General features: G+C 48.1%; 3 protein-coding genes and 1 long non-coding RNA gene across 8 annotated transcripts in view; 2 read left to right on the top strand and 2 right to left on the bottom strand.

Annotated features, from left to right (window-relative positions):
* The window catches only part of ABCF1 (ATP binding cassette subfamily F member 1), an 83,401-nt gene extending 18,480 nt beyond the window's left edge, over positions 1-64,921 (top strand). The window contains exons 3-27 of one of the 2 annotated variants that reach the window (XM_063938015.1): positions 21,177-21,272; positions 21,784-21,919; positions 22,710-22,744; positions 50,853-50,951; positions 51,050-51,109; positions 51,472-51,531; positions 52,159-52,284; positions 53,267-53,320; positions 53,605-53,697; positions 54,542-54,664; positions 54,769-54,869; positions 54,963-55,048; positions 55,136-55,275; positions 55,371-55,519; positions 56,905-56,988; positions 57,398-57,522; positions 60,153-60,265; positions 60,923-61,094; positions 61,849-61,923; positions 62,705-62,775; positions 62,861-62,893; positions 62,988-63,156; positions 63,326-63,390; positions 64,230-64,302; positions 64,593-64,921. In XM_063938015.1, the coding sequence (XP_063794085.1) occupies positions 21,177-21,272; positions 21,784-21,919; positions 22,710-22,744; positions 50,853-50,951; positions 51,050-51,109; positions 51,472-51,531; positions 52,159-52,284; positions 53,267-53,320; positions 53,605-53,697; positions 54,542-54,664; positions 54,769-54,869; positions 54,963-55,048; positions 55,136-55,275; positions 55,371-55,519; positions 56,905-56,988; positions 57,398-57,522; positions 60,153-60,265; positions 60,923-61,094; positions 61,849-61,923; positions 62,705-62,775; positions 62,861-62,893; positions 62,988-63,156; positions 63,326-63,390; positions 64,230-64,302; positions 64,593-64,765 (2,511 nt within the window). In that variant the 3' untranslated portion in view covers positions 64,766-64,921. Of the gene's footprint in view, positions 1-21,176; positions 21,273-21,783; positions 21,920-22,709; positions 22,745-50,852; positions 50,952-51,049; positions 51,110-51,471; positions 51,532-52,158; positions 52,285-53,266; positions 53,321-53,601; positions 53,698-54,541; positions 54,665-54,768; positions 54,870-54,962; positions 55,049-55,135; positions 55,276-55,370; positions 55,520-56,904; positions 56,989-57,397; positions 57,523-60,152; positions 60,266-60,922; positions 61,095-61,848; positions 61,924-62,704; positions 62,776-62,860; positions 62,894-62,987; positions 63,157-63,325; positions 63,391-64,229; positions 64,303-64,592 lie in introns of both variants that reach the window. The other variant, XM_063938014.1, reaches the window with a different exon arrangement.
* Positions 64,922-131,276: 66,355 nt separating this feature from the next.
* On the bottom strand, positions 131,277-169,627 carry C8H6orf136 (chromosome 8 C6orf136 homolog). The gene is made up of 6 exons (XM_063938013.1): positions 169,421-169,627; positions 165,870-166,358; positions 135,606-135,694; positions 133,429-133,629; positions 132,746-132,815; positions 131,277-131,822 (listed from the first exon to the last, which is right to left on the bottom strand). The coding sequence occupies exons 1-6, from the start codon at positions 169,529-169,531 to the stop codon at positions 131,691-131,693; spliced, it is 1,092 nt and encodes a 363-aa protein (XP_063794083.1). The 5' UTR covers positions 169,532-169,627; the 3' UTR covers positions 131,277-131,690.
* An 85-nt stretch (positions 169,628-169,712) lies between these two features.
* Positions 169,713-198,135, top strand: LOC134949446 (uncharacterized). Of its 2 annotated transcripts, none has more exons than XR_010183166.1 (3): positions 169,713-169,903; positions 193,354-193,429; positions 198,051-198,135. It is a non-coding gene; the product is annotated as an uncharacterized LOC134949446 (long non-coding RNA). The 2 variants fall into 2 exon arrangements; XR_010183165.1 differs by having other exon boundaries at positions 193,354-193,470; positions 198,051-198,132.
* ATAT1 (alpha tubulin acetyltransferase 1) lies at positions 192,581-250,597 on the bottom strand. Of its 3 annotated transcripts, none has more exons than XM_063938011.1 (13): positions 250,170-250,597; positions 249,904-249,955; positions 245,963-246,023; positions 238,093-238,184; positions 237,817-237,877; positions 233,982-234,095; positions 233,719-233,820; positions 231,057-231,102; positions 206,718-206,789; positions 205,911-206,127; positions 198,045-198,142; positions 196,561-196,597; positions 192,581-193,409 (listed from the first exon to the last, which is right to left on the bottom strand). In XM_063938011.1, the coding sequence occupies exons 1-13, from the start codon at positions 250,183-250,185 to the stop codon at positions 193,118-193,120; spliced, it is 1,260 nt and encodes a 419-aa protein (XP_063794081.1). In that variant the 5' UTR covers positions 250,186-250,597; the 3' UTR covers positions 192,581-193,117. The 3 variants fall into 3 exon arrangements, with proteins under 3 accessions (XP_063794081.1, XP_063794080.1, XP_063794082.1); XM_063938010.1 differs by having other exon boundaries at positions 192,969-193,409; positions 249,714-249,955; positions 250,170-250,593; XM_063938012.1 differs by lacking the exon at positions 198,045-198,142 and having other exon boundaries at positions 193,347-193,409; positions 249,714-249,955; positions 250,170-250,591.
* Positions 250,598-288,358: the final 37,761 nt, after the last annotated feature.

The following is a 288,358-nucleotide window of genomic DNA, read 5'->3' as shown; positions in this document are numbered from 1 at the left end:
GTGCTAAATTTAGCACATCTATGATCAGTCACACTGACATGCGGGGGGATGCCCAGCACAGGGGTAGTCCGCCCTGCATGCCCGGTCCTGCCCCGTCACAAAAATACAAAAGCATCACACAGCGGTGATGCTTTTGTAGTTGAAGCGTAGCTCCCACCGGCGCTGGCAGGGAGCTACTCGTTTTTGTCAGCATCGCAGCGGCTGCGTGTGACGTCACGCAGCCGCTGCGGCCCCCGCACTATCCGGGCACGCCTGCGTTGCCCGGACCGCGCCCCTAATACAGAGGTCAAACGCCGCCGGCCCGCCCCCTCCCACCCAGCGAACGCCTCTTCCTGTCAATCAGACAGTGGCGATCGCAGGGCTGAGACGGCCGTTGGCTGTCTGGCATGCGCAGTTCAGACCTGATCGGCTGCTGTGCGAAAACGCACAGCACCAATCGGGTCTGAATTAGGCCCCACACCATATATTACACACCATATATTACAGTAGCCCATCACCCCTGTGAGGAGTGATACAAAATCAGCGATGTTGGTGGTGGTAGTGGTGATGTGTCATTCCATTGCACCCATCACGCAAAATTGAATCACCCCCAAAGTGTGATTAGGAGTCACCCCCTTGAACCCTTTCAATGCCATAAACTTGCAGGAAACCGTTTCTATTTACTCCGCTACACGTGGGACCCATATTAATATAATCAGGAATTATTTGTTGGTTGTCTGATGACCCAAACTCTATTTCCTGGTCTGATGTACTAAGTTTGTTATCCTGATTCAGAGATGTACGTTTAGGCCGGGTACATTCTACACCGATATCGGGCCGATTGGATATACTCGCTGTTTTATATGCCTGGAAACTACCAATCTGCACACACCAGCGGTCGCATGCGATATCTTCCGGTCGGTCATGCTGCACAGCCAACCGGACGATGTTGCATGCGGCGCCATGCATATTAATGAGGGACAGAACAGCGATTGTTCTGTCCTTCATCAAATCTACCTGGTGTGTACAACCAGTCTCTGCTGATCCGACCTGAAGGGAATTCGGCCCAACAATTGGCTGGTGCTCAGGTGTGTGCCTGCCCAATTCGATCTTAACACATATTTACAATGTTTTAAATTCTGAGCACGTGTAGATCTGATCTGGGGCTGTGATGTGCAGTGCCCCAAAAGCAGCTGCATGGCTTAGGGTGGTGATGGCAGTGTTCCAGAAAACAGTGGCCTGTCTGTCCCATTTTCTGGGCTTGCCAAAACCAGTGGCTCCGCTCCTTTGTATGCAGCCTCAGTAACCTGATGGTTATGTTCTAGAACAGTGGTTCTCATACTCTGTTCTCAGGACCCCACTCGGTTCACGTTTTCCAGGTCACCCAGCAGGTGCACTATGTATCACCAACTGCCACATTTAAAAAAATCTACAGGTTACCTGCATAACATGAACCGTGTGGGGTCCTGAGGACTGAGTTTGAGAACCTGTGTTCTAGAAAACTCAGGTTCTTGGTAACACTCTCATATATTATGTAATGTATATCCTAGTAATAGGATAAAGGTGCACAGGTCAACACAAATACAGACATTTTAAAATGTATCTTTTATTAAGCAGTATAATACTATAATTCCTCTAATAAGGACTAAAATAGCGAAGTATTAAAATAATGAGAGTAAAAAAAGAGTGACAGTTGTAAAATAGGTGTCTGGTCCTCTCTGATATTGTGAATCAAGTACGTGTGTGTGTGTGTGTGTGTGTGTGTGTGTATATGTATGTATGTATGTATGTATGTATGTATGTATATATATATATATATGTGTATGTGTATATGTCATTCACGGCGGCACTCAGGACTGCATATCCAAATAAAATCACAGACGCATAAGGTAGCTTATCAATCATCATTTGATAAGCTACCTTATGCGTCTGTGATTTTATTTGGATATGCGGTCCTGAGTGCCGCCGCAAATGACTTTTGTATGGAGCTGTATGCTAATTGCAGCTTAATTCGGAGGGCACCGGGCAAATACATTGTGGAGATCATCCGAGTGCCGGATTATTGCAATATATATATATATCCCAACTGATCCCGTCGACACGTCTGCTGTTCCTAGGGATGATTCTGGACACTGTTCAGAAAAAGGTATTTCTTCCGGAGGAGAAAGCCAGGGAGTTATCCGAACTCGTCAGGAACCTCCTAAAACCAGGGACAGTGTCTGTGCATCAATGCACAAGAGTCCTGGGAAAAATGGTGGCTTCTTACGAAGCGATTCCATTCGGCAGATTCCATGCACGAAGGTCACACAAGGAAGAAACTTCCAGGGCGTGTGGTCAAGCCTGGAAGCGTCTCTTCACATAAATATACTGGAACTAAGAGCAATCTACAATGCTCTAAGCCTGGCAAACCCTCTGCTTCAGGGTCAGCCGATGTTGATCCAGTCGGACAACATCACGGCAGTCGCCCACGTAAACAGACAGGGCGGCACAAGAAGCAGGAGGGCAATGGCAGAGGCTGCAAGGATTCTTCGCTGGGCGGAAAATCATGTGATAGCACTGTCAGCAGTGTTCATCCCGGGAGTGGACAACTGGGAAGCAGACTTCCTCAGCAGATACGATCTTCACCCGGGAGAGTGGGGACTTCATCCAGAAGTCTTCCACATGATTGTAGTCCATTGGGAAAGACCAATGGTGGACATGATGGCGTCCCGCCTCAACAAAAAACTGGACAGGTATTGCGCCAGGTCAAGAGACCCTCAGGCAATAGCTGTGGACGCTCTGGTAACACCATGGGTGTACCAGTCAGTGTATATGTTTCCTCCTCTGCCTCTCATACCCAAGGTACTGAGAATTATACGGCAAAGGGGAGTAAGAACGATACTAGTGGCTCCGGACTGGCCAAGAAGGACTTGGTACCCGGAACTTCAGGAGATGCTCACGGAAGATCCGTGGCCTCTACCTCTAAGAAGGGATCTGCTTCAGCAGGGACCGTGTCTATTCCAAGACTTACCGCGGCTGCGTTTGACGGCATGGCGGTTGAATGCCGGATCCTAAGGGAAAAAGGCATTCCGGAAGAGGTCATCCCTACCCTGGTCAAAGCCAGGAAGGAGGTGACTGCACAACATTATCACCGCATTTGGAGAAAATATGTTGCATGGTGTGAGGCCAGGAAGGCCCCGACGGAGGAATTTCAAATGGGTCGATTCCTACATTTCCTGCAAACAGGATTGTCTATGGGCCTCAAATTAGGGTCCATTAAGGTTCAAATTTCGGCCCTGTCGATTTTCTTCCAGAAAGAATTGGCTTCAGTTCCTGAAGTCCAGACTTTTGTAAAAGGAGTACTACATATACAGCCCCCGGTTGTGCCCCCAGTGGCACCGTGGGATCTCAATGTAGTTTTGGATTTTCTCAAATCCCATTGGTTTGAGCCACTCAAATCGGTAGATTTGAAATATCTTACATGGAAAGTAACCATGCTACTGGCCCTGGCTTCAGCCAGGAGAGTGTCGGAATTGGCGGCTTTATCGTATAAAAGCCCATATCTGATTTTCCATTCGGACAGGGCAGAATTGAGGACGCGTCCTCATTTTCTGCCTAAGGTGGTATCAGCGTTTCACCTGAACCAGCCTATTGTGGTGCCTGCGGCTACTAGCGATTTGGAGGATTCCAAGTTGCTGGACGTTGTCAGAGCATTGAAAATATATATTTCAAGGACGGCTGGAGTCAGAAAATCTGACTCGCTGTTTATACTGTATGCACCCAACAAGCTGGGTGCTCCTGCTTCTAAGCAGACGATTGCTCGTTGGATTTGTAGCACAATTCAACTGGCACATTCTGTGGCAGGCCTGCCACAGCCTAAATCTGTCAATGCCCACTCCACAAGGAAGGTGGGCTCATCTTGGGCGGCTGCCCGAGGGGTCTCGGCTTTACAACTCTGCCGAGCAGCTACGTGGTCAGGGGAGAACACGTTTGTAAAATTCTACAAATTTGATACCCTGGCTAAGGAGGACCTGGAGTTCTCTCATTCGGTGCTGCAGAGTCATCCGCACTCTCCCGCCCGTTTGGGAGCTTTGGTATAATCCCCATGGTCCTGACGGAGTCCCCAGCATCCACTAGGACGTCAGAGAAAATAAGAATTTACTCACCGGTAATTCTATTTCTCGTAGTCCGTAGTGGATGCTGGGCGCCCATCCCAAGTGCGGATTGTCTGCAATACTTGTACATAGTTATTGTTACAAAAAAATCGGGTTGTTTATTGTTGTTAACCATCTTTTCAGAGGCTCCTACGTTATCATACTGTTAACTGGGTTCAGATCACAAGTTGTACGGTGTGATTGGTGTGGCTGGTATGAGTCTTACCCGGGATTCAAAATCCTTCCTTATTGTGTACGCTAGTCCGGGCACAGTATCCTAACTGAGGCTTGGAGGAGGGTCATATGGGGAGGAGCCAGTACACACCACCTAGTGGTCAAACTTTTAAATTTTGTGCCCTGTCTCCTGCGGAGCCGCTATTCCCCATGGTCCTGACGGAGTCCCCAGCATCCACTACGGACTACGAGAAATAGAATTACCGGTGAGTAAATTCTTATTTTACACTGCAAGTTAGATTGCAGATTGAACTCTCCACACCCAAATCTAACTCTCTCTGCACATGTTATATCTGCCTCCCCTGCAGTGCACATGGGGGGTAATTCCAAGTTGATCGCAGCAGGAAATTTTTTAGCAGTTGGGCAAAACCATGTGCACTGCAGGGGAGGCAGATATAACATGTGCAGAGAGAGATAGATTTGGGTGGGGTGTGTTCAATCTGCAATCTAATTTGCAGTGTAAAAATAAAGCAGCCAGTATTTACCCTGCACAGAAATAAAATAACCTACCCAAATCTAACTCTCTCTGCACATGTTATATCTGCCCCACCTGCAGTGCACATGGTTTTGCCCAACTGCTAACAAAGTTCCTGCTGCGATCAACTCGGAAATGACCCCCATAGTCTGCAACAATGTATTCAGCTGTATCACAATGACGAAACGTTACTAAACAGCAACAATTGTTACAAAACAATCCACATTCAATGAATACATCTTGAAGCGCTATATATGACAATTAAGCTATATACTGTGCCTAATTAGGAGAGTGGGAAACACAGTAACCCTGTAAGAAGTTAATTTGCTGAATAAGGGATTATGATGTGATATTTATACAGCATTGTATCTGGCTGTACGACATTAGTTGAATACTTCTTGCCGATATTTGCTAAGTGGATCTGGCTAGCACAGTGGTTCTCAAACTCCATCCTCAGGACCCCACACAGTGCATGTTTTGCAGGTAACCCAGCAAGTGCACAGGTGTATTAATTACTCACTGACACATTTTAAAAGGTCCACAGGTGGAGCTAATTATTTCACTTATGATTTTGGGAGGAGACCTGGAAAACATGCACTGTGTGGGGTCCTGAGGACCAAGTTTGAGATCCTGTGGAGGATTACTGATCAGAACATTGCACATATAGAAGGTTCCGTGTTAGGTAGTTGCTGATCTAAGAAGCATGGTCACTGTATAAATGCTGAAAACCCCCCAAAATGTTCCCTTTGGATGAATTTAACAGTTTTTCGGACTCTGGGTCGACGGCACTTAGGTCGGCACACCTTATGTCGATGCCTATAGGTAGACACCGCCATAAGGTCGACATGGAAAAAGGTGTTTAAAAAAAAACAAAAAAAAAACCTTTTTCATACTTCACGATCCACGTGGACTACAATTGGGAACGGCAATCTGCAAGCCATGCGAGGGGACATGGTGCAGTAATTGGGGTTCCCGGTCACTTTACAAAGAAAACGACACCAAAAAAATATTAAAATACTCATGTCTACCTTTTTTTCATGTCAGTCTTGTTCATGTCGATCTAATGGCTGTGTCGACCTATTTCCTCTGCCGACCTGCTCCCTGTTGACCAATAGGCATCGACCTAGACTCTGTCGGCCCTGAGTCTTATATATGAATTTAACACCCTAATAACTTATGAAAAGGAAGTGACCCTGATGTTCTAAGAATCAAGACCAGTATAAACTGGGAATTCACTTGTATGATCCCATGGTGGTGTTTTGAAGAAATGATACAATACTAAATAAAAGGAGGATATTTGGGGATAGCTATTGTGTTTTAAGGGATTATTGAAATATGTAATACTCACTGGAGTAGTGTTCACTCTAGGAGTGAAAAGGGGCAGGGCGCCGGACTCCGGGGGCACATGCGCGCGCGGCCGAAATGGGGGCGCGACCACGCAAATTAGGGGGCGTGGCCACGCCTCCGTCATTTTAGGGGGCGGTGCGGCCCACAGACGCTACTATAGAGAGCGTCTGTGGCCGGCGACGTCACTGTTGGGGGCGTGCCCAGCACCTCCGTCGGTGCTGGGCTTCCCCCAGCCCTCTCCCAATGCGTGAATGGATGCCGCGCGCATGCGCACGGCATCTATACACGCCGGGAGGGCAAGGAGCGGGCGGCTGTTCTAGCAGGGCGCCGCAAAAGGGGCAGGGCGGATTTTGCCTGTTAAAAAACGGGCAGGGCGCGGCGCCCTGCTAAAACAGCCTAGAGTGAACACTACTGGAGAATATACACAACCTTGATATAATAAGAATAAGGAGCTTGTTAAGAAGGCAAGTAATTCCACAGATTGATTCTTGACAAGGCAAACCTGTTAATACAAAACCATTCCAGGAGACTACCTCATGAAACTGATTGATTGAATGAATGCCAAGAGTGTGCAAAGCTGACATCAAAGCAAACGGGGGCTACTTTAAGAAATCTAAAATTTCTCTGACGTCCTAATGGATGCTGGGAACTCCGTAAGGACCATGGGGAATAGCGGCTCCGCAGGAGACTGGGCACAAAAGTAAAAGCTTTAGACTAACTGGTGTGCACTGGCTCCTCCCCCTATGACCCTCCTCCAAGCCTCAGTTAGATTTTTGTGCCCGGCCGAGAAGGGTGCATGCTAGGTGGCTCTCCTGAGCTGCTTAGAGTAAAAGTTTAGTTTTAGGTTTTTTATTTTCAGTGAGACCTGCTGGCAACAGGCTCACTGCATCGAGGGACTAAGGGGAGAAGAAGCGAACTCACCTGCATGCAGAGTGGATTGGGCTTCTTGGCTACTGGACATTAGCTCCAGAGGGACGATCACAGGCCCAGCCATGGATGGGTCCCGGAGCCGCGCCGCCGTCCCCCTTACAGAGCCAGAAGACTGAAGAGGTCCGGAAAATCGGCGGCAGAAGACGTCCTGTCTTCAATAAGGTAGCGCACAGCACTGCAGCTGTGCGCCATTGCTCTCAGCACACTTCACACTCCGGTCACTGAGGGTGCAGGGCGCTGGGGGGGAGCGCCCTGAGACGCAATAAAACACGTTTTAAACCTTATATGGCTAAAGAAATGCATCACATATAGCTCCTGGGCTATATGGATGCATTTAACCCCTGCCAGTTTTCCTAAAAAAAGCGGGAGAAAAGGCCGCCGAAAAGGGGGCGGAGCCTATCTCCTCAGCACACAAGCGCCATTTTCCCTCACAGCTCCGCTGGAAGGACGGCTCCCTGACTCTCCCCTGCAGTCCTGCTACAGAATCAGGGTAAAACAAGAGAGGGGGTGCACTAATTGGCAGATAATACAAATACAGCAGCTATAGAAGGGAGAAACACTTATATAAGGTTATCCCTGTATATATATAGCGCTCTGGTGTGTGCTGGCAAACTCTCCCTCTGTCTCCCCAAAGGGCTCGTGGGGTCCTGTCCTCTTTCAGAGCATTCCCTGTGTGTGTGCTGTGTGTCGGTACGATTGTGTCGACATGTATGAGGAGGAAAATGATGTGGAGGCGGAGCAATTGCCTGTAATAGTGATGTCACCCCCTAGGGAGTCGACACCTGACTGGATGGTCGTATGGAAGGAATTACGTGACAGTGTCAGCACTTTGCAAAAAACTGTTGACGACATGAGACAGCCGGCAAATCAGTTAGTGCCTGTCCAGGCGTCTCAAACACCGTCAGGGGCTCTAAAGCGCCCGTTACCTCAGATGGTCGACACAGACCCAGACACGGATACTGACTCCAGCGTCGACGGTGACGAGACAAACGTAATGTCCAGTAGGGCCACACGTTACATGATCACGGCAATGAAGGAGGCTTTGAACATTTCTGATACTACAAGTACCACAAAAAGGGGTATTATGTGGGGTGTGAAAAAACTACCCATAGTTTTTCCTGAATCAGATGAATTAAATGAGGTGTGTGACAAAGCGTGGGTTTCCCCCGATAAAAAACTGCTGATTTCTAATAAATTATTGGCATTATACCCTTTCCCGCCAGAAGTTAGGGCGCGTTGGGAAACACCCCCTAGGGTAGATAAGGCGCTCACACGCTTATCAAAACTAGTGGCGTTGCCGTCTCCTGATACGGCCGCCCTCAAGGAACCAGCTGATAGAAAGCTGGAAAATATCCTAAAGGGTATATACACACATACTGGTGTTATACTACGACCAGCAATCGCCTCAGCCTGGATGTGCAGCGCTGGAGTGGCTTGGTCGGATTCCCTGACTGAAAATATTGATACCCTGGATAGGGACAGTATATTATTGACTATAGAGCATTTAAAGGATGCATTACTATATATGCGAGATGCACAGAGGGATATTTGCACCCTGGCATCAAGAGTAAGCGCGCTGTCCATTTCTGCCAGAAGAAGTTTATGGACACGACAGTGGTCAGGTGATGCGGATTCCAAACGGCATATGGAAGTTTTGCCGTATAAAGGGGAGGAGTTATTTGGGGTCGGTCTATCGGACCTGGTGGCCACGGCGACGGCTGGGAAATCCACCTTTTTACCCCAGGTCACCTCTCAGCAGAAAAAGACACCGTCTTTTCAAACTCAGTCCTTTCGTCCCCATAAGGGCAAGCGGGCAAAAGGCCACTCATTTCTGCCCCGGGGCAGAGGAAGGGGAAAAAGACTGCAGCAGGCAGCCTCTTCCCAGGATCAGAAGCCCTCCCCCGCTTCTGCCAAGTCTTCAGCATGACGCTGGGGCTTTGCAAGCGGACTCAGGCACGGTGGGGGCCCGTCTCAAAAATTTCAACGCGCAGTGGGCTCACTCGCAAGTGGACCCCTGGATCCTGCAGGTAGTATCACAGGGGTACAAATTGGAATTCGAGACGTCTCCCCCTCGCCGGTTCCTGAAGTCTGCTCTACCAACGTCTCCCTCCGACAGGGAGGCAGTATTGGAAGCTATTCACAAGCTGTATTCCCAGCAGGTGATAATCAAGGTACCCCTCCTACAACAGGGAAAGGGGTATTACTCCACGCTGTTTGTGGTACCGAAGCCGGACGGCTCGGTGAGACCGATTTTAAATCTGAAATCATTGAACACTTACATAAAAAGGTTCAAATTCAAGATGGAGTCACTCAGAGCAGTGATAGCGAACCTGGAAGAAGGGGACTATATGGTGTCTCTGGACATCAAAGATGCTTATCTCCATGTCCCAATCTACCCTTCTCACCAAGGGTACCTCAGGTTTGTGGTACAAAACTGTCATTATCAGTTTCAGACGCTGCCGTTTGGATTGTCCACGGCACCACGGGTCTTTACCAAGGTAATGGCCGAAATGATGATTCTTCTTCGAAGAAAAGGCGTCTTAATTATCCCTTACTTGGAAGATCTCCTGATAAGGGCAAGGTCCAGGGAACAGTTAGAGGTCGGAGTAGCACTATCTCAGGTAGTGCTACGTCAGCACGGGTGGATTCTAAATATTCCAAAATCGCAGCTGATTCCAACAACACGTCTACTGTTCCTAGGGATGATTCTGGACACAGTCCAGAAAAAGGTGTTTCTCCCGGAGGAGAAGGCCAGGGAGTTATCCGAGCTAGTCAGGAACCTCCTGAAACCAGGACAAGTGTCAGTGCATCAATGCACAAGGGTCCTGGGAAAGATGGTGGCTTCTTACAAAGCGATTCCATTCGGAAGATTCCATGCAAGAACTTTTCAGTGGGATCTGCTGGACAAATGGTCCGGATCGCATCTTCAGATGCATCAGCGGATAACCCTATCTCCAAGGACAAGGGTGTCTCTCCTGTGGTGGTTGCAGAGTGCTCATCTTCTAGAGGGCCGCAGATTCGGCATTCAGGACTGGATTCTGGTGACCACGGATGCCAGCCTGAGAGGCTGGGGAGCAGTCACACAGGGAAGAAATTTCCAGGGCTTGTGGTCAAGCATGGAAACGTCTCTTCACATAAATATCCTGGAACTAAGGGCAATTTACAATGCCCTAAGTCAAGCAAGGCCTCTGCTTCAGGGTCAGTCGGTATTGATCCAATCGGACAACATCACGGCAGTCGCCCACGTAAACAGACAGGGCGGCACAAGAAGCAGGAGGGCAATGGCAGAAGCTGCAAGAATTCTTCGCTGGGCGGAAAATTATGTGACAGCACTGTCAGCGGTGTTCATTCCGGGAGTGGACAACTGGGAAGCAGACTTCCTCAGCAGACACGACCTCCACCCGGGGGAGTGGGGACTTCACCCAGAAGTCTTCCACGTGATTGTAAACCGTTGGGAAAAACCAAAGGTGGACATGATGGCGTCTCGTCTCAACAAGAAACTAGACAGATATTGCGCCAGGTCAAGGGACCCTCAGGCGATAGCGGTGGACGCTCTGGTAACACCGTGGGTGTACCAGTCAGTGTATGTGTTCCCTCCTCTGCCTCTCATACCCAAAGTATTGAGAATCATAAGAAGGAGAGGAGTAAGAACTATACTCGTGGCTCCGGATTGGCCAAGGAGGACTTGGTACCCGGAACTTCAAGAGATGCTCACGGAGGACCCGTGGCCTCTCCCTCTTAGAAAGGACCTGCTCCAGCAGGGACCTTGTCTGTTCCAAGACTTACCGCGGCTGCGTTTGACGGCATGGAGGTTGAACGCCGGATCCTGAAGGAAAAAGGCATTCCAGATGAAGTCATCCCTACCCTGATCAAGGCCAGGAAGGATGTAACCGCGAAACATTATCACCGCATTTGGCGAAAATATGTTGCGTGGTGTGAGGCCAAGAAGGCCCCTACAGAGGAATTTCAACTGGGTCGTTTCCTGCATTTCCTGCAAACAGGACTATCTATGGGCCTAAAATTAGGGTCCATTAAGGTTCAAATTTCGTCCCTGTCAATATTCTTCCAAAAAGAACTGGCTTCAGTGCCTGAAGTTCAGACGTTTGTCAAAGGGGTACTGCATATACAGCCTCCTTTTGTGCCTCCAGTGGCACCTTGGGATCTCAATGTAGTGTTGAGTCTCCTAAAGTCACATTGGTTTGAACCACTCACCACTGTGGAATTAAAATATCTCACATGGAAAGTGGTCATGCTGTTAGCCCTGGCTTCAGCCAGGCGTGTCTCAGAATTGGCGGCTTTATCATATAAAAGCCCTTACCTAATTTTTCATTCAGACAGGGCAGAACTGAGGACTCGCCCTCAATTTCTCCCTAAGGTGGTTTCAGCGTTTCACATGAACCAGCCTATTGTGGTGCCTGCGGCTACTAGGGACTTGGAGGACTCCAAGTTGCTGGACGTAGTCAGGGCCCTGAAAATATGTTTCCAGGACGGCTGGAGTCAGAAAATCTGACTCGCTGTTTATCCTGTATGCACCCAACAAGCTGGGTGCTCCTGCTTCTAAGCAGACGATTGCTCGTTGGATTTGTAGTACGATTCAGCTTGCACATTCTGTGGCAGGCCTGCCACAGCCAAAATCTGTAAAAGCCCATTCCACAAGGAAGGTGGGCTCATCTTGGGCGGCTGCCCGAGGGGTCTCGGCTTTACAACTTTGCCGAGCAGCTACTTGGTCAGGGGCAAACACGTTTGCTAAATTTTACAAATTCGATACCCTGGCTGAGGAGGACCTGGAGTTCTCTCATTCGGTGCTGCAGAGTCATCCGCACTCTCCCGCCCGTTTGGGAGCTTTGGTATAATCCCCATGGTCCTTACGGAGTTCCCAGCATCCACTAGGACGTCAGAGAAAATAAGAATTTACTTACCGATAATTCTATTTCTCATAGTCCGTAGTGGATGCTGGGCGCCCATCCCAAGTGCGGATGGTCTGCAATACTTGTATATAGTTATTGTTACAAAAATCGGGTTGTTTATTGTTGTGAGCCATCTTTTCAGAGGCTCCTACGTTTATCATACTGTTAACTGGGTTCAGATCACAAGTTGTACGGTGTGATTGGTGTGGCTGGTATGAGTCTTACCCGGGATTCAAGATCCTTCCTTATTATGTACGCTCGTCCGGGCACAGTATCCTAACTGAGGCTTGGAGGAGGGTCATAGGGGGAGGAGCCAGTGCACACCAGCTAGTCATAAAGCTTTTACTTTTGTGCCCAGTCTCCTGCGGAGCCGCTATTCCCCATGGTCCTTACGGAGTTCCCAGCATCCACTACGGACTATGAGAAATAGAATTATCGGTAAGTAAATTCTTATTATAACACAGATTTTGATTCAACACTTTTTTGTTTACAACATAATTCCATTCTTTCATAGTTTTGAGGTCTTCAGTATTAATCTACAATATAGAAAATAATTAAAATAAATAAAAACCATTGAATGAGAAGGTGTGTCCAAACTTTTGACTGGTACCGTACATACGGGATTCGGTCTGAAGATCGACAGTGTCTCTAGGTCGACAATGTTTAGGTCGACCACTATAGGTCGACAGTCACTAGGTCGACATGGATGGAAGGTCGACTTGTGCTAGGTCGACAGGTCTAAAGGTCGACATGAGTTTTTCACTTTTTTGGGGGGGGGGATTTTTTCATACTTAACGATCCACGTGGACTACGATTGGAACAGTAAAGTGTGCCGAGCGAAGCGGTAGCGGAGCGAAGGCACAATGCCCGAAGCATGGCGAGCGAAGCGGTGCACTAATTTGGGATCCCGGTCACTCTACGAAGAAAACGACACCAAAAAATAAATAAATCCTCATGTCGACCTTTGGACCTGTCGACCTAGAAACCATGTCGACCTTCCATCCATGTCAACCTAGTGACTGTCGACCTATAGTGGTCGACCTAAACATTGTCGACCTAGATACTGTCGATAAAACGAACCACACCCGTACATACAGCCACATATACACAGACACGTGTATGTATGTATATGTGTATGTATATGTGTGTGTGTATGTATGTATGTATGTATATATATATATATATATATATATATATATTTCTCTAACGCCCTAGTGGATGCTGGGGACTCCGTAAGGACCATGGGGAATAGACGGGCTCCGCAGGAGACATGGGCACTTTAAGAAAGAATTTAGATTCTGGTGTGCTCTGGCTCCTCCCTCTATGTCCCTCCTCCAGACCTCCGTTTGAATCTGTGCCCGGACAGAGCTGGGTGCTACTTAGTGAGCTCTCCTGAGCTTGCTATAAAAGTATTTTGTTAGGTTTTTTTATTTTCAGGGAGCTCTGCTGGCAACAGACTCCCTGCATCGTGGGACTGAGGGGAGAGAAGCAGCCCTACTCTCTGCAGATAGGTCCTGCTTCTTAGGCTACTGGACACCATTAGCTCCAGAGGGATCGTACACAGGATCTCACCCTTTGTCGTCCGATCCCGGAGCCGCGCCGCCGTCCCGCTCGCAGAGCCGGAAGACAGAAGCCGGGTGAAAGAAGCAAGAAGACTTCGAAATCGGCGGCAGAAGCATCCAGTCTTCACTGAGGTAGCGCACAGCATTGCAGCTGTGCGCCATTGCTCCCACACTACATCCACATACTCCGGTCACTGTAAGGGTGCAGGACGCAGGGGGGGCGCCCTGGGCAGCAATTAGGACCTCTTGGCAAAAGTTGGACATATATACAGTTGGGCACTGTATATATGTATGAGCCCCCGCCATAATATTGTACATAAACGCGGGACAGAAGCCTGCCGCTGAGGGGGCGGGGCTTCTTCCTCAGCACTCACCAGCGCCATTTTTTCTCCACAGCTCCGCTAAGAGGAAGCTCCCCAGGCTCTCCCCTGCAGATACACGGTAGAAGAGGGTATAAAAGAGAGGGGGGGCACATAATTAGGCGCAAAAATCATTATTACAGCGGCTACTGGGTTAACACTAAGTTACTGTGTGATTCCTGGGTTATATAGCGCTGGGGTGTGTGCTGGCATACACTCTCTCTCTGTCTCTCCAAAGGGCCTTGTGGGGGAACTGTCTTCAAAAAGAGCATCCCCTGTGTGTGTGGTGTGTCGGTACGCTTGTGTCGACATGTTTGACGAGGAAGGCTATGTGGAAGCAGAGCGGGAGCAAATGAATGTGGTGTCTCCGCCGACGGCGCCGACACCTGATTGGATGGATATGTGGAAGGTTTTAAATGATAATGTTAATTCCTTGCATAAAAGGTTGGATAATGCTGAAACCTTAGGACAGTCAGGTTCTCAGCCCGTGCCTGATCCTATGTCGCAGAGGCCGTCAGGGTCTCGGAAGCGCCCACTATCCCAAATTGTTGACACAGATACCGACATGGATTCTGACTCCAGTGTCGATTACGATGATGCAAAGTTACAGCCTAAATTGGCTAAATCCATCCGTTATATGATTATAGCAATTAAGGATGTGTTGCACATCACAGAGGAAACCCCAGTCCCTGACGAGGGTTCATATGTATGGGGAAAAAAGGCAGGTGGTGACCTTCCCCCCTTCACACGAGCTAAATGAGTTATGTGAAAAGGCTTGGGAATCTCCAGATAAAAAACTGCAGATTTCCAAACTGATGCTTATGGCGTATCCCTTCCCGCCAACGGACAGGTTACGCTGGGAATCCTCCCCTAGGGTGGACAAAGCTTTAACACGCTTATCCAAGAGGGTAGCCCTGCCGTCACAGGATACGGCCACCCTCAAAGATGCTGCAGATAGAAAGCAAGAGGGTACCCTGAAGTCCATTTATACACATTCAGGTACCTTACTAAGGCCGGCAATTGCGTCGGCCTGGGTGTGTAGTGCTGTAGCAGCATGGACGGATACCTTATCTGAGGAACTTGATACCTTAGACAAGGATACTATCTTAATGACCCTGGGGCATATAAAAGACGCTGTCCTATATATGAGAGATGCTCAAAGAGACCTTAGCCTACTGGGCTCTAGAATAAATGCAATGTCGATTTCTGCCAGAAGGGTCCTGTGGACTCTGCAATGGACAGGTGATGCCGACTCAAAAAGGCACATGGAGGTTTTACCTTACAAGGGTGAGGAATTGTTTGGGGAGGGTCTCTCGGACCTGGTCTCCACAGCTACTGCTGGAAAGTCAAATTTTTTGCCATATGTTCCCTCACAACCTAAGAAAGCACCGTATTACCAAATGCAGTCCTTTCGATCACAAAAAGGCAAGAAAGTCTGAGGTGCGTCCTTTCTTGCCAGAGGCAGGGGCAGAGGAAGGAAGCTGAACAACACAGCTAGTTCCCAGGAACAGAAGTCCTCCCCGGCTTCCACTAAATCCACCGCATGACGCTGGGGCTCCACAGGCGGAGCTAGGCCCGGTGGGGGCGCGTCTCCGAAATTTCAGCCACAAGTGGGTTCACTCCCAGGTGGATCCCTGGGCAATAGATATTGTGTCTCAGGGATACAAGTTGGAATTCGAAGAGATGCCCCCTCACCGATACCTCAAATCGGCCCTGCCAGCTTCCCCCTTAGAGAGGGAAATAGTGTTAGCTGCAATTCACAAATTGTATCTTCAGCAGGTGGTGGTCAAGGTTGCCCTCCTTCAACAAGGAAAGGGTTATTATTCGACCATGTCTGTGGTACCGAAACCGGACGGTTCGGTCAGACCAATATTGAATTTAAAATCCCTGAACATATACCTGAAAAGGTTCAAGATGGAATCGCTCAGGGCGGTCATCGCAAGCCTGGAAGGGGGGGATTTTATGGTGTCTCTGGACATAAAGGATGCATACCTTCATGTCCCCATTTATCCACCTCATCAGGCGTACCTCAGATTTGTGGTACAGGATTGTCATTACCAATTTCAGACGTTGCCGTTTGGTCTCTCCACGGCACCGAGAATATATACCAAGGAAATGGCGGAAATGATGGTACTCCTGCGGAAGCAAGGGGTCACAATTATCCTATACTTGGACGATCTCCTCATAAAGGCGAGGTCCAGAGAGCAGTTGCTGATCAGCGTAGCACGCTCTCTGGAAGTGTTACGACAACACGGCTGGATTCTAAATATTCCAAAGTCGCAGTTGATTCCTACGACTCGTCTGCCCTTCCTGGGCATGATTCTGGACACAGACCAGAAGAGGGTTTATCTCCCGATGGAGAAGGCTCATGACACTGGTCAGAAACCTATTGAAACCAAAACAGGTATCGGTGCATCACTGCATGCGAGTCCTGTGAAAGTTGGTGGCATCATACGAGGCCATTCCTTTCGGCAGGTTCCATGCGAGGACCTTTCAATGGGATCTACTGGACAAATGGTCCGGATCACATCTTCAGATGCATCGGTTAATCACCCTATCCCCCAGGGCCAGGGTGTCTCTCCTGTGGTGGCTGCAGAGTGCTCACCTCCTCGAGGGCCGCAGATTCGGCATTCAAGACTGGGTCCTGGTGACCACGGATGTAAGCCTCCGAGGGTGGGGGGCAGTCACACAGGGAAGAAATTTCCAAGGTCTGTGGTCAAGTCAGGAGACTTGCCTCCACATAAACATTCTGGAACTAAGGGCCATATACAACGCCCTACGCCAAGCGGAGTCCCTGCTTCGCGACCACCCGGTTCTGATTCAGTCAGACAACATCACCGCAGTGGCTCATGTAAATCGCCAAGGCGGCACAAGGAGCAGGGTGGCGATGGTAGAAGCCACCAGAATTCTTCGCTGGGCGGAGAATCACGTAAGCGCACTGTCAGCAGTGTTCATTCCGGGAGTGGACAACTGGGAAGCAGACTTCCTCAGCAGGCACGACCTCCACCCGGGAGAATGGGGACTTCATCAAGAAGTCTTCGCGCAGGTTGCAAGTCGGTGGGAGCTGCCACAGGTGGACATGATGGCATCCCGCCTCAACAAAAAGTTACAGAAGTATTGCGCCAGGTCAAGAGACCCTCAGGCGATAGCTGTGGACGCACTGGTGACGCCGTGGGTGTTCCAGCCGGTCTATGTATTTCCTCCTCTTCCTCTCATACCCAAGGTGCTGAGAATCATAAGAAAAAGAGGAGTGAGAATAATACTCATTGTTCTGGATTGGCCAAGAAGGACTTGGTATCCAGATCTGCAAGAAATGCTCACAGAGGACCCGTGGCCTCTGCCTCTCAGACAGACAGGACTTGTTGCAACTGGGGCCCTGTCTATTCCAAGACTTACCGCGGCTGCATTTGACAGCATGGCGGTTGAATGCCGGATCCTAGCAGAAAAAGGCATTCCGGATGAGGTCATTCCTACGCTGATAAAGGCTAGGAAGGACATGACGGCTCAACATTATCACCGTATATGGCGAAAATATGTTGCTTGGTGTGAGGCCAGGAATGCCCCTACAGAGGAATTCCAGCTGGGCCGTTTCCTTCACTTCCTACAGTCGGGAGTGACTTTGGGCATAAAATTGGGCTCCATTAAGGTCCAGATTTCGGCCCTATCCATTTTCTTTCAAAAAGAACTGGCTCCTCTGCCTGAAGTTCAGACGTTTGTAAAGGGAGTGCTGCATATTCAGCCCCCTTTTGTGCCTCCAGTGGCACCTTGGGATCTTAACGTGGTGTTGAGTTTCCTGAAGTCACACTGGTTTGAACCACTCAAAACGGTGGAGTTGAAATATCTCACGTGGAAGGTGGTCATGCTATTAGCCTTGGCTTCGGCTAGGCGTGTGTCAGAATTGGCGGCTTTGTCACATAAAAGCCCCTATCTGGTTTTCCATGCGGATAGAGCAGAATTGCGGACCCGTTCACAATTTCTGCCGAAAGTGGTTTCATCCTTTCATATAAACCAACCTATTGTGGTGCCTGTGGCTACTACTGACTTGGAGGATTCCGAGTTGCTTGATGTGGTCAGGGCTTTGAAGGTTTATGTAGGCAGAACGGCTAGGGTCAGGAAAACAGAGTCTTTGTTTATTCTGTATGCTTCCAACAAGCTTGGTGCTCCTGCTTCAAAGCAAACTATTGCTTGCTGGATCTGTAACACGATTCAGCAGGCTCATTCTGCGGCTGGGTTGCCGCTGCCTAAATCAGTTAAGGCCCTTTCCACACGGAAGGTGGGCTCTTCTTGGGCGGCTGCCCGAGGGGTCTCGGCATTACAGCTTTGCCGAGCGGCTACTTGGTCAGGTTCAAACACCTTTGCAAAGTTCTACAAGTTTGATACCCTGGGTGAGGAGGACCTTGTGTTTGCTCATTCGGTGCTGCAGAGTCATCCGCACTCTCCCGCCCGTTTGGGAGCTTTGGTATAATCCCCATGGTCCTTACGGAGTCCCCAGCAATCCACTAGGACGTTAGAGAAAATAAGATTTTACTTACCAGTAAATCTATTTCTCGTAGTCTGTAGTGGATGCTGGGCGCCCGTCCCAAGTGCGGACTTCTTCTGCAATGCTTGTATATAGTTATTGCTTAAATAAGGGTTATGTTATAGTTGCATCAGGGTTTATCTGATGCTCTGTTATTGTTCATACTGTTAACTGGGTAAGTTTATCACAAGTTATACGGTGTGATTGGTGTGGCTGGTATGAGTCTTACCCTGGATTCCCAAAATCCTTTCCTTGTACTGTCAGCTCTTCCGGGCACAGTTTCTCTAACTGAGGTCTGGAGGAGGGACATAGAGGGAGGAGCCAGAGCACACCAGAATCTAAATTCTTTCTTGGTGTGCCCATGTCTCCTGCGGAGCCCGTCTATTCCCCATGGTCCTTACGGAGTCCCCAGCATCCACTACGGACTACGAGAAATAGATTTACCGGTAAGTAAAATCTTATTATATTATATATACTTATTATATATAACTATAGACTGTTATAATTTATCAATATACACTAGATGGGCAAAAGTATTGGGGTACCTGACCATTAGACCAACAGGGGGACTGTTGGTGTAATGGTCAGGTACCCCAATACTTTTGTATTGGGTTACCTGACTCGATGGGGTTGATGTCATGGCTCTGTGCGGCCAGTCAAGTTCCTTCCTTCACACCAAACTCCTCAAACAATGTCTTTATAGTCCCTTGCTTTGTGCATTGGGGCTCAGTGATCCTGGAATAGAAAATAACCTTCCCCAAAGTTGGAAGCACAGCATTGTCCAAAATGTCTTGGTATGCTGAAGCATTAAGATTGCCCTTCACTGGAGATAAGGGGCCTAGCCCAAACCTTGAGAAACAGCCCCATACCATTATCCCTTCCCCACCGAACTTCACGGTTGGCATAGTGCAGTCAGGCAGGTAACATTCTCCCGGCATCTACCAAACTCGCCCATCTGACTGCCAGAGAAGCATGATTCCTCACTCTACAGAACTTGTTTTCAGCTCCACAGTCCAGCGTTGGTGACGTGAGGCTTGCATGCAGATGCCATAGAAACCCATTCCATTAAGATCCTGCTGCACAGTTTTTGTGCTTACGTTAATGCCAGTGGAAGTTTGGAAATCTTCAGCTTTGGAATCGGCAGAGCGTTGGCGACTTTAACTCACCATGCGCCTTAGTTTTCGTTGACCCCGCTACATGGCGGAGTTGCTGTTGTTCCTAAATGCTTCCACTGAATATTCATGAACCATCTTATTGCAAAGATGTCATCCCATCACAGTATCACGCTTGCAGTCACTGAGCTCTTCAGAACAACCCATTTTGTATCACAAATGCTTGCAGATGGAGACTTGACTTTATACACCTGCGGCAACGGGTGTGATTGAAACACCTGAATTCAATAATTAACAGGTGTGGCTAAATACTTTTGTCCATATAGCGTATAGAGCCTTGATTCACAATATCGGAGAGCACCAGACGCTTATTCTTTAGTTTTCATTATTTTAATACCTGTGCACCTACATACTACCTCTTTACCCTGCTACCCTGGGGGTTACTCAAATGTCCGATGTTCATGCAAATGATCTGATGCGTCTTCGGTGCATCAGTGGATCACAGAAGCCAGCAGTGTGAGTCTCTCTCTACATGAGACGCCGCTTGCGGCTTGGCATTATCTTTCACATGTGCTGCATACAAAGATACGGTAGCGGTGTGATTAGTGTCCATCGCTAAATCAACCCCTGTGCTCTCTAGTAGATGGAGATGCGCCATTGATTAGAGTGTGAGCATCTTATTGGTTCCAGTCTGAATCTCCTGCCCAGGAAGTTCTCCGTTTAAATATAGGTATGAATAGAACAGGTAGGGTTGACCATTGATGTGCGACATGCATCGGAGTTTAGGGGGGGTCGATGGTTGATAGTTTTCCTATCGATGGTGAAGAGCTGATGGTTTGCCACCATTGATGGTTTTAAAGTGCTGGAGTGCCTAGCTGTGATTTTCAGTAATAGTGGCAGAGACAATCCGTGTTATTCAGGCTGTCCGCTGTGATTGGCTCCTGGGGATGTTTATGTAAGCAACCTGGGGGGGGTCATCAATCTTCAAAAATAACAATGTTTTCCCACTGTCAACAATGCCACCATCGATGGAGGCTTCAGCCCTAACTTGTAGCCAATTGGACCAAAGGAATGTTGAGTGGGTGGCAGTACCCAGTGTTCTAGTTCATGAGGACAGAGGAGGAGATTTATCAAGCCTCCTAAAGAGTGGAAATGTTTCCCGTAGCTACAAATTCTAGTTTGCATTTGTCAAGTACATTTTATAAAATGATGGGGAGACACTGATTTGTTGCTAGGGGCAACTTCACTCTTTAGAGTGCATGATGCAGCTTCCCCTGAAGCCACAAGTGAAAGAGAGAGGTGCTATGATGTGAGGTGGGGAATGGAGCCAAGTAGAAAAGGCACAGACTGTAAGTGTAAGGTGTCCTATTTAAAGATGGTGCTCTTCATCACTGAGCCAATCCCAGTAAGGGTATTATCATAGAACCCATTAACATGCTTCTACTTAGTGGGAGGGGTATGTTCAATGTCATATGGGGCTGAGCCACGCAGCATCGGTGACTGTGGGCTGTTATTGCCATATGTTATAGTATCTTTATCCTGTGGAAAGTTCTTGGTGTGCCGCCTGTTGCGTTGTAGTAACCAGCATCTGATTTTGCTCCCCCCCCCCCCCCCCATAGTTTTTCGAGGAGTTATCGGCAGACAATAAGCAGGCCCAGGAGGAGGAAGCCGCCAAGGAGCGAGAGAAGGAGCAGCACGAGCAGCAGCAACAACAGGTGGGACGCCAAGATCTGCGTTACATATCTCCGCTCGGGGAGCGAGATCAGACTTACATTGATGTGACACCACCGTGGCCTTTTACAATTTAGAACTAAAAGGGTCATTCAGGTGGCAGGAGTATATCACTATGTTATGCGGTGCGTACATCACCCACATATATAGTAGTCCAGCGTTACATAATGTCCTGGGCATTCCTATGGGGTTCTGGGCAAAGTATGTGATGCTGTACCACCATTATTAGTGTTTAGCTACCGTTCCAGCGGTACATTATGGACATCTCTCCGATATCATGTAGAATTTAATGGCACCCCAGGGTTAAATGCAATAGCCTGCGACTTTCTGACAAGTCATTTAAAAGGCATAGCCAACCTGGTTTTGCCTTTTAAATGATTGCCCCTTTAAAACACCAGGTAGGCCAGCCGATGTTTATAAGTTGCAGGCTATTACATTCATCCTCCCTGGTAAGTTGTTTTCCTTACCTGAACCATGTCCCCCTTATCTTCACAGCAAAAGAAGAAAGAGAAAAAGAAAAAGGACCGCCGGAAGCAGAAGGGGGGAGGAGATGATGAGGATGATGAAGATCGGGAGATCACAGAGAAGCTGAAGAAGCTGTCGGTACAGCCCAGTGATGAGGAAGAGTCCGGTAAGGTGGGGAATGCGGGGTCATCTTTAACTCTCATTCCACCAGCAAGAGCTGGAACTTATGGCTGAGATAAATGTTCTTGAGTGTGCCCCAAAACATGACTTGTGGCTAATTTTAAGGTGGAAATGTATCCAACCTTCTAAAGAGCATGAGAAGCTGCCCATAGCAACCAGTCTGATTCTGGCTCTCATTTTATATAATGCACTAGGTAAATGATAGCTTGAAGAGGATTGGTTGGTATAGCAACACCTACGCTTGTACGCTTGGGTGCATGTCTCACCTCTGTTAGGACCAGCATTTGCGTCCTGCATTATCTGCGTGTAGGCTTCTTGGGCACGGAGCATTTTAATCTTGATTCTAGGCACATGTTCTAATCTGGTGATGGCTGCTTTGTCCTTAGTGGATACAGCTAGTGTGCTAGGTTCTGGCTTCTGATGGGTGAGAGGGAGAGAGCGTCTTTAATCATTAGGAAGAAGAATAAGAGCCAACCAAAGGGGTATTTAGCATGTGGTCCTCCAGCTGCTGTGTAACTACACCTCCCAGCATGCCCTGCAATAGTTTTGCTATAAGGGCATGCTGAAACCGTGGCAGTAATTACCCACTGATTTATGTCGTTTCGGGACTAATATATTTGCGCAGAACTGTGATATACTGTATAGGATTTATTTATTTATTTTAAATACTTTTTATTAGTTTTTGTAAAAATATTGACATATAACAAAAATAAGAATACAGTACAATATGAAAGTAGTGTATTGGACTCTTATTATGATCTTTCTTCTCTCTGCAGACTCTGCCCCAGCTCCCCGACGGGGTAAAACTCAGGTAAACTTGTTTTTGTCTCTCATATAAGCGCTGGTCTACATTGACGTCTTGTATTTACATTGTGTGGCGTTACTAATGTGATCTGTGTGACACCAACCATAGATTATACAGAGATGGAGAACGTGTAGGGCTGCGCTTCCCAACCAGTGATCAGGCGGTGTCTGCGTGTTACAGGCTGGATGTGTCACAGGGATTTATAGGTAGTGATTAAACCTATTGTTTGTGACCTAGATTTTAATTGTAGCTGAAACATCTTATGTGTGTTTCATTTTTATTTTATTTTTGGTGTTTTTAAGTTTTTCAAGCATCTTAATTGGTATTGTGGTAGAAAAGGTTGGGAACTGTACGTGTGTACGTACGTGTGTGAACTGGCCAGGGACTGATGACATCCGTGGTTGAAATGTTTTGTATGTAGATTTTTGCTAATAATTATGTGGTTACGTTGTATTTGCTGGTGATGGTAAAAATGATCCTGATTGCCTCTGCTTTAGTATATGTATGTGGTACACTGATTGCATTAGACCCCCCCACCCCTCCTGCCTCATGGTTGGCCATCTATGCCTCGCTTACTTTATACCATCAGGCTGCCTTTGGCTCGCACCTGATGTCACCTGTCTGTCTCCCCCCACCCCTAGATTGTGAGCTCCTTGGAGCAGGGCCCTCTTCTCTCCTGTCCCACAACCGTCTTCTCTCACACTTCAATTACAGCCTACGTACCGAATGTCTATACCTGCATCTCCTCTTGCTCATTACGGTTTCTCTCTTCCAGTGACTGCCCGCCCCCCAGTAGTAGGATGACTACTCCTTTGCTTCCTTACATCTCAGCCGTAGTGTGTACTGAGAACTGCGGTGCTAATTGTTACATGTGCTCTGTTTTAGTTTTTCGGTTACTGTAATGTTAAGTTCTGTGCACCCTGTATTGTTCTAATGTCTGCCATATGTACGGCGCTGCGAAACACTAGTGGCGCCTTATTAATAAAATGTAATAATAGACTAGCACAAAGTAAACTGGATGTTTCTCAGACCTTCATGGGAGACACTGTAGCCGTGTCCAGCAAAAGCTCAAGCTCCTCCCCCTCTCTACTCCTATTGGCTGCCTGGGAATGGGGTCTCCCCTTGCCCTCCCTGGTAGAGCTGTGTATTTTTTCTGTCTCTGGGGGAATCCACACCGGCAATGGCACCTGGAGGAGTTATTGTGGCAAAAACTGTGCCCAGCGTGTGAGATGGAGGAGCAGCGTTCACGCTTCCCTGTGAGTGCAGCCACTGAGATTGTGATCCTGTGTAGAGTCCCTCTACCCCTCTCATCCTAGCCTAGGGTGGGTGTCTGTGTGTGTGTCTCTCTCTCTCTCTCTCTCTCTCTCTCTCTCTCTCTCTCTCTCTCTCTCTCTCTCTCTCTCTCTCTCTCTCTCTCTCTCTCTCTCTGCCCCCCCCCCCCCCCCCCTCCCCTCCCTCTCCCCTCCCCTCCCTCCTGAGTCAGATGAGGTGGGCATAGGCTCAGTGTCTGGTTGGCTTATCCTCTTCCTGGTGGCGATATCTGTCAGAATGCTATCCATCTTGGTCACGGGGACCAACAACTTAGTACATGCTACTAATTAGACACTGGGTGATTCCAGACAATCTGCAAAGTGTGACCCAAACCTGATCGCAGATTTCGGGGCTCCTGCACATTGCCGTCCCTCTCTTTCCCTAGTGAGGACACAGTGAAATGGGGAAACCTTAGGTGTATGCAGCAATAGCCCTCCTCTCTAAGACCACCACCATTCTGTTTCGGAATAATGCTTTGTTTTATGTTACTGTCCTTGTTAGGATTACTGGTTTGGATAACACTGTTCTGTGCTTTTGTCCCTCGGCTCTGACACAAATGCTAAGTTCACAGCAGCCAATGGGACTATAGAGGGGGAGGAGCTTGTACTCGGTCTCCTTACTCTGCACTCGGAGAAAAGGATCTACGGTCTAATTCTGAGACGGCCTACTTTATGCTGATGTGTGCCGTCAGTATGCATCAGTCCTGTGTGTCCGCATGATCACCACATACAAAGCTCACATCACTGAGAGACTGCTCTGTCGATGGACAGAACATTCCTACACACTAGCGATCTCCATCTGAATGTGTAAGCTTACTGCACCGCATGGGCAGTCACAGACTTCCTTCTTTTACGCTTGCCCAGCATGCGGTTTCATATATAGAGAGTGAGAGTGTGTATGTACAAGATATACTTAAATACACCAATGATCTAGACCTAGTCCTGAAAGCCAAAAAGTGAAAACGATCTGTTCCTGCTGCCTCAATGTTTTGTTTTGTTTCTCCTTCATCCACTAGGGGCCACTGGAGTACAGTTACAATGGGGAAATAGTAGGCAGTAATTGGGAGCTGGCACTTTAAAAATTCTAACACTGTGGCTAGCTCCTCCCCTACTATGTCCCCTCCAAGCCAGTCTTTAATTTGTGCCCAAGGGAGCTGGTTCACTTGGGTTTAGCTGAAAGAATTTTTCCTTTTTTTTTATTATTTTTATTTTTCTTTCACACACTCACAGACTGACAGCTCTGCCACTGCCAGTCTGCACCGCGGGAGCTGCCGGCGGGGTCCCATCGCAGCTGCGTGCGGCTCGGGATGGGCCCCGGCTGAGGGAGACGCTGAGCTCTCCTGAGATGGCCGGACACCGCTGCGTGCGGCGCGTGTCGGGGCCACTCCATCCAGCAGAAGATTTCCGGCAGCAAGGCAGCGATGAGTATCAGCGGCCGGACACCGCGGCGTGTGTCGGGGCCACCCTCCACCACTGAAAGGTGAGTGTGTACCTCTTCCCCCCAGTGATGGTGACCAACTACTCAAAGGGGGGTTTGAATGGGATTGTAAGGGGGTAACTGTCTGACACAGCGCACCCCCACCTCTCACAGACTTTTATTTAATTTTATTATTATTTTTATTTTATTTATTTATTTAATCCGCTGCCCGTCCGCCCGCCGCCCCCTCCTCCCTCACCCTCCCTGCTCGGATCCCCGCCAGCGCGGCTCACAGCCGCTACGGGGATCCGGCAAAGCGGCGCACAGCATGTTTAAACTTGGCGCCTTTGAGCAGGGGGGCGGGGCTTAGTCCCGCTCTGCGCGCCCGGATGTAGCGCGCGCTCCGGAGCATTTCCTGTCTACAGCGCGGGACGGACGGCGGCCACGGACACAGTGAGCTGTTACAGTGGGGAAGGGGGGCACTGCAGGCACTAGTGTAACTTTCAGTTAGCCTGTCACTGCACAGAGTATCGTGCAGGACAGATTGGGCTGCTGTGGCTGCGTTTTTTCCCGGCTTCCCCCCCCCTCCCACCCATTCTACTATTGCTGTTCCCCTGTGGGGGAAGGGTCTCAAGGGTAGGTGCTGCCATGGCCAATAAAGGCTCCAAGGCAGCACAAAAGCAAATTCTGGTTTTAGGTGAGGAGTCATCGGCTCAGCCCTCCTCAGAACCCCAAAGCGTCCCAACATGGACGACACAACTCACAGAGGTGATGTCCCTGCTGACTGGGGAACTTAAAGCCTCTCGGGAAGACAGGGAGGCGGCCCGGTTCCGACAGCTTGTCCAGGTACCGGAGCCAGAACCTGCATGGGCAGTCTCATTAGCAAAGTCCGTAGAAGGGCTTTCTAGGGCTGTGATCCCTTCCCAAGCCCCGTCCTTTAGCCCCCCTCAACAGGCTTCTAAAAAGAGATTGCTAGCCTCTGTGTTGCAGGACTTTGACGATGATATGCCTCAATTAGATGAGGCGGGGTTAGATGTACAGGATGTTCAGGATGCTGATATACAGGATACTGATGAGGATCAGGTGTACGGAGACTCTGAACCAGTAGCTCAGGGTATAGAGGCTCTTATTACTGCTATTCCCTCAGTATTACAGGTGGAGGAGACGGAGCAAGACACCTTACGCCCTTCAAGGTTTGGCACCAACCAAGGCCTGCCGGCGACCTTTCCAGTTTCGGAGGAGCTGGATGCGCTCATAACGGCTGCCTGGAAACATCCAGATGCAAAATTTCAGGTATCAAGAAAGCTGTTGTCTTCCTACCCTTTTCCCGCAGGTAGCAGGATACGTTATGAGACCTCTCCGATTGTGGATCCTTCGGTGTCTCATCTGTCCAAAAAGACGGTCCTACCGGTTCCGGGGGCAACTTCGCTTAAGGAGGCGTCAGATAGGAAGTTGGAATCTACCTTAAAGAATATTTACTCTGCAGCAGGGGTATTACATCGCCCGGCGCAGGTAGGTTGTTGGGTCAACAAGGCGATCAAAGCTTGGGCGGAGCATTTGTCCTCTGGAATTCGTGACGAGTTACCAGCGGATCAATTGATAGAGTTTGCGGAACACATCCGCGAATCAGCCCTTTACCTTTGCGAGGCGTCCAAGGACATAGGTATTCTAGGAGCTAGAATTTCCGCTTTAGCAATTGCGGCCCGCAGAGCTCTCTGGCTCCGGCAGTGGCAGGCAGATACGGAATCCAAAAGGGCGGCAGAAGCGTTGCCCTTTGCGGGTGAGTTTCTGTTTGGTAAGGATCTGGATGCCTGGATCTCTCAGGCCACCGGAGGTAAGTCAACTTATCTTCCTTCTGCTGCTCCAACTACTCGCAGGCCATATAGGGGTCCCTCTTTTCGATCCTTTCGTGCCCCTTCCAGGTTTCGAGGCCAGGCCAGGGGTGGAGCTTCTGCCTTCCGTGGCCATAGAGGTAGAGGCGGCGGCAGGGGTAGAGGCTCCGCAACCTCAGCCCAGTCAGAGGTTAAGTCCTCTGCCACTACCACCGCATGACGGGCTTCCCTCCCACCTGGGGGATCACAGGGTGGGAGCTCGTCTGTGGGATTTCAAGGAGGTCTGGATACAGTCCTGCCCAGACGCTTGGGTCCGGGATCTAATCTCTTGCGGTTACAAGCTCGTGTTTCAGGAACAACCGCCTCAGCGGTTTTTTACCACGGGTTTGCCAGTTTCCGACAACCGAGGAGTTGCCTTACAGGCAGCGGTCCAGAAGCTCCTATCCGCAAGGGTGGTGATCCCTGTTCCCTCTCATCTTCAGAAGCAGGGCTATTACTCAAGCCTGTTTCTTGTACTGAAGCCGGACGGCTCAGTCAGGCCAATCCTGAACTTGAAGGATCTCAATCCGTATTTGAGGGTATTCAAGTTCAAGATGGAGTCCCTTCAGTCTGTTATTGCGGGGTTGGAAAGAAACGAGTTTCTGGCATCCCTAGACATCAAGGATGCATACTTACATGTTCCCATTTGGCCTCCTCATCAGGCGTTTCTCCGGTTCGCAATACGGGACGCTCATTTCCAGTTCCAGGCCCTTCCTTTCGGTCTCTCTTCTGCTCCCAGAGTGTTCACAAAGGTCATGGCGGTCATGATGGCCCTACTTCGGAAGCAGGGTGTGACGATTGTTCCCTATCTGGACGATCTACTGATAAAAGCGAGCTCGGCAGAACTGTTGCTTCAGAATATCCGGATGACACAGGACCTTCTGATTCGTCACGGGTGGATCCTGAATTTCCCGAAGTCTCACTTATACCCCTCACAACGGCTTTTGTTTCTGGGGATGATTCTCGACACGGTCCTTCAGAAGGTTTTCCTGCCTCAGGACAAGATCCTGTCTCTGCAGACTCTGGTAAGGTCGGTTCTTCGACACCGTCGGGTGTCAGTGTATCTGTGCATTCGCCTTCTGGGAAAAATGGTAGCAGCATTCGAAGCTCTCCCGTACGGTCGCTTCCATTCTCGACCGTTTCAGCTGTGTCTTCTACATCAGTGGTCAGGATCTCATCTGTTCCTTCATCAAACGGTGACACTATCACCAAAGGCCCGGTCGTCGCTTCTCTGGTGGCTCCAGTCGACGCATCTGTTGGAAGGAAGGCGGTTCGGGGTATGGGATTGGACTCTCCTCACCACGGACGCCAGTCTGAGAGGCTGGGGGGCAGTGACCCTGGAACATCAGTTTCTCTATCGTCCTAGTGGATGCTGGGGTTCCTGAAAGGACCATGGGGAATAGCGGCTCCGCAGGAGACAGGGCACAAAAAGTAAAGCTTTAGTATCAGGTGGTGTGCACTGGCTCCTCCCCCTATGACCCTCCTCCAAGCCAGTTAGATTTTTGTGCCCGGCCGAGAAGGGTGCAATCTAGGTGGCTCTCCTAAAGAGCTGCTTAGAAAAGTTTAGCTTAGGTTTTTTATTTTACAGTGAGTCCTGCTGGCAACAGGATCACTGCAACGAGGGACTTAGGGGAGAAGAAGTGAACTCACCTGCGTGCAGGATGGATTGGCTTCTTGGCTACTGGACATCAGCTCCAGAGGGACGATCACAGGTACAGCCTGGATGGTCACCGGAGCCTTGCCGCCGGCCCCCTTGCAGATGCTGAAGTAAGAAGAGGTCCAGAATCGGCGGCAGAAGACTCCTCAGTCTTCTAAAGGTAGCGCACAGCACTGCAGCTGTGCGCCATTTTCCTCTCAGCACACTTCACACGGCAGTCACTCAGGGTGCAGGGCGCTGGGAGGGGGGCGCCCTGGGAGGCAAATGAAAACCTATTTTGGCTAAAAATACCTCACATATAGCCTCCGGAGGCTATATGGAGATATTTAACCCCTGCCAGAATCCGTTAAAAGCGGGAGACGAGGCCGCCGAAAAAGGGGCGGGGCCTATCTCCTCAGCACACAGCGCCATTTTCCCTCACAGAAAGGCTGGAGGGAAGGCTCCCAGGCTCTCCCCTGCACTGCACTACAGAAACAGGGTTAAAACAGAGAGGGGGGGCACTAATTTGGCGTTAGAAATATATAAAACAGATGCTATAAGGGAAAACACTTATATAAGGTTGTCCCTATATAATTATAGCGTTTTTGGTGTGTGCTGGCAAACTCTCCCTCTGTCTCTCCAAAGGGCTAGTGGGTCCTGTCCTCTATCAGAGCATTCCCTGTGTGTGTGCTGTGTGTCGGTACGTGTGTGTCGACATGTATGAGGACGATGTTGGTGAGGAGGCGGAGCAATTGCCTGTAATGGTGATGTCACTCTCTAGGGAGTCGACACCGGAATGGATGGCTTATTTAGGGAATTACGTGATAATGTCAACACGCTGCAAGGTCGGTTGACGACATGAGACGGCCGACAAACAATTAGTACCGGTCCAGACGTCTCAAAAACACAGTCAGGGGTTTTAAAACGCCCGTTTACTTTAGTCGGTCGACACAGACACAGACAGGGACACTGAATCCAGTGTCGACGGTGAATAAACAAACGTATTCCTTATTAGGGCCACACGTTAAAGGCAATGAAGGAGGTGTTACATATTTCTGATACTACAAGTACCACAAAAGAGGGTATTATGTGGGATGTGAAAAAACTACAGTAGTTTTTCCTGAATCAGATAAATTAAATAAAGTGTGTGATGATGCGTGGGTTCCCCCCGATAGAAAATTATGGGCGGTATACCCTTTCCCGCCAGAAGTTAGGGCGCGTTGGGAAACACCCCTTAGGGTGGATAAGGCGCTCACACGCTTATCAAAACAAGTGGCGGTACCGTCTATAGATAGGGCCGTCCTCAAGGACCAGCTGACAGGAGGCTGGAAAATATCATAAAAAGTATATACACACATACTGGTGTTATACTGCGACCAGCGATCGCCTCAGCCTGGATGTGCAGAGCTGGGGTGGCTTGGTCGGATTCCCTGACTAAAAATATTGATACCCTTGACAGGGACAGTATTTTATTGACTATAGAGCATTTAAAGGATGCATTTCTATATATGCGAGATGCACAGAGGGATATTTGCACTCTGGCATCAAGAGTAAATGCGATGTCCATATCTGCCAGAAGATGTTATGGACACGACAGTGGTCAGGTGATGCAGATTCCAAACGGCAAAAAGGTGTATTGCCGTATAAAGGAAGAGGAGTTTTTTGGGGTCGGTCCATCGGACCTGGTGGCCACGGCAACTGCTGGAAAATCCACCGTTTTTACCCTAAGTCACATCTCTGCAGAAAAAGACACCGTCTTTTCAACCTCAGTCTTTTCGTCCCTATAAGATCATATCTGCCCAGGGATAGAGGAAAGGGAAGAAGACTGCAGCAGGCAGCCCATTCCCAGGAACAGAAGCGCTCCACCGCTTCTGACAAGTTCTCAGCATGGCGCTGAGACCGTACAGGACCCCTGGATCCTACAAGTAGTATCCCAGGGGTACAGATTGGAATGTAGAGACGTTTCCTCTTCGCAGGCTCCTGAAGTCTGCTTTACCAAGGTCTCCCTCCGACAAGGAGGCAGTATGGGAAAAAAATTCACAAGCTGTATTCCCAGCAGGTGATAATTAAATTACCCCTCCTACTACAAGGAAAAGGGGTATTATTCCACACTATATTGTGGTACTGAAGCCAGAAGGCTAGGTGAGACTTATTCTAAAAAAATTTTTGAACACTTACAAAGGTTCAAATCAAGATGGAGTCACTCAGAGCAGTGATAACGAACCAGGAAGAAGGGGACTATATAGTGTCCGGGGACATCAGGGATGCTTACCTCTATGTCCCAAATTTGCCCTTCTCACTAAGGGTACCTCAGGTTCGTGGTGCAGAACTGTCACTATCAGTTTTAGACGCTGCCGTTTGGATTGTCCACGGCACCCCGGGTCTTTACCAAGGTAATGGCCGAAATGATGATTCTTCTTCGAAGAAAAGGCGTCTTAATTATCCCTTACTTGGACGATCTCCTGATAGGGGCATAGTCCAGGGAACAGTTGGAGGTCGGAGTAGCACTATCTCGGATACTGCTACAACAGCACGGGTGGATTCTAAATATTCCAAAATCGCAGCTGATCCCGACGACACGTCTGCTGTGCCTAGGGATGATTCTGGACACAGTCCAGAAAAAGGTGTTTCTCCCGGAAGAGAAAGCCAGGGAGTTATCCGAGCTAGTCAGGAACCTCCTAAAAACAGTGCATCATTGCACAAGGGTCCTGGTAAAAATGGTGGCTTCCTACGAAGCAATTCCATTCGGCAGATTTCACGCAAGAACTTTTCAGTGGGATCTGCTGGAAAAATGGTCCGGATCGCATCTTCAGATGCATCAGCGGATAACCCTATATCCAAGGACAAGGGTGTCTCTCCTGTGGTGGTTATAGAGTGCCCATCTTCTAGAGCAGGCATTCCCAACCACGGTCCTCAAGGCACACCAACAGTGCAGGTTTTAGTGATATCCAGGCTGCAACACAGATGGCAAAAAAACAAAATAACTGAGGTACTAATTAAGTCACCTGTGCTGAAGCCTGGATATCACTAAAACCTGCACTGTTGGTGTGCCTTGAGGACCGTGGTTGGGAATGCCTGCTCTAGAGGGCCGCAGATTTGGCATTCAGGATTGGATGCTGGTGACCACGGAGCCCAGCCCGAGAGGCTGGGGAGCAGTCACACAAGGAAAAAATTTCCAGGGAGTGTGATCAAGTCTGGAGACTTTTCTCCACATAAATATACTGGAGCTAAGGGTAAATTTATAATACTCTAAGCTTAGCAAGACCTCTGCTTCAAGGTCAGCCGGTATTGATCCAGTGGGAAAAACATCACGGCAGTCGCCCACGTAAACTGACAGGGCGACACAAGAAGCAGGAGGGCAATGGCAAAAACTGCAAGGACTTTTCGCTGGGCGGAAAATCATGTGATAGCACTGTCAGCAGTGTTTCATCCCGGGAATGGAAACTGGGAAGCAGACTTCCTCAGCAGGCACGACCTCCACCCGGGAGAGTGGAAACTTCATCGGGAAGTTTTTTCCACATGATTGTAAACCGTTGGGAAATACCAAAGGTGGACATGATGGCGTCCCGTCTGAACAAAAAACGGGACAGGTATTGCGCCAGGTCAAGAGACCCTCAGGCAATAGCTGTGGACGTTCTGGTAACACCGTGGGTGTACCAGTCGGTGTATGTGTTCCCTCCTCTGCTTCTCATACCTAAGGTGCTGAGAATTATAAGACGTAGAGGAGTAAGAACTATACTCATGGCTCCGGATTGGCCAAGAAGGACTTGGTACCCGGAACTTCAAGAGATGCTTACAGAGGTTTTATGGCCTCTGCCGCTAAGAAGGGACTTGCTTCAGCAAGTACCATGTCTGTTCCAAGACTTACCGCAGCTGCGTTTGTCGGCATGGCGGTGGAACGCCGGATCCTAAGGGAAAAAGGCATTCCGGAAGAGGTCATTCCTACCCTGGTCAAAGCCAGAAAGGAGGTGACCGCACAACATTATCACCACATGTGGCGAAAATATGTTGCGTGGTGTGAGGCCAGGAAGGCCCCACAAAGAAATTTCAACTCTGTCGTTTCCTGCATTTCCTGAAAACAGGAGTGTCTATGGGCCTCAAATTGGGGTCCATTAAGGTTCAAATTTCGGCCCTGTCGATTTTCTTCCAGAAAGAATTGGCTTCAGTTCCTGAAGTCCAGAATTTTGTCAAGGGAGTATTGCATATACAACCCCCTTTTGTGCCTCCAGTGGCACTGTGGGATCTCAACGTAGTTCTGGGATTCCTCAAATCACATTGGTTTAAAACCAGTCAAATCTGTGGATTTGAAGCATCTCACATGAAAAGTGACCATGATCTTGGCCCTGGCCTGGACCAGGCGAGTGTCAAATTGGTGGTTTTTTCTCAAAAAAGCCCATATCTGTTTGTCCATTCGGACAGGGCAGAGCTGCGGACTCGTCCCCAGTTCTCTCCCTAAGGTGGTGTCAGTGTTTCACCTGAACCAGCTTATTGTGGTGCCTTGCACCTACTAGGGACTTGGAGGACTCCAAGTTGCTAGATGTTGTCAGGGCCCTGAAAATATGTTCCAGGACGGCTGGAGTCAGGAAAACTGACTTGCTGTTATCCTGTATGCACCCAACAAACTGGGTGCTTTTGCTTCTAAGCAGACTATTGCTAGTTGGATGTGTAATACAATTCAGCTTGCACATTCTGTGGCAGGCCTGCCACAGCCAAAATATGTAAATGCCCATTCCACAAGGAAGGTGGGCTCATCTTGGGCGGCTGCCCGAGGGGTCTCGGCTTTTACAACTTTGCCGAGCGGTTATTTAGTCAGGGGCAAACACGTTTGTAAAATCCTACAAATTTGATACCCTGGCTAAGGAGGACCTGGAGTTCTCTCATTCGGTGCTGCAGAGTCATCCGCACTCTCCCGCCCGTTTGGGAGCTTTGGTATTATCCCCATGGTCCTTTCAGGAACCCCAGCATCCACTAGGACGATAGAGAAAATAAGAATTTACTTACCGATAATTCTATTTCTCGGAGTCCGTAGTGGATGCTGGGCGCCCATCCCAAGTGCGGATTATCTGCAATACTTGTACATAGTTACAAAAATCGGGTTATTATTGTTGTGAGCCATCTTTTCAGAGGCTCCGCTGTTATCATACTGTTAACTGGGTTCAGATCACAGGTTGTACAGTGTGATTGGTGTGGCTGGTATGAGTCTTACCCGGGATTCAAAATCCTTCCTTATTATGTACGCTCGTCCGGGCACAGTATCTAACTGGCTTGGAGGAGGGTCATAGGGGGAGGAGCCAGTGCACACCACCTGATACTAAAGCTTTACTTTTTGTGCCCTGTCTCCTGCGGAGCCGCTATTCCCCATGGTCCTTTCAGGAACCCCAGCATCCACTACGGACTCCGAGAAATAGAATTATCGGTAAGTAAATTCTTATTTTCAGGAGCGCTGGTCAATAGACGAATCCGCTCTCCCCATAAACATTCTCGAACTAAGGGCGGTGTACAATGCTCTGCTTCAGGCACATCACCTACTCCGCGGTCGAGCGGTCAGAGTTCAGTCCGACAACGCCACGACGGTGGCGTACATCAACCGTCAGGGCGGCACTCGCTGCCGCGCAGCAATGAGGGAGGTCACCAACATCCTCCTCTGGGCAGAGAGATATGCTCTGTCCTTCTCGGCAATATTCATTCCGGGAGTGGACAATTGGGAAGCCGACTATCTAAGCCGGCAGGACATGCACCCGGGAGAATGGTCACTACATCCCCAGGTGTTTTGGCAACTGGTCCGCCGGTGGGGAAAACCACAGATCGACCTCATGGCGTCCCGCCTGAACCATCAGTTGCCTCTTTACTACTCTCGGACGAGGGACCCGGCGGCGGCGGGCGTGGATGCTCTCACGGCTTCTTGGAATTTCCAGTTCGTTTACCTTTTTCCTCCGTTCCCACTGTTACCGCGGGTTCTGCAGCGCATCAAGAGAGAAGATGCTCTGGTCCTCCTGGTGGCTCTGGATTGGCCACGCAGGGTTTGGTACTCCACCCTACACCTGTTGTCGGTAGCCGAGCCTTGGCCCCTGCCACTACGAGACGATCTTCTACAGCAGGGTCCTTTTCTTTATCCAGACTTACGCAGGCTATGTTTGACGGCGTGGCTGTTGAGAAAGCCATCTTGAAAAGGAAGGGGATTCCTCGTACGGTTATACCTACTATGCTTCAGGCTAGAAAGTCAGTCACATCTTCGCACTACTACCGAATTTGGAAGGCGTGTTCTCCTTCTGTGTTTTGCTTAGCCCGCCTTCTCCGGTTTTTGCAGGCGGGTTTTTTAGCAGGCTTTCGACTGGGTTCACTAAAGGTGCAGGTCTCTGCTCTTTCGGTTTTCTTTCAGAAAAAGTTAGCCCTGCTGCCGGAAGTTCAGACTTTCTTTCAGGGGGTGCTTCGAATACAGCCTCCTTTCCGCCCTCCGACAGCACCATGGGACTGGTCCTCTCCTTTCTGCAGTCCTCTTTGTTTGAGCCCCTGGAATCAGTGGAGATCAAATATCTCACTTGGAAGGTGGTTCTTCTCCTGGCGCTGGCTTCAGCTAGACGTGTGTCGGAACTCAGGGCTCTCTCTTGTAGGTCGCCTTACCTGGTGTTTCATACGGATAGGGCCGAGCTTCGTACTCGTATGTCTTTTCTACCTAAGGTGGTGTCTGATTTTCACATCAATCAGCCTATTGTGGTTCCAGCACTCTCGGGGGACTCTCCGGATGCAAGATCATTGGACGTTGTCAGGGCGCTCAAGATCTATGTGGATAGGACTTCAGCTATTCGGAAGTCAGATTCCTTATTTCTCTGACGTCCTAGTGGATGCTGGGAACTCCGTAAGGACCATGGGGAATAGCGGCTCCGCAGGAGACTGGGCACAAAAAGAAAGATTTAGGACTACCTGGTGTGCACTGGCTCCTCCCCCTGTGACCCTCCTCCAAGCCTCAGTTAGATTTTTGTGCCCGACCGAGTAGGGTGCAATCTAGGGGGCTCTCCTGAGCTTCTTAGATAAAAGTTAGTTTTAGGTTTTTTATTTTCAGTGAGACCTGCTGGCAACAGGCTCACTGCATCGAGGGACTAAGGGGTGAAGAAGCGAACCTGCCTGCTTGCAGCCAGCTTAGGCTTCTTAGGCTACTGGACACCATTAGCTCCAGAGGGATCGAACACAGGCCCAGCCTCGGAGTCCGGTCCCAGAGCCGCGCTGCCGGCCCCCTTACAGAGCCAGAAGCAAGAAGAGGTCCGGAAAATCGGCGGCAGAAGACATCAGTCTTCATCAAGGTAGCACACCTCACACTGCGGTCACTGATGGGTGCAATATTAACACCTTGGCTGGCAAAAATACATCACATATAACCCCCAGGGCTATATGGATGTACATTAACCCCTGCCAGAATCCATAAAAATGCGGGAGAAAAGTCCGCGAAAAAGGGGCGGAGCTATCTCCTTCAGCACACTGGCGCCATTTTTCCCTCACAGCTCCGTTGGAGGGAAGCTCCCTGGCTCTCCCCTGCAGTTAATACACTACAGAAAGGGTTAAAAAGAGAGGGGGGGCACAATTTAGGCGCAGTATACAATATATATGCAGCTATAAGGGAAAACACTTTTTTATAGGTGCTATCCCTGTGATATATAGCGCCCTGGTGTGTGCTGGCATACTCTCCCTCTGTCTCCCCAAAGGGCTTTGTGGGGTCCTGTCCTCTATCAGAGCATTCCCTGTGTGTGTGTGCTGTGTGTCGGTACGGCTGTGTCGACAGGTATGTGGAGGATAATGAGGTGGAGGCGGAGCGAATGCCTGTAAATAGGTTGTCACCCCCTGCGGGGTCGACACCGGTGTGGTTGAACTTATGGAAGGATTACGTGAAAGTGTCAACTCCTTACATAAAAGGTCGACGACACGGAACAGCTGGCTACTCAGCTTGTGCCTGTTCCAGTGTCTCAAATGTCATGGGGGGCTCTAAAATCGCCCGCTACCTCAGATACTGACTCCAGTGTCGACATTGATGAGACTGGTGTACCCTCCAAATAGGTCCACCCGTTACAGGATTGAGGCAATGAAAAATGTATTACACATTTATGATTATACCCCAGGTACCACATAAAAGGGTATTGTGTTTGGTGAGAGAAAACTATTAGTAGTTTCTCTATCGTCCTAAGTGGATGCTGGGGTTCCTGAAAGGACCATGGGGAATAGCGGCTCCGCAGGAGACAGGGCACAAAAGTAAAGCTTTTACAGGTCAGGTGGTGTGTACTGGCTCCTCCCCCTATGACCCTCCTCCAGACTCCAGTTAGATTTTTGTGCCCGGCCGAGAAGGGTGCAATTCTAGGTGGCTCTCATAAAGAGCTGCTTAGAGAGTTTAGCTTAGGTTTTTTATTTTACAGTGATTCCTGCTGGCAACAGGATCACTGCAACGAGGGACAGAGGGGAGAAGTGAACTCACCTGCGTGCAGGATGGATTGGCTTCTTGGCTACTGGACATGAAGCTCCAGAGGGACGATCACAGGTACAGCCTGGATGGTCACCGGAGCCACGCCGCCGGCCCCCTCACAGATGCTGAAGCAAGAAGAGGTCCAGAATCGGCGGCTGAAGACTCCTGCAGTCTTCTTAAGGTAGCGCACAGCACTGCAGCTGTGCGCCATTTTCCTCTCAGCACACTTCACACGGCAGTCACTGAGGGTGCAGGGCGCTGGGGGGGGGCGCCCTGGGAGGCAAATGAAAACCTTTAAAAAGGCTAAAAATACCTCACATATAGCCCCAGAGGCTATATGGAGATATTTACCCCTGCCTAAATGTACTAAATAGCGGGAGACGAGCCCGCCGAAAAAGGGGCGGGGCCTATCTCCTCAGCACACGGCGCCATTTTCTGTCACAGCTCCGCTGGTCAGGAAGGCTCCCAGGTCTCTCCCCTGCACTGCACTACAGAAACAGGGTATAACAGAGAGGGGGGGCAAAATAAATGGCAATATATTAATATAAAAGCAGCTATAAGGGAGCACTTAATCATAAGGCTATCCCTGTCATATATAGCGCTTTTTGGTGTGTGCTGGCAGACTCTCCCTCTGTCTCCCCAAAGGGCTAGTGGGTCCTGTCTTCGTATAGAGCATTCCCTGTGTGTCTGCTGTGTGTCGGTACGTGTGTGTCGACATGTATGAGGACGTTATTGGTGTGGAGGCGGAGCAATTGCCAAATATGAGGATGTCACCTCCTAGGGGGTCGACACCAGAATGGATGCCTTTATTTGTGGAATTACGGGATAGCGTCAACTCGCTTAAGCAGTCGTTTGCCGACATGAGGCGGCCGGACACTCAATTAGTGCCTGTCCAGGCGCCTCAAATACCGTCAGGGGCTGTAAAACGCCCCTTGCCTCAGTCGGTCGACACAGACCCAGACACAGGCACTGATTCCGGTGGTGAAGGTGACGAATTAACCGTATTTTCCAGTAGGGCCACACGTTATATGATTTTGGCAATAAAGGAGATGTTACATTTAGCTGATACTACAGGTACCACTAAACAGGGTATTATGTGGGGTGTGAAAAAACTACCAGTAGTTTTTACCGAATCAGAAGAATTAAATGACGTGTGTGATGAAGCGTGGGGTGCCCCGATAAAAAAACTGCTAATTTCAAAGAAGTTATTGGCTTTATACCCTTTCCCGCCAGAGGTTAGGGAGCGCTGGGAAACACCTCCTAGGGTGGACAAAGCGCTAACACGCTTATCAAAACAAGTGGCGTTACCCTCTCCTGAGACGGCCGCACTTAAAGATCCATCAGATATGAGGATGGAAAATATCCAAAAAGGTATATACACACATGCAGGTGTTATACTACGACCAGATATTGCGACTGCCTGGATGTGCAGTGCTGGGGTAGTTTGGTCAGAGTCCCTGATCGAAAATATTGATACCCTGGACAGGGACAATATTTTACTGTCGTTAGAACAAATAAAGGATGCATTTCTTTATATGCGTGATGCACAGAGAGATATCTGCACACTGGCATCACGGGTAAGTGCTATGTCCATTTCGGCCAGAAGAGCTTTATGGACACGACAGTGGACAGGCGATGCGTAGAGGAGTTATTTGGGGTCGGTCTATCGGATTTGGTGGCCACGGCTACGGCCGGGAAATCCACCTTTCTACCTCAAGTCACTCCCCAACAGAAAAAGGCACCGACCTTTCAACCGCAGCCCTTTCGTTCCTTTAAAAATAAGAGAGCAAAGGGCTATTCATATCTGCCACGAGGCAGAGGACGAGGGAAGAGACAGCAACAGGCAGCTCCTTCCCAGGAACAGAAGCCCTCCCCGGCTTCTACAAAAGCCTCAGCATGACGCTGGGGCTTCGCAAGCGGACTCGGGGGCGGTAGGCGGTCGTCTCAAGAATTACAGCGCGCAGTGGGCTCACTCGCTGGTAAATCCCTGGATCCTGCAGATAATATCTCAGGGGTACAGGTTGAAATTAGAGACAGAGCCACCTCGCCGTTTCCTGAAGTCTGCTTTACCAACGTCCCCCTCCGAAAGGGAGACGGTTTTGGAAGCCATTCACAAGCTGTATTCTCAGCAGGTGATAGTCAAGGTACTTCTTCTACAACAAGGGAAGGGGTATTATTCCACTCTTTTTGTGGTACCGAAGCCGGATGGCTCGGTAAGGCCTATTCTAAATCTGAAGTCCTTGAACCTGTACATAAAGAAGTTCAAGTTCAAGATGGAGTCACTCAGAGCAGTGATAGCGAACCTGGAAGAAGGGGACTTTATGGTATCCTTGGACATCAAGGATGCGTATCTCCACGTTCCAATTACCCCTCACACCAGGGGTACCTCAGGTTCGTTGTACAAAACTGTCACTATCAGTTTCAGACGCTGCCGTTTGGTTTGTCCACGGCATCTCGGGTCTTTACAAAGGTAATGGCCGAGATAATATTTCTTCTTCGAAGAAAAGGCGTATTAATTATCCCATACTTGGACGATCTCCTAATAAGGGCAAGGTCCAGAGAACAGCTAGAGATGGGTTTAGCACTATCTCAAGAGGTGCTAAAGCAGCACGGATGGATTCTGAATATTCCAAAATCCCAATTAATGCCGACAACTCGTCTGCTGTTCCTGGGGATGATTCTGGACACAGTTCAGAAAAAGGTTTTTCTTCCCGAAGAAAAAGCCAAGGAGTTATCTGACCTGGTCAGGAACCTCCTAAAACCAGGAAAGGTGTCTGTACATCAATGCACAAGAGTCCTGGGAAAAAATGGTAGCTTCTTACGAAGCAATCCCTTTCGGCAGATTCCATGCAAAGGGATCTGTTGGACAAATGGTCAAGGTCGCATCTTCAGATGCACCTGCGGATAACCCTGTCGCCGAGGACAAGGGTATCCCTTCTGTGGTGGTTGCAGGAGGCTCATCTATTGGAGGGCCGCAGATTCGGCATGCAGGATTGGATCCTGGTGACCACGGATGCCAGCCTGAGAGGCTGGGGAGCAGTCACACAGGGAAGAAATTTCCAGGGAGTGTGGTCGAGCCTGAAAAAGTCTCTTCACATAAGCATTCTGGAACTAAGAGCAATCTACAATGCTCTAAGCCAGGCGAAACCTCTGCTTCGAGGAAGACCGGTGTTGATCCAGTCGGACAACATCACGGCAGTCGCCCATGTAAACAGACAGGGCGGCACAAGAAGCAGGAGGGCAATGGCAGAAGCTGCCAGGATCCTTCGCTGGGCGGAGAATCACGTGATAGCACTGTCAGCAGTATTCATCCCGGGCGTGGACAACTGGGAAGCAGACTTCCTCAGCAGACACGACCTTCACCCGGGAGAGTGGGGACTTCATCCAGAAGTTTTCCACATGCTATTAAACCGTTGGGTAAAACCAATGGTGGACATGATGGCGTCTCGCCTCAACAAGACACTGGACAGGTATTGCGCCAGGTCAAGAGATCCGCAGGCAATAGCTGTGGACGCGCTGGTAACACATTGGGTGTACCAGTCGGTATAGGTGTTTCCTCCTCTGCCTCTCATACCAAAGGTTTTGAGGATTATACGGCAAAGAGGAGTAAGACTAGTGGCTCCGGATTGGCCAAGAAGGACTTGGTACCCGGAACTTCAAGAGATGGTCACGGACGATCCGTGGCCTCTACTTCTGAGAAGGGACCTGCTTCAGCAGGGTCCTTGTCTTTTTCAAGACTTACCGCGGCTGCGTTTGACGGCATGGCGTTTGAATGCCAGATCCTAAAAGGAAAAGGCATTCCAGAAGAAGTCATTCCTACCTTGATAAAGGCAAGGAAGGAAGTCACCGCGAAGCATTATCGCCGTATTTGGCGAAAATATGTTGCGTGGTGCGAGCAGCGGAGTGCTCCGATGGAGGAATTTCAACTGGGTCGTTTTCCTACATTTCCTGCAATCAGGATTGTCTATGGGTCTCAAATTGGGATCTATTAAGGTTCAAATTTCGGCCCTATCAATATTCTTCCAAAAAGAATTGGCCTCAGTCCCTGAGGTCCAGATTTTTATCAAAGGAGTACTGCATATACAGCCTCCTGTGGTGCCTAAGGTGGCACCGTGGGATCTAAATGTAGTTTTAGATTTCCTCAAATCCAATTGGTTTGAACCACTAAAGAATGTGGATTTGAAATATCTCGCATGGAAAGTGACTATGTTACTGGCCCTGGCTTCGGCCGGGAGAGTATCTGAACTGGCGGCTTTGTCTTATAAAAGCCCTTATTTAATTTTCCATTCGACATAGGGCAGAGCTGCGGACGCGTCCGCATTTTCTCCCTAAGGTGGTATCAGCGTTTTACCTGAACCAGCCTCTTGTAGTGCCTGCGGCTACAGACGACTTGAAGGACTCCAAGTTGTTGGACGTTGTCAGAGCCTTAAAAATATACATTTAAAGGACGGCTGGAGTCAGAAAATCTGACTCGCTGTTTATACTGTATGCACCCAACAAGTTGGGTGCACCTGCTTCTAAGCAGTCGATTGCTCGTTGGATTTGTAACAAAATTCAACTTGTACATTCTGTGGCAGGCCTGCCACAGCCTAAATCTGTTAAGGCCCATTCCGCAAGGAAGGTGGGCTCATCTTGGGCGGCTGCCCGAGGGGTCTCGGCATTACAACTCTGCCGAGCAGCTACGTGGTCAGGGGAGAACACGTTTGTAAATTTTTACAAATTTGATACCCTGGCAAAGGAGGACCTGGAGTTCTCTCATTCGGTGCTGCAGAGTCATCCGCACTCTCCCGCCCGTTTGGGAGCTTTGGTATAATCCCCATGGTCCTTTCAGGAACCCCAGCATCCACTTAGGACGATAGAGAAAATAAGAATTTACTTACCGATAATTCTATTTCTCGGAGTCCGTAGTGGATGCTGGGCGCCCATCCCAAGTGCGGATTATCTGCAATACTTGTACATAGTTATTGTTAACTAATTCGGGTTATTGTTTAGGAAGCCATCTTTCAGAGGCTCCTCTGTTATCATACTGTTAACTGGGTTTAGATCACAAGTTGTACGGTGTGATTGGTGTGGCTGGTATGAGTCTTACCCGGGATTCAAAATCCTCCCTTATTGTGTACGCTCGTCCGGGCACAGTACCTAACTGGAGTCTGGAGGAGGGTCATAGGGGGAGGAGCCAGTACACACCACCTGACCTGTAAAAGCTTTACTTTTGTGCCCTGTCTCCTGCGGAGCCGCTATTCCCCATGGTCCTTTCAGGAACCCCAGCATCCACTACGGACTCCGAGAAATAGAATTATCGGTAAGTAAATTCTTATTTTTTCCTGCATCTAAGAAATTAAATGAGGTGTGTGAGGAAGAGTGGTCTTCCCCCGGTAAGAAATTGATAATTTCTACAACGGTTATTGGCAGCGTACCCTTTCCCGCCAGAGGATAGGTCACGCGGGGAAACACCCCATAGGGTAGATACAGCGCTTACACGCTTATCAGAAAAGGTGGCACTACCGTCTCCGGATACGGCCGCCCTGAAGGAACCTGCTGATAGAAAGCAGGAGGTTACCCTATAAGATATAGTCACACACTAGGGCATGATAATGCGACCAGCCGTTGCTTCGGCATGGATGTGCAGTGCTCCCGCTGCGTGGTCAGATTCCCTGTCGGAAAATAACTATGGATAGGGACAATATTTTGCTGAAAATAGAGCATATAAAAGACGTGGTCTTATACATGCGTGATGCACAGAAGGATATTTGCCGGCTGGCATCAAAAATAAGCGCTAGGTCCATTGCCGCCAGACGGGGGTTATGGACTTGGCAATGGTCAGGCGATGCCGACTCGAATCGGCACATGGAAGTTGCCCTATAAGGGAGTAAAACTGTTTGGGGATGGTTTTTCAGACCTCCTTTCCACAGAGACTGCTGGGAAATCGATTTTTTTGCCACAGGCTACCCCACAACAAAAGAAAGCACCGTATCAAGTACAGTCCTTTCGGCCCCAGAAAAGCAAGAGGGCTAGAGGCTCATCCTTTCTGCCGAGAGGCAAAGGTAGAGGAAAAAGCTGCAACACACAGCTAGTTCCCAAGAGCAGAAGTCCTCCCTGCGTCCGGTAGGTCCACAGCATGGTGCTGGGGCTGCTCAGGCGGACCCGGGTACGGTGGGGGCCCGTCTCAGGAATTTCAGCACACAGTGGGCTCTCTCACATGGATCCCTGGGTCCTTCAAGTAGTATCTCAGGGGTACAGGCTGGAGTTCGAGACGTTCTTCCCCCCGCCGTTTCCTAAAATCTGCCTTACCGGCACCTCCCTCTGCCAGGGAGACGGTGTTGGTGGATATTCAACACTATAATCACAACAAGTGATTGTCAAGGTGCCCCTCCTTCAGCAAGGAAGGGGTTACTATTCCACAGTGGTTGTGGTACCGAAACGGTTCGGTGAGACCCATCTTGAAATTAAAATGCTTGAACTTTTATATCAGAAGATTCAAGTTCAAGATGGAATCGTTCAGGGCGGTTATTACGAGCCTGGACGAGGGGGATTACAGGGTCTCCCTGGACATCAAGGATGCGTACCTGCATGTCCCCATTTACCCCCCTCACCAGGAGTACCTCAGATATGTGGTACAGGACTGTCACTATCCGTTCCAGACGCGGCCGTTGGAGTTGTCCACGGCACCGAAGGTCTTTACCTAGGTAATGGCCGAAGTGATGATACTCCTTCGCAAGAAGGAAGTTTTTATTATCCCGTACTTGGACGATCTCCTGATAAAGGCGAGGTCCAAAGAACAGTTGGTAGAGGGGGTAGCACTCTCTCGGGAAGTGCTACAACAGCACGACTGGATTCTCAATATTCCAAAGTCACAGCTGGTCCCGACGACACGTCTTCTGTTCCTGGGAATGTTTCTGAACGCAGACCAGAAAAGAGTGTTTCTTCCAGTGGAAAAAGCCGAGGGGTTGTCATCTCTAGTCAGAGACATCCTAAAACCAGGACAGGTGTCGGTACATCAATGCACACGAGTCCTGGGAAAAATGGTAGCTTCGTACGAAGCATAATTCCATTCGGAAGACTCCACGCAAGGACGTTCCAGTGGGACCTGTGGGACTAATGGTCCGGGTCCCATCTACAGATACAACAGCGGATAACCCTGTCAGCAAGAAACAGGGTGTCGCTGCTGTGGTGGCTGCAGAGGGCTCATCTACTAGAGGGCCGCAGATTCGGAATACAGGACTGGGTCCTGGTGACCACGGATGCCAGCCTTCGGGGCTGGGGTGCAGTCACACAGGGAAGAAATTTCCAAGGAGATTTCGCTTCACATAAATATTCTGCAGCTAAGGGCCATTTACAATGCCCTAAGCCAAGCAAGGCCCCTGCTTCAGAACCAGCCGGTACTGATCCAATCAGACGACATCACGGCGGTCGCCCATGTACACAGACAGGGCGGCACAAGAAGCAGGATGGCGATGGCAGAAGCCACAAGGATTCTCCGATGGGCGACCTACACCCAGGAGAATGGGGACTTCATCCAGAAGTTTTCCAAATGCGGGTAAACCGTTGGGAATGACCACGGGTGGACATGATGGCGTCCCGCCTCAACAAGAAGGCGGGACGCCAGGTCAAGGGACCCTCAGGCGATCGCTGGGGACGCTCTAGTGACACCGTGGGTGTACCAGTCGGTTTATGTGTCTCCTCCTCTACCTCTCATACCCAAGGTACTGAGAATAATAAGAAGGCGAGGAGTGAAAACCATACTCGGGGTTCCGGATTGGCCATGAAGAGCTTGGTACCCGGAACTTCAAGAGATGCCGGCAGAGGACCCTTGGCCTCTGCCGCTCAGACAAGACCTGCGGCAGCAGGGACCCTGTCTGTTCCAAGACTTACCGCGGCTGCGTTTGACGGCATGGCGGTAGAACACCGGATCCTAAAGGAAAAGGGTATTCCGAAGGAAGTCATCCCTACCCTGATCATAGCCAGGAAGGATGTCACCGCAAGACATTATCGCCGCGTTTGGCGAAAAATTTGTTGCTTGGTGGGAGGCCATGAAGGCCCCGACGGAGGAATTTCAACTATGTCGATTCCTGCACTTCCTGCAAGCAGGGGTGACGTTTGGGCCTCAAATTGGGGTCCATCAAGGTCCAGATTTCGGCTCTGGCGATTTTTTTCCAGAAAGAACTGGCTTCACTGCCTGAAGTTCAGACTTTGGTTAAAGGAGTACTACATATTCAGCCTCCTTTTGTGCCTCCTGGGGCACTTTTTGGATCTCAACGTGGTGTTGGATTTCCTAAAGTCGCATTGGTTGAGCCACTTAAATCCATGGAGCTAAAGTATCTCGCGTGGAAAGTGGTCATGCTGTTGGCCTTGGCCAGGCGTGTGTCAGAATTGGCGGCTTTGTCATGTAAAAGCCCTTATCTGATTTTCTATATGGATAGGGCAGAGTTGAGGACTCGTCCTCAGTTTCTCCCGAAGGTGGTCTCAGGTTTTCACTTGAACCAACCTATTGTGGTGCCTGCGGCTACTAGGGACTTGGAGGATTCCAAGTTGCTGGACGTAGTCAGGGCCCTGAAAGTTTTATTTTTCCAGGACGGCTGGAGTCAGGAAAACTGACTCGCTGTTTATCCTGATGGCACCCAACAAGCTGGGTGCTCCTGCTTCTAAGCAGTCTATTGCGCGCTGGATTTGTAGCACTATTCAGCTGGCGCATTCTGCGGTAGGATTACCGCAGCCTAAATCAATAAAAGCCCATTCCACAAGGACGGTGGGCTCATCTTGGGCGGCTGCCCGAGGGGTCTCGGCTTTACAACTTTGCCGAGCAGCTACTTGGTCAGGGGCAAACACGTTTGCAAAATTCTATGAATTTGATACCCTGGCTGAGGAGGACCTGGAGTTCTCTCATTCGGTGCTGCAGAGTCATCCGCACTCTCCCGCCCGTTTGGGAGCTTTGGTATAATCCCCATGGTCCTTACGGAGTTCCCATCATCCACTAGGATGTCAGAGAAAATAAGAATTTACTTACCGATAATTCTATTTCTCGTAGTCCGTAGTGGATGCTGGGCGCCCATCCCAAGTGCGGATTGTCTGCAATACTTGTACATAGTTATTGTTAACTAATCGGGTTCTTGTTGTGAGCCATCTATTCTGAGGCTCCTCTGTTATCATGCTGTTAACTGGGTTTCATATCACAAGTTGTACGGTGTGATTGGTGTGGCTGGTATGAGTCTTACCCGGGATTCAAAATCCTTCCTTATTGTGTACGCTCGTCCGGGCACAGTATCCTAACTGAGGCTTGGAGGAGGGTCACAGGGGGAGGAGCCAGTGCACACCAGGTAGTCCTAAAGCTTTCTTTTTGTGCCCAGTCTCCTGCGGAGCCGCTATTCCCCATGGTCCTTACGGAGTTCCCAGCATCCACTACGGACTACGAGAAATAGAATTATCGGTAAGTAAATTCTTATTTTGTTCTCTACGATGCTGCTCGCCGGGGTTGGCCGGCTTCTAAACAGACTTTGTCTCGATGGATTCGACTAACCATCAGACAATCTTATTTGGCGGCTTCTCGGGAACCTCCATCTTCAATTTCGGCGCACTCTACGCGCTCGGTGGGACCTTCGTGGGCGGCTGCCCGTGGGGTCTCCATCACTACTTTATGTCGGGCGGCTACTTGGTCGGGCCGACATACCTTTGTCAAATTCTACAAGTTTGACACGTTTGCGGCCTCTGCATCGCAGTTTGGCCGAGCGGTCTTACAGGACTCTCAGCGCTCTCCCACCCGTTTTGGGAGCTCTGGGACGTCCCCATTGTAACTGTACTCCAGTGGCCCCTAGTGGATGAAAGAGAAATCAGGATTTTGGTACTTACCGATAAATCCCTTTCTCCGATTCCACAGGGGCCACTGGACGCCCACCCAGCCCTGTTCCTCCTTTCTGGTTTAACGGTTTGCAGATCACTATGTGACTGTTTGTTTGGTACAGTTTAACCTTTTTTGGTTAGGTTAAGTTCCAGAGTTGTTTTTTTTTTAGAGATGAGCGCCTGAAATTTTTCGGGTTTTGGTTTTGGGTTCGGTTCCGCGGCCGTGTTTTGGGTTCGAACGCGTTTTGGCAAAACCTCACCGAATTATTTTTGTCGGATTCGGGTGTGTTTTGGATTCGGGTGTTTTTTTCCAAAAACACTAAAAAACAGCTTAAATCATAGAATTTGGGGGTCATTTTGATCCCAAAGTATTATTAACCTCAAAAACCATAATTTACACTCATTTTCAGTCTATTCTGAATACCTCACACCTCACAATATTATTTTTAGTCCTAAAATTTGCACCGAGGTCGCTGTGTGAGTAAGATAAGCGACCCTAGTGGCCGACACAAACACCGGGCCCATCTAGGAGTGGCACTGCAGTGTCACGCAGGATGTCCCTTCCAAAAAACCCTCCCCAAACAGCACATGACGCAAAGAAAAAAAGAGGCGCAATGAGGTAGCTGTGTGAGTAAGATTAGCGACCCTAGTGGCCGACACAAACACCGGGCCCATCTAGGAGTGGCACTGCAGTGTCACGCAGGATGGCCCTTCCAAAAAACCCTCCCCAAACAGCACATGACGCAAAGAAAAAAAGAGGCGCAATGAGGTAGCTGTGTGAGTAAGATTAGCGACCCTAGTGGCCGACACAAACACCGGGCCCATCTAGGAGTGGCACTGCAGTGTCACGCAGGATGGCCCTTCCAAAAAACCCTCCCCAAACAGCACATGACGCAAAGAAAAAAAGAGGCGCAATGAGGTAGCTGACTGTGTGAGTAAGATTAGCGACCCTAGTGGCCGACACAAACACCGGGCCCATCTAGGAGTGGCACTGCAGTGTCACGCAGGATGTCCCTTCCAAAAAACCCTCCCCAAACAGCACATGACGCAAAGAAAAAAAGAGGCGCAATGAGGTAGCTGACTGTGTGAGTAAGATTAAGACAATTTTATTTTAGGTTTTGGAGTCCTTTTTTTACTGATATTTGGTGTTTTGGTTTTGACATGCTCTGTACTATGCCATTGGGCATCGGCCTTGGCAGACGACGTTGCTGGCATTTCATCGTCTCGGCCATGACTAGTGGCAGCAGCTTCAGCACGAGGTGGAAGTGGATCTTGATCTTTCCCTAATTTTGGAACCTCAACATTTTTGTTCTCCATATTTTAATAGGCACAACTAAAAGGCACCTCAGGTAAACAATGCAGATGGATGGATTGGATACTAGTATACAATTATGGACGGGCTGCCGAGTGCCGACACAGAGGTAGCCACAGCCGTGAACTACCGCACTGTACTGTGTCTGCTGCTAATATATAGACTGGTTGATAAAGAGATAGTATACTCGTAACTAGTATGTATGTATAAAGAAAGAAAAAAAAACCACGGTTAGGTCACTGGTATATACAATTATGGACGGGCTGCCGAGTGCCGACACAGAGGTAGCCACAGCCGTGAACTACCGCACTGTACACTGGTTGATAAAGAGATAGTAGTATACTCGTAACAACTAGTATGACGACGGTATAAAGAATGAAAAAAAAACCACGGTTAGGTGGTATATAATACAATTATGGTTGGACGGACTGCCTGCCGAGTGCCGACACAGAGGTAGCCACAGCCGTGAACTACCGCACTGTACACTGGTTGATAAAGAGATAGTAGTATACTCGTAACAACTAGTATGACGACGGTATAAAGAACGAAAAAAAAACCACGGTTAGGTGGTATATATTATAATACAATTATGGATGGACGGACTGCCTGCCGAGTTCCGACACAGAGGTAGCCACAGCCGTGAACTACCGCACTGTACACTGGTTGATAAAGAGATAGTAGTATACTCGTAACAACTAGTATGACGACGGTATAAAGAATGAAAAAAAAACCACGGTTAGGTGGTATATAATACAATTATGGTTGGACGGACTGCCTGCCGAGTGCCGACACAGAGGTAGCCACAGCCGTGAACTACCGCACTGTACACTGGTTGATAAAGAGATAGTAGTATACTCGTAACAACTAGTATGACGACGGTATAAAGAACGAAAAAAAAACCACGGTTAGGTGGTATATATTATAATACAATTATGGATGGACGGACTGCCTGCCGAGTTCCGACACAGAGGTAGCCACAGCCGTGAACTACCGCACTGTACACTGGTTGATAAAGAGATAGTAGTATACTCGTAACAACTAGTATGACTATGACGACGGTATAAAGAAAGAAAAAAAAAACCACGGTTAGGTGGTATATAATACAATTATGGATGGACGGACTGCCTGCCGAGTGCCGACACAGAGGTAGCCACAGCCGTGAACTACCGCACTGTACTGTGTCTGCTGCTAATATAGACTGGTTGATAAAGAGATAGTATACAATACTACTAATATACTGGTGGTCAGGCACTGGTCACCACTAGTCACACTGGCAGTGGCACTCCTGCAGCAAAAGTGTGCACTGTTTAATTTTAATATAATATTATTTATCATGTACTCCTGGCTCCTGCTATAACAACCTGCAGTGCTCCCCAGTCTCCCCCACAATTATAAGCTTTATATACAATACATTGATGTGCAGCACACTGGGCTGAGCAGTGCACACAGACTGAGTCACTGTGTGACTGTGTATCGTTTTTTTCAGGCAGAGAACGGATATATTAAATAAAACAAACAACTGCACTGTCTCTGGTGGTCACTGGTCACTGTGGTCGTCAGTCACTAAACTCTGTCTGCACTCTGCACTCTCTTCTAATCTACAGTATCACAGCAATCTCTCTCTCTCTCTCTCTCTTCTAAATCTAATCTAAATGGAGAGGACGCCAGCCACGTCCTCTCCCTATCAATCTCAATGCACGTGTGAAAATGGCGGCGACGCGCGGCTCCTTATATAGAATCAGAGTCTCGCGATAGAATCCGAGCCTCGCGAGAATCCGACAGCGTCATGATGACGTTCAGGCGCGCTCGGGTTAACCGAGCAAGGCGGGAAGATCCGAGTCGCTCGGACCCGTGAAAAAAAAAAGTGAAGTTCGTGCGGGTTCGGATTCAAAGAAACCGAACCCGCTCATCTCTAGTTTTTTTGTGTTATCCTGGTTTACATGGCGGCATTAACCACCTCTACATTCAAGTTTGTTTGTTACAGCTCTCCTCGGGCACAGTTTTACGTAGACTGGCTTGGAGGGAACATAGTAGGGGAGGAGCTAGCCACAGTGTTAGAATTTTTAAAGTGCCAGCTCCCAATTACTGCCTACTATTTCCCCATTGTAACTGTACTCTAGTGGCCCCTGTGGAATCGGAGAAAGGGATTTATCGGTAAGTACCAAAATCCTGATTTTTTTTTTTTTTTTTTTTTACGCCCTTTTAACCTTGTAAGGAAAGTGTTAGGAATTGTGTATTAATGTGTGTGTGTGTGTGTGTGTGTGTGTGTTTTTGTAATTCTATTGTAGGCAAGAAATATTTTTGCTGCCCTCGGTGATGGCAGTGGGGAGGAAGAGGACGAGGAAGAAGAGCAGAAGGCAAAAAAAGATAAAGGCAAAATAATAAAGGTAAGCTGCGCACCACTACACCAATATTATTCTAATACTCTGCTGTGCCATAATATGTAGACGTAGCTGATCTATGCATCTCGCATGTTGTGTCATAGGAGGAAGAGCCCAAAAAGCAGAATAAGAAAGGAAAGAAAAATGAAACTGTCAGACAGAAGGTACTCTTCAGTTGGTCCATGTCCTCCCTCTCCAGCCTTATTTTGGGGCAGTTGTATTAAGCCTTGGAGAGTGATAAAGTGGAGAGAAAGTACCAGCCAATCAGCTCCTGTCATTTTTTTTATACACAGCCTGTAACATCGCAGCTCGGAGCTGATTGGCTGGTACTTTCTCTCCACTTTATCACTCTTCGGTGGGTATTCAATTGTTTGAAAAGTCAGTTTGGTGTCTGCTTTTTCCTATCTGATAGGAAAAAACAGACACCCAACTGACTCTTCAAACCTTTGAATTCCCCCCCTCCTTCAAGGCGTAGTACAGCTCCCCCTTTATTTCTGTTTCTTATGATTTAATACTTTCATTTCAGCCTCCTAAAGATGAGCAAGAAATTGAAGAGGAGGCTCAGAAGGAAAGTTCTAAAAGCAAAGTGAGTATCTCCTCCAACTGAGACACTGAGCAAATAGCGGAGCCTACCCCTTCCCATGCTGGGTCACACTGAGCAATTAGCGGAGCCTGTTCCTCCCCCTGCTGGGTGACCCTGCAATTAGCGGAGCTTGCCCCTCCGACTGCTGGTTGACCTTGCATTTAGCGGAGCTTGCCCCTCCCCCTGCTGGGTGACCCTGCAGTTAGCGGAGCTTGCCCCTCCCCCTGCTGGGTGACGCTGCAGTTAGCGGAGCTTGCCCCTCCCCCTGCTGGGTGACGCTGCAGTTAGCGGAGCCTGCCCCTCTCCCTGCTGGGTGACCCTGCAGTTAGCGGAACCTGCCCCTCCCCCTGCTGGGTGACCCTGCAGTTAGCGGCGTTTGCCCCTCCCCCTGCTGGGTGACACTGAGCATATAGTGGATCCTGTCACTGCCCACTGCAGGGTGACCCAGACAGAATGGTGTCAACGAGGCTGTTCCTCCCTCTGCAGGGCAACCTAGAGGAAGCCATGAGATTGTACCTTTCGTCTGTTGGGTAACCTAGAGGCAAAAACCCTAATTCTATAAATGGTTATGAATTTGACCGTCCCCTGCAAATTGAAAAGGAAATTCATTCTTGTTTTTTCTCTTAACAGAAACCTCCCCCTAAAGCTCCCCCTAAACCTCCCCCTAAAGCTCCTGATCTGAGTGAAGATGAAAAGGAAAAAGAAAAGGACAAGAAAAAACCTAAAAAGAACAATAAAAAGCCAAAACCTACACAGGTAACTTCCCTCAACTTTGATGTATTGTACATCATGCCTCAGTTATGTCACAAGTTTGCAGTGCAATGTATACGCTGCTTTTTCATGAATAACAAAATAGGTGCTTCTACTGTGTTGTGACTGTGCAAGAAACAATGGAATTAATCTGCTGTTTTTCACAACAAAACAAATATACAAAAATTAGTGTAAGACAGTAGATGCTTTCCACAGATGGGAGCAAAACATTAACCCTGCAGTAACCTAAACTATGTACTTGTAGTCCGTAAACTTTCTGCACTCAGCTATTAACTGTTAGTTTGCCAGTGTCCGGGTGGAAGCAGATTGGATGGGGGTTTGTGTGGTTGCGCATATCACCACTTATTACCCCAGCAGCGCAGATTTTCCTGCACTCTTCTATGCAGCGTAAAGCAAAATCTGCCCTGTTGGTGGCTGTGTGGTGACGGAGGATAATTGTTTGGTACTCATACACCTTAAGGCCATCACCGCTCGTTAAATTGCCCCCTGAGAATGGTTAATCTTCTTATTGTTAATCGGACGTGTTCGTGAAGCCAATGTAACTCTGGTTGGGTGACACCGAACTGCATGTTCCGTCATGTGATACGCTTTGTTTTGTGTTTGCGCCTCTACAGATCTGGTTTATTTGGCATCACCTGCTCCATGTGTACTGTACTAGTTATAGGTTTATGGCAGGGTTTTATCAGGTAGTACAGAGGACACGGTGGATTATGTGTTTGAGGGAGAGCCTAAACTGTTCCTGGAGTGTGGATGCCCTCCGATGTCCCTAGCACCCCCTGCAGGTCAAATAAACAACTTGGCTCCCTGTTTTTAGGATTGGTTTGCACACACTGTCACCCATCAATTCTCTCTAGATATGAGAGTGCACAGCTCCCGGCGCGCCTGGTGTCGTCATAGAGACCGTACTGCCTGGCTGCGACCTAGAGCTCTTACTCACTTGTGTTACTGTTTTCTTTCCTGCAAATAGAATCGTTTTGATGAGGACGATGAAGAAGCCGGAAGCGCTGGCTCTGAAGAAGGGGTGAGTCCAGGAACTGTAGCTCTACTATGGGGAGGAATCCAATACTGAAGGAAGAATAAACAAAACAAAAACTATGTTTAAAAAAAAACCTTGGTGATCCTAGAACCAAAAAAAGTACAGGGGGTAGAAATTTGATTGAGTACAGTGTGCGGAGCTATGGCGGGAGTTGGTTAGCTGGTCAGCCATGTAACTTTGGTGTACAGCATTGGCTTCGTGGGGGGAGGGCATGTGTCTGTTAGGAGGCAAAGAGTAATTGTGTATCTGACACTTGGCTTCTCCAGCAGTCTGATGATGAGGAAGGGGAAGAGAAGACAGATGCTACTGAAGATCCTTTTGCAAACCTAAGCAAGAAAGAGAAGAAGAAAAAGAAGAAACTGGTAAGCAGCACATTGTCCTAATTCAGAGGTGGAAGCAATGCTAATGTTTGTGCAGTCGGGCAATTTTTTTGTGCTGCGTCTGAGTAGCACTGTGCGTGCCTCACGATTAATTACCAATGGCGGTGGCAGTGAGGATTGGGACACAGTGATTGACAATCAGTGCGCATTTATGTGAGGTAACTGAGCAGCTATAGGTTGATGGCGTGACCAATGTGCGTCCAATGGTGCTTTGTACGCATGTGGCAGGTTAGGGACACCGCCTCTATACAGATTCCAGCGGCTGTGGCATACCTTCGCAGTTATGCCGCATATAAAGATGCATTCTCAACGGGATTTGCACCCATTTCTGTTTGTGTATTATAACCCTATCGCCAATTTACATGTGTTGTGGTGTGGTTGTCTGTAAAGCTTAGCCTGTTAGGGTTAAGCTTGCAGTAAGGCCAAACCAGTTATTTGTTTTGCTCTTACTGCAGGCTTGGTCTCCTTATTTGGTACAACCTTAACGCAGGCCTGGCCTGGTTCTTTGGTGCGGGCTTGGCCTGGTTCTTTGGTGCGGGCTTGGCCTGGTTCTTTGGTGTGGGCTTGGCCTGGTTCTTTGGTGCGGGCTTGGCCTGGTTCTTTGGTGCGGGCTTGGCCTGGTGTTTTGGTACACCCTTATTGCAGGCTGGCCTTCTTAAATAATTTGGTTTGTCTTTACTACATGCTTGGCCTCATTATTAGATATGGCCTTACTGCAGGCTTGGCCTCATTATATGGTAAACCTTTCTGCAGGCTTACCCTACGTTTCTGTGTCCTCTTGTGAGATGTCTGACAGACTTGTCTTTCTCCTGTCTGGGTCCCTTAGTTAGATTATGAGAAACAAGTGGCCACAATGAAGAAGGCGACCGCAGCAGAAAATGACTTTTCAGTATCACAAGCAGAACTGTCGTCACGTCAAGCCATGCTGGAGAACGCATCTGATATCAAGGTACTTCTGGTTTCTGCCAGTTATAAAGAACATTTATAAATGGGGATTATGTGCAGGATACCTTTCTATACATAGTGTTTCTTATGAGTTGTCTCCGCTCTTAGCTGGAGAAATTCAGTATATCTGCCCACGGAAAGGAGCTGTTTGTCAATGCTGATCTATATGTGGTTGCTGGGCGCCGCTATGGTTTGGTCGGTCCTAATGGGTGAGTCATTGGCAATAATTTAAGCTTCTGTTCTGCTCCTTCTTTTCGTTTTTGTTTTGTTTATTCTCCTGTTTTATTAATTCTCCCTGTCAGGAAGGGAAAGACCACTCTCCTCAAGCACATTGCCAATCGGGCACTGAACATTCCCCCAAACATTGACGTATTACTGTGTGAGCAAGGTAGGAAGCGCTGCCTTTGAGTTACCTTCGAGCCTTCGTTCTTGGCAGTATTTGGTTTTCATTCCGGCTCTCTCTTCTTACCCGCAGAGGTTGTGGCTGATGAAACACCAGCTGTCCAGTCTGTTCTTAGAGCTGATACGAAAAGGCTGAAATTGTTGGAACAGGAGAAAAGATTGCAGGCCCGACTGGAGAAGGGCGATGACAGCGCAGCGGAACGGTTGGAAAAGGTAACAGTGCTTAGCCGTTGGAGATGTAGCAGAGGTAGTGATGACTAAAGTATGGAAGTAGAAGAACCTTCTCTGAGTGTTATCTGTACTCCCAGGTGTATGAGGAATTACGAGCCACTGGAGCTGCCTCAGCAGAAGCAAAAGCTCGGAGGATCTTGGCTGGTCTCAGTTTTACTCCAGAAATGCAGGACAGGGAGACCAGGAGATTCAGTGGAGGCTGGAGGATGAGAGTGTCATTGGCCAGGTAACCGCACTCGCCCATTTCACCTCTTCTTCATTATCTTATTATCTCCTTACCCTCTTTGTGAGCCTATTATACTCTCCCAGTGGTTCCCAAACTTTCCTAAATCATGGCGTCCTAGAGTATAACGGCACCTCTAGGCCAGAAGTTTCTTACTAAGAAATTCAGCCAAGTTTATTAGATTAGGTATATGGGGCTTCCCTGTCATTCAGTTTTATGATGGGTAAAACGAGTTGGGTATGGGATTTTGGCATGCTGACACCTCCGGTATCCTGAGTGCCGGTAACATAACCGCATCCCGGTAAAACCATAGTAGATTGATTTGGCCCTGGAACTCCAACCCCTGGCTTTCATGCCTGTGCCCGTGGCACCCAGTTTTAAACCACTACTCTTATCTCCTTGTCTTACTGGAGCAATTGACCTATTTTATGGCTTCTCCTTGGACATGCGTGAAGCCACTTCTATTCTAAACTTGCAAATGGTCATGCTTCAAATAACAATGAAATGCAATGAAAATCATATGTTCTCCCATCTCAAGCATGGAGGCTGACGTGTAACAGGCTGGTTTGTAAACCACACCCAAAAGGCCTTCTATACGCAGCAGCTAGGACAACATTAGGCAGTATTTTGAAACCAATACAGAAAAGAAGTAAGCCTGCCCTTGGTAAATACGCTTTCATTTTTCTGGGGGCACTGCTAGACCTTGGGGAGTAGAGGGCGCTGTGACGGGAACAGGCATCTATTCTAACTGCAACTTGTTTGTTGGTTTCTCCTTCCCCCTCTACACCTCTCCAAACAATTGGGCTCCATTTATATCCAATTAAGGAGCACTGGGTCTATCTGGTGTAGGGTTGGCCATCAGCAGTCGGGCTTCCAACATCAAATCTATTTGAGGATATAACCATCGATGGTTATAGTGTATGCATGTGTATTAGCAGTCAGAGCTTTAGGCATACGCAAATGAGCTGAGCTGTGGACACCACTCCTAGGTATCCATAGCTGGAAAAAAAACATTGGCTGGACATTGGAAAGCAGCATTCAATGGCTGGCAAATATTGAGCAGCCACAGTTCAATGGGAAAAGTACTATTAGATCAGGAACATTGTTGTTGCTATCTGATTCCGATGTCCTTCCCTAATCTGGTGTAGTGTGGTGACCGGAGCTTGGGCATTTTAAATTTACTTGCAAAAAGCTCAAGCCTGCTCCTCCTCATTACCCCCATTGGCTGTTTGTAGACTCCAGTATCTTTCCATCATTACATCTTTTGTTTTTTTTTTTGCCCCCAGCATCCTTTGTTATCCTGTTTTCATATTGCTAGTAGTGTTACTGTCTCGATAATTTGCAGCCTTGTACGTGTCATTGTGGTTTCTCTGTGTGATCTGTTTCAGGGCTCTCTTCATGGAACCAACTCTCCTCATGTTGGATGAACCAACAAATCATTTGGATCTCAATGCCGTCATCTGGCTCAACAAGTAGGTTTCTCAGTGCACAGAGAATGGTGTTTGGGGTTCTGGTATGGTCACATCCTGTGGGTATGGACAGCCATTTCTTCTCTGATCTTCCTCCTGCCACCTGGAGACCTAGCATTATAATGTGTGGATAGATGGTGTATCTAAGGGATATGGTTGTGGAATTGAGGCAGAAAAGATGAAGCTATGGAACAAAACTTTGGGGTAATATGTGATTTGGGTATATATATATATAACCTCATTGGGCCCTAAGATGAGTTATGTAGAGTGTGTAGAACTGGGCAGCAGCCTTGCATGCACATTCATATAGATGTACTGGGGGTGAGCGCAGAGGATTGCCCCATATACTGTCTCCCGCATGGGCACATCATGCCTGGAAGCCACCTCACACTAAGTATTTCACCTTCCCCAGTTACTTGCAGGGCTGGAAGAAGACACTCCTCATAGTCTCCCACGACCAGGGATTTCTGGATGACGTGTGTACGGATATAATGCACCTTGACGGACAGAAGCTGTATTATTATCGAGGCAATTACAGTAAGTAGTGGCTGAAACACGGCATTAAGGGATCGCCCATCCTCTCCTCACATAGACTATAAACGGCTATCACCGCAGCCTGGGCCAACCTGGTTAATGGTTATTGCCATACATTAACTTACATGGCTATGGGATGCCAAGACCAATTCTGTAAGCTATGCGGCCATGGGTAGGCAGCCCACATAGTGCTGGGCCTTTACTATTATTATGGACATTCTTAGTGTCGACACTGTAATGTCAAATGGTTCTTACCGTCGGCAACTCAGAATGTTGACAATTCCGTTCATAATGTGAACATGTTCAAAATATTGACAATATGCATGTCTGAACAGAGCAGTGTTGGGGTTAGACAGTAGTGTCGACATGTAATACATGTTGGCATTATGGGAGAGTTGACATGGTGAATGTTGATCTCGTATCCCATGTGTGGGATAGATAATTATTGTCGGTACTATCTTCTGTGTCTCACCATTTTATCTTAAGACAATCTAGGAGACACATTCTCCTGTATTTAAGGAAGAGTTATGATATGTTTTGCATATATATTAGATATTAATTTTTATTGTTTTTGAATTGGCAGCGGAAGGGGTAGGGCTGCACATTTTTTTGGGTGTGGATCATAGGGTCGACAGTCGTTAGGTCGACCACTATTGGTAGACAGTGACTATGTCGACTTCTGAAATATGTCGACACGGCCATTGGGTCGACATGAACAAGGTAGACTTTGAAAAAGGTCGACTTGAGTTTAAAAAAACAAAATTGGTGCCGTTTTCTTCGTGAACCCCAATTAGTGTACCGTGTTCGCTCGCCATGCTTCGGCAAGGTGCCTCGCTGCGCTCAGCAGAGGTTACTATTCCCAATCATAGTCCACGTGGATCGTAAAGTATGCAAAAGTTTAAAAAAAGGAAATAAAAAGTGAAAAACTCATGTCGACCTTTTTCCATGTCGACCAGTAGTGGACGACCTAATGACTGTAGACCTAAGTGTGGTCGACCTAAAGACCGGATACCACATTTTTTGTTTTTATCTGTCTTGTTAAAGTTTCTCCCATATGAAAAAAAGATAATGGTTACATAAAAATGTGTACAGAAATAAAAAATCTGTGTAGATTGCTCCTTGGTGTTATAGAGGCAAGTGGCAGCAGCTGGGTGGGTTCTAGAGGAGAATGGCGGCAGCATATGCAGGTTCTAGAGTAGTGTAATGGCAGCAGCTGGGGTTCTAGAATAGCGTGGTGGCAGCAGATTGATTTTATTTATTTATTTATTTATTTATTAACAGTTTCTTATATAGCTCAGCAAATTCCGTTGCGGTTTACAACTGAACACAATTAGAAGACGAAACTGGGTAAAAATAAACAGTCATAGAGGTAGGAGGGCCCTGCTCGCAAGCTTACAATCTATGGATGTGTGTTTTAGAGTAGAGTAGTGGCAACTGTGTGGGTTCTAGAAGAGAGAAGCTGGGGGTTCCTATTGAATGGCGGCAGGGATAATCTCTTTCCTCTTCCCGTTTCCAACATTGGCCCTCATTCCGAGTTGATCGCTCACTACCGATTATCGCAGCGCAGCGATCAGGTAAAAAAAACTGCAAAACCGTGCATGCACCGCAATGCGTACGGGCACAAACAGCATCGTTGCTGTGCAATGCTTCTAGCGACAAATCCATTCGCAGAGCCGATCGCAAGGAGGAAGAGGGCGTTTATGGGTGTCAACTGACCTTTTTCTGGGAGTGGTAGAAAAAACGCAGGCGTGAACAGGCGTTTGCAGGGCGGGTGTCTGACGTCAATTCCGGGACCTCTGTCGCTAGGATCATTGCACAGGATAAGTAACTTCAGGGCTGGTCTTGTTTTGTACAAAATGTTTTTGTACCGCTCGGCTACACATGCTATCGCACACTTGCAAAGTGAAAATACACTCCCCCGTGGGCGGCGACTATGCGTTTGCACGGCTGCAAAAAGTAACTAGCGAGCGATCAACTCGGAATGAGGGCCGTTGTCTAATTTACAGCACATCACAGTAAACTGTCTCTGTGTCTGGCACTGTGTAGTGAAGGGGTGTTTTCATATGCCACCCCTCTCCTGACCTGGAGGTGCTGTACTATTTAATGGTACCAGATTGCACTGTACGCCCCTTTCTGCTCTATGGGAGAGAGAGTTGTTCAGTTATAGTTGCCACAGAAGGTGTCTTGTACAGAGGAGCAGTCTGCATTTATGGCAGCAGCATGGGTTGCAGCAGTAGTATACAATAGAACGGACAGTATAAGGCGCTCACAAGCATAGAGGAGAAGCTGTCCACAAGACCCTGGTGGCAGTTAAATGAACTGAAGAGAAATAGAATAAAATAAGTGATAGCTGAATGCTGCATTAGGCTGTAGTGTAGAAAATCCCTGCCTTGCCCTTACAAATACTGGAAACACTGACTCCCTTTAGGGAGATGTACAGTATATAAAGGTGAGTGAGCTCTGACGTTGTGTGAAGAGCTTCTTACAGTGCCCAATATCCCACCAATATCACTGTAGCCCATGAGATACAGAAAGTGTACCAAGGTCGGTGTTCTGTCATCTCCCAGACGTATGTTTTTAGTATTTGTGTTTCTTTCAAAATTCTGTTAATGGTCTAATCTGATCCCTTGCAGTGACCTTTAAGAAGATGTACCAGCAGAAGCAGAAGGAGATGCAGAAACAGTACGACAAGCAGGAGAAGAAGTTAAAGGACCTGAAAGCCGGAGGAAAATCCTCAAAGCAAGCGGTAAGGGAACTGTGTGCAACCCATAAGCTTGGGTCATCTGTACCCAAACTGGAACCTATAGGAAATGCCCACTGACCGGATCTTCCTACCACCTATATAATGCCTAGGCCCGTACCGTTACCATAGTCGGAGAATATAGCCGCTTTCCCTCTAGCGTTCTGTGGGACATGATGGGAGCCTAACACTTTCTGCATCCTGCCATAAATAGCTACTGTACTAAGTAGTAACTTCTGTCTACTGTCAGGCCAAGTAGCATCCTAAGAGGCTAGGACATGGGAGGATGCTGATGAGCAACTGATCCTGAAAAGGGACATGTGGGGTCCGCTATGTAAATGCTTACAACACTCAGTCACTTTTAAGAATTTAGCCACACTGTTCTCACACTTTCAAACTGTTCTAGATCACATTTAAGTGTAAAACAATACAACATTCCTTATATCGGAGCTTGCGTATCTCATGTGGCCTAACCCAGCGGTGTATGTTGGTATGACCTATCTGTAATAAAGTCCAGGCCAGGATGGGACAGCAGGAGCCCTGTTAGTGGAAGTAGAACTTGGTAGAGGTGTATAAGCGCTAAAGAACATGGGAGGTCTTTGTGACTGATCGCCTGATTCATTGTTAACGTTTCCCACATTCCTGTTCCACCACTCCATCCAGGAGAAACAGACGAAAGAGGCTCTGACTCGCAAGCAGCAGAAGTGTCGGAAGAAGAACGCAGATGAAGAAGCCAACGAACCAGCAGAGTTACTGAAGCGACCGAAAGAATACACCGTTAAATTCACCTTCCCAAACCCCACCACACTCAGCCCTCCTATTCTGGGCCTACACGGTGAGTAAGATCACGGCCTGTCTCCACTCTTAGGTCGAGCTCTAATATAATGAAGAGAATGCAGAGCGCTCACCCTAATTGTACAATCCGGGGAATTCCTGACGAGACTGCAACAATAAGTCTACTTTTCCCTTTTAAAAATCTGATTATGAATTAAAGAAACCGGGATGGGTCCACTTACTGATATGTGCAGTGGGGAAAAATGCCAGGATTACAGTATGACACCGGTCATCAGTGGGGTAACCATCAATGCTATGAAACCATTGAAAGGGCAACAATTGATGATTCCACCTACTGATGGTCATCCCTACTGTATTACTCACCGGGGCATTGCGCATCACTACAGGGGCGGAGCTTGGTTTCGTGTCCCAGCACCAAGGAGATGGGGAAAAAACCCATTGTGGGATCTATGCCATCGATGGCGGAGAACCATTGGATCTCCACCATCAATGGCAAAACCATCTACAATCAGTGGTTAACCATCGATGGCTATCACTAGTATGACAGTTGATGTAGAGATTCTGACACACACTGTATACAAAAGCATGACCGTTATTTTAATTTTGTTAAAAGTAACGAAGAAAGGTAAAATTCACGTATTAAAAACTCATAAGGGAATATGACCACTTGACCAGCTTTAGGGAAGACGAGAAGTGCAGGGAGATGTCCTACAGCCTTCTTCTTGGGTTGCATCCTTATCTTCTATTTTATTTTTTATCAACCACTAATCTTTGCTCTTTTTGTGTTCTTCCAGGGGTTGACTTTGGTTATTCAGGACAGAAACTTCTATTCAAGAACCTGGACTTTGGCATAGACATGGACTCTAGAAGTAAGTGGGTGCAGACATGCTAAATCCGTGTCCGATTGGAGGCTATTGACGTGTATCCGTGGCAGCACTAATTACAAGTGTGGTTCATAGGATTGACCACACTTAGGTCGACCAGTGTCTAGGTCGACCACTATTGGTCGACAATAACTAAGTCGACACCCAAAATAGGTCGACATGAGCAAGGTCGACAGGACAAAAGGTCGACATAAGTAAAAAAAAAAAAATGGTGTAATTTTCTTTGTGCGGTGACCGGGAACCCCAATTAGTGCACCGCGTCCCCTCGCTGTGCTTGGCACAGGTTACCGTTCCCAATTGTAGTCCACGTGGATCGTAAAGTATGAAAAAGCTCAAATGAAAAAATTTGTGAAAAACTGTCTACCTAGAAACCATATCGACCAGTGGTGGTCTACCTAATGACTGTCGACCTAGAGACCGGATACCCTAATTACTGGGGGAATGGCTACTGACCGTGCATTGTTGTGTAGATGACCGGGTGCTGCTGCTTATAGAGAGGGTATTTCAGGTTCTTTGTATTGGAGTACAGAGTCTGGTACGTTCCTTCACAGGAGCCTGGATCTTTTCTGTGTCATGGGAATGGTGCTGCACAATAGAAGCATTCTCCTGTAACTAAGGAGGAATGATTTGGTTCTGCTGTGTACAGCATGGGGGATTGGGCTCCGGTACTGGACCCCAGTGGGAGATCTGACTCCAGTATGTGTGGTGAAGAAATGGATCTATCTCTGTAGTAGAAGGATTAATGAGAGACCCATTATCTTTTCAGTCTGTATCGTTGGCCCAAATGGAGTGGGGAAAAGTACTCTGCTGCTACTATTAACTGGGAAACTGACACCTGTGAGTACCAAGCGCTGTTTCTCTAAAGTCGCCATATAATGCATCTCAAGCTGGTTTTCTAACTATTACCTGTTCCTCTCCACAGACAAAAGGGGAAATGAGGAAAAACCACAGGCTGGTGAGTGCCGGGCAGATAGGGAGAGTGTAGCCTACAGTATCTGATCTCAGAGCTCCTGGCCTATTCTGCATTAATCCTCTCTCTGTGCCCTTAGAAAGTCGGATTCTTTAATCAGCAATATGCTGACCAGCTAAACATGGAGGAGACGGCGACTGAGTACATGCAGCGCAACTTCAACCTGCCTTATCAGGATGCCCGGAAATGTCTGGGGAGGTTCGGTTTGGAGAGCCACGCTCACACAATCCAGATCTGCAAACTGTCAGGTGACTGCAGAAATAGATTATGTACACTGTATGTTTGCCTTCGGTAATGTGTATCTATACTGTTCTCTCTGTAATATGCACAGTGCCTTACTATCCCAAACGTAAAATATTCTAATCTCGTTAACTAGCTAGAAACCATGTCTGTCTCTTAATGATCTTTTAATTGCAGGAGGGCAGAAAGCCCGTGTGGTATTTGCAGAGTTGTGTTGTCGGGAACCTGATGTTCTCATTTTGGTGAGTATGAAGGAACAAAAACTATGTGTTGTGATCAATTTCAGTTTTTACTTTACAAAGTTCTTGAGGAGGCACCATCTCCCTAACTTATGCCCCCTGATCGGATGAGGTGGCACCATCTCCCTAACTTCATTCTCTTGATCGGATGAGATGGCACCATCTCCTTTCCCTGATCGGAAGAGGTGGCATCATCTCCCTAACTTTATTCTCTTGATCGGATGAGATGGCACCATCTCCTTTCCCTGATTGGATGAGGTGGCATCATCTCCCTAACTTCAATCCCCTGCATGGACTTCGAAAAATGCTTGAGTCTACTTTTTAAAGTACACCTATAATGTGAAATTCCCACATCTTGGATCTTATTTAATGTCCTTTACAAATGAGGGGCTCAGTGGGAAAGAGGAACATGCCACATCTACGTACATGAACTTTGAATTTTTGTTGCCACCGACTTCTAACATAGTGGCATGTGCTGATTTCTAGTTGACAAGGGGCACTTTATGGCATGTGCCTCTTTTCCCCTGAGCCCCTCGGATGTAAGCACCAGACTTGAGCTGGGGTGACAGTTGACATACCCTTAGTGCAGTGTTTCCTAACTCCAGTCCTCAGGGAAACCTAACTCTGCACGTTTTCCAGATCTGCTTGGTTGATCACAGGTGTATCACTGGCTGACACCGGTGGGGCTAATTATTTCATGTGTCATACTGTGAGGAGACCTGGAAAACATGCCCTGCTAGGGCTCTCTGAGGGCTGGTGTTGGGAAACACTGCCTAAGTGGATGGTACAAACCAGGAAATGTGTGTTCTAGTTCTATTAAAGACTATTTCTGCCACCTACAGGATGAACCTACGAATAACCTCGACATTGAATCCATTGATGCTCTGGCAGAAGCAGTAAATGAATATAAAGGAGGTGAGTGTGGTCTATGTAGCCCTTATACCCGTATAGGGTAGTTTGAGGTACAATTTACTCTTGTCAAGAGAAGTGTAGAGTATGAGTTTGTGTCTGTGTGTATTCATAGTTTTCTGTCCTGTAAGAGGGATTATATTGGCTAAATATATTTTTTTTTCTCGAGTTTTTATTTAAGACCAAACAAGGTTGCCCCCTCTAGTACATAATTTTATGGATGCCCATCAATTTCCAAGCACAGTGGCCAAGCAGAGAGCCGTCAGGTACTGAGCATGTCCCTTCTTTATCACCAGCGGTGATTAACGTCAGCCACGATGCCCGGCTGATCACGGAGACAAACTGCCAGCTGTGGGTGGTAGAAGACCTGACTGTGAATCAAATCGAAGGAGACTTTGATGACTACAAGAGAGAGGTCCTGGAGAGCCTGGGCGAGGTGATGATCAACAAGCCCAAAGAAAAGGAGTGACCAGAACAGTGCCAAGCCCGGGGAATGAAACGTCTCACCCCAAGCATGAGCCCGCCAGGGATTGTGTGGAGGACGAATGATCGGAGCCTCGCCAGTTTTTATTTCCATTTTGCTGCCTTGATCTTGCAGAGAATACAAATAAATATTTATATATTGGCTGAGTGGAGGTCTGTGTGTTTTCAGAATAACAGGATCTTGGATAGAGAATGGTGAGAGTAGAAATGTCATTGAGAAACTATTTTGATGCTATGGTCTATATTTAGACTTTTAAATTCTCCGTCTCTATACCCCCTCCCCACAGGGGAGAATGGTTTGGACGCTGTACATGGGTGATAGAGGTTTGACAGGAGTTTGGCGTGCAAAATAATATCTGTTGCGCTGAATCTCTTCCCCCTTCTAAATCTCCACAATAAATAAAGAATCTTTTGCTGCGCCTGTGTATAATAATCTATTATAGATAATTTGAACCTGGAGCTTGTGGCGTGGAAAACACGTACGCCTCTATGAGGAGATGTGCAATACTCCTACAGGGTTAACCAAATAGAAAATATAAATAGAGGCGCTCATGAAAATCACACACCAAAATTTCACAGGTTCAGAATCAACCAAGGAATCAAAAATAGGTAAATACAAAATATATATGTTTATTAATGATATAAAAATTACTATTGCATAGTAGACAATTCGCAAATAATGTTTCTTATAATTTTAGCATGATTTGTGAGATACAGGATTTTAAAAAACACATGAATTATCTAGACCTTGATAATATATTAAATGCCCTTGAAATGTCACTGAACTATATAATTTGAACATTCAAAGAGTATGTATCAGAGTGTTAGTCTTTTTAGAAACACTGTTGCCACAGCTGCTGGATGTAACTCTTGAACATGTCACAGTGGCTGCACGTATGGATAATTGTCAGCATAGGTTAATGTATAAATACCTCTCCATAAGGGCTGGTGAACCCGAGCGTCCCCGGGTGAGTCCAAGAATTTGCCCAGTTGGTAAAGAAGCTGGAGGGTACGTGTAATATCTGGATATGTCAGCCGGCTGCAGGATTTGTTTAATTAACTTGCTGGTTCCACCTTGCGAGTGCTGTGCAGATAATGGTGGGCGGCAGGTATGTAACTGCTGAATCGGAGGTATCTTAAGCCCAGCTGTATGGAGAATCTTCCTTCCAAACTACCTGGACGTGCACCGTCCGCCGGTAGAATACAAGGTGGGAGATGCTGAGGACAATTGCCGTGACCGTGCAGCGCCAGCGGCTGATCGTGAAGCCAAATGGAAAGCCGCGCCGCGGCTGCCGTTGGTATGAGCCGGATAAGATAGCTGTGGCCTGAGAGCGTCCTGGATACAGGTGTATCAGGTGTTCAGTGAATTGCAAAAGGGGGAGGAGTCCTGACGCGTTTCGTCACGTGACCCGTGACTTTTTCAAAGATGACTCCTATTGCACAGTGTGTGTAATTTAAAGGGCTCTTAATTATGCCTCCACAGATGTAACTAATCAGTATAATCATGCACCAATGGTAACACATGCACTTATATAGAGATTCCTTGGCTGTCTAAATAACAATCTATCTGGTTATATACCTTGAGGATTTTAAAACCTGATAGAGTAGACTATATTAAAAAAGTATATATGTTAAAAAACACACATAATGGCGGAGCTAACACCTAAATCCATAAAAAATATATAAAAATAGAGTGTCATAGACATAAAAAAACAATGTTCATTTAATTTAGAACGTATATCCCAGCTATAATTCGCAATACATCCTATTGGTGCAGAGAGCTTATATATATATTGGGGATTCTCAGAACCTTATATAATAACCAAAAACACCCATAATCCTTATAAAGAGGGACCACAGTAAGAAGTATATATAATATAAATATACAGAGGAACTATTATATATGAGAGATATCCTTTGTATATCAATATCAAAGATTCAATAAAAGGACATAAGAAATTGATATGATGATATTATCAATATTTCCAAAACATATATAAATGTCTGGCAAATATTTATATATGACCCATTAAAATAATATTTAAATACAATTGTATAAAAATTAAACATAAATATAAGATTATAAATCATAATGATATTCCTGCTGAACATAAAACTATTTGCAAAGTATCAAAGAGACCTGAAGTGTACAGATACCCACAATTAGAACAGAAACACTATTATATGATAATGATGGAATAAAGAACCTTTACATATATATTTGTACAGTTACCAATTTATTCTCCTGGACCAGAGGGGCAGAGAGATATGGCAATGTTCAGTGAAGAACATCAACAATCAATCTCGATACACTCATTGAGGCCACCAGGGGCGAGTGACCCCAATCTGTGTATCCAAAAATTCTCCCTGCGGCAAAGCCTGCCATACCTATCTCCCCCCCTACACGTGGGGCTGATGGTCTCAATGCCTATTAGCTTCAGATCTTTTGGATCTCTATTATGAAAATGAAAAAAGTGTTTTGAGACCCCATGATTCAGGAAACCCTTTGTGATGTTGCGTCTATGTTCTAGAAAGCGAACTTTTAGCTTGCGCGTCGTTCTCCCTATATACTGGAGCCCACAAGGGCAAACCAGCATATATATAATGTATTCGCTGTTACAATTGATAAATGATTTTATGGAATATTTATCACTCCGAGGTGATTCAAAAAAATGCAGGTTATTCTGAATATAAGAACATGTGGTGCAGTTTCCTGCACCACATCTATAGCAACCATTGGGTGTACTTCTGAGCCAAGAGACTGACGAATCTTGCATTTTATTGTCCCCCATTCTTTTATCCACAAAAAGGCTGGGGGCTAGATGTGTCAAATTTTCTGATTTTTTAAAAATAACAGAGGGAGAATGGCCTATAACTGGTTTGAGAATCTTATCCGTCAGTAAGATCGGGAAATTATTAAACAAAACCTTTTTTATTTTCCCTGAAGCACTATTATATTTAGAGAAGAAATGTGGTAAATCTTCTTTAAAAGCCGTATTCCCAGTCTTATATCTGAGAAGCTGATTCCTGTCAAGTTTATTTGCTTTTTCTAATGCAGAATTAATTAGGTCTATAGGATAACCTCTGTCTCTAAAGGCACCCACAAGTTCCAAGGCTTGTGTATTGAAATCCCCCTGGTTGCTACAATTGCGACGCAACCGTCGCAGTTGTCCCAATAGGATATTTCTAATCCAGGGTTTGAAGTGCATGCTGTCAAAATGAAGGAAGTTGTAGTTGTCGACTTCTTTCCTAGAAGTCTTAGTTACTATATTATCTTCCAATATTGAAATGGTGATATCGAGAAAGGAAACGGACCTCTTATCTACTGTGCCAGCGAACTGTAAATTAAACTCATTATTATTAAGAAGTGATGTGAAATTGGAAAAATGTGAACAGTCCCCATCAAAAATAAAAAACAAATCATCTATATAACGGCCATAGAAGACGAGGTCCGCGCCCAAGTCCCTCCCCCACACACGGGCGTCTTCAAAGGCGCCCATATATAGGTTGGCGAAACTAGGCGCGAACCTCGTCCCCATGGCCGTCCCCAGTGTTTGTAAATAATAAGTGTTGTTAAAGAAAAAATAATTGTGAGATAAGATGAACGATATTGAGTCTACAATAAATTTTTGAAGTCTTTCTGATAGAAAATCCGATTTCTTTAAATATTGTTCAATAATGGCTACTCCCTTAGCATGGGGAATGTTGGAATAAAGAGCGCTTACGTCACATGTGACAAAAAAGTATGTATCTTTCCACTTAATTTCCGAAATCGAATTCAAAAAGGAAGTGGTATCCTTGATGTGTGAACGCAGTGAAGTGGCATGCGGCTGTAAAAAGAAGTCAACAAAATGTGATAAGTTAGCGGTGAGGGATCCAACACCAGAAATAATAGGGCGACCAGGAGGTGTAGTGAGTGATTTATGAATTTTGGGGAGGTGATAATAAGTGGGTGTGATGGGATGTGAAGGAATCAGATAATTCATTTCCTCTCTCGTTATAACTCCATCGTTAAATGCATCCTGTACAAGTGTAGTGAGAGAGGCCAGGAAGACCTTGGTAGGGTTACCCATCAATTTAGTGTAAACCTCAACGTCACCCAATTGCCTGTTGGCCTCTAGAAGGTAATCAGCTGTATCCTGAATAACAATACCCCCTCCCTTGTCCGCTGGCTTAATGACAAGGGAGGGGTCTCTCATTAGCCTCTGTCTAAAAAGACTGTAACATTCTGATACATACTCTTTGAATGTTCAAATTATATAGTTCAGTGACATTTCAAGGGCATTTAATATATTATCAAGGTCTAGATAATTCATGTGTTTTTTTAAAATCCTGTATCTCACAAATCATGCTAAAATTATAAGGAACATTTTTTGCGAATTGTCTACTATGCAATAGTAATTTTTATATCATTAATAAACATATATATTTTGTATTTACCTATTTTTGATTCCTTGGTTGATTCTGAACCTGTGAAATTTTGGTGTGTGATTTTCATGAGCGCCTCTATTTATATTTTCTAAATCTCCACAATGTAGGGTACTTGTGTTCGGAATACATACGATTTATCGGCGGGTAGGATGCTTGCTGTCCATATCCCAACAGCGGCATCCCGTCCGCCAGAATGCTGGCAGCGTGGTGATTGCCCATGCAGGCTCGCTGCACATGCCACGCTCCCAGCTCGGTGGCTCGCCACAGGATCTATTCCCACTCTGGGTGTCGTGGTCATCCACAGGTGGGATTAGTGCTGTTTTGCCGGGATTCCCGACAGCCTGCAAATAGAATGGATCCCCTTCTGCCCCCGCCCCCCCCCCCCTCCCCTTCCGCGCCCTGTCATACAGTTCTGCGACACTGGGGATATTGGAGTATGGAGTAGATCCAGGAGAGTGGATGCTTTAAATTGGAAGCTTGTCTACAGCTATTCCTCTATATACTACTTTCTGCAGCTGGGTACACTGGGTTCCACAGGGAATAACATCAGGGTGTAGAGTAGGATCTTGATCCGAGGCACCAACAGGCTTAAAGCTATGACTGTTCCCAGAATCCATAGCGCCGCCTCTTCTATAACCCCTGCAAACAAAAAAAACGATAAACAAGCGCTGCTGATGTTTTATATCATTAAAACCGTGAAAACTTTCACAATGAGACATCTGATAGGGAGATTCTGGTAACGAACTGCTTCATCCACAATCTGCCCTCAGATGGCTCCACGTATTTAGAATAACACTCACATTAATTTCTCTATCGTCCTAGTGGATGCTGGGGTTCCTGAAAGGACCATGGGGAATAGCGGCTCCGCAGGAGACAGGGCACAAAAAGTAAAGCTTTTCCGATCAGGTGGTGTGCACTGGCTCCTCCCCCTATGACCCTCCTCCAGACTCCAGTTAGATTTTTGTGCCCGGCCGAGAAGGGTGCAATCTAGGTGGCTCTCCTAAAGAGCTGCTTAGAGAAAGTTTAGCTAGGTTTTTTATGTTACAGTGATTCCTGCTGGCAACAGGATCACTGCAGCGAGGGACTGAGGGGAGAAGGAGTCAACTCACCTGCGTGCAGGATGGATTGGCTTCTTGGCTACTGGACATCAAGCTCCAGAGGGACGATCACAGGTACAGCCTGGATGGTCACCGGAGCCGCGCCGCCGGCCCCCTTGCAGATGCTGAAGACAGAAGAGGTCCAGAATCGGCGGCTGAAGACTCCTGCAGTCTTCTAAAGGTAGCGCACAGCACTGCAGCTGTGCGCCATTTTCCTCTCAGCACACTTCACACGGCAGTCACTGAGGGTGCAGGGCGCTGGGAGGGGGGCGCCCTGGGAGGCAAAATGAGTACCTATAAAGGCTAAAAATACCTCACATATAGCCCTAGAGGCTATATGGAGATATTTAACCCCTGCCTGATTTCTCAAAATAGCGGGAGACGAGCCCGCCGGAAAAGGGGCGGGGCCTATCTCCTCAGCACACGGCGCCATTTCCTCTCACAGCTCCGCTGGTCAGGACGGCTCCCAGGTCTCTCCCCTGCACTGCACTACAGAAACAGGGTAAAACAGAGAGGGGGGGCAAATTTATGGCGATATTTTTATATAACAAAGCAGCTATAGGGGAGCACTTATTATAAGGCTATCCCTGATATATATATAGCGCTTTTGGTGTGTGCTGGCAAACTCTCCCTCTGTCTCCCCAAAGGGCTAGTGGGTCCTGTCTTCATTAGGAGCATTCCCTGTGTGTCTGCTGTGTGTCGGTACGTGTGTGTCGACATGTATGAGGACGATATTGGTGTGGAGGCGGAGCAATTGCCAAATATGGGGATGTCACCTCCTAGGGGGTCGACACCAGAATGGATGCCTTTATTTATGGAACTACGGGATAGTGTCAACACGCTAAAGCAGTCGTTTGACGACATGAGACGGCCGGACAATCAATTAGTGCCTGTCCAGGCGACTCAAACACCGTCGGGGGCTGTGAAACGCCCTTTGCCTCAGTCGGTCGACACAGACCCAGACACAGGCGATGACTCCAGTGGTGACGGTGACGAATCAACCGTATTTTCCAGTAGGGCCACACGTTATATGATTTTGGCAATGAAGGAGGCGTTACATTTAGCTGATACTACAGGTACCACTAAACAGGGTATTATGTGGGGTATGAAAAAACTACCTATAGTTTTTCCTGAATCAGAAGAACTAAATGACGTGTGTAATGAAGCGTGGGTTGCCCCTGATAAAAAGCTGATAATTTCAAAGAAATTATTGGCATTATACCCTTTCCCGCCAGAGGTTAGGGAGCGCTGGGAAACACCTCCTAGGGTGGACAAGGCGCTAACACGCTTATCTAAACAAGTGGCGTTACCCTCTCCTGAGACGGCCGCACTTAAAGATCCATCAGATAGGAGGATGGAAAATATCCAAAAAAGTATATACACACATGCAGGTGTTATACTACGACCAGCTGTAGCAACTGCCTGGATGGGCAGTGCGGGGGTAGTTTGGTCAGAATCCCTGATTGAAAATATTGATACCCTGGACAGGGACAATATTATACTGTCGTTAGAACAAATAAAGGATGCATTTCTTTATATGCGTGATGCACAGAGGGATATATGCACACTGGCATCACGGGTAAGTGCTATGTCCATTTCGGCCAGAAGAGCTTTATGGACGCGACAGTGGACAGGCGATGCGGATTCAAAACGGCATATGGAAGTTTTGCCGTATAAGGGGGAGGAGTTATTTGGAGTCGGTCTATCAGATTTGGTGGCCACGGCTACAGCCGGGAAATCCACCTTTCTACCTCAAGTCACTCCCCAACAGAAAAAGGCACCGACTTTTCAACCGCAGCCCTTTCGTTCCTTTAAAAATAAGAGAGCAAAGGGCTATTCATATTTGCCACGAGGCAAAGGTCGAGGGAAGAGACAGCAACACGCAGCTCCTTCCCAGGATCAGAAGCCCTCCCCGGCTTCTACAAAAGCCTCAGCATGACGCTGGGGCTTCTCAAGCGGACTCGGGGACGGTGGGCGGTCGTCTCAAAAATTACAGCGCGCAGTGGGCTCACTCGCAAGTAGATCCCTGGATCCTGCAGATAATATCTCAGGGATACAGGTTGGAATTAGAGACAGATCCACCTCGCCGTTTCCTGAGGTCTGCTTTACCAACGTCCCCCTCCGAAAGGGAGACGGTGTTGGAAGCCATTCACAAGCTGTACTCTCAGCAGGTGATAGTCAAGGTACCTCTTCTGCAACAAGGGAAGGGGTATTATTCCACTCTTTTTGTGGTACCGAAGCCGGATGGCTCGGTAAGGCCTATTCTAAATCTGAAGTCCTTGAACCTGTACATAAAGAAGTTCAAGTTCAAAATGGAGTCACTCAGAGCAGTGATAGCGAACCTGGAAGAGGGGAACTTTATGGTATCCTTGGACATCAAGGATGCGTATCTCCACGTTCCAATTTACCCCTCACACCAGGGGTACCTCAGGTTCGTTGTACAAAACTGTCACTATCAGTTTCAGACGCTGCCGTTCGGATTGTCCACGGCACCTCGGATCTTTACAAAGGTAATGGCCGAGATGATGATTCTTCTTCGAAGAAAAGGCGTATTAATTATCCCATACTTGGACGATCTCCTAATAAGGGCGAGGTCCAGAGAACAGCTAGAGATGGGATTAGCACTGTCTCAAGAAGTGCTAAAACAGCACGGGTGGATTCTGAATATTCCAAAATCCCAGTTAATGCCGACAACTCGTCTGCTGTTCCTAGGGATGATTCTGGACACGGTTCAGAAAAAGGTTTTTCTCCCGGAGGAAAAAGCCAAGGAGTTATCCGAGCTTGTCAGGAACCTCCTAAAACCAGGAAAGGTGTCTGTACATCAATGCACAAGAGTCCTGGGAAAAATGGTGGCTTCTTACGAAGCGATTCCATTCGGCAGATTCCACGCAAGAATTTTCCAAAGGGATCTGTTGGACAAATGGTCAGGGTCGCATCTTCAGATGCACCTACGGATAACCCTGTCTCCAAGGACAAGGGTGTCTCTTCTGTGGTGGTTGCAGAGTGCTCATCTATTGGAGGGCCGCAGATTCGGCATACAGGATTGGATCCTGGTGACCACGGACGCCAGCCTGAGAGGCTGGGGAGCAGTCACACAAGGAAGAAACTTCCAGGGAGTATGGACGAGCCTGGAAACGTCTCTTCACATAAACATTCTGGAACTAAGAGCAATATACAATGCTCTAAACCAGGCAGAACCTCTGCTTCAGGGAAAACCGGTATTGATCCAGTCGGACAACATCACGGCAGTCGCCCATGTGAACAGACAGGGCGGCACAAGAAGCAGGAGGGCAATGGCAGAAGCTGCAAGGATTCTTCGCTGGGCAGAGAATCATGTGATAGCACTGTCAGCAGTGTTCATCCCGGGAGTGGACAACTGGGAAGCAGACTTCCTCAGCAGACACGATCTTCACCCGGGAGAGTGGGGACTTCATCCAGAAGTCTTCCACATGCTGGTAACCCGTTGGGAAAGACCAATGGTGGACATGATGGCGTCTCGCCTCAACAAAAAACTGGACAGGTATTGCGCCAGGTCAAGAGATCCGCAGGCAATAGCTGTGGACGCGCTGGTAACGCCTTGGGTGTACCAGTCGGTGTATGTGTTTCCTCCTCTGCCTCTCATACCAAAAGTATTGAGAATTATACGGCAAAGAGGCGTAAGAACGATACTAGTGGTTCCGGATTGGCCAAGGAGGACTTGGTACCCGGAACTTCAAGAGATGATCACGGAAGATCCGTGGCCTCTACCTCTAAGGAGGGACTTGCTTCAGCAGGGTCCCTGTCTGTTTCAAGACTTACCGCGGCTGCGTTTGACGGCATGGCGGTTGAACGCCGGATCCTAAAGGAAAGAGGCATGCCGGAAGAAGTCATTCCTACTTTGATTAAAGCAAGGAAGGAAGTAACCGTGCAACATTATCACCGAATTTGGCGAAAATATGTTGCGTGGTGCGAAGATCGGAGTGCTCCGACGGAGGAATTTCAACTGGGTCGATTCCTACATTTCCTGCAATCAGGATTGTCAATGGGTCTCAAATTGGGATCTATTAAGGTTCAAATTTCGGCCCTGTCGATTTTCTTTCAAAAAGAATTGGCTTCAGTCCCTGAAGTCCAGACCTTTGTTAAGGGAGTGCTGCATATACAGCCTCCTGTGGTGCCTCCAGTGGCACCGTGGGATCTAAATGTGGTTTTGGACTTCCTAAAATCTCATTGGTTTGAACCACTAAAAAAGGTGGATTTGAAATATCTCACATGGAAAGTGACCATGCTTCTAGCCCTGGCTTCTGCCAGGAGAGTGTCAGAATTGGCAGCTTTATCTTACAAAAGCCCATATCTGATTTTCCATTCGGACAGGCGTCCGCATTTTCTCCCTAAGGTGGTGTCAGCATTTCATCTGAACCAGCCTATTGTAGTGCCTGCGGCTACAAGTGACTTGGAGGACTCCAAGTTACTGGACGTTGTCAGAGCATTAAAAATATATATTGCAAGGACAGCTGGAGTCAGAAAATCTGACTCGTTGTTTATATTGTATGCACCCAACAAGATGGGTGCTCCTGCGTCTAAGCAGACGATTGCTCGTTGGATCTGTAGCACAATCCAACTTGCACATTCTGTGGCAGGCTTGCCACAGCCTAAATCTGTAAAGGCCCACTCCACAAGGAAGGTGGGCTCATCTTGGGCGGCTGCCCGAGGGGTCTCGGCATTACAACTTTGCCGAGCAGCTACGTGGTCAGGGGAGAACACGTTTGTAAAATTTTACAAATTTGATACTCTGGCTAAGGAGGACCTGGAGTTCTCTCATTCGGTGCTGCAGAGTCATCCGCACTCTCCCGCCCGTTTGGGAGCTTTGGTATAATCCCCATGGTCCTTTCAGGAACCCCAGCATCCACTAGGACGATAGAGAAAATAAGATTTTACTTACCGATAAATCTATTTCTCGGAGTCCGTAGTGGATGCTGGGCGCCCATCCCAAGTGCGGATTATCTGCATAAGTTGTACATAGTTATTGTTAACTAATTCGGGTTATTGTTAAAGGAAGCCATCTTTCAGAGGCTCCGCTGTTATCATACTGTTAACTGGGTTTAGATCACAAGTTGTACGGTGTGATTGGTGTGGCTGGTATGAGTCTTACCCGGGATTCAAAATCCTCCCTTATTGTGTACGCTCGTCCGGGCACAGTACCTAACTGGAGTCTGGAGGAGGGTCATAGGGGGAGGAGCCAGTGCACACCACCTGATCGGAAAAGCTTTACTTTTTGTGCCCTGTCTCCTGCGGAGCCGCTATTCCCCATGGTCCTTTCAGGAACCCCAAATCCACTACGGACTCCGAGAAATAGATTTATCGGTAAGTAAAATCTTATTATTCAGCCTCGCGTTCCTATAAAGGTATCTTTAAAGCCCTGGGAAAAGGCTGGTACTCTTTTCAATCACAATGGGCCATAGGAATAACACTTACATTGGAATTCAATCTCGAGTGCACTGAAAGGTTTCTTTTTACTCCTCCACTCGCTGCAGACAGGAGACAGGCAGACGGTAGTGCTTAAAAATGTACACAAATATATTCATGAAGCATAAAAACACACGAATACTGCAACACACGTCCCGCAGCTGTCGTCATAGCATAAAACTTTAGAAGTAAAAAGAAACCTTTCAGTGCACTCGAGATTGAATTCCAATGTAAGTGTTATTCCTATGGCCCATTGTGATTGAAAAGAGTACCAGCCTTTTCCCAGGGCTTTAAAGATACCTTTATAGGAACGCGAGGCTGAATATTAATGTGAGTGTTATTCTAAATACGTGGAGCCATCTGAGGGCAGATTGTGGATGAAGCAGTTCGTTACCAGAACCTCCCTATCAGATGTCTCATTGTGAAAGTTTTAATGTTTTTAATGATATAAAACATCAGCAGCGCTAGTTTTTTATCGTTTTTTTGTGTGCATGAGTCCACATATGGGAATTTTTGAAGGGTAAATTCCATTGATTTTAAACCAGCATCTTTTTTTCTTGCAGCGCAGGGCTACATTTGATATATTTGTTGTTGTCTTCTATAACCCCGCCACCGTGCACAGGAGCTCAGTTTTGTAGTTGGTGCTATGCAGTGCAGGCAGACAACAGGCAGCTGCTCCAAGTAGCCCTCAGAAGAGCTTTTTTAAGTGAAAATTGAAGACCTTCAGGGGCTGCAGCAGAGACACTGTGTTAGATGTCAGTCAGACATTCCTGCTGCAGCTCCATCACCTCCCCCCAGCGGCGCTGTATACTCACGCGCCCTGCTGGCCGGGTACTTACAGCGGAGGCTCCGGTTTCAACATACAGGCACACACACCACCGCAGTCTCCAGGATCGCGTGGCCGCACTCAGGGAGGAGGTAAGAGGGTCCCCCAGGCGGGACCAGCTGGAAATCGCGATCCGGCACAGCCGATGGGAGGCGGGCCGCGTGCTGGCGTGGACACTGTGGCAGTACAGGGACCCCACTAGACCACCAGGGCAAGGGCACAGGTCGGTTTTGGCAAAAACCGTTTGTTATATGGCCCACAGTACCCGGTGGTGAAGTCCAGCAAGGAAATAAGGCTTTGACCTGTAGCCCCTCCCCCAGTCCCAGGGCGCCATTTAGAGTAAATGTTCCCGACCTGGAGCTGCATCTCGCTCACTTCCTATCAGCGTTTGGGCGCCATTTTCACATGCTGAGCTGATACTGGGACTGCTTGAGCAAATCCTCTTCTGTAAAGCCGCCTGCAGGTCGGCGCTGTGCATTTTACAGGACACTTAAGTATTGTACATGTCTGACAGTGTTAGTTAAGAAACTGCATTTAGTCAGGGTTATGTAGTACAAGTACCCTGTGATATACATCCAGTATTTACTGTGCATTGATATATATATTGATTGTATAGCTGTACTTAGTATTCCTTTGTATTGCTAGTCCAGTGCAGTTTTATTGTATGTCATAATTTCTGCATTGTACATGTGAGTGTGTGTGTATATATATAGCTGCTGCGTGACTTCCATTCCGTGTATCTCACTCAGATTGCTATCCCTATTTCTGCTGCGGGGTACACTGGGCTCCACAAGGATTAACATCGGGGTGTAGAATAGGATCTTGACCCTGAGGCACCAACAGGCTCAAAGCTTTTGACTGTTCCCAAGATGCACAGCCCCGCCTCCTCTATAACCCCGCCTCCATGCACAGGAGCTCAGTTTGTAAGTTGGTGCCATGCAGTAAGCAGGCACTTAACAGAGGGCTGCATTAGGCAGCCTATTCATTGCTTTAATTGAAAGAAAGAACTGAAGATTCTTCTGTCAGACTACAAGGGCTGCAGCAGGCAAAGTCTCATAGACTTTCCTGTCTGCAGCTCCGTCACCCCCAGCGGTGCTGTATACTCCCGCGCCCTGGTTGCCGGGTCACTGCAGCGGAGGCGCCGGTTCCTTCAAATCGTGGGTCACACACACGCTGCTGTCCTCCCGGATCGTGGGGCCGCAGGTACGGGGGAGGTAAGGGGTTTCTATGCCCGCACTTTACCACGGTCGTAGTAGGCGGACCGCGCGCTGGCGTGGACACTGATTACTGGGCAGCCACTCCACTAGCCACCAGGGACACTTAATGGGCACAGGTCTGGGGGGCTTTTACTGTACATAAACCCCACTTTTAACTGCCTGCAGCACCCGGTGGGGATGCCAGCAGGGGGAGCAGGCCGGACCTGTGGCCCCTCCTCCCAGTCCCAGGGCGCTATTTCTACAAATGTTCCCGCCCTGGAGCTGCTTTCCTCTCCTTAACTCCCAGCCAGCAGCTATCACTGATAGTGCAAAAATATATTATATAACAAGTATACAATATACAGGCGCAGAGATGAGTGGTTTTTTCCTAGCAGCTGTGATTGGAGAAGGTCAATCTCCAGAACAAAAGAAAAACAATAGAAGTGAATTACAGCGCTAATACAACTGATGCTAATGATATGCGAATTTATTCATTAAAACAGACTGATAATCAATATATATGTAAAATTATAAAAATTGCTCTTAAACCAATTTCATGGACATATAATAGACTCCTCAGCAAATGACCTTAACTAGGCAAAAGTCCATAAGATGATGTTTGGACAACAGGTCTACTTTACACCAAGACCAGTTTGTTTAGTTACCCATCAGGTGTTCCAATATATGGATCCAGATCAAGGTCCTTAACAGCGGGAAAGGATTCTGGTTCACAGTTCGTTTTTTGTTTGACACCTCAATGTCCAGCACGCTGTGTTCCGTTTGTAAATGAATCCTGGAATTCTTCCTTACTTAGACTAAGTTAAATTCGGGATCCTGGTTCACAAATAGCATGTAGATGGGTGGTCCTGGGTTAGGAGCCTGGTGAAGCTGTCTTGAGTCACGTCCAATGGTTAGGAGCAGTGTTCCCTTACGCGTTTCGCCGCTCCAGGCAGCTTTCTCAAAGGGTGATATGTTGGTCAAAATATTGCCCCTCATTCAATTGATCAGAATTCAGCTATTTCCTATGTTTCTAACTTTCAAAAGGAAGGTGAAAACAGCAAGATCCCACCCAAAATGGACTTTCCAAACAGACAGCCAGTGGTACTCCAGTGTCCTTTAGACCTGTTGTCCAAACATCATCTTATGGACTTTTGCCTAGTTAAGGTCATTTGCTGAGGAGTCTATTATATGTCCATGAAATTGGTTTAAGAGCAATTTTTATAATTTTACATATATATTGATTATCAGTCTGTTTTAATGAATAAATTCACATATCATTAGCATCAGTTGTATTAGCGCTGTAATTCACTTCTATTGCCATCACTGATAGAGCTGAGCTGTTCCTGGGATTGCTGGGGCAAATCCTCCTCTGTAGAGCCGCCTGATTGCCAGTGCTGTGCTTCCTACAGGACACTTGAGTATTCTACCTGTCACTGGGACAGTGTTAGCTAAGAAAGAGTGCATACATTCAGGGTTGTGTGGTACAAACACCCTGTGATCTACATCCAGTATCTACTGTGCTTTGTTATATCGATTGTTAACACATATAGCCATACTGAGTATTACTTTGTATTGCTAGTCCAGTGCAGTTTTATGGTGCATCATTTCTGCATGGTACGCTTGTGACTATATATGTGTGTGTGCATGTAGCTGCTGCGTGGTTGCCTTATTAAAGGGTATTTCTCCTTCATCCACTAGGGGCCACTGGAGCGTAGTTACAATGGGGAAATAGTAGGCAGTAATTGGGAGCTGGCACTTTAACATTTCCACACTGAGGCTAGCTCCTCCCCTACTATCTCCCCTCCAAGCCAGTCTTAGTTTAGTGCCCAAGGTGAGCTGGTTCACTTGGGTTTTATCTGAAGAATTTTCTTTTTTCTTTATTATTTTTATTTTTCTTACTTACACTCACAGACTGGCAGCTCTGCCACTGCCAGTCTGCACCGCGGGAAGCTGCCGGCGGGGTCCCATCGCAGCTGCGTGCGGCTCGGGATGGGCCCCGGCTGAAGGAGAAACTGAGCTCTCCTGAGTTGGCTGGACACCGCTGCGTGCGGCGCGTGTCGGAGCCGCTCTACCAGCAAGAAGATTCCGGCAGCATGGCAGCGGTGAGTATCAGTGGCCGGACACTGCTGCGTGCGGCGCGTGTCAGGGTCGCTCCGTCGGCAGAAGATTCCGACAGCACAGTATACGTGGCCGGACACCGCTGCATGCGGCGCGTGTCGAGGGCCACTACATCGGGACAGCGGTGAGTACAATTTCTCCCCCTCCACTGTTGTATAATTTTACATTTACAGTGTGCCCACTGTTTATTTACTCAATTTAACTGTGCAGTGTGCAGATGATAGAGGGCATTTGTGGAGGCACTCACCCAGAGAGATCCCGGCTCCCCTCTAATAAAAGCCTTTGCTTAAAATCTAAAATGGGCGCCATTGAGGTGGGGGCGGAGCTTTAGCCCGCTCTGCACAGCGCCCGCTCTGTGCAGAGGGCTTAGCGCTTCCCGGCCGCAGCATACATTGCCGGCGGGGGATACAGGACGCTCACCGCTTCAGCTACACTGAAGCGGGTTAGTTTTAAATTTGGCGCCGAAACGGGGGGCGGAGCTAACTCCCGCTCTGTACAGCGGGCTCAGCGCTCCCCGGCCGCTGCAGCATGCCGCTCACCGCTTCAATCACGGCCGCTGAAGGCTCCTTCCCCTACACTGACATAGTATCATGCCTGGCTGTACTGTGCATGATACATAAGGAGGGGAAGGACCTTAATCCCGCTTTCCTCAGCGGGCTCCCCGCTCCCCGGCCACTGCTATCAGTGCTCTATAGCCCAGAGGGATCTCTCCCTGCAGGGGAGACCTTTGCCGGGCATCTCATAGAGGAAGCCTGCTCTGTAACAGGAGCTGTGTCTCAGCTCAACAAGGTATCTAGTTGCATAGACACTAGTATAGCATATTAAGCAGGAACCCAGGTTTTCTCTACCCTATTGGCTAGGAGTGTATATTTATATCACCCTGGAATATGTATTTCTCTACCCTATTGGGTTCACTATGTGTATAGATATATATGTAATGTATTTATATCACCCGGACATATGTATTTCTCTACCCTATTGGGTTCAATAGGGGTATGTATATGAGATATATATATTTCTCTATCGTCCTAGTGGATGCTGGGGTTCCTGAAAGGACCATGGGGAATAGCGGCTCCGCAGGAGACAGGGCACAAAAAGTAAAGCTTTAGGATCAGGTGGTGTGCACTGGCTCCTCCCCCTATGACCCTCCTCCAAGCCTCAGTTAGATTTTTGTGCCCGGCCGAGAAGGGTGCAATCTAGGTGGCTCTCCTAAAGAGCTGCTTAGAAAAGTTTAGATTAGGTTTTTTATTTTACAGTGAGTCCTGCTGGCAACAGGATCACTGCAACGAGGGACTTAGGGGAGAAGAAGTGAACTCACCTGCGTGCAGGATGGATTGGATTCTTGGCTACTGGACATTAGCTCCAGAGGGACGATCACAGGTACAGCCTGGATGGTCACCGGAGCCTCGCCGCCGGCCCCCTTGCAGATGCTGAAACGAGAAGAGGTCCAGAATCGGCGGCAGAAGACTCCTCAGTCTTCTTAAGGTAGCGCACAGCACTGCAGCTGTGCGCCATTTTCCTCTCAGCACACTTCACACGGCAGTCACTGAGGGTGCAGGGCGCTGGGAGGGGGGCGCCCTGGGAGGCAAATGAAAACCTTTTTTGGCTAAAAATACCTCACATATAGCCTCCGGGGGCTATATGGAGATATTTAACCCCTGCCAGAATCCGTTAAGAGCGGGAGACGAGGCCGCCGAAAAAAGGGGCGGGGCCTATCTCCTCAGCACACAGCGCCATTTTCCCTCACAGAAAGGCTGGAGGGAAGGCTCCCAGGCTCTCCCCTGCACTGCACTACAGAAACAGGGTTAAAACAGAGAGGGGGGGCACTAATTTGGCGTTAGAAATATATAAAAAAGATGCTATAAGGGAAAACACTTATATAAGGTTGTCCCTATATAATTATAGCGTTTTTGGTGTGTGCTGGCAAACTCTCCCTCTGTCTCTCCAAAGGGCTAGTAGGTCCTGTCCTCTATCAGAGCATTCCCTGTGTGTGTGCTGTGTGTCGGTACGTGTGTGTCGACATGTATGAGGACGATGTTGGTGAGGAGGCGGAGCAATTGCCTGTAATGGTGATGTCACTCTCTAGGGAGTCGACACCGGAATGGATGGCTTATTTAGGGAATTACGTGATAATGTCAACACGCGCCAAGGTCGGTTGACGACATGAGACGGCCGACAAACAATTAGTACTGGTCCAGACGTCTCAAAAACACCGTCAGGGGTTTTAAAACGCCCGTTTACTTTAGTCGGTCGACACAGACACAGACAGGGACACTGAATCCAGTGTCGACGGTGAATAAACAAACGTATTCCTTATTAGGGCCACACGTTAAGGGCAATGAAGGAGGTGTTACATATTTCTGATACTACAAGTACCACAAAAGAGGGTATTATGTGGGATGTGAAAAAACTACCGTAGTTTTTCCTGAATCAGATAAATTAAATGAAGTGTGTGATGATGCGTGGGTTCCCCCCGATAGAAAATATGGGCGGTATACCCTTTCCCGCCAGAAGTTAGGGCGCGTTGGGAAACACCCCTTAGGGTGGATAAGGCGCTCACACGCTTATCAAAACAAGTGGCGGTACCGTCTATAGATAGGGCCGTCCTCAAGGAGCCAGCTGACAGGAGGCTGGAAAAATATCATAAAAAGTATATACACACATACTGGTGTTATACTGCGACCAGCGATCGCCTCAGCCTGGATGTGCAGAGCTGGGGTGGCTTGGTCGGATTCCCTGACTAAAAATATTGATACCCTTGACAGGGACAGTATTTTATTGACTATAGAGCATTTAAAGGATGTATTTCTATATATGCGAGATGCACAGTGGGATATTTGCACTCTGGCATCAAGAGTAAGTGCGATGTCCATATCTGCCAGAAGATGTTTATGGACACGACAGTGGTCAGGTGATGCAGATTCCAAACGGCAAAGAGGAGTTATTTGGGGTCGGTCCATCGGACCTGGTGGCCACGGCAACTGCTGGAAAATCCACCGTTTTTACCCTAAGTCACATCTCTGCAGAAAAAGACACCGTCTTTTCAGCTTCAGTCCTTTCGTCCCTATAAGAGTCATATCTGCCCAGGGATAGAGGAAAGGGAAGAAGACTGCAGCAGGCAGCCCATTCCCAGGAACAGAAGCGTTCCACCGCTTCTGACAAGCTCTCAGCATGACGCTGAGACCGTACAGGACCCCTGGATCCTACAAGTAGTATCACAGGGGTACAGTTTGGAATGTCGAGACGTTTCCCCTGCGCAGGCTCCTGAAGTCTGCTTTACCAAGGTCTCCCTCCGACAAGGAGGCAGTATGGGAAAAAATTCACGAGCTGTATTCCCAGCAGGTGATAATTAAATTACCCCTCCTACAACAAGAAAAGGGTTATTATTCCACACTATATTGTGGTACTGAAGCCAGAAGGCTAGGTGAGACCTATTCTAAATCTAAAAAAATTTGAACACTTACAAAGGTTCAAATCAAGATGGAGTCACTCAGAGCAGTGATAACGAACCGGGAAGAAGGGGACTATCTGGTGTCCCGAGACATCAGGGATGCTTACCTCCATGTCCCAAATTTGCCCTTATCACTAAGGGTACCTCAGGTTCGTGGTACAGAACTGTCACTATCAGTTTCAGACGCTGCCGTTTGGATTGTCTACGGCATCCCGGGTCTTTACCAAGGTAATGGCCGAAATGATGGTTCTTCTTCGAAGAAAAGGCGTCTTAATTATCCCTTACTTGGACGATCTCCTGATAAGGGCAAAGTCCAGGGAACAGTTGGAGGTCGGAGTAGCACTATCTCGGATACTGTTACAACAGCAGGGGTGGATTCTAAATATTCCAAAATCGCAGCTGATCCCGACAACAAGTCTCCTGTGCTTAGGGATGATTCTGGACACAGTCCAGAAAAAGGTGTTTCTCCCGGAAGAGAAAGCCAGGGAGTTATCCGAGCTAGTCAGGAACCTCCTAAAATCAGTGCATCATTGCACAAGGGCCATGGTAAAAAAATGGTGACTTCCTTCGAAGCAATTCCAGTCGGCAGATTTCATGCAAGAACTTTTCAGTGGGATCTGCTGGACAAATGGTCCGGATCGCATCTTCAGATGCATCAGCGGATAACCCTATATCCAAGGACAAGGGTGTCTCTCCTGTGGTGGTTACAGAGTGCTCATCTTCTAGAGGGCCGCAGATTCGGCATTCAGTTTTGGATGTTGGTGACCACGGAGGCCAGCCCGAGAGGCTGGGGAGCAGTCACACAAGGAAAAAATTTCCAGGGAGTGTGATCAAGTCTGGAGATTTTCTCCACATAAATATAGCTAAGGGTAAATTTATAATGCTCTAAGCTTAGCAAGACCTCTGCTTCAAGGTCAGCCGGTATTGATCCAGTGGGATAAAACATCACGGCAGTCGCCCACGTAAATAGACAGGGCGGCACAAGAAGCAGGAGGGCAGTGGCAAAAACTGCAAGGACTTTTCGCTGGGCGGAAAATCATGTGATAGCACTGTCAGCAGTGTTTCATTCCGGGAATGGAAACTGGGAAGCAGACTTCCTCAGTAGGCACGACCTCCACCCGGCAGAGTGGGAACTTCATGGGGAAGTTTTCCACATAATTGTAAACCGTTGGGAATTACCAAAGGTGGACATGATGGCGTCCCGTCTGAACAAAAAACGGGACAGGTATTGCGCCAGGTTAAGAGACCCTCAGGCAATAGCTGTGGACGTTCTGGTAACACCGTGGGTGTACCAGTCGGTGTATGTGTTCCATCCTCTGCTTTTCATACCTAAGGTACTGAGAATTATAAGACATAGAGGAGTAAGAACTATACTCATGGCTCCGGATTGGCCAAGAAGGACTTGGTACCCGGAACTTCAAGAGATGCTCACAGAGGACTTATGGCCTCTGCCGCTAAGAAGGGACTTGTTCAGCAAGTACCATGTCTGTTCCAAGACTTACCGCAGCTGCGTTTGACGGCATGGCGGTGGAACGCCGGATCCTAAGGGAAAAGGCATTCAGGAAGAGGTCATTCCTACCCTGGTCAAAGCCAGAAAGGAGGTGACCGCACAACATTATCACCACATGTGGCGAAAATATGTTGCGTGGTGTGAGGCCAGGAAGGCCCCACGAAGAAATTTCAACTCGGTCGATTCCTGCATTTCTTGCAAACAGGAGTGTCTATGGGCCTCAAATTGGGGTCCATTAAGGTTCAAATTTCGGCCCTGTCGATTTTTCTTCCAGAAAGAATTGGCTTCAGTTCCTGAAGTCCAGAAGTTTGTCAAGGGAGTATTGCATATACAACCCCCTTTTGTGTCTCCAGTGGCACTGTGGGATCTCAACGTAGTTCTGGGATTCCTCAAAACACATTGGTTTAAAACCAGTCAAATCTGTGGATTTGAAGCATCTCACATGAAAAGTGAACATGCTCTTGGACCTGGCCTGGACCAGGCGAGTGTCAAATTGGTGGTTTTTTTTTCTCAAAAAAGCCCATATCTGTTTGTCCATTCGGACAGGGCAGAGCTGCGGACTCGTCCCCAGTTCTCTCCCTAAGGTGGTGTCAGTGTTTCACCTGAACCAGCTTATTGTGGTGTCTTGCGCCTACTAGGGACTTGGAGGACTCCAAGTTGCTAGATGTGGTCAGGGCCCTGAAAATATAGGTTCCAGGACGGCTGGAGTCAGGAAAACTGACTTGCTGTTATCCTGTATGCACCCAACAAACTGGGTGCTCTTGCTTTTAAGCAGACTTTTGCTAGTTGGATGTGTAATACAATTCAGCTTGCACATTCTGTGGCAGGCCTGCCACAGCCAAAATATGTAAATGCCCATTCCACAAGGAAGGTGGGCTCATCTTGGGCGGCTGCCCGAGGGGTCTCGGATTTACAACTTTGCCGAGCGGCTATTTAGTCAGGGGCAAACACGTTTGTAAAATCCTACAAATTTGATACCCTGGCTAAGGAGGACCTGGAGTTCTCTCATTCGGTGCTGCAGAGTCATCCGCACTCTCCCGCCCGTTTGGGAGCTTTGGTATAATCCCCATGGTCCTTTCAGGAACCCCAGCATCCACTAGGACGATAGAGAAAATAAGAATTTACTTACCGATAATTCTATTTCTCGGAGTCCGTAGTGGATGCTGGGCGCCCATCCCAAGTGCGGATTATCTGCATTACTTGTACATAGTTACAAAAATCGGGTTATTATTGTTGTGAGCCATCCTTTCAGAGGCTCCGCTGTTATCATACTGTTAACTGGGTTCAGATCACAGGTTGTACAGTGTGACTGGTGTGGCTGGTATGAGTCTTACCCGGGATTCATAAATCCTTCCTTATTGTGTACGCTCGTCCGGGCACAGTACCTAACTGAGGCTTGGAGGAGGGTCATAGGGGGAGGAGCCAGTGCACACCACCTGATCCTAAAGCTTTACTTTTTGTGCCCTGTCTCCTGCTGAGCCGCTATTCCCCATGGTCCTTTCAGGAACCCCAGCATCCACTACGGACTCCGAGAAATAGAATTATCGGTAAGTAAATTCTTATTTTATAGATGGATATATGTGTGTGTATATATATATATATACATATATATATATATATACTGTATATACCATATATAGTGGATACAACAAAACCCTTCCACAATGTTTAATAATAACACAGACCCGGGTTCACATTTCCACATAGCTCTTGCCACATAACATTTTCTCTGACGTCCTAGTGGATGCTGGGAACTCCGTAAGGACCATGGGGAATAGCGGCTCCGCAGGAGTCTGGGCACAAAAGTAAAGCTTTAGGACTACCTGGTGTGCACTGGCACCTCCCCCTATGACCCTCCTCCAAGCCTCAGTTAGATTTTTGTGCCCGAACGAGAAGGGTGCACACTAGGTGGCTCTCCTGAGCTGCTTAGTGAAAAGTTTTAGGTTTTTTATTTTCAGTGAGACCTGCTGGCAACAGGCTCACTGCATCGAGGGACTAAGGGGAGAAGAAGCGAACTCACCTGCGTGCAGAGTGGATTGGGCTTCTTAGGCTACTGGACACCATTAGCTCCAGAGGGATCGAACACAGGCCCAGCCATGGAGTCCGGTCCCAGAGCCGCGCCGCCGGCCCCCTTCCCTTACAGAGCCAGAAGCAAGAAGAGGTCCGGAAAATCGGCGGCAGAAGACATCCTGTCTTCACCAAGGTAGCGCACAGCACTGCAGCTGTGCGCCATTGCTCCTCAGCACACTTCACACTTCGGTCACTGAGGGTGCAGGGCGCTAGGGGGGGGCGCCCTGAGCAGCAATAAAAACACCTTGGCTGGCGAAAATACATCACATATAGCCCCCAGGGCTATATGGATGAATTTTAACCCCTGCCAGAATACACAGAAAAACGGGAGATAAGGCCGCCGAGAAGGGGGCGGAGCCTATCTCCTCAGCACACTGGCGCCATTTTCCCTCACAGCTCCGTTGGAGGGAAGCTCCCTGGCTCTCCCCTGCAGTCACTACACTACAGAAAGGGTTAAAAAAGAGAGGGGGGCACTAATTAGGCGCAGTATTAAAAATACAGCAGCTATAAGGGAAAAAACACTTATATAAGGTTATCCCTGTATATATATATAGCGCTCTGGTGTGTGCTGGCAAACTCTCCCTCTGTCTCCCCAAAGGGCTAGTGGGGTCCTGTCCTCTATCAGAGCATTCCCTGTGTGTGTGCTGTGTGTCGGTACGTTTGTGTCGACATGTATGAGGAGGAAAATGATGTGGAGACGGAGCAAATTGCCTGTAATAGTGATGTCACCCCCTAGGGGGTCGACACCTGAGTGGATGAACTGTTGGAAGGAATTACGTGACAGTGTCAGCTCTGTATAAAAGACAGTGGTTGACATGAGACAGCCGGCTACTCAGCTTGTGCCTGTCCAGACGTCTCATAGGCCGTCAGGGGCTCTAAAGCGCCCGTTACCTCAGATGGCAGATACAGACGCCGACACGGATACTGACTCCAGTGTCGACGGTGAAGAGACAAATGTGACTTCCAGTAGGGCCACACGTTACATGATTGAGGCAATGAAAAATGTTTTACACATTTCTGATAATACGAGTACCACCAAAAAGGGGTATTATGTTCGGTGAGGAAAAACTACCTGTAGTTTTCCTGAATCTGAGAAATTAAATGAGGTGTGTGATGATGCGTGGGTTTCCCCCGATAACAACTGATAATTTCTAAAATGTTATTGGCATTATATCCTTTCCCGCCAGAGGTTAGGGTGCGTTGGGAAACACCCCCTAGGGTGGGTAAAGCGCTCACACGCTTGTAAGAACAAGGGCTCTACCCTCTCCTGAGATGGTCGCCCTTAAGGATCCTGCTGATAGAAAGCAGGAGGGTATCCTAAAATGTATTTACACACATACTGGTGTTATACTGCGACCAGCAATCGCCTCAGCCTGGATGTGCAGTGCTGGGTTGGCGTGGTCGGATTCCTTGACTGAAAATATTGATACCCTAGATAGGGACAGTATATTATTGCCTATAGACCATTTAAAAGATGCATTTCTATATATGCGTGATGCACAGCGGAATATTTGCCGACTGGCATCAAGTGTAAGTGCGTTGTCCATTTCTGCCAGAAGAGGGTTATGGACACGATAGTGGTCAGGTGATGCGGATTCCAAACGGCATTTGGAAGTATTGCCTTATAAAGGGGAGGAGTTATTTGGGGTCGGTCTTTCAGACCTGGTGGCCACGGCAACAGCTGGGAAATCCACGTTTGTACCCCAGGTCGCCTCTCAACATAAGAAGACGCCGTATTATCAGGCGCAGTCCTTTCGTTCCCAGAAGGGCAAGCGGGCAAAAGGTTCCTCATTTCTGCCCCGTGACAGAGGGAGAGGAAAAAGGCTGCAGAAATCAGCCAGTTCCCAGGAACAGAAGCCCTCTCCCGCCTCTGCCAAGCCCTCAGCATGACGCTGGGGCTTTACAAGCAGACTCAGGCACGGTGGGGGCCCATCTCAATGAATTTCAGCGCGCAGTGGGCTCACTCGCAAGTAGACCCCTGGATACTTCAGGTGATATCTCAGGGATACAAATTGGAATTCGAGACGTCTCCCCCTCGCCGTTTTCCTAAAGTCGGCTTTACCGACGTCTCCCTCTGACAGGGAGGCAGTTTTGGAAGCCATTCACAAGCTGTATTCCCAGCAGGTGATAATCAAGGTACCCCTCCTACAACAGGGAACGGGGTATTATTCCACACTGTTGTGGTACCGAAGCCGGACGGCTCGGTGAGACCGATTCTAAATCTAAAATCTTTGAACACTTACATACGAGGTTCAAATTCAAGATGGAGTCACTCAGAGCAGTGATTGCGAACCTGGAAGAAGGGGACTACATGATGTCTCGGGACATCAAGGATGCTTACCTTCATGTCCCAATTTACCCTTCTCACCAAGGGTACCTCAGGTTTGTGGTACAGAACTGTCACTATCAGTTTCAGTCGCTGCCGTTTGGATGGTCCACGGCACCCCGGGTCTTTACCAAGGTAACGGCCGAAATGATGATACTCCTTCGAAGGAAGGGAGTTTTAGTTATCCCTTACTTGGACGATCTCCTGATAAGGGTAAGATCCAGAGAACAGTTGGAGGTCGGTGTAGCACTATCTCAGGTAGTGTTGCGGCAGCACGGTTGGATTCTCAATATTCCAAAATCGGAGCTGGTTCCGACGACTCGTCTTCTGTTCCTAGGGATGATCCTGGACACAGTCCAGAAAAAGGTGTTTCTCCCGGAGGAGAAAACCAGGGAGTTATCCGAGCTAGTCAGGAACCTCCTAAAACCGAGCCAAGTCTCAGTGCATCAATGCACAAGGGTTCTGGGAAAAATGGTGGCTTCCTACGAAGCAATCCCATTCGGCAGATTCCACGCAAGAACTTTCCAGTGGGACCTGCTGGACAAATGGTCCGGGTCGCATCTTCAGATGCATCAGCGGATAACCCTGTCACCAAGGACAAGGGTGTCCCTCCTGTGGTGGTTGCAGAGTGCTCATCTTCTAGAGGGCCGCAGATTCGGCATTCAGGACTGGGTCCTGGTGACCACGGATGCCAGCCTGCGAGGCTGGGGAGCAGTCACACAGGGAAGGAATTTCCAGGGCTCATGGTCAAGCCTGGAGACATCACTTCACATAAATATCCTGAAGCTAAGGGCCATTTACAATGCTCTAAGCTTAGCAAGACCTCTGCTTCAAGGTCAGCCGGTGTTGATCCAGTCGGACAACATCACGGCAGTCACCCACGTAAACAGACAGGGTGGCACAAGAAGCAGGAGGGCAATGGCAGAAGCTGCAAGGATTCTTCGCTGGGCGGAAAATCATGTGATAGCACTGTCAGCAGTGTTCATTCCGGGAATGGACAACTGGGAAGCAGACTTCCTCAGCAGACGCTCTGGTAACACCGTGGGTGTACCGGTCAGTGTATGTGTTCCATCCTCTGCCTCTCATACACAAGGTACTGAGAATTATAAGATGGAGAGGAGTAAGCACTATATTCGTGGCTCCGGATTGGCCAAGAAGGACTTGGTAACCGGAACTTCAAGAGATGCTCACGGAGGATCCGTGGCCTCTACCTCTAAGAAGGGACCTGCTCCAGCAAGGACCCTGTCTGTTCCAAGACTTACCGCGGCTGCGTTTGACGGCATGGCGGTTGAACGCCGGATCCTGAAGGAAAAAGGCATTCCGGATGAAGTCATCCCTATCCTGATCAAAGCCAGGAAGGATGTAACCGCAAAACATTATCACCGCATTTGGCGAAAATATGTTGCGTGGTGCGAGGCCAGTAAGGCCCGACGGAGGAATTTCAACTGGGTCGATTCCTACATTTCCTGCAAACAGGAGTGTCTATGGGCCTGAAATTGGGGTCCATTAAGGTTCAAATTTCGGCCCTGTCAATTTTCTTCCAAAAAGAACTAGCTTCAGTCCCTGAAGTTCAGACGTTTGTAAAAGGGGTACTGTATATACAGACTCCTTTTGTGCCTCCAGTGGCACCTTGGGATCTCAATGTAGTTTTTGGGTTCCAAAAGTCACATTGGTTTGAACCACTTAAATCTGTGGAGTTAAAATATCTCACATGGAAGGTGGTCATGCTGTTGGCCCTGGCCTGGGCCAGGCGCGTGTCAGAATTGGCGGCTTTATCCTGTAAAAGCCCTTATCTGATTTTCCATTCGGACAGGGCGGAATTGAGGACTCGTCCTCAGTTTCTCCCTAAGGTGGTTTCAGCGTTTCACCTGAACCAACCTATGGTGGTGCCTGCGGCTACTAGGGACTTGGAGGACTCCAAGTTGCTAGACGTTGTCAGGGCCCTGAAAATATATGTTTCCAGGACGGCTGGAGTCAGAAAATCTGACTCGCTGTTTATCCTGTATGCACCCAACAAGCTGGGTGCTCCTGCTTCTAAGCAGACTATTGCTCGTTGGATTTGTAGTACAATTCAGCTTGCACATTCTGTGGCAGGCCTGCCACAGCCAAAAATCTGTAAATGCCCACTCCACAAGGGAGGTGGGCTCATCTTGGGCGGCTGCCCGAGGGGTCTCGGCTTTACAACTTTGCCGAGCAGCTACTTGGTCAGGAGCAAATACGTTTGTAAAATTCTACAAATTTGATACCCTGGCTGAGGAGGACCTGGAGTTCTCTCATTTGGTGCTGCAGAGTCATCCGCACTCTCCCGCCCGTTTGGGAGCTTTGGTATAATCCCCATGGTCCTTACGGAGTTCCCAGCATCCACTAGGACGTCAGAGAAAATAAGAATTTACTTACCGATAATTCTATTTCTCGTAGTCCGTAGTGGATGCTGGGCGCCCATCCCAAGTGCGGATTGTCTGCAATACTGGTACATAGTTATTGTTACCAAAAATCGGGTTATTGCTGTAGTGAGCCATCTTTTCAGAGGCTCCTTTGTTATCATGCTGTTAACTGGGTTCAGATCACAGGTTGTACGGTGTGATTGGTGTGGCTGGTATGAGTCTTACCCGGGATTCAAAATCCTTCCTTATTGTGTACGCTCGTCCGGGCACAGTATCCTAACTGAGGCTTGGAGGAGGGTCATAGGGGGAGGAGCCAGTGCACACCAGGTAGTCCTAAAGCTTTACTTTTGTGCCCAGACTCCTGCGGAGCCGCTATTCCCCATGGTCCTTACGGAGTCCCCAGCATCCACTACGGACTACGAGAAATAGAATTATCGGTAAGTAAATTCTTATTTTCCCCTGGCTTTTCTCGCAGGCGGGCCGCCATTTTGAGAAACCAGCGGAGCCTCCGAGAAACATGTGTTGCACCAGTTCTTCTTAATTTAGCGGTACAAATAATGCTATTTGTAATTTGGGGGACTGTGTGTGGCATCAGAAGAATAGCCGCTGTGGCTCAGTACGCTAGTAGCAGGGACATTTATAAAAAAAAAAACTTAAGAGGAGCTCTCATAGCCTAGTGGCTAAGACTCCTAACCCGCAGCACAGCGTTACCAGTTCAGGTCTCTGCTGCTCCAGACATAAGTTTATTTGAAACATATCTGTCACTGCACGTTATAGTGCAGACATTACATAGGGCTACGCTTCTTTAACTGACCTTTTCTCTTTTCGTTCGTATCACCTGGGACAGTCAGAGAAATCCCTGTTAGGTGTGGATTGTGCGGATTCAGCCCTCAACGCAGCTACAGCACGCTACTTTTTGAACAGCTCAGATTATACAGGTAATGTCACTATTAACCAGAAGACCCTGTACGTCATTTCTCCTCTCCAGGTTTCTAAAAGAACCTTGCTAACCTTCCATGTTACACTGCAGATGAGAGGCCTCTCTTTAAGGAGGCGATAGATGTCCAGGATACTGATTATGTTTCGTGGAGTCTGAACCAGTATCTCAGGATATTGAGGAGTATTGAACAGCAGTTCGTCTGGTGCTGCAGGTAAAGGAGCCGGACTCTTCAGGTCCCCCGGGGTTTGACGCCAAGGAGGAAATGACGGCGACTTGTTCAGTTTCGGATCCAGTAGGCGGCCGGGAGACATCCGAATGCACAATTTCAGGTATCAAACAATGTTTGTTTGCCTATCCTTTTCCCGCAGATAGCAGGAAACGATATCAGACCTCTCCAGGGTATACCCCTCACTGTATCGCCGGTCCAGCAAGCTGCCGTTTTCCTGGGGCAACCTTGCTGAAGGATCCATCTGAGAGACATATGCCGCAGCAGGGGTTCGACCTTGTCCGGAGCAGGTAGGTTGTGGAACAATTGTACTCTAGGTTACAGGATGATTTGCATCAGGATCAACTGATGCTTTGGGACAGATCAGAGTCATGATTCTGCTTTATATTCTTTTGAGGTCTCCACGTCTGTATACTCGGAACCTGCATTTTCGCTTGGGCTGTCTTAACCCGACGACCTCTGGGGCTGCGACAGTGGCAGGCGAACAGGGAATCCTACGGGGCAGATGGTTCACGGGAAGGAACTTCCTGCATGATTTCTCGGACCATTGGGGTAAGTCTACTTTTCTTTCCCCTACGGCTGCCCCAGCTCCAAGACGGACATTTACAGGTCCTTCCTTTAGATCTTTCCGTGCCCTTTCAGGGTTTCGACTCCATGTCAGGGGCGGTATCTCCGTCACCAAGGGATCTCATGGTAACGGGCTGAAGCAGAGGTTCAGCATCCTCGGTCCAGTCTGATTTTAGGTCCTCCAACACACCCACAGGTCAGACCTTCCTACCACCTGGGAGGTCCCAGGGTAGGCGCAGGTCTGTGGTCTTTCTGAGAGGACTGGGAAGGCTTGGGCGGTTACAGACTCGATTTTGGAGTCCAACCGTCTCAGGGGTCCCTCGGCATGGGTCGGCCGGTTTACGATGACGAGAGTCATACTGCAGGCGGCGCTCCATATGCTTCTAACCGCATAGGGTGTTGATCCCTGTTGTCACATATCATTTGAATCAGAACGGTTCTCAGACCTTTGTTTTCTTTTCACGTGCCGAAGCCAGATGGCTCGGCCACGCCTATTCTAGCCTGAGAATCCTTTCAGTCTGTGATTGCTAGTTTTGAACAAGAAAGTGGGTTTTACGCGTCCCTTGTCTTCAGGGATGCCGGTTTACTGAACTCCATTGGGTTTCCTCATCTGGCTTTTCTCTTATTCGCATTACAGGATACTCATTTTCACGGTCAGTCCTTTCCATTCGATCTCTCTTCCGCTCCCACGGGTTCAGGAAGATCACAGAATAACTTTTTTCAAGGGCAGGAAGTGATGTTTGTTCCCTAATTGGACAATCTACTGCTAGTATCCCACTATGCAGATTAGGTGGCTTCTGAATATCCGAAGGATCCAGGAGTTTCGGGTTCGACACGGATCCAATTTATGCTCCTAGTAGACTTTTCTCAACCCGGTCCGTCAGAGGATTTTTTTCCTTCCTTGGCACCAGGTACTCTCTACTTCAGTCAAGTTGCGACACAATGAGTGGTCGCCTACATTCCCCTCTGAGCGGAGGACAACAATCTTTTTTCCAGGTCGAGCCGCCAGGTCAGACTCCCGGGTGAGAAGACATTCCCCGGAGTTTTATCAGCTGGTCCGCTGTTGGCAGAGATTTCGGATCGACCTCAGGGCGTTCTGACTGACTCTTTAACCCTTTACTACTCTCGGACGTGAGCTCTGGCGGCAGTAGCCGAGGATGCCCTTAGGGCTCCTTGGAGTTTCTGGTTAGTCTATTCTGCCTCCTTGTCTATTTCTACCTCACTTTCGGTAACACAGGAGGGGAGAATGCGCGCTAGTCCTCTCAGTGGCTCCGGTTGGGCCACGCGTGACTTAAAGATCCAGCCTGTACCTGTTGTCAGTAGAGGAGCCTTGGCTCCTACCTCGACTGGACTGTCTACTTCAACAGGGTCCTTTTCTTTGTTCAATCTTACACTGAGTTCGTTTAACCGCGTGACTGTTCACGAGACCTCAGAAGGGAGGAGTTCCCTAGTTCGGTTATGCCTACTGGGCCCCGATTTCAGAAGTCTGTTACCTCTTCTCGCTTTTGCCACTTTTGGAAAACTTTATAGGGCATAGTGAGGATAATAGGGGTTTTTCCCCTTCTTTCAGTTACCATTCAGCCGTCATCTTGGGTTTCTCTGGGAGGTTTTTGCTCGGCTGCGCTTCAAACTATATTGACCTGAATTTTAAGTCTCGGTCCTTTCGGTTTTCTTCCAAAAGAGATGAGCCTGGCGGCTGTAAATTCGGGCTCTCTTTCAGGGAGTACTCTATTGGCAACTCCCCCGGCTGAGTTTCAGACTCGGCGGTCGTTTCTTCCAGAGGGGATGTCCGTTTTTCATATAAATCTGACACTAGTGTTTTCGGCCCTTTTTGAATGTCAGGGCTCACCGACTTTCTCGACAGAGAAATTAGGCTATTCGACGAAGTGTTTTCTTCTTTGTTCTGTACGATGCTCACGTACTAAATAGCCGGGGTTCCAGCATACGCTGGGCTGTTGGATACATCTGACCATCAGACAGTCTTCTTGGCGGTTGCTCGGGAGCCTCCGCTTTCCTTTTCATCGCACTCTACGCGTGTTGTGGGACCTTCGTGGGCGGCTGCCCTTGGGGTCTCCATGAATACTTTGTCGAGCGGCTACTTGGTCGGACCGACATTCGTTTTGTCAAATTCTACTAGTTTGACACTTTTGCGGCCTCTGCATCACAGTTTGGCCGAGCGGTTTTACAGGACTCTCAGCGCTCTCCCACCCGTTTTGGGAGCTCTGGGACGTCCCCATTGTAACTACGCTCCAGTGGCCCCTAGTGGATGAAGGAGAAATCAGGATTTTGGTACTTACCGATAAATCCCTTTCTCCGATTCCACAGGGGCCACTGGACGCCCGCCCAGCGCTGTTCCTCCTTGTTTTTTGCTTAACGGTTTGCAGATCACTATATGACTGCTGGTTGAGTTCAGGCTAACCTGTTTTTTGTTAAGTTCTGTTCCAGGTTTGGTTTGTGTTCTCCTGGTTTACAGGGCGTCATTAACCTCCTCTACCTTAAGGTTTGTTTATTACAGCTCTCCTCGGGCACGGTTTTACGTAGACTGGCTTGGAGGGGAGATAGCAGGGGAGGAGCTAGCCTCAGTGTTGAAATTTTAAAGTGCCAGCTCCCAATTACTGCCTACTATTTCCCCATTGTAACTATGCTCCAGTGGCCCCTGTGGAATCGGAGAAAGGGATTTATCGGTAAGTACCAAAATCCTGATTTCACTCAGTGGGCTACTCCTATATTGCTATACCTGAGGGGGCTAAGTGTATCAGGTTTCTTTTTGTTTAATATAGGATTGTATCACAAAATATACTTGCTGTGTATTTTTACTTGTGATTTATAGTCACCATATACTTTTATATCTCTTGAACTCCCGGTCTGTGCTGTCATAGTCACACTTCACTGGGTGTTCTTGCTAGGTATATTGCTGCTACAACTTGTACCAGGTTGCCCGATATTGTGCACATTGTTATGTGTGCTACACGTGGCAATGACACTGGGGCTTCTCCCACATTGTGCGGTAGTGAGGCCGCGGACGTGATGGAGGATAATATGGCAGCTGAGAGTTCAGTTTCATGGGGTTCCTTACCCCCCCAGTGGGTCGGTAGCACCTGGGGCTTCACAAGACCCACCTTGGGCTACATTTTCCACGCTTTTAAACATGCTTGTAACTAAATTGGTGCCCCCTGTGGGATGATTTGTTGATCCTGGCAAATTCCCCAGAACTTCTCCTGTGTCATCTCGATCTGACGGTCCAGTGCATGAAAGCCCACGGGTGGCTGATCAACTGGAAGAAATCCTCCCTGGTTCCTACTCGGAGCATGGTTCACCTGGGAGCGTTATTGGACACTCACAACCAACTGTTGTTCCTGTCTCAGGAGAACGTCCTGAAGCTTCAGGACAGGATTTGATGCTTCCTATCTCGTCCACAAGTGTCGATTCGTTCGGCAATGCAAGTGCTGGGTCTCATGGTGTCGGCTTTTGACATGGTGGAGTATGCTCCATTCCATTCTCGCCCTCTGCAGAAGTTTAATTCTGACCAAGTGGGACGGCCTACCTTACCGGATCAGATCTCATATGATCTCCTTATCTCCGGAGGTCCATCTGTCACTGAGCTGGTACGATTGAGCAGGGGCCGTCCCTTCTGGGTATCCAACTGGGTTCTGCTGACGACGGATGCCAGTCTGAGAGGTTGGGGCGCGGTGTTGGAACAACACTCTCTTCAGGGTCGGTGGACCAAGGAGTAGTCCCTACTCCTGATAAATATTCTGGAACTGCGGGCAGTGTTTAATGCGTTGACAATGGCCCAGGATCTCATACAGAACAGACCTGTTCAAGTTCAGTCGGACAATGCCACCACGGTGGCGTACATCAATCATCAAGGCGGCACTCGAAGCCGCATGGCAATGAGGGAAGTATTGCGGATTCTTCAGTGGGCAGAACGCCATCTGCCGGCCATATCCGCAGTGTTCATTCCGATCGTCCTGAACTGGGAAGCGGACTATCTCAGTCATCAGGACTTACACGCCGGAGAGTGGAGCCTCCATCTGGAGGTGTTTCAGCTTCTCGTGGACACGTTGGGTCTTCCAGATGTGGATCTAATGGCGTCTCGACACAATCACAAGGTTCCAGTCTTCGGAGCAAGGACAAGGGATCCTCAAGCTGCATTCGTGGACGCTCTGGCAATTCCATGGAACTTTCAGCTACCGTATGTGTTCCCTCCTGCCCAGAGTAATACGGAAGTTCAAGCTAGAAGGAGGAAACCTGCTTCTGGTCGCTCCAGCGTGGCCCAGATGGCACTGGTTCTCCGATCTACTGGGTCTCTCGTGGGATCGTCCCTTTCTACGACCAGACCTCCTCGTTCAGGGCCCTTGTGTTTACCAGGATTTGGCCCGTCTGGCTTTGACGGCATGGCTCTTGAAGCTTCCGTCCTGAGGGCCAAGGGTTTTTCTGATACGGGCCTTCAACATAGTTTGAACGACCGCAAGCCAGCTTCTGCTCGGATCTACCATAGGGTCTGGAATGCTTACTTTACTTGGTGTGCATCTCACAATCATGACGTTTTCAAGTTTAGTACGGCCAAACTATTAGGCTTTCTACAACAGGGCCTGGACTTAGGCCTGCGTCTGGCCTCCCTCAAGGTTCACATTTCTGCCTGGTCGGTTTGGTTTCAGAGAAATTGCTAACCTACCTGATGTTCATACATTCACTCGGGGTGTGTTGCAGATTCAGCCTCCTTATATGCCGCCTGTGGCCCCTTGGGACTTGTCGGTGGTTTTGGAGGCCTTTGCAAGAGTCTCCATTTGAGCCTCCTGCCTCTACTGACCTTAAGTGGCTTTCCCTTCAGTTCCTTTTCTTGCTGGCGATTGCTACAGCTAGAAGGGTATCAGACTTTGCTGCCTTATCTTGTAAGTCTCCCTATTTGATTTTTTCACCGTGACCGGGCGGTTCTTAGAACGCGGCCAGGTTATTTACCCGTGTCTTCCTTCCACCTTAACCAGGAGATTGTGGTTCCGGCCTTTAATTCTCCTGAGTTGTCTGCCAAAGAGCGGTCTTTGGACGTGGTACGGGCTCTCTGTATCTATGTGAAGAGAACTTCCTCCATTAAGAAATCGTCCAGTTCCTGCTACTATCAAGGCGCATTCTACTCTGTCTGTTGGACATTCTTGGGCGGCCCACCGTGGTGCGACCCTTGAACAATTGTGCAAGGCGGCAACGTGTCCTCAGGGAACACGTTTTTAAGGTTCTATGCCTTCGATACCGCTGCTTCCCAGGATGCTTCCTTTGGACGCCGGGTTCTTGTTCCCGCTACAGTGCGTCCCCTCCCATGAGGAACTGCTTTAGGACATCCCCGATGTTAATCCTTGTGGAGCCCAGTGTATCCTGCAGCAGAAAACAAGATTTATGGTAAGAAGTGCGTCATGCGCCCACCCTGACGCAGTTAGCTTCTTTGGGTTGGTATTGGCATAGCCGCTGACACCCTCTCCTGTGGTGAGTGTGTGGTGTAATTGGGTACGAGCGATTTGTCTTCTCTTTTACCTGCTACTGCATTGGACTGGTTAACAAAACTGAGCTCCTGTGCATGGAGGCGGGGTTATAGAGGAGGCGGCGCTATGTATTCTGGGAACAGTCAAAGCTTTTAGCCTGTTGGTGTCTCAGATCAAGATCTCTACACCCCGATGTTATTCCCTGTGGAACCCAGTGTACCTTGCAGAAAGAGATTTAACAACGGTAAGTTCTTACCATAAATCTCGTTTTTGCTTGTGTTTGAGTCCACTGGAACGGCTAAACAGACAATGTATTTTCCAGAGGAATCTTGACCAGGTGTGGTTCGTTTTATCGACAGTGTCTAGGTCGACAATGTTTAGGTCGACCACTATAGGTCGACAGTCACTAGGTCGACATGGATGGAAGGTCGACAGGGTTTCTAGGTCGACATGTGCTAGGTCGACAGGTCTAAAGGTCGACATGAGGAAAAAAAATTTTGGTGTCGTTTCCTTCGTAGAGTGACCGGGATCCCAAATTAGTACACCGCTTCGCTCGCCATGCTTCGGGCATGGTGCCTTCGCTCCGCTACCGCTTCGCTCGGCACACTTAACGATCCACGTGGACTACGATTGGAACGGTAAAGTATGAAAAAAAAAATAAAAAAAAAAATAAAATGTGAAACTCATGTCGACCTTTAGACCTGTCGACCTAGCACATGTCGACCTTCCATCCATGTCAACCTAGTGACTGTCAACCTATAGTGGTCGACCTAAACATTGTCGACCTAGACACTGTCGATCTTCAGACCGGATCCCATCTTGACCAGCGCTGCCACCTGGGAAAAGTCGAATATGTCATAGTGGAACATCTACTATTACCAGGCCTTTACCTCCCTTCCCCCTTCATACTGGAGGCCATTGGGGGAACAAGGACACTACTAGGTAAGGGAGTGACTGGTATGCAGTGTTTATCCACCTTCAGCAACTGCCCTACCATGCATTGGAGGCTGATGTGTGAGTAAAACCTTTATACATTCTGAGTGAGGTTACTCTGCAAGTCAAGGGGACTGTATCCATTAGGAGTACAGACCTTGGGACAGCCTATGGGCTCAGCCAGATAGAGCTTAGTGGTTTATTTGTGAAGCAACCCGGAACCTCTGATTGTGTTTGTGCACAATATTTAAAAGGGCAATGCTGTTATACAGCTATTTCTCTAGCATCCATAATTGATAGTGGGGAGACTTGGTACGATGGGGTATAGACTGGTTCCAAATGAGCTGGTGCACTTTTTAAGTTTCTCTTACATCGTAGAGGATACTGGGGGTTCATTTAGTACCATGGGGTATAGACTGGTCCACCAGGAGCCATGGGCACTTTAAGAATTTGATAGTGTGGGCTGGCTCCTCCCTCTATGCCCCTCGTACCAGACTCTGTTTAGAAAATGTGCCTGGAGGAGCCGGTCACGCTGAAGGAAGCGCCTGAAGAGTTTTCTGCATTTATTTTCTATGTTTGTTAGTTTCAGGCAGGGCTGGTTGGCACCAGCCTGCCTGCTTCGTGGGACTTAGTGGGGGGAACGGCCCAACCTCTTGAAGGGTTAATGGCCCCGTTCCCCGCTGACAGGACACTGAGCTCCTGAGCGAACTATTCGCAAGCCCCACCACGGCGAGCATACATCGTGAGTACTGAGCCAGTGTCCCGGTTAGCGGGGCGCCGGCCATTATGGCGGCACAAGGGTACGGAGATGCACAGCTTTTAAACGGGGCGGAATGCGTCTTCAGACACAGTATACAACTGCGTCTCTGTACACAATACCCAAACTGGCAAACACAGCCTTAAAACGGTTCTGCTGCATTTTAGGAACAAAAATTACTTCAGCCAGTATAAAAAAACCGGGAAGACCGTGCACCGTTGAAGGGGCGGGGCTTCACTATGAGAGGATACAGCAGCTCACCAGCACCATTTTCACTCTGGAGTAAACACAGACACTGACTGACAGGGACGTGCAGCTCCTCCGGTGTGACTCTAAATTACCTCAGCGGTATCGGGGTCATAGCAGGGGGGGAGCGACTAATAGTGTACCAAGTCCACTATCAGGGCACTTAGTCCGCGACCCGGCTAAGCTTGGCATTGGCGGTAAGGGTGTGGTGGGGGCTGGCTCCAAACAACTCTGTGTCTCCCTGAAGGGCTCTGTGTTTGGTTACTTGCGCTTAATGGTTTCCTGTGTGTGTGTGTGTGTGTGCTATTACATTATGTCAGGCAAAGAGTGTGTTTCTTGTACAGCGGAGTGTTCCTCTTCACCAGGGGGTTCACAGAATAGCGGGGCTGAACCGGAGTGGGTTAATTCTCTTATAGGAATGATCTCCACTCTTTCTACAAAATTGTCCTGCAATGAGAAAGAAACGCAATACTTAAAACAGACTGTGGATGAGTTTATGAACAGAGACTCAATCCCCCAAAAAGCATCTCAATCCCCTCCCATTTGTCCGCAAAAGCGATCTCTGGCCCATATTCTGCAGTCTGACGCTGACAGGTCAGACATGGAGGAGGGGGAGGTGGACTCAGAGGTGGGGGGATGCAGCTCTGTCACAGGGAATAGAGGCACTTATAGAGGCTATCAGAGATATTCTGCATATTCCTGATAAGGTGTCAGAGGAGTGTGAGGAATCTTATTTTAATGTACAAAAAGAGGTCCTCGGTCACTTTTCCTGTGTCAAAGGAATTGAATACTCTGAAGAACCATGGGTTAATCCTGATAAGAAGTTTCAGATCCCTAAAAGGTTGCTCTCATCTTTTCCTTTTCCTCTGGAGGATAGGAAAAAATGGGAAAATCCACCGATAGTGGACGCTTCAGTCTCTAGGCTGTCACGTAAAATTGTATTGCCTGTTCCTGGTGCAGCCTCCCTGAAAGACACAGCTGATTGTAAAATTGAGACTACACTCAAATCATTGTACACAGCTGCTGGGGTGGCCCAAAGACCCACTATTGCATGTGCGTGGATCACTAAAGCCATTGCTAAATGGTCAGGTGACCTAATTAAGGGGTTAGATTCCTTATCTAGGGGGGATGTTGTCTTATTCCTGAGGCATATACAGGACTCTGCGAACGTTATGGTGGAAGCCATAAAGGAAATAGGCGTACTTAACGCACGCACCACCACTATGGTAGTGTCGGCACGCAGGGGCTTGTGGCTACGCCAGTGGACTGCTGACACGGACTCCAGGAAAGGCGTGGAAGGCCTACCATTCACAGGAGAGGCCTTGTTTGGAGATGAATTGGACAAATCGATCTCCACAGCTACTGCGGGTAAGTCTACGTATCTTCCTTCCGCAGTCCCCCCAACCAAGAAGGCTTATTCAGCTTCTAAGTTACAGTCCTTTCGGACGGCCAAGTGCAAGGGTAAATCGAGAGGTGCTTCTACGTCCTCCAGCGGCGCAAAAGGTAAACCACGCAAACCAGCAACAGCAGGTGCTCAGGAACAGAGCTCCGGCTCTGCTTCCTCAAAGACTTCAGCATGACTGTGGACCGCAATGCCTGGGAGGGTGTCAGGTGGGATCCCGACTACAATTTTTCAGATCTGGTCAAATTCTTGCCAGAATCCCTGGGTCATAGATCTTATTTCCTAGGGCTACAGACTGGAGTTCCAAAAGCTCCCACCTCACAGATTCTTCAAATCAGGCTTGCCAGTTTCACAAGAGGCAAGTATAACTTTACAGCATGCCATCCAAAAACTGGTACAGACTCAGGTCATCGTTCAAGTTCCACCACATCTACTAAACAAGGGGTACTATTCCAACTTTGTACGTAGTACCAAAGCCGGACGGTTCGGTAACATCAATTCTGAACCTCAAGTCTTTGAACCCGTACTTACGAGTGTTCAAATTCAAGATGGAGTCTCTGAGAGCGGTGATCTCTGGTCTGGAGGAGGGGGAATTTCTGGTGTCTCTGGATATCAAGGGTGCGTACCTTCATATTCTGATCTGACCGCCTCATCAGGCTTATCTCCGGTTTGCACTGCAAGACTGTCACTAACTGTTCCAGGCCCTGCCATTTGGTCTCTCCACGGCACCGAGGGTGTTCACCAAGGTGATGGCAGAGATGATGTTGCTACTCTGCAAACAGGGAGTGAACATAATTCCGTACCTGGATGATCTCCTGATAAAAGCGCCATCCAGGGAAAGGTTGCTGGACAGCATTGCTCTCTCAACTAAACTCCTCCAGGCTCACGGGTGGATTCTGAACCTTCCAAAATCTCACCTAGAGTAAACACAGAGGCTTCCATTCCTGGGAATGATACTGGACATGGAGTCACAAAAGGTGTTCCTTCCGTTGGAAAAGGTATTGGTAATCCAGTCGATGGTTCGGGATGTCCTGAAGCCAACCCGGGTATCTGTGCATTCACCTTCTGGGGAAAATGGGGGCCTCTTACGAGGCACTTCAATACGGAAGATTTCATGCAAGACCCAGCTCGATCTGTTGGACAAATGGTCCGGATCGCATCTTTACATGCACCAGAGGATCCATCTGTCGCCAAAGGCCAGGATCTCTCTTCTGTGGTAGCTACAGTCTTCTCACCTCGTCGCAGGACGGAGGTTCGGAATTCAGAACTGGATTCTGTTAACCACAGACATAAGCCTCAGAGGTTGGGGAGCAGTCACTCAGGGGGTGCAGTTTCAGGGAAGATGGTCAAGTCAGGAAGTCATCCTTCCAATCAACATTCTGGAACTCTGGGCCATATACAACGCCCTTCTGCAGGCCTCACATCTTCAAGATTGGGCAATTCAGGTTCAGTCGGACAATGTGACGGCAGTAACGTATATAAACCGACAGGGTGGAACGAAAAGCAGAGCAGCAATGTCAGGGGTGTCAAGAATTCTCCTCTGGGCAGAAAGAAACTCTGGCATTTTCAGCGGTCTTCATTCTGGGAGTAGACAACTGGGAAGCAGTTCAGCTGCGTCTGGGAGGTTTCCTGCCAGGATACCTGGGTTAGGGACCTCATTTCTCAGGGCTACAAGTTGAAGTTCGACGGTGCTCCTCCCCAACGCTTTTTCAAATCAAGCTTACCAGCTTTGGATGATACGCAAGTTAAGTTGCAACAGGCCATCCAAAAGTTGGTCCAGTCCCACATCATTGTTCCCGTACCAATACCACAACGAGGCAGGGGTTATTACTCCAACCTGTTTGGGCCTCACTGAACCGTCCGTCTTCAGTACCACATTTTGAATCTAAAGTCCTTGAACCTTACCTAAAAAAAGGTTTTCAAGTTCAAAATCGAATCCTTGAGCGCAGTGATTGCGGGCCTGGAAGAAGAGGCATTCATGGTTTCCTTGGATATCAAAGATGCCTACCTTCATATTCCTATTTGGCCACCTCATCAGGCTTATCTGAGGTTTGCCCTGCTGGACGATCACTACCTGTTCCAGGTACTGCTCTTTGGCCTGGCCAAAGATTTGAGGGTATTCACAAAGGTAATAGCAGGGATGATGTTCCAGCGCTGGGTCCAGGGGGTCAGTGTTGTCCCTTACCTGGACGGTCTTCTGATAAAAGCAAGATCCAGGGAGCTTTTATTGCTCCATATCAACCGCACTATCCAACTTCTGTCACACCATGGGTGGATTCTCAATTTACAGAAGTCCCACCTGGAGCCAACTCAGCTACTCCTGTTCCTGGGGATGTTACTGGATACTGTGGCCTAGAAGGTGTTCCTCCCGGACAAAGTGAGAACACTTCAGGAGATGGTTCGCATTGTGTTCAGACCTGCTCGAGTATCCATCTATCTCTGCATAAGATTGTTGGGGAAGATGATCGCCTCATACGAGGTGATCCAATATGGGGGGTTCCATGCCAGAACATTTTCAATTGGATCTCCTGAGCAAGTGGTCCGGATCACATCTACAGATGCACCGGATTATCGGCTGTCACCTCAGGCCAGGATTTCCCTCCTGTGATGGCTGTAGTCTTCCAATCTCCCGGAAGGCCGGAGTTTCGGAATTCAGGATTGGATCTTCCTTACGATGGATGCGAGTCTGAGAGGATGGGGAGCTGTCACCCAAGAGGTGCAGTTCCAGGGCAGGTGGTCAGTCATGCCCTCAAAGTCAGTCTAGCCAGGTCTAGGTAGAGACAAGGGCCCTGTACGAGGACGTCTGGGCTCTGAGGAAGTAGAAGGGGATTCTCTGTCGACAGACCCTGTAGACCTGAGAACCAATGTTGTCTGGGACACGCTGAAGCGACTACAAGTAGTACTCCTTGTTTGAACTTCTGTAGGACCCTGGGCAGGAGTGACACTGGAGGGAACACGTAGGGCAGCCAAAAGTTCCATGCCACCGCCAGTGTGTTCACGAACGCTGCTTGAGTATCCCTTGTTCCTGATCCGAAGACCAGAACCTTGTAATTGTGTCGAGACGCCATGAGGTCTACATCCAGTAGACCCACCTGTCCACTAGAAGCTGAAAGACTTCTGGATGAATACTCCACTCTCCGGCTGCACGTCCTGGCGACTAAGGAAGTCTGCTTCCCAGTTCAGGACACCCGGAATGAACGCTGCTGATATGGCTGGCAGATGTCATTCCGCCCTACAAAGGGTTTTTGGCACTTCCATCATTGTCATGTGGCATTGAGTGCCGCCTTCATGGTTTTTGTATGCCACCGTGGTGGTGTTGTCTGACCGTACTTGAACAGGCCTGTTCTGACCTAGAGGCAGGGCGAGAGATCGTATATTGAACACTGCCCTCAGCTCTAGAATGTTGATCAGGAGGAAGGATTCCTCCTTGGTCTAGTGACCCTGAAAAGAGTGTTGCTCCAACACTGCTCCTCATCCCCTCAGACTGGCATCCATTGTCAGCAGGACCCAGTCGACGATCCAGGAGGGACGGCCCCTGCTCAATTGCTGGTCCTGGAGCCACCAGGTCAGCGACAGACGAACCTCCGGAGTCCAAGAAACCTTGAGATCTGATCCGATCAGATGAGGTAGGCCATCCCACTTGGAAAGGATTAACCTCTGTAGTGGGCGAGAATGAACTTGAGCGTACTCTACTGTCGAAGGCCGACACCATCAGGCCAAGTACTTGCATCGCTGAGTGTATTGACACTCTGGGGCGACAAAGAAAGCATTGTACCCTGTCCTGAAGCTTCAGGACATTTTCTGACTTTGTAGGAATTAGCAAGAATCAGCAGGTCGTACAAATACATCAGGATTCTGACTCCCTGGCGATGGAGGCAGGCTGTCATCACGGCCATGACCTTGGTGAAGGATCTGAGGAGCTGTAGCCAGTCCAAATGGTAGAGCCCGGAATTGGTAGTGAAGGTTGCCATTAGCAAACCGTGGGAACTGCTGATGCGACATGGCAATAGGATTATGCAGATATGCATCCTGTATATCCTGGGATACCATATAGTCTCCAGGTTCCATAGCCAGTACAATGGAGCGCAGTGTTTTCATACGAAACCTGGGCACTCTCAGAAACTTGTTCAAAGATTTGAGATTTAGTATAGGGCGGAAGGACCCATTGAGTTTTGGGACCAAAAACAGGGTCGAGCAATAACCTCTGCCTCTCTGGGACTGAGGTACTGGCACAGTCACTCCTATACTCAGGAAGGAACTCGCCACAGTTTGTAGAGTTTGCACCTTTAACGGATCCGAAATGAGGGCCGTAGTGCAAAACTGGTGAGAGGGACGTCTCTTGAATGAGACAGCATACCCGTGAGAGACAACTTCCAGTACCCATCTGAAGTGGTCTTTAACCAGACCTGGGCAAACTTCAGAAGTCAGCCTCCCACCCTCCCCCAGGTAGAGGCCTGCCCCCTTCATGCAGCAGGCTTGTGATGTTTTGAAGCAGGCTGACTGGTTTCCCAAGATTGTTTTGCCTTGGGCTTTGTGGTTTTGGGAGCACGAGATTGTCTCGGTATGCCTGACCTTTTGCTTTGCCTTGAGGCCGAAAGGAACGAAAAGTGGTACCTTTTGCCTTCTGTTCAGAAGGACTAGCAGTGGGGATACAAGCCGTTGTAGCAGCTACAATTCAGACACCATTTTATTTAGGTCTTCCCCAAACAAATGTCCCCAGTGAAGGAGATTACCTCCAAGGTCTTTTTGGAGTATAGGTCCACTTTCCATGACCTCAACCACAGCATGCAGCGAGCCAGGACAGACGAAGACGACGCCTTGGCTGCCATTACACCCGTCTCAGGGGATGTCTCCTGCACGTAATAGGTTGTGGTGGTGGTGGTGGTGGTAATGTGAGACAGGTATTGTCTGGCAATGACAGATATATCCTCGGGCAGCTCTCCCTCTAGTGCCAGAACGCACGCTCTTTTTACAAGCCAGGAGGCAGTTATAGTGGTTCTATGATTAGATCCCCTGTAATGGAGTATAAATATATAATTTCAGGCATCCCTTCACACACTTATCTGTCGGTTCTTTCAGTGAAGTGACAGTGGTGACGAGCAGAGTGGACGGCACCACGAGGCGGGTGACGTAAGAATCCACCGCCGGTGGAATCTCCCATTTGTTACACAACTCTGCAGGGAGAGCATAGCGAGTCAAGGCCCGTTTATGCAGAGGAAATTTCTTTTCTGCATAAGACCAGGGTTCCCTCTTGATGTCCATGGTCAGAATTGGGTATTACAGTTTTAACCACCTTCTGCTATTTAAATGTTTTCTTTGCCACAGTAGTGGAATCCATATCATCAGTGATTTGTAGGATATGCTTAATAGCAGCCACTAAGGCAGGGACATCAATCTGCAAGGTAGAATCCTCATCAGGAACGCAGGATTCAGTGACAGGACCGTATGCCCCCCCCCCCCCCCCCCCCCCCCCCTCTTCTGAAGAAGCATCAGAGAGGATTGTGAGGAGGATGCAGCCTGCTTAAAGAACCAAGGAACACAGGAGTGACCTGGGGACGAGTTTTGTCTTACCAATGACTGGTTTTTCTGCAGCTGGGTAGACAAATTTTCCACCCCAAGTGGATTAACCATGGCGACAATTTGTGACTGTAGTTACACCGGTGGTCCCATAGGGGGTGCTAGGTGTTCCAGAATACCCAGTAGGTTGGTGAATGCAGCCCAGGTAGGCTTCTGTGTAGATGCAGGAGAAATAGTACAAAGACTATTATACAACACTTCCCCCTCTGGTAAATCCTTGGAGCATGCTCTACATGGAGCAGGAGCTTCCACTAATTTACTGCCCTTTCTGTTAGACATTATGTGAGAATGCAACAACAGAGCGACTTAGGTGGTCATTCCGAGTTGATCGCTAGCTGCAGTTGTTCGCAGCGATCAGGCTAAAAAATGGCTGTTCTGCGTATGCGGCGCAATGCGCACGCGCGTCGTAAGAGCACAACGAACGATGTAGTTTTGCACGGTCTAGCGAAGCATTTCAGTCGCACTGGTGGGCGTTTCTGGGTGTCAACTGACCATTTTCAGGGAGTGTTCGGAAAAACGCAGGCGTGGCTGGGTGAACGCAGGGCGTGTTTGTGACGTCAAAACAGGAACTGAACAGTCTGAAGTGATCGCAAGCGCTGAGTAGGTTTTGAGCTACTCTGAAACTGCACAAAAAAAATTTGAAGCCGCTCTGTGATCCTTTCGTTCGCACTTCTGCTAAGCTATAATACACCCAGTGGGCGGCAGCATAAGGTTTGCACGGCTGCTAAAAACTGCTAGCGAGCGATCAACTTGGACTGACCCTCTTAGTACGATAAAGCCAGACAACGTACAATACCTGCGAATAAATCCGGTATTATGTGACTGAAACACAGTCGACTATACGTATTGGATAAATACTGTGCATTACTATATTATGAGACCCAGGCGCACCTTGGGGCTAATTCAAACCTGATCGCTCCCTAGTGTTTTTTGCAAAGCTGTGATCAGTTCAGAACTGTGCATGCATATGCACTGCAATTCGCAGGCGCGTCGCACTGGTACAAAGCGGATCGTTGCAGTGCGATGGGTTTTAAGAAGAATCCATTCGCACAGCCCGCCCAGCAAACGCCCAGCCACGCCTGCGTTTTTCCAAACACCCCCAGAAACCGGTCAGTTGACACCCATAAACGCCCTCTTTCTGTCAATCTCCTTGCGTTCGGCTGTGAGATTGGTATCGTTGCTAGAACCAGTGCAAAACCACAAAGGACTTCGTACCTGTATGACGCGTGTGCGCAGATTAGCTGTTTTTTTCACTGATCGCTACACAGCGAACAATGGCAGCTAGCGATCAACTCGGAATGACCCCCATAGTGACAGTTATATCTGGGAAACACAGAGTGAAACCACACAGCAGAGACAGGCACACACAGTCACAGGCAATGCAGAAATTATCACAATAAAGCTGCCCTGTATTATTACTATATATATATATATATATATCACAGCGCGGTCTGTGATCGTAGGATATATCAGAATACTAGTACAATATATTCTGGAAAGAGTACACTTTTTCTCAACAAACGCTGTCTGTGTCAAGATATGTAGGATACTCAAATGAATGTAAAGTCACGGCTCTGTATACAGGCGGCTTAACATGGGAGACTTTGCCCTGCAATGCCAGAGACCAGCTGCTGCTGCTATGCTGTAAAGATGGCACCTAGTGCCTCTGTGAGGGAGTGTGAGGCAGCTCCAGGGTGGGAAATCTGCAAGGAGATGGTGCCCTGGCCTGGGGGAGGGGCGACAGGTCAAGCGCTGGCTCCCCTATGCTGGACTTCCACCCCAGGTACTGGCATGCCTTATTAAATGGGGTGTTAGTACACCCAACCTGTAGACGCCCTGGTGGTCTAGTGGGGTCCCTGCCCAGTGACAGTGTCCATGACAGCGCTGTAACCCGTCTCCCTAGGTCGCGGTCGGAACGCGATTTAATGGTGGGTCCCGCCTGGGGCACCCTCTTACCTCCTCCCGCCACGCGAACCAGGAGTGCGGTCTGCGACTTTGTGCCTAAGCCGGACTTTGCCGAAAGTACCCGGGATCTGAGCCGCGGGAGTATGCGACGACGCTTGGGAGGTGCTGGAGCTGCAGAACTGAATTGTCACACTGACATACAGCGCAGACAGCCCAGCATAGAAAATCTTCTTAGAAAAGCTTTTTCAGGGCTGCCCAGTGCAGCCCTTCTGTTAGGTGACCTGCTGCTTTAGGCACCAACTCGAAACTGCGCTCTCAGTGCCTGGAGGCGGGGTTATAGAGGAGAACCCTGTGACGAAACAAGATGGACCTGGACTGAGAACCTTTTTATTTATCACTCGTTTCTCACAGTATAATGTACTTTTTAATCCTTGGCCCAGTCTAAGTATATACACCAGAGTATAGGTGTATCATATATACTGTTATTAGGTATATATTGCCCTTGCTATTACCTGCAATATAGTTTGTATTGGAAATATAAAGACCATTGCAATACTGTGTGACTATAGCAGGACAGGAGGGAGAGCCAGGTAATCGGGGCGGTAATTAGGTTACAACTACCAGAGGATGTACAATGGCTCACTATACTGGCTGAAATAGCCTTGGGATATCCTGACCCAGTCTCCTGAGTAGACTGTTTGGCACCAGAGGGGATCTGCCAGTCAGGTATATTAGGAGAGCAGGTCTCAATGTAGAAGATTCTATTGTGGTGGATCCTGTGAATCAGACATCAGCAGGGAACACTCTGAGCTGGGCATCGCTGTGCCACCAGAGGAAACCCTACCAGGACAGGGGCAGTGTGAGCCAGTACCCCAGGCTGGGGGACACAGGACTGTCTAGCAAATGGTAGTGGTAAGATACAGATTATTGCTACTTATGGATTGCTGACTGCAAGAGGATACGTGCTACCAATTACCCTGTAACGTGACCATCTTATGGCATTGTGCTGTCATAATAAAGACTTATTTATTATATATTCTGATCTGCCCGAGTGAATTAAATCCCACAGAGGGTAACCCCTGTCCCAGCAAAGTGTGGTTACCTCACAACCCCAATGCATCCAGGGACAGCCTAAAGCTGTAGCCCGTTGGTGCCTCTGGATCAAGATCCACTCTACACCCCGATGTTTTTCCTGTGGAAACCAATGTAACCTGCTGCAGAAAAAAACCTTTTTGAGAACAAGGCTGCACTAGGGACTAGGGTGGCAACGTGGAACAGTTACTATCTTGAGATTGGGCCCTGGTGGGTGAGAGACTTCCACCCTCCCTCATGCACCTCCTCCATGTGGGCTCTCACTGTGCAGAAGCTATTTCAGGACCTCTCCCTTTCTGTGTACTCTGTCTACAATGAAAAACTAAGGGGTATATTCAATTAGTGTTTGATTCTCTCTGACACTTCAGTAATCTATTGCGGGCTGTTTGTGCCCGTTTTCCCCGCTGATTCCAACCATTGATTTTAGTCATTTTAGACCGCGGCGGGGTCAAAAACACATGAATGAGCTGAGATTCCGCTCATCTGTGTGTTTTTCGCCATTTTCGACAGGGCGGAAAACTGGAACTTCAATTGAATAGCGATGTGTCGGAAAGTGCCGTCTTTTCGCCCTGTCGAAAATTTAGACACATACGGGTCTATTCAGTTGCTGTCGGATCCTCCCCAACGGGGAGGATCCGACAGTTAACTATTCAATTAGCGGTCAAAATCGGACAGGTTTTTGCCGTTTCCGACAATGCCAATCCGTCTTTTTTTTAAAGTCAGATTGACATTGTCAGCAACGAGGCAAAAACCTGTCTGATTTGGCCGCTACTCCGACAAAACACGTGGGTCCGTAGCTAATCCAGCGATCCACGTGTTTTCTGACAAGGCAAAAACGACAGTTTAATTGAATAGGTCGAATCTGGATTTGACCTTAAAATGTCGGAAACTGCCATTTTTTGAATATTGAAGTTCCTTGTCAGGAGTGAAGGCACTAATAGGTTAACTCCACCCAGAAGTTTTTTTTATTTTAGTTCTTAGCAGTAAAATTGGGTATACACTATACAATTATATGGCTGGTTTAATGGATGAGAGCAAATTACAAACGACCATTTACTTCCAAACACTGGAAAATGGACAAAAAATAAGAATTTACTCACCGGTAATTCTATTTCTCGTAGTCCGTAGTGGATGCTGGGAACTCCGTAAGGACCATGGGAATAGCAGCTTGGCAGGAGACTGGGCACAACTATAAAGAAAGCTTTAGACTACTGGTGTGCACTGGCTCCTCCCACTATGACCCTCCTCCAGACTTCAGTTAGGATACTGTGCCCGGAAGAGCTGACACAATAAGGAAGGATTTTGAATCCCGGGTAAGACTCATACCAGCCACACCAATCACACCGTATAACTCGTGATACAATACCCAGTTAACAGTATGATAACAACTGAGCCTCTCAACAGATGGCTCAACAATAACCCTTTAGTTAAGCAATAACTATATACAAGTATTGCAGACAATCCGCACTTGGGATGGGCGCGCAGCATCCACTACGGACTACGAGAAATAGAATTACCGGTGAGTAAATTCTTATTTTCTCTAACGTCCTAAGTGGATGCTGGGGACTCCGTAAGGACCATGGGGATTATACCAAAGCTCCCAAACGGGCGGGAGAGTGCGGATGACTCTGCAGCACCGAATGGGCAAACTCTAGGTCCTCCTCAGCCAGGGTGTCAAACTTGTAGAATTTAGCAAACGTGTTTGACCCCGACCAAGTAGCTGCTCGGCAAAGTTGAAGAGCCGAGACCCCTCGGGCAGCCGCCCAAGAAGAGCCCACCTTCCTTGTGGAATGGGCTTTCACCGATTTAGGATGCGGCAGTCCAGCCGCAGAATGTGCAAGCTGAATCGTACTACAGATCCAGCGAGCAATAGTCTGCTTTGAAGCAGGTGCACCCAACTTGTTGGGCGCATACAGGATAAAGAGCGAGTCAGTCTTTCTGACTCCAGCTGTCCTGGAAACATAGATTTTCAGGGCCCTGACTACGTCCAACAACTTGGAAGCCTCCAAATCATTTGTAGCCGCAGGCACCACGATAGGTTGGTTCAGATGAAACGATGATACCACTTTGGGGAGAAACTGGGGACGAGTCCTCAATTCTGCCCTATCCATATGGAAAATCAGATAAGGGCTTTTACATGACAAAGCCGCCAATTCTGATACACGCCTGGCCGAAGCCAAGGCCAACAACATGACCACTTTCCACGTGAGATACTTCAATTCCACGGATTTAAGTGGCTCAAACCAATATGACTTTAGGAAATCCAACACCACGTTGAGATCCCAAGGTGCCACAGGAGGCACAAATGGGGGCTGGATATGCAGCACTCCCTTAACAAAAGTTTGAACTTCAGGTAGTGAAGCCAGTTCTTTCTGGAAGAAAATCGATAGAGCTGAAATCTGGATCTTAATGGAACCCAATTTTAGGCCCATAGTCACCCCTGACTGTAGGAAGTGCAGGAAACGGCCTAGCTGAAATTCCTCCGTTGGGGCCTTCCTGGCCTCACACCACGCAACATATTTTCGCCATATGCGGTGATAATGGTTTGCGGTTACTTCTTTCCTAGCTTTAATCAGCGTAGGAATGACTTCCTCCGGAATGCCCTTTTCCTTCAGGATCCGGTGTTCAACCGCCATGCCGTCAAACGCAGCCGCGGTAAGTCTTGGAACAGACAGGGCCCCTACTGCAGCAGGTCCTGTCTGAGCGGCAGAGGCCATGGGTCCTCTGAGATCATTTCTTGGAGTTCTGGGTACCAAGCTCTTCTTGGCCAATCCGGAACAATGAGTATAGTTCTTACTCCTCTTCTCCTTATTATCCTCAGTACCTTTGGTATGAGAGGAAGAGGAGGGAACACATAAACCGACCGGTACACCCACGGTGTCACTAGAGCGTCCACAGCTATCGCCTGCGGGTCTCTCGACCTGGCGCAATATCTTTCTAGCTTTTTGTTTAGGCGGGACGCCATCATGTCCACCTGTGGCTTTTCCCAACGGTTTACAATCAGTTGGAAGACTTCTGGATGAAGTCCCCACTCTCCCGGGTGGAGGTCGTGCCTGCTGAGGAAGTCTGCTTCCCAGTTGTCCACTCCCAGAATGAACACTGCTGACAGTGCCAACACGTGATTTTCCGCCCATCGGAGAATCCTTGTGGCTTCTGCCATTGCCGTCCTGCTTCTCGTGCCGCCCTGTCGGTTTACATGGGCGACCGCCGTGATGTTGTCTGACTGGATCAGTACCGGCTGGTTTTGAAGCAGGGGTTTTGCCTGACTTAGGGCATTGTAAATGGCCCTCATCAGAATATTTATGTGCAGGGAAGTCTCCTGACTTGACCATAGTCCTTGGAAGTTTCATCCCTGTGTGACTGCCCCCCAGCCTCGAAGGCTGGCATCCGTGGTCACCAGGACCCAGTCCTGTATGCCGAATCTGCGGCCCTCTTGAAGATGAGCACTCTGCAGCCACCACAGCAGAGACACCCTTGTCCTTGGAGACAGGGTTATCAGCCGATGCATCTGAAGATGCGATCCGGACCACTTGTCCAACAGGTCCCACTGAAAGGTTCTTGCATGAAACCTGCCGAATGGAATTGCTTTGTAAGAAGCTACCATCTTTCCCAGGATCCGCGTGCAGTGATGCACCGACACCTGTTTTGGTTTTAGGAGGCCTCTGACTAGAGATGACAGCTCCTTGGCCTTCTCCTCCGGGACAAACACTTTTTTCTGTTCTGTGTCCAGAACCATCCCCAGGAACAGAAGACTTGTCGTAGGGACCAGCTGTGACTTTGGAATGTTTAGAATTCAGCCGTGCTGTTGTAGCACCTCCCGAGATAGTGCTACCCCGACCAACAACTGCTCTCTGGACCTCGCCTTTATCAGGAGATCGTCCAAGTACGGGATAATTAAAACTCCCTTCTTTCGAAGGAGTATCATCATTTCGGCCATTACCTTGGTAAAGACCCTAGGAGCCGTGGATAGACCGAACGGCAACGTCTGGAATTGGTAATGACAATCCTGTACCACAAATCTGAGGTACTCCTGGTGAAGATGGTAAATGGGGACATGCAGGTAAGCATCCTTGATGTCCAGTGATACCATGTAATCCCCCTCGTCCAGGCTTGCAATAACCGCCCTGAGCGATTCCATCTTGAACTTGAATTTTTTTATATATGTGTTCAAGGATTTCAAATTTAAAATGGGTCTCACCGAACCGTCCGGTTTCGGTACCGCAAACATTGTGGAATAGTAACCCCGTCCTTGTTGAAGTAGGGGTACCTTCACTATCACCTGTTGTGAATACAGCTTGTGAATTGCCTGTAACACTGCCTCCCTGCCTGAGGGAGTGGTTGGCAAGGCAGATTTGAGGAAACGGCGGGGGGGAGATGTCTCGAATTCCAGCTTGTACCCCTGAGATACTATCTGAAAAATCCAGGGATCCACCCGTGAGCGAGCCCACCGATTGCTGAAATATTTGAGACGGGCCCCCACCGTACCTGGCTCCGCCTGTGGAGCCCCAGCGTCATGCTGTGGACTTAGAGCACAGGTTCTCAAACTCGGTCCTCAGGACCCCACACAGTGCATGTTTTGCAGGTCTCCTCACAGAATCACAAGTGAAATAATTAGCTCCACCTGTGGACCTTTTTAAATGTGTCAGTGATTCATTAATACACCTGTGCACCTGCTGGGTTACCTGCAAAACATGCACTGTGTGGGGACCTGAGGACCGAGTTTGATGACCACTGACTTAGAGGAAGCGGGGGAGGACTTTTGCTCCTGGGAACTGGCTGTATGCTGCAGCTTTTTTCCCCTACCTCTGTCTCTGGGCAGAAAGGACGCGCCTTTAACCCGCTTGCCTCTATTGGGCCGAAAGGACTGTACCTGATAATACGGTGCTTTCTTTGGCTGTGAGGGAACATGGGGTAAAAATGTAGACTTCCCAGCTGTTGCTGTGGAAACGAGGTCCGAGAGACCATCCCCGAACAACTCCTCACCCTTATAAGGCAGAACTTCCATGTGCCTTTTGGAATCTGCATCTCCTGTCCACTGCCGAGTCCATAACCCTCTCCTGGCAGAAATGGACATTGCACTAATTTTGGATGCCAGCCGGCAAATATCACTCTGTGCATCCCTCATGTATAAAAGTGCGTCTTTTATATGCTCTACGGTTAGCAATATAGTGTCCCTGTCTAGGGTATCAATATTTTCTGACAGGGAATCTGACCATGCAGCTGCAGCACTGCACATCCATGCTGAAGCAATAGCTGGTCTCAGTATAACACCTGTGTGTGTATATATAGATTTCAGGATAGCCTCCTGCTTTCTATCAGCAGATTCCTTCAGGGCGGCCGTATCCGGAGACGGTAGTGCCACCTTCTTTGACAAGCGTGTGAGCGCTTTATCCACTCTAGGGGATGTTTCCCAACGTGACCTATCCTCTGGCGGGAAAGGGTACGCCATTCGTAACCTTTTAGAGATTACCAGTTTCTTATCGGGGGAAGCCCACGCTGCTTCACACACCTCATTTAATTCCTCAGATGGAGGAAAAGCTACTGGTAGGTTTTTCTCTCCAAACATAATACCCTTTTTTTGTGGTACTGGGGGTAACATCAGAAATGTGCAACACATTTTTCATTGCCTCAATCATGTAACGTGTGGCCCTACTGGAAGTTACATTAGTTTCATCGTCGTCGACACTGGAGTCAGTATCCGTGTCGACATCTGTGTCTGCCATCTGAGGTAGCGGGCGTTTTAGAGCCCCTGATGGCTTTTGAGACGTCTGGGCAGGCACAGGCTGAGAAGCCGGCTGTCCCACATTTGGTATGTCGTCAAACCTATTATGCAAGGAGTCGACACTGTCGCGTAATTCCTTCCACAACACCATCCACTCAGGTGTCGACCCCGCAGGGGGTGACATCACATTTACAGGCATCTGCTCCGCCTCCACATCAAACATGTCGACACAGCCGTACCGACACACCGCAAACACACAGGGAATGCTCTGGCAGAGGACAGGACCCCACAAAGCCCTTTGGGGAGACAGAGAGAGAGTATGCCAGCACACACCAGAGCGCTATATAATACAGGGACTAACTGAATTATATCCCCTTATAGCTGCTTTTTATATATATATATATATATATATATACACATATACTGCGCCTAAATTTAGTGCCCCCCCTCTCTTTTTTACCCTTCTGTAGTTGTAGACTGCAGGGGAGAGCCAGGGAGCTTCCTTCCAGCGGAGCTGTGAGGGAAAATGGCGCCAGTGTGCTGAGGGAGTTAGCCCCGCCCCTTTTTCGGCTGACTTCTCCCGCGTTTTTGAAACTCTGGCAGGGGTATTAATTTACACCTATATAGCCTCTGGGACTATATATGGTGTATATTTGCCAGCCAAGGTGTGTAATATTGCCCTCAGGGCGCGCCCCCCCCCCCCCCTGCACCCATCAGTGACCGGAGTGTGAGGTGTACATGAGGAGCAATGGCGCACAGCTGCAGTGCTGTGCGCTACCTTGGTGAAGACCGAAGTCTTCTGCCGCCGATTTTCCGGACCTCTTCTTGCTTCTGGCTCTGTAAGGGGGACGGCGGCGCGGCTCCGGGAACGAACACCAAGGTCGGGTCCTGCGGTCGATCCCTCTGGAGCTAATGGTGTCCAGTAGCCTAAGAAGGCCAAACTACCACCAGTTAGGTAGGTTCGCTTCTTCTCCCCTTAGTTCCTCGCTGCAGTGAGTCTGTTGCCAGCAGATCTCACTGAAAATAAAAAACCTAAATATACTTTCTTTCTAGGAGCTCAGGAGAGCCCCTAGTGTGCATCCAGCTCAGCCGGAAACAAGATACTAACTGAAGTCTGGAGGAGGGTCATAGTGGGAGGAGCCAGTGCACACCAGTAGTCTAAAGCTTTCTTTATAGTTGTGCCCAGTCTCCTGCGGAGCCGCTATTCCCATGGTCCTTACGGAGTCCCCAGCATCCACTTAGGACGTTAGAGAAACTGTTGTTCGTACAAACTCGTTTAATCCATCAGAGGTTGAGGTCCTAATTCAGAGTTGATCACAGCAGCAAATTTGTTAGCAGTTGGGCAAGACCATGTGCACTGCAGGGAAGGGGGGGGGGGCAGATATAACATGTGCAGAGAGAGTTAAGGGCCTTACACATTAAGCGATCCGCCACCGAGCTGCCCGACGGTGGATACGGCCGACCTAGCGGCGGGGAGTTAAGTTTCTTAACCGTCACCCGGCTCCATGGAAGTGCTGGCAAATATGGACGCGATCGTCCATATTGGCCTGCTTGTACAGGCGATGGGGCACCAGCGCTGAAGGAGCGCGGGGCCGCACATCGTTCATCGCTGATGCCTCCACACTGAAAGATATGAACGGTATCTCGTGAACGAGATCATTTATATCTTTGAGTATTATCGGCCAGTGTGTAGGGCCTATTAGATTTGGGTGGGGTGTGTTCAAATAGAAAACTAAATTGCAGTGTAAAAAATAAGATTTTACTCACCGGTAAATCTATTTCTCGTAGTCCGTAGTGGATGCTGGGAACTCCGTAAGGACCATGGGGAATAGCGGCTCCGCAGGAGACTGGGCCCAACTAAAGAAAGCTTTAGGTCACCTGGTGTGCACTGGCTCCTCCCACTATGACCCTCCTCCAAGCCTCAGTTAGGATACTGTGCCCGGAAGAGCTGACACAATAAGGAAGGATTTTGAATCCCGGGTAAGACTCATACCAGCCACACCAATCACACCGTATAACTTGTGATACTATACCCAGTTAACAGTATGAAATATAACTGAGCCTCTCAACAGATGGCTCAACAATAACCCATAGTTAGGCAAAAACTACATACAAGTATTGCAGACAATCCGCACTTGGGATGGGCGCCCAGCATCCACTACGGACTACGAGAAATAGATTTACCGGTGAGTAAATTCTTATTTTCTCTGACGTCCTAGTGGATGCTGGGAACTCCGTAAGGACCATGGGGATTATACCAAAGCTCCCAAACGGGCGGGAGAGTGCGGATGACTCTGCAGCACCGAATGAGAGAACTCAAGGTCCTCCTCAGCCAGGGTATCAAATTTGTAGAATTTTGCAAACGTGTTTGCCCCTGACCAAGTTGCAGCTCGGCAAAGTTGTAAAGCCGAGACCCCTCGGGCAGCCGCCCAAGATGAGCCCACTTTCCTCGTGGAATGGGCTTTTACTGATTTAGGATGCGGCAATCCAGCCGCAGAATGCTCCAGCTGAATTGTGTTACAAATTCAGCGAGCAATAGTCTGCTTAGAAGCAGGAGCACCTATTTTGTTGGGTGCCTACAGGATAAAAAGCGAGTCAATTTTCCTGACTCCAGCCGTCCTGGAAATATAAATTTTTAAGGCCCTGACTACGTCCAGTAACTTGGAATCTTCCAAGTCCCTAGTAGCGGCAGGCACTACAATAGGTTGGTTCAAGTGAAAAGCTGATACCACCTTAGGGAGAAACGGGACGAGTCCTCAATTCTGCCCTATCCATATGGAAAATCAGATAAGGGCTTTTACATGACAAAGCCACCAATTCTGACACACGCCTGGCCGAAGCCAAGGCCAATAACATGACCACTTTCCACGTGAGATATTTCAAATCCACAGTTTTAAGTGGCTCAAACCAATGTGATTTTAGGAAACTCAACACCACGTTGAGATCCCAAGGTGCCACAGGAGGCACAAAAGGGGGCTGAATATGTAGCACTCCCTTTACAAATGTCTGAACTCCAGGCAGTGAAGCCAGTTCTTTCTGGAAGAAAATCGACAGAGCCGAAATCTGGACCTTAATGGAACCCAAGTTTAGGCCCATAGTCACTCCTGACTGTAGGAAGTGCAGAAAACGACCCAGCTGAAATTCCTCTGTTGGGGCCTTCCTGGCCTCACACCACGCAACATATTTTCGCCAAATACGGTGATAATGGTTTGCGGTTACTTCTTTCCTAGCTTTAATCAGCGTAGGAATGACTTCCTCCGGAATGCCCTTTTCCTTTAGGATCCGGTGTTCAACCGCCATGCCGTCAAACGCAGTCGCGGTAAGTCTTGGAACAGACAGGGCCCCTGCTGTAGCAGATCCTGTCTGAGCGGTAGAGGCCATGGGTCCTCTGATATAATTTCTTAAAGTTCTGGGTACCAAGCTCTTCTTGGCCAATCCGGAACCACGAGTATCGTTCTTACTCCTCGCCTTCTTATTATTCTCAGTACCTTTGGTATGAGAGGCAGAGGGGGGGAACACATAAACCGACTGGTACACCCACGGTGTCACTAGAGCGTCCACAGCTATTGCCTGAGGGTCTCTTGACCTGGCGCAATATTTATCTAGTTTTTTTGTTTAAGCGGAACGCTATCATGTCTACCTGTGGCCTTTCCCAACGGTTTACCATCAGTTGGAAGACTTCTGGATGAAGTCCCCACTCTCCCGGGTGTAAATCGTGTCTGCTGAGGAAGTCTGCTTCCCAGTTATCCACTCCCGGAATGAACACTGCTGACAGTGCTAACACGTGATTTTCCGCCCATCGGAGAATCCTTGTGGCTTCTGCCATCGCCATCCTGCTTCTTGTGCCGCCCTGTCTGTTTACATGGGCGACTGCCGTGATGTTGTCTGATTGGATCAGTACCGGCTGGTTTTGAAGCAGAGGCCTTACCTGACTCAGGGCATTGTAAATGGCCCTCAGTTCCAGAATATTTATGTGTAGGGAAGTCTCCTGACTTGACCAAAGTCCCTGGAAGTTTCTTCCCTGTGTGACTGCCCCCCAGCCTCAAAGGCTGGCATCCGTGGTCACCAGGACCCAGTCCTGTATGCCGAACCTGCGGCCCTCTTGAAGATGGGCACTCTGCAGCCACCACAGTAGCGATACCCTGGTCCTTGGAGACAGGGTCATCAGCCGATGCATCTGAAGATGCGATCCGGACCACTTGTCCAACAGGTCCCACTGAAAAGTTCTTGCATGGAACCTGCCGAATGGGATTGCTTCGTAGGAAGCTACCATTTTTCCCAGGACTCGCGTGCAATGATGCACCGATAACTGTTTCGGCTTCAGGAGGTCTCTGACTAGAGATGACAGCTCCTTGGCTTTCTCCTCCGGGAGAAACACTTTTTTTTCTGGTCTGTGTCCAGAACCATCCCCAGGAACAGTAGACGTGTCGTAGGAACCAGCTGTGACTTTGGAATGTTTAGAATCCAACCGTGCTGTTGTAGCACTTTCCGAGATAGTGCTACCCTGACTAACAACTGCTCCTTGGACCTCGCCTTTATAAGGAGATCGTCCAAGTACGGGATAATTAAAACTCCCTTTTTTCGAAGGAGTATCATTATTTCGGCCATTACCTTGGTAAACACCCTCGGTGCCGTGTACAGTCCAAACGGCAGTGTCTGGACTTGGTAATGGCAATCCTGTACCACAAATCTGAGGTACTCCTGGTGAGGATGGTAAATGGGGACATTCAGGTAAGCATCCTTGATGTCCAGGGATACCATGTAATCCCCCTCGTCCAGGCTTGCAATAACCGCCCTGAGCGATTCCATCTTGAACTTGAATTTTTTTATATATGTGTTCAAGGATTTTAAATATAAAATGGGTCACACCGAACCGTACGGTTTCGGTACCCCAAACAGTGTGGAATAGTAACCCCGTCCTTGTTGAAGTAGGGGCACCTTGACTATCACCTGCTGGGAATACAGCTTGTGAATTGCCTCTAGCACAGCCTCCCTGCCTGAGGGAGTTGTCAGCAAGGCAGATTTGAGGAAACGGCGGGGGGAAGACATCTCGAATTCCAGCTTGTACCCCTGAGATACTACTTGAAGGAAACAGGGATCCACCTGTGAGCGAGCCCACTGATCGCTGAAATTTTTGAGGCGGCCCCCCACCGTACCTGGCTACGCCTGTGGAGCCCCCGCGTCATGCGGTGGACTCAGAGGAAGCGGTAGAAGAATTTTGATTCTGGGAACTGGCTGACTGGTGCAGCTTTTTCCCTCTTCCCTTGTCTCTATGCAGAAAGGAAGCGCCTTTGACCCGCTTGCTTTTCTGAAGCCGAAAGGACTGTACCTGATAATACAGTGCTTTCTTAGTCTGTGAGGAAACCTGAGGTAAAAAATTATCTTCCCAGCTGTTGCTGTGGATACGAGGTCCCAGAGACCATCCCCAAATAATTCCTCACCCTTATAAGGCAGAATCTCTATGCGCCTTTTAAAGTCAGGATCACCTGTCCAGTGACAGGTCTCTAACACCCTCCTGACAGAATGGACATTACATTAATTTTGGATGCCAGCCGGCAAAATATCCCTCTGTGCATCCCTCATATATAAGACGACGTCTTTAATATGTTCATATGTTAGCAAACTAGTCTCCCTGTTTGACAGGGTCACCGACCACGCTGCAGCAGCACGATCTGCAGGTCTCAGTCTAGTACCTGAGTGTGTAAATACAGACTTCAGGATAGCCTCCTGCTTTTTATCAACAGGTACCTTCGAAGTGGCCGTATCCTAAGACGGCAGTGCCACCTTTTTTGACAACCGTGTGAGCGCCTTATCCACCCTAGGGGATATCTCCCAGCGTAACTTATCCTCTGGCGGGAAAGGGTACGCCATCAGTAACTGTTTAGAAATTACCAGTTTCTTATCGGGGGAACCCACGCTTTTTCACACACTTCATTCACTCATCTGATGGGGGAACAAAACACTGCCTGCTTTTTCTCCCCAATCATAAAACCCATTTTTAGAGGTACTTGGGTTAATGTCAGAAATGTGTAACACATTTTTTATTGCCGGGATCAAGTCACGGATGTTCCTAGTGGATTGTGTATATGTCTCAACCTTGTCGACACTGGAGTCAGACTCCGTGTCGACATCTGTGTCTGCCATCTGAGGGAGCGGGCGTTTTTGAGCCCCTGATGGCCTTTGAGACGCCTGGGCAGGCGCGGGCTGAGAAGCCGTCTGTCCCACAGCTGTTACGTCATCCAGCCTTTTATGTAAGGAGTTGACACTGTCGGTTAATACCTTCCACCTATCCATCCACTCTGGTGTCGGCCCCACAGGGGGCGACATCACATTTATCGGCATCTGCTCCGTCACCACATAAGCCTCCTCATCAAACATGTCGACACCGCCGTACCGACACACACACAGGGAATGCTCTGACTGAGGACAGGACCCCACAAAGCCCTTTGGGGAGACAGAGAGAGAGTATGCCAGCACACACCAGAGCGCTATATAATGTGGGGATTAACACTATAACTGAGTGAATTTTCCCCAATAGCTGCTTGTATATACAAAATTGCGCCTAAATTTAGTGCCCCCCCTCTCTTTTTAACCCTTTGAGCCTGAAAACTACAGGGGAGAGCCTGGGGAGCTGTCTTCCAGCTGCACTGTGAAGAGAAAATGGCGCCAGTGTGTTGAGGGAGATAGCTCCGCCCCTTTTTCGCTGACTTTTCTCCCGCTTTTTTATGGATTCTGGCAGGGGTATTTATCACTTATATAGCCTCTGGGACTATATATTGTGATTATTTTGCCAGCCAAGGTCTTATTATTGCTGCTCAGGGCGCCCCCCCCCCAGCGCCCTGCACCCTCAGTGACCGGAGTGTGAAGTGTGTATGAGGAGCAATGGCGCACAGCTGCAGTGCTGTGCGCTACCTTGGTGAAGACTGATGTCTTCTGCCGCCGATTTTCCGGACCTCTTCCTGCTTCTGGCTCTGTAAGGGGGACGACGGCGCGGCTCCGGGACCAAACACCAAGGACGGGCCTGCGGTCGATCCCTCTGGAGCTAATGGTGTCCAGTAGCCTAAGAAGCCCAAGCTAGCTGCAAGCAGGTAGGTTCGCTTCTTCTCCTCTTATTCCCTCGGTGCAGTGAGCCTGTTGCCAGCAGGTCTCATTGTAAAAAAAAAAACCTAACATATACTTTCTTTCTAGAAGCTCAGGAGAGCCCCTAGTGTGCATCCAGCTCGGCCGGGCACAAAAATCTAACTGAGGCTTGGAGGAGGGTCATAGTGGGAGGAGCCAGTGCACACCAGGTGACCTAAAGCTTTCTTTAGTTGTGCCCAGTCTCCTACGGAGCCTATTCCCCATGGTCCTTACGGAGTTCCCAGCATCCACTAGGACGTCAGAGAAATAAAGCAGCCAGTATTTACCCTGCACAGAAACAATATAACCCACCCAAATCTAACTCTCTGCACGTTACATCTGCCACACTTGCAGTGCACATGGTTTTGCCCCACTGCTAACAAATTTGCTGCTGCGATCAACTCTGAACTACCCCCTGAGTTTCTCGGGTTTATTCGACACTCTGTCAAAGGGTTTACCTTCCTCCCCAAAAGGCTCGCTTCCGCTCCTATCTCAGATCTCATGATCCTCCTGTATGCAACTGCTGGGAAAGATGGTGACTTCCTACGACGCAGTAACAGCTCTTCTCGAATGTAAACTCTTGCAAGCAGGGCCCTCTCTACCACTACATAACTATGTAATCAGCAGATAATCTATAAAAGTTCATCTGAAGACCCTTCTAATGTTTTTCCACTGTGACTGGTGCTGTGGAACCCTTGAGGTTCCTTTATAACAGGATATTTGTGCTTACGGTACCAGTATACCCCTTTCGCCGATTCAATAAGGGACTCTTGAGGTATAGATGGTGAGGACACTTGTTGGAATGATCTGCTTATGCAGGCTGACTGGTGCCTAAAACCATGGCTCTAAGGGGCTAGGTCCTCAGATACAGCACTCGGATCTTTCTAATGCATGCAGAGAGGGTCTTCTCTCCTATGGACTTCTGCTGCCTTCCCATTTTAATTACACAGAATTGCACCGCAGATTCCTTGCATCTGTGCAATTCCTTACAAGCATTAAAGGAATGCGGTCAAGATGCCGGCGGTCGAAATACCGACGCCGGAATCCCGACATTCTCCCTCCGTGGGTGTCCACGACACCCATAGAGGGAGAATATAATAGTGTGGCGAGCGAAGCGAGCCCGCAAGGGGCTGCGTTCCGCTCGCCACCCCTGTCGGGATTCCGGCGTCTGTATTTCGACCGCCGGGATTCCGGCCGGCGGCATTTAGTACTGATCCCGCATGAAATAGGCCCTGGGTCTTTTGCACAGTACGGGTCTTTAGCTTGAGCCACCTAGTCCTCAGTCCATACATACACTGAGTTTGACAGATTATAAATTGTGGAAAATTCTAGGTTTGGATGAAAGAGGGGATGCAGTTTCAGAGTGGACCCTCCCGTTGTGGCGGCTTTGGGATGCCCCTAGTATTCACAATTATAGGCTACTTTATATTACATCATTAACTCGAAGTCCGTTGGGGAACAATGAACACCCGCCCTTTTGCTATAAAATGTGTTCTACGCCATCTTGTTCATGTTCTGTCCTTTTAGGCTTTATTATTAAAACAAAGAGACTGAATATCCCAGTAGGCTGTGGGGTAACAGAGGGGAAGGAATCCAGGGTTCTAGTGTCCCTAACTAGAATCAAAGAAAACGTTAATGCACGAAAATAAGATTTTACTTACCGGTAAATCTTTTTCTCGTAGTCCGTAGTGGATGCTGGGGACTCCGTAAGGACCATGGGGAATAAACGGGCTCCGCAGGAGACTGGGCACTCTAAAAGATTTAGTACTACCTGGTGTGCACTGGCTCCTCCCTCTATGCCCCTCCTCCAGACCTCAGTTAAGGAAACTGTGCCCGGAAGAGCTGACATTACAAGGAAAGGATTTTGGAATCCAGGGTAAGACTCATACCAGCCACACCGTATAACTTGTGATAACCTTACCCAGTTAACAGTATGAACAAACAACATAGCATCAACCAAAGGATGCCAATATAACATAACCCTTTATTAAGCAATAACTATATACACGTATTGCAGAAAGTGCGCACTGGGGACGGGCGCCCAGCATCCACTACGGACTACGAGAAATAGATTTACCGGTGAGTAAAATCTTATTTTCTCTAACGTCCTAGTGGATGCTTACGGAGTGTAAGGACCATGGGGATTATACCAAAGCCTCCAAACGGGCGGGAGAGTGCGGATGACTCTGCAGCACCGAATGGGCAAACACAAGGTCCTCCTCAGCCAGGGTATCAAACTTGTAGAATTTTGCAAAAGTGTTTGAACCCGACCAAGTAGCAGCTCGGCAAAGCTGTAATGCCAAGACCCCTCTGGCAGCCGCCCAAGAAGAGCCCACCTTCCTTGTGGAGTGGGCTTTCACTGATTTTGGATGCGGCAATCCTGCCACAGAATGAGCCTGCTGAATCGTGTTACAGATCCAGCGCGCAATAGTTTGCTTTGAAGCAGGAGCACCCAGCTTGTTGGATGCATACAGGATAAACAGCGAGTCAGTCTTCCTGACTCCAGCCGTTCTGTTAACAAGTCTTCAAAGCCCGGACCACGTCCAGCAACTTGGAATCCTCACGAGTAGCCGCAGGCACCACAATAGGTTGGTTCAAATGAAACGAAGACACAACCTTTGGTAGAAATTGCGGACGAGTCCGCAATTCTGCCCTGTCCATATGAAAAACCAGATAGGGGCTTTTACATGACAAAGCCGCCAATTCTGACACACGCCTAGCCGACGCTAAGGCCAACAGCATGACCACTTTCCATGTGAGATACTTTAGCTCCACGGTCTTAAGTGGCTCAAACCAGTGGGATTTCAGGAACCCCAAGACCACGTTAAGATCCCAAGGTGCCACTGGTGGCACAAAAGGGGGCTGAATATGCAGCACTCCCTTAACAAACGTCTGAACCTCAGGCAGTGAAGCCAGTTCCTTTTGAAAGAAAATGGATAGGGCCGAAATCTGGACCTTTATGGACCCTAATTTTAGGCCCATAGTCACTCCTGACTGCAGGAAGTGCAGGAATCGACCCAGCTGGAATCCCTCTGTAGAGGCCTTCCTGGCCTCACACCAAGCAACATATTTTCGCCATATACGGTGATAATGTTTTGCAGTCCCGTCTTTCCTAGCCTTTATCAGCGTAGGAATAACTTCATACGGAATGCCCTTTTCCGCTAGGATCCGGCGTTCAAACGCCGCCGCGGTAAGTCTTGGAACAGACAGGGCCCTTGTTGTAACAGGTCCTGTCTGAGAGGCAGAGGCCATGGGTCCTCTGTGAGCATTTCTTGCAGTTCCGGGTACCAAGTCCTTCTTGGCCAATCCGGAGCAATGAATATTGTTCTCACTCCTCTTTTTCTTACAATTCTCAGCACCTTGGGTATGAGAGGAAGAGGAGGAAACACATAGACCGACTGGAACACCCACGGTGTTACTAGTGCGTCCACAGCTATCGCCTGAGGGTCCCTTGACCTGGCGCAATACCTGTTTAGCTTTTTGTTGAGGCGTGACGCCATCATGTCCACCTGTGGGAGTTCCCATCGATTTGCAATCAGCGTGAAGACTTCTTGATGAAGTCTCCACTCTCCCGGGTGGAGGTCGTGTCTGCTGAGGAAGTCTGCTTCCCAGTTGTCGACCCCCGGAATGAACACTGCTGACCGTGCCTGCACGTGATTCTCCGCCCAACGAAGAATCCTGGTGGCTTCTGCCATCGCCACCCTGCTTCTTGTGCCGCCCTGTCTGTTGACATGGGCCACTGCAGTGATGTCTGACTGAATCAGCACTGGTTGGTCTCGAAGCAGAGGCTCCGCTTGGCTTAGGGCGTTGTATATGGCCCTTAGTTCTAGGATATTTATGTGCAGACAAGTCTCCTGACTTGACCACAGCCCTTGGAAGTTTCTTCCCTGAGTACTGCCCCCCAACCTCGGAGGTTTGCATCCGTGGTCACAAGGACCCAGTCCTGTATGCCGAACCTGCGGCCCTCGAGGAGGTGAGCCCTCTGCAGCCACCACAGAAGAGACACCCTGGCCCTGGGGGCCAGGGTGATCAGCAGATGCATCTGAAGATGCGATCCGGACCACTTGTCCAACAGATCCCACTGAAAAATCCTGGCATGGAACCTGCCGAAGGGAATGGCTTCGTATGACGCCACCATCTTTCCCAGGACTCGCGTGCAGTGATGCACCGACACCTGTTTTGGCTTCAGGAGGTCCCTGACCAGAGTCACGAGCTCCTGAGCCTTCTCCTCCGGGAGAAATACCTTCTTCTGGCCTGTATCCAGAATCATGCCCAGGAAGGGCAGACGCTTCGTAGGGATCAGCTGCGACTTTGGAATATTCAGAATACAGCCGTGCTGCCGCAACACTTCCCGAGAGTGTGCTACGCTGATCAGTAATTGCTCCCTGGACCTCGCCTTTATGAGGAGATCGTCCAAGTATGGGATAATTGTAACTCCTTGCTTCCGAAGGAGCACCATCATCTCCGCCATCACCTTGGTAAATATTCTCGGTGCCGTGGACAGGCCAAACGGCAGCGTCTGGAATTGGTAATGACAGTCCTGTACCACAAACCTGAGGTACTCTTGATGAGGCGGATAAATGGGGACATGCAAGTAAGCATCCTTGATGTCCAGAGACACCATGAAATCCCCCTCTTCCAGACTTGCAATGACCGCTCCATTTTGAACTTGAATTTCCTCAGATAAATATTCAGGGATTTTAAATTCAAGATGGGCCTGACCGAACCGTCCGGTTTCGGTACCACAAACATAGTGGAATAGTAACCCCTTCCCTGTTGAAGGAGGGGAACCTTTACCACCACCTGCTGGAGGTATAGCTTGTGAATTGCCGCCAGCACTACCTCCCTTTCCATGGGGGAAGCTGGCAAGGCCGATTTTAGGTACCGGTGAGGGGGCGTCACCTCGAACTCCAGCTTGTATCCCTGAGACACAATTTGTATAGCCCAAGGATCCACCTGTGAGCGAACCCACTGGTGGCTAAAATTTCGGAGACGCGCCCCCACCGCTCCTGGCTCCGCCTGTGGAGCCCCAGCCTCATGCAGTGGATTTAGTGGAAGCCGGGGAGGACTTTTGTTCCTGGGAACTAGCTGCATGGTGCAGCTTTTTTCCTCTACCCCTGCCAAGAAAAGATGCCCCTCTGACTTTCTTGCTCTTTTGCGAACGAAAGGACTGCATTTGGTAATACGGTGCTTTCTTCGGCTGTGAGGGAACATAAGGCAAGCATTTGACTTCCCTGCTGTAGCAGTGGAAACTAGGTCCGAAAGACCGTCCCCAAATAATTCTTCACCCTTATAAGGCAAAACCTCCATGTGTTTTTTAGAGTCGGCATCCCCTGTCCATTGCCGAGTCCATAAGACCCTTCTGGCAGAAATGGACATTGCGTTTACTCTAGAGCCCAGCAGGCAAATGTCCCTCTGGGCATCGCGCATATATAGGACAGCGTCCTTGATATGTCCCAGGGTGAGTAGAACAGTGTCCCTGTCCAGGGTATCTATCTCCTCCGAGAGATTATCAGTCCAAGCTGCTACAGCACTACACATCCAGGCCGAAGCAATTGCTGGCCTCAGTATAGTACCAGAATGTGTATAAACAGACTTCAGGATACTTTCCTGCTTTCTATCCGCAGGATCCTTTAGGGCGGCCGTATCCTGAGATGGCAGGGCCACCCTCTTAGATAAGCGTGTCAACGCCTTGTCTACCCTCGGGGAGGATTCCCAGCGTAACCTGTCTGTTGGCGGGAAAGGATACGCCATCAGTAATCTCTTGGAAATTACTACTTTCCTATCAGGGGAATCCCACGCTTTTACACATAATTCATTTAATTCATGTGAAGGGGGAAAAGTCACTTCTTGCTTTTTCTCCCCATACATATAAACCCTCTTGTCAGGGACAGGGTTTTCCTCTGATATGTGCAATATATCCTTCATTGCTATAATCATGTAGCGGATGGCTTTAGTCATTTTAGGCTGCAACTTTGCATCATAGTCATCGACACTGGAGTCAGACTCCGTGTCGGCATCTGTGTCAACCATCTGAGATAGTGGGCGCTTTTGAGACCCTGACGGCCTCTGCATTGTAGGATCAGGCATGGGTTGAGACCCTGACTGTCCCAAGGCTACAGCTTTATCCAACCTGTTATGTAAGGAGCTTACATTATCATTTAACACCTTCCACATATCCATCCAATCAGGTGTCGGCACCGTCACCTCATTCACCTGCACTTGTTCTGCCTCCACATATCCTTCCTCATCAAACATGTCGACACTGACGTACCGACACACCGCACACACACAGGGAATGCTCTGAGGACAGGACCCCACAAAGGCTTTTGGGGAGACAGAGAGAGAGTATGCCAGCACACACCCCAGCGCTATATAACCCAGGGATTACACTGTACCTTAGTGATTACCCAGTAGCTGCTGTTTGTGATCGTTTTGCGCCTAAATTTATGTGCCCCCCCTCTCTTTTTACCCTTTTTGCACCTGGATACTGCAGGGGAGAGCCTGGGGAGCGTCTTTCCAGCGGAGCTGTGAAGAGAAAATGGCGCTGGTGTGCTGAGGAAGAAGGCCCCGCCCCCTCATCGGCGGGCTTCTGTCCCGCTTCTATGTGTAAAAAATGGCGGGGGCTCGAACATATATCCAGTGCCTGACTGGATATGTGTGTTATTTTGCCAAAAGGTACCTTAATTGCTGCCCAGGGCGCCCTGCACCCTACAGTGACCGGAGTGTGCTGCGGGAGCAATGGCGCACAGCTGCAGTGCTGTGCGCTACCTTAAGTGAAGACAGGAGTCTTCTGCCGCCGATTTCGATGTCTTCATGCTTCTGCACTTCTGGCTCTGCGAGGGGGACTGCGGCGCGGCTCCGGGAACGGACGATCAAGGTTAGGTACCGGTGTTCGATCCCTCTGGAGCTAATGGTGTCCAGTAGCCTAAGAAGCGCAACCTAGCCGCAGTTAGTAGGTTTGCTTCTCTCCCCTCAGTCCCACGTAGCAGAGTCTGTTGCCAGCAGAAGCTCTCTGAAAATAAAAAAACCTAAACTAAAATACTTTCTTCTTAGCAAGCTCAGGAGAGCCCACTAAAAGCACCCAGCTCTGGCCGGGCACAGATTCTAACTGAGGTCTGGAGGAGGGGCATAGAGGGAGGAGCCAGTGCACACCAGGTAGTACTAAATCTTTCTTTAGAGTGCCCAGTCTCCTGCGGAGCCCGTCTATTCCCCATGGTCCTTACGGAGTCCCCAGCATTCACTAGGACGTTAGAGAAAATCCTGTGCTTGTTTTTAGCTAGGAACCCTAATGCCAGTGTGCCAAACAGAATATACTGAAGGCCAGTGGCAGGCTGATGCTTTACACTGCACACTCAGGATGGGCCACTAAATGGGTCACTCCCCATTCCGTTGTGGGGACACGGACTGCGCTTACTTGCCAACAGGGCGTTCTGCAGTTCTTGTTTTTACCCACCATCACTGTAAGACATAACTGGGCCTACCCCTTTGATGTTGGTGCACAGATAATTCATATCTAGAAAGAGCCGACTTTAAAGACCCCTGCACCCTTATCCAGTTCATCACTAGAGCATGTATATAAATGAAAGCAGACTTATAATGTAGGGTTACTGCACCATACTCTTAAGACTTTCACTCACCCAAAGCACCAATTTTGTGGACTGCACCAGCTATTAACCGCAACAGTAACACTTTGTTATAATTTAATTATATACAGTATATGTTACACATCCACAGGCATTTTCCAGGTTGCGCATGCAGACACAGCAGTGCAGAGTATCTCAGGGGTGGAATAACCTAGCTCTTGTTGGGCTGAGATACGAATAGGACTCCCTACAACTTGAGGATGGCATAGACTAAGGGCACAGACTGGATCAAGATAAAAGGTATAGCTGGTGTTAGCGCGCTATAACATAACTCCTAATAGCGCAGGCAGTTCTAGTACCGCCTGCCGTCTTGTTAATGTTGAAGACTCCTCTGGTATAGTCTCTCTGGGCACTAAGAGAGTGATCCTGCCATAGTCTCTTTAGCCATCTCATGTAGGACTTGGTATGGGGCAGCAGCAGTGCGACAGGAGTATAAACTCCTACTGAGCAGAGGTTACAGTTCATGGGGTGTTTTAATGGAAGAAAGCATGGTTAGAATAGGTCGGTCTTCCCCTAGTCCCAAAGCTAGCAGTGCCGCAGTCAGAATCGTCCTCTTAGTTACAGTCAGGGGCTGGGACGGCATCACCTGCAACACACAGAATGTATGAGACAGACTGGAGAAGCATTGCTAATAGAGAATATTGATTTCATTCTAGTTACATAGAAGAGACATGTACACAGTTTGCAAATAAGAACATAGACCAATTTTATTATCTAAGGATGGTAGCCCTTCACTTAGAGTAGTGGTTCTCAACTCCAGTCCTCAAGTATGCCCAACAGGTCATGTTTTCTGGGTATATTTAATCATGAGCAGGTAAGCCGATCTATGTTGCTGGGTCAGTAATTTTCCCACCTGCTTCCACAGGCAGAAGTCCTCAATACATGACCTGTTGGGAAAATGTGAGATGTGTATCCGAGAACCACTTATTTAGAGCAATGAGATGTTGTGACACAAAGACATCAAATTACCGAGCTTTAAAATTATACACGCAACACTGGAGCTTTATTCTTGCCATGAAATCTTTCATGTAGGTCTGTATGGTAACTGCATTCTGGGGTTTTACCTCTAGATGGCACCAGCTGAGAGTAGAGGGAAGTTAAATAAAAAATAAAATAAAAATAGAACCGGCATTCCATTTCCCACTGATGAGAGCTGTCACAGTGGTGAAGGATAGAAAATAGCCAGAACAAACAAGGTCAGGACAATGTGCCCTATACCACAGACTACGAGTGCATGGGCCAGACAGGAAAGGGATTAAGGGGGAGATGTACTAAACCTGGGGGAGAGATAAAGTATCAGCCAACCAGCTCCTAACTGCCATGCTACAGGCTGTGTTTAAAAAATGAAAGTTAGGAGCTGGTTGGTTGGTACTTTATCTCATCCAAGGCTTAGTAAATACAGTAGACCCCTAAGGGAAAGGAGGTATGGGTGAGCGTAATCTGTAATTATCCCACACACTGGTTTTGCCAGCAGTTGTGTTGCAAGCTGTTATATTGTAACTAACTTACCCGCTCTAATTTATGTAGACATATTAAGCCATCAGGAGCCAGATGGAAGGTGGAGAAAGCATCATATGTCCTAAACAAAGCAAAAACAGTCCATATTCAATCAGTGTGACTGTCTGGAGTATTAAAGTGCAGCAGAATGCAGAGACAGCAGCCATATTGGTAGGAATGAGCTCCTCTGATTTGGTTGATTGATAGTTAAAATACAAAAACTAACAAACAAACACGCCTGTGTGGTGCAGCAATGACACCACAAAGGGAAGACCACTCCTGGATATTCACCCCTATTGAGGTCAGCCCTACTGCTTAATATTACAGTGGGGTCCTCCCTTATATGGACAGGTGTGCCTCTATACACACTGCTGCCAGGACACCGGACACAAGTGTCTATCTGTACAAACCACACACAATATACAGGGTGACTTACATCAGACTTCTATATATTCAGCTAGAAAGCACAGCACTCTCTGGAGTAGTTGTGTCACAATATATAATAAAGTTTATTCAACAGGAACATACTATCCAGTACTGAAACGCTCACTTACGCGATGGAGCCGCTGTGACTCTGTAAGTCAGTGTACTGCAGGTTAGACACATTGGCATAACAATACTGACAGCAAGAGCCAATCACATCTTTTCTTTCATTCATGTGAGCACAGCAAACATACGCAATGCTATGGGCTTACCTGTACAGCTCACTCTTGTCACTACGGAAAGCGTATAGCAGGAGACAGTGTAACGGGAAGCCAGAAAACGACCAGCGGGCCTGGATACTGTTGGTCTCGGGGTGAGAGGTGAGTTTCAGGACCGTGACACGCGTATTGGTGTAATAGCACAATACCAGCAGCCGCATGCACGTCAGGAAGAGCTGGTACTTGACCAGTCCGCTGTGGGAGAGGAACAGCAGTCAGACAACAGACAGTGTCAATGAGAGACATTGGGCCTGGTTCAGGAGGTGGATGCAGTTGTGGCATCGGATGCAAAAGGTGATTTTTCAGTGGACATTTCTGGGTGGTAATGGGGGTGGCTATGCAGACGCGGGTGTGTCGCAGTCAGTGGCTTGTACCGCAGTTACACTGGAACCGGCAGCCATGTTACACCGGACATTCTGCGCCTACACAGGGATGCCGCAATATCCTTTGGTGCATCTTAAGAAGCACAGCGGCGGATAAATCCATCGGCCGCGGTGGTAGAAAACACTATGGGACCTGCTTAATAAACATGGTGTAAGTGCTGTAATCCCTACCAGCCAATCACACGCCCTCATTTGTCTAGTATTGCTCAGAACAACTCGCATATCAGTTGCTGTAGGTTACAGCACATTTAGGCACTTGGTACTACAGGAAAGAGTTCTAAAAACTGGTGCAGAGGGAAAGAGATGGTTTTCCCATAGCAACAAGATGATGTAAATTTTTTCAACAGCAGTTTAGGTAATGAAAACAAACTTGTTGCTATTGGCAACGCTCTCTCCGCACCAATTTAATAACTGCATCCCTAAACCACCACAACGCACACAAGAAACCTGAAGTCAGAACACAAATATCGTTAGAAGTATGGAGCAGGGAGTCAATAGTTTCAACAATAATCACCCCATAACTCAGGAGCTTTAAAGAACTGGCCTGATATAGCCTATGCAGCCGAGAAGCCAGGTGACCATCGCAGTAAGTGTGGTTGGAGGACGGATGCTGTTAACTTGGCTGTGCGGTCTGTGGGCCACTCAGGCTGTAATGAAGCCGGAAAAGATGATCTGGCTAAATCGGCTCCAGTGAAAAACATCAGGATCTCGTCTGGTTTAGTCACCCACACGTGGCCAAGTATCCCCTTCACTGCATGGGCCCTTTTTCAAACTACGGGGCAAATGTATTAACCTGGAGAAGGGATAAAGAAGTGATAAGCGCAAGGTGATAACGCACCAGCCAATCATTATGGATTTGAAAAATGACAGGAGCTGACGGGCTGGTGTTTTATCACCTTCCACTTATCACTGCTTTATCCCTTCTCCAGGCTTAATACATCTGCCCCTATGTTCCCCCATAGAAGTCATTATCTGGTGATCAGCAGAACACTATAAAGGTGCACTATCTCCCTATACCCCTTACTAGTTACTGCCTGGCGATCACATGTAATTACCAGGCAATGACACAAAATAAATATTTGGCAAAACGAGAAAAAAAATAACACATAACAATACATTATTATATTATAAGCGCGAACAGCATTATTTTCTAGTGCATGGAATCCACCCTTCTGCTGTTTTGGAAATGTGGATTAATGCAGATGTAAGAAACATTGTATTCCTTTGGGATAGTTCATGACCTTGCAATTTCATTGAAAACCAAAAAAAGCACCCCACTTTTTTGGGCCATTTTGTCATCGATTTTATTTTCCTTATGAAAATGTATAAACAAATTAAGGGTATTTTCTAAAAATGTAACGTATTCTGAAAAAAAATACGAGAAAAAAACAAAAAAAACAAAAACGTCTACTTTTGTGGGTTCTGCTTATTGATGTTTAAATAGTACCAAAGGAAAAATAGGCTCAGCACAGGGGCAAGACAAATAAAAACCCTCCACAGCGAAGGGGTAAAGTGATAATCCTGTCACTTGAATGGCACCTATCCATATATAACTAAACCTGCCAAACGTATTGTAAGCAAGTATGTTTTATAAAACAGCATTTACACACACAATACAAGCATACCTTTAGTGATAAAACTGTAGAAAATCACACACACACACACACACACACACACGTCTTTGCCTTCTTGCATTGAATCTTGCATTTGTGATGCTGCAAAATACCCTAGATTCTACTGAGAGAACACGTAATAATGGGAGAGAGATAGTAACTGCACAGCTCTTACCGTAGGTGCACGTGTAGCATATTGCTGACAAACTCCATGTCCTTCTTGTATAACTTGAAGTTTGCTGGTTTCCACAAGATATTAGGTAACTGTAAGGGAAGCGGGAATTATTGTTGCGAGAATATAGTGATTGGGAGGGCAAGACAGCTACTAGAGAGACATCTGTACTCCCCCTGGTGTGGATGGGAGTAACTGCTTTGTTCCGTTTCAAGATCAACAATCAGTATAAAGTCATAAAAAGCATGTAATCTTGACAACATGCAAAACCAAATTGCATCAAAATGATTCTTTTTGTCCTTACACGTGTCCAAACTGCCTGGCATGGAAACAAAGCCAATAGGGCTACAAATACGCAGGGTAACAAGACGGGCATGTGCTCTTTCCCATCATACTCTGTACCTATAACAATATGGAGTCAAAGTATTGATGGGACAGAAAGTTTATTTTTAAGTGCAGATGACTGGGGTAAGTACAGTAGGTAGCATTTACAATGCAAGCAATAATATCATTACCGAGTAGACAAGGAGATGTTGCAGCCGTACAGGTCATTTTGTGATTGCACAACACAAGCAAAATCATTTCTATAGGGTACCTCCTTTATAATGTTCAGATGTGAGTGGAGGGGATCCAGTCAGCATACTGGTGTTCAGGATGCCGGCAGCTGGAATACAGACACTGGTCAGTAAACCGACGCCGGGATCCAGATATCGATCACAAGGCCGCCACTGGAATCCCAACTTTCAGCATCCCGAAGGTAAGTATTAGGCTGCGGAAGGTGGGGTTTGGGGGATAGGGGGTGTTAGGTTTAGGCGGGGGAGGGGGGCACAATAGGGTTAGGCTGCAGGGGAGGAGGGTTAGGATCTAAGCAGGGAAGGTTACGGTGAGGCTGCAGGGGGTGTTAGAGTTAGGGGGTAGAGGGGGAGTGTTAGAATAATCCCCTAGCAGGGGTTTATGGTCATTAGGTCGACATGACTTTCAATTTTTTTAATTTTTTTTATTTACTTTTTCATATTTTACAATCCACGTGGACTACGATTGGGAATCGTAACCTGTGCCGAGCACAGCGGTAGCAGAGCAAGGCACCTTGCCTGAAGCATGGCAAGCCATGCGAGTGGACACGGTGCACTAATTGGGATTCCCCATCACTTTACGAAGAAAACGACACCAAAAAAAGTAAAGAAACTCATGTCAACCTTTTTTCCATGTTGACCTAATGACCATAGTGGTCGACCTAATGACCATAGTGGTCGACCTAATGACCATAGTGGTCGACCTAATGACCATAGTGGTCGACCTAATGACCATAGTGGTCGACCTAATGACCATAGTGGTCGACCTAATGACCATAGTGGTCGACCTAATGACCCATACCCCTAGCAGGTGGTGCCACTGTCCGTATTCTGACCGCCAGCTTCCCAATAATATCCCGAGTAGACCAGGGTGAGATCAGTAAAATGAGTCTCAGCCACCTGCTCTCCCCCCACCTAACGTGTCTCCTGCAAGGTCTGCAACAGCCTGGACCCAGGGTCCTATCCCACATCGGGGTGGGTGTTACGCACACTGCTGATGTTACAGAGCTGCAGCATTTTATTACAAGCCCTCCCAAGTAGGGGAGAGGACCTCATGCCTCGGAGACATTACAGGATCAGCTAGATCAGGGGAACACAGGCAAGTAAGATCTAGGTAATTTTATTAAGTCTTCTCCAACACTACCCAAAGCTAAATGTTTAGTTTTGGCTGGTGTTATCCTTTAACTAAGCAGAGCCGGCAATCAGATTGGAAACTCCGGCCATCACAAAAGCTACTCCTTGTAAAAGTCACAATTTCAAAGCCGATCATTTAAGGTTTTAAAACCAGCATGCAAAACCGCAGCTTAGTACATACAGTGTATCAGGTCTCAGATGAATATATAAACCACAGACAGCGGTGACCAGAAGATACAAGTAATGTGGCGGTAGCCTCATAAGGGGATATCATGCAAATAAGGGGTCAAAGCGATATCTAAGTTCCATTTGTAAAGACTTGTGGTGCCATGGCGAGCGGAGATGGAACAGACATGTACAGTAGATTGGGCACCATCATGCTACGGCTGGTGTGCCGCTACATATAGACAAAGTGGTAACATGAAGCCTCACTGTATATGAGGAATCCACAAGGGAAAACGAACCGGTTAGATGTGCTAGACACAAGTATACCCAGGGACTTGGGTATAATGAGCCATGTCCAGTGAAACTTAAACTCGACTGGAACAAATCCAAACAAATAATCCTGGGATCTAACTGCTGGGACTTGTTGTCATTGGTGTAAGTGGTCGCACCTCGACCTGGCCTCTTAAAACATCCTGCTGGATCTTAGATTTGTCCGAGTGGCTTGTGAATGCTACAATAGTTTGTCCACCCCCTGCTATAAATGTTCCACCTTATTCACATAAATTTGAGCATTGGAGCCTGACTCAGAAATGTATGTAAATCTCCAATGATTTGGGATCTCTGCGTATCTGCAGATCCGGCCAAGGCTGTGTCGCTTTCAAGGCCCTAAAACGCAGCAGCACGATTTACACGTTTCTGGTGTTTGGGAGCAACGACGGGTAGTGTGCCAGAAAATAGGTGTGTCCCCCCATTTTCTGGGCATATCGAAGCCAGTGGATGCAGCATCAGTGGCTTCAGAATCAGGAATTTCCTGGTCATCCTGAGTAACCCGAGAGTTACTTAGGTGACCAATGGTCACGCAGATGATCTGATGCTGTGCCCTCAGATGCAGCAGCAGATCACAGAAGCCAGCAGTGGGCGTCTTTCGACTCCTGCTGCTTTTACATATTTCAGCAGAGTCGCTGCATACAAAGACACCCCGGCTGTACTACCGTGTCCATCTCTGAATCAAGCTCATAGTTTTCTGAATAACAAACCCTTAATCCCTTTCTAATTTTCCAAAAGCAAGGTACCCCTGAGGAAGTAGCCCAGGGGCCACGAAACGAGTCAGGTTATTGCCACATTTTTATGCCACTTGGATTATCATAAGTATAAGATTCTTAGGTTCTAACCTATTCTGATCCTTTCCCATTACACTCACTTCTAACCTATTCTGATCCTTTCCCATTACACTCACAATTTCATGTACCAGGGAATAAATAAGAATTTACTCACCGGTAATTCTATTTCTCGTAGTCCGTAGTGGATGCTGGGGACTCCGTAAGGACCATGGGGAATAGCGGCTCCGCAGGAGACTGGGCACAACTATAAAGAAAGCTTTAGACTACTGGTGTGCACTGGCTCCTCCCACTATGATCCTCCTCCAGACTTCAGTTAGGATACTGTGCCCAGAAGAGCTGACACAATAAGGAAGGATTTTGAATCCCGGGTAAGACTCATACCAGCCACACCAATCACACCGTACAACTTGTGATACAATACCCAGTTAACAGTATGATAACAACTGAGCCTCTCAACAGATGGCTCAACAATAACCCTTTAGTTAAGCAATAACTATATACAAGTATTGCAGACAATCCGCACTTGGGATGGGCGCCCAGCATCCACTACGGACTACGAGAAATAGATTTACCGGTGAGTAAATTCTTATTTTCTCTAACGTCCTAAGTGGATGCTGGGGACTCCGTAAGGACCATGGGGATTATACCAAAGCTCCCAAACGGGCGGGAGAGTGCGGATGACTCTGCAGCACAGAATGGGCAAACTCTAGGTCCTCCTCAGCCAGGGTGTCAAACTTGTAGAATTTAGCAAACGTGTTTGACCCCGACCAAGTAGCTGCTCGGCAAAGTTGAAGAGCCGAGACCCCTCGGGCAGCCGCCCAAGAACAGCCCACCTTCCTTGTGGAATGGGCTTTCACCGATTTAGGATGCGGCAGTCCAGCCGCAGAATGTGCAAGCTGAATCGTACTACAGATCCAGCGTGCAATAGTCTGCTTTGAAGCAGGTGCACCCAACTTGTTGGGCGCATACAGGATAAAGAGCGAGTCAGTCTTTCTGACTCCAGCTGTCCTGGAAACATAGATTTTCAGGGCCCTGACTACGTCCAACAACTTGGAAGCCTCCATGTCATTTGTAGCCGCAGGCACCACGATAGGTTGGTTCAGATGAAACGCTGATACCACTTTGGGGAGAAACTGGGGACGAGTCCTCAATTCTGCCCTATCCATATGGAAAATCAGATAAGGGCTTTTACATGACAAAGCCGCCAATTCTGATACACGCCTGGCCGAAGCTAAGGCCAACAACATGACCACTTTCCAAGTGAGATATTTCAAATCCACGGTTTTCAGTGGCTCAAACCAATGTGACTTTAGGAAATCCAACACCACGTTGAGATCCCAAGGTGCCACTGGAGGCACAAAAGGGGGCTGAATATGCAGCACTCCCTTAACAAAAGTCTGAACTTCAGGTAGTGAAGCCAGTTCTCTCTGGAAGAAAATCGATAGAGCCGAAATCTGGACCTTAATGGAACCCAATTTAAGGCCCATAGTCACCCCTGACTGTAGGAAGTGCAGGAAACGGCCCAGCTGAAATTCCTCCGTTGGGGCCTTCCTGGCCTCACACCACGCAACATATTTTCACATATGCGGTGATAATGGTTTGCGGTTACTTCTTTCCTAGCTTTAATCAGCGTAGGAATGACTTCCTCCGGAATGCCCTTTTCCTTCAGGATCCGGTGTTCAACCGCCATGCCGTCAAACGCAGCCGCGGTAAGTCTTGGAACAGACAGGGCCCCTGCTGCAGCAGGTCTTGTCTGAGCGGTAGAGGCCATGGGTCCTCTGAGATAATTTCTTGAAGTTCCGGGTACCAAGCTCTTCTTGGCCAATCCGGAACAATGAGTATAGTTCTTACTCCTCTTCTCCTTATTATCCTCAGTACCTTTGGTATGAGAGGAAGAGGAGGGAACACATAAACCGACCGGTACACCCACGGTGTCACTAGAGCGTCCACAGCTATCGCCTGCGGGTCCCTTGACCTGGCGCAGTACTTTTCTAGCTTTTTGTTGAGGCGGGACGCCATCATGTCCACCTGTGGCCTTTCCCAACGGTTTACAATCATCTGAAAGACTTCTGGATGAAGTCCCCACTCTCCCGGGTGGAGGTCGTGCCTGCTGAGGAAGTCTGCTTCCCAGTTGTCCACTCCCGGAATGAACACTGCTGACAGTGCTAACACGTGATTTTCCGCCCATCGGAGAATCCTTGTGGCTTCTGCCATTGCCGTCCTGCTTCTCGTGCCGCCCTGTCGGTTTACATGGGCGACCGCCGTGATGTTGTCTGACTGGATCAGTACCGGCTGGTTTTGAAGCAGGGTTTTTGCCTGACTTAGGGCATTGTAAATGGCCCTCAGTTCCAGAATATTTATGTGCAGGGAAGTCTACTGACTTGACCATAGTCCTTGGAAGTTTCTTCACTGTGTGACTGCCCCCCAGCCTCGAAGGCTGGCATCCGTGGTCACCAGGACCCAGTCCTGTATGCCGAATCTGCGGCCCTCTTGAAGATGAGCACTCTGCAGCCACCACAGCAGAGACACCCTTGTCCTTGGAGACAGGGTTATCAGCCGATGCATCTGAAGATGCGACCCGGACCACTTGTCCAACAGGTCCCACTGAAAGGTTCTTGCATGAAACCTGCCGAATGGAATTGCTTCGTAGGAAGCTACCATCTTTCCCAGGATCCGCGTGCAGTGATGCACCGACACCTGTTTTGGTTTTAGGAGGCCTCTGACTAGAGATGACAGCTCCTTGGCCTTCTCCTCTGGGAGAAACACTTTTTTCTGTTCTGTGTCCAGAACCATCCCCAGGAACAGTAGACGTGTCGTAGGGACCAGCTGTGACTTTGGAATGTTTAGAATCCAGCCGTGCTGTTGTAGCACCTCCCGAGATAGTGCTACCCCGACCAACAACTGCTCTCTGGACCTCACCTTTATCAGGAGATCGTCCAAGTACGGGATAATTAAAACTCCCTTCTTTCGAAGGAGTATCATCATTTCGGCCATTACCTTGGTAAAGACCCTCGGAGCCGTGGATAGACCGAACGGCAACGTCTGGAATTGGTAATGACAATCCTGTACCACAAATCTGAGGTACTCCTGGTGAGGATGGTAAATGGGGACATGCAGGTAAGCATCCTTGATGTCCAGTGATACCATGTAATCCCCCTCGTCCAGGCTTGCAATAACCGCCCTGAGCGATTCCATCTTGAACTTGAATTTTTTTATATATGTGTTCAAGGATTTCAAATTTAAAATGGGTCTCACCGAACCGTCCAGTTTCGGTACCACAAACATTGTGGAATAGTAACCCCGTCCTTGTTGAAGTAGGGGTACCTTTACTATCACCTGTTGTGAATACAGCTTGTGAATTACATGTAACACTGCCTCCATGCCTGAGGGAGTGGTTGGCAAAGCAGATTTGAGGAAACGGCGGGGGGGGGAAGACGTCTCGAATTCCAGCTTGTACCCCTGAGATACTATCTGAAAAATCCAGGGATCCACTCGTGAGCGAGCCCACTGATTGCTGAAATATTTGAGACGGGCCCCCACCGTACCTGGCTCCGCCTGTGGAGCCCCAGCGTCATGCTGTGGACTTAGAGGAAGCGGGGGAGGACTTTTGCTCCTAGGAACTGGCTGTATGCTGCAGCTTTTTCCCCCTACCTCTGCCTCTGGGCAGAAAGGACGCGCCTTTAACCCGCTTGCCCCTATTGGGCCGAAAGGACTGTACCTGATAATACGGTGCTTTCTTTGGTTGTGAGGGAACATAGGGTAAAAATGTAGACTTCCCAGCTGTTGGTGTGGAAACGAGGTCCGAGAGACCATCCCCGAACAACTCCTCACCCTTATAAGGCAGAACTTCCATGTGCCTTTTGGAATCTGCATCACCTGTCCACTGCCGAGTCCATAACCCTCTCCTGGCAGAAATGGACATTGCACTAATTTTTGATGCCAGCCGGCAAATATCCCTCTGTGCATCCCTCATGTATAAAAGTGCGTCTTTTATATGCTCTACCAGTGGCGGATTTAGGGGGGGGGCACCAAGGCACGTGCCCCCCCTGTCATTTTTTTTTTTACTGTGCAGTCAAATAATGTCCGCACACCCGCCCGAATCAATGATCAGGCTGCTGGATGTCAGTCACAGTCAGCCGCTGTAATTCTTCCCCTGTCAGCTGCTCCACCTTCCTGCATGTTTGGAGGTGGAGCTTCCAGATTCAATCCCACCGCAGCGCCGCTGCCGCTAAGGGACAGCTCACCGCCAGCCCACCCACACACAGCGCAGCGCACTGCCGCCGGGGGTCTGGGACAGCACGCCGCCGCCGCTGAGGGACAGCGGAACGCAAGCCCGCCCACCCACACACAGCGCACTGCCGCTGGGGGTTCGGGACAGCAAACAGTCGCCACCGCCGCTGAGGGACAGCGGAACGCCAGCCCACCCACACACAGCGCACTGTCGCCGGGGGTTCGGGACAGCGCACCGCCAGCCCCTGGAATTACAGTACACCGCCATCCGCCGCTGAGGGTCCCAGCCAGGGCAGACACCAAAAGTAGATGTAAAAAAACAAGATCTTTCCCCAGCGCACAGTACAGGGTATACCATAAGAAAAAATAAACCAAATTGGTTTCAATTCCTTAAATTTCTTTTTTATTCGATAATTCAAGAGAGGTTTAATATTCAGTTAAAAATACATATCAATGAAAAAGGTGACTGCCTATTACCGGTAAACATACATATAACAATCACAAACACAGAAAAAACATATAGATGGGGATTTTTTAAAATAAATATTCACTATACCCCACGATGGTATAGTGGTCTCCAGTGCAAAAAATGAAATGCAACCAATTCTCATAGGTTGGATGCGCTGCTCTGCGGCTTACTCCTTCTATGTTAATAGGTAATGACCACAGAATTCCTCTTAAAGTCACAGTCCTTCTTTAAGGGGGGGGGGGGGGCACACTCCCAGTTATACAACTGCACTTGTAGAGGTAGATGATTTTTCCAAACAGGTTGTGCACATCCCTACAGGTATTCTGTGGTCATTACCTATTAACATAGAAGGAGTAAGCCGCAGAGCAGCGCATCCAACCTATGAGAATTGGTTAGTGAATATTTATTTTTAAAAATCCCCATCTATATGTTTTTTCTGTGTTTGTGATTGTTATATGTATGTTTACTGGTAATAGGCAGTCACCTTTTTCATTGATATGTATTTTTAACTGAATATTAAACCTCTCTTGAATTATCGAATAAAAAAGAAATTTAAGGAATTGAAACAAATTTGGTTTATTTTTCCTTATGGTATACCCTGTACTGTGCGCTGGGGAAAGATCTTGTTTTTTTGTGTTCATAAGTTAGTGGAGCTAGGTAGTAGCCCCACTCCTTGCAGCAGCACTTTACAGTTTAACCTATTTTCTCTCTTTAGCGCAGTGCCAAAACTGTTTTTTTTGTGTGCAAAAGTAGATGTACGCTGCGCAGGTGCTGCGGACTGGACGCCCAGGCCAAGAAGAATCCTGGCCCTGCATTCTGCACTGGTTGTGAGTGTGTGTCTGGCAGGTACGTGCAGTCAGGGGAGGCAGTGCCACCCCTGCCATTTATGAGCCATTAATGATTAAAATAATATAAAGAAAATACTTATGACACATTTTCTGTGTCATACGTAATCTCTTTATATTATACTATGCATTTTAAAACTTTTAATCACTATTAGCAGTGGGGGGGGTGGGGCGGCAGCGGCAGGACCCGGCGGGACCCGGCGCTACAGTAGAGCCACAACTACAGGAGCGCGGCGTGTGGGCAGCGGCGGTGGGACCCGTTGTTAGAGCTGCCTACAGCAGTGGCAGCTCCAGAGATAACGGGAGCACCAGAGCTGGGGTCAGCACGCTGACCACCCAGGCGAGGGGGCGGAGGTGGGGGGGGGCAGTTGTGGGGTGGGAAGGGTCTGGCCAGCTCACCCCCAGATCACTTGGACTGCAGTTCTCCCCCAGATGATCTGGGGGTGAGCTGCAGTCCAAGTGATCTGGGGGTGAGCTGCAGTCCAAGTGATCTGGGGGTGAGCTGCAGTCCAAGTGATCTGGGCAACATCACTTGGACTGCAGCTCACCCTCAGATCACTTGGACTGCAGGGACAGGGAAAAATAAAAAAAATAAATGTAAACAAAAAGATATATTTGTATCACAGCTGCCCGCCGCTCACTGCCGCAAGCTGCACCGCCACTGAAAGCTGACCAGCGCAGACAACAACTGGCGGTGGTCAGAGGGGCATCAACGCCGCAGCAACAAAGGACAGCTTAGTACTGCCGCATTCCCCGCAGATCATGGGCTCATCTGCCACCGACAACCACAGTCCCTTCCGCACCTCCGCTGCACATATCAGGTAATGTTCCCCTGCTTCCCTATGTCCCTGCTGTCACTCTCTCAGTCCCTGCTGTCACTCTCTCCCTGTCCCTGAATTGTGGGTTATACCGTATGCTATAATGTGAATTTCGGGTCATACCGTGTGCTGTAATGTGAATTTCGGGTCATACCGTGTGCTGTAATGTGAATTTTGGCTTATACCGTGTGCTGTAATGTAATGTGAATTTCGGCTCATACTGTGTGGTAAAATATGAATTTCAGCTCAAATGGTGTGCTGTAATGTGAATTTCGGCTCATACCATGTGCTGTAATGTGAATTTTGGTTCATACCGTGTGGTAAAATATGAATTTCGGCTCATACCGTGTGCTGTATTGTGAATTTCGGCTCATACCGTGTGGTATCAGGTGAAAGGGGCGCCAGTACTAGATAGTATAAGGGGTCCTACTACACTGAAGGACACACCCCTGTTTGAGTGGCCACACACCCTTTTCCGGAGGTGCGCGCATAATTGCAACCTTCACTTCTCCATACCCCCACTTAAAAATTTCCACTTCGACCACTGTGTGTGTATATATATATATATATATATATATATATATATATATATATATATATATATATATATATATATATATATATATATATATATAACCTCAGTGCCTCCCCAGCCAGGGACCTCACCGCACGTCACTGGTGTCTGGTGAGTGTCGCTGTGTTTTACTGGGTGACTACATAAGCTCCTTCTCGGGTTCACTGAATGAAACCCGTATTTATCTTTGTGGGCAGAAGTATAACTGAACCTCAAAATAACGTAGCTAGCAATAGGCCCTGATTTTGTCGCAATTGATACAGTTTAGTGTTTAGTGCAAATTATGTAATCTGGGTAGAGGACCTTGCTGTGTATAATCCATAATTAGTCAGGAGCACACATTAGAGAATGATGAGCATTTGTTGGGTGGTATTCTACAGTTGCATGGCTACTTTTGGGACTCTTGTTTACTGCCTGCCCAGACCTTGGTTTTGGATATGTGACAATGTTTTGAGACCCTGATTTATTGCATTATTGCCTGCGTGTTCCTGACCTCTGCTTTGGACTTGACACTCCTTATGTTTTTTGATTTACGCTACCTCTGTGTAAAGGGCCCCACACACTACTGTGACATGTCCCTCGCGATCACCCCGGCAGACTCCTGGTAGGGGAAGGAAGGGGGGGTGCAGGATCGGCCAAAATACATCGCATGCTGTCCTTTTGCATACGATGTATCTTGGGCGATCCTGGCCGATCCCAGCCACGCCTGTGGGGTCGGACCAGATTGAATGTGCAGCACATTCAATCTGGAGGATCCGATCTGATGCTCACGGGAACGCGCATCAGATCGGATTGGAAACGCCTCCAAAATGCCCGATTTCATCCGATATATTGGGCCGAATGCCCGAAATCGGTTGAAATCGGGTTCCCATTGTCCTAGTGTATGGGGCCCTTTAGACTTTGCTGTACACATGGATAGTGACTGTGTCTTTGCTGTTACCCGTCACACAATTGGACACACCCACTGAAACTTGGTCACACCTACTCCACTTCTAACTCCACCCCTCCTTGATAGCCCAACCCCTTATGGTGCCCCCCCTGTAATTTTTTTCTGGATCCGCCACTGTGCTCTACGGTTAGCAATATAGTGTCCCTATCTAGGGTATCAATATTTTCTGACAGGGAATCTGACCATGCAGCTGCAGCACTGCACATCCATGCTGAAGCAATAGCTGGTCTCAGTATAACACCTGTGTGTGTATATATAGATTTCAGGATAGCCTCCTGCTTTCTATCAGCAGATTCCTTCAGGGCGGCCGTATCCGGAGACGGTAGTGCCACCTTCTTTGACAAGCGTGTGAGCGCTTTATCCACTCTAGGGGATGTTTCCCAACGTGACCTATCCTCTGGCGGGAAAGGGTACGCCATTAGTAACCTCTTAGAAATTACCAGCTTCTTATCAGGGAAAGCCCACGCTTCTTCACACACTTCATTTAACTCCTCAGATGGAGGAAAAGCTACTGGTAGTTTTTTCTCTCCAAACATAATACCCTTTTTTGTGGTACCGGGGGTAACATCAGAAATGTGCAACACATTTTTCATTGCCTCAATCATGTAACGTGTGGCCCTACTGGAAGTTACATTAGTCTCATCGTCGTCGACACTGGAGTCAGTATCCGTGTCGACATCTGTGTCTGCCATCTGAGGTAGCGGGCGTTTTAGAGCCCCTGATGGCTTTTGAGACGCCTGGGCAGGCACAGGCTGAGAAGCTGGCTGTCCCACATTTGGTATGTCGTCAAACCTTTTATGCAAGGAGTCGACACTGTCACGTAATTCCTTCCACAGCACCATCCACTCAGGTGTCGACCCCGCAGGGGGTGACATCACATTTACAGGCATCTGCTCCGCCTCCACATAAGCCTCCTCATCAAACATGTCGACACAGCCGTACCGACACACCGCAAACACACAGGGAATGCTCTGACAGAGGACAGGACCCAACAAAGCCCTTTGGGGAGACAGAGAGAGAGTATGCCAGCACACACCAGAGCGCTATATAACACAGGGATCCCACTATAAATGAGTGTTTTCCCTTATAGCTGCTTTATATATATATATATATATATATATATATATATATATATATATATATATATATATATATATCCTGCGCCTAAATTTAGTGCCCCCCCTCTCTTTTTTACCCTTCTGTAGCTTGCAGACTGCAGGGGAGAGCCAGGGAGCTTCCTTCCAGCGGAGCTGTGAGGGAAAAATGGCGCCAGTGTGCTGAGGGAGATGGCCCCGCCCCTTTTCCGGCGGACTTCTCCCGCTTTTTCTGGAATACTGGCAGGGGTATTTTTACATCTATATAGCCTCTAGGACTATATATGATGTAGATTTACCAGCCAAGGTGTCTTATATTGCCCTCAGGGCGCCCCCCCCCAGCGCCTTGCACCCATCAGTGACCGGAGTGTGAGGTGTACATGAGGAGCAATGGCGCACAGCTGCAGTGCTGTGCGCTACCTTGGTGAAGACCGAAGTCTTCTGCCGCCGATTTTCCGGACCTCTTCATGCTTCTGGCTCTGTAAGGGGGACGGCGGTGCGGCTCCGGGAACGAACACCAAGGTCGGGTCCTGCGGTCGATCCCTCTGGAGCTAATGGTGTCCAGTAGCCTAAGAAGCCCAAACTACCACCTGTTAGGTAGGTTCGCTTCTTCTCCCCTTAGTCCCTCGCTGCAGTGAGTCTGTTGCCAGCAGATCTCACTGTAAAATAAAAAACCTAAATATACTTTCTTTCTAGGAGCTCAGGAGAGCCCCTAGTGTGCATCCAGCTCAGCCGGGCACAAGATACTAACTGAAGTCTGGAGGAGGGTCATAGTGGGAGGAGCCAGTGCACACCAGTAGTCTAAAGCTTTCTTTATAGTTGTGCCCAGTCTCCTGCGGAGCCGCTATTCCCCATGGTCCTTACGGAGTCCCCAGCATCCACTTAGGACGTTAGAGAAATATACTTAATTTTACAGGACCTAAAATGACCTATTTTGACTGTTAGAACTGTCAAACTCGAAGAATATCGTAATGCATATGCTTTGTACTAACCCCATGCACATGCCCGCTGCGCGTGCACTCGCTCTGCCGTGCTTGCGCATATCCGCAATTTGCGTAACGGAGCTTTTCACGGCCATGCGCCTTGGCGCGTGGTATGCGCATTTACGGTAGGGTTTGTGAGCGCATAGAGGGTTATTAGAACATTACATATTTAACCCAAATAGTGTACATTTTAGATATAGTTCCCCTAGACCATGTCAGCGAGTATTAATAGTTTAAACAGTTCCTGGACAGAGAGATTCGCCTTTGCATGATAGGAAGGGTCAGATAAAGGTTGGAAGGTGATGTCTAGTATCCAGCTGTAGGGTACTTTGAGGGTAACATTCCGGTGTTAGTTAGAGAAAGATCGCTTGTTCCTGCGTATAGTTATGTGCAAAAGTAGAATATGAACATTAACTGTATTTTATGTATGCGGCGGGAATCCAGAGGATACCACCCACAAGAGCAGTTGGGAAAAGACATCGCTCACCTATTCAAATCCACCTATGACCTCTTCTGTAATGTAGAGACACATCCCTGTGTCCAATGGACAATGAGATTACAGTGACCATTGTATTGTATATGCATGTTGTGTATAAAAAGACCATTGTTGCCTGGCCGGTCAGAAGACTCTGAACGCTATCTGCATGACCAGCGGAGGACCGAGCCGGGTTGCGCTTGCGAACATTCTCACGTATGTACATTCTCTGTAGCCATTATTCTGTTTAGATTTACTTGTTAGCCTGTAGTGTATGATTTGTATTGCTTTACCTTTTTGGAATCAATCCACTGTGGCCTTTGAACCCTGTGGTTTTAACTACAAATCGGTGTGGTGTCTTCACTTTCCTGCAAGGGGGTTTAAAGTAGAGTTATCTGTATAAGGTGTATTGGTATTGATAAGGTGTACGCACTGCGGGTACTTTATACCGCCAGCGCTACTTAAGGTTTAAAGGTATTACATCGTTGCAGTACTTTGGTGCTAAGGTTTAAAGTGTGATCATATTATTACATTGTATCATTAACAAGGTTTAAAGGTTATCAATTGTGTGTGCCCTTGCTGTGTGTACTCTGTACACTCAGCGCGGCGTGTGTACGCCAAGTGCGTACCACGTGCAGGACTCTGTACGCAAATAGCGTACAAAGTGCGTAGCACGTGTATTCAGTCTAGCGGCCATATCGGCTCCACGGTAAAAGTGTATTTAGAGGTATAGCTTTGCGGTCTAAAGGTAATATCGACATCAATTGGGAGCTCGTCCGGTTCCTTCTCATACCCGCAGCCTAGCAGAGTTTTCGCAGACTTTATCTATCAGCAAAGGGCGGAAGGGTATCCCCTGTAAACCTTCTCTTGGTCGGGGGATACAATAAGTGCTGATTAGATAAGCGTCTGCCTTGCATGGTTTGAAGGGATGCTGGAGGGATCCGTAAGGTAAGAACGCAAAAGCTATTTTTTTTTTAATCTGTAAATTTATGTTTTGGCGCCAAATGCGCACGCAACACACGCATACACCTGTATTTTGTACTTTGCATATCTGCTCGCATGTTTGCCATAAGCATTAATTACTAGATTCATTTTGACCTGTACTGAGAAAATTTGTTGCTATTTAGTTAAAATACAGTGTTACTACTTAAGGAAGTAAGTGTAAGACGCACACGCAGCCTGGCCTAGTTGTAAAGGTTTATACAGTAGAAACTGTGTGGTGTGTTAAGTGAGCGATTATAGTTAAATATCGCTTACATTTATAGAAGTGTGGGATTTGTAGTACTGCGGACGTACGGACTTTGTACACGTGTCTCGGACAACGTTCTGTACTGCGTACGCAACGTAAAGGCCTACACACGTGGCGTGTTTACGCAACGTGCGTACAGGTACGCCCACTAAATACAAATCACACAATAGCATTGTTTCAGTTTAGGCGATACGGTAGCCACACGATAATAGCACAAACTGATCAGTTTCCAATATTTAGTTTAAATACCTTTCTTACTGTATCACCTCTGGAATTATTCTGTTTTATCTGAATGAAAGTTAATTTTCTGTACAGAAAAACCAAAGTGTATATGAGTGAACGAGCGTGAGTGTGCAAAGAATAAAGGTTTTGTGGACCCAGGGAATTCGGGATCCCGTAGGAGACCACACCAGGTGAGTGGACACTTGGTGGCGTGAGATTGGCTTGCTCACGTTAACATTGATTAAGGTATAAAGGAGCAATTAGTATATCAGCAGACCAAGAGGTCAGCGAAGTCAGAAAACCGCTGACAAAGTCACGCGAAGCTCTGAATACCGCGGCCTAAAAGGTCCGCGAGGTTTTGTGTACAGAGTGCAGCCCCGGGGGTTGGCGTAGTACCCATATAGACCCGTTCAGATACGCTCCGGCTGAGGTTTCGCAGCCTGAAAAACGATTCCATTGGTCGCAAGGCGGATAAGTAACAGTTACCTATACGCTGTGCGATTGTACCGCGCGTTCGTGAGTGCAATACTTAGCCCACCGCAAGACCCTTTTTACGAGTTGTGCGTAAAAATCGCGGGATCATTGGCGCTAAGTGTAGTACACGCAACGTGATTTGTGTAACAATTTTTTTGTTTTAAGGGAGTTTTAGCTGGTCACTCAGGAAATCTCCAACGACCAATATTTACTGGGAAGGGCAAGTCACTCCCACACACTCTCAGTAACTAAAGGTTACACAGGGGCCCGAGGTTGGGTACGAACGGCGCTGACGACAGTGTTCAGGTGTATTGGCCAACGTGGGCGTGAGTGGGTGAGAGCGCTCGGAGAACTTTCACCGTTGCCTTACCACTGAGTATTTTGTTTTTTTGTAGGAATTTGCCGAGAAGGTAATAGCTGCAAAAGATGGGGGCCAGTTGCTGAAGTAAGGGACGATCAACCAGGGTTCAGGTTGATATTCCACGGCCCAAGGGGTCGGCGAGGTACATAATGTGTGAGAAATATGGCTCACACACAGAGGTTTTATGCAATGAATGGGAACGTATGACAGGGAACCATTCCCTAAGGTAGGCAGTTTTAATCCAGAGGTGTTGCAGAATTTAAGGCTTAGGATAGGTCTGATAAAATCCCGAAAAGAGAGGATCAGACACTCAAACTGTTTACATTTATGGCAACGAGAGAGTGATATGCAAAGGGAACTAGCTCAAACAGGAAACTGATTGCAACTGCACCACCACCACCGTATATTACAGGGGAGAAAGTGGCTACAGAGAATGGCATACTAATATATGATAAGAGTGAACTTGATAAATGTATTAATGCTAACCCGTGCAAGTTGTATCCCATCTTAAACTTCCCTCAGGACTGTGACCAAGAAGATGAGCCCAGCACGATATCGGCACTCTCTCTAGCAGCCACCATACAAGACACACAAGTGGGCACGGCCCAACCAGTAAGAATAGTAGCAAAGGCCCCTAGCGGAGGGACAGGTGAGGTCGTGTCCACAGGTAAGTACGGTACAGTACATTATGCAGAGACAATTGCACCTCACATTATAGAAGCAACCCAGAATGATGTAATTGAACTAAATCCTGTCAGGGTGATCGCAGTCCCCAATGGGAAGACTGACGCTCAGGGAATCACTCCCGTTAGGAACATTGCTATGCATTGTCCCTGGTCCCGGACAGAATTGAGGACAATTATGTCTGAATTTCCTGATCCCAGAAAAGATCTAGCCGCATGTCAGAGGTTTATTAGAGAACTAGGTAACGCCACCGAACCCACAAACAAAGATTGGCGGACAGTGCTACGGGCATGTTTGCCCTCTAATATTGACCCTGTGAAATTCATTGCTGACTGTAAATTGGACGCAGAAGTACCTCTCACTGATGAATACACTCAGGAGAATGTACGACAGATCAATCTGCAATTAGGAGTATATTTCCCAACTGTTGTCAAGTGGAATAAAATCTTCTCCATTAGACAAAAAGAAGGTGAAACGGCTTCTGAATATTTCCATCGAGCACTGCAGGAAATGGCCAGATACACTGGGGTCGAGGATATTAAGGAAAATGTACACCATAGAGAGGTAGCTGTGTCCGTATTAATGGACGGTTTAAAAGAAACGTTGAGAACAAGGGTACAAACCACTCAACCAAATTGGAGAGGTATTTTGGTGGCTGCATTAAGAGAGTCCGCTATTGAGCATGATCGGAACATCATTAAGCACAGGGAGTCACAGGGGGATAAGCTGATGACCGTAAGTATCAAAGCCCTGACAACGAAGCCACATCAGCCTAAACCCCAGACCCCTGATGGCAAGTCGTATGTAGTGAAATGTTATAAGTGCCAGAGAGAAGGACATTACGCACGGAACTGTAATTATAACAGCAATGTATATCGACCCCCTAGACCAGAACATGACTCGCAGCATATAACACACGTAATTGGGATCAGGGACCGCATAGGAGGAATTACGAGCCACATGCAGGGGAAACAAGGAGGTACCCATCTAGGAGGGACTGGCAGACCTCTGGAAATTCTCAGCTACCCCCCTCACATATTTTAGCTGCCAGCGCGCTGCGGGAGGGTCACAACATACAATAGGGGTTAGGCCACACCTGTAGTTTTCAGCCAGTGAAGTTGATTGCTAGCCTTGGAAATGAACCCGAGGTTACAGTTGATGTAGCTGGTAGATCACTACCTTTCCTTGTAGATACAGGGGCGGCCAGGTCAGTGTTAAATTCAACGGTAGGTATGAAAACAACGGGTAAAACAATTTCAGCAATGGGGGTAACAGGAGTAGTGCAACACTACCCTTTAAGTAGACCAGCGGAGATTACGATAGGGCCTTTGCAGACCAAGCACTCCTTTTTGCTAGCTGCATCGGCTCCGACTAATCTACTTGGGAGAGATTTATTGTGTAAGTTATATACATAGTATCCGGCTTATAGAAACATAGAATTTGTCGGCAGATAAGAACCACTTGGCCCATCTAGTCTGCCCCCCTTTTTTTTTTTTTTTTTTTATTATATTATTTTTTATCTCTAACCTTATTTGATCCTTATTTCTTTGTAAGGATATCCTTATGTCTATCCCATGCATGTTTAAATTGCTCTACTGTCTTAGCCTCTACCACCTCTGATGGGAGGCTATTCCACTTGTCCACTACCCTTTCTGTGAAATAATTTTTCCGCAAATTTCCCCTGAACCTCCCCCCCTCCAGTCTCAGTGCATGTCCTCGTGTCCTATTGCTTCTCTTCATTTGGAGAATGTTTCCCTTCTGGACTTTGTTAAAACCCTTGATATATTTGAAAGTTTCTATCATGTCCCCCCTTTCCCTTCTCTGCTCCAAACTATACATATTGAGATTTCTTAGTCTTTCTGGGTATGTTTTGTGATGTAGGCCATGCACCATTTTAGTTGCCCTCCTTTGTACAGTTTCTAATGTATTAATATCCTTTTGAAGATATGGCCTCCAGAACTGAATACAGTATTCTAGATGAGGCCGTACCAATGACCTATACAGTGGCATTATTACTTCTTTCTTTCTGCTGCTGATTCCTCTCCCAATGCAGCCAAGCATCTGACTAGCCTTCCTCATTGCCTTGTTACATTGCTTACCTGCCTTTAAGTCATCTGAAATAGTGACTCCTAGATCCCTTTCCTCCTCAGTAGTTTCCAGTATAGTGCCATTAATACTGTATTTAGCTTTAGGATTTTTGAGACCCAAGTGCATGATTTTGCATTTTTTGGCATTAAACTGTAATTGCCAGACTCTTGACCATTCCTCTAATCTACCTAGATCCTCAATCATTTGTTTTACCCCACCTGGTGTGTCTACCCTGTTGCATACCTTTGTGTCATCTGCAAAAAGGCATACATTCCCTTTAATGCCATTTGCAATGTCACCAATAAAAATATTAAAAAGCACTGGTCCAAGTACAGATCCCTGGGGTACTCCACTGGTAACATTTCCCTCCTGTGAATGCACTCCATTTACCACAACTCTCTGTTTTCTATCCTTCAACCAAGATCTTATCCATTCAATAATACTAATATCCAATCCCAAACTTTCAAGTTTATTTAGCAGTCTGCGATGTGGAACTGTGTCAAAAGCCTTACTAAAGTCTAGATAAGCTATATCCATGGCTCCACCTTTATCCATCACTTTAGTCACACAATCAAAAAAGTCAATAAGATTTGTTTGACATGATCTCCCCCCCCAGTGAATCCATGCTGTTTGGGATCCAGTAAATTGACAGATTTGAGATAATCTACAACTCTTTCTTTTAAGAGTGTTTCCATCAATTTCCCTACTACTGATGTAAGACTCACTGGTCTGTAGTTGTTTGCCTCTTCCTTGCTTCCACTTTTGTGCAGTGGGACTACGTTTGCTCTTTTCCAGTCCCCTGGAATTACTCCTGTAGCTAATGACTGGTTGAATAATTCTGTCAATGGTGCTACCAGCACCTCTTTAAGTTCTTTTAGTATCCTTGGATGTATCCCATCTGGCCCCATAGATTTGTCCACTTTCAGCTTTGAGAGTTCTGTTAGGACCTTCTCCTCTGTAAATGTACTTGTTTCATTTTCCTGAATATCCCTGCAACTTAACTGTGGCCCCTTCCCCTCTCTTTCAGTAGTAAATACTGAGCAAAAATAATCATTAAGATGATCTGCTATTAAATTGTCTCCTTCAACAAGACTCCCAGTGTCTGTCTTTAGTTTTATAATTCCGCCTTTTGTTTTTCTCCTTTCGCTTATATACCTAAAAAAAGTTTTGCCTCCTTTACCCACTGACTGGGCCATTTTCTCCTCAGCTTGTGCCTTTGCACATCTGATTACCTTCTTTGTCTCCTTCTGTCTAACAAGATATATCTTTTTGTCTTCATTATTTTGTGTCTGCTTATATTTCCTAAAAGCCATCTTTTTTGCTCTCACAATATTTGCTACTTCTTTTGCAAACCACACTGGCTTCCTTTTCCTTGTGTTTTTCCTAACAGTTTTGATACAAAGGTCTGTTGCCTTCAATATTGCACATTTTAATGTTTCCCACCTCTCCTGCACTGTTTCCAAGTTCCTCCACTCTGCCAAAGAATCGCTTACACATTTTCCCATCCCTACAAAATCAGCCTTCCTAAAATCCAACACCTTTGTTTTTGTATGGGACGAGTCAGTCTCTGTCTTAATGCTGAACCATACTGCTTGATGATCACTGGATCCCAGGTTTTCACCCACTTTTACGTCCGATAATCTGTCTCCATTGGTAAGTATTAAGTCTAATATTGCGTCTTTCCAAGTGGGCTCCCTCACCAATTGGTGGAGGGATGCTCCCTGAAGGGAATTTAAAATGTTCCTACTTCTAGTGGAACTAGCAACAGACACCTCCCAGTTTACATCAGGAAGATTAAAGTCTCCCATGATTATTAAGATGAGGTGTGTCATATATTGTACTCCTGAGGGTGTCTTCTTAGATATACCCGAGAATCACGTTCAGGAAGTGCAGGATATGTTAGACAAGCCACAAAGGTTGATGTCACACTCTGCTGTTATAGACAGGTGTCCATCCAAGGTAGAGGAAATGATCTCCCAGATACCGGAATCCCTCTGGACCAAAGATGGACAAGACACTGGATTGTTGGCAAATGTAGCTCCTGTAGTAGTGCAAGTAAAAGATGGTAGGATAGCTCCAAAAATCCCACAGTATCCTCTGAAGCCAGAGGTGGAATTAGGAGTGTACCCAGTCATAGAGCGCTTGCTACAACAGGGCATCCTAGTTAGGATGTCCAGCACTGCCAATAGTCCCATCTTCCCTGTGAAAAAGAGTGGGGGGAGGGGTTACAGGCTAGTGCAGGATCTAAGGGTGATAAAACAAGATAGTTGAGAGCCAATTCCCCGTAGTGCCAAATCCAGCTGTCATCCTCATGCAAATTCCCCCTACTGCGAAATTTTTCACTGTCAATGACCTCTGTTCCGCTTTCTTTTCGGTCCCTCTGCACCCAGACAGACAATATTTGTTTGCATTTACATACAGGGGAGTACAGTACACCTGGACTCGTCTACCCCAAGGTTTCATTGACAGCCCAAGTATTTTCTCCCAGGCTTTACATGACTGTTTACAATCCTTTCAACCTGAGAGCGGATCAGTATTAATACAGTATGTAGATGACTTACTGCTGTGTTCTGACTCACTCGAATCGTCCTTGAAAGACACGAAACAGCTTCTGTTTCACCTTCCTAATACGGGACACAAGGTTTCAAAGGATAAGTTACAGTTGTGCCGGACCAAGGTGAAATATTTGGGACATTGCTTAACACAAGGACTGAGACACCTCACCGCTGATAGAATACAGGCGATTCGCGACATGACTCTGCCACAAACCCAGCAACAGATCCGCACTTTCCTAGGAATGTGTGGGTACTGCCAAAACTGGATCCCAGGGTTCTCCATACTGGCTTTACCTTTGCAAGAGATAAGTCTCTTCAAACAAACCAGATCGGATTTCGCACACAGATGAGTCTGAACTGGCATTTGAGAAACTCAAACAGTGCCTATCACAGGCACCAGCATTAGGCATGCCAGATTACGGGAAACCCTTTGAATTGTACGGTACAGAGAGTGCTAAGTGTGTGGCAGGTGTTTTAACCCAGAGACATGGTGATACCAGCATGCCGGTAGCCTACTACAGTGCACAGTTGGACACCGTAGCACGGTCTCTCCCCACATGCTTGCGAAGTGTTGCAGCGATAGCTTTGCCAGTGAGCAAAAGTGAAGATGTAGTGTTGGGACACAACCTGACCATCCATACACTTCATGCAGTGTCAGCCTTACTGAATTCTGCCCAAACCAGACATGTCTCATCAGCACGGTTTACAAGGTGGGAATTAGCACTAATGGCCCCTGTAAACATCACCATAAAGAGATGCAGCGTACTAAATCCTGCAATGTATCTCCCAGGTATGCCTGGACAGGCACAAAGGGTGGAGGATGAGAGTGATGGTGAAGGAGGATTTAGTACAGACACTGACACACATGATTGTATGAAATATCTGAACCAAACTTTCACTGCAAGACCCGACATTAGTGACAACCCACTGGAAGGCGTAGATTTTACTTTTTACACTGACGGTAGTTGCCACAGACAGACGGACTGGGGAGACTTGTGTACTGGATACGCAGTCGTAGATGACAAAGGTATCATAGAAGCTGAACCCCTGGGCCCACCGCACTCAGCACAAGTTGCTGAGCTGGTCGCCCTAACCAGAGCGTGTGAATTGGCTAAGGGTAAGTCAGACAATATTTATACAGATCCTAGGTATGCCTTTGGAGTAGTGCATGATTTCGGGGCCCTATGGCGCCTCAGAAATTTCATGACGGCAGCTGGCACACCTGTAGCGCATGCATCCCATATAAAAAGGCTTCTAACAGCGATACAGGAACCTGAGAGTGGCTGTTATCAAGTGCAAAGCCCACACTTACAGTCAAGACCCAGTGTCCCTTAGTAAAAGCCGGGCAGACGAAGCTGCTAAATCAGCAGCCAACACCCCCATACAGACAGACATCACACAACTGATGGTATTTAATACCGTCAACACACAAAAATTAAGTGAAATGCAAAATGTGTGTTCTCCACAGGAAAAGGCGGTCTGGAGGTCAAAGGGATATGGCCAGGAATCTGGACAGATGGACAGGGTAAGCCAGTAGCCCCCAGAGCATATCTTCCAAGCTTAGCTGAGGCGGCACACGGTCTGACTCATCTGGGCAAAGAGGGTATGTGTAAGCTGGTGAGAGCCTACTGGTGTGCGCCAGGATTCTCTTCTCATGCGGGTAAGAGAGCAATGACATGTCTTATCTGCTTGAGGAAGAATATTGGAAAGTCAAAACCAACAGAACCATCCCATATCCCGCCAACAGACGGCCCTTTTCAGGTAATACAAATTGATTTCATACAGTTGCCACCCTGCAGAAATTTAAAGTATGTGTTAGTTTGTATTGACGTGTTTTCAAATTGGGTAGAAGCGTTCCCCGCTGCCACAAATACTGCTACGTTTACTGCAAAGAAAATGGTGCAGGAATTTGTGTGCAGATATGGTATTCCTTGGATAATTGAAAGTGATAGGGGTACCCATTTTACAGGTGAAGTCTTTCAGGTAATGTGCAAACTGATGGGAATTAATACTAAGCTGCATACTCCGTACCGCCCACAGGCGAGTGCGAAAGTGGAAAGAGTAAACAGCACTATTAAGAACAAGCTGAGCAAAGTGATGGCTGAAACTGGATTGTTGTGGCCAGAAGCTTTGCCACTTGTATTGTACAGCATCAGAACCACTCCCAGGTCCCCCCTTAACCTATCACCCTTTGAGATTCTTTTTGGTCGACAACCCCATGTAATGATTGACCCCCAGGATGATTTGAAATGCAATAATGAGGTGACTGTAAAATATATGGTTAAGATGAGCCAGCAGTTGAGGAATCAAAACAGCAATCTAAAGCTGGTGATTCCTGACCTACCAAACAGCAATTGTTAGGACATTGAACCTGGGGATTATGTAATGATTCGAAATTTTCTACGCTCAGGTTGCCTTATTGACCGGTGGGAAGGACCGTACCAAGTCTTACTAACCAGCACAACAGCATTGAAGGTTGCCGAGAGAGAGACTTGGGTCCACTCGTCCCATTGTAAGAAGGTCGCTGACCCAGAGAAAGCCCGTGACAAAGAGCAGAGTGTAGAGGAAATCGTATCACTGGAGTGCCTGTTCCGGGAAGGTTGAGAGGCAGGACTATTGTCACGGCACCTGAGCACAGAGAACTACAAGACCAGAGGCGGTTGTCGCACCAAAATTTCTTTTTCCTTTTTATTATTTTCTCCATCTCCCATTACCCTCCTTTCCCCCCTTCCTTGCTCCTTTTTCTCTCCCCTTAACAAGATGGACTTACCCCAAGAGACTGCATTCCAGGTTTTCCTGTTGACCAGAACAGTCTGTTTCGGTGAGAGTACCAGAGAGGTCGAGAAAGGGTCTGGAATGGGTTCTGATGGCGAGGACGGATTTGTAGAATTCCAAGAGCAACACATCCATCGAGCAAAGGCGAGTATCAGAAAACGATCTGGTAGTCAAGAAACTAGGAGGCACTGTGAAGGGTTATTGGCTGAGGAAAATTGTATTTGTAGAAACTGTGAAAACATAGTTGAGGACGGGTGCATCCAGAGATGTCAGTCCAGCCTTAATATTAACATGGACCGTTATCCATTGAGCGATTATCACTCATTAGTGGGTAAGGTTTTAAACCAAACAGAATGCTGGGTGTGCTTACAAGTACCTCAAGGTCAGAGCAAATCAGGACTAGTACCGTATCCATTAACAATAGATGAGGTACTTGAATTAAGGGGTGGGAGACCGGTGGACAAGAAATGTAATATTTCTAGGCCCCCTAGTTTGAAGCTCCATCAATACCATGTGGATAGATCCTTAGTATGTTTCAACATTTCCAATCCCCGAAAGCCGGGAAATTGGGAAGTGACATGGAATAACCAAACCATGGCATTTTCACACAGAGCCGACAGAATGCCCGTAGACACTGAACTTATACGCCAAATAGCCGACGGTGGGAGGTATTTTCGGTATAGGTATACCCTAGTAAGTAGGATCATGCGGGTTGGAGAAGTATCTCCAGGGTACTGTGCGCATATCATACAGCCTGATACGTGTACTGAACAGATGAGAGAGTTAGGGATAGGATTTTTCACTTGGAAGGTTTGCAATATGGTAATGTCATATGCGGTCCCATATGTTCTCCCCGATGATGCATATTTCATATCCGGGAGGAAGGCGTATAAGTGGCTTGCCCCAAACTCAGAGGGATTATGTTACATTGGAAGAGTGTTGCCAGAAGTTATGACCATAACCCATAATAAGATGAAAGACGTTCACCGCAGTGCTCAAGCTCCATACACTCACACTCACTATGAACACATCGTTAAGAGACACCTTATAGATAGGACAGAGCACGCAGCCTCTGATTTGATCCACGAATTCACCGGGATTCAATTCCTACTCATGTTAGATATCACCTGTACCGCCAGAGGAATTATAAATTATAGGTATATTCATGCGCTAGCGAAGCCGATAGATAATATCACCGAGATGTATGATGACACCTTCAGGTATACAGGGAGGGAATTGCAAGCTTACAAAACGGAACTGATCCAGCACAGGATGGTTTTAAATTATATCACAGCGGTGACAGGCGGGTATTGTGTCACCTTGGCAACTCAGTATGGTGTGAAGTGCTGCACGTACATTACAAACAGCACTGATGACCCAACCGAGGTCATAGATCAAAAGATGGACGATATCTTGCAGTTGAAATGGGAGTTCCGAAGGAGACACAACCTTACTCTTACTGCTGTGAGTAATGAACTGACCGGCTGGGTCTCATGGTTGAACCCACGAAATTGGTTCTCAGGTTTAGGAGAATGGGCTCAAAATGTTATCGTGAGTGTAGGAAAGTTTCTCCTTTGTATCCTGGGAGTTGTCATAATGATTGGTTTGATATTTAGATGTGTTCGAGTTTTAATGCGATGCAAGCGCGGTACCAAAGTGATGAGTTTGAGGAGCGAGGGCATTGTTACAACAAGTGATTTAATTTATGACCCATCAATCGAGACAATGTTGTGATAATACGTGATTCCACGGTCCGTTTCTTTCACCCGTTTCTCCTTTGTTTTCCCTCAAGAAAAAATACATCCATTCGGAAGAAACTTTGATGAACTATACATCCAATCGGAAAAGACTTTGATTAACACTTTCAGCAAAGATACACCGATCCAGACAAGACTTCAACCAACACCCAAAAATGATTGCACAAATGTTATGTGATTGTATTTGTGATACGTGTCTCATCTTCATCTCTACAACCTTCAGGTAGTGACACACATAGTCGACAGGATAATATATATATATATATATATATATATATACACACACACATATTAGCATTCACATGTGTTTCCCCCTCCATGTATCATCAACTAAATGTGCACCCCATTTGTTGGAAGAAGAAGCCGAAAAGAGCTCGGTAGTGTTTGTTGGCCCAATTACAGACCCTTAATACGGGATGAGAAGGATTTAATGTATACTTCGCAATACCTCGAAGCTTATCTAGAACATGTACGGCACGATGATACATGCCTCTCAGACATGGATTTCATACATACATGCTTTTACTATCCCACTAGGTCATACATTTCCCACCTACTCCTCTCCTCCTACCATCCAATTATTTTATAGATATTGTATTATATATTTTTCTGTTTAATGTTTAGATAGTGGCAGTTATTGTTGACTGCCAAAGGGTGGACTGTCAAAGTCGAAGAATATCGTAATGCATATGCTTTGTACTAACCCCATGCACATGCCCGCTGCGCGTGCACTCGCTCTGTCGTGCTTGGGCATATCCGCAATTTTCGTAACGGAGCTTTTCACGGCCATGCGCCTTGGCGCGTGGTATGCGCATTTACGGTAGGGTTTGTGAGCGCATAGAGGGTTATTAGAACATTACATATTTAACCCAAATAGTGTACATTTTAGATATAGTTCCCCTAGACCATGTCAGCGAGTATTAATAGTTTAAACATTTCCTGGACAGAGAGATTCGCCTTTGCATGATAGGAAGGGTCAGATAAAGGTTGAAAGGTGATGTCTAGTATCCAGCTGTAGGGTATTTTGAGGGTAACATTCCGGTGTTAGTTAGAGAAAGATCGCTTGTTCCTGCGTATAGTTATGTGCAAAAGTAGAATATGAACATTAACTGTATTTACTGTATTTTATGTATGCGGCGGGAATCCAGAGGATACCACCCACAAGAGCAGTTGGGAAAAGACATCGCCCACCTATTCAAATCCACCTATGACCTCTTCTGTAATGTAGAGACACATCCCTGTGTCCAATGGACAATGAGATTACAGTGACCATTGTATTGTGTATGCATGTTGTGTATAAAAAGACCATTGTTGCCTGGCCGGTCAGAAGACTCTGAACGCTATCTGTATGACCAGCGGAGGACCGAGCCGGGTTGCGCTTGCGAACATTCTCACGTATGTACATTCTCTGTAGCCATTATTCTGTTTAGATTTACTTGTTAGCCTGTAGTGTATGATTTGTATTGCTTTACCTTTTTGGAATCAATCCACTGTGGCCTTAGAACCCTGTGGTTTCAACTACAAATCGGTGTGGTGTCTTCACTTTCCTGCAAGGGGGTTTAAAGTAGAGTTATCTGTATAAGGTGTATTGGTATTGATAAGGTGTACGCACTGCGGGTACTTTATACCGCCAGCGCTACTTAAGGTTTAAAGGTATTACATCGTTGCAGTACTTTGGTGCTAAGGTTCAAAGTGTGATCATATTATTACATTGTATCATTAACAAGGTTTAAAGGTTATCAATTGTGTGTGCCCTTGCTGTGTGTACTCTGTACACTCAGCGCGGCGTGTGTATGCCAAGTGCGTACCACGTGCAGGACTCTGTACGCAAATAGCGTACAAAGTGCGTAGCACGTGTATTCAGTCTAGCGGCCAAAGCGGCTCCACGGTAAAAGTGTATTTAGAGGTATAGCTTTGCGGTCTAAGGTAATATCGACATTATCAGAACCTAAAAAGACCTAATTCTGTTGAAAGTTGAAACTATGGCCCTCATTCCGAGTCGTTCGCTCGTTAATTTTCATCGCATCGCAGTGAAATTCCGCTTAGTACGCATGCGCAATAATCGCACTGCGACTGCGCCAAGTAATTTTACAATGAAGATAGTATTTTTACTCACGGCTTTTTCTTCGCTCCGGCGATCGTAGTGTGATTGACAGGAAATGGGTGTTACTGGGCGGAAACACAGCGTTTTATGGGCGTGTGGATAAAAACGCTACCGTTTCCGGAAAAAACGCGGGAGTGGCTGGAGAAACGGAGGAGTGTCTGGGTGAACGCTGGGTGTGTTTGTGACGTCAAACCAGGAACGACAAGCACTGAACTGATCGCAGATGCCGAGTAAGTCTGAAGCTACTCTGAAACTGCTAAGTAGTTTGTAATCGCAATATTGAGAATACATCGGTCGCAATTTTAAGAAGCTAAGATTCACTCCCAGTAGGCGGCGGCTTAGCGTGTGTAACTCTGCTAAAATCGCCTTGCGAGCGATCAACTCGGAATGAGGGCCTATATACATTTATTGTGGGAATGTGTGGAGTTTTCTTGTGCACTTCATATATACAGATGGGTCCTGTTACAGCCTTACTGTGTAGTCTATGAGGCATGACTGGCGGCTTCTGGGATTCACAGGTGCGTGCGTGCGCACCCATGATCCATTTGCTTCTATGGGAAAGCTGCGGCTGCAAATGGATTGCAGCCTCCCGTGGCATAGTGTACGCATCACGGAACTAAGAGGACACATCTGTAATACAGGCGCAGTGTTTCAAACATAATATGTTGCTGGTTTTGTTTTATTTTTGTACAACGTATAAAATTCCTAAACTGACATTTTTAAAACATGGTTGAACCCCCCCCCCCCCTAAATTTAGGTTTTTAGATCCTAAAATTCCGGGGCCTAATCATAAGCTTTGCTGGCTTCCGGTTCTCAGACAGGATTCATCTCCCACAAACACCGACACATCCAGATCACACTACATACAAATGTGACTTGCTTACTAAGGGCCTAATTCAGAGTTGATTGCAGCAGCAAATTTGTTAGCAGTTGGGCAAAACCATGGGGGTCATTCCGAGTTGATCGCTAGCTGCTTTCGTACGCAGCGCAGCGATCAGGCAAAAAACTGGCAGTTCTGCGCGTGCGTATGCGGCGCAATGCGCATGCGCGTCGTACTCTTACAACGAACTATGTAGTTTCACACAAGGTCTAGCGAAGATTTTCAGTCGCACTGCTGACCGCAGAATGATTGACAGGAAGTGACTGTTTCTGGGTGTCAACTGACCGTTTCCAGGGAGTGAGCGGAAAAACGCATGGCAGATAAAAACGTAGGCGTGGCTGGCTGAACGCAGGGCGTGTTTGTGACGTTAAAACAGGAACAAAATGGTCTGCATTGATCGCAAGCTAGGAGTAGGTCTGGAGCTACTCTGAAGCTGCACAAAATTATTTTGTAGCCGCTGTGCGATCCTTTCGTTCGCACTTCTGCTAAGCTAAGATACACTCCCAGAGGGCGGCGGCTTAGCATTTGCACGGCTGCTAAAAGCTAGCGAGCGAACAACTCGGAATGACCACCCATGTGCACTGTGTGGGGAGGCAGATATAACATGTGCAGAGAGTTAGATTTGGGTGCGGTGTGTTCAAACTGAAATCCAATTTTCAGTGTAAAAATAAAGCAGCCAGTATTTACCCTGCACAGAAACAAAATAACCCACCCACATCTAACTCGCTCTGCAAATGTTATATCAAATGTTATATCTGCCACACCTGCACACGGTTTTGGCCAACTGCTAACAAATTTGCTGCTGCGATCAGGTCTGAATTACCCCCTAAGAACTCTCACTGGATCCCTAGGGAGCTGCTACTATTCTTCCTTAATGTTTTTCGGGACTTACTTGGCTTATAACATTTAATTACCTTCTATCTTTCTGGATAATCAACGAACCAGTATAGTTTACTTGACCAGTTAATGTATTGGAAGTGTATGACATCCCTTTATATACATCTGTGTGAATCAATCCACTGTGACATCTGTATTATTCAAGATTAATGTCTTTCTTATTAATCTAGTATACCCGAGTGACCGTTTTAATTTGATCTTTCAATCCCAATACACTGGGGCAGATGTATTAAGCCTGGAGAAGGGATAAAAGAAGTGATAAAGCGGTGATAAGTGAAAGGTGATAACGCACCAGCCAATCAGCTCCTAACTGTCATTTTTCAAATCCATAATGATTGGCTGGTGCGTTATCACCTTTATCACTTCATGTTAATACACCTGCCTCACTATTCTAATATGTACACTGTTGAGCCACAGGTAATTCTCCCACTTTAGCGCTGCCGATTCCTGATCAAACCTCTTCATAGTGGCCTTAATAAATTAAGCATTAAGACTGCAGTGTGCACATCACCTACACCAAAGCTCTGTAGCCTATATTCTGGCTGATGTCTAGGTCATGTCCTGACTACAGGATAATATAGCTAGAAAACGCGGATGAATTGTGAATAGATGGCATGGTATCATGTGCTGGCAGGAATCCGTGCTCCTGCACTCTGCTACTCTTGCGTAACGTGTGTTCTCCCTTATTCAGCCCCTTGGACCACAGCACAGAACAACTCTATGCATTGTTGCTCCCTGATGCGGGATACATTTTCGTGTGTTACTACAACTGGCACTCGGTCCATCACTCACCTCTTCCCTCAGCTTCTCATGCATCAACGCCAGGTGCTGTTCCATATCAGATTTATCATCTCCGGGGACCCGGCTCGCTGCAACCTTCTTGCTGGGAGTAAAGGCTAATAAACCTTTGTGGGCTCTAGGCATGGATAACGCTAGAGACTGATAAGGTGTCCTGCAGACTCCTGGTTCAAACAGGCTTCTAAAACAGTCCAACTGAGTACTACTTAGACACCAGCACTCCTGGCCGACAGGATCCACTCTGGCGGGCTGGGCGCAGGGTAACAATCCCGTACGTGGCTTTGGAGATAACTTCTTCTGCCACAGTAAGTCCTGCAGTCTTTGCAGAGCTTTGTCCTGCTCACTCGCTGGCAAGCACATTCTAAGGCCCACAGGTCTGGCGATTGGAGAGAGTGTGGTGGTTGTGGATTGTGGTGGTCTTCTAAGAGGAGTCATGATACGGGTGCACGGCCTCAATTCTCGGTACAAGATGGCATCTCGGACCTGGCACAAAACAAGACGGAACCAAATTAAAGTGTAAGGCATTGCAGGAAATATGCAGCTCTTATATGACGGAGTCTTCTGTAGGAGCGTTGGTAAAGCCTAAGAAACCAAGCGTGACAGAAGAGATCTCGATGTTTTTTTACCTGTAACAAGGACCACGATTCAGCGACCAAGTTTTCTGTAGAGTTATATGAGATACAGCTAGTGTCACCTGCAGAAGCGGGTAACCTTGTGTCCCCAAGTACCTCTGCACGGGATAAAGTTGCAAATATTACTGACCATATATGCAACTTTATCCCGTGCAGAGGTACTTGCGGGAGGATTGTTAGTCCCATACTGCAATACAGGCTTCTGTTCACTAATCGCTGCCAGGTAAACTACAGTATGTATGATGTGTAAGTTTAGATTGATAAAACACCTCCAACATTTCAAATGGGCGAGGAACACTTACAATCACAATAAACAACATAGGGGGTGATTCAGACGCGATTGCTGCTGTGCGTTTTCGCACAGCGGGTGATCAGTCGAAACTCCATGCACCGCAATGCGCACGAGCGCCGGACAACAACAACGGGCATCACTGGTCAGCGACAGGATGGTGCGAAAATTCCGAACGCACGGGCGCTAGCAAGGCGATTGACAGAAGGAAGCTGCTTGTGGGTGGTAGCTGACCTTTTACTGGGAGTGTACGAGAAAAACACAGGCGTGCCCAAGCGTTTTCAGGGAGGGTGTCAGCTCCGTCCCCGATCAGCCTGTTGTGATCGCACTGTAGGAGCAAGTCAGTCCTGGGCTGCGCAGAGACTGCACACAGTGGATTTTTGCAGCTCGGCGTACACATGGGATCGCGCACTTGCACTGCGCATTTACACTCCCCCTGGAGGCGGCGACTATCTGAACGCAGGATAGCAAAGTTTGCAGCCCAGCGATCAGGTCTGAATTACACCTATGCTGTGGTTTGTTGCAATGGTTTCACCTACCTTGTAATATGCTTTTACTACTTTATAAAAGTCTTCAAATCATCTCTATAAAAATAATAATAAATATCACAATAAACTAAAGACCGCTAACGTGCGCCTATACAACCAGCAGGACACCTGAGACACTAACCAAAGCTCTGCAACAGCAAAACAGTGCATTTTACAATTGGATCAACATTTACTCGAAATCAAGTGAGGGGGGGGGGGGGGGGGGGGAATAAAATAAAATGTTATATATATATATATATATATATATACACACACACATATACATACATACATACATATACACACACACACATATATATATACATATATATATATACATACATACATATACACACATATATATATACATATATATATACATACATATATATATATATATATATATATATATATATATATATGTATATATATCTATATATATCCCTGCGAGAAATATTCACACAGTATAACTTTGCCATTTAATACATTATAAGATAACCAATCCCGTAATTAAATTTATTTTTAATACATATTTTTTAAACAAAACCCACGCTCTGTTTTAGCAGTATTGTACAGTGTACCAGCTGCTTGGCAATATTAATACCATACAAAACAGAACATTTGCCATCGGCACTAACATCAATATACCGCAAATAGTGTGTGTGTGTGTGTGTGTGTGTGTATACACACACAGAGTATATGTGGATACTTATCAGTCAAAACAAGATTTAGTGAGAACCTGCATTTCTATATGGGGTAGACTCAATTGTGGGTGACGTCCGCTGTGTGACATTGGACACAGGAGTGAGTGCAAAAATATGCGATCTTGGGGCTTTGTTAAGTTCTAGGCCTTGGAGAGAGATAAAGTATCAGACACCTATCATTTTTCAAACACAGCCTGTAACATGACAGTAAGGAGCTGATTGGCTGGTACTTTATCTCTTTCCACACTCAGTGATCTACCCTTATATCACTGGCGGCAATGAAATCATTCCCTGTATGTCCAGTCATACGGTACAGAGATGTGGTGCAGCCATCCATCAGTCCACAAATACAACAGGTATAGGGAAACGTGTATACACTATATGATAGCCATGCATACTGAGTAAGAACATGCACAGAGAGAGACAGATCGATGGCAGCAGATGCCGTCATCAGTACACACAGGAGATATGTTTTGGTCCTCATATATGCAAGACACTATACAGATAGGACAGACCCTACTTATAAAGTCCTGAGGTGGGGGTGGCACCTCCCAGCATAAGTAAAAGTAGGGACGCCGGACCCCCTGTACGAGTCAGAGTAGGGACGCCGGAACCCCCTGTACGAGTCAGAGTAGGGACGTCGAACCCCCCTTCCTGTACGAGTCAGAGTAGGGACTCTAGAATACCCCTTCCTGTACGAGTCAGAGTAGGGACTCTAGAATCCCCCTGTACGAGTCAGAGTAAGGACTCTAGAATCCCCATGTACGAGTCAGAGTAGGGGCTCTAGAATCCCCCTGTACGAGTCAGAGTAGGGGCTCTAGAATCCCCCTGTACGAGTCAGAGTAGGGACTCTAGAACCCCCCTTTCTGTACGAGTCAGAGTAGGGACTCTAGAACCCCCCTTTCTGTACGAGTCAGAGTAGGGACTCTAGAACCCCCCTTTCTGTACGAGTCAGAGTAGGGACTCTAGAACCCCCCTGGACGAGTCAGAGTAGGGACTCCAGAATCCCCCTGGTCGAGTCAGAGTAGGGACTCCAGAATCCCTCTGTAAGAGTCAAAGTAGGGACTCCAGAATCCCTCTGTAAGAGTCAAAGTAGGGACTCCAGAATCCCTCTGTAAGAGTCAGAGTAGGGACTCCAGAATCCCTCTGTAAGAGTCAGAGTAGGGACTCCAGAATCCCTCTGTAAGAGAGAGAGAGTAGGGACTCCAGAAACCCCTGTATGAGTGAGATTAGGGACTCTAGAATCCCTCTGCATGAGTGAGAGTAGGGTCTCTGGAACTCCCTGTATGAGTGAGAGTAGGTACTGTGGAGCGGCCACCACTCAGTATGACGGGATCAGTATAGTAAGCGCCGGTGGGCACACGGACCGGTAACCGTCCTCTACTGCACTCACCCTGCCGCCTTCCCGCAGCCTCCCGACTGCCCCACCCGCTCCGCGCACTCCGCTCTTCCAGCGACCGCCCAGCACAGGGGACCCGCGGATCCTCCTGACACATAGCGCCATCTCCCCGGCCACAGCACCCCGCAGCGATGACCGGTACCGAGCGTGACGTCAGAGCAGCACAGAGTGGTGACAGGGAACCAATAGGAAGAGGAGAGACAGATCTCCAGCGGCCGCTCTGGTAACCGAACACCCGGCCGGAAAATCCCAGCGAACCAATCACAGACCAGAGGTGTGAGTCTGCCGTCCAATCATGTGACCGGCAACTGCCAGGAAGCCCGCCTTCCGGAGCTCTGGCGCAATGGGTAGCAGGGGCTAGCGTGCACTTCCGCGTTGTGTGCTTCCTCTGTCTCAAGAACGTTCATCCCAAAGCCGCTTTCCTATTGGTTAATGTCACACCCGGCAGCCGAGCCAGAGATTTCATTGGTGCTGGAGGTATGTGACGCAAAGGCAGACATCTTGGCTGAGGAAACATGCTTGAGCTTGTGTCCTTCAATGACATGTAGGGGAGAGAGTGGAGTGGACTGGAGTTAGTCTCAGTTAGGAGTCGGACCTGCTGCTGGTGCTGGCAGCTGTAGCATTAGTTACACAGGAAGGGTTATAAGGGCATATATTGTCGTTACACAGCTATTTAGTTCCATAGATGGAGAGATATATACATACGCACACACACTCATTATATATATATATATATATATATATATCTATATCTCCAATATTCTTGGCATACAAGATGCGTTTACTTTGCCGGCTCTAGGGATCCCGGCAGTCAGGATCCTGGCAGTCTGGATACCGACGCCAGAATCCAGCTGGCCGACAATGCCGCCAGCCGGAATCCGGGCGCAACAGGGCTATTCAAGGGGACTCTTAGCGCTCGCTATGCTGCCGGCATTCTGGCAGCCAGAATGCCTCTGTCCCAGGATATTATCCCGTCCGCCGGGCATCCATACCGAACCCTACCATACTATCCTTTTAGACCAGGACAGTTGAATTACACAGGTTCTGTGGCTGGCTGACTTCCTGCCTGCAATTCACCTGGTTTTCTCTTACGTCCTAGAGGATGCTGGGGTCCACATTAGTACCATGGGGTATAGACTGGTCCCTTGGGAGCCATGGGCACTTTAAGAGTTTAATAGTGTGGGCTGGCTCCTTCCTCTATGCCCCTCCTACCAGACTCAGTTTAGAAAATGTGCCCGGAGGAGCCGGTCACAGCTAGGGGAGCTCCTAGGAGTTTTTCTAATTTTATTGTTTTTCTAAGTGTTAGGTACAAGGAGGCTGCTTCGTGGGACTTAGGGGGGTAGGAACCAACTCTAGAAGTTAATGGTTCTCTATCTCCGCTGACAGGACACTGAGCTCCTGAGGGTGATGATTGCAAGCCCACAAGGCGACCTCTCACTCCCGCAGCACGGCCGCCACCCCCTAACAGAGCCAGAAGATAGAAGAGTGGTGAGTATGACGCTGGCGGTCCGGGAAGCAGGTCGCCGGCGGGAATGGCGGCACAAGGGTGGGAGCGCAGCTCTGACAGGCTGCGCTCCGGATGGCTCAGCGGCACTTGGTGTACGGCACTGTGGGGGGTGCCCTGGGCCAGCGCAACATACCCTACACTGGTCACATAATACTAACAGGGGCTAATCCCACTGTTAGCAGCGAAAAAACCTCAGGCCAGTATAATCTCTAAAGTGCGGGAAGACGCACCATTACAGAGGGCGGGGCTTCTCAGAGCGGATCCAGCACTCACCAGCGCCATTTTCTCCCTGCAGATCACACTGAAGAGACACTGTCAGGGAGCGCTGCCCTCCACATAACTCCAGCATACCTCTGCGGTACCAGGGTGTTATAATCACTGTTTAATCCTATTAAGGTTATTCAGTCAGCGTCGGCCGTTTAGTGTATTAACTGCCTACTGGGGCGCTGTGTGGCTGGCTCCATATACTCTGTGACTCTCTGAGGGAACTCTGGGGGAAACTGTGTCTGCATTTTCCTGCGTGTGTGTGTTTATATATCTCACATAAGCATGTCTAGGAACTCTGTATCCTGTGCTGCAGAGTGTGTATCTTCTCCAGAAGAGTCTATTCCATGTACTCAGGACTGTAATATACTGTCTCAGCCTTCTGAATCCGAACCCCCATGGGTGGATTCTCTTAGGGGAATGATATCCCAGATTTCATCTCGGATGGCTCAAAATGAGACTGAAACACAGGTTTTAAGAAAGTCTGTTGAGGTTTTGTCGTATTCAGCTCCCACTACCTCATCAAAACCCCCAATTATATACCCAAAGAAACGTGCTCTTGCCCAGATAATGCAAGCTGACACGGATACTGACTCTGATACGGGGGATGATGATGGGCATATGCAAGGGGGAGATGCATTCCTTGCTAAGGGGGTGCAACTCCTGATTGAGGCTATTAGGTACATTTTACACATTACTGATCAGGTACCTGAGCAGGTAGAGGAGGCTTACTTTACAGACAATAAGATAACCTCCCTTACCTTCCCTGCGTCTAAGGAATTAAACGCATTGTTTGAAAAATCCTGGGAAAATCCGGAGAAAAAGTTCCAGATCCCAAAAAGGGTTCTCATTGCTTTTCCTTTCCCTTAGGAGGACAGGAAAAAGTGGTAAAACCTGCCTGTAGTAGACGCTTCTGTATCTAGGTTGTCTAAAAAGGTGGTTTTACCTGTCCCTGGGTCCACCACTTTAAAAGAGCCGGCGGACCGCAAGATTGAGACTACACTCAAATCAAAATCACTATACACAGCTACTGGCGTAGCTTTAAGACCCACTATTGCTTGTGCGTGGATTTCTAAAGCCATAGTAAAGTGGTCAGGCACATTACTAGAGGAATTAGATACTATGGATAGAAGTGACATTGAATTGTTTTTACGTCACATACAGGATTCTGGAGGTTTCATGGTGGAGGCCATGAAAGACCTTGGCCATCTTAATGCAAGGGCTTCTTCCATGGCTGTCTCGGCACGCAGGGGACTCTGGCTGCACCAATGGTCTGCGGATGCAGAATCCAAGAAAAGTGTGGAGAACCTACCCTTCACAGGTCAGGCTCTGTTTGGGGAAGCGTTCGATGCGTGGCTCTCCACGGCAACTGTGGGTAAGTCACCCTTTCTTCCCTCAGCAACACCGCTGACTAGGAAATCTTATCCTACGTCTACAATGCAGTCCATTCGGACCGCGAAAGTAAAAAGTTCAAACTCCCTTCCACTTTCTTTAGAGGTGGTCGGGGGAAATCCAGAAAACCTGCACCAACAGGTTCCCAGGAACAGAAACCTGGTTCTGCTTCCTCAAAATCCTCGGCATGACGGTGGACCTCCCAGCCTGGAGTTTGGGCAGGTGGGAGCAAGATTAAGAAATTTCAGTCACGTCTGGGCGTCATCATGCCTGGACCCCTGGGTACAAGATATTGTTACCCAGGGGTACAGACTGGAGTTTCAAGAACTCCCACCTCACATATTCTTCAAATCAGGCTTAACAGCTTCGCTGACAGAAGACAGAAAGTGGTGTCCTACAGGAGGCCATTCAAAAATTGCTAAAGTCAAATGTCATTGTTCCAGTTCCACCTCACCTAACAAACAAGGGTTATTACTCAAACCTGTTTGTGGTACCGAAACCCGGATGGTTCGTTCAGGCCGATATTGAACCTAAAGTCATTGAACCCTTATTTAAGGGAATTCAAATTCAAGATGGAGTCTCTGAGAGCGGTGATCTCAGGTCTGGAGGAGGGGGAATTTCTAGTATCCCTAGATATCAAGGATGCGTACCTTCACATTCCGATCTGGCCGCCTCACCAGGCTTATCTAAGATTTGAGCTGCTGGACTGTCACTATCAATTCCAGGCAGTGCCGTTTGCCCTCTCCACGGCACCGAGGGTGTTCACCAAGGTCATGGCGGAGATGATGCTACTCCTCCGCAAGCAGGGTGTGAACATTATTCCTTATCTGGACGAGCTGCCGATAAAAGCGTCTTCCAGGGAGAAGCTGTTACAGGGCATTGCTCTCTCAACTCAACTACTCCAGGATCATGGATGGATCCTGAATCTTCCAAAGTCGCATTTGGTGCCGACAAGAGACTGTCCTTCCTTGGGATGATCCTCGACACGGAAGTACAGAGGGTGTTTCTGCCGGCGGAGAAAGCGTTGGTGATACAAACAATGGTCCGGGATGTCCTGGAGCCAGCCTGGGTATCGGTTCATCGGTGCATTCGCCTTCTGGGGAAGATGGTTGCCTCCTACGAGGCTCTACAGTATGGAAGATTTCATGCACGGTCTTTCCAACTGGATCTCCTTGACAAATGGTCGGGATCTCATCTTCACATGCACTAAAAGCCAGAATTTCCCTTACTCTGGTGGCTGCAAACTTCTCACTTACTAGAGGGCCACAGGTTCGGGATTCAGAATTGGATCCTTCTAACCACGGATGCAAGTCTCAGAGGTTGGGGAGCAGTCAGCCAGGGGGAAAACTTCCAAGGAAGGTGGTCAAGTCTGGAATCCATCCTTCCGATAAACATTCTGGAACTAAGGGCCGTGTACAACGGTCTTCTACAAGCGGCACATCTTCTAAAAGATCAGGCCATGCAGATTCAGTCGGACAATGTAACGACGGTGGCCTACATAAACCGACAGGGCGGAACGAAGAGCAGAGCTGCAATGTCAGAGGTAACAAGAATCCTCCTCTGGGCAGAAAAGCACGCAGTGGCACTGTGTCACAACCCGGTCCAGTTTGCCCTGCCGATGGGTCACTTACCCCTCCTGCCACATGCAGATTCGCTCCATCACAAAGTACCTGTGTCCGCTGTCACAAGACATACAGGCTTCAGTATTTCCCGGCCTGGTAGGCCACAAGCTACAGCAAAGCCTGACCTAGAGCACTGCTGTGCCAAGTCCCAATCACCTGACCGTGGTTCAGCCAATCATTAGCCAGTATGATCTCTCTGCACCATCTGATTCAGCTCAGCCTATCCCAACTAACCAAGGGGTATATGTTCCGGTTACTGGCTCTCAGTCTTCGCTAGTTCATTGTCTAGCTCAGCTCTAGCTGAGTGAAGTTAACTGTGATTCCTTGCATTCCGTTTCCCTGCAGGTGCAGTTTCTTTCCTAAGTGCTGCACAGTATTGTTATCCAGCTCTACACCTGTGCAGGCCTTTCCTTTGGCTGCACAGGTAATCTCATCAAGCTCCTGACTGCTGGTGCTAGCCAGCACCTGAGATTCCAGCCTGTTCCAGTTCCCTGGATCCACTCCGGTTATTCACAAACTACCATCCTGTTCAGTGTTCAGTTTGCATCCAGTCCAAGTCATCTCAAGAGTGCTTCCTGATCCAGTTCTACAGTGACCATCCAGTCTGAAAGCTGGTTACCACACTGCTAAGGTCAGCCACTCCACCATACTGGACTGCAGCTACAAGTAAGGAGAGTGTTGTACATCATTACTGTATCATCCCAGTGTTAGCCTGGTTACTACTATCACACTCTTCACATCATCCAATCACCAACCCCAAAACCCTTGGTGGTCTAGTGGTCACGATCTGGCATTTTCTTGCCGAGACCCGGGTTCGATTCCCGGCCAGGGGATGGTATTTGCCAGCTTACTTATACACCTCCAAGTACTTGCACAGACATTTCCTGACTCCGGATTCACAAACAAATACCAGTCTGACACACTGTCAGTAATCTTCATTCCGGGAGTGGACAACTGGGAAGCGGACTTCCTCAGCAGATACAATCTCCATCCAGGAGAGTGGGGCCTCCACCCGGAGGTGTTCGCGGAGGTGACAGGTCTGTGCGGCGTATCTCACATAGACATGATGGCCTCCCGCCTCAACAAGAAGCTTCGGTGGATGCCCTGGTGACTCCGTGGGTGTTCAAGTCCATGTATGCATTCCCTCCACTTCCACTCATCCCAAGGATTCTCAAAATAATCAAAAGAACAAGAGTTCTTTTATCCTCATTGCTCCGGACTGGCCAGGAAGGGCTTGGTTAGCGGATCTTCTGGAGTTACTTCTGGAAGATCCGAGGCCTCTTCCTCTTCGCGAGGACCTTCTGCAACAGGGGCCGTTCGCTTATCAAGACTTACCACGGCTACGTTTGACGGCATGGAGGTTGAACGCCAGATCTTAGCTCGAAATGGCATTCCGAACATGGTTATTCCTACCCTGATACAGGCTAGGAAAGGAGTAATGTCTAAACACTACCATCGAATTTGGACAAAGTACGTGTCTTGGTGTGAATCCAAGAAGTTTCCTGCGGTGGAGTTTCAACTAGGACGATTTCTCCTCTTTCTGCAAGCAGGTGTGGATGTAGGCCTGCGTTTGGGCTCCATAAAAGTCCAGATTTTGGCCTTGTCCATTTTCTTCCAGAAACAATTGGCTGCCCTCCCTGAGGTTCAGACTTTCTTGAAAGGGGTTCTGCACATCCAGCCTCCCTTTGTGCCTCCTACGGCACCTTGGGATCTTAATGTGGTGCTGCAGCTCCTGCAGTCGGATTGGTTCGAGCCTTTACAGGAGGTTGATGTCAAGTTTCTTACTTGGAAAGGGGTCACACTATTGGCATTAGCATCTGCTAGCCGTGTGTCAGAATTGGGGGCATTGTCCTGTAAGAGCTCCTACTTGATTTTCCAGGAAGATAGAGCTGAGCACAGGACGCGTCAGCAATTTCTTCCGAAGGTTGTGTCAGCTTTTCATATCAACCAACCTATTGTGGTGCCAGAGTCTACTGACTCCTCAATCACCTCAAAGTTCTTGGATGTTGTGAGGGCTTTGAAGATTTATGTGAAAGAACTTCTCGTCACAGAAAGTCGGACGCTCTGTTTGTCCTTTATGATCCCAACAAGGTTGGGTGTCCTGCTTCTAAGCAGACGATTTCTCGCTGGCTCAGGTTTACTATCCAGCATGCTTATTCTTCGGCAGGCTTGCCATGTCCAAAATCGGATAAGGCCCACTCTACTCGTAAAGTGGGTTCCTCCTGGGCGGCTGCCCGGGGTGTCTCGGCTTTACAACTTTGCTGAGCGGCTACTTGGTCAGGGTCTAACACGTTTGCTAAGTTTTACAAGTTTGATACTTTGGCCTCTGAGGACCTTACGTTTGGTCAATCGGTTCTGCAGGAGCCTCCGCGCTCTCCCTCCCGTACTGGGAGCTTTGGTACATCCCCATGGTACTAATGTGGACCCCAGCATCCTCTAAGACGTAAGAGAAAATAGGATTTTAATTACCTACCGGTAAATCCTTTTCTTGTAGTCCGTAGAGAATGCTGGGCACCCGCCCAGCGCTTCGTTTTCCTGCATTTGTTACTTGGGTAAGTACTGCATTGTTACTTGGTTAAGTACTGTTGTTCGGCCGTTGCTGAATTGTTTCAAGCTAGTTAGCTTGGCTTTCTGTTGTTATGTGTGAGCTGGTATGAATCTCACCACTATCTGTGTATGTCCTTCTCTCGAAGTATGTCTGTCTCCTCGGGCACAGTTTCTAGACTGAGTCTGGTAGGAGGGGCATAGAGGGAGGAGCCAGCCCACACTATTAAACTCTTACAGTGCCCATGTCTCCCAAGGGACTTGTCTATACCCCATGGTACTAATGTTGACCCCAGCATCCTCTGCGGACTATGAGAAAAGGATTTACCGGTAGATAATCAAAATCCTATTTTAAGCAACTAGAGAACCTTTGTAATTCATTGTGTTCCATTTTAAAGGTATAGTATGGTAAAAAAAAGAATATATATATATATATATATATATATATATATATATAATTACACACCTTTACCTCTTGAGTATTTGCCAGTGAACTTAAGTTGATGTCACTAGCTCCTAGTTACTGGTGAAGGCTGCGTACATTGGTATCCGTTCAGATGGTCGACAATGTTAAGGTCGACACTCAGGTCGACCATGGACAAATGGTCGACACATGAAAATGGTCGACACATGGAAAGGTAGACATGAGTTTTTCACATTTTTTCTTTTATGGAACTTTTTCATACTTTACGATCCACGTGGACTACGATTGGGAACGGTAACCTGTGTCGAGCGCAGCGGAGCGAGGCACCTTGCCCGAAGCATGGCGAGCCATGTGAGGGGACACAGTGCACTATTTGGGGTTACCCATCACTTTACGCAAAAAACGACACCCAAAAAAGTAAAAAAAAACCCTCATGTCGACCTTTTCATGTGTCGACCATTTGTCCATGTTGACCATGTCAATGTCGACCAATAGTGGTCAACCTGAGTGTCGACCTTAACATTGTCGACCATTCATACCGGAACCGCGTACATTGGTGCTACACACAAGATGTGTATCCAGTGAGCTTACACAATAGCTACATTATCACCTTCTCCATGTTATTTAGTGGAATCACTGTTTTCAAACATTTCCATTGTAATCAGCCTTTTTATCCTTTCCCCTGCGCTATACAGTTGACCTTTACCATACCTCCCAACATGACCCTCTCCAGGAGGGACACAATGCTCTGCTTCTGGACTTTTCTCTTCATTTATATTTGTCGGCATCTGTTTTTAACAGGTTAATGGATAACAAAGGTGATTCAGCACAGGTGGTGGCAATCATACACACTGGCGCACAAGGTCGGTGCGAGGGGCGCGGCCCGCACCCAGGTGTCACCCGCCAAGGGGACACACCAAAGTGCCAACTCCTGCTCAGTGACAGGAGCCGGGTGCTGCATTGTAACATTACGTGCAGCAACCCGGCTTCTGTCACCTTGTAGGAGCAGGCAACAGAGACACACTGATCTCCGGGAGCAGCCCGGACCCCCGGAGTGATGAAAATGCAGGTCGGGGCGCTTAGCCACGCCCTCCAAGGATAACATGTGTAGCCACGCCCCCATGAAGCCACGCCCCTTCCGCGTGCGCATCGGGTGCAAATGAGGTGAGTGACGCCTCTGATCATACATAAAGGAAGCCCAGGAGCAGAGCATTGTGTCCCTCCCGGAGAGGGTCATGTTAGGAGGGGTGGTATTCATGTGACCGCCGGTCAGCTGACCGACAGTCACATGACCTCCTCCGTGAGCCCGACGGCTCACTATCCCGATGGTCGGCATGCCGACCAACAGGGACTATTTCCACTCGTGGGTGTCCACGACACCCATAGAGTGGGAATAGAACCCGTGGCGACCGCAAGTCGCCACCGAGCCCGCAGCGTGGCGAGAGCAGCGAGCCCGCAAGGGGCTTGCTGCACTCGCCCCTCCCCGCCGGGATCCCGGCGTCGGTATGCTGCCGGGATCCCGGCGTCGGTAAGGTGACCGCCGGTCACCAGTACTACACCCGTTAGGAGGTATGCTTTACAACACCTCCGTAATGTGATAACTGCCGGTTGTACTTCACTGGGAGCTATTTCCGCCTCCACCCCCCCTTACAGTGGTGCAAAGGCCATGTGACCTGCGTGGCAGCTGTTCAGTAAACCTATTATTGCCATGTATGATTTTATTAGCTATGGAGGAGATTAGAAGCTGTGCTCTGCCAATTCTGCAGGAGCTGGAAAACCGTCCCGAGACAGCCTGGAATACAGAAGTAAATCAGCGGCCTTGTGTGGGAAATTAGTAGGAATAGTAACGGAACAAGGTCATGGGAATTCACTTTACAATTCAGTTCCAAGTAACGGCAAACTAGAGATACTGCTGTACTTCACTGGGAGATTTCCAGAAAATGTGACCCTGTACATAGATGCAGTAATGTAATTTAACCAAGAGGAGGAATGCAGATCTAGCCGTCCATCTCTTCTCTACATTACCAGATCGCTATAATGGCCTCTGCTAGCATTACGTCACTGTTATAAGACATTTATTGATGCATTTGAGGTTGAGCGAGAGCTTTCATGTCCCTTCTGTAGATCTTGGGCCCCCCAAAATATAAAAGGTTAATTAGAAAAGTAAAAAATAAAACCTGAAAATGGTCCCTATCTCCCCAGCCCACCAAAACTGTCATATATTCACTGTGACATTGATACATTTTATAAATTGCGCAGATGTCACACAGAAAGCAATGTGGTTCCAAACCTACAAGTTACCAAAAAAGAAAAGATAATTCTTTCATGATTAGATATGGTTTGATTATTCCCAGCCTAATCATCACTCTAATAATTACTCTGATACAAAGGAGCAATAGTGTAGATCTATCGGGTGGTCTTCAGTATGCCGAATGTCGGGATCCCGGCGCACAGTATACCGGCGCCGGGATCCCAACTCCCGGCATACCGACAGCTATTCTCCCTCGTGGGGGTCCACGACCCCCCTGGAGGGAGAATAAAATAGCGTGGCGCGCCACCGTGCCCGCAGCGTGGCGAACCCGCAAGGGGCTCCTTTGCGCTCGCCACACTGGCGGTATACCGGCGCCGGTATACTACACCCGATCTATCATACCCGCGGATGTGACAGTCAGGGAAAGACCATTATTCTGGCTGCTTAAGCTTGGGAGTCACATTCAGTGCAACAGTGTGAGGCTTTTGTTCCAGAAGTTATAGGTCATATTAGCAGTCATAGGGGTATATTCAATTGAGGTCGGATACATTCCGACATGCATTTGTCGGAATCGATCCGACAAGGGCTATTCAATGCCCATCTCAATTCGACTTGAGATGAGGGACCGGAGAGGGGGGACAGCCGCAGGCAGACGGGGGACAGCAGCGCGGCAGGAGGATGTGTCACAGCCGCCAGACCTCACAGCAGCGTCCACCTGGCTCCAGCAAGCGGGACCTCACTTGCTGGAGCCGGGTGGACGCTGCCGTGAGCTGCGGCTATGACACATCCTCCTGCAGCGCTGTGCTGTAGCGCTGCTGTCCCCTGTCTGCCCGCGGCTCTCCCCTGTATGCCCGCGGCTCTCCCCTCTCTGGTCCCACATCTCAGTTCGACTTTTTTTTAAGTCGAACTGAGATGGTCGGAAACGGGGCCAAAACCTGTGGAATTTGGCCCCGTTTCCCTCAGAAGCACGCGGATCGGCAGCTATACCGCCAATTCGCGTACTATTCAACAAGTCGAATTCCCCGACTTGTCGAATAAAAATGCTCGGGACTGAAGTGGCCGGAACCCCTTCCGACCTGAAAAAGTCGAAAACTGCCGTCTTTTCGACAAGGCGGCAGTTTCGACCTTGATTGAATATACCCCACAGGATTCTAATGTTTGAAACTGACTAAGAACATAATTTCCCCAGTCATTCCTGTGATAAGTAAAGACACCTCCAGCAGTTTTTCTACGTTACAAGACTGATATATCTTGTGTGTTTTTGTTTGTAGCTTCATGTATTTTTCTTTATGATTTTATTTTTGTCGTGTAATTATTTTGTAACTTGAATTTAGTTTAGATATATTTCTTAAGCTTGGTGTGCTTTATTCTGCTGTACTGAATTTCAGTACATCACAAGGGCAATTGTGGTTATATCAGGATTTTGGTACTTACCGATAAATCCCTTTCTCCGATTCCACAGGGGACACTGGAGCGCAGTTAGAATGGGGAAATAGTAGGCAGTAATTGGGAGCTGGCACTTTAAAATAAGAATTTACTTACCGATAATTCTATTTCTCATAGTCCGTAGTGGATGCTGGGACTCCGTCAGGACCATGGGGATTAGCGGGCTCCGCAGGAGACAGGGCACATCTAAAAAAGCTTTTAGGTCACATGGTGCGTACTGGCTCCTCCCCCTATGACCCTCCTCCAAGCCTCAGTTAGGTACTGTGCCCGGACGAGCGTACACAATAAGGAAGGATCTTGAATCCCGGGTAAGACTCATACCAGCCACACCAATCACACCGTACAACTTGTGATCTGAACCCAGTTAACAGTATGATAACACAAACGAAGTAGCCTCTGAACAGATGGCTCACAACAACAGTAATAACCCGATTTTTGTAACAATAACTATGTACAAGCATTGCAGACAATCCGCACTTGGGATGGGCGCCCAGCATCCACTACGGACTATGAGAAATAGAATTATCGGTAAGTAAATTCTTATTTTCTCTAACGTCCTAGTGGATGCTGGGACTCCGTCAGGACCATGGGGATTATACCAAAGCTCCCAAACGGGCGGGAGAGTGCGGATGACTCTGCAGCACCGAATGAGAGAACTCCAGGTCCTCTTTAGCCAGAGTATCAAATTTGTAAAATTTTACAAACGTGTTCTCCCCTGACCACGTAGCTGCTCGGCAAAGTTGTAATGCCGAGACTCCTCGGGCAGCCGCCCAGGATGAGCCCACTTTCCTTGTGGAATGGGCCTTTACAGATTTAGGCTGTGGCAGGCCTGCCACAGAATGTGCAAGTTGGATTGTACTACATATCCAACGTGCAATCGTCTGTTTAGACGCAGGAGCACCCAACTTGTTGGGTGCATACAATGTAAACAACGAGTCAGATTTTCTGACTCCAGCTGTCCTTGAAATATATATTTTTAATGCTCTGACAACGTCCAGTAACTTGGAGTCCTCCAAGTCGCTAGTAGCCGCAGGCACCACAATAGGCTGGTTCAAGTGAAATGCCGAAACCACCTTAGGGAGAAATTGAGGACGTGTCCTCAATTCTGCCCTGTCCGAATGGAATATCAGATATGGGCTTTTGTATGACAAAGCTGCCAACTCCGAAACTCTCCTGGCTGAAGCCAGGGCCAACAGCATGGTTACCTTCCATGTAAGGTATTTTAAAGCTACCGATTTTAAAGGCTCAAACCAATGAGATTTGAGAAAATTTAGAACCACGTTCAAATCCCACGGTGCCACTGGAGGCACTATTGGGGGTTGTATATGTAGTACACCTTTGACAAAAGTTTGTACTTCAGGCACTGACGCCAATTCCTTCTGGAAGAAAATTGATAAGGCCGAAATTTGAACTTTAATGGACCCCAATTTGAGGCCCATAGACAATCCTGCTTGCAGGAAATGTAAGAATCGACCCAATTGAAATTCTTCCGTTGGAGCCTTCTTGGCCTCACACCACGCAACATATTTTCTCCAAATGCGGTGATAATGTTGTGCGGTCACTTCTTTCCTGGCTTTAATTAAAGTAGGAATAACTTCCTCAGGAATGCCCTTCTCTTTTAGAATCCGGCGTTCAACCGCCATGCCGTCAAACGCAGCCGCGGTAAGTCTTGGAACATACAAGGTCCCTGCTGAAGCAGATCCCTTCTTAGAGGTAGAGGCCACGGATCCTCCGTGAGCATCTCTTGAAGTTCCGGATACCAAGTTCTTCTTGGCCAGTCCGGAGCTACCAGTATTGTTCTTACTCCTCTTTTCCGTATAATTCTCAGTACCTTTGGTATGAGAGGCAGAGGAGGGAACACATACACTGACTGGTACACCCACGGTGTTACCAGAGCGTCCACAGCTATTGCCTGAGGGTCTCTTGACCTGGCGCAATACCTGTCCAATTTTTTGTTGAGGCGAGACGCCATCATGTCCACCTTTGGTTTTTCCCAACGGTTCACAATCATGTGGAAAACTTCTGGATGAAGTCCCCACTCTCCCGGGTGAAGGTCGTGTCTGCTGAGGAAATCTGCTTCCCAGTTGTCCACTCCCGGGATGAACACTGCTGACAGTGCTACGACATGATTCTCCGCCCAGCGCAGAATCCTTGCAGCTTCTGCCATTGCACTCCTGCTTCTCGTGCCGCCTCGTCGGTTTACGTGGGCGACTGCCGTGATGTTGTCGGACTGGATCAACACCGGCTGACCCTGAAGCAGCGATTTTGCCAGGCTTAGAGCATTGTAGATCGCTCTTAGCTCCAGTATATTTATGTGAAGAGACGTCTCCAGGTTTGACCACACGCCCTGGAAGTTTCTTCCCTTTGTGACTGCTCCCCAACCTCGTAGGCTGGCATCCGTAGTCACCAGGACCCAGTCCTGTATGCCGAATCTGCGGCCCACTAACAGATGGGCAGTCTGCAACCACCACAGGAGAGACAACCTTGTTCTCGGTGACAGTGTTATCCGCTGATGCATGTGCAGATGCGATCCGGACCATTTGTCCAGCAGATCCCACTGAAATGTTCGTGCATGGAATCTGCCGAATGGAATCGCTTCGTACGAAGCCACCATCTTTCCCAGGACTCTTGTGCATTGATGTACTGACACAGTTCCTGGTTTTAGGAGGTTCTTGACAAGTTCGGATAACTCCCTTGCTTTCTCTTCCGGGAGAAATACCTTTTTCTGAACCGTGTCCAGAATCATGCCCAGGAACAGCAGATGTGTTGTCGGGGTCAATTGAGATTTTGGAAGATTTAGAATCCACCCGTGTTGCTGAAGCACTACTTGTGTTAGCGCTACACCGACTTCCAGCTGTTCTCTGGACTTTGCCCTTATCAGGAGATCGTCCAAGTAAGGGATAATTAATACGCCTTTTCTTCGTAGAAGAACCATCATTTCGGTCATTACCTTGGTAAAGACCCGAGGGGCCGTGGACAACCCAAACGGCAGCGTTTGAAACTGATAATGACAGTCTTGTATCACGAACCTGAGATACCCTTGGTGTGAGGGGTAAATCGGGACATGTAGATAAGCATCTTTTATGTCCAAGGACACCATGAAGTCTCCTTCTTCCAGATTCGCTATCACTGCTCTGAGTGACTCCATCTTGAACTTGAATTTCTTTATGTACAGGTTCAAGGATTTCAGATTTAGAATAGGCCTTACCGAACCGTCCGGTTTCGGTACCACAAATAGTGTGGAATAATACCCCTTTCCCTGTTGTAGGAGGGGTACCTTGACTATCACCTGCTGAGAATACAGCTTGTGAATGGCTTCCAAAACCGACGTCCTTTCTGAGGGAGACGTTGGTAAAGCAGACTTTAGGAACCGGCGAGGGGGAGACCTTTCGAACTCCAGCATGTAACCCTGAGATACTATCTGCAGGACCCACGGGTCCACTTGTGAGTGAACCCATTGATTGCTGAAAATCTTGAGTCGACCCCCCACCGTTCCTGAGTCCGCTTGTAAAGCCCCAGCGTCATGCTGATGGCTTTGTAGAAGCCGGGGCGGGCTTCTGTTCCTGGGCAGGGGCTGCTTGCTGCCCTTTCTTACCCTTTCCTCTGCCTCGCGGCAGATAAGACTGTCCTTTTGGTCGCTTTTTATAGGAGCGAAAGGACTGCGGCTGAAAAGACGGTGTCTTTTTCTGTTGGGAGGGGGTCTGAGGTAAAAAAGTGGATTTGCCGGCAGTTGCCGTGGCCACCAGGTCCGAAAGACCGACCCCAAACAATTCCTCTCCTTTATATGGCAATACTTCCATATGCCTCTTGGAATCCGCATCACCTGACCACTGTCGCGTCCATAAACTTCTTCTGGCAGATATGGACATCGCGCTTACTCTTGATGCTAGAGTACAAACATCCCTCTGAGCATCTCGCATATAAAGGAAAGCATCCTTTAATTGCTCTAGAGTCAATAAAATACTGTCCCTATCCAGGGTATCAATATTTTCAGTCAGAGAATCCAACCACACTACCCCAGCACTGCACATTCAGGCTGAGGCTATTGCCGGTCGCAGTATAACACCAGTATGTGTGTATATACTCTTCAGTGTAGTTTCCAGCCTCCTATCTGCTGGATCCTTGAGGGCGGCCGTATCAGGAGACGGCAACGCCACTTGCTTTGATAAACGTGTGAGCGCCTTATCCACCCTAGGGGGTGTTTCCCAGCGCGCCCTAACCTCTGGTGGGAAAGGGTATAATGCCAATAACTTCTTGGAAATTAGCAGTTTTCTATCGGGGTTAACCCACGCTTCATCACACACGTCATTCAATTCCTCTGATTCTGGAAAAAATACAGGTAGTTTTTTCACCCCCCACATAATACCCCTTTTTGTGGTACCAGCAGTATCAGAGATCTGCAAAGCCTCCTTCATTGCCGTGATCATATAACGTGTGGCCCTATTGGAAAATAAGTTTGTTTCTTCACCGTCGACACTAGATTCATCTGTGTCGGTACCCGTGTCGACTGACTGAGGTAAAGGACGTTTTACAGCCCCTGACGGTGTCTGAGACGCCTGAACCGGTACTAACTGGTTTGCCGGGCGTCTTATTTCGTCAACTGACTTTTGTAATGTGCTGACATTATCACGTAATTCCATAACTAAAGCCATCCATTCCGGTGTCGACTCCCTAGGGGGTGACATTACCATCATCGGCAATTGCTCTGCCTCCACACCAACATCGTCCTCATACATGTCGACACACACGTACCGACACACAGCAGCCACACAGGGAATGCTCTAATCGAAGACAGGACCCCCTAGCCCTTTGGGGAGACAGAGGGAGAGTTTGCCAGCACACACCAAAAGCGCTATAAATGTATATAAACAACCCTAGAAGGTGTTGTTTACTATATATGCGCTCTTAATATATAAATATCGCCAATTTATGCCCCCCTTCTCTTTGTTACCCTGTTTCTGTAGTGCAGTGCAGGGGAGAGACCTGGGAGCCTTCCTCACCAGCGGAGCTGAGCAGGAAAATGGCGCTGAGTGCTGAGGAGAATAAGCTCCGCCCCTTTTTCGGCGGGCTTTTCCCCGGTTTTTAAGAAACTGGCCTGGGTTAAAATACATACATATAGCCTTAATGGCTATATGTGATGTATTTATTTTGCCACTAAAGGTAATTATATTGCTGCCCAGGGCGCCCCCAGCAGCGCCCTGCACCCTCCGTGACTGAGTCAGTGAGCCGTGTGACAACAATGGCGCACAGCTGCCGTGCTGTGCGCTACCTTCAAGAAGACTGAGGAGTCTTCTGCTGCCTGCTTTCCGGACCTCCGTTCTGCCGTCTCTTCAGCGTCTGTAAGGGGGATCGGCGGCGCGGCTCCGGGACGAACCCCAGGCTGACCTGTGTTCCGACTCCCTCTGGAGCTAAGTGTCCAGTAGCCTAAGACTCCAATCCATCCTGCACGCAGGTGAGTTGGAAATCTCTCCCCTAAGTCCCTCGATGCAGTGATCCTGTTGCCAGCAGGAATCACTGAGATTGAAACCTAAAAAAAAAAACTTTTCTAAACAGCTCTTTAGGAGAGCCACCTAGATTGCACCCTCTCGGACGGGCACAAAAACCTAACTGAGGCTTGGAGGAGGGTCATAGGGGGAGGAGCCAGTACGCACCATGTGACCTAAAAGCTTTTTTAGATGTGCCCTGTCTCCTGCGGAGCCCGCTAATCCCCATGGTCCTGACGGAGTCCCAGCATCCACTAGGACGTTAGAGAAAACTCAAACACTGTGGCTAGCTCCTCCCCTACTATCTCCCCTCCAAGCCAGTCTACGTAAAACTGTGCCCGAGGAGAGCTGGAATAAACTAACGTTAAAGTAGAGGAGGTTAGCGCCACCATGTAAACCAGGATAACACGAAACAAACCTGGAACCTAACCTAACAAAAGGTTAACCTGAACCCAACAAGCAGTCACATAGTGATCTGCAAACCGTTAGGCGAAAAAGGAGGTAACAGCGCTGGGTGGGCGTCCAGTGGCCCCTGTGGAATCGGAGAAAGGGATTTTTTAGCGGTAAGTACCAAAATCCTGATTTCTCCTTCATCCACTAGGAGCGCAGTTACAATGGGGACGTCCCAGAGCTCCCAAAACGGGTGGGAGAGCGCTGAGAGTCCTGTAAAACCGCTCGGCCAAACTGCGATGCAGAGGCCGCAAAAGTGTCAAACCTGTAAAATTTGACAAACGTATGTCGGCCCGACCAAGTAGCCGCCCGACATAAAGTAGTCATGGAGACCCCGTGGGCAGTCGCCCACGAGGGCTCCACAGAGCGCGTAGCATGCTTCGAAAGTGAAGACGGAGATTTCTGAGAAGCTGCCAATTAAGCCTGTCTGATGGTCAGGCGACTCCATCGGGACAAAGTCTGCTTAGAAAACCGGTCAACCACGGCGGGCAGCATCGTATAGAACACATAAAGAGTCCGACTTCGAATGTCCGGCGACCTATCCACATAGATCTTGAGCGCCCTGACAACGTCCAATGATCTCAAATCCAGAGAGTTCACCGAGAGTGCCGGAACCACAAGAGGCTGATTGATATGAAAATCAGACACCACCTTAGGTAGAAAAGACATGCGAGTACGGAGCTCGGCCCTATCAGCATGAAACACCATGTAAGGAGGTTGACAAGAAAGAGAGCCCCAAGTTCCGACACCCGTCTGGCCGAAGCCAGAGCTAGGAGAAGGACCACCTTCCAGGTGAGATATTTAATCTCCACCGATTCCAGAGGCTCAAACAACGAAGACTGCAGAAAAAAGAGGACCAGATTGAGGTCCCATGGTGCTGTTGGAGGGCGAAAGGAAGGCTGTATCCGTAGAAACACCCTGAAAGAAAGTCTGAACTTCCGGCAGCAAGGCTGACTTTTTCTGGAAGAAAACCAAAAGAGCAGAGACCTGCACCTTTAGTGAACCCAGTCTTAAGCCTGCCGAGAAACCCGCCTGCAAAAAACTGAGAAGGCGGGCCAAGCGAAAAACTGAAGGAGAAAACTGTCGACGTTCACACCAGGCTACCTAAGTCTTCCAAATGCGGTAGTAGTGAGACAATGTGACTGACTTTCTAGCCTGAAGCATAGCAGGTATAACCGTACGAGGAAACCCCTTCCTTTTCAAGATGGCCTTTTTAACAGCCACGCCGTCAAACGTAGCCTGCGTAAGTCTGGATAAAGATAAGGACCCTGTTGTAGTAGACTGTCCCGTAGTGGCAGGGGCCAAGGCTCGGCTACTGACAACAGGTGTGGGGTGGAGTACCAAGCCCTGCGTGGCCAATCTGGAGCCACCAGGAGGACCAGAACGTTGGCTCTCTTGATTTGTTGCAGAACCCGAGGCAACAACGGGAAAGGAGGAAAGAGGTAAACGAACTGGAAATTCCAAGGAGCCGTGAGGGCATCCACGGCCGCCGCCGCCGGGTCCCTCTTTCGAGAGTAATACCGAGGCAGCTGATGGTTCAGGCGGGACGCCATCAGGTCAATCTGTGGTTTTCCCCACCGGAGGACCAGCTGACAAAACACCTGGGGATGGAGTGACCACTCTCCCGGGTGCATGTCCTGTCGGCTGAGGTAATCGGTTTCCCAATTGTCCACTCAGGGGATGAATATCGCCGAGAAGGACAGAGCATACTCCTCCGCTCAGAGAAGGATGTTGGTGACCTCTCTCATCGCCGCACGGCTGCGAGTGCCGCCCTGACGGTTGATGTACGCTACCGTCGCGGCATTGTCGGGCTGAACTCTGACCGCTCGACCACGCAGCAGGTGATGTGCCTAAAGTAGGGCGTTGTATACTGGCCGTAGTTCGAGAATGTTTATGGAGAGAGAGAATTTGTGAATCGACCAGCGCCCCCGAAACCGATGTTCGAGGGTCACTGTCCCCCAGCCTCGCAGACTTGCATCCGTGGTGAGGAGAGTCCAATCTCAACGCCGAACCGCCTTCCTTCCAACAGATGCGCCGACTGGAGCCACCAGAGAAGCGACGACTGTGCCTTTGGAGATAGCGTCACCCGCTGATGAAGGAATAGATGAGATCCTGATCACTGATGTAGAAGACGCAGCTGGAACGGTCGAGAGCGGAAGCGACCGTACGGGAGAGCTTCGAACGCCGCTACCATCTTTCCCAGAGGGCGAATGCAGAGATACACTGACACCCGACGGTGTCGAAGTACCGACCATAACAGCGTCTGCAGAGACAGGATCTTGTCCTGAGGAAGGAAAGCCTTCTGATGGGCCGTGTCGAGAATCATCCCCAAAAACAGCAACCGTTATGAGGGGCATAAGTGAGACTTCTGGGAAGTTCAGAATCCACCCATGCCGAATCAGAAGTTTCTGCGTTATCCGGATATTCTGAAGTAACAGATCGTCCAGATAGGGAACAATCGTCACACCCTGCTTCCGAAATAGGGCCATCATGACCGCCATGACCTTTGTGAACACTCTGGGAGCACACGAAAGACCGAACGGAAGGACCTGGAACTGAGCGTCCTGTATCGCGTACCAGAGAAAAGCCTGATGAGGAGGCTAAAGGGGAACATATAAGTATGCATCCCTGATGTCCAAGGACGCCAGAAACTCGTTCTGCTCCAACCCCGCAATAACAGACTTGAGGGACTCCATCCTGAACCTGAATACCCTCAAATACAGATTGAGATCCTTCAAGTTCAGGATTGGCCTGACCGAACCGTCCGGCTTCAGTACGATAAACAGGCTTGAGTAATAGCCCCGTTTCTGATGATGAGAGGGAACAGGGATCAGTACCTTTGTGGAAAGAATCTTCTGGACCGCTGCCTGCAAGGCAACTCCTCTGTTGCCCTGAAGTCCCACAGACGAGCTCCCACCCTGCGGTCTCCCAGGTGGGAGGGAAGCCCGTCATGCGGTAGTAGCGGTGGAGGACTTAACCTCTGACTGGGTTGAGGCTGTGGAACCTCTGCCTCAACCCCTATGGCCACGGGAGGCGGAAACTCCTCCCATGCTGGAAGGGGCACGAAAAGATCGAAAGGAGAGACCCCTATATGGCCTGCGAGGGGCTGGAGCAGCAGAAGGAAGATAAGTCGACTTACCTCCAGTGGCCTGAGAAATCCAGGCATCCAGATCCTTACCGAACAGGACCTCTCCCGTAAAGGTCAATGCTTCTGCTGCCCTTTTGGACTCCGTAACCGCCTGCCACTGCCGCAGCCAGAGAGCTCTGCGGGCCAAAATTGCCAAAGCGGAAATCCTAGCTCCGAGAATACAGATGTCCTTGGAAGCCTCGCAAAGGGCTGATTCACGGATGTGTGCCGCCAACTGTATCAGTTTATCCACCGGCAAATCATCACGAATTCCAGAGGACAATTTCTCCGCCCAAGCTTCCATCGCCTTGTGGACCCAACAACCTACCTGTGCCGGGCAATGTAATACCCCCGCCACCGATTAAAGTCGTCAAGGTGGAATCCAACTTCCTATCCGACACTTCCCTCAGCGAAGTCGCTCCAGGAACCAGCAGTGGAGACACCGAAGGATCCACAATCGGAGAGGTCTCATAACGCTTCCTGCTATCTGCGGGAAAAGGATAGGAAGACAAAATTTTCCTTGATACCTGAAACTTTGCGTCTGGATGTTTCCAGGCTGCTGTTATGAGCGCATCTAGCTCCTCTGAAACTGGAAAGGTCACCGGCAGGCACTGGTTGGTGCCAAACCTTGAAGGGCGTAAGGCGTCCTACTCTGTCTCCTCCACCTGTAATACTGAGCGAATAGCAGTAATAAGAGCCTCTATACCCTGCTACTGGTTCAGAGTCCTCATACACCTGATCATCAGTATCCTGTATATCTATATCCTGTATATCTACCACCGCCTCATCATATCATCGTCAGATTCGTGTAACAGAGGCTAGCAATCTCTTTGTAGAAGCCTGTGGAGGGGAACTAAAGGACGGGGCTTGGAAAGGGATTACAGCCCTAGAGACCACTTCAACTGATTTCGCCAGTGAAACAGCCCATCACATAAAAGGGAATTATCAGACTGTCCCTGGGTGAATTTTACAAAACACTTGTGACATTGTAACATTTTCTGTTCTGCCTTGGAGCTCATGGCAGCACCTATCACCCACCCCCATACACACACTTAAGTAAACCTCCCCATTTGGGAATCAAACCCCAGTCTCCCACATGACAGACAGGGATATTTACCACTGTGCTAACAAAGATTAGCTTAGAAATAGGCAAAAGGGGAGGGAGGGAGGGAGCGGGGAGAAGCGTAGCCACAGCAGCTATATGTGTCCTGCACGTTACTGTGCAGAGGTAGTACACTATACACAAACTATGCCACTCTAGTTTGCCCACTGCCCCACTGAAAAAACTCACTGTGACCTCTGATTGTCCCCTTCTCCGCGCTACAGCGTTGTAACCTGGCTGCCAGCGCGCACTGATCCCGGCGGTACAGAGCAGGATCAAGCTCCGCCCCCCCCTGTAATAGCGCCAGATTTAAAACTGCAGAGCGCTTCTGAACATCCCCGCGCCGGCTCTGTGAGCCGCGCTAAGCGGGGATCTGTCTGCGGGGGGAGCGGAGGAAGTGAGCCGCGTGGGCAGTGGGGGGGTGAGCGCTGTAAATAAACTGAGCGCGGGGAGCGGTGATGCGAGCCGCCGGAGCCCAGAGCGGGAAGCGGGCAGCGGGGGGGAGAATGTGAGCCGTCCTGATGTAAGCCGCCGGAGACCAGAGCTGGGTCAGAGTGTGTTCTGCACCCAGGTCTCCGACGGCTGTGTAACTGCTTAGTGATATGCATTAGCCCACTAGGCTACAGGGATCACTTCTCCTGGCTCAGCATTAGAGATCAAACTAAAGTTTTCTACTCACCGCTGCTGCTGTTGATGGAGTGGCCCCGACACGCGCCGCACGCAGCGGTGTCCAGCCACATATACTCACCGCTGCCATGCTGCCGGAATCTTCTGCCGACGGAGCGGCCCCGACGCGCATTGCACGCAGCGATGTCCGGCCAGCTCCGGAGAGCCAGTGTCTCCTTCAGCCGGGGCCCATCCCGAGCCGCACGCAGCTGCGATGGAACCCCGCTGACAGCTTCCCGCGGTGCAGACTGGCAGTGGCAAAGTTGCCAGTCTGTGAGTGTAAGAAAGAAAAATAAAAATTCTTCAGAGAAAACCCAAGAGTGAACCAGCTCCCTTGGGCACAAAACAAAGACTGGCTTGGAGGGGAGATAGTAGGGGAGGAGCTAGCCACAGTGTTTGAGTTTTAAAGTGCCAGCTCCCAGTTACTGCCTACTATTTCCCCATTGTAACTGTGCTCCAGTGGCCCCTAGTGGATGAAGGAGAAATAATTAAAGTCCTCGCGTTACCTTATGGGTCTGATTCGGAGTTGCGTGCAAGTCTGACTACATACGCTGCAGCCAAGCACAACGGCGACCCACTAGGAGCTATGCAGAGTCACACGTATGGATTGCACACTCTGTTTTCTGCTGTATTCCCTACCGTAGCGGTTCCCAAACTTTTTTTGAGACACGGCGGCCTAGAGCATCAGAATGTTTATCACGTCACCGCTAGGCCAAAAGTTTCTTATTGAGAAATTTAGAAAAAAAATTATAAAATTAAGTCAATTGTGTTTATATGTCGTCCTTATGTTCAGTTGCGTGGTGAGGGACAGAATTTGCTTCTGTTTGGCCACATATTTTATGATTGCCAGTCACCAGCACTGGTTTTGCCTACTACACTGACCATAAATAATTTGAATTGGTCCTGGACCACCAACCCAGGGCACCCCTGCAAGTGTCCCGAGACACCCCAGGGTGCCACGCCACACAGTTTGAGAACCACTGCCCTACAGCAAGCAGGGGGTAAGTGTACGTGCTGCTCGTAGTAATGACTGCTGCCCTGGAGGCCGGAGGAGGGAAGGATGGGGGGTGACATATATACCTGTGGGTGGACAGTGGCATAGGACTTGCGATCGCTGCAGACGTCCGGAATTGTGACCACATTACATGCAACTCAGAACCAGCAACTTCAAACACGAAGGGTGAGTACCACTGGTATAAATAAAGGATTATTTTTATGATCCAGATGGTAATGTAGTTCTATCTGTGAGCTATGACAAATACCATTTGTTGTTGGAGAAGTGGAAGAACTTCTGAGACAAAGATCCTTGCTATAAAAAAACCTGTATGGTTTATTCTTTTGTATAAAGTGCTTATTATAAGAAAGTGTCTGTGCCAAGTGCTGCTCCCTGCCTCCGTAGCCTTCTGCCTCCTCTCACCACGGACGTGTTCCCCGCAGCTCCTGTTTCCGCTTCACCCACTGTGCATTCATTGCTGTGCCCAACACCGTCCATGACGGCTGCTCCGACCAAGGAGACGTGGAAACATCTGGGCTGAAGGTTTTATTATGTCCCTCGTCCCTTAGTGTGCCCTTATGTCCCCCCCGTGTCTGTTGGTTTGACAGCGTTATGGTTTGTTCATGATGCTTCTCCTTAATGTCTGTTTTGTCAGTTCCAGGCTGGACGTTCAAATGAGGAGTTTCTTCTGCTGCTGGCTCTCTTCTCACTCTGCGGAGACAGAATACATGGTACAACTTCTGTCAGTGTATGGGGAGACTGGAACTCAGGGGTCTGTCATTTACATATTATAGTTTTTTATATGCGGCATTTATATCTATAGTATATAATAGAACAGCTATTTACATCTACTAAATTCATATAGTTGTGAAGAGCTCATATGACAGAAGTGAGACAGGTTGGACATAGGAGTCTGTTATTCCTTCTGTAGAATGACCCGGTACATTTGTCCCTCCCCTGCAAGGTGACACAGTATGGGGCTATAAATGTACCCTCACCCTGCAGGGTGACACAGTATGGAGCTATAAATGTACCCTCCCCCTGCAGGGTGCCACAGCATGGAGCTATAAATGTTACCCTCCCCCTGCAGGGTGACACAGTATGGAGCTATAAATGTACCCTCCCCCTGCAGGGCAACACAGTATGGAGCTATAAATGTACCCTCACCCTGCAGGGCAACACAGTATGCAGCTATAAATGTTACCCTACCCCTGCAGGGCAACACAGTGTGGAGCTATAAATGTTACCCTTCCCCTGCAGGGTGACACAGAATGGAGCTATGAATGTTACCCTCCCCCTGCAGGGCGGCACAGTATGGAGCTAGAAATTTTACCCTCACCTGCAGAGCGACACAGTATGGAGCTATTAATGTACCCTCCCCCTGCAGGGCAACACAGTATTGAGCTATTAATGTTACCCTCCCCCTGCAGGGCAACATAGTATGGAGCTATAAATGTTACCCTCCCCCTGCAGGGCAACATAGTATGGAGCTATAAATGTTACCCTCCCCCTGCAGGGCGGCCCAGCATGGAGCTATAAATGTTATCCTCCCCTTGCAGGGCAACACAGAATGGAGCTATAAATGTTTTCCTTCCCCTGCAGGGCAACACAGTGTGAAGCTTGAAATGTTACCCTCCCCCTGCAGGGTGGCACAGTATGGAGCTATAAATATTATCCTCCCCCTGCAGGGCAACACAGTGTGAAACTGGAAATGTTACCCTCCCCCTGCAGGGCGGCACAGTATGGAGCTATAAATGTTACCCTTTCCCCTCTGGGTGACACAGTATGGAGCTATTAATGTTACCCTCCCCCTGCAGGGCGACACAGTATGGAGATATAAATGTACCCTCCCCCTGCAGGGCAACACAGTATGGAGCTAGAAATTTACCCTCCCCCTGCAGGGCGACACAGTATGGAGCTAGAAATTTACCCTCCCCCTGCAGGGTAACAGTATGGAGCTATGAATGTTACCCTTCCCCTGCACGGCGACACAGCGTGGAGCTATAAATGTACCCTCCCCCTGCAGGGTGACACAGTATGGAGCTATAAATGTTACCCTCCCCCTGCAGGGCGACACAGCATGTATCTATAAAGGTTACCCTCCCCCTGCAGGACGACACAGCATGGAGCTATAAATGTTACCCTCCCCCTGCAGGGCGACACAGCATGGAGCTATAAATGTTAACCTCCCCCTGCAGGACAACAACAGTATGCAGCTATAAATGTGCCCTCCCCCTGCAGGGTAACAGTATGGAGCTATGAATGTTACCCTCCCCCCGCAGTGTGACACAGTATGGAGCTATGAATGTTACTCTCCCCCCGCAGGGTGACATAGTATGGAGCTAGAAATGTACCCTCTCCCTGCAGGGCGACACAGTATGGAGCTATAAATGTTACCCTCCCCCTGCAGGGTGACACAGTATGGAGCTAGAAATGTACCCTCTCCCTGCAGGGCGACACAGTATGGAGCTATGAATGTTACGCTTTCCCTGCAGGGTGACACAGTATGGAGCTATAAATGTTACCCTTCCCCTGCAGGGCGACACAGCATGTAGCTATAAAGGTTACCCTCCCCCTGCAGGGCGACACAGTATGGAGCTATAAAGGTTACCCTCCCCCTGCAGGACGACACAGTATGGAGCTAGAAATGTACCCTCCCCCTGCAGGGCGACACTGAATGGAGCTATAAATTTACCCTCACCCTGCATGGCGACACAGTATGTAGCTAGAAACGTTACCCTCTCCCTGCAGGGTGACTCAGTATGGAGCTAGAAATGTTACCCTCCCCCTGCAGGGTGACACAGTATGGAGTGTGACAAGAACACTGGGATAGTGTTTGAGGGCAGGTATGTTTGTCCCAGGTTCTTGTCTTACATGTTTTAGAAAATGAAAACTTCTAGGAAAATGCTTTTGTTTTGTTAGAACCTTTTCAGCTTGCTGGAAAAGCTGGATAAGGGCCCTGAGAGAGAGATAGGGCGAGTTCCAGACATTGGGCCCAGTTCGGATTTTTGGCCTCACAGAGGGCTAATCAGGGCTTTCAGCTGTGCAAGAGCCTTATAGGGCTTCTAGCTTGAGTAATGTGTGCAGACTGCCTGGGAAGACTGCAGGATCTCTGTGAGAGAAACACGCTTCCTGATACAAGTGAGCTATACAGTGTTTACTGGAGAACTCTGTGTTTTTGTTTAGTGATAGTTAGGAACATCTTGTGTTTAGTTAGTGCCGGACAGGCAAGGTATTTTCTTTTGGTGTTTGTTTTATTTTCTGTATAATAAAACTGGCTGGGGCCAGTTGTACCAGAAACTGGACTTGTGTGGTTCCTCAGCTGCTGCTTGCTGCCATTAACCCCAGGAAACGACACCTTGTACCCTTACAGTGTTACAGGAGCTAGAAATGTTACCCTCCCCCTGCAGGGTGACACAGTATGGAGTTATAAATGTACCCTCCCCCTGCAGGGCGACACAGTATGGAGCTATAAATGTTACCCTCCCCCTGCAGGGCGACACAGCGTGGAGCTATAAATGTACCCTCCCCCTGCAGGGTGACACAGTGTGGAGCTAGAAATGTTACCCTCCCCCTGCAGGGTGACACAGCATGTAGCTATAAATGTACCCTCCCCCTGCAGGGCAACACAGTATGGAGCTATAAATGTACCCTCCCCCTGCAGGGCAACACAGTACAGAGCTATAAATGTACCCTCCCCCCCCCCCCCCTGCAGAGCGACACAGTATGGAGCTATAAATGTTATCCTCCCCCTGCAGGGCGAGCCAGCATGGAGCTATAAATGATACCCTCCCCCTGCAGGACAGACAGCAGGAACCTATCATTCTCTCTATACTTTGAGGCTCCTGTGGATCATTCTTACCCTTTATTGGCCTTATTTTGCTCTTCTTTAAAATCCACTAGAGAGAGAATATAAATATAAGTGTCAAATAATCCTCACACACAGAAATGCAGAAATTTGCAGTTTATGTTGTACAATTTCCAGTTCATTTCATGCTTCAAAAGGTAACAGGAACTGAATAAAAACATATAATACATGCAATTTGTACACACATGCACAAATATAAAGTGTATCTGCAATGTCTCCTCCTGCACAGAGCTGGGGGGCTCAGGATCCTTCCTATGGAGCACAACTACTCCTTAGTATAAGGTCAGAGACTGCTGCAGCTAACCCTGTACAACTAGCGGCAATGTCTCCTTTTTTGCAGAGCAGTACGGCATACCTCCCAACTTCTGTAGCCGGCACAGCTGCAGTTGAAATGGGGTGGGGCTTCGGGAGAAGGATCCTGACCTCATGTGAAGGGGGCAGGGCCTTACTGCACGACCCCCATTTTCGTCATTTTGGGGGGGTGCCCAGCGCTCCCTGAGCATCTGGGCAGCCCCCTACTTACCTCCCCGGACTGTTTAGATGCTGTGCAGCGGTGATAACTGGCTCTCCCAGCCACCCCCACCCGCAGGACACTGCGGCCCGCGGGTGGGACAGCGTCCCAATAGCGGGACCGTCCGACTGAATTCGGGTCAGTTGGGAGGAATGCGGTAGTCTCTACTAAATACAGAAGAGGTATGCAATCATACTGCAAACACAGTCACTGCTACAGCTGGGGAAGAGACTATTGCCGGGACAGAAAAAACACTTGGGGGCTGAACAGACTAGAACTAGTTGGCTGTATGTGCTCACGAATTGCATGCATGTAACTAAATGCAGATATTTTCCCAATCGCAGTGCACACATCTCTGCAGCAGGCCCGTCCCCAATCATTTCCTGGCTGTCATCGCTATCAGTGCCCACTTGCACTAGCCATCCTCAGAGAGCAGGGCGTAATTATGCGTGGCCCCGCAGTTCCATTGTCACACCCTCTCTGAACCTAACCTATGTGCATGTGCCCTGCTACCACCCAGTTCCGACACTTCAGCCCCAACTAGAGATGCAGTTGATTTGCCTACAGCTCAGTATCGCCAGTACTTGCGTACGCTTGGCTCCGAAGCATGCCCGGTTCCTTAATGTGCAAGATCCCGCCGCCAACCCTGCATCAGCCTAATAGCCTCACAGCCAAAGTCCTGTCCTGACCACTCATTACTGGGACCAGAACGGTTACTGTTTTGAGAACAACAATTTATTTTCAATTCGTGAAGGCCCTGATAAGTCATCTGGTCTTTGATAAGTCATCTGGTCTTTTGTTGTGTCAGGGAAGCACCTTCACAAGTGCCTATAGGTACAGACACTGGAATCCCACTTTAATATGAAACAGTAACAGTGTGCATAAAAATGGCGTTATATGTGCATGTAATATTATATTTGACAAGACATGCTAAGGATGAACAGATACACTGTAACTCTGCACTTACCTGTAGGTGGCGCTCTGGTGAGAAGCGGGGGAGAGGGAGACATGTAGCGACTGCAGCAGCTTCTCTGAGCCAGGAGTCCGCGGGAGAGATTCATATCGCTGAGAGACAAAGGGACAGACACAGGAGGGGAAGGAAGGGTCGGGCAGCAGAGACACATGAATGGAAAGAGAATGAAGGAAGGATGGAGTTGAGGAAGTTAAAGTTGAGTGAAACGCGTAGGTCGCAGAAAATGGAGAATGAGGAGAGAAATGACAAATGTGACATCCACCCTCACATGTCTGTAATCATTCTACAATTATCATTATTAAGTCTGCCAACTGTCTCCCAATGACCAATTCCCTATCTATCATCTTTATTTGATATCCATGGATTCCAGAGGATCATTAGATGCACAGAGCATGTTACCAACTTTCCAGGAAAGCCTGCCTTACATGCCAAGTCACCGACTTGAATCAATAAATTGCTCTGTGAGCAGCACTTCCATCGCCTGTGCTTTCTATACAGTTAATGCGGCGTAACACCTGCAGGTTGGATAGATCTCATCATGGCAGCTCCCAGTCAGAGAGGACAGAAGTCAGCATATATAATCCATGTATCACATCCACATGAATGAAGAGGTTTCCTGTTGTGGGATGTGAATACGGCTCTCGGTCATTAGGTCGTACGTTTCTGGAACAGTCCGCTTCCTGACCGACCCGTGGCTTGCAATATGCGACTGATTCATTATAATTAATATATTCATTTTAAGGATAGACACAAATTTAGTTTAGGAAATTGCTGGTATAATGTAGTTAGAAATATGTTAATGCCGTCCTACTGTATCACCACAGCCCAAATGAGAAAACATAAAGATCAAATTTGTTCTATGGAAGATTCAACCTGATAAAACCTTTGGGATAAGGGGTTACCCCCTGCCCCGTCCCGCCACACCCCTCAATTAAAATATAAAGCCAAAGGATAATTAGCAAATAGTAAAAATAAGAATATAATCCAATAACGATTCTAAACCGCAGTATATAATATCTATATAAGCGAGTTCTGATTTGGATGGTCGACAGTCATTAGGTCGACCACTATTGGTCGACACTGACATGGTCAACGCGTGACAGGTCGACACGTGAAAAGGTCGACATGGCTTTTAAAAAAATAATAATATTTTTTTCATACTTTACCATCCACGTGGACTACGATTGGAATAGTAACCTGTGCCAAGCGCAGCGGTAGTGGAACGAGTCACCTTGCTCGAAGCATGGCGAGTGAAGCGGTACACTAATTGGGGTTCCTGGTCATGTTACGGAAAAAATGACACCAAAAACAGTTCAAAAATCCATGTCGACCTTTTCATGTGTCGACCATTTTCACGTGGCGACCATTTGTCCATGTCGACCACTAGTGGTCGACCTAATGACTGTCGACCTTAACATGGCTGACCATTCATACCGGAACCCCTTTATAGCACTGGCCTACTGCCTTGTACACATACCGGTGACTTCTAATATTCATATAATATCCAGTAGGGATCGCATTATCCCTTACAGGAAGTCACTGACACTTATGTAGCACTAGGAATCCACAAGGCTGTAGACTACTATAAAGGTCACTGATCTCCAAGGTGACATATCATATCCTTGTATTTCTTAGTACGGAGTACAGTATTCTGTAGGACACAATGCTTATCTATTTCACAAATACATGCAAACTAACACCAAATAAGAACCTCCTAAGTACATAATGACTTGTGCCAGGCGTCCTAGTAATGGCTGGATAGTAATAACTATGGAAACTCTGGAACTACAAGCGCCCGGGGATGTCTGTAAGAAACAGGCAGAGTATTGTTCTTGGCTGCTTTTCCCCTGCAGCTATTCAGTCACTGACCAGAGACCGGGGAGGGCAGGCAGTAGTACGGTTACGCTAAAGAGAAATAATACTTTAGCGGGTCAGGTAAGGTCGACAATCAGAAGGAGGATGGTGTGATGTCAAACCCGGTATGCCGACATGTTACCCATGCTATCTGCAGCACTGGAACCACGTCAGCTTCAAACGTGATGCTTTACAATCATCATATTGGATTAGAAAATCCGCTGAGATGCAGTGAGGCTTTTGCTCACACACATTGTGATAAAACATTGGAGATGTGCGGAAACATTGGGATTAGGTACAAATTAGGCCCACAGAGCGTGTGTTAACAATGGCTATCTATTTGCTCAGTCGGACATATGACATCAGTAGTGCGGAGCTTATGTGCAATCTGAAGATACGGCTGCGGATTACAGGAAGAGCCAGGTCTCTGCATAGACAACAGCTGACTCATGGAGGCTAAAGTCCGACAGATCTTTCTAACTAACTGATAACGGGCCTAATTCAGACCTGATCATAGCAGCAACTTTGTTAGCAGATGGGCAAAACCATGAGCACTGCAGGGGGGGGGGGGCAGATATAACATGTGCAGAGAGAATTAGATTTGGGTGGGGTGTGTTCAAACTGAAATCTAAATTGCAGTGTAAAAATAAAGCAGCCAGTATTTACCCTGCACAGAAACAATATAACCCACCCAAATCTAATAGGCCCTACACACTGTGCGATAATTCTCAAAGATATGAACGATCTCATTCATTAATACCGTTCATATCTTTGAGTGTGGAGGCACCAACGATGAACAATGCGCGGCCCCGCACTCGTTCATCGCTGGTGCCCCGTCGGCTGTGCATGCAGGCCAATATGGACGATCTCGTCCATATTTGCCTGCACTTCTATGGAGCCGTGTGACGGGGGGAGTGAAGAAATTTCACTCCCCCTCGTCACTGCCCCCCCCCCCGCCACCGGGTTGCCCGTCGGCCGTATCCGCCGTCGGGCAGCTCGGCGGCGGATCGTTAAATGTGTAGGGCCCTTAACTCTCTCTGCAAATGTTATATCTGCCACACCTGCAGTGCACATGGTTTTGCCCATCTTCTAACAAAGTTGCTGTTACAATCAGGTCTGAATTAGGCCCAACGTTTCAATTCTGTAGAAATAGCACCTTGGTTTTAGCAGTGGGACTAGCTGGACAATACAGGTTGAGTATCCCTCATCCAAAATGCTTGGGACAGGAAGTATTTTGGATATCGTATTTTTCCGTATTTTAGAATAATTGCATACCATAATGAGATATCATGGCGATGGGACCAAAGTCTAAGCACAGAATGCATTTATGTTTCATATACACCTTATACACACAGCCTGAAGGTCTAATAATACAGTATTTTAATAACTTTGTGTATTAAACAAAGTTTGTGTACATTAAACCATCAGAAAACAAAGGTTCCACTATCTCACTCTCACTCAAAAAATTCGGAATATTTGGATATGGGATACTCAACCTGTATATGTATTTCTGAAAACTGCCATAGCTACTTCTGATGATTAAAGACCATACTTTTATGACTTTATAAATTTAGATTGGAAAAAATAACCTATAGTAGTTGCATTAAATTTACTTCAACATCTTGCCGACTTTATTAATGAGCATTTTTTATGTATATTTTTTTGAATCACAAAATTAATCAGGAGGTTCTTATTGCAATAGATAAAAATATGTGCACTCAACACCCCCTGGGATATCAGGACTATTGCCCAGTACTACGTGTGATATAGCAGACTGTACGTATGTATTTTTTTATATTACTTATATTAATATATTTATATTACTTTTATATTAATCAAAAAAGTGATCCTTTGAGGTCTAAGTTCAATTTCGGCAATGTAGCGGTGAGATTTGAAACGGACATTTTTTTTTAGAAAGGCAAAATCAACCTGGTCCTGCATTAAATCAATCGCCGCTTTAAATCTCGTAGGCTATTACATTTAAATCATAAAGTCAGTCAAAGGTGGGGTCATCCTTTAATCTGTCCTTCTTCTGTGACTGTATGTAACCAATTAGAATATTTACCCCCTAAATGTATTTATAGTGATCTACAAACCCCACCTGTACCTCCTTCACGGCTTTCTCTCTGTGCTACACTAATCATTCATGGTGTTATAGTCAGAGGCCAATGTGAACTCTACTAGTGATTAAGACAGACATATATATTCAGCTGCAGGTAGAAGTACTGAGCAATACACAAAGCCACTTTATCATCCTGCGTCTTTATTGTTCCAGTCAATTCAAATATTCCCCCCTTATAAAACACACTGGGCAAACCAGTTCCTTATAGTGAGCTTGTCACCTACACACAGTGGATCTAACTTCTGAAGATTTTAGTTTCCACCAATGCCATGTGTGGAACAGTAATAAATAATTAGAGTATGTCCAGATCAGTCTATATTATACATGGCGCTTATGTGTGAGGGAAACGGTCACTGCCAAGAGTGCTTCCCCGCCAAAGGACTATCCTGTTATTGCAGCGTATACCAACCTTGGTCTTCAAAGAATATGAACAGTCCAGGTTTTAAGGTTAGTCATACTTAAGCACAGGTGACCTAACTAGTACTTCATTTATTTTGATTTAAGCAGCTGTGCTCAAGCATGGATATCCTTAAAACCTGGACTGCTAGAGAAGGGTATTACAGTTTCATTCGCCACTATATAAGACATTTATTTTTTAAATAATGAAAACAGCCAAAAGCAGGTCCTCAAATCCTCACCCTGCAACTGCTGCCACTGTAAGTAGGTGACAAGGGATTCAGCATAAATGTGTATAATTAGTACTATTAAAGTATCAAAACTGGTTAAACAGATAGAGGGAAAAAAAACTAAAAACAAAAGACAGCAAAACACATTCTTACGGCTTAGAGGGCAGACGTCATTTGAGCTATTACCTGTTATTGGAGGTGACATAATTGGCGTAACAAGCAGGATCCATAATATAAAATGCTTTACAAGGCCATTTCACTTTGCTGATGAAAGTAAACAGCCATACAAACACTTAAATAATTTGTGCAGTAAAAACAAAACATATTTAAAGGGACAGCTCACAATTTTGCATAATGTGTTTGTTGTATTATACTGCATTGGTGGAATGATTGGATAGTTCACTTTAAAATAAGGGCTAATTATGTTGCACTTTAATTCAATAATACATATATTTCAGTTAAAGGGGCACACAAAAGCTATTATGGCTGCATAAATAGCGATATAAAAAAATAAAATAAAGTCACATAATTGACGCAGTTACCTGTCCTACTTGTTTGATTGCTAGAGTCACATTTACCACAGGTATAGCCCATTATACAGATTGTCTGGAAGTAGTTACCATTTACCAAAAAGCTGTTTTTACACCTACACAACTACAAGAGACTATGGGGGTAATTCAGACCTGATCACTCGCTAGCGTTTTTGCAGCGCTGTGATCAGGTCAGGACTGCGCATGCGTATGCACCGCTCAACGATGGGTTTGTGCGAAGAATCCATTCGCACTGCCGTTCGCAAGGAGATTGACAGGAAGAAGGAGTTTGTGGGTGGCAACGCACCGTTTTCAGGGATTGTCGGGAAAAAACGCAGGCGTGTCCAAGCATTTGCAGGGAGGGTTCCTAACGTCAATTCTGGCCCTGGACAGGCTGATGTGATCGCAGAGACTGAGTATGTCCTGAGCTACTCAGAAACTGCACAAACTCTTTTTTTACCGCTGGGCTGAACACGCGTGTATTTTAGCTGTGCACACATGTGTATTTTAGCGGTGCACACTTGCACAGCCAAAATACACTCCCTGGTGGGCGGCGACTATGCGAACGCTGGACTGCAAAAAAACCCTAGTGAGCAATCAGGTCTAAATTAGGCCCAGTGTCTGTATTACATTATACAAGGCATGTGTTTTTATATATGAGGTATGAAGCGCAATTGCTCAGTTAAGTCCTAGCCTGACGTCCCACAACACAAAAGGTGATGTTCTATAAAAGAGGAATCTAAAAATGTTCTTAAAAATGACTCTGCTTGAACAATACTTGTTTACACTGTAACAAGTCTCGGATTGGTGGCCTATACCAAAATTCATAATAATGTAGCCTAGGAACAAGTGTGATATCACTGGGTCACAGCGGACCCTGTGCCTCAGTGATGTCACCTGTTCCTGTGTAGACAAGGGGCATGCTTTAACAATGTATAAGCAGAGGGAACAGCAAATTTGATAGATTTATTAAAAGTGTAAGAGACACATTTTTGGTACACCATCCTCTGATGCCCAAGTTGCGTATCCAATAGTTGGGTTTCCTTGCTCTTTAAACACAATTATAATATTCTCACTGTGTCACGACATTAGATGGAATAGCCAAACTAGTATTTCTGCTTAAATAAGCAATATTTTAGCAATGTAATGAAGATCAACTGGAGTATCCCAAACGTCCCAGTGTGAATTCATTACGAAGAATGCTGCAGCTCCACCCTGTGGTGAAGCAAGCTTACTACAGGCATATGAAGCTGAACAGCCAAGAATAGATTCTACTACCAGTCAAGGGCAGCCATGTGTTGTCTTTCAGCAGTTGTGCCCTTTAGATGGCAGAGTGTGCTGGAACCTGTAGTCCCACAGCAGGCATGGAGCTGTAGGTGGACTGCCTCTGTTAACCATTATCTGGCAATACAGGTATTTCCACTGCCAAAAGTCATTCTATTAGCTAATCAAACTTCTCTCTAGGACAGAGTAAAAACGTGACAGAGCAATACTGCAGTATGTCTATTCAATAGCAGTACCACTACACATACAGATGGAGCCCTCTTTATCTTTGCCTTTAATAGGACTATGGGGTACATTTACTAAGCAGTGATAAGAGCGGAGAAGTGAGCCAGTGGAGAAGTTACCCATGGCAACCAATCAGCACTGAAGTAACATCTATAATTTGCATACTATAAAATGATACAGAGCTGCTGATTGGTTGATGGGGAAATTTCTCAGCTGGCTCACTTCTCCGCTCTTATCACTGCTTAGTAAATGTACCCTTTAATCCCCTGCTGTATTGTTCTCTCTGTATTGTATTGCAGCTGAGAACAATAGATGGCAGGCTTATGCTAATAAACCATGGTGCACCTAGTCGCAGCAGAGAAGCCAAGATGAACGTGGCTCCATCTGTAGTAGTAGTAACAGAGCACAGATTATGGCTCCACTGACCTATGTCCTCTCCATTAACAAGTAATAACTCCATGGGCTGACCTCAAAACATTCAGAGACCCTGGTCACAAACCATTCCTGGTTTAGCGGCTCAAATACATATAACTGAGGCAAAAAATCCAAAGTGTCCCTCTGCCCCCTAGTTCCACCATTTACACCAAGCGTAAAATAAAAATAGAAATAAATAAGAAGAGTCAGTGACAGAAACGGAGTAATTCTTCTTCCAGGATGGGACTATTGATATAATCCAGTCCCTTGCGTTGTGCCGGTATATCATTGAAATGATGGTGGGCATACATACAGCTGCAATGACCGTGGGGCGGAGCGTATAAAAGATTGGGTTAATGGTGAATGCTCTGTCGGCGGTTGAGGGAACTGGCAATGGAAGGTAGGAGTGGGGGCGGAGAGGAGAGACAGGGACAGAGAAAAGACATATATGGTGACAGATAGAAGGAAGTCTGTGTATAATTAATTAGCAGAGAGACATTGTATCGTTATCATTTCTCAGACGATAAGAGTTTCTCAGTTGCCCTGAGAAGATCTGGTTTGAGGAGGTTACTGTGTGACAATATCAGGGATAATTGCCAAAATATCTATGTGCATAATTGGGAAATTCTTTAATCATGGCTTGCTAATGGGGTTCTTCAGGAAGGACTGAGAAACTCTGCACAAGACGACATGGATGAATCTGACCAACCACCTTGTTTTACCGTCTGACTCAGTGCTAGAAGACACTGTGCAAGAAGCTTGTTTTGACCTGTGTCCTACCACGGACGTCAGTAATCTTACTTACCTGGTCCTTCTCCTCTGGGAAGTATCCTCCTGTTCGCCATTGGCTGCTCTATGGAGTGAGTGAGGTCTACAGGCTCTCAGTGACTTCATAAATTCCTCTTCTCCGTGAGTTGATCGGGAGCAGGCCCGTGTGGGTGAAGAACCAAGGCTGCCGGCGCGGTTTAGGGGAGACTGTCCCTGGCTCAAAGGCCAAGGAAGGCCTTCCTCTTGTTTCAGAACTAAAAGAAACAGGAAAGAGCTCCAGTCCAACACTAAAACCAACCAACCAACCAACCAACCAACCAACCAACCAACCAACCAACGTCCATGGTCATTTACAGACTACTCTTTCTCAGCACACCTGCCAGTACAGTGGTGCTGTGGTTAGCATTGCTGCCTCACAGAACTGGGTTCTTGGGTCCGATTTCCATCAAGTCACTGTATGTGTGGAGTTTATACGTTCTCCGCGTATGTTTCCATTGAGTGCTGTTTTTTCCCACAATGTCCAAAAACATTAACATAAATGTACCCTAGCATGTTGTGAGGGTGTGTGCCAGGGAACTTAGACTGTAAGCTCCGACGGGGCAGAAACTTGTGTAAATGACTAGAGTGGAGCACGCACAAAGACGAAAGCCTCGCCCTTTGCTATAATGTATGTGCAGGGTGCTATTATTAGAATACTACCCTCTTTCCCACTATCCACGCATTATAGCATCTCCTGTAAGTTATATTCCCCCCTGTTCTGATTTGGTCCATACTTTCCTTCTAAACCTCCCGCCAGTGTTGCCCCCTTCCCTCAGACGCAATCGCTCAGTTTACCAGCCCTTACAGTCTCTCTCAGACAGGGAGTACGGCTTGATCTCTCCCTCTGCTCGCTTGGGTGGTAATTTTCTGCCTGGGGCTGAAAAGAGGAAAAGAAGACAGTGCCGTGAGATTCTGGAAATAATGTATCCAACCTTGTCCATCCCAGCATTGTCCCATCATTTCAAACCTCTAGATCATCATTTTCATAGGTAAGAAAAAAATTTTTAAGACAGAGACGAATATGTAGAAAGAGGGAATAAACAGAGGAGATAGAACGAAGTGGAAGGGATTCAGAGAAAAGAGAAAACTATAGACAAGAGAGACACAATGAGCCCGATTCTGAGTCAGAAGCACATGGGGACGGAGCTAGCACATATCTGCAATCTCCACAGAGAGCATCTGCATACCAGGCCGTACCAAGCACGCACACACGGGCAGAGACCGAAAGCACAGACGGATTGTTCTGTCCATTGACGGATCTCACTTTGCATGAAATGGGCGGTTAGTGCGCGGACCTATGGAGCAGATCCAGCTCCTCGGGAGTGTCGTTCCCACTTCCCTACTCACCTGGAGTGTGCAGACGGAGGTGGCATACCTGTTTCGAACAGATCCTTGCATCCAGCATTGGGTGGTTGTACGCCCCAATACTAATGCCGACAGCTGCGGACAGAAAAACAGCGGGTGGCGCAGCCTTCCATAAGAAAACTGACGGATAATCGGCATACTTTAGATGGGCGGATAGTCGCGTTAGCATAAAGCAGTAAGCAGGCCGTCGCCATTGCTCTACGCACAAGCTGCCGCAGATGCGTCAGACTGAGAATCAGGCCCAAGGTGCGCAGGGAAGGACAAAATTGATGAATAAAATAGAGCATGAAATAAAACGTCCATCGTAAAACTCTAGGGATGAACATATTCCATTCTTTTAGGACCCTGTTGAATACTAGGCCGAATCAGAGCCCTGATCTGTATTAACAGAAACAGAACATTGGACACATTAGGGACACATTAGTAATCTCAAATAATAATGAGATGTTCTATGAAGGTCAGGACTCTGATTCGGTTTTTAGGCTATGAATGTAATAACTTGCAACTCCTAGGAGTCAGCCCGGTGAAGCCTGGATTATGTGCATCCCTAAATTGTCCTCATATGCTGTATACACACATTTCTACATCCCCGTCATGCTCTGGGGGCTCTACATCAGGGGCAGGAAAATTCATTCCCGGGAAAGAGAGAGGGGGTGTCCTGTATCAGCCCTGGGAGAAGAGAGGAAAGAGGCATACTGGGCAATCTGACGATCAGGCGTGACACTGGGTGTGGAGGCACAAGAGTGGACGCTACCCAGGGTGGGGCAAAAGGGTCACTCAGATTATACTAATGTTCACTGCCCAGGAGGCGCAAAAGTAAAAAAAAAAAAAAATACAAAATTTAAAATAAATGATCTTATTTTGCATCCTTTACAATAAGTCAGACGTTTTAAATGCAAACCGATATTTTCCGAAAAACAACAATTCTGACCGGAATCAAAGCCTCTGCTTGGGATGCGGTCAACATCCCGCTGGACGGGATCCCGGCGGTCGAAATACCGACGCCGGAATTTCAAACGCCACAATCCCGACATATTCTCCCTCCGTGGGTGTCCACGACACCCATAGAGGGAGAATATAATAGTGCGCCGAGCGTGGCGAGCGAAGCGAGCCCGCAAGGGGCTGCGTTCCGCTCACCACCCGTCGGGATTGTGTGGTCGGGATTCCGGCGTCGGTATTTCGACCGCCGGGATCCCGTCCAGCGGGATTACGTACTGATCCCCTCTGCTTCCTAGCCAGGATCGACAAATAGATTAGATTTGGAACAAGAAACAGAATGATAACTATAGATACTTGAGATGTACAAAATAAGCAATTTGAGTAATTCTAGCGAGTCAGAAAATGGATCAAAATGGATGTAATAAAACTCAAAAGTGGCGGCCAATACAAACAAAAGTCACAACTGCTACACCCCTTGAGCTTGGCAGCTAGAATCGCCCACACCCGCCCTTCCTTCAATACTGACTGGTCTGCCATTAACCAGAATTGCAGGTCCTGAGTCTGTGATAGGACCCCCACTGACAGGGTACCATCAGGGGGTAATGGGGAGGTCCCTAGATGACGGATGTGGTTTTACTACACCCATTTGAATTTAAAAAGGCTCAAAAATACTTAAAAATTTAATTTATCAAAGTCAGCTGAACGCAGGGACAATGTGGAACATCAAGCAACAGCATGATAATGAAAAAAAAAAAAAAAAGGGGGAGAGGTAAGAAAATGAAGACAATGTTCAACGGAACAAAAGAGAAAAAAAGGGGAGAGGTAAGAAAATGAAGACAATGTTCAACGTAACAAAAGAGAAAAAAAAATCAGGATTTTGGTACTTACCGATAAATCCCTTTCTCCGATTCCACAGGGGCCACTGGAGTGCAGATACAATGGGGAAATAGTAGGCAGTAACTGGGAGCTGGCACTTTAAATTTATAACCATGTGACTAGCTCCTCCCCTACTATGTCCCCCCTCCAAGCCAGTCTAGTTAAAACGGTGCCCGAGGAGAGGTGGAAAAGACCAACGTCAAAGTAGAGGAGGTTCGCTAAGTCAACTAAAACAGGATAATACCAAGGAAACCTGGAAACATAGTGATAGGGTAATAGGAACAAACGTGCAGTCACACAGTGACATGCAACCCGATAATTGTAGAAGGAGGAAACAGCGCTGGATGGGCGTCCAGTGGCCCCTGTGGAATCGGAGAAAGGGATTTATCGGTAAGTACCAAAATCCTGATTTCTCCTTCATCCACTAGGGGCCACTGGAGTGCAGATACAATGGGGATGTCCCAGAGCTCCCAAGACGGGAGGGAGAGCGCTGAGAGTCCTGCAAAACTGCTCGGCCAACCTGTGACACAGAGGCCGCAAAAAAGTTACGTCCGTAAAACGTGATCAACGTATGATGACCCGACTAAGCGATATCGCAACATAAAGCATTCACGGAAACCCTGTGGGCGGCCGCACCCGAAGGTCCCCCAGAGCGCGCGGAGTGCGCCGAAATGGAAAACAGAGGCTCTTGAGCAACCGCCAAATAAGACTGTCTGATGGTCAGATGTATCCAGCGGCCCAACTTATGCTGGGACCACGGCCATTTAGGACAGGAGCATCGTACAGAACAAAGAAGAAAACAATTTGTCGAATAGCCGAAGACCTGTAGAGAGTCGGCGAGCCCTGACAACATCCAAAGAGGGCCGAAAACACAAGTGTCAGATTTAGATGAAAAGCGGACATCACCCCTAGAAGGAACGCCAGGTGAGTACGAAGCTCAGCCGTAACCCTATTCGAAAGGGGGGTTGCCAATAGAGTACTCCCTGAAAGAGAGCCCGAACTTACGTCCGCCAGGCTAATTTCCTTTGGAAGAAAACCGAAAGAGCAGAGACCTGAAATTCAGGTCAACCTAGTCGAAGCGCAGCCGAGCAAACCACCCGGAGAAACCAAAGAAGACGGCTAAATGAAAAACCAAAAGGGGAAAACCCTTGTCATCCACACTAAGCCACATAAAGTCTCCAAAAGTGGCAAAAGCGAGAAGAGGTAACCGACTTCCGAAATCGGGGCCCAGTAGGTATAACCGAACTAGGGAACTCCTCACTTCTGAGGTCTCGTGAACAGTCACGTCGTTAAACGAAACCAGTGTAAGACTGAACAAAGAAAAGGACCCTGTTGAAGTAGACAGTCCCGAAGAGGTAGGAGCCAAGGCTCCTCTACTGACAACAGGTGCAGGGTGGATCTTCAAGTCATGCGCGGCCAAACCGGAGTCACCAGGAGGACTAGCGCGCATTCTCCCTTCATGTGTTGCAGAAAGTGAGGTAGAAATAGAAAAGGAGGAAAGATAGACTAACCCGAAACTCCAAGGAGCCGTGAGGGCATGCTCAGCCACTGTCGCCAGATCTGACGTCCGAGAGTAGTAAAGGGTTGAATTGTCAGACGGAACACCATGAGGTCGATCCGAAATCTCAGCCAACCGCGGACCAGCTGACAAAACTCCGGGGAGTGTCCACTCACCCGGGTGCCTGACCTGGCGGTTTGACCTGGAATTCAGATTGTTGTCCTCTGCTCAGAGGAGAATGTAGGCGACCTCTCTCAGCGCCGCAACTTGGCTGAAGAGAGGAGGAACTTGTCCCGAGGAAGGAAAAATCCTCTGACGGACCGAGTTGAGAACCGTCTACAAGGAGAATCAATGGGACCCGTGTAGAATCAGAAGATCCTGGATCCTCCGGATATTCAGAAGCAACCTAATCTGCAGAGTGGGTTTCCAGCAGTTGATTGTCCAATTAGGGAACAAGCGTCACTCCTGCCCTTTGAAAAATAGCCATCCTGTGATCTTCATGAACACGGTGGGAGCGGAAGAGAGACCGAATTGAAAGGTCTGACAGTGGAAATGAGTATTTTGTACTATGAATCTGAGAAAAACCAGATGAGGAAACCCAAAGGAAATCAGTAAACAGGCATCCCTGAAAACAAAGGATGCGTAAAACCTTTTTTTTTTTTTTTTACTGAAAGGATTCTAAGGCCAGAACAGGCCTGGCTGAGCCAACTGACTTCGGCACGGGAAAAGAAAAACAAAGGCCTGAGAAAATGCCCCGATTCCAATGATGTGTGAAAACAGGGATCAGCACCCTTGCGGTCAGAAGCATCTGAAGTGCCGCCTGCAGTATAACTCTCTTGTCATCGTAAACCGGTCGACCCATGGTGAGGGATCCCTGAGACGGTTGGACTCCAAAATAGAGTCTGTAACCGCCCAAGCATACCCAGGTCTTCCAGAAATATCACAGACCTGCGCCCACCCTGGGACCTCCCAGGTGGTAGGAAGGTCCGACCTGCGGTGGGTGTGTTGGAGGACCTACAATCAGACTGGTCGGAGGATGCTGAACCTCTGCTTCAGCCTTTTACCTGGAGATCCCTTGGTGACGGAGATACCGCCCCTGTCATGGACTCGAAACCTGGAAAGGGCACGGCAAGATCTAAAGGAAAGACCGGTAAAGGTCCGTCTTGGAGCTGGAGTAACAGTAGGGGAAAGAAAAGTGGACCTACCCCCAATGGTCCGAGAAATCATGCAGGAAGTTCCATCCCGTGAACCTGCTGCCCATTAGGATTCCCTGTTCTCCTGTCACTGTCGCAGCCCCAGAGGTCGTCGGGTTAAGACAGCCCAAGCGAAAATGCAGGCTCCGAGTATACAGACGTGGAGACCTCAAAAGAATATAAAGCAGAATCGTGACTCTGATCTGTCCCAAAGAATCAGTTGATCCTGATGCAAATCATCCTGTAACCTAGAGGACAATTGTTCCACAACCTACCTGCTTCGGACAAGGTAGAACCCCTGCTGTCGCATACGTCTCTCAGGTGGATCCCTCAGCAATGTTGCCCCCGGAAAACGGCAGCTTGTTGGACCGGCGATACATTGAGGGGTATACCTTGGAGAGGTTCTGATATCGTTTCCTGCCGTCTGCGGGGAAAGGATAGGAAAACAAACATTGTTTGATACCTGAAATTGTGTATTCGGGTGTCTGCAGGCTGCCTACCGGAGCATGCCCAGGTCATCCGAAACTGAACAAGTCGCTGTCATTTCTTCATTGGCGTCGAACCCCGAGGGACCTGAAGTTTCTAGTTCCGACTCCTTTACCTGCAGCCTCAGACGAACTGCTGTACAATGCGCCTCGATATCCTGAGACACTGGTTCAGACTCCACCGAAAACAGACACCATCAGAATCCTGGACATCTCTCGCCTCCTTAAAGAGAGGCCTCTCAACCGCAGAATCGTGTAACATGGAAGGTTAGCAAGGTTCTTTTAGAAACCTGGAGAGGAAAAATGACGTACAAGGTCTTTGGTTAACAGTGACATTACCTGCATAAGCTGAGCTGTTCAAACAGGAGCATCCTGCAGCTGCGTGGAGGGCTAAGCAGATGGCTCCACCGCATAATTCACACCTAAGAGGGATTTCTCTGACTGTCCCAGGTGAGACAAACGAAAAGAGAAAAGGTGGGTTAAAGAAGCGTAGCCCTATGTAATGTCTGCACTATAACGTGCAGTGACAGATACATTTCAAATAAACATTCTGAAGCAGCGGAGACTTGAACCGATAGAGCTGCGCTGCGGGACAGGAGTTTTAGCCACTAGGTTATGAGAGCTCCCATTAAGGTTTCTTTTTTTATATGTCCCCGCTACTAGCGTACTGAGCCACAGCGGCTATTTGTCTGATGCCACACACAGTCCCCCAAATGACAAATAGCATTATTACCAAGTGAAACTAAGGAATAATAAAGGGAAAGCAACACCCGTGTATGCAGTGTACTGCAACACATGTTTCTCGGAGGCTCCGCAGGTTTCCCGAAATGGCGGCCCGCCTGCGAGAAAAGCCAGGGGAAAATGTTATATGGCCAGAGCTCTGTTTAAACCCATGCAAGCACGGGGAGAACACACAAACTCCACACAGATAGGGCCACTGTTGGAATTGAACCCATGACCAGAGCCGGCGCTACCCGCTCAGCAGAGCCTGCAATGCAGGGAGGCGCTGTGTTGGAGAGGCGCTCTCCCTGCTCTGCTGACGTCCATGTGCGCTGCTGCCCTCCTCTACCCGCCTTCCTCCCACTGAAGAATGCCGCCGCGGACCTGCAGTATGCCCCTGAGAAAAAGTCTCCAGCAGTTGTAAGTGAGCCCGGTCCCTGGAGCTCAGGGAGCTGATGCTGTGTGTGGTCTCCCGAATGCAGATCACATGACTGGTGCTGAGCAGTCATGTGTCCAGGAAGTGTCAGCTCTACAGGGAGGGTGAGTCCTGCTGTCTATATACAGTACAGTAGGGGCACAGAGTGTGTGTGTGTGTGTGTGTGGTGGCATAGTATATGTGTGTGTGGTGGCACAGTGTATGTGTGTATGGAGGCACAGTATATGTGTGTATGAGGGCACAGTGTGTATGGTGGCACAGTATGTGTGTGTATGGTGGCACAGTATATGTGTGCGTATGGGGGCACAGTGTGTATGGTGGCACAGTATATGTGTGTGTATGGGGGCACAGTATATGTGTGTGTATGGGGGCACAGTATATGTGTGTATGGGGGCACAGTGTGTATGGTGGCACAGTGTATGTGTGTATGGTGGCACTGTGTATGTGATCAGTGTGTATGGCACCACAGTGTATGTGTGTGTGTATGGGAGCACAGTGTGTACGGTGGCACAGTGTATGTGTGTATGGTAGCACAGTGTATGTGTGTATGGGAGCACAGTGTGTATGGTGGTACAGTCTATGTGTGTATGGGGGCATAGTGTATATGGGGGCACAGTATATGTGTGTATGGGGGCACTGTATGTGTGTGTGTATGGGAGCACAGTGTGTATGGTGGCACAGTGTATGTGTGTATGGGAGCACAGTGTGTATGGTGGCACAGTATATGTGTGTATGTAGATGGGGGCAGTGTGTATGGTGGCACAGTGTGTGTGTGTGTGTGTGTGTGTGTGTATGGGGGCACAGTGTATGTGTGTGTTTATATGTCTAAAATTGTTCTACTGTGTGGTGTACTTTAAATTGGGGGTACTATTGTATGGATACGCCCCTTCTTTGTGAGATCCCACCCCTTTGTGGCACGCATCTTCGGTGCGCACTGTCCCTTAAGTATGGGAGAGAGGGCGCAAATTTGTAGTTTGCAGGGAGGCGTTGGACACCCTAGCACCGGCCCTGCCCATGACCCCCGTGCTGCGAGGCCGCAACGCTAACGATAACACCATCCGTGCTACCCTTGGAAATGTGAACCCAGGTCTGTGCTGTTATTATAAAACATTGCAGAAGTGTTTGCACTCTCCACTATATATGGTATTGCATATACATACATATATACACCCTTTACACGTGTGTGTGTGTGTGTGTGTGTGTGTGTGTGTATATATATATATATATATTGTATACAAAAGGTGCAGATAGCGCTACAACCTGAATATTCTATAACCAGATATCCCTAAAATGGGAGATCATAAATTACGCATGAGTTAGTGCAAAACAAAATTATTTTAAAATTAGTTTAAAATTAATAAAAACACTCCCAAGGTTAATGGTGTCGCAACCAGATTTCAAAATGTCCAATTCCCAAAGGAACTCAGATTTCAAAATTGTTCTAGTGGTAAATCGGTTGCGCCTTCAGTGTTTGTATGTAAATTGTTGCAAATCCTTGAGTGATAGTTAAAATGTGCGTACCAGACATACGTAGAACATTCGCCTTGTTTGAGGTATCTTTGCATCTGGATAATCCTTACTCGTACTGATTCTCCATTCCCATCCGTCCAAGCGTTGGTGTGGAGTTTGTACGTATATGCAAAAAATGTGTGTCAGAATGCTGCTCTTAAACAAAGTGACTTGGTGCTATATTTCGTGCAACTTTAACAGTAAAGTGAATATGTGCAAAGAAAAGTGCTGTACGTGCTTGTTATATATATATATGAATAAAAATATGAATAAATACGAATAAATATTTTATTTTACTAGCAGTGTGCAAATTCCCTTAGGTAATGTGCTTATATACCACTTATTGAGGGTGCAACACCATATGGCTCAGTAGTCAAAAGGAGCACTTACATCTAGAGTTGAAATGATTTAATAGGATGCTGCCATCATTCCATCATCAGACTTATGGACCTTAAAAAAAAGGGTTCCCATGTGGGATGGAAAAAAGCCTCTGATAGTGTAGTATTATTTAAAAAACATTTAATAATACATAAAACGACAAAAAACATACAGATGGACTCGTACAATTTTAAAAATGCATATAAGCTTATCTGTTAATTCCTCAGATAGGAGCGGAGTGCCGGCATATACCGGCACTCCGCTCCTATCTGAGGAATTAACAGATAAGCTTATATGCATTTTTAAAATTGTACGAGTCCATCTGTATGTTTTTTGTCGTTTTATGTATTATTAAATGTTTTTTAAATAATACTACACTATCAGAGGCTTTTTTCCATCCCACATGGGAACCCTTTTTTTTTTAAGGTCCATAAGTCTGATGATGGAATGATGGCAGCATCCTATTAAATCATTTCAACTCTAGATGTAAGTGCTCCTTTTGACTACTGAGCCATATGGTGTTGCACCCTCAATAAGTGGTATATAAGCACATTACCTAAGGGAATTTGCACACTGCTAGTAAAATAAAATATTTATTCGTATTTATTCATATTTTTATTCATATATATATATAACAAGCACGTACAGCACTTTTCTTTGCACATATTCACTTTACTGTTAAAGTTGCACGAAATATAGCACCAAGTCACTTTGTTTAAGAGCAGCATTCTGACACACATTTTTTGCATATACGTACAAACTCCACACCAACGCTTGGACGGATGGGAATGGAGAATCAGTACGAGTAAGGATTATCCAGATGCAAAGATACCTCAAACAAGGCGAATGTTCTACGTATGTCTGGTACGCACATTTTAACTATCACTCAAGGATTTGCAACAATTTACATACAAACACTGAAGGCGCAACCGATTTACCACTAGAACAATATATATATATATATATATATCTCCTATATAATAGCCCTATTCTGTGACCTTGTGATTCATTTGCTAACGCTGGGCGGAGTCACAACACTGGGCGGAGTTAGTCAAATGAATCACAGAGATCTGGCCAAATCTACAGGAGACTAGGAGCAGAAGCAGATAGCATGGGCATTGGGCATGGCACAGGCAGGGGTGCAGACCTCCCAGCTTTCTGCAGGAGCTTTCTCCAGGCAGAAAAAGGGAAACAAACTCGGCGAAAAGGGGGCGTGGCTTCACGGGAGGGTCCCCGTTTTCGTCAGTGAGGGAGCATGCCCAGCGCTCTGTGAGCTGCTGACATGCTCCCAGGGGCTGATTATGAGTCCGGGGGGCCCAGGGCACTTGAGACAGGGGAGCCCTATCTCATTGCTGTGCCTGCTGTGGGTTGGGGGCGTGGCCTAATCGCGGCCCACGCGGCCACGCCCCCTTATGCAAATTCCGATTTTTATTTTTATTTTTTTTAATGGGATTTTGGCCCCTCAGCTAGGGCTAAATCCAGAGGAGGTGGTCGCTCCCCCCTACACACTCGCACAGTCAGAAGAAAGCAGGGATACTGCTGCCTCCCTGCAACACCACAGACCTGTCAATATGCAGCAGCGTGTGCTGACTGTAGCACAATGCTGCCGCTGTTGCTGGCAGGACGGGGGGGGGGGGGAGCTTCAGAGCTGGGACAGAGCTACTCCAGCCAGGGGGCCCCCTAAAACTGTGGGACCAACGGTACGTATCCCCTGCCCACCCCCCACCCCTTAATCCGGCTCTGCTGCTGGAACCCCCCCATTAATCCGTACCCCCTGATGCCCCCTCTCCCTCTGTCTCCACTATTCACCGCTGCTCTGCTAAGCAGAACAGCGAGTACAGGAGCTTTCCAACTGCCCCCCCCCCCCCCCCCCGCCGGATACTGCGACCCGCGGGTGGGACAGCGGGACAGACCCCAAAAAATGGGACTGTCCCGCGAAAATCTGGACATTTGGGAGGTATGGGGGTGTGTGAGGGGTATGTCATACAGACAGACGGGCACCGGCTCACTGTGTGCTTGACCCCCCACATCGGCATACTCAGCAGGGTCTCTGGTGCGGAGGAGCGTCACTTTCTGGCACACTCCGCGCTTCTTAGCTGCAGTTTAGTGGGGCACTTGCCGCTGTGCAGGTTCCATACTGCCTCTGTTATCTCCAGCCCCGGCAACCCCACCGCTAGCTGCAGCGCTGCCACCCGCAGTGGAGTGCGCCCAGCTCATTCACACACTTTAGCTGGCGGGTAGCGCTGCAGAAATCCGAGCTGCTTGCAGGCTCTGACCCACTCCTCCCTCCAGCCGCAGCGTCTCATGGGAGCTAACCAGTCACTCCCAGTCTCCCCTTACCACAGTGCCCGGAAGCCGTGAGGTCCGCGCCACGTGCATGCTATGACCCCCTCCTCCCTCCAGCCGCAGCATCTCCTGGGGGCTAACCAGTCATTTCCAGTCTCACCTTACCACAGTGCCCGGCAGCTGCGCGAGGTCTGCGGTGCGTGACTGAGGAGGGGGGGAGGGATGCGGACGGGCAGAGAAAGCAGGACTCCAGCCTGAGAGAGTCAGCCATGCCAAGTCTCCAGCAGCAGCAGATCCCAACAGGTTGGAGTGGAACAGCAGCAGCCAGCAGCAGTGACTCCGGTAAGACACATCTGTCTGTCACCACTGTTTTGTCCCTAATACCAATCTCTCCCGTGCCCTGTGTTCTGTCATGTCCCTGTCACCCCTGGCCTTGCCCTGCCACCCTTATCCTGGCCCTTTCACCCTTATCCTGCCCCTGTCACCCTTATGCTGGCCCTGTTACCCCTATCCTGGCCCTGTTACCCCTATCCTGGCCCTGTCACCCCTGTGCTTGCCCTGTCAACCCTATACTGGCCCCGTCACCCCTGTCCTGGTCCTGCCGCCCCTACCCTGGCCCTGTCACCCCTATCCTGTCCCTATCATTTCTGTCCTGGCCCTGTCACCCCTGTCCTGGCCCCGTCACCCCTGTCCTGGCCCCGTCACCCCTGTCCTGGCCCCGTCACCCCTGTCCTGGCCCCGTCACCCCTGTTCTGACCCTGTCACCCCTGTCCTGGCCCCGTCAACCCTGTACTGACCCTGTCACCCCTGTCCTGGCCCTGTTACTGCATACCCTCTAACTACCTTTTATGGCATGTACAGTACCCGCAGCGCCTCCAGACCTCTCCCCAATGCACCACACCTCCGCACCTTCCCCTCCACCACATGCGGCACTCCACCCCTCCCCCACATGCTGTGCCTCCAGACCCCCTACACCACCCGTGGCTCCCACTCCTCCACCCCTTCACCACCCACAGCACCTCCAGGCCCCTTCCACTATTCACCCCCCTTATATGTCTCCCCCCACACCTGCCCCCCTCCACCCCAGCATCTGCAGACACCCTCCTCCATCAGCGGTCCCCCCCTCACCCACCCCTCCCCCACCAATGGCACCCCCGCACCTGCCCCTCCACCACCTGCAGCACCTCCGGACCTCCTTCCCATCCGCCGCAACACCCGTACCTGCCCCTACCCTACCCATGGTGCCTGCGGTCCCCTACCCAACCCCCGGCACTCCCGTCCCTTCCCATCCCACAGCACCTCCGGAACCCTTCACCCATCCACAACATCCCCACACCTGCCTCTCTCCCACCCGTGGCACCCCTGCCCCTCCCCCACCTGCAGTGCCTCCGGACCCCTCCCCCATCTGCATCCCCCACTCCTCTGCCCCTCCCCCACGAGCAGCACCTCCCGAACCTTCCCCATCCGGGCCCCACCCCCACTTCTGCCTCCCCTCCACCCGCAGCATCTACAGACACCATCCGCAGTCCCCCCCGCACCCGCTACATTCTGTACATCGTGCCCTGCAGGTGCTGTTCACGCCGTCGCAAGGGGCTGCGCCTCCTTCACCATCGCGCGCCCTTTCATTGTGCAATATTTAACCACTAACAAAGGAATGCAGGTAATACTCCATATAATACAAATACTAAACCCCAGAAAGGCATGCAAGGGTTAAGGGGGCGCAGCCCCTTGCGACGGTGTGAAGAGCGCCCGTAGGGCGCGATGAAGCACCTAGTATATATATATATATATATATATATATATATAATACGATTTTACTTACCGGTAAATCTATTTCTCGTAGTGCGTAGTGGATGCTGGGGACTCCGTAAGGACCATGGGGAATAGACGGGCTCCGCAGGAGACAGGGCACTTTAAGAAAGAATTTGGATACTGGTGTGCTCTGGCTCCTCCCTCTATGTCCCTCCTCCAGACCTCAGTTAGAGAAACTGTGCCCGGAAGAGCTGACAGTACAAGGAAAGGATTTTGGAATCCAGGGCAAGACTCATACCAGTCACACCAATCACACCGTATAACTTGTGATAAACTTACCCAGTTAACAGTATGAACAACAACGGAGCATCAGATCAACCCTGATGCAACCACAACATAACCCTTATTTAAGCAACAACTATATACAAGTATTGCAGAAGAAGTCCGCACTTGGGACGGGCGCCCAGCATCCACTACGGACTACGAGAAATAGATTTACCGGTAAGTAAAATCTTATTTTCTCTAACGTCCTAGTGAATGCTGGGGACTCCGTAAGGACCATGGGGATTATACCAAAGCTCCCAAACGGGCGGGAGAGTGCGGATGACTCTGCAGCACCGAATGAGCAAACACAAGGTCCTCCTCAGCCAGGGTATCAAACTTGTAAAACTTTGCAAAAGTGTTCGAACCTGACCAAGTAGCTGCTCGGCAAAGCTGTAATGCCGAGACCCCTCGGGCAGCCGCCCAAGAAGAGCCCACCTTCCTTGTGGAGTGGGCTTTTACTGATTTTGGAAGCGGCAATCCAGCCGCAGAATGAGCCTACTGAATCGTGTTACAGATCCAGCGAGCAATAGTTTGCTTTGAAGCAGGAGCACCCAGCTTGCTGGATGCATACAGGATAAACAGCGACTCAGTTTTCCTGACTCTAGCCGTTCTGGCTACATAAACCTTCAAAGCCCTCTGACCACATCTAGTAACTCGGAATCCTCCAAGTCACGAGTAGCCACAGGCACCACAATAGGTTGGTTCATATGAAAAGATGACACCACTTTTGGCAGAAATTGTGGACAGGTCCGCAATTCTGCCCTGTCCATATGGAAAACCAGATAGGGGCTTTTATGTGACAAAGCCGCTAATTCTGACACACGCCTAGCTGAAGCCAAGGCTAATAGCATGACCACCTTCCACGTGAGAAATTTTAACTCCACGGTTTTGAGTGGCTCAAACCAGTGTGACTTCAGGAAACTCAACACCACGTTAAGATCCCAAGGTGCCACTGGAGGCACAAAAGGGGGCTGAATATGCAGCACTCCCTTTACAAACGTCTGAACTTCAGGAAGAGACGCCAGTTCTTTTTGAAAGAAAATGGATAGGGACGAAATCTGGACCTTAATGGAACCCAATTTCAGGCCCAAAGTCACTACCGACTGCAGGAAGTGAAGGAAACGGCCCAGCTGGAATTCCTTCGTAGGGGCATTCCTGGCCTCACACCAAGCAACATATTTTCGCCATATACGGTGATAATGTTTAGCAGTCACGTCCTTCCTAGCCTTTATCAGCGTAGGAATAACCTCATCCGGAATGCCTTTTTCTGCTAGGATCCGGCGTTCAACCGCCATGCCGTCAAACGCAGCTGCGGTAAGTCTTGGAACAGACAGGGCCCCTGTTGCAACAAGTCCTGTCTTAGAGGCAGAGGCCATGGGTCCTCTGTGAGCATTTCTTGCAGATATAGATACCAAGTCCTTCTTGGCCAATCCGGAACAATGAGTATTGTTCTCACTCCTCTTTTTCTTATGATTCTCAGCACCTTGGGTATGAGAGGAAGAGGAGGAAATACATAAACCGACTGGAACACCCACGGTGTCACTAGTGCGTCTACAGCTATCGCCTGAGGGTCTCTTGACCTGGCGCAATACCTCTGTAGCTTTTTGTTGAGGCGGGATGCCATTATGTCCACCTGTGGCAGTTCCCACCGACTTGCAATCTGCGTGAAGACTTCTTGATGAAGTCCCCACTCTCCCGGGTGGAGGTCGTGCCTGCTGAGGAAGTCTGCTTCCCAGTTGTCAACTCCCGGAATGAACACTGCTGACAGTGCTCTTACGTGATTCTCCGCCCAGCGAAGAATTCTGGTGGCTTCCGCCATCGCCACCCTGCTCCTTGTGCCGCCTTGGCGGTTTACATGAGCCACTGCGGTGATGTTGTCTGACTGACTCAGCACCGATTGGTCGCAAAGCAGGGTCTCCGCTTGACTTAGAGCGTTGTATATGGCCCTTAGTTCCAGGATATTGATGTGAAGGCAAGTCTCCTGACTTGACCACAGACCTTGGAAATTTCTTCCCTGTGTGACTGCCCCCCACCCTCGGAGGCTTGCATCCGTGGTCACCAGGTCCCAGTCCTGAATGTCGAATCTGCAGCCCTCGAGAAGGTGAGCACTCTGCAGCCACCACAGGAGAGACACCCTGGCCCTGGGGGATAGGGTGATCAGCCGATGCATCTGTAGGTGTGATCCTGACCACTTGTCCAACAGATCCCATTGAAAGGTCCTCGCATGGAACCTGCCAAAGGGAATGGCCTCGTATGATGCCACCATCTTTCCCAGGACTCGCGTGCAGTGATGCACCGACACATGTTTTGGTTTTAATAGGTCTCTGACCAGTGTCATGAGCTCCTGAGCCTTCTCCATCGGGAGATAAACCCTCTTCTGGTCTGTGTCCAGAATCATGCCCAGGAAGGGCAGACGAGTCGTAGGAATCAACTGCGACTTTGGAATATTTAGAATCCAGCCGTGCTGTTGTAACACTTCCCGAGAGCGTGCTACGCTGATCAGCAACTGCTCTCTGGACCTCGCCTTTATGAGGAGATCGTCCAAGTATGGGATAATTGTCACCCCTTGCTTTCGCAGGAGCACCATCATTTCCGCCATTACCTTGGTAAATATTCTCGGTGCCGTGGAGAGACCAAACGGCAACGTCTGGAATTGGTAATAACAATCCTGTACCACAAATCTGAGGTACGCCTGATGAGGTGGATAAATGGGGACATGAAGGTATGCATCCTTTATGTCCAGAGACACCATAAAATCCCCCCCTTCCAGGCTTGCGATGACCGCTCTGAGCGATTCCATCTTGAACTTGAACCTTTTCAGGTATATGTTCAGGGATTTTAAATTCAATATGGGTCTGACCGAACCGTCCGGTTTCGGTACCACAAGCATGGTCGAATAATAACCCTTTCCTTGTTGAAGGAGGGGAACCTTGACCACCACCTGCTGAAGATACAATGTGAATTGCAGCTAACACTAATTCCCTCTCTAAGGGGGAAGCTGGCAGGGCCGATTTGAGGTATCGGTGAGGGGGCATCTCTTCGAATTCCAGCTTGTATCCCTGAGACACAATCTCTAGTGCCCAGGGATCCACCTGGGAGTGAACCCACTTGTGGCTGAAATTTCGGAGACGCGCCCCCACCGGGCCTAGCTCCGCCTGTGGAGCCCCAGCGTCATGCGGTGGATTTAGTGGAAGCCGGGGAGGACTTCTGTTCCTGGGAACTAGCTGTGTTGTGCAGCTTCTTTCCTCTGCCCCTGCCTCTGGCAAGAAAGGACGCACCTCAGACTTTTTTGCCTTTTTGTGATCGAAAGGACTGCATTTGGTAATACGGTGCTTTCTTAGGTTGTGAGGGAACATATGGCAAAAAATTTGACTTTCCAGTAGTAGCTGTGGAGACCAGGTCCGAGAGACCCTCCCCAAACAACTCCTTGTAAGGTAAAACCTCCATGTGCCTTTTTGAGTTGGCATCGCCTGTCCATTGCCGAGTCCACAGGACTTTTCTAGCAGAAATCGACATTGCATTTATTCTAGAGCCCAGAAGGCTAAGGCCTCTTTGAGCATCTCTCATATATAGGACAGCGTCTTTTATATGCCCGAGGGTCATTAATATAGTATCCTTGTCCAAGGTATCAAGTTCCTCAGATAAGGTATCCGTCCATGCTGCTACAGCACTACACACCCAGGCCGACGCAATTGCCGGCCTTAGTAAGGTACCCGAATGTATATAAAAGGACTTCAGGGCACCCTCTTGCTTTCTATCCGCAGCATCTTTTAGGGTGGCCGTATCCTGTGACGGCAGGGCTACCATCTTGGATAAGCGTGTGAGAGCTTTGTCCACCCTAGGGGAGGATTCCCAGCGTAACCTGTCCGTTGGCGGGAAAGGATACGCCATAAGCATCCGTTTGGAAATCTGCAGTTTTTTATCTGGAGATTCCCAAGCCTTTTCACATAACTCATTTAGCTCATGTGAAGGGGGAAAGGTCACCTCATGCCTTTTTTCCCCATACATATGAACCCTCTTGTCAGGGACTGGGGTTTCCTCTGTGATGTGCAACACATCCTTTATTGCTATAATCATATAACGGATGGCTTTAGCCAATTTAGGCTGTAATTTTGCATCATCGCCATCGACACTGGAGTCAGAATCCGTGTCGATATCTGTGTCAACAATTTGGGATAGTGGGCGCTTCTAAAACCTGACGGCCTCTGCGACATAGGATCAGGCATGGGCTGAGACCCAGACTGTCCTAAGGTTTCAGCTTTATCCAACCTTTTATGCAAGGAAGTAACATTATCATTTAAAACCTTCCACATATCCATCCAATCAAGTGTCGGCGCAGTCGGCGGCGACCCCACATTCATTTGCTCCCGCTCTGCTTCCACATAGCCTTCCTCGTCAAACATGTCGACACAAGCGTACCGACACACCACACACACACAGGGGATGCTCTTTTTGAAGACCGTTCCCCCACAAGGCCCTTTGGAGAGACAGAGAGAGAGTATGCCAGCACACACCCCAGCGCTATATGTCCCAGGAATCACACAGTAACTTAGTGTTAACCCAGTAGCTGCTGTATATAATGTTTTTGCGCCTAATTTATGTGCCCCCCCTCTCTTTTTACCCTCTTCTACCGTGAATCTGCAGGGGAGAGCCTGGGGAGCTTCCTCTCAGCGGAGCTGTGGAGAGAAAATGGCGCTGGTGAGTGCTGAGGAAGAAGCCCCGCCCCCTCAGCGGCGGGCTTCTGTCCCGCGTTTCTGTGTAAAATTTTGGCGGGGGCTCATGCATATATACAGTGCCCAACTGTATATATGCCCAACTTTTGCCAAGAGGTCCTAATTGCTGCCCAGGGCGCCCCCCCCCCCATGCGCCCTGCACCCTACAGTGACCGGAGTATGTGGGTGTAGTGTGGGAGCAATGGCGCACAGCTGCAGTGCTGTGCGCTACCTCAGTTTGAAGACTGGAGTCTTCTGCCGCCGATTTTGAAGTCTTCTTGCTTCTTTCACCCGGCTTCTGTCTTCCGTCTCTGCGAGGGGGACGGCGGCGCGGCTCCGGGATCGGACGACAAAGGGTGAGATCCTGTGTACGATCCCTCTGGAGCTAATGGTGTCCAGTAGCCTAAGAAGCAGGACCTATCTGCAGTGAGTAGGGCTGCTTCTCTCCCCTCAGTCCCACGCTGCAGAGAGTCTGTTGCCAGCAGATCTCTCTGAAAATAAAAAAACCTAACAAAATACTTTCTTATAGTAAGCTCAGGAGAGCTCACTAAGTAGCACCCAGCTCGTCCGGGCACAGATTCAAACTGAGGTCTGGAGGAGGGACATAGAGGGAGGAGCCAGAGCACACCTGGATCCAAATTCTTTCTTAAAGTGCCCTGTCTCCTGCGGAGCCCGTCTATTCCCCATGGTCCTTACGGAGTCCCCAGCATCCACTAGGACGTTAGAGAAATATATATACATACATACATACATACACACACACACAGTGAACCCAATAGGGTAGATAAATACATATTCCAGGGTGAGATCTGAACCTGGGTTCTGCTTAATATGCTCTGCTATTAGCCCTGTGCAAACTAGAGTTTAACATTAATGAGCTGAGCCACAGCTCCTGTTATAGAGCAGGCTCCCTGACCTATAGACTATGAAATGCCGGGCAGAGGTCTCCCCTGCAGGGAGAGAAACCTCTGTAATAGAACGCTGTGAGCCGCGGCCGGGGAGCCCGCTGTAAAGTGAAATTAATGTCCTCCCCCTCCTCATTAACTGTAGCGTAATAATGAAGCATCATGCACAGTACCTCCAGGCATGATGCGTCTAGGGGAAGGATCCGTCAGCGGCTGGAGGGCGGTGAAATGTGAAGCGGTGAGCGGCATGCTGCAGCGGCCGGGGAGCGGGAAGCGCTGAGCCTGCTGTACAGAGCGGGAGTTAGCTCCGCCCCCACCCGTTTCGGCGCCAAAATTCAAACTAACCTGCTTCAGAGAAAATGAAGCGGGGAGCGCTCTGTATCCCCCGCCGGCAATGTATGCCATGGCCAGGGAACGGGGAGCGCTGAGCCCGCTGTACAGAGCGGGCGCTGTACAGAGCGGGCTGAAGCTCCGCCCCCCCTCAATGGCGCCGATTTCAAACTAGTAAAGGCGCCTCCTGATACACACCAGACAGGGTTTTTATTAGAGGGGAGGCTGAGGTGAGCGCCCTGCTATTAAGAGCACATCTACAGTAATCACTGAAAGGCATCCTTAGCAATGTAAAATTATACACCAATCTGGAGGGGAAGAGATTGTACTCACCGCTGTCTCGATGGAGTGGCCCTGACACGCGCCGCACGCAGCGGTGTCCAGCCTCTGTCGATGGAGTGGCCTCAACACGCGCTGCACGCAGCGGTGTCCGGCCACGTATACTTACCGCTGCCGTGCTGCCGGAATCTTCCGCCGACAGAGCGGCCCCGACACTCGCCGCACGCAGCGGTGTCCGGCCAGCTCCAGAGAGCTTAGCGTCTCCTTCAGCCGGGGCCCATCCCGAGCCGCACGCAGCTGCGATGGGACCCCGCCGGCAGCTCCCGCGGTGCAGACTGGTAGTGGCAAAGCTGCCAGACTGTGAGTGTAAGTAAGAAAAATAAAAACAATAAAGAAAAAAGAAACATTCTTCAGAGAAAACCCAAGTGAACCAGCTCCCTTGGGCACTAAAATAAGACTGGCTTGGAGGGGGGACATAGTAGGGGAGGAGCTAGTCACATGGTTATAAATTTAAAGTGCCAGCTCCCAGTTACTGCCTACTATTTCCCCATTGTATCTGCACTCCAGTGACCCCTAGTGGATGAAGGAGAAAGGGGAGAGGTAAAAAAATGAAGACAATGTTCAACGGAACAAAAGAGAAAAAAAGGGGAGAGGTAAGAAAATGAAGACAATGTTCAATGGAACAAAAGAGAAAAAAAGGGGAGAGGTAAGAAAATGAAGAAAATGAAGACAATGTTCAACGGAACAAAAAAAAAAAAAAAAGGGAGAGGTAAGAAAATAAAGACAATGTTCAACGGAACAAAAAAGAAAAAAAAGGGGAGAGGTAAGACAATGAAGAAAATGAAGACAATGTTCAACGGAACATTTCAGAATTATAATCTACCCCAGAACGCAGAAATCAGCCAATATATCTGACATATACCACCGGAAGGTAACAGGTCACTGGGTTCTGGGCTGATAGGGATAAACAGAATGCAATCAGCTGCATCTGGTAATGAAAGTGGGACACCAATAGGTACAGGGGGTGGGGTGGAGAAACGCAAAGGGTTTGGGATAGAAGGACTTTGGGGTCGGGCTGTCTCTTACGGTCTAATTAGCAGGACGATCTCCAACCTCTCTGTGTAATGTAACATCAGCTGCATGGATGGAGGGGTTGGAGGATTATAAAGAGAAAGGGTCATTGGGGCACGAGTGAGAAGGACCCTTTAATTAAACATCACATACTTACTAAGGGTCTGAGGGTGATACTACGGGATAGGATTACGCACATTAGAGATTGCATCACTGTGTCATTAGGAGAATTATTCAATTCTATGGGCCGGATGTCAGCCAAACGCGGATGTTTTTTTTAAAGGGGCAATCACTTACAAGTCAAAACAATGCCTTGTAAGTGATTGCCCCTTTAAAAAAAAAAAAAAAACAGAGTTCGGCCAACATCCTGCCACCTGTGTCATTAGGTCGGGTGTGGATTATTGCATCGACAGTTTCTAGGTCGACAATGTTTGAGTCGACCACTATAGGTCGACAGGCACTAGGTCGACAGGGTTGGAAAGTCGACAGGGGTTCTAGGTCGACATGGTCTATGTCGACAGTTAAAAAGGTCGACATGAGTTTTCCATGTTTTTTGGTGTCGTTTTCTACGTACAGTGACCGGGAAGTCCAATTAGTGCACCGTGTTCGCTCGCCATGCTTCGGGCAAGGTGCCTCGCTCCACTACTGCTGCACTCGGCACAGATTACCTTTCCAATTGTAGTCCACGTGGATCGTAAGTATGAAAAAAGTTCAAAAAAAGTGAAAAAAGTCATGTCGACCTTGAAACCCTGTCGACCTTGAAACCCTGTCGACCTATTGACTGTTGACCAATAGTGGTCGACCTAAACATTGTCGACCTAGACAGTGTCGATCTTTAGACCGGATCCCCATTAGGTCACCCTGCTGTCACGTTGTATTATGTAATGTCTGCATTGTGTATTAGGTTTAGCAATTGTGTTCTGTGTTTCTAGAGGTGTTAAACATGTTTTTTAACAAATCACTGTTAAAATACAACAGTTACTTGACATATTATTCTGCAATATAGTGAAGACATGTCAGTGACAATGTGCATTCAGTATGTTTACAATGCTGAAATAAAATGTTCTATTAATGTGACAGTCATCCTGTGCCTCTCTATTAACGATACAGTCTCTGTATTAATGTAACCTATATCTCTATATAGAACCTGTGCCACACTATTAGTGATACTGCCTCTGTATTATTACTGTGACATAAGTCTCTGTAGAAACTGTGCCACGCTCTTAGTAATACTGCCTCTGTATTAATGTAACATATAGCTCTATAGAACCTGGGCCTCGCTATTAGTAATACTGCCTCTGTATTATTACTGTGACATATATCTCTATAGAACCTATGCTTCGCTATTAGTAATACTGTCTCTGTATTAATGTAACATATAGCTCTATAGAACCTATGCCACGCTATTAGTAATACTGCCTCTGTATTAATGTAACATATAGCTCTAAAGAACCTGTGCCACGCTATTAGTAATACTGCCTCTGTATTATTACTGTGACATAAGTCTCTATAGAACCTGTGCCACGCTATTAGTAATACTGCCTCTGTATTATTACTGTGACATAAGTCTCTATAGAACCTGTGTCTCGCTATTAGTGATACGGTCTCTGTATTAATGTAACATATATCTCTATAGAACCTGTGCCATGCTATTAGTAATACTGTCTCTGTATTATTACTGTGACATAAGTCTCTATAGAACCTGTACCACGCTCTTAGTAATACTGCCTCTGTATTAATGTAACATATAGCTCTATAGAACCTGTGCCTCGCTATTAGCAATACTGCCTCTGTATTATTACTGTGACATAAGTCTCTATAGAACCTGTGCCACGCTATTAGTAATACTGCCTCTGTATTATTACTGTGACATAAGTCTCTATAGAACCTGTGCCTCGCTATTAGCTATACTGCCTCTGTATTATTACTGTGACATAAATCTCTGTAGAACCTGTGCTTCGCTATTAGTAATACTGTTTCTGTATTAATGTAACATATATCTCTATAGAATCTGTACCTCGCTATAAGTGATACTGTCTGTATTATAACTGTGGCATAAGTATCTATAGAACCTGTGCCTCGCTATAAGTGATACTGTCTCTGTATTATAACTGTGACATAAATCTCTGTAGAACCCGTGCCTCGCTATAAGTGATACACTCTCTGTATTATTAAAGTAACATAAATCTCTAGAACCTGTGCCTCGCTATAAGTGATACTGTCTGTATTATAACTGTGACATAAATCTCTGTAGAACCCATGCCTTGCTATAAGTGATACACTCTCTGTATTATTAAAGTAACATAAATCTCTATAGAACCTGTGCCTCGCTATAAGTGATACTGTCTGTATTATAACTGTGACATAAATCTCTGTAGAACCCGTGCCTCACTATAAGTGATACACTCTCTGTATTATTAAAGTAACATAAATCTCTAGAACCTGTGCCTCTCTATAAGTGAGTGTCTCTGTATTATAACTGTGACATAAATCTCTATAGAACCTGTGCCTCGCTATAAGTGACACTGTCTCTGTATCATTAATGTAAAATAAATCTCTAAAGAACCTGTGCCTCGCTATAAGTGATACTGTCTGTATTATAACTGTGACATAAATCTCTATAGAACCTGTGCCTCGCTATAAGTGATACTGTCTCTGTATCATTAATGTAACATAAATATCTATAGAACCTGTGCCTCGCTATTAGTGATACTGCCTCTGTATTATAACTGTGACATAAATCTCCATAGAACCTGTGCCTCGCTATAAGTGATACTGTCTCTGTATTATAACTGTGACATTAAATCTCTATAGAACCTGTGCCTCGCTATAAGTGATACTGTCTGTATTATAACTGTGACATAGATCTCTACAGAACCTGTGCCTCGCTATAAGTGATATTGTCTCTGTATCATTAATGTAACATAACTCTCTATAGAACCTATGCCTATGTAATACTGTCTCTGTATTATAACTGTGACATAAATCTCTATAGAACCTGTGCCTCGCTATAAGTGATATTGTCTCTGTATCATTAATGTAACATAAATCTCTATAGAACCTGTGCCTCGCTATAAGTGATATTGTCTCTGTATCATTAATGTAACATAAATCTCTATAGAACCTGTGCCTCGCTATAAGTGATATTGTCTCTGTATCATTAATGTAACATAGATCTCTATAGAACCTGTGCCTATGTGATACCGTCTTTGTATTATTGTGACAAATCTCTATAGAATCTTTGCCTCGCTATAAAATATCTCTGTATTATTACTATGACATTTGTCTCTAAATAAACACCACCACTGTATAAGTGAGGCAACCTCTTTATTAATGTCACGTGTCACTTGTGTCTCTCCATCATTTTGTCCCTGGACAAGTGATGCTGTATCAGATTTATATTATCATTTTCCTCTGCAGCACCTGTGCCTCAGTATAATGGTTGTTATATCTGTATTAGTAATCCTGTTTTGTCTGTATATCACCTGTGTGAACAGTAAATTGTATATTAATGTGACACTCAGAGGTCTACAACCTGTGCATTACATATACAATGGTAAAAGTGATATCAGTCTCAGTACAATAAACATGACAATAACGGACTATGTATTAACCTGGAGAAGGCATTAGGAAGTGATAAACCAGTGATAAGTGCAAGGTGATAAACGCACCAGCCAATCAGCTCCAATATGTAAATTAACAGGAGCTGATTGGCTGGTGCGATTATCACCTTGCACTTATCACTGATTGATCACTTCCTTATGCCGTCTCCAGGCCTAATACATCTGCCCCAGAGTTACTGGGCTCTCTATAACCTGTACCACCAGTAAGGAAGGATCATCGTATAACTCAGGCATGTCCAAACTGCGGCCCTCCAGCTGTTGAGAAATCCCAGCATGCCCTGACACAGCTTTAGCATTCTCTGACAGCAAAACTGTGTCAGGGCATGCTGGGATATGTAGTTTCACAACAGCTGGAGGGCCGCAGTTTGGACATGCCTGGTATAACTAGCAATCAGTTATGTAGGCTTTTGATATAAAGAGGCCGTATGAAACGTGCGCTGGTAGTAGGGGTAACAGCATTTACCTTTCCTGTCCCTGAAGAAACCTTCAAAGATGACAAAATTATTAACCTAAGGAAAAAAGTAATGAGTCATTATGGTTTCACAAATATTACCCCATCCCCTTTACTTTCCGCTCCTCCAATAACATAATGGGGGGAATGTAATACGGTGTGAGAATCAGAAAGTTAGAGATTCTGGAGTTTTTTTTAAAGTGGCAATCATTTACATAGCAAAACCAGGTTGATTTTGCTATGTAAATGTTTGCCTCTTTAAAAAAAACAGGAAAATTCTCCCCAAATCTCTCTTTTTGATTCTCACATCCTATTACATTCCCCCCAATATCTGCCACATGCCATTCTAGATCTTTCTCTTTCCCCCATAACAGACCCCACAGTCTCTTGTGACAGCTTCTCTATACCTGTGCTTCTCTAGGCCTAGAACTACCATGTGATCTCTATCCTACCTCTTTTATCCCATGTATTCTCTATACTTGTACTTCTCTCGGCCTAGAGCTACCGGGTCACCTCTATCCTACCTCTTACCCCATGTCTTCTCTATACTTGTACTGTTCTAGGCCTAGAGCTACCGGGTCACCTCTATCCTGCCTCTTACCCCATGTCTTCTCTATACTTGTAATGTTCTAGGCCTAGAGCTACCGGGTCACCTCTATCCTACCTCTTACCCCATGTCTTCTCTATACTTGTACTTTTCTAGGCCTAGAGCTACCGGGTCACCTCTATCCTACCTCTCTTATCCCATGTATTCGCTATACTTGCTCTTCTCTCGGCCTAGAGCTACCGGGTCACCTCTATCCTGCCTCTTACCCCATGTCTTCTCTATACTTGTACTTTTCTAGGCCTAGAGCTACCGGGTCACCTCTATCCTACCTCTCTTATCCCATGTATTCGCTATACTTGCTCTTCTCTCGGCCTAGAGCTACCGGGTCACCTCTATCCTGCCTCTTACCCCATGTCTTCTCTATACTTGTACTTTTCTAGGCCTAGAACTACCAGGTGACCTCCATCAGTCCTCTCTTATTATACGTCATATCTACTTATACTTCTCTATGCCTAGAACTACAAGGTGACCTCCATCAGTCCTCTCTTATTATACGTCATATCTACTTATACTTCTCTATGCCTAGAACTACAAGGTGAACTCCATCATTCTTATCCCATGTCTTCTCTATACTTGTACTTCTATAGGCCTAGAGCTACCATGTGACCTCTGTCCTACCTCTTATCCCATGTATTCTCTATACTTGCACATATCTCGGCCTAGAGATACCGGGTTAACTCTATCCTACCTCTTACCCCATGTCTTCTCTATACTTGTACTTTTCTAGGCCCAGAACTACCATGTGACCTCTATCCTACCTCTTACCCCATGTCTTCTCTATACTTGTACTTTTCTAGGCCTAGAACTACCAGGTGACCTCCATCAGTCCTCTCTTATTATATGTCATATCTACTTATACTTCTCTATGCCTAGAACTACAAGGTGACCTCCATCATTCTTATCCCATGTCTTCTCTATACTTGTACTTCTATAGGCCTAGAGCTACCATGTGACCTCTGTCCTACCTCTTATCCCATGTATTCTCTATACTTGCACATCTCTCGGCCTAGAGATACCGGGTTAACTCTATCCTACCTCTTACCCCATGTCTTCTCTATACTTGTACTTTTCTAGGCCCAGAACTACCATGTGACCTCTATCCTACCTCTTACCCTATGTCTTCTCTATACTTGTACTTTTCTAGGCCTAGAACTAGCATGTGACCTCTATCCTTCCTCTCTTATCCCATGTAGTCTCTAAACTTGTACTTTTCTAGGCCTAGAACTACCAGGTGACCTCCATCATTCTTATCCCACGTCTTCTCGATTACTTGTACTTCTCAAGGCCTAGAACTACCATGTGACCTCTATCCTACCTTATCCCATGTCTTCTCTATACTTGTACTTTTCTAGGCATAGAACTACCTTGTGATCTCTATCCTACCTCTTATCCCATGTCTTCTCTATACTTGTACTTCTCTAGGCCTAGAACTACCATGTGACCTCTATCCTACGTCTCTTATCCCATGTGTTCTCTATACTTGTACTTCTCTAGGCCTAGAACTACCATGTGATCTCTACCCTACGTCTCTTATCCCATGTCTTATCTATACTTCTACTTCTCTAGGCCTAGAACTACCATGTAACCTCTATCCTACCTCTTATCCCATGTCTTCTCTATACCTGTACTTCTCTAGGTCTAGAGATACCATGTGACCTCCATCCTACCGCTTATCCCATGTATTCTCTATGCTTGTACTTCTCTAGGCCTAGAGCTATCCATTCCTCTCTTATCCCACGTCTTCTCTATACTTGTACTTCACTAGGCCTAAAGCTACCATGTAACCTCTATCATTATTCTTATCCCACGTCTTCTCTATACTTGTATTTCTCCAGGCCTAGAGCTACCATGTGACCTCTATCATTCCTCTCTTATTACACATATTCTCTATACTTGGTAGTTCTAGGCCTAGAGAAGTACATGTCCCTATTCATTTCTCTCTTATTATATGTCTTCCCTATACTTGTACTTCTCTAGGCCTAGACAAGCCATGTGACCTCTATGGATTCCTCTCTTATGGCACATCTTCCCTGGAACTGCCATGTGACTTCTGGTTTTCACTCTCACCTGCGGGATAGTCGCACAAAGGTTGTAATGTTTCTTCAGGAAGGACAGAAACTTCTCAGAAGGTCGGTCAATAGCAAGATGCCGAGGTTCAACCTGCTCAGTCTGGAACAAGACGTTACATTGTCATAGGAGGACAGTGCGTTGAGATAGAAGGGACAGGAGTATGGAGAGGAACAAAGCGGAAGAAGAGTTGTATCAAATGGAAGAGATAAATGTAATACCCAGAGCAACAAAGTACAAGAACACATCAAGACTGATCTTACTCGGAGCATGAAGTTGAAAAGTTCCTTCCCAAACCCATGACGCTGAAGGGATTCATGAATATAGAAATCGAGAATACATAGAGGTTCAGCTTCTATATGGGATCCTGAGTGGTTCTAAAGAAATCATAACAAAAGATAAATAAAACAATAAAAACACATAAATAAAGTGATAAAGGGCCACATTCAGAGCTGGGAGAAAGAACAGTTAGAAGGTGCAATTTTGAGCTTCACCAAGACTATGTTGCACTGCAGGGGAATTACACCAAGAGATTTACAGACGGAACAGATGCACATCCTAGCTGAAATCTACATTGCAGCACCGAAATACAGCTGCCTATCTGTGCTGCTGGGAAAGCGGTAACACTTCCCCTGCAAAGCATACACATAAATTGCTTTTCCCCCACTGCATTGCAGTATTGTTAGTTTCGAAGCAAGTTGTGCACCCAATTCTAAATCAGACTCTAAAAGTATGAAACAGTGAAAATGATAAAACTGTGGAAAAATTCCCCCACATACTCAATTTTACTAATGTATATTTCTAACACATTAATTCCACTTTTATGGGAGGCAGGAGCTGGATAGCTATATATTTTCATGAGAATAAAGCCATCAATTCACTAGTAATCAGTAATATCAGTGAGACTTGAAGTGGAGACTGCATTGTGTGATCTCAGTCATTATTCATGAGATAGTAAACATTAATTCAATCAGAATAAGAGCCTCCCAACCACTGATCACACCAAGATCACTTGGGCGTCCGGAACACTGATCATTGCGAGATCACTAGAGCACTGAGAACCGCCAGTACACTAGAACTTCCAGAGTACTGATCACAGCGAGATCACTAGAGCCTCCAGAGTACTGATCACAGCGAGATCACTAGAGCCTCCGGAGTACTGATCACAGCGAGATCACTAGAGCCTCCGGAGTACTGATCACAGCGAGATCACTAGAGCCTCCAGAGTACTGATCACAGCGAGATCACTAGAGCCTCCAGAGTACTGATCACATTAAGATCACTAGAGCCTACCTAGTACTGATCACAGCGAGATCACTAGAGCCTCCAGCGTACTGATCACATTGAGATCACTAGAGCCTCTGGAGTACTGATCACATTGAGATCACTAGAGCCTCTGGAGTACTGATCACAGCGAGATCACTAGAGCCTCCGGAGTACTGATCACAGCGAGATCACTAGAGCCTCCGGAGTACTGCTCACAGCGAGATCACTAGAGCCTCCAGAGTACTGATCACATTAAGATCACTAGAGCCTACCTAGTACTGATCACAGCGAGATCACTAGAGCCTCCAGAGTACTGATCACATTGAGATCACTAGAGCCTCTGGAGTACTGATCACATTGAGATCACTAGAGCCTACCTAGTACTGATCACAGCAAGATCACTAGAGCCTCTGGAGTACTGATCACAGCGAGATCACTAGAGCCTCTGGAGTACTGATCACAGCGAGATCACTAGAGCCTCTGGAGTACTGATCACAGCGAGATCACTAGAGCCTCCGGAGTACTGATCACATTGAGATCACTAGAGCCTCGGGAGTACTGATCACAGCGAAATCACTACAGCCTCTGGAGTACTGATCACAGCGAGATCACTAGAGCCTCCGGAATACTGATCACAGCGAGATCACTAGAGCCTCGGGAGTACTGATCACAGCGAGATCACTAGAGCCTCCTGAACACTGATCACAGCGAGATCACTAGAGCCTCTGGAGTACTGATCACAGCGAGATCACTAGAGCCTCCGGAGTACTGATCACAGCGAGATCACTAGAGCCTCGGGAGTACTGATCACAGCGACATCACTAGAGCCTCCGGAGTACTGATCACAGCGAGATCACTAGAGCCTCGGGAGTACTGATCACAGCGAGATCACTACAGCCTCTGGAGTACTGATCACAGCGAGATCACTAGAGCCTCCAGAGTACTGATCACATTGAGATCACTAGAGCCTCGGGAGTACTGATCACAGCGAGATCACTACAGCCTCTGGAGTACTGATCACAGCGAGATCACTAGAGCCTCCGGAGTACTGATCACAGCGAGATCACTAGAGCCTCCGGAGTACTGATCACAGCGAGATCACTAGAGCCTCCAGAGTACTGATCACATTGAGATCACTAGAGCCTCGGGAGTACTGATCACAGCGAGATCACTAGAGCCTCCGGAGTACTGATCACAGCGAGATCACTAGAGCCTCCAGAGTACTGATCACATTAAGATCACTAGAGCCTACCTAGTACTGATCACAGCGAGATCACTAGAGCCTCCAGAGTACTGATCACATTGAGATCACTAGAGCCTCTGGAGTACTGATCACATTGAGATCACTAGAGCCTACCTAGTACTGATCACATTGAGATCACTAGAGCCTACCTAGTACTGATCACAGCAAGATCACTAGAGCCTCTGGAGTACTGATCACAGCGAGATCACTAGAGCCTCTGGAGTACTGATCACAGCGAGATCACTAGAGCCTCCGTAGTACTGATCACAGCGAGATCACTAGAGCCTCCGGAGTACTGATCACAGCGAGATCACTAGAGCCTCCAGAGTACTGATCACATTGAGATCACTAGAGCCTCGGGAGTACTGATCACAGCGAGATCACTAGAGCCTCCGGAGTACTGATCACAGCGAGATCACTAGAGCCTCCAGAGTACTGATCACATTAAGATCACTAGAGCCTACCTAGTACTGATCACAGCGAGATCACTAGAGCCTCCAGAGTACTGATCACATTGAGATCACTAGAGCCTCTGGAGTGGAGTACTGATCACATTGAGATCACTAGAGCCTACCTAGTACTGATCACATTGAGATCACTAGAGCCTACCTAGTACTGATCACAGCAAGATCACTAGAGCCTCTGGAGTACTGATCACAGCGAGATCACTAGAGCCTCTGGAGTACTGATCACAGCGAGATCACTAGAGCCTCTGGAGTACTGATCACAGCGAGATCACTAGAGCCTCGGGAGTACTGATCACAGCGAGATCACTACAGCCTCTGGAGTACTGATCACAACGAGATCACTAGAGCCTCCAGAGTACTGATCACATTGAGATCACTAGAGCCTCGGGAGTACTGATCACAGCGAGATCACTACAGCCTCTGGAGTACTGATCACAGCGAGATCACTAGAGCCTCCGGAGTACTGATCACAGCGAGATCACTAGAGCCTCCGGAGTACTGATCACAGCGAGATCACTAGAGCCTCCAGAGTACTGATCACATTGAGATCACTAGAGCCTCGGGAGTACTGATCACAGCGAGATCACTAGAGCCTCCGGAGTACTGATCACAGCGAGATCACTAGAGCCTCCGGAGTACTGATCACAGCGAGATCACTAGAGCCTCCTGAACACTGATCACCAGAGCCTTTTAGAGTACTGATCACGTTGATAACGCTAGAGCTTCTTGAGTACTGATGACAGCGAGATCACTAGAGCCTCCAGAGTACTGATGACAGCGAGATCACTACAGCCTCCGAAGTACTGGTCACAGCGAGATCACTAGATCCTCCGGAGTACTGATCACAGCGAGATCACTAGTGTATGATGGGCTGCATTATTATAAGTATTGGTATAGGCCACAAATGGCTGTGTAGTGGACAGACGTAATATAACGTTATGCCATGATGTAAGCGCTCTACAACTGCACTTGTTCCTGTCTTGCTGCTAATGAGGGAAATAAGGATATGCTTTTTGTTATACATATAAGATAATCTGGGAGCCGGGGACTCTGAGTGCACTTAAATAATATGCAGGGTTCTTGTTATAGTCACTTTGTTGAGTTGAATCATTAATATCTCACCAGCACGAAAAGTTTCTTATATCCAACCTTGAGGAAACCAATCACGACCCCCCGACCGGCTCTGAAATACAGGACATAGGAGATGAAGCGTCAATCTGCGATTTCTAGCGGGGGGAGTGGTCAGTAGTATATAACAGATGCTATACAGGGGTTAAGAAGAGGAAATACATGCATGACATTGTGTTTGTTCGCTACAGGGATATGGTTGTGCTGGTAGTACGTCTAATACAGACCTGAAAAACCTACTGCAAAAACAAACATTACAAAGGGGCTCACGTTTTAGGGGTGCAGTCTTTTAAAATATAGAGATGATGCTGATTTGTCTGCATCCGCGAGGCGCTGGTTATTGGAGCAGGTAACCGCTGGGCCTGAAACAGAAGTAATACATGTACAGTGGTATCTCTCATAAATATACAAGTATGCAAACCAGGTATTTTATTTTAATTGCAAAGGGGCTAATCAATCTATAACATGCAATGCCATAAACTCTATGCAATGGTTACTGTATAATTGGTGCTTCTCTAGCTGGATTCGTTATGCCACAGGTTCTATTCCCACTAGGTTGGGGGCGTGGACCCTCCAACCGAGTGTGAATACCAGGCGACGGTCGGGATTCCGTCCGTTGGTATTTCAACGGCTGTCGGGATTCCGATGTTAGTCTCCTGAACGCCGGGATCCCAGCGCCGGTCTCCTGAACCCTGGGATCCCAACAGCTGGCATTTTAACTTCATCCCCTCTAGTTACACTAGTGGCAAATATGGACTAGCTGTGTTTGTAGTGCAGTAACAGTGACACACTGTGGTCACTCTGTGTATTGCAGGAAAATTCAGTCTCACAATATAGTGTCTCACATGTAGGGCCAGATTCAAATACACATACTCCTTGATGTTCCATGGCCACACCAAGATGGAAAGGAGGAACAACTGCCAAAAGTAACTTCCTACCAAAGGCAGTTTCCACCAATTTGGAAAAGCCCACTTTGGAGAACACGTGGAAGACCAAGAGATTGCTCTGCAGCCCAATAACAAAGCCAACAAACGACCAACTTCCCTGGTCTATTGACCCATTTGCCAGGAGGTGAACGGGTACTTCAGAGAATAAATCTACTGAACAGTCATCCAAATCCAGCAGAAGATAAACTTAATAAATCCTTAGGCAACGCACCACATCCAGAAAGCGTATGGCACAAGGATATTACCAACTCCTGGTTGAGGTAAAAACCAGAGACTACCGTCAGCTGAAAAGATGGCGCCATGCTAAGGCAGGCTGGGTGGAAAACTAAGTACAGGAACTGGTGAGAAAAGGACGCCAGCTTGGACACAAATCTAGCAAAGATGATGGCAAAGTAAGAAAGCCTTGTAAAGCCAAACTGAGAGGCTCCGGGTCTATGTAGAGTCTTCAGAACTAAGATAATGTCAGAATTCAAAACTGGCAAACTAAAGGGCAGCCATATGTATCACCGTTATCCAGTGTCAAAAGAGATAATCAGATGGCAGACGCAAAATAAAGTACAAGGACCTGGAGTAGAAGGCAGATACAACAACCTACAGAAGAAAACCGTCTTTGGACCGTAATATGGACACAGGTGGAAGAAGGTTTGTAGATATGTACTATTGATGACTAATAAATGCCTCTTCCATTCTGGGCTGTTCAAGGCAAAGTGGGGCATAAGGCACTGATTCTGCCTTACCTTTCAGACTGCACATAAACACGGGTTATGCGCGTTCATGTGCCAATAACCCGTTTTCATAGCTGGCGGTCTGAAAGGGGTATTATTGATGTACTTTTGTAACACACTGGTGATTAAAAATAAGATATTACTTACCGATAAATCTATTTCTCATAGTCCGTAGTGGATGCTGGGGACTCCGTCAGGACCATGGGGAATAGCGGCTCCGCAGGAGACAGGGCACAAAAGCAAGCTTTTAGGATCACATGGTGTGTACTGGCTCCTCCCCCTATGACCCTCCTCCAAGCCTCAGTTAGGTACTGTGCCCGGACGAGCGTACACAATAAGGAAGGATCTTGAATCCCGGGTAAGACTCATACCAGCCACACCAATCACACCGTACAACTTGTGATTTTAACCCAGTTAACAGTATGATAACAATGAAGTAGCCTCTAAAAAAGATGGCTCACAACAATAATAACCCGATTTTTTTGTAACAATAACTATGTACAAGTAATGCAGACAATCCGCACTTGGGATGGGCGCCCAGCATCCACTACGGACTATGAGAAATAGATTTATCGGTAAGTAAAATCTTATTTTCTCTAACGTCCTAGTGGATGCTGGGGACTCCGTCAGGACCATGGGGATTATACCAAAGCTCCCAAACGGGCGGGAGAGTGCGGATGACTCTGCAGCACCAAATGAGAGAACTCCAGGTCCTCCTCAGCCAGGGTATCAAATTTGTAGAATTTAGCAAACGTGTTTGCCCCTGACTAAGTAGCTGCTCGGCAAAGTTGTAAAGCCGAGACCCCTCGGGCAGCCGCCCAAGATGAGCCCACCTTCCTTGTGGAATGGGCATTTACAGATTTTGGCTGTGGCAGGCCTGCCACAGAATGTGCAAGCTGAATTGTACTACAAATCCAACGAGCAATAGTCTGCTTAGAAGCAGGAGCACCCAGCTTTTTGGGTGCCTACAATATAAACAGCAAGTCAGACTTTCTGACTCCAGCCGTCCTGGAATTATATATATATATATATATATATATATATATATTTTCAGGGCCCTGACAACGTCTAGCAACTTGGAGTCCTCCAAGTCCCTAGTAGCCGCAGTCACCACAATAGGTTGTTTCAGGTGAAACGCTGACACCACCTTAGGAAGAAACTGGGGACGAGTCCGCAGTTCTGCCCTGTCCGAATGGAAAATCAAATATGGGCTTTTGTAAGACAAAGCCGCCAATTTTGACAATCGCATGGCCTAGGCCAGGGCCAACAGCATGGTCACTTTCCATGTGAGATATTTCAAATCCACAGATTTGAGTGGTTCAAACCAATATGATTTGAGGAATCCCAACACTACGTTGAGATCCCACGGTGCCACTGGAGGCACACAAGGGCTGTATATGCAATACTCCCTTGACAAACGTCTGGACTTCAGGAACTGAAGCCAATTATTTCTGGAAGAAAATCTATAGGGCCGAAACTTGAACCGTAATGGACCCAATTTTAGGCTCATAGACACTCCTGTTTGCAGGAAGTGCAGAAATCGACCTAGTCGAAATTTTTTCGTGGGGCCTTCCTGGCCTCACCCACGCAACATATTTTTACCACATGTGGTGATAACGTTGTGCGGTCACCTCCTTCCTGGCTTTGACCAGGGTAGGTATGACCTCTTCCGGAATGCCTTTTCCCTTAGGATCCGGCGTTCAAACCGCCATGCCGTCAAACGCAGTCGCGGTAAGTCTTGGAACAGACAAGGTCCCTGCTGGAGCAGGTCCTTTCTTAAAGGCCGATGCCACGGTTCCTCTTGGAACAGACATGGTACTTGCTGAAAGCAAATCCCTTCTTAGCTCCCGAGGCCATTAGTCCTCTGTGAGCATCTCTTGAAGTTCCGGTTACCAAGTCCCTCTTGGCCAATCCGGAGCCACGAGTATAGTTCTTACTCCTCTATGTCTTATAATTCTCAATACCTTGGTTATGAGAAGCAGAGGAGGGAACACATACACCGACTGTTACACCCACGGTGTTACCAGGACGTCCACAGCTATCGCCTGAAGGTCTCGTGACCTGGCGCAATACCTGTCCCATTTTTTGTTCGGGCGGGACGCCATCATGTCCACCTTTGGTCTTTCCCAACGGTTCACAATCATGCGGAAAACTTCCCGATGAAGTTCCCACTCTCCCGGGTGGAGGTCGTGCCTGCTGAGGAAGTCTGCTTCCCAGTCGTCCACTCCCGGAATGAACACTGCTGACAGTGTTATCACATGATTTTCCGCCTAGCGAAAAATCCTTGCAGTTTTGCCACTGCCCTCCTGCTTCTTGTGCCGCCCTTTCTGTTTACGTGGGCGACTGCCGTGATGTTATCCCACTGGATCAATACCGGCTGACCTTGAAGCAGAGGTCTTGCTAAGCTTAGAGCATTATAATTTTGCTCTTAGCTCCAGTATATTTATGTGGAGAGAATTCTCCAGACTTGATCACACTCCTTGTGTGACTGCTCCCCAGCCTCTCAGGCTGGCCTCCGTGGTCACGAGCATCCAATCCTGAATGCCGAATCTGCGGCCCTCTAGAAGATGAGCACTCTGTAATCACCACAGGAGAGACACCCTTGTCCTTGGATATAGGGTTATCCGCTGATGCATCTGAAGATGCGATCCGGACCATTTGTCCAGCAGATCCCACTGAAGAGTTCTTGCGTGAAATCTGCCGAATGGAAGCGCTTCGTAATAAGCCACCATTTTTACCAGGACTCTTGTGCAATGATGCACTGACACTTTTCCTGGTTTTAGGAGGATCCCGATTAGCTCGGATAACTCCCTGGCTTTCTCCTCTGGGAGAAACACCTTTTCCTGGACTGTGTCCAGAATCATCCCTAGGACCAGCAGACGTGTCGTCGGAACAACTGCGGTTTTGGAATATTTAGAATCCACCCGTGCTGTCGTAGAACTACTTGAGATAGTGCTACTCCGACCTCCAACTGTTCTCTGGACCTTGTTCTTATCAGGAGGTCGTCCATTTTCTTTGAAGACGAATCCTCCTTTCGGTCATTACCTTGGTAAGGACCCGGGGTGCCTTGGACAATCCAACGGCATCGTCTTGAAACTGATAGTGACAGTTCTGTACCACGAACCTGAGGTACCCTTGGTGAGAAAAGGCAAATTTTGGGACATGGAGGTAAGCATCCCTGATGTCCCGGGACACCATCTAGTCCCCTTGTTCTTTGCTATCACTGCTCTGAGTGACTCCATCTGGATTTGAACCCTTGTAAGTGTTCAAATTTTTCAGATTTAGAATCGGTCTCACCTAGCCTTCAGTACCACCATATAGTGTGGAGTAATACCCCTTTCCTTGTTGTCGGAGGGGTAATTTTATTATCACCTGCTGGGAATACAGCTTGTGAATTGTTTTCAATACTGCCTCCCTGTCGGAGGGAGACATTGGTACAGCAGACTACAGGAACCTGCGAGGGGGGAAACCTCTCGACATTCCAATCTGTACCCCTTGGATACTACTTGTAGGATCCAGGGGTCCTGTACGGTCCCAGCGTCATGCTGAGAACTTGGTAGAAGCGGTGGAAGGCTTCTGTTCCTGGGAATGGGCTGCCTGCTGCAGTCTTCTTCCCTTTCCTCTATCCCTGGGCAGATATGACTCTTATAGGGACGAAAGGACTGAGGCTGAAAAGACGGTGTCTTTTTCTGCAGAGATGTGACTTAGGGTAAAAAACGGTGGATTTTCCAGCAGTTGCCCTGGCCACCAGGTCCCATGGACCGACCCCAAATAACTCCTCCCCTTTATACGGCAATACATCTTTGTGCCGTTTGGAATCTGCATCACCTGACCACTGTCGTGTCCATAAACATCTTCTTGCAGATATGGACATCGCATTTACTCTTGATGCCAGAGTGCAAATATCCCTCTGCGCACCTCGCATATATAGAAATGCATCCTTTAAATGCTCTATAGTCAATAAAATACTGTCCCTGTCAAAGGTATCAATATTTTTAGTCAGGGAATCCGACCAAGCCACTTCAGCTCTGCACATCCAGGCTGAGGCGATCGCTGGTCGCAGTATAACACCAGCATGTGTGTGTATACTTTTTAGGATATTTTTCAGCCTCCTATCAGCTGGCTCCATAAGTACGGCCCTATCCGTAGATGGTACCGCTACTTGTTCTGATAAGCGTGTGAGCGCCTTATCCACCCTGAGGGGTGTTTCCCACCGCGCCTTAACTTCAGGCGGGAAAGGGTATACCGCCAATAATTTTCTATCGGGGGAAACCCACGCATCATCACACACTTCATTTAATTTATCTGATTCAGGAAAAACTACAGGTAGTTTTTTCACCTCACACATAATACCCTTTTTTGTGGTACTTGGAGTATCAGAAATATGTAACACCTCCTTCATTGCCCTTAACGTGTGGCCCTAAAAGAAAATACGTTTGTTTCTTCACCGTCGACACTGAAATCAGTGTCCGTGTCTGGGTCTGTGTCGACCGACTGAGGTAAATGGGCATTTTACAGCCCCTGACGGTGTTTGAGACGCCTGGACAGATACTAATTTGTTCGCCGGCCCTCTCATGTCGTCAACCGGCTTGCAGCGTGTTGACATTGTCACGTAATTTCCATAAATAAGCCATCCATTCCGGTGTCGACTCCCTAGAGAGTGACATCACCATACAGGCAATTTGCTCCGCCTCCTCACCAATATTTTCCTCATACATGTCGACACACACGTACCGACATACAGCACACACATAGGGAATGCTCTGATAGAGGACAGGACCCACTAGCCCTTTGGGGAGACAGAGGGAGAGTTTGCCAGCACACACCAAAACGCTATAATTATCCAGGGACAACCTTTATATAAGTGTTCCTCCCTTATAGCATTTTAATATATATATACATATCGCCAAATCAGTGCCCCCCCTCTCTGTTTTAACCCTGTTTCTGTAGTGCAGTGCAGGGGAGAGCATGGGAGCCTTCCCACCAGCCTTTCTGTGAGGGAAAATGGCGCTGTGTACTGAGGAGAATAGGCCCCGCCCCCTTTTCGGCGGGCTTCTTCTCCGGAGTTTTAGATATCTGGCAGGGGTTAAATACATCCATATAGCCTCAAGGGCTATATGTGATGTATTTTTCGCCATACAGGTATTATACATTGCTGCCCAGGGCGCCCCCCTCCAGCGCCCTGCACCCTCCGTGACCGCTGTGTGAAGTGTGCTGACAACAATGGCGCACAGCTGCAGTGCTGTGCGCTACCTGATGAAGACTGAGAGTCTTCTGCCGCCTGGTTCCGGACCTCTTCATCTTCAGCGTCTGCAAGGGGGGTCGGCGGCGCGGCTCCGGGACGAACCCCAGGGCGAGCCCTGTGTTCCGACTCCCTCTGGAGCTATGTCCAGTAGCCTAAGAATCCAATCCATCCTGCACGCAGGTGAGTTGAAAATCTCTCCCCTAAGTCCCTCGATGCAGTGAGCCTGTTGCCAGCAGGACTCACTGAAAATAAAGAACCTAAAAACTTTTTCTAAGTAACTCTTTAAGAGAGCCACCTAGATTGCACCCTTCTCGGCCGGGCACAAAAACCTAACTGAGGCTTGGAGGAGGGTCATAGAGGGAGGAGCCAGTACACACCATGTGATCCTAAAAGCTTGCTTTTGTGCCCTGTCTCCTGCGGAGCCGCTATTCCCCATGGTCCTGACGGAGTCCCCAGCATCCACTAGGACGTTAGAGAAAGTAAATTAACAAATAAGCTGTTCAATAGTGAGATAGTCACACAGGTGCCATCTAGTGGATGAAGCTGAATAGTACAACATTGCTCAGACAGCCCAGGAAATGCATCCATTTAACCAAAGGCATATGATTCCTACAGCACAAATGTATGTATTACGCTGGATACAAATCAACCCAGTGTATACTCAGCTTTAAGGGGATGCGGTCAAGATCCCGCCGGACGGAATCCCGGCGGTCGGAATACCGACACTGGAATCCTGACCGTCACAATCCCGACATATTCTCCCTCTGTGGGTGTCCACAACACCCATAGAGGGAGAATAAATTAGTTGCCCGCAGCGTGGCGAGCGCAGCGAGCCCGCAAGGGGCTGCGTTGCGCTCGCCCCCCTGTTGGGATTGTGCCGGTCAGGATTCTGGTGTCGGGATTCCGACCGCTGGGATCCCATCCGGCGGGATTTCGTACTGATCCCGCTTTAAGTGGCGTTAAAAGATTTATGGGTGGATTCAATTACAGGCGAAGGGTGCAAATTGGCGTTGCTGCAATGTTAAATCCCAGCAATGGCATCCTATCTTCTCACCCTTTGCCCACCTGGCAGAATCTGGAATTTGCACAGAAGTGCTCACTACACGCTAAAGTGCAACGGCTGCTGCAATGGTTCGGCCGGACGAGATCATTTACCAGTAATTGAATTTCCCCCATTAATGTGGACAAACTTTTGTGTACTTCAGTATATTATACTACATTACCTTAGCTGATGACTTCCCAATCTCATCTATGATCTGCATTATTTGTTTCTGAGCATCAGCGCTGGAAAGAGAGAACATATTATTATTGTATGTTATGTACAGTATAAGGCACTAACATAATATAAATGACATACGATAACATAAAACAGGAGGTAAAGATGACCATGCTCAAATGTGCAAATAATCTAAGATGTGGTGATCATTTGTTAATTATTATTTTTGTTAATTATTATTTATATTTTTATTTATATAGTGCCACCATTTTCCACTGCACTTTACAATTGTGACATTTGATACATAACGTAGATTAAAAACCGTAGCTTATGGCACTCCCGAATTGAGTGGGTGCCCTCCAAGTGAAGTGAGCAGGATGGGGAGAATAATGAGGTCCTTGGAGAGGGGGCAGGGCCAATATTATTAATATTATTCTTCTTTATTTATATGGCGCCATAAGGGTTCTGCAGCACCTACCAAAGTACATAAACAAATGAGCAAAACAAGAAAACATCAACTTACAGTACAAGACAATGCAGGACAGGTTTATGGTATATAAACACTGCTGCATCAGCGGACATGACGGTGAAATAAGCATCAGGGTGGCAGACACCGAGGGTTAGGTGCCGTTGTAGGGAGTATGGAATAGGAGATAGTCTAAGTAAGAGAAGAATAAGTACACAAGGGCAGAGGGCCCTGCTTATGGGAACTTAACATTCTAAAGAGGAGGGGCAGACAGGTAGGAGTGACACAGATTGGGTAGACAGTGAGCATGGGAGAGGGTTAGATGAAGAAGTGTGTCTTGATAGCCTGTTTGAAGTTTTCTAGAAAGGTGGAGAATTCCAGAGGTAGGGAGCAGCAATTGCAAAATCTTGGAGGTAGGAATGGGAGGAGGTAATCAGTAGGCAGGAGAGGAGGCATTCATTTGAGAAGTGAAGAAGACAGGCGGGAGGGAGTGTGAAGGAAGATGAAGTCAGAGATATAAATGGGAGAGAATGGGTGAGGGTTTTGTAAGTGAGCGTGAGAAGCTGAGTTGGGTTATATAGGAGCCAGTGTAATTAATAAGCTTCTACAAGCAGTCTTATGATATAAGCCCCTGCCGGGCAATTGGCAGCCCTGGGGCTGCATGCGGTCCTCCAACCATATTACATGTGTATACATTGTAACCATATTAATAAAATAATCTTTCCAATTTGATATTTCTGTTCAACATATTGTAAACATCACCCCCTACTTTTATGTTGCTAGTATTGTGCAGGCTGTAAACTCCCTGATAAGGAAACTCCTATACCAGGCCTGGCCAACCTGTGGCACTCCAGCTGTTGTAAAACTACAAGTCCCATCATGATTTGCAACAGTTTTGCTATTAGAGAATGCTAAAACTGTGGCAGGGCATGCTGGGATGTGTAGTTGTTTCACAACCGTCCTATACTAATATTTCTAATGTGTGAGGCATCTGTGGGCTCAGTCAGTGTATGCCATGTTTGCAACTATTCCCCCTAGCTCTGGGCCTAATTCAGACCTGATCGCAGTAGCAAATTTTTTTTCTAATGGGCAAAACCATGTGCACTGCAGGTGGGGCAGATATAACATGTGCAGAGAGAGATAGATTTGGGTGGGGTGTGTTCAAACTGAAATCTAAATTGCAGTGTAAAAGTAAAGCAGCCAGTATTTAACCTGCACAGAAACAATGGCCCTCATTCCGAGTTGATCGGTCGCAAGGCGAATTTAGCAGAGTTACACACGCTAAGCCGCCGCCTACTGGGAGTGAATCTTAGCTTCTTAAAATTGCGACCGATGTATTCGCAATATTGCGATTACTAACTACTTAGCAGTTTCAGAGTAGCTCCAGACTTACTCTGCCTGTGCGATCATTTCAGTGCTTGTCGTTCCTGGTTGACGTCACAAACACACCCAGCGTTCGCCCAGGCACTCCCACCGTTTCTCCGGCCACTCCTGCGTTTTTTCCGGAAACGGTAGCGTTTTCAGCCACACGCCCCTGAAACGCCGTGTTTCCGCCCAATAACACCCATTTCCTATCAATCACATTACGATCGCCGGAGCGAAGAAAAAGCCGTGAGTAAAAATACTTTCATCATAGTAAAGTTACTTGGCGCAGTCGCAGTGCGAACATTGCGCATGCGTACTAAGCGGATTTTCACTGCGATGCGATGAAAAATACCGAGCGAACAACTCGGAATGAGGGCCAATATAACCCACCCAAATCTAACTCTCTCTGCACATGTTATATCTGCCTCCCCTGCAGTGCACATGGGGCCTAATTCAGACCTGATTGCTACGGTGCGTTTTTTGCATCCCTGCGATCAGGTAGTCGCCGCCTACAGGGGGAGGGGGAAATCGCTGTACAGGGGTGCGATCGCATGTGCAGGAGAGCTGCACAAACCAGGAGTTGCTCTTCCAGTGCGATGATCGGGGCCTTAAAAACGGTCAGTTGCCACCCACAAACGGCCTCCTCCTGTCGATCCCCGTCGTTGCGGACCGACACGCCTGTGCATTGCGGTGCATACGCAGTTCAGACCTGATCGCAGGCTGTACGAAAACGCAGCCTAGCGATCAGGTCTGAATTAGACCCATGGTTGTGTCCAGTAGAGAAAATTTGTGCTCCTGCGATCAGGTCTGAATTAGGCCCTCTGTGTTCTGTCACACTGCCTTAGTACAGGGAGTTATTGCCAATGTAAGAGAACGTCAGTGCATGTCCCGGCTGGGGATAAATGACCCTGAAGCTTCGCCTCTTATTGTTGCACATAACAGGGATAAGAAATATATTTAACAGGGGGGAAAAAATTGTGATGTTGATAATACGCCCCTAAGTTCCTTCACCAATATTAAGGTCACACGGGCACGTTAGTACGACCCATAGAAGTCCTGAATAATACACTGCTGGTTTCAGCACCTGCTAGCAACATTATTATTATCTTTTAGTTATATGGTGCCACAAGGCATCTGCAGCGCCAACTACAGAGCAGATGCCATCAAAGGGAGTATTGAGTATAAGATCATGTAAGTAAGAGAGGGAAAAGCACATGAGGGGAGAAGGCTCTGCTCTTGTGAGTTTACAATCTAAAAGGTGAAAGCCTAACAGCCCGGGGTGACACAGAAGGGGTAGACGAGCGTGGAATAGAGGGTTAGGAGGACAGTTGGCTGGGTTTGGTGAAGAAGTGGGTCTTGAGAGCCCATTTGATATTTTGTAGAGAGGTGGAGAGTCTGAGGGGGGAGAGGTAGAGAATTCCATAGATAGGGAGCAGCACGTGCAAAATCTTGTAGGTAGGAGTGGGAGGAGGTAAACAGTTGGCAGGAGTGGAGGCGTGCATTAGCAGGGGGAAGAGGACGGGTCAGAGATGAAAGAGGAGTGGGTGAGGGCTTTGAAGGGGAGTGTGAGAAGCTTGAAATGGAATCTGAATGGGAAGGGGAGCTAGTGCAGGGCTTGTAACAGAGAGGAGGTGGATGTAGAACGTTTGGTGAGGAAGAGGAGACGGGCATTGGGGCATATGTACTAAGCCTTGGACAGATATAAAGCGGATGCAGATAAAGTGCCAACCAATCAGCTCCTACCGTCATTTTTCAAACACAGCCTGTAACATGACAGTTGATTGCGTGGTACTTTATCTCTCTCCAAAGTTTAGAACATAGACCCAAAGGTGTCTGACACCCTTATTTATGTTCCTCTTTGTTACGGCACAACATGTCACACACATGACAGGATACGGTGCTAGTCTCTAAGGGCGTCTATACGTACCTGGGGATCAGGGGCCGGCGGAGAGGGATCAGGCTGCTGTCAAGTTTGGTGATCGGCTCCGGGAATATTTTGTGCAAATCGAAGTCAAAATCCATTTTGGCATAAGGGTGGCAACGGGCGAGAGATGACAGGTATAGTGGTAGCGGGTGTCAGCGATTACAGCATCGCCCAATTCAGCGGTCCCTCTCACCTGTGTCTGCTCAGTGGCAATGGTGTACCCTGTGACATCAGCGGCTGCTCACCTGTGACAGGAAACATAATGCTTATGTATATAAGTAAGCGCCTTGAGTCCTATTGGAGAAAGAGCGCTATATAAATAAAATAATTATTATTAATTTTATATATATATATATATATATATATATATATATATATACACTGTCCATATATAACCCTTAGGCTTAGGCCATCAGCTATAAACATTTTCATGAATGTGCCATAATCTCTAACCCTTACCTGTATGTGTCTTCATACAGACAGCAATCACAGGCACTCACACAGGGATACCTGCTGCATGTGAGTGTGCGCAGCACAGAGGATGTCAGCTGTCAGGGCCAGTGATACAGGCCGGTATACGTAAATCGCTGGGGAAGGAAGGGCGCGCTCCCGCCGCCTACACTCCGGTGCGCGATCCCGAGACAATGGGTACCGGCGCTAGTAGGAGGGGTGGCCACGTGACCTCCAGCTTCCTCCAATCAGCGCCGGGGCGACTCCTTCCACCTGGCAACCGCTTTCCTAGCAACAGAATAAGGCGCCCGCTGACTGGTGGCTGGTCGCTGGTGTCAGTGTATGAAGGGCCAGCCACGCCCCTTCTGAAATCCCCGGCCAGCTATGCCTCAGCCTTTAGTTCTGTCCGTCCGAGCCTCTCACAGGACACGGTCAGCCTAATACGCAGGCTGCGCTGTCCCCTAGCAACCGGCCAGGCCTTCCATGGTAACGTGGCAGATGCTTCCTATGCGGTGTCCTCCATTACTCAGGGGGGCGGCTGCCGTGTGTTATGAACAGATGCAGTTGGTTCTTGTGAATGGGGCCGCCATATACAGCATAGTAGGCATGGCCTGGATATATGTGCTTGCCATCATTACATGCCTTCGGATATCCTATAACCCACTGACGTATCCATAATGGGTGTCACCCATTTATTTAATACTTCTTCAGAGTCCCTGGCTTACGGCGGAAAGCCCACAAATAATTACTGGGAAAATGGCACGATGGCCATTTTGCGCATACGCACTAGAGAAATCCCTAGTGCTCAGACTCTAATGCGCATGCGTAGATCTCTGGAAAAAATGGCGCAACGCCCATTTTCCCAGAGATCTGTAAGAGGTGCGGCGGTGCGTGTGGTGGTGCCTGCTGCCGTGCAGGTGTAGTTTCGGTACTCACCAGGCGCCGCTCTCTCTCACCTTCAGGTACCGGAACCTTCAATGGACCTGGCAATCTTCAATCGGATCCGGACACGATGACCTAGGAGGAAGGAGATTGCTAAATGCCGTCCTCCTCACTGTGGACCGAACCGCCCTCCGGAGCCGAGGAAAATAGTGCTTTCGGGCTAGGTCCGCCTCAGAGCCCGAATTTCACCTATTGGCACTCTCGCACCAGGTGGAAATTCTACCTTGCACCGGCGTGCAAGGTTCACCGTTCGCCCTGAAGGAAGGGAGACAGATAGGGACACACAGACAGATGTTACTCACCGTCCTACGTCTTGTACTCCGATCTTCTCCACTTACAGGTCCCTGTAAGGAGGCAAAGAGAGAAACAGCCGTGCAGGGCCTAACTCTAATCTAGTGTGCGTCCGCTACACTAGCTGCATAACAAAGCCCTCAAACTGGCTCAAGTGTAAGTGGTGCAACACAAACTATGCACAAACTCTAAAACAACATTTTGCCCTGCACGGTAACAACACACACATCAGAGTACATCATCAAACGGTGCTGTCCCTTTAAATCCCTACCTACCGCTGGAAGGGGGTGGGCGCCACACAGCCTGCCCACCTCCTGTACACTTCCGGGGGCTCAGGTCAAGCGGACCTGCCTACCTAACACCTCAGGACGGCCTGGGCCTAGTGCCCAGTGCCACCTTTATTCACCTCGGGGCACTTATTCACTGGGCCTAGCGCCCCCTGACTGCACACAGGCCGGAGGCCTGACTTCACCCACGGGCCTAGTGCCCGCCTAACTCGTCACTCGTGGGTGACCTGGGCCTGGTGCCCAGGGTCACCTTATGTTACCCTAATTGGCCAAAGTACACTAGGGCCTAATGCCCTCTAATGTCCCCACAGGCCTATTGCCTGGATTGCCCCCTGGCCTAGTGCCCGCCTACTGCGCCGCTTAGGTGGCTTGGGCCTAACGCCCAAACCACCGACTCAGATGGTGACCCCCAAACTCCTATCTGCGCAACAGGCCTAGTGCCTGAATTGTGCTCCCGGGCCTAATGCCCGTCCCTGGTGGTCTAGGGAGGAAAAGGGAGGGGGTGAAAGTTGCCTCACTGAGGCCTAACCTGATCCAGGGATCTCCGGCGCCCACTTCTGCCGCTGACCCGTCCTGGCCAGCGGCGCCGCCTCCGCTCCTCAGCGTCCAGCCGCCACTGGACATCTTCCTCCTGCAGGCCGACGTCTTCTGGCCTCTTCAGCGGCCACCGGAGCTCCTCTTCACACGGCCGTCTTCTCCTCGCGGCGTCTTCTTCCGCGCTCGCGGTCTCTTCGGCTCCCGCCCGGCGTCTGACGTCAGATGCCGGGGGCGGGGCCTATGACGCGGCGAGTGCCGATTGGCTCGCCGCGCCCATCTCCAATTGGCCGCCGCTCCGGGAGCCGCGATTGGCTCCCGGAGGGCGCCAACATTTGAAAGCCTCCGCAGCCGACAGCCTGGTGCAGGGAAACATCCGATCCCTGCACCAGACACCCGCCGCCGCCACACACTGACAGGCGCTGGGGACAGACAAACTGCCCCAGCGCTGCCCACAGCCAGGAACTGCAGGGGATGCAGATCCCCTGCACCCTGCCGGTCCGATGTGCCCTGGGACACGGGGCACATCTCCACATTTCCCCCCCCTTTTTCCTTTGTAGTCCCTACAAAGGTCTCCACGACGTCCATCATCCGCGGGTCAGGGAATTCCGAGGTCCCTCCGGCGAGGTTGTGTTCGAGGGCCCAGCCCGGACAGGCTGTGACCCCACATCCTTCCACCTCCAGGTTCCTCTTCTTACCTCCTGACCTCCATCGGCGGATCCTCTGGGGGAGTGGCATTTCCTCACGGTCGCTCGACATGGGCCACCAAGGGGAATCTTCCTCCACAGGGACAACAGTCACCCACTCCTGGCCTTCCATATCGTCTGGGACATCGTCCCTGTCTTCAGGGTGTGGTAGCGACCAGCACCCAACAGCGGAATCCTCCGGGGCATCCGTTTCCTCCCAGGCAACAGCCACCATATGTCACATTTCCTCGTGGGGCATCTCCAAAGGTCCTGTGTCTTCCTCTGGAACGGGTCCTCCCACGGCATCACGATTCTCTCCCCATACGTCCGTCCAGTTCGGCACTCCCGGCAGGTCTTCTTGCTCCAGGACTATCTCCTCCTCTTCACATAGGGCATTCAACTGGGAGCACGACTCCACCCGATCCTGCCAGTCACTCTCCTCGGCGCTTCCGATGCCAGAGTCGTCCTCCATCTGTTCTTGGAGGGATTCGTTGGCGGATAGCTCACCATAGTCCGAGTCCTCCTCCGATATCTGGACTGGGGTATTATTTTCCTCCTCAGCGTACTTAGTCTCTTCCGCTGGCACCTCTGCTTCCTCAGCGTACTCCTTTGCTTCCGCTGGCATCTTTACTTCCTCAGCGTACTCCTTCGCTTCCGCTGGCATCTTTACTTCCTCAGCGTACTCCTCTTCCGCTGGCATCTCTAGGTACCCAGGACACACCTGTTCCGCACGTCCTGGTCGTGGACGGTTCCATCGCGGGGAGATTCCGGACGTCCCCGTCACTCTTCGGTCTTCACGCTTTTCTTCGCAGCGTGGTCTCTTCACCTCCCAGTCGTCCACCTCCGCCTTATGCGGGAAAGGATTCTGCCTTACTGGGGTCACTTTCTTGGGACAGAGTAGGTCCGCGGCATCTTCCCAGGGGCACTCACTGGCCGCATGTCCTGGTCGCCGACACTTCCAACAAGGGAGGGCCACTGCCACCTTCCCCAAGACGGGTTCCTTGTCCACCTCCTTCACTGGGGAATCTTCACCCGTTGGTTCCGGCTCAGAGGAAATGGGCACCTGCGAACTAACTTCAAGCAGGGTCTTCCGCTCCATTTCCCTGGTTTCCTCTTCCCATCTCTGGGCACGACCATCCGCCATCATCCGGTCTTCATTCCACGGACAATCGGGAAGCGCATGTCCTCTCGCCTAGCAGAGCGCACACACGGGCTCTGCAGCCACCCGGTCCCAAAGCTGCTGACGAGATTCCGTCAGCTGCTTCACCGTGGCCTCGTAGTCCGTCCTGTCTTCAGTCCATGGACATTCCAGGAGCCGATGTCGGGGATCTCCACAGCTTTCACACCAGGAATCAACCTCGTCTTGGCTCAACTCTTCATCCCAGGGACAACTGTTATGCTCATGCCCGTAGTTTCCGCAGATCAAACACCAGGACTCCTCCTTCGCTTGGCCCTTCTGACGTCTTCAGTCCGCTTCCTGGACCACCTTCTTTGGGGACGTCTCTCGCCAAGTACACTCATCGGCAAAGTGCCCCGTTTGCCGACATTTCTTGTAGGGCGTCACAGCGGCCTTCTTGCGCCCCTTCTCCCGGCGCTCTTCCTTTTCACGCTGGACCGACCGCTGCACCATCTTCAGGAGGTCTGCCCCAGACACCGTCACCCAGTCGCTCTGGTCCGCACGCGTCCGGGGTGAGTCTGTTCCGGAGCCGTCCGCAGGGAGGTCTTCTTGGTGGCGTTCCACATCGTGTCCGTGATCCTGTATCCTTTATCCTGCCGACTACGCCAAAATGTAAGAGGTGCGGCGGTGCGTGTGGTGGTGCCTGCTGCCGTGCAGGTGTAGTTTCGGTACTCACCAGGCGCCGCTCTCTCTCACCTTCAGGTACCGGAACCTTCAACGGACCTGGCAATCTTCAATCGGATCCGGACACGATGACCTAGGAGGAAGGAGATTGCTAAGGGCCGTCCTCCTGACTGTGGACCGAACCGCCCTCCGGAGCCGAGGAAAATAGTGCTTTCGGGCTAGGTGAGGGTCATCTCAGGCGTCCGCCTCAGAGCCCGAATTTCACCTATTGGCACTCTCACACCAGGTGGAAATTCTACCTTGCACCGGCGTGCAAGGTTCACCGTTCGCCCTGAAGGAAGGGAGACAGAAAGGGACACACAGACAGATGTTACTCACCGTCCTACGTCTTGTACTCCGATCTTCTCCACTTACAGGTCCCTGTAAGGAGGCAAAGAGAGAAACAGCCGTGCAGGGCCTAACTCTAATCTAGTGTGCGTCCGCTACACTAGCTGCATAACAAAGCCCTCAAACTGGCTCAAGTGTAAGTGGTGCAACACAAACTATGCACAAACTCTAAAACAACATTTTGCCCTGCACGGTAACAACACACACATCAGAGTACATCATCAAACGGTGCTATCCCTTTAAATCCCTACCTACCGCTGGAAGGGGGTGGGCGCCACACAGCCTGCCCACCTCCTGTACACTTCCGGGGGCTCAGGTCAAGCGGACCTGCCTACCTAACACCTCAGGACGGCCTGGGCCTAGTGCCCAGTGCCACCTTTATTCACCTCGGGGCACTTATTCATTGGGCCTAGCGCCCCCTGACTGCACACAGGCCGGAGGCCTGACTTCACCCACGGGCCTAGTGCCCGCCTAACTCGTCACTCGTGGGTGACCTGGGCCTGGTGCCCAGGGTCACCTTATGTTACCCTAATTGGCCAAAGTACACTAGGGCCTAATGCCCTCTAATGTCCCCACAGGCCTATTGCCTGGATTGCCCCCTGGCCTAGTGCCCGCCTACTGCGCCGCTTAGGTGGCTTGGGCCTAGCGCCCAAACCACCGACTCAGATGGTGACCCCCAAACTCCTATCTGCGCAACAGGCCTAGTGCCTGAATTGTGCTCCCGGGCCTAATGCCCGTCCCTGGTGGTCTAGGGAGAAAAAGGGAGGGGGTGAAAGTTGCCTCACTGAGGCCTAACCTGATCCAGGGATCTCCGGCGCCCACTTCTGCCGCTGACCCGTCCTGGCCAGCGGCGCCGCCTCCGCTCCTCAGCGTCCAGCCGCCGCTGGACATCTTCCTCCTGCAGGCCGACGTATTCTGGCCTCTTCAGCAGCCACCGGAGCTCCTCTTCACACGGCCGTCTTCTCCTCCTCGCGGCGGGGCCTATGACGCGGCGAGCGCCGATTGGCCGCCGCTCCGGGAGCCGCGATTGGCTCCCGGAGGGCGCCAACATTTGAAAGCCTCCGCAGCCGACAGCCTGGTGCAGGGAAACATCCGATCCCTGCACCAGACACCTGCCTCCGCCACACACTGACAGGCGCTGGGGACAGACAAGCTGCCCCTAGCGCTGCCCACAGCCAGGAACTGCAGGGGATGCAGATCCCCTGCACCCTGCCGGTCCGATGTGCCCTGGGACACGGGGCACATCTCCACAGATCTGCGCATGTGCATTAGAGTATGAGCTCCTAGTTCTAATTTTCTAATGCGCATGCGCAAATCTCCAGGAAAATGGCACGGCGGACATATTTACAGCGGTTTTCTCGCCATTTTTCCGGAGATCTAGCATGTGCATTAGAGTCTCAACCCATAGTGCTCAACAGTGGTGCAAGTAGAAATATTTTCTTAGTGGTACATGTACTAAGCAGTGATAAAAGTGGAGGTGAGCCAGTAGAGAAGAGGCCCATGGCAACCAATCAGCTGCTCTGTATGCTTTTATAGTATGCAAATTATAAATGTAACGTCAATGCTGATTGATTGCCATGGGCAGCTTCTCCACTGGCTCACTTCTCCACTTTTATCTCTGCTTAGTACATGTCCCCCTTAGTGCCGAAAAATGGGCGTGGTCATGTGTTGTGAGGGGCGTGACCTCATGCCACTAATGGGAGTGGCTACATGACACAGCCCCTGTGCTTTGCACTCTGGAGGCAAGGCTAGAAATATATAGTAATGCCTCCAGTATATTAGAAATATATAGTAATGCCCCCAATTTATTAACATTATATAGTAATGCCTCCATTATAACAGGAAATATACTGTAGTAGTGCCCCTGGTATAACAGAAATATATAGTTATGTATACATTCCAATAGAAATATATAGTTATACCCCCATAATAATAAATATATATAGTAGTGTCCACATTATGGGGGTCATTCCGAGTTGTTCGCTCGTTGCCGATTTTCGCTATGCTACGATTTGTTGCAAATTGCGCATGCGCAAGGCACGCAGGGCGCATGCGCTTAGTTATTTAACACAAAACTTAGTAGTTTTGGTGTGGCTTTTGCGGCGCTTTTCAGTCGCACTGCTGTTCGGTAAATGATTGACAGAAAAGGGGCATTTCTGGGCGGCAACTCAGCGTTTTCCCGGCGTTTGCAAAAAAAACGCAGGCATGTCAGGGAAAAACGTGGGAGTGTCTGGAGAAACGGGGGAGTGGCTGGCCGAACGCAGGGCGTGTTTGTGACGTCAAACCAGGAACTAAACGGACTGAGCTGATCGCAATCTGTGAGTAGGTCTGGAGCTACTCAGAAACGGCAAGGAATTATTTAGTAGCAGTTCTGCTAATCTTTAGTTCGCTATTCTGCTAAACTAAGATACCTTCCCAGAGGGCGGCGGCCTAGCGTGTGCAATGCTGCTAAAAGCAGCAAGCGAGCGATCAACTCGGAATGAGGGCCTATATTAGAAATGAATTACCCCACACAGAGATGCCAGATACATGCCCAGCAGCCCAGCCTGTGAAGAACAAAAGCCGCTCAGTGCTGATGCATCATACGAGCTTAGTGAATGGAAACAGCTGCACTGCTGCTCCCAGCAAGGGATGCTGCGGAAAGTGCAATCAGGCTCCTTTCTCTTACGTCCTAGAGGATACTGGGGTCCACATTAGTATCATGGGTATAGATGGGTCCACTAGGAGCCTTGGGCATTTTAAGAAATCAATAGTGTGCACTGGCTTCTCCCTCTATGCCCCTCCTACCAGACTCCGTTTAGAATATCTGCCCGGAGGAGCCGGTCACGCTTGGGGAATCTCCTGAAGACTTTTCTACATTTATTTTTTCTGTTTGTTATTTTTAGACAGTGCTGTTTGGCATCAGCCTGTCTGATTCGTGGGACTTAGGGTGGGGGGGGGGGGGGACGGCCCAACCTTCTCCAGGGTTAATGGCCCTGTTTCCCGCTGACATGACTCTGAGCTCCTGAGGGTCCTATTCGCAAGCCCCACCACGGAGAGCGTACGGTCCCGCAGCACGCCGCCACCTCTAACAGAGCCAGAAGTAAAGAGAGTGGTGAGTAGGTGGCCAGTGGCCCGGTTAGCGGGTCACCAGGCAAAATGGCGGCATAAGGGTGTGGAGCGCAGCGCTGACAGGCTGAACACGCTGAGCCACTACTTACATTACCCACACTGGCAAACTAGCTTACAGAGGTTCTAACCCACTGTTAAGCACCATGCATACCTCAGCCAGTATTTAAAAAAAACGGGAAGACTACGCGCCATTACGGGGGCGGGGCTTCACTATGAGCGGACCAGCAGCTCACCAGCGCCATTTTCCCTCTGCAGCTCTACACAGACAGACTGGCAAGGAAGCGCAGCCCCTCCGCAAGGACTCCAGCTTGCCTCAGCGGTACCAGGGGGACATAGCAAAGGGGGGGAACAGTATTAGAATACTGAGCCTTTATTAAGAGGGCTTAGTTTGCGACCCAGCTAACCTTATAATTAGCAATAGGGGCGCTGTGTGGCTGGCTCCATCATACTCTGTGTCTCCCTGGGGGGCTCTGTGTGGGTTAACTGTGCTTTTCTCTAACGTCCTAAGTGGATGCTGGGGACTCCGTAAGGACCATGGGGAATAGCGGCTCCGCAGGAGACTGGGCACATCTAAAGAAAGCTTTAGGACTATCTGGTGTGCACTGGCTCCTCCCCCTATGACCCTCCTCCAAGCCTCAGTTAGATCTCTGTGCCCGAACGAGAAGGGTGTACACTAGGGGCTCTCCTGAGCTTCTTAGTGAAAGTTTTAGTTTAGGTTTTTTATTTTCAGTGAGACCTGCTGGCAACAGGCTCACTGCATCGAGGGACTAAGGGGAGAAGAAGCGAACTCACCTGCGTGCAGAGTGGATTGGGCTTCTTAGGCTACTGGACATTAGCTCCAGAGGGACGATCACAGGCCCAGCTTGGATGGGTCCCAGAGCCGCGCCGCCGGCCCCCTTACAGAGCCAGAAGGCAGAAGAGGTCCGGAAAATCGGCGGCAGAAGACGTCCTGTCTTCAACAAGGTAGCGCACAGCACTGCAGCTGTGCGCCATTGCTCTCAGCACACTTCACACTCCGGTCACTGAGGGTGCAGGGCGCTGGGGGGGGCGCCCTGAGACGCAATAATAAACACCTTGGATGGCAAAAAATGCATCACATATAGCTCCTGGGCTATATGGATGCATTTAACCCCTGCCAAAATACATAAAAAAACGGGAGATAAGGCCGCCGATAAGGGGGCGGAGCCTATCTCCTCAGCACACTGGCGCCATTTTCCCTCACAGCTCCGTTGGAGGGAAGCTCCCTGGCTCTCCCCTGCAGTCACTACACTACAGAAAGGGTTAAAAAAGAGAGGGGGGCACAAATTAGGCGCAGTATTAACTATACAGCAGCTATAAGGGGAAAAACACTTATATAAGGTTATCCCTGTATATATATAGCGCTCTGGTGTGTGCTGGCAAACTCTCCCTCTGTCTCCCCAAAGGGCTAGTGGGGTCCTGTCCTCTATCAGAGCATTCCCTGTGTGTGTGCTGTATGTCGGTACTTTTGTGTCGACATGTATGAGGAGAAAAATGATGTGGAGACGGAGCAGATTGCCTGTAATAGTGATGTCACCCCCTAGGGGGTCGACACCTGAGTGGATGAACTGTTGGAAGAAATTACGTGACAGTGTCAGCTCTGTATAAAAGACAGTGGTTGACATGAGACAGCCGGCTACTCAGCTTGTGCCTGTCCAGACGTCTCATAGGCCGTCAGGGGCTCTAAAGCGCCCGTTACCTCAGATGGCAGATATAGACGCCGACACGGATACTGACTCCAGTGTCGACGGTGAAGAGACAAATGTGACTTCCAGTAGGGCCACACGTTACATGATTGAGGCAATGAAAAATGTTTTACACATTTCTGATAATACGAGTACCACCAAAAAGGGGTATTATGTTCGGTGAGGAAAAACTACCTGTAGTTTTCCTGAATCTGAGAAATTAAATGAGGTGTGTGATGATGCGTGGGTTTCCCCCGATAACAACTGATAATTTCTAAAATGTTATTGGCATTATATCCTTTCCCGCCAGAGGTTAGGGTGCGTTGGGAAACACCCCCTAGGGTGGATAAAGCGCTCACACGCTTGTAAGGGCTCTATCCTCTCCTGAGATGGCCGCCCTTAAGGATCCTGCTGATAGAAAGCAGGAGGGTATCCTAAAATGTATTTACACACATACTGGTGTTATACTGCGACCAGCAATCGCCTCAGCCTGGATGTGCAGTGCTGGGTTGGCGTGGTCGGATTCCCTGACTGAAAATATTGATACCCTAGATAGGGACAGTATATTTTTGCCTATAGAACATTTGAACGATGCATTTCTATATATGCGTGATGCACAGCGGAATATTTGCCGACTGGCATCAAGTCTAAGTGCGTTGTCCATTTCTACCAGTAGAGGGTTATGGACACGTCAGTGGTCAGGTGATGCGTATTCCAAACGGCATTTGGAAGTATTGCCTTATTAAGGGGAGGAGTTATTTGGGGTCGGTCTTTCAGACCTGGTAGCCACGGCAACAGCTGGGAAATCCACGTTTGTACCCCAGGTCGCCTCTCAACATGAGAAGACGCCGTATTAGCAGGCGCAGTCTTTTCGTGGATAAGCGGGCAAAAGGTTCCTCATTTCTGCCCCGTGACAGAGGGAGAGGAAAAAGGCTGCAGAAATCAGCCAGTTCCCAGGAACAGAAACCCTCTCCCGCCTCTGCCAAGCCCTCAGTATACGCTGGGGCTTTACAAGCAGAATCAGGCATGGTGGGGGGCCCGTCTCAATGAATTTCAGCGCGCAGTGGGCTCACTCGCAAGTAGATCCCTGGATCCTTCAGGTGATATCTCAGGGGTACAAATTAGAATTCGAGACGTCTCCCCCTCGCCGTTTCCTAAAGTCGGCTTTACCAATGTTTCCTTCTGACAGGAGACAGTTTTGGAAGCCATTCACAAGCTGTATTCCCAGCAGGTGATAATCAAGATACCCCTCCTGCAACTGACCGGGAACGGGGTATTATTCCACACTGTTGTGGTACCGAAGCCGGACGGCTCGGTGAGACCGATTCTAAATCTAAAATCTTTGAACACTTACATACAGAGGTTCAAATTCAAGATTGAGTCACTCAGAGCAGTGATTGCGAACCTGGAAGAAGGGGACTACATGATGTCTCGGGACATCAAGGATGCTTACCTTCATGTCAAAATTTACCCTTCTCACCAAGGGTACCTCAGGTTTATGGTACAGAACTGTCACTATCAGTTCAGACGCTGCCGTATGGATGGTCCACGGCACCCCGGGTCTTTACCAAGGTAATGGCCGAAATGATGATATTACTTCAAAGGAAGGGAATTTTAGTTATCCCTTGCTTGGACAATTCCCTGATAAGGGTAAGATCCAGGGAACAGTTGGAGGTCGGTGTAGCACTATCTCAGGTAGTGTTGCTGCAGCACGGTTGGATTCTCAATATTCCAAAATCGCAGCTGGTTCCGATGACTTGTCTTCTGTTCCTAGGGATGATCCTGGACACAGTCCAGAAAAAAGTGTTTCTCCCGGAGGAGAAAGCCAGGGAGTTATCCGAGCTAAAAGATACACAATACAATTATATAAACACAGGAACGTACCGGACCCACTTTATTGGTGGACTCCCTTGCGTCCGTGTGTAAACATAAATTCAGGCGCAGTCGTATATTCACATGCAGTGTCAGAAATTAGCTATTCACCACCACTTAAAATGTAATTGCTTATATGAGGAATATAGGATACTGGTTAAATATGGTTAAAACTCTTTACAGCATACACTCCAGGAGTGGAAGGATTATGGTTTATATTAAAAATAAGATATGCCTAAATAATAAGAATTATATATAGCTAAGTCTATGTGGTTGAATATGGTCAGATGTGGGATTAGAACCCAGGTCGATAGGTTGGTAGTCCGTGTATTTCCTCATGAAGCTATGCCGATAGCAGATAGCTGGTGTGATAATCTATATAGATTTAAAGATCGTTAAAAATGTTTCTCACGTGTTGCCATTATTATTATATACTAATGGAATAGAAAAATGATATTAGTGAATGTAATGCAAGGAATAATGTTATAATCATGTGCTTTACACAATTTGTGTGTTAAAAATATGATTGATTTGTATTATGTTCTTTGTGGGAGTAGTTCCCAATAAACACTATAGGATAGAGCTAATTAGCTAACCACATATTGCATATACCTGTATACATTTGAAACACACCTGCCTCCGATAATGAGTGTAAGCTAATGATTGGAGGAGACTCCCTTTAAATAGAGGTGTGTTCAGTATAGATGGTTACCTTCTGATGAAACCGTTACAATATCATAACGGAGAAACGCGTTAAGGGCATTCTGCTAGTGCCTTTGGAACAATCTGCATTGAACTGTGAGACAGACATCCTGGCCGTGCACCTGGAGGATCAAATTTACACTGCAAAGCTCTCAATTGCCTGGGTAAAGAGGAGTCAGACGGCGCCAGCAGAAAGGGAAAATCCAGCGGCGTGCTGCCGTGAGCTGAGTGCCATATGACCCAAGGATACCCCGCAGTAAGATCTACTTACTCCGTTAAGGGGAAAGCCGGGCGGCTTTAACAGTGATCATCTTTGTGATTCTCCGCTCCTGCTGGGCACTGCACGGGTGTGTACAATTAGTTGTATGTGGAATATAGCAACAAGGAGAAATCTATGGTGACCGGTCACGGCTATACACAGAGCGACAACAGTAACATCTGTGAATGGTGAGGTGAGATATATCCTCTAAATCCCTTATCATCTCTGCACTACCAGACACAATACCATCCAAGTGTCAAGGGTCTTTAGAGAGGAAATCCCTGCAGGTGAATATAAGTCTGTCTATCTATGAATATAATCTACACCATTTGAATCTAACCATGGATATACCCGCTATAATAAATTCATGATTAAGAGACACAATATATGAAGTTCCACCTGTAACAATATAATATAACACTACTGTGGATAAAAAGCTTAGAATCTGTTGATGCGGGACATTGGACTGTATTCTAGCCACAAAGTGTCAAAAAAGGAACGGAGTGGATAACCCTGCAAACTAGTGGCAGGTGGTGTCAATTAATCCACTAATAATGGACACATGGTTCTAATCTATGGTAGTTTTATTGTGCTGAAATAGCAATCTTACGTTTCAAAGGCATTTAGCAATTCATGCATATAATGATGTTATATTAAAAATTTTTTTATATATTTTTAATACAAAATAAAATTGTTTAAAATTTGCTTGCGCTCTCTCACATAAGTGATTTCTTTTTTAGTTATCCGAGCTAGTCAGGAACCTCCTAAAACCGAGCCAAGTCTCAGTGCATCAATGCACAAGGGTTCTGGGTAAAATGGTGGCTTCCTACGAAGCAATCCCATTCGGCAGATTCCACGCAATACTTTCCAGTGGGACCTGCTGGACAAATGGTCCGGGTCGCATCTTCAGATGCATCAGCGGATAACCCTGTCACCAAGGACAAGGGGTCCCTCCTGTGGTGGTTGCAGAGTGCTCATCTTCTAGAGGGCCGCAGATTCGGCATTCAGGACTGGGTCCTGGTAACCACGGATGCCAGCCTGCGAGGCTGGGGAGCAGTCACACAGGGAAGGAATATCCAGGACTTATGGTCAAGCCTGGAGACATCACTTCACATAAATATCCTGAAGCTAAGGGACATTTACAATGCTCTAAGCTTAGCAAGACCTCTGCTTCAAGGTCAGCCGGTGTTGATCCAGTCGGACAACATCACGGCAGTCACCCACGTAAACAGACAGGGTGGCACAAGAAGCAGGAGGGCAATGGCAGAAGCTGCAAGGATTCTTCGCTGGGCGGAAAATCATGTGATAGCACTGTCAGCAGTATTCATTCCGGGAGTGGACAACTGGGAAGCAGACTTCCTCAGCACGACCTCCACCCGGGAGAGTGGGGACTTCACCCAGAAGTCTTCCACATGATTATAAACCGTTGGGAACAACTCGACAGGTATTGCGCCAGGTCCAGGGACCCTCAGGCAATAGCTGTAGACGCTCTGGTAACACCGTGGGTGTACCAGTCAGGGTATGTGTTCCCTCCTCTGCCTCTCATACCCAAGGTACTGAGATTGATAAGATGGAGAGGAGTAAGCACTATATTCGTGGCTCCGGATTGGCCAAGAAGGACTTGGTAACCGGAACTTCAAGAGATGCTCACGGAGGATCCGTGGCCTCTACCTCTAAGAAGGGACCTGCTCCAGCAAGGACCCTGTCTGTTCCAAGACTTACCGCGGCTGCGTTTGACGGCATGGCGGTTGAACGCCGGATCCTGAAGGAAAAAAGGCATTCCGGATGAAGTCATCCCTATCCTGATCAAAGCCAGGAAGGATGTAACCGCAAAAACATTATCACCGCAATTGGCGAAAATATGTTGCGTGGTGCGAGGCCAGTAAGGCCCGACGGTGGAAATTCAACTGGGTCGATTCCTACATTTCCTGCAAACAGGAGTGTCTATGGGCCTGAAATTGGGGTCCATTAAGGTTTAAATTTCGGCCCTGTCAATTTTCTTCCAAAAAGAACTAGCTTCAGTCCCTGAAGTTCAGACGTTTGTAAAAGGGGTACTGCATATACAGCCTCCTTTTGTGCCTCCAGTGGCACTTTGGGATCTCAATGTAGTTTTGGGTTCCAAAAGTCACATTGGTTTGAACCACTTAAATCTGTGGAGTTAAAATATCTCACATGGAAAGTGGTCATGCTGTTGGCCCTGGCCGGGGCCAGGCGCGTGTCAGAATTGGCGGCTTTATCCTGAAATAGCCCTTATCGGACAGGGCGGAATTGAGGACTCGTCCTCAGTTTCTCCCTAAGGTGGTTTCAGCGTTTCACCTGAACCAACCTATTTGTGGTGCCTGCGGCTACTAGGGACTTGGAGGACTCCAAGTTGCTAGACGTTGTTAGGGCCCTGAAAATATATGTTTCCAGGAGGGCTGGAGTCAGGAAATCTGACTCGCTGTTTATCCTGTATGCACCCAACAAGCTGGGTGCTCCTGCTTCTAAGCAGACTATTGCTCGTTGGATTTGTAGTACAATTCAGCTTGCACATTCTGTGGCAGGCCTGCCACAGCCAAAAATCTGTAAATGCCCACTCCACAAGGAAGGTGGGCTCATCTTGGGCGGCTGCCCGAGGGGTCTCGGCTTTACAACTTTGCCGAGCAGCTACTTGGTCAGGAGCAAATACGTTTGTAAAATTCTACAAAATTGATATCCTGGCTGAGGAGGACCTGGAGTTCTCTCATTTGGTGCTGCAGAGTCATCCGCACTCTCCCGCCCGTTTGGGAGCTTTGGTATAATCCCCATGGTCCTTACGGAGTCCCCAGCATCCACTTAGGACGTTAGAGAAAATAAGAATTTACTTACCGATAATTCTATTTCTCGGAGTCCGTAGTGGATGCTGGGCGCCCATCCCAAGTGCGGATCGTCTGCAATACTTGTACATAGTTATTGTTACAAAAATCGGGTTATTATTGTTGTGAGCCATCTTTCAGAGGCTCCTCTGTTATCATGCTGTTAACTGGGTTCAGATCACAGGTTATACGGTGTGATTGGTGTGGCTGGTATGAGTCTTACCCGGGATTCAAAATCCTTCCTTATTGTGTACGCTCGTCCGGGCACAGTATCCTAACTGAGGCTTGGAGGAGGGTCATAGGGGGAGGAGCCAGTGCACACCAGATAGTCCTAAAGCTTTCTTTAGATGTGCCCAGTCTCCTGCGGAGCCGCTATTCCCCATGGTCCTTACGGAGTCCCCAGCATTCACTACGGACTATGAGAAATAGAATTATCGGTAAGTAAATTCTTATTTTCTCTATCGTCCTAGTGGATGCTGGGGTTCCTGAAAGGACCATGGGGAATAGCGGCTCCGCAGGAGACAGGGCACAAAAAATAAAGCTTTAGGATCAGGTGGTGTGCACTGGCTCCTCCCCCCATGACCCTCCTCCAAGCCTCAGTTAGATTTTTGTGCCCGGCCGAGAAGGGTGCAATCTAGGTGGCTCTCCTAAAGAGCTGCTTAGAAAAGTTTAGCTTAGGTTTTTTATTTTACAGTGAGTCCTGCTGGCAACAGGATCACTGCAACGAGGGACTTAGGGGAGAAGAAGTGAACTCACCTGCGTGCAGGATGGATTGGCTTCTTTGGCTACTGGACATTAGCTCCAGAGGGACGATCACAGGTACAGCCTGGATGGTCACCGGAGCCTCGCCGCCGGCCCCCTTGCAGATGCTGAAACGAGAAGAGGTCCAGAATCGGCGGCAGAAGACTCCTCAGTCTTCTTAAGGTAGCGCACAGCACTGCAGCTGTGCGCCATTTCCTCTCAGCACACTTCACACGGCAGTCACTGAGGGTGCAGGGCGCTGGGAGGGGGGCGCCCTGGGAGGCAAATGAAAACCTTTTTTGGCTAAAAATACCTCACATATAACCTCCGGGGGCTATATGGAGATATTTAACCCCTGCCAGAATCCATTAAAGAGCGGGAGACGAGCCCGCCGAAAAAGGGGCGGGGCCTATCTCCTCAGCACACAGCGCCATTTTCCCTCACAGAAAGGCTGGAGGGAAGGCTCCCAGGCTCTCCCCTGCACTGCACTACAGAAACAGGGTTAAAACAGAGAGGGGGGGCACTAATTTGGCGTTAGAAATATATAAAAGATGCTATAAGGGAAAACACTTATATAAGGTTGTCCCTATATAATTATAGCGTTTTTGGTGTGTGCTGGCAAACTCTCCCTCTGTCTCTCCAAAGGGCTAGTGGGTCCTGTCCTCTATCAGAGCATTCCCTGTGTGTGTGCTGTGTGTCGGTACGTGTGTGTCGACATGTATGAGGACGATGTTGGTGAGGAGGCGGAGCAATTGCCTGTAATGGTGATGTCACTCTCTAGGGAGTCGACACCGGAATGGATGGCTTATTTAGGGAATTACGTGATAATGTCAACACGCTGCAAGGTCGGTTGACGACATGAGACGGCCGACAAACAATTAGTACCGGTCCAGACGTCTCAGAAACACCGTCAGGGGTTTTAAAACGCCCGTTTACTTTAGTCGGTCGACACAGACACGGACACTGAATCCAGTGTCGACGGTGAATAAACAAACGTATTCCTTATTAGGGCCACACGTTAAGGGCAATGAAGGAGGTGTTACATATTTCTGATACTACAAGTACCGCAAAAGAGGGTATTATGTGGGATGTGAAAAAACTACCGTAGTTTTTCCTGAATCAGATAAATTAAATGAAGTGTGTGATGATGCGTGGGTTCCCCCTGATAGAAAATTATGGGCGGTATACCCTTTCCCGCCAGAAGTTAGGGCGCGTTGGGAAACACCCCTTAGGGTGGATAAGGCGCTCACACGCTTATCAAAACAAGTGGCGGTACCGTCTATAGATAGGGCCGTCCTCAAGGAGCCAGCTGACAGGAGGCTGGAAAATATCATAAAAAGTATATACACACATACTGGTGTTATACTGCGACCAGCGATCGCCTCAGCCTGGATGTGCAGAGCTGGGGTGGCTTGGTCGGATTCCCTGACTAAAAATATTGATACCCTTGACAGGGACAGTATTTTATTGACTATAGAGCATTTAAAGGATGCATTTTCTATATATGCGAGATGCACAGAGGGATATTTGCACTCTGGCATCAAGAGTAAGTGCGATGTCCATATCTGCCAGAAGATGTTTATGGACACGACAGTGGTCAGGTGATGCAGATTCCAAACGGCACAAAGGTGTATTGCCGTATAAAGGAAGAGGAGTTATTTGGGGTCGGTCCATCGGACCTGGTGGCCACGGCAACTGCTGGAAAATCCACCGTTTTTACCCTAAGTCACATCTCTGCAGAAAAAGACACCGTCTTTTCAGCCTCAGTCCTTTCGTCCCTATAAGAGTCATATCTGCCCAGGGATAGAGGAAAGGGAAGAAGACTGCAGCAGGCAGCCCATTCCCAGGAACAGAAGCGTTCCACCGCTTCTGCCAAGCTCTCAGCATGACGCTGGGACCGTACAGGACCCCTGGATCCTACATGTAGTATCCCAGGGGTACAGATTGGAATGTCGAGACGTTTCCCCTTCGCAGGCTCCTGAAGTCTGGTTTACCAAGGTCTCCCTCCGACAAGGAGGCAGTATGGGAAACAATTCACAAGCTGTATTCCCAGCAGGTGATAATCAAATTACCCCTCCTACAACAAGAAAAGGGGTATTATTCCACATTATATTGTGGTACTGAAGCCAGAAGGCTAGGTGAGACCTATTCTAAATCTAAAAAAATTTGAACACTTACAAAGGTTCAAATCAAGATGGAGTCACTCAGAGCAGTGATAACGAACCAGGAAGAAGGGGACTATATAGTGTCCCGAGACATCAGGGATGCTTACCTCCATGTCCAAAATTTGCCCTTCTCACTAAGGGTACCTCAGGTTCGTGGTACAGAACTGTCACTATCAGTTTCAGACGCTGCCGTTTGGATTGTCCACGGCACCCCGGGTCTTTACCAAGGTAATGGCCGAAATGATGATTCTTCTTCGAAGAAAAGGCGTCTTAATTATCCCTTACTTGGACGATCTCCTGATAAGGGCAAAGTCCAGGGAACAGTTGGAGGTCGGAGTAGCACTATCTCGGATACTGCTACAACAGCACGGGTGGATTCTAAATATTCCAAAATCGCAGCTGATCCCGACGACAAGTCTGCTGTGCCTAGGGATGATTCTGGACACAGTCCAGAAAAAGGTGTTTCTCCCGGAAGAGAAAGCCAGGGAGTTATCCGAGCTAGTCAGGAACCTCCTAAAATCAGTGCATCATTGCACAAGGGTCCTGGTAAAGATGGTGACTTCCTACGAAGCAATTCCATTCGGCAGATTTCACGCAAGAATTTTTCAGTGGGATCTGCTGGACAAATGGTCCGGATCGCATCTTCAGATGCATCAGCGGATAACCCTATATCCAAGGACAAGGGTGTCTCTCCTGTGGTGGTTACAGAGTGCTCATCTTCTAGAGGGCCGCAGATTCGGCATTCAGGATTGGATGCTGGTGACCACGGAGGCCAGCCCGAGAGGCTGGGGAGCAGTCACACAAGGAAAAAATTTCCAGGGAGTGTGATCAAGTCTGGAGACTTTTCTCCACATAAATATACTGGAGCTAAGGGTAAATTTATAATACTCTAAGCTTAGCAAGACCTCTGCTTCAAGGTCAGCCGGTATTGATCCAGTGGGAAAAACATCACGGCAGTCGCCCACGTAAATAGACAGGGCGGCACAAGAAGCAGGAGGGCAATGGCAAAAACTGCAAGGACTTTTCGCTGGGCGGAAAATCATGTGATAGCACTGTCAGCAGTGTTTCATTCCGGGAATGGAAACTGGGAAGCAGACTTCCTCAGCAGGCACGACCTCCACCCGGCAGAGTGGAAACTTCATCGGGAAGTTTTCCACATGATTGTAAACCGTTGGGAAATACCAAAGGTGGACATGATGGCGTCCCGTCTGAACAAAAAACGGGACAGGTATTGCGCCAGGTTAAGAGACCCTCAGGCAATAGCTGTGGACGTTCTGGTAACACCATGGATGTACCAGTCGGTGTATGTGTTCCATCCTCTGCTTCTCATACCTAAGGTACTGAGACTTATAAGACGTAGAGGAGTAAGAACTATACTCATGGCTCCGGATTGGCCAAGAAGGACTTGGTACCCGGAACTTCAAGAGATGCTCACAGAGGACTTATGGCCTCTGCCGCTAAGAAGGGACTTGTTTCAGCAAGTACCATGTCTGTTCCAAGACTTACCGCAGCTGCGTTTGACGGCATGGCGGTGGAACGCCGGATCCTAAGGGAAAAAGGCATTCCGGAAGAGGTCATTCCTACCCTGGTCAAAGCCAGAAAGGAGGTGACCGCACAACATTATCACCACATGTGGCAAAAATATGTTGCGTGGTGTGAGGCCAGAAAGGCCCCACGAAGAAATTTCAACTCGGTCGATTCCTGCATTTCCTGCAAACAGGAGTGTCTATGGGCCTCAAATTGGGGTCCATTAAGGTTCAAATTTCGGCCCTGTCGATTTTCTTCCAGAAAGAAGTGGCTTCAGTTCCTGAAGTCCAGAAGTTTGTCAAGGGAGTATTGCATATACAACCCCCTTTTGTGCCTCCAGTGGCACTGTGGGATCTCAACGTAGTTCTGGGATTCCTCAAATCACATTGGTTTAAAACCAGTCAAATCTGTGGATTTGAAGCATCTCACATGAAAAGTGACCATGCTCTTGGCCCTGGCCTGGACCAGGCGAGTGTCAAATTGGTGGGTTTTTTCTCAAAAAAGCCCATATCTGGTTGTCCATTTGGACAGGGCAGAGCTGCGGACTCGTCCCCAGTTCTCTCCCTAAGGTGGTGTCAGTGTTTCACCTGAACCAGCTTATTTTGGTGCCTTGCGCCTACTAGGGACTTGGAGGACTCCAGGTTGCTAGATGTTGTCAGGGCCCTGTAAATATAGGTTCCAGGACGGCTGGAGTCAGGAAAACTGACTTGCTGTTATCCTGTATGCCAGAAAGATATAGGATTTGGGTGGACTGCGCACAGAAATGTGCTAACGTTACTGGGAGTGCTGCTGGTGTTTAACAAGTTGGTCCTACTTGTTAGAATATTGGTGCAAAAGTGGAAATTTTTCACACTGCGCTCATCCCCGGTTTTGGGTTTGCATGTGTCTACACTAGTGTAATAAATGGTGAAAATGCTTGTTTGAGTTTCAAAGTGATGTTTATTTATAAATAAAAAGCAGAAATAGATAGTCCTGAATTAATTGCACTCTATTTGGCTGTAATTAGCCTTCTTGCTAATTGTGCATGAATACGCTTGAATCTAAACGTATTTTGATGAAGTCCAAATGTAGTGAAAAAAATGAATGAAAAAAATGATGAAAAAAGGAAAAAATAAATAAAAATGAATGAATTATTGAAAAACGAAGAAAAATTGAAAAAGGAGAGAAAATGTCTATTTGATTGAAAATCGGGCCGCGGCGTCCCGCTGGTATTAACTGAGTGCACTTTGTTTAAAAAGTATTCTGCTACTGACAGACAAACAGCAGTGGAGAGTGCGTGAGGAAGAAAGGGACTCCGGACTGGTCTGCCTTCCCCTGCTTCTGCCTCCGTCACTGTGACTGTGTTCTGTCACAGGTCGGAGGCTTGTCAGCCTGGGTTTGGTGCCTGTCTTGGAGGGGGAGATGCACGCACTGCGACCACTCTCAGAGTGGTTCGTTGCCGCACTTCCCCCACCTACAGAGACTCACCTTTGATCTCCTCCTCCTCTGCTGGATGTGTCAGCGGCAAGTTGTTTCCTCGCTGTTCGGCCGTCGTCCGTGATCTGCAGACACTTCCTGGTTTTCAGTCACGTGACCGGGTTCTCTGTCTTGTTCCGCTCCTTCTGCTCGATCGTGCAGCTGTTGTAGATAGTGTGGGGAAAATGCTCCAACGCGTTTCGGCCCTTGGGGGCCTTCCTCTGGGAGAAGAAGTGTATCATTTTCTCTCCTTTTTCAATTTTTCTTCGTTTTTCAATAATTCATTCATTTTTATTTTTTCCTTTTTTCATCATTTTTTTCATTCATTTTTTTCACTACATTTGGACTTCATCAAAATACGTTTAGATTCAAGCGTATTCATGCACAATTAGCAAGAAGGCTAATTACAGCCAAATAGAGTGCAATTAATTCAGGACTATCTATTTCTGCTTTTTATTTATAAATAAACATCACTTTGAAACTCAAACAAGCATTTTCACCATTTATTACACTAGTGTAGACACATGCAAACCCAAAACCGGGGATGAGCGCAGTGTGAAAAATTTCCACTTTTGCACCGTTATCCTGTATGCACCCAACAAACTGGGTGCTCTTGCTTCTAAGCAGACTATTGCTAGTTGGATGTGTAATACAATTCAGCTTGCACATTCTGTGGCAGGCCTGCCACAGCCAAAATATGTAAATGCCCATTCCACAAGGAAGGTGGGCTTATCTTGGGCGGCTGCCCGAGGGGTCTCGGCTTTACAACTTTGCCGAGCGGCTATTTAGTCAGGGGCAAACACGTTGGTAAAATCCTACAAATTTGATACCCTGGCTAAGGAGGACCTGGAGTTCTCTCATTCGGTGCTGCAGAGTCATCCGCACTCTCCCGCCCGTTTGGGAGCTTTGGTATTATCCCCATGGTCCTTTCAGGAACCCCAGCATCCACTAGGACGATAGAGAAAATAAGAATTTACTTACCGATAATTCTATTTCTCGGAGTCCGTAGTGGATGCTGGGCGCCCATCCCAAGTGCGGATTATCTGCAATACTTGTACATAGTTACAAAAATCGGGTTATTATTGTTGTGAGCCATCTTTTCAGAGGCTCCGCTGTTATCATACTGTTAACTGGGTTCAGATCACAGGTTGTACAGTGTGATTGGTGTGGCTGGTATGAGTCTTACCCGGGATTCAAAATCCTTCCTTATTGTGTACGCTCGTCCGGGCACAGTATCCTAACTGAGGCTTGGAGGAGGGTCATGGGGGGAGGAGCCAGTGCACACCACCTGATCCTAAAGCTTTATTTTTTGTGCCCTGTCTCCTGCGGAGCCGCTATTCCCCATGGTCCTTTCAGGAACCCCAGCATCCACTACGGACTCCGAGAAATAGAATTATCGGTAAGTAAATTCTTATTTTAACCTATTCATCCTGTATCTGTGTGTGTTCTTTTACATTTTTCTATGTTAAAGGAGTGTGTTTCATGCACAGCAGAGTGTTTTTCTCACTCAGGGGGATCCCTACAGTGTACTCAGGACAGTACACATTCTCAGGCTAGTGGGTCCGAACCAGCATTGTTGGATTCATTAAGAGGGATGATCTCAAATATTTCACATAAATTATCCCAAAATGAGGAGACGCAATACTTAAGACAATCTGTGGATGACCTGATGAATAGAGATTCAGTGGCTATTCCAGCGTCTCAGACCACTGACATTTGTCCGCAAAAGCATACACTGGCCCAAATCATGCAGATTGATACTGACAATGATGTATCAGACGTTGAGGAGGATGAGGTGGACTCGGGAGGGTGGGATGCAGCTTTGTCACAGGGAATACGGGCCCTGATAGAGGCTATTAGAGATGTCCTGCACATTCCTGACAAAGCGACAGAGGACGATGAGGAATCTTATTTTAAAGTAAAAAAGAAATCCTCTGCTACTTTCCCTGCAGCTAAGGAATTAATCTCCTTATTTGAAGAAACTTGGTCTAATCCTGACAAGAAGTTTCAGATCCCTAAAAGGTTACTCACCTCTTTCCCTTTTCCCCAGGACAATAGAAAAATATGGGAAAACCCACCGATTGTTGACGCATCGGTGTCTAGATTATCATGTAACATAGTTTTACCGGTCCCGGGAGCAGCCTCCTTAAAAGATGTGGCAGACCGCAAGATTGAGACCACTCTCAAATTTCTGTACACAGCTGCGGGGGTGGCCCAGAGACCGACTATTGCTTGTGCTTGGATCACTACGGCCATTGCAAAATGGTCAGGTAACCTAATTGAGGGGTTAGATTCCTTACCAAGAGGTGAGATGATTTTACTCCTGCAATATATACAGGACTCAACAAATTTTATGGTGGAAGCCATAAAAGAAATTGGATTGCTCAATGCTTGCTCCACGGCCATGGCAGTGTCAGCACGCAGGGGCCTATGGCTACGTCAGTAGACGGCGGATGCGGATTCCAGAAAGGATTTTAGGAGTCAGATTATGTCTAATAAATATTTAAAATACCAGCACTAATATATGTTGTGGACGCAAGGAGCATCTTATTACCATATATGATAAAAGTGCGCTGTACGTCGCAAACACTACATGCCTTAAGAGAAAACAAGTACACGCACACGTTTATGAGTTCCAAAGCTCATTGATCTATATATTTGATATTTAAAAGGATATGCATACAATATAACACATGTACAGTATATATATATGGTTACAGATTTACAATTAAACAGGAAGCAGATAGATACAAAAGAATCCATACAGTTACAATCAGCATACAATTACCCCATTTGCTCAATGCACCCTCAGCTCCATTTCCTCCATCTCTCCCTCTCTCTCGATGCTCACAGTAGCAGAAAGACAACAAAACAGAGACTTCTTGTGAGTCTGCAATCAGCTATACACTGTGTATGTTGGGGGAGTACATGTCTTCTGTTATTGGTCCAGGGGAGGGAACTATCTCATTCATGATGAGTCATTGGTCAGTGTGAGGGCTTTTGTTCTAGGTTGCTGGCCCATGTGTCTTCCGGAAGTCCTATTGTTCACTTCAGAATTGTGGCTTTATATTCCTACATTTAATCATAACTACTCATTGCAATGTGCTACAACGTAACCACTGGCATCAAATTAACACACTCATTAATCTGATTACTTTGACACCAAGCACGACATGTCCATCTTGCTCCATTCCATTAATACATACACAGGATGTCATACTCCATTATATAATTTAAAGCATTATAATGTCTAGTGCTTGATATGTTTAATTTATGTGTGGTATGAAATATGTGTTGAATATATCTTTGTGGCTTGTCTGTGTGAATGCGTATGCTACCATATATTGCTGTGCACGCTGTGCGTATTTGCACACACAGATACTCATAATGTGTGGAGTTTGTATGTTTTCTGTATGTAATATTTTTGACTTCGACAGGGTGTGGAAAGCCTACGTTTCACAGGCAAGGCCCTGTTTGATGACGAACTGGATACGTGGATATCCAAGGCAACGACGGGTAAGTCTACATATCTTCCTTCCGCAGCCCCACCAGCTAGGAAGACCTACTCTGCTCCGATTCTGCAGTCCTTTCGGACAGCAAAATTTAAACATAAAGCCAAGGGTTCTTCTACAGCCTTCAAAGGCAATAGAGGTAAACCCAGTAAACAAGCAACTGAAAGTTCACAGGAACAGAACTCTGGTTCTGCTTCTTCAAAGCCTTCAGCATGACAGTGGACCTCTCTGCCTGGGAGACAGGCAGGTGGGAGCCCGATTAAAAGATTTCAGTCACATATGGGCAACGTCATGCCAGGATCCCTGGGTCAAAGAGGTCATCACCCAGGGGTACAGACTGGAGTTTCAGGAACTCACACCTCACAGATTCTTCAAGTCAGGCTTACCAGCTTCTCAGGAGGCAAGTATACATTTACAGGATGCAATTCAAAAACTGGTACAGACTCAGGTCATTGTTCCAGTTCCACCTCAGCTACGGACCAGGGGTTATTATTCCAACCTGTTTGTGGTACCGAAACCGGATGGTTCGGTGAGATCCATTTTAAACCTCAAGTAGTTGAACCCGTACTTACGGGTGTTCAAATTCAAGATGGAGTCTCTGAGAGCGGTGATCTTGAGTCTGGAGGAAGGGGAATTCTTGGTGTCTCTGGATATCAAGGATGCATACCTTCATATCATGATCTGGCCGACTCATCAGGCGTATCTCAGGTTTGCCTTACAGGACTGTCACTACCAGTTACAGGCTCTGCCCTTTGGCCTCTCCACCGCTCAGAGGGTGTTCACCAAGGTAATAGCGGAGATGATGTTTCTCCTCCGCAAACGGGGAGTGAACAATATTCCATACCTGGACGATCGGCTGATAAAAGCACCGTCCATGGAGCGGTTATTGGACAACATTGCCCTCTCAACTCGACTACTCTGGGATCACGGGTAGATTCTGAACCTAGCAAAATCTCACCTGGAACCAACTCGGAGGCTTCCGTCTCCTGGGGATGATACTAGATACGGAGATACAGAAGGTGTTCCTTCCATTGGAAAAGGCAGTGGTGATCCAGTCAATGGTGCAGGATGTTCTAAAACAAATCCAGATATCAGTGCATCTCTGCATTCACCTTCTGGGAAAGATGGTAGCCGCTTACGAGGCACTGCAGTACGGAAAGTTTCACGCAAGACCCTTCCAGCTGGAGCTGTTGGAGAAATGGTCCGGATCGCATTTACTCATGCACCAGAGGATTCGTCTGTCACCAAAAGCCAAGATTTTTCTTCTGTGGTGGCTGCAGACTGCTCACCTGACCAAAGGCCGAAGGTTCGGGATTCAAAATTGGATTCTGCTAACCACAGAAGCAAGCCTCAGAGGTTGGGGAGCAGTCACCCAGGGGGCACACTTCCAAGGAAAATGGTCAAATCAGGAAACCATTCTTCCAATCAACATTCTGGAACTAAGGGCCATATGCAACGCCCTTCTGCAGGCAGGCCATCTTCTTCAAGATCAGGCAATTCGGGTTCAGTCGGACAATGTGATGGCAGTAACGTACATAAACTGACAGGGCGGAATGAAGAGCAGAGCAACAATGTCAGAGGTAACACGGATTCTCCTCTGGGCAGAAAGACAAGCTGTGGCGTTGTTGGCGGTCTTCATTCCGGGAGTGTTTGGGTGCGTGACACGTCGGTGGGGAATTCCACAAATTGACATGATGGCCTCATGTCTCAACAAGAAGCTCAGGCGGTATTGTTCCAGGTCGAGAGACCCACAGGCAGTGGAGGTGGACGCTCTGGTGACTCCATGGGTTTACCAGATGGTGTATGTGTTTCCACTACTTCCACTGATCCCAAGAATTCTCAAAAGAATAAAAAGAGACAAGGTTCAAGCAATTCTCATTGCTCCGGATTGGCCAAGAAGGGCTTGGTATGCAGATCTAATGGACATGCTGCTGGAGGATCCATGGCCTCTACCTCTTCGAGAGGATCTTCTGCAACAGGGGCCATTCGTCTATCAAGACTTACTGCGGCTACGTTTGACGGCATGGCGGTTGAGCTTAAAATTTTAGCCCGGAAAGGCATTCCAGACAGGGTAATTCCTACCCTGATCCAAGCCAGAAAAGGGGTAACGTCTAAACATTACCACCGGATTTGGAGGACATATGTGTCTTTGTGTGAAAACAGGAATTTCAGCTGGGTCATTTCCTGCAGTCAGGAGTGGATGTGGGCCTACGCCTGGGTTCCTTAGAGGTCCAGATCTCGGCCTTGTCCATTTTCCTCCAAAGACAGTTGCCGTCCCTCCCTGAGGTTCAGACGTTCTTGAAAGGAGTTCTGCACATCCAGCCGCCCTTTGTGCCTCCCACGGCATTTGGGATCTCAACGTGGTGTTTCAGTTTCTACAATCTGAATGATTTGAGCCTTTACAGGAGGTTTTTGTAAAGTTTCTTACGTGGAAGACCATTACATTGCTGGCCTTGGCTTCGGCAAGATGGGTGTTGGAATTGGGGGCGTTGTCTCACAAGAGCCCCTATTTGATTTTTCGCAAAGATAGAGCTGAACTCAGAACTCGTCAGCAATTTCTTCCAAAGGTGGTGTCTGCGTTTCCTATCAACCAGCCTATTGTGGTTCCGGTGCTTACTGACACCTCTTCCACTTCAAAGTCCCTGGATGTTGTGCGGGCTTTGAAAATCTATGTCAAACGGACAGCTCATCACAGAAAATCGGACTCACTGTTTGTACTCTATGATCCCAATGAAGGGGGTCATTCCGAGTTGATCGCACATAGCAACTTTTTGCTGCCCGTGCGATCAACTAGACGCCGCCTATGGGGGTTGGATTTTTGCATAGCAAGGCTGCGAACGCTTGTGCAGCCCTGCTATGCAAAAAAAGTTTTGTGCAGAAGTAGATTAGGGTAAGAGTTACTTACCCTGTGCGATCGACCCAGCAATGTAGGTCCCGGAATTGACGTCAGACATCCGCCCACCAAAGCCTGGACACGCCTGCGTTGGACTCGCCACTCCCAGAAAACGATGACTTGCCGCCCCGGAATGCCTTCCTGCTGTCAATCTTCTTACGATCGCGCTAGCGATCGCTTTCTTCTTCTGGTCGTTGCCTGGCAACAAACAGCAGCGTGTGAACGGGTCAAAATGACCCCCAAAATTGGGTGTCCTGCTTCCAAGCAGTCTATTGCTCGCTGGATCAAGTTTACTATCCAGCATGCTTACTCTACGGCAGGTTTGCCGGTTCCTAGATCTGTACATGCCCACTCTACTGGGTTCTTCCTCAGCGGCTGCCCAGAGCGTCTTGGCCTTACAGCTCTGCTGAGCAGCTACTTGGTCTGGTTCTAACACGTTTGCTAAGTTTTACAAGTTCAATACGTTGGCCTCTGTGGACCTTCAGTTTGGTCAATCAGTTCTGCAGGAACCTCAGCACTCTCCCACCCGGTTTGGGAGCTTTGGTACATCCCCATGGTACTAATGTGGACCCCAGTATCCTCTAGGACGTAACAGAAAATAGGATTTTAATTACCTACCGGTAAATCCTTTTCTCATAGTCCGTAGAGGATACTGGGCGCCCGCCCAGTGCTTCGTTTCTACACTGTTACTTGGTTAAGTAATGTTGGTTCAGTTGTTGTTCCTGTTTCATGTTTGGTTAGCATGGCTTTCCTCTTGTTGTGTGTGCTGGTTTGGAATCTCACCACTATCCTTACCTATCCTTCTCTCACGGTATGTCCGTCTCCTCGGGCACAGTTTCTAGACTGAGTCTGGTAGGAGGGGCATAGAGGGAGGAGCCAGATGCACACTATTGATTTCTTAGAGTGCCCATGGCTCCTAGTGGACCCGTCTTTACCCCATGGTACTAATGTATCCTCTACGGACTATGAGAAAAGGATTTACCGGCAGGTAATTAAAATCCTATTTTCTTCACGCCAGCCACAGCTGCCAGAGGAGGAAGCGTGATGTAACACCATGACATCACCGTCGTGCCCCAGTAACCCTGACAATGTAGGAGGCGCTGTCATGCTGCCAAGCACCATGGTCTTGTTGCTTTGTGATGCTTTATAATTGTGGTATTGGCGGTCACGGGTGCAAAGTGTGTGGCAGGTGGTACTGAGTACCCACTGCCAAATTCTTAAGGGTACTCCGTACCCGCATACTTGCACCACTGGTGCTCAGACTGTAATGCGCTTGAATGGAGGGGGTCCAGACGGAGGAGGCTGCACACGGGCCTCCTCTCTTAAAACGCCCCTGCTTTCACTGACGTCCTAGTGGATGCTGGGGACTCCGAAAGGACCATGGGGAATAGCGGCTCCGCAAGAGACTGGGCACAAAAGTAAAAGCTTTAGGACTACCTGGTGTGCACTGGCTCCTCCCCCTATGACCCTCCTCCAAGCCTCAGTTAGATTTTTGTGCCCGAACGAGAAGGGTGCATACTAAGGGGCTCTCCTGAGCTGCTTAGAGTAAAAGTTTAAAGTAGGTTTTTTATTTTCAGTGAGACCTGCTGGCAACAGGCTCACTGCACCGAGGGACTAAGGGGAGAAGAAGCGAACTCACCTGCGTGCAGAGTGGATTGGGCTTCTTAGGCTACTGGACATTAGCTCCAGAGGGACGATCACAGGCCCAGCCATGGATGGGTCCCAGAGCCGCGCCACCGGCCCCCTTACAGAGCCAGAAGACTGAAGAGGTCCGGAAAATCGGCGGCAGAAGACGTCCTGTCTTCAATAAGGTAGCGCACAGCACCGCAGCTGTGCGCCATTGCTCTCAGCACACTTCACACTCCGGTCACTGAGGGTGCAGGGCGCTGGGGGGGGGCGCCCTGAGACGCAATAAAAACACCTTATATGGCAAAAAAAATACATCACATATAGCTCCTGGGCTATATGGATGCATTTAACCCCTGCCAATTTTTCCTTAAAAAAGCGGGAGAAAGGCCGCCGAGAAGGGGGCGGAGCCTATCTCCTCAGCACACTGGCGCCATTTTTTCCTCACAGCTCCGTTGGAGGGAAGCTCCCTGACTCTCCCCTGCAGTCCTGCACTACAGAAACAGGGTAAAACAAGAGAGGGGGGGCACTAATTTGGCAGATAAATCTATACAGCAGCTATATAAGGGAAAAACACTTATATAAGGTTATCCCTGTATATATATAGCGCTCTGGTGTGTGCTGGCAAACTCTCCCTCTGTCTCCCCAAAGGGCTAGTGGGGTCCTGTCCTCTATCAGAGCATTCCCTGTGTGTGTGCTGTGTGTCGGTACGTTGTGTCGACATGTATGAGGAGGAAAATGGTATGGAGGCGGAGCAATTGCCTGTATTAGTGATGTCACCCCCTAGGGAGTCGACAACTGACTGGATGGTCTTATGGAAGGAATTACGTGATAGTGTCAGCACTTTACAAAAGACTGTTGACGACATGAGACAGCCGGCAAATCAGTTAATACCTGTACAGGCGTCTCAAACACCGTCAGGGGCTCTAAAGCGCCCGTTACCTCAGGTGGTCGGCACAGACCCAGACACTGACACTGACTCCAGTGTCGACGGTGAGGAAACAAACGTATTTTCCAGTAGGGCCACACGTTACATGATCACGGCAATGAAGGAGGTTTTGAACATTTCTGATACTACAAGTACCACAAAAAAGGGTATTATGTGGGGTGTGAAAAAACTACCCATAGTTTTTCCTGAATCAGATGAATTAAATGAGGTGTGTGATGAAGCGTGGGTTTCCCCCGATAAAAAACTGCTAATTTCTAAAAAAATATTGGCATTATACCCTTTCCCGCCAGAGGTTAGGGCGCGTTGGGAAACACCCCCTAGGGTAGATAAGGCGCTCACACGCTTATCAAAACAAGTGGCGTTACCGTCTCCTGATACGGCTGCCCTCAAGGAACCAGCTGATATGAAGCTGGAAAATATCCTAAAAAGTATCTACACACATACTGGTATTATACTGCGACCAGCAATCGCCTCAGCCTGGATGTGCAGTGCTGGGGTGGCTTGGTCGGATTCCCTGACTGAAAATATTGATACCCTGGACAGGGACAATATATTATTGACTATAGAGCATTTAAAGGATGCATTTCTATATATGCGAGATGCACAGAGGGATATTTGCACTCTGGCATCAAGAGTAAGTGCGCTGTCCATTTCTGCCAGAAGAGGGTTATGGACGCGACAGTGGTCAGGTGATGCGGATTCCAAACGGCATATGGAAGTATTGCCGTATAAAGGGGAGGAGTTATTTGGGGTCGGTCTATCGGACCTGGTGGCCACGGCAACGGCTGGGAAATCCACCTTTTTACCCCAGGTCACCTCTCAGCAGAAAAAGACACCGTCTTTTCAGGCTCAGTCCTTTCGTCCCCATAAGGGCAAGCGGGCAAAAGGCCACTCATATCTGCCCCGGGGCAGAGGAAGGGGAAAAAGACTGCAGCAGACAGCCTCTTCCCAGGAACAGAAGCCCTCCCCCGCTTCTGCCAAGTCCTCAGCATGACGCTGGGGCCTTACAAGCGGACCCAGGCACGGTGGGGGCCCGTCTCAAGAATTTCAGCGCGCAGTGGGCTCACTCGCAAGTGGACCCCTGGATCCTGCAGGTAGTATCTCAGGGGTACAAATTGGAATTCGAGACGTCTCCCCCTCGCCGGTTCCTGAAGTCTGCTTTACCAACGTCTCCCCCCGACAGGGAGGCGGTATTGGAAGCCATTCACAAGCTGTATTCCCAGCAGGTGATAATCAAGGTACCCCTCCTACAACAGGGAAAGGGGTATTATTCCACGCTGTTTGTGGTACCGAAGCCGGACGGCTCGGTGAGACCTATTTTAAATCTGAAATCCTTGAACACTTACATACAAAGGTTCAAATTCAAGATGGAATCACTCAGAGCAGTGATAGCGAACCTGGAAGAAGGGGACTATATGGTGTCTCTGGACATCAAGGATGCTTACCTCCATGTCCCAATTTGCCCTTCTCACCAAGGGTACCTCAGGTTTGTGGTACAGAACTGTCACTATCAGTTTCAGACGCTGCCGTTTGGATTGTCCACGGCACCCCGGGTCTTTACCAAGGTAATGGCCGAAATGATGATTCTTCTTCGAAGAAAAGGCGTCTTAATTATCCCTTACTTGGACGATCTCCTGATAAGGGCAAGGTCCAGAGAACAGTTAGAGGTCGGAGTAGCACTATCTCAAGTAGTACTACGACAGCACGGATGGATTCTAAATATTCCAAAATCGCAGCTGATTCCGACGACACGTCTGCTGTTCCTAGGGATGATTCTGGATACAGTACAGAAAAAGGTGTTTCTCCCGGAGGAGAAAGCCAGGGAGTTATCCGACCTAGTCAGGAACCTCCTAAAACCAGGCCAAGTGTCAGTGCATCAATGCACAAGGGTCCTGGGAAAAATGGTGGCTTCTTACGAAGCGATTCCATTCGGCAGATTCCACGCAAGAACTTTTCAGTGGGATCTGCTGGACAAATGGTCCGGATCGCATCTTCAAATGCATCAGCGGATAACCCTGTCTCCAAGGACAAGGGTGTCTCTCCTGTGGTGGTTACAGAGTGCTCATCTTCTAGAGGGCCGCAGATTTGGCATTCAGGACTGGGTCCTGGTGACCACGGATGCCAGCCTGAGAGGCTGGGGAGCAGTCACACAGGGAAGAAATTTCCAGGGCTTGTGGTCAAGCACGGAAACGTCACTTCACATAAATATCCTGGAACTAAGGGCCATTTACAATGCCCTAAGTCAGGCAAGGCCTCTGCTTCAGGGTCAGCCGGTGTTGATCCAGTCGGACAACATCACGGCAGTCGCCCACGTAAACAGACAGGGCGGCACAAGAAGCAGGAGGGCAATGACGGAAGTTGCAAGGATTCTTCGCTGGGCGGAAAATCATGTGATAGCACTGTCAGCAGTGTTCATTCCGGGAGTGGACAACTGGGAAGCAGACTTCCTCAGCAGACACGACCTCCACCCGGGGGAGTGGGGACTTCATCCAGAAGTCTTCCACATGATTGTGAACCGTTGGGAAAAACCAAAGGTGGACATGATGGCGTCCCGCCTCAACAAAAAACTGGACAGATATTGCGCCAGGTCAAGGGACCCTCAGGCAATAGCTGTGGACGCTCTGGTAACACCGTGGGTGTACCAGTCAGTGTATGTGTTCCCTCCTCTGCCTCTCATACCCAAGGTACTGAGAATCATAAGAAGGAGAGGAGTAAGGACTATACTCGTGGCTCCGGATTGGCCAAGAAGGACTTGGTACCCGGAACTTCAAGAGATGCTCACGGAAGACCCGTGGCCTCTACCTCTAAGAAAGGACCTGCTCCAGCAGGGACCATGTATGTTCCAAGACTTACCGCGGCTGCGTTTGACGGCATGGCGGTTGAACGCCGGATCCTGAAGGAAAAAGGCATTCCGGATGAAGTCATCCCTACCCTGATCAAAGCCAGGAAGGATGTAACTGTGCAACATTATCACCGTATTTGGCGTAAATATTAGAGATGAGCGGGTTCGGTTTCTCTGAAACCGAACCCGCACGAACTTCATGTTTTTTTCACGGGTCCGAGCAGACTCGGATCCTCCCGCCTTGCTCGGTTAACCCGAGCGCGCCCGAACGTCATCATGACGCTGTCGGATTCTCGCGAGACTCGGATTCTATATAAGGAGCCGCGCGTCGCCGCCATTTTCACACGTGCATTGAGATTGATAGGGAGAGGACGTGGCTGGCGTCCTCTCCATTAGAAATTAGATTAGAAGAGAGAGAGAGATTGTGCAGAGTCAGACAGAGTTTACCACAGTGACCAGTGCAGTTGTTGTTAGTTAACTTTTATTTATTTTAATATAATATATCCGTTCTCTGCTATATCCGTTCTCTGCCTGAAAAAAAACGATACACAGCAGCAGCCAGTCACACAGTGTGACTCAGTCTGTGTGCACTCAGCTCAGCCCAGTGTGCTGCACATCAATGTATAAAAGGCAAAGCTTATAATAATTGTGGGGGAGACTGGGGAGCACTGCAGGTTGTTATAGCAGGAGCCCCCAGGAGTACATAATATTATATTAATTTAAAATTAAACAGTGCACACTTTTGCTGCAGGAGTGCCACTGCCAGTGTGACTAGTGGTGACCAGTGCCTGACCACCAGTATAGTAGTATATTGTTGTATGTATTGTATACTATCTCTTTATCAACCAGTCTATATTAGCAGCAGACACAGTACAGTGCGGTAGTTCACGGCTGTGGCTACCTCTGTGTCGGCAGTCGGAACTCGGCAGGCAGTCCGTCCATCCATAATTGTATTACAATATATACCACCTAACCGTGGTATTTTTTTTTCTTTCTTTATACCGTCGTCATAGTGTCATACTAGTTGTTACGAGTATACTACTATCTCTTTATCAACCAGTGTACAGTGCGGTAGTTCACGGCTGTGGCTACCTCTGTGTCGGCAGTCGGCAGGCAGTCCGTCCATCCATAATTGTATTATTATTATAATATATACCACCTAACCGTGGTTTTTTTTTCATTCTTTATACCGTCATAGTGTCATACTAGTTGTTACGAGTATACTACTATCTCTTTATCAACCAGTGTACAGTGCGGTAGTTCACGGCTGTGGCTACCTCTGTGTCGGCAGTCGGCAGGCAGTCCGTCCATCCATAATTGTATTATTATTATAATATATACCACCTAACCGTGGTTTTTTTTTCATTCTTTATACCGTCGTCATAGTGTCATACTAGTTGTTACGAGTATACTACTATCTCTTTATCAACCAGTGTACAGTGCGGTAGTTCACGGCTGTGGCTACCTCTGTGTCGGCAGTCGGCAGGCAGTCCGTCCATCCATAATTGTATTATTATTATAATATATACCACCTAACCGTGGTTTTTTTTTCATTCTTTATACCGTCGTCATAGTGTCATACTAGTTGTTACGAGTATACTACTATCTCTTTATCAACCAGTGTACAGTGCGGTAGTTCACGGCTGTGGCTACCTCTGTGTCGGCAGTCGGCAGGCAGTCCGTCCATCCATAATTGTATTATTATTATAATATATACCACCTAACTGTGGTATTTTTTTTTCTTTCTTTATACCGTCGTCATAGTGTCATACTAGTTGTTACGAGTATACTACTATCTCTTTATCAACCAGTGTACAGTGCGGTAGTTCACGGCTGTGGCTACCTCTGTGTCGGCAGTCGGCAGGCAGTCCGTCCATCCATAATTGTATTATTATTATAATATATACCACCTAACCGTGGTTTTTTTTTCATTCTTTATACCGTCATAGTGTCATACTAGTTGTTACGAGTATACTACTATCTCTTTATCAACCAGTGTACAGTGCGGTAGTTCACGGCTGTGGCTACCTCTGTGTCGGCAGTCGGCAGGCAGTCCGTCCATCCATAATTGTATTATTATTATAATATATACCACCTAACCGTGTTTTTTTTTTCATTCTTTATACCGTCGTCATAGTGTCATACTAGTTGTTACGAGTATACTACTATCTCTTTATCAACCAGTGTACAGTGCGGTAGTTCACGGCTGTGGCTACCTCTGTGTCGGCAGTCGGCAGGCAGTCCGTCCATCCATAATTGTATTATTATTATAATATATACCACCTAACTGTGGTATTTTTTTTTCTTTCTTTATACCGTCGTCATAGTGTCATACTAGTTGTTACGAGTATACTACTATCTCTTTATCAACCAGTGTACAGTGCGGTAGTTCACGGCTGTGGCTACCTCTGTGTCGGCAGTCGGCAGGCAGTCCGTCCATCCATAATTGTATTATTATTATAATATATACCACCTAACCGTGGTTTTTTTTTCATTCTTTATACCGTCGTCATAGTGTCATACTAGTTGTTACGAGTATACTACTATCTCTTTATCAACCAGTGTACAGTGCGGTAGTTCACGGCTGTGGCTACCTCTGTGTCGGCAGTCGGCAGGCAGTCCGTCCATCCATAATTGTATTATTATTATAATATATACCACCTAACCGTGGTTTTTTTATACCACCTAACCGTGGCAGTCCGTCCATAATTGTATACTAGTATCCAATCCATCCATCTCCATTGTTTACCTGAGGTGCCTTTTAGTTCTGCCTATAAAATATGGAGAACAAAAAAGTTGAGGTTCCAAAATTAGGGAAAGATCAAGATCCACTTCCACCTCGTGCTGAAGCTGCTGCCACTAGTCATGGCCGAGACGATGAAATGCCAGCAACGTCGTCTGCCAAGGCCGATGCCCAATGTCATAGTACAGAGCATGTCAAATCCAAAACACCAAATATCAGAAAAAAAAGGACTCCAAAACCTAAACTAAAATTGTCGGAGGAGAAGCGTAAACTTGCCAATATGCCATTTACCACACGGAGTGGCAAGGAACGGCTGAGGCCCTGGCCTATGTTCATGGCTAGTGGTTCAGCTTCACATGAGGATGGAAGCACTCAGCCTCTCGCTAGAAAAATGAAACGACTCAAGCTGGCAAAAGCACAGCAAAGAACTGTGCGTTCTTCGAAATCCCAAATCCACAAGGAGAGTCCAATTGTGTCGGTTGCGATGCCTGACCTTCCCAACACTGGATGTGAAGAGCATGCGCCTTCCACCATTTGCACGCCCCCTGCAAGTGCTGGAAGGAGCACCCGCAGTCCAGTTCCTGATAGTGAGATTGAAGATGTCAGTGTTGAAGTCCACCAGGATGAGGAGGATATGGGTGTTGCTGGCGCTGGGGAGGAAATTGACAAGGAGGATTCAGATGGTGAGGTGGTTTGTTTAAGTCAGGCACCCGGGGAGACACCTGTTGTCCGTGGGACGAATATGGCCGTTGACATGCCAGGTGAAAATACCAAAAAAATCAGCTCTTCGGTGTGGAGGTATTTCACCAGAAATGCGGACAACAGGTGTCAAGCCGTGTGTTCCCTTTGTCAAGCTGTAATAAGTAGGGGTAAGGACGTTAACCACCTCGGAACATCCTCCCTTATACGTCACCTGCAGCGCATTCATAATAAGTCAGTGACAAGTTCAAAAACTTTGGGTGACAGCGGAAGCACTCCACTGACCAGTAAATCCCTTCCTCTTGTAACCAAGCTCACGCAAACCACCCCACCAACTCCCTCAGTGTCAATTTCCTCCTTCCCCAGGAATGCCAATAGTCCTGCAGGCCATGTCACTGGCAATTCTGACGATTCCTCTCCTGCCTGGGATTCCTCCGATGCATCCTTGCGTGTAACGCCTACTGCTGCTGGCGCTGCTGTTGTTGCTGCTGGGAGTCGATGGTCATCCCAGAGAGGAAGTCGTAAGACCACTTTTACTACTTCCACCAAGCAATTGACTGTCCAACAGTCATTTGCGAGGAAGATTAAATATCACAGCAGTCATCCTACTGCAAAGCGGATAACTGAGGCCTTGACATCCTGGGTGGTGAGAAACGTGGTTCCGGTATCCATCATTACTGCAGAGCCAACTAAAGACTTGTTGGAGGTACTGTGTCCCCGGTACCAAATACCATCTAGGTTCCATTTCTCTAGGGTTGCGATACCGAAAATGTACACAGACCTCAGAAAAAGAGTCACCAGTGTCCTAAAAAATGCAGCTGTACCCAATGTCCACTTAACCACGGACATGTGGACAAGTGGAGCAGGGCAGGGTCAGGACTATATGACTGTGACAGCCCACTGGGTAGATGTATGGACTCCCGCCGCAAGAACAGCAGCGGCGGCACCAGTAGCAGCATCTCGCAAACGCCAACTCGTTCCTAGGCAGGCTACGCTTTGTATCACCGGTTTCCAGAATACGCACACAGCTGAAAACCTCTTACGGCAACTGAGGAAGATCATCGCGGAATGGCTTACCCCAATTGGACTCTCCTGTGGATTTGTGGCATCGGACAACGCCAGCAATATTGTGCGTGCATTACATCTGGGCAAATTCCAGCACGTCCCATGTTTTGCACATACCTTGAATTTGGTGGTGCAGAATTTTTTAAAAAACGACAGGGGCGTGCAAGAGATGCTGTCGGTGGCCAGAAAAATTGCGGGACACTTTCGGCGTACAGGCAGCACGTACAGAAGACTGGAGCACCACCAAAAACGCCTGAACCTGCCCTGCCATCATCTGAAGCAGGAGGTGGTAACGAGGTGGAATTCAACCTTCTATATGCTTCAGAGGTTGGAGGAGCAGCAAAAGGCCATTCAAGCCTATACAACTGACCACGATATAGGAGGTGGAATGCACCTGTCTCAAGCGCAGTGGAGAATGATTTCAACGTTGTGCAAGGTTCTGCAACCTTTTGAACTTGCCACACGTGAAGTCAGTTCAGACACTGCCAGCCTGAGTCAGGTCATTCCCCTCATCAGGCTTTTGCAGAAGAAGCTGGAGACATTGAAGGAGGAGCTAAGACAGAGCGATTCCG

This window comes from Pseudophryne corroboree, chromosome 8 (assembly GCF_028390025.1).
Source record: "Pseudophryne corroboree isolate aPseCor3 chromosome 8, aPseCor3.hap2, whole genome shotgun sequence".
Taxonomy (NCBI): domain Eukaryota; kingdom Metazoa; phylum Chordata; class Amphibia; order Anura; family Myobatrachidae; genus Pseudophryne; species Pseudophryne corroboree.
The sequence above is the reverse complement of the archived record's forward strand: the minus strand, read 5'-3'. Positions and strand labels throughout refer to the sequence as shown.

Bases quoted from the DNA above. Each gene is read 5' to 3' on its own strand.
- C8H6orf136 (XM_063938013.1), bottom strand. From the start codon at position 169,531: ATGGCGCTATGTGTCAGGAGGATCCGCGGGTCCCCTGTGCTGGGCGGT. The intron at 166,359-169,420 runs GTGAGTGCAGTA...GTTTTGTGCCAG, and splicing joins GGCTGCGGGAAGGCGGCAGG to GTCCGAGATGCCATCTTGTA. The intron at 135,695-165,869 runs GTGAGTGATGGA...CTTCCCTTACAG, and splicing joins ATGAGAAGCTGAGGGAAGAG to TTACCTAATATCTTGTGGAA.
- ATAT1 (XM_063938010.1), bottom strand. From the start codon at position 249,808: ATGGATTTTGACTTCGATTTGCACAAAATATTCCCGGAGCCGATCACC. The intron at 237,878-238,092 runs GTGAGCCCCTTT...CCTGTATTTCAG, and splicing joins AAAGACTGCACCCCTAAAAC to AGCCGGTCGGGGGGTCGTGA. The intron at 198,143-205,910 runs GTAAGTAAGATT...TTTGTCTCTCAG, and splicing joins TCCCAGAGGAGAAGGACCAG to CGATATGAATCTCTCCCGCG.